Source organism: Schistocerca americana, chromosome X (assembly GCF_021461395.2).
Source record: "Schistocerca americana isolate TAMUIC-IGC-003095 chromosome X, iqSchAmer2.1, whole genome shotgun sequence".
NCBI lineage: Eukaryota > Metazoa > Arthropoda > Insecta > Orthoptera > Acrididae > Schistocerca > Schistocerca americana.
In genome coordinates, this window is record NC_060130.1 from 9,076,494 (window position 1) to 9,364,851 (window position 288,358).

The 288,358-nt window shown below is 39.5% G+C and overlaps 2 protein-coding genes across 2 annotated transcripts; one reads left to right on the forward strand and one right to left on the reverse strand.

The window, feature by feature from the left end:
- Positions 1-24,151: 24,151 nt before the first annotated feature.
- LOC124554868 (cyclic pyranopterin monophosphate synthase-like) lies at positions 24,152-24,586 on the forward strand. The gene has a single exon (XM_047128537.1). It carries the CDS (start codon positions 24,152-24,154, stop codon positions 24,584-24,586), a length of 435 nt encoding a protein of 144 aa, XP_046984493.1.
- Positions 24,587-33,599: 9,013 nt separating this feature from the next.
- Positions 33,600-141,276, reverse strand: LOC124554869. The gene is made up of 11 exons (XM_047128538.1): positions 141,148-141,276; positions 139,821-140,041; positions 132,160-132,415; positions 112,791-113,031; positions 109,972-109,997; positions 105,343-105,353; positions 103,754-103,846; positions 98,814-98,889; positions 70,789-71,013; positions 63,711-63,867; positions 33,600-34,417 (listed from the first exon to the last, which is right to left on the reverse strand). Exons 1-11 carry the CDS (start codon positions 141,274-141,276, stop codon positions 33,600-33,602), a joined length of 2,253 nt encoding a protein of 750 aa, XP_046984494.1.
- Between the last annotated feature and the right edge of the window lie 147,082 nt (positions 141,277-288,358).

Genomic DNA, 288,358 nt, shown 5'->3' on the forward strand with positions numbered 1-288,358 from the left:
TCTACAACTATACTTGTCAGTCCTCTTTTGGAGTATTCTGCATGGTGTGGGATCCTTACCAGATAGGACTGACAGAGGACATCATTTAAAAGTTCAAAGAAGGGCAGCTCATTTTGTATTATTAGCAAACAGGAAAGTGCATGCCACAGATATCGCATGTGAATTAGGGTGGCAGTCAATAAAGCAAAAGCATTTTGCTGGAGCAGGTTCTTAAAATTTCAATCATCAACTTTCTTTGTTTGGCATGGCACTTGGAGGGCGACGGTTCAGTCTTCACCCATCTGTCTCTTTTGTCCCATGTCCTGATTATTTTCTCCTCATGCCTCACTCCTGTCTTTACTTTGAACAGTTCATAGATCTCTCCCATGAACTTCACTTTCGATATTGCATTTTTCATGTTTCTTGTCATATTAACATCAAAGATAATGATAATGTGCAAGAATAATGTAAGGCTAGCATCTTTTTAGTCACATATTTCTGCTGATACAGCTTATATTGTACACCTGGAAATACAATGTCAATTTTGTTCCGATGACACCGTATGTCACCTGGGAGTAGTAGATGTACTGGCAATGGTTTCAGTGTCATCCGCCAACAGATAGTGTAATGGCATAGCTATCAGAGTGCTATATGTGTCTACCCTTTAATAGGAAATGCTCACAGCCAGTGTGATGCAGACATGTGAAGCAAGCAGGCAACCATGCCAGGAAGGCACACTTGTGATTCTTATAGCCAACGAGTGAGTTTAAAAAGGGGTAAAATTGTGGGCTTCCGAGTGGCAGGATGGTCCTTTCGGGGGAATTTCCACACAAGTTGGATGTGCTGCATCAGTTATGCAACGCTGCTAGTATCAGTAGTCACGTAAACATTCTCACACACGTAATCGAGGTTCTGGACATCCACACAGCACAGATGCTCACTAGGATTGTTGTACTGAAAGGGCAGCAGTTGCAGATCGTACGGCTACCACAGCACAGATAAAAGGTCTTGTGAGCCCCAGATGTGTCAACACAAACTGTTGCGAAGCAGTTATTGCCAGTTGCGTTACGGACGTGCACACATCTATCCTGTCTTCCAATCGTGCCTCAGCACTGACATGCATGGTTCGAGTGGTGCCATTAGAGGATCTATTTGAGGATGGCATGGCACGCCATGGTTGTAAGTGATGAAAGCAGATTCCGCTCACACACAAGTGATGGTCGTATCAGCAAACGACATAAATCTGGTGAGCACTCTCTTGTAGAGTGCATTTGCCCAAGATACAGTGGCCCCACCACAGGCCTTGTGGTCTGTGGTGCGATAAACTACAACTCTCATTCATCTGTGGTGTTTCTGCACTTGGTACATGCAGAATGATGTTACACCTGTTATTTTTGCATTCTTGTAACTGGAAGGTAATGTACTGTTCCAACAGTATAGTGAGGACCCACACGCTGCCCATGAAACTCAGTGTTCTCAGAAAGATGAGCAGTGACTTCCCGGGCCAGCATGTTCTACGAGTTTGTCTCCAACCGAGCACATGTGGGAACATGGGATGAGAAGTGACTCGTGCAACTTGTCAACCAACAACTCTTACATAACTATCTGAACAGATTGAGCATGTGTGACATAATTTATCTCAGGACAGTTTTTGCCATCTGTACTATCGACTGAATTCCGTAGTCAGTGCCTGCATTGTCACCAGTGAGGGCTACACCACGTACTAATGTGTGTGTTTTGGCACGGGTCGATACATGCTAGCTGAGAAGCATTTGCAGTATTGATCTGTAAATGTGATCATTTCATGTACTCCATATGCACTGTTGCAACATTAAATCTAGAGTGAATTTTCTTCTGGCAGTGGGCACAGACTTTTACCTCACAACTTTGATACATTTTACTTTTTCTTTTTCTTAGTCTTTATCCCCTGCTATCACAGTCTCAGCATGTTAATGTGGATTTGGCAGTATTAGTGGTAAATTGTGGCCAGATGCCCTTTCCATGCCACCTCCCCCCACTCCCCCCCTTCCAACCCACACCAGAGTGAAAGTTATGTACCCTGTATCTGTATGTATCTAATATTATCGTGTATGAAAGTGTGAGAATGTTTCAAAATGTTTGAGGATCATGTAACTGATGTGGGGTGTGCATACCAGTCTGCTATTCATCTAGTCGGATGTGGACAACAGCCTAAAAACCATGTCCACACTGGCTCTAGCTGCATGCTAACGTTGGCATCTACCCAGGAGTATTACAATTTCGATAGAGTACAGTAGAGTTTTAATGATTTATACAATACTTTTATGTCATGAATTTTAGAGAATTGATTGAAGAGGTCTTTCTGCTGTTGTTTAATTTATGATATAGCCGCAACAGAAAATCCAACAGAATATGTTAATTATTCTGGTCTTGTTCATTTCTGTATATGTTCTGTGTTAAAGTAATTGTTCAGATGCATACAACATAAAAGTAAAAGTAAGGTCTATGATGACAGGCAGTGACTGGGCTGTTGTCCTGACAGCAGGTAGGGTGCAGCCTTTGTTCACTGTGGCACTAGGAGGGAGAGGGTTAATGGCCTATCACCCCAGCTTCCTTTTACCCCTGGGAAATATCCCCAGGAGTCACCTGATAGCAGGTTGGCGTCACCTGGGGGCCATCCTGCAGTCACTGGAACAAGGAAAATTCCCCACCTTTTATGTTTTATGGGGAATCGAGCCCAGGACCTCCTGATTGGAGTCTAGTGCGCTACCCACTAGACCTCCACAACCACCGTGCTTATGGGATATGAAATGTCTGCATCTATATGACTACTCTGCATTTCACAGCTCAGTGCCTGACAGAGGATTTATCAAACCACTTCCATACTGTTTCTCTAACGTTCCACTCTTGAACAATGTGTGGGGAAAAGTAACACTTAAATTGCTCTGTGTGATCTCTGATTTGTTGTGTTTTATTATAACGATCATTTTTCCCTATGAAGGTGAGTGCTATGAAAATTAAAATGTTTTTGCATTTGGAGGATGAAGTTGGAGACTGGAATTTTGTGAAAAGATCTTGCCACAGCAAAAAAGTATTTCTTTTTGTGATTACCATCTCAACTCGCATATCATGTCTGTGACTCTCTCTCTCCTAATATTTTACAATAATACAGACTGAGCTGCCCTCATTTTGACTTTGATTTCCTCCATCATTCGTATCCCATGGTGTACTTGTGCATTGTCATCTTGAAACACAACCAATGATCATCCAAATGTCGACTATATGACAGGACAGTAGGTTCGAGGATCCTATCATCATATTGCACAGCCCTCAAATAGCCTTATTAGAAATGAGATGTGTCAGACATCTGTATACCATACTGGCCCAAAACATGACCGATCCATCTGCCTGCTAAACTTAAAAGACTGGACTGCAGGTCTGAAACACATTTTTCATTGGAGCGGACACAAATGAACAAGAATTATCTATGGCTCTGAACAGTAGCTGAGCACAAGCAGACACCATTCTGTTGCATTTGGTTAGCATTCACAGGTGTTCACTCATGTTCTGCCCATTATCAGTCCTTCGATGAACTGTCAAACGAAGTCTCCATCATTTCTGCATTGGTGAGAGCAGGAGAGAAAGAGCTAAATTCTGGTGTTTCATCAGTGAACTTTTGTCTTCAACTCAAGATCTTTGAACAGCAGAATGGTCTGAAGAGAATGTAATGTTTCTGATAACAGAATAGATGCTCGTGAATTCCAAGATGTCCACGCCATAAATACCAAATAAAAAGAAATACAATTGACAGAGAGTTTCCGAGGTACTGGGAACATGAGAAAGATGATAATTACATTAGATACTTTCATCAGCCAGGAATGGAGTGAATAAGCACGAGCTTTGTATTTGTTTTCATTAAAAAAGAACAGCACAACAAAGTTCCTTGAAAGTAAACATGTACAAAAATGTATCTATCATGCTGATTAAAATTATGTACATACCCCACACGAGCTTTGTATTTGTTTTTATTAAAAAAGAACAGCACAACAAAGTTCCTTGAAAGTAAACATGTACAAAAATGTATCTATCATGCTGATTAAAATTACGTACCTACCCCACAAGCCACCTTAGTAATTTCTTGTCCTGTTCCACTGACAAATAGTGCTAGGAAAAGCAATAGTCTATATGCCTCTGTACAAGCCCTAATTTCTCTTGTCCTTGTGGCCTTTACATTAATTGTAAATTGGTGGCTGTAGGATCATCCTGCAGTCAACCTCAAGTACGAGGTACCTAAATAGTTAAATAGTGTTTTGTGAAATGAATATCATCTTCCCTCCAGGGGTTCCTATTTGAGTTCATGAAGCATCTCTATAATACTTATGTGCTGATCAAACTTACTGGTGATAAATCTCTGAATTGGTTCAATGTCTTCCTTTAATCCAATGTCATGCAGATCCCAAACACTCAAGCAATGCTAAAGAATGGGTCACACTAGTGTTGTGTCCTTTACAGATAAGCTACACTTTCCTAAAATTCTTGCAATAAACCTATTTGGCCATTTGCCTTCCCTACAACCAATTTTGCTTGTTTCATGTCTTACTGCTTTGCAACATTATGCCTAGGTATTTAATTGACGTGACTGTCAAGCAGCATACTACTGATGCTGTATTCAAACATCATGGGATTTTTTTTCCTTCTCATCTGCATTAACCTACATTTTTTTATATTTACAGTAAGCTTCCATTCATCTCACCAATCACAAATTTTGTCTAAGTCATCTTATATCCTCCTATAGTCACTCAATGGCGACATTTGCTCATACACAATAGCGTCATCAGCAAACAGCCTCATAGTGCTGGCCACATTGGCTGTCAGATCCTTAATGTACACTTATTAGCCAAAACATTATGACCACTGCCCACTGCAAGTTGGATGCTGCCTGGTGGCATTGCGGGCATGTGATGCGGTAACAAAAATATGTAAATAGAGCAGAGGGGGGTGGGGGCTCACTTAGGTAAGATATGGGCTGCAAATGGGGAAATCAGTTGAGATAAGTGATTATGATAAATGGCAGATTATTATTATGCTGAGCCTGTGACACACATCTCAAAAGCAGCAATGCTGGTCAAATGTTCATGTGCTATCTATCACTAGGTGCTAAATGGTTAGACATCCATGACTCTTCACAGTACTTGGGGTTTGGCGGCATGTCTGGCTGCAATGTAGGATAGACGGTGATTTGTAGCAACTCTGCTGAAAGAGCACAATGCTAGTGCACGCACAAGTGTTCCATAGCACACTGTTCATTGTAAACTCTGGAACACGGATCTCCGCAGCAGACCACTCCTACATGTTCACATGTCTACCCAACAACATCATCAGTTGTGATTGCAGTGGGCACAGGACCATTCGGATTAAACCATCAATCAATGGAAATGTTGGCTCTTTGGGTGAATCCCATTTTTGCTACACTAGGTTGATAGGTGTCTCCACAAAAACCATCATTGAGGTGAATGGCAGCTCCAAATGTGCAGCACACCACGGATGCTGGCTGGTGGGAGCAGCATTATGTTTGGGAGACATTCTCCTGCACTTGCATGTAGTAATCAAAGACATGCCGACAGCTGTGAATCACCTGTGTCCCTTCATGCTTGATGTCTTCCCCGACAGCGATGTCATCTTTCAGCAGTGTAAATGTCTGTGTCTCAGAGCCAGAATCATGCTACAGAGGTTTGAAAAGCATTATAGTGACGTCACGTTGATGTCTTGGTGGCCAAATTTGCCTTATGTAAACCTAAAAAACCCATCTGGATCACTATCGGGCATCATTACCACGTATGCAAATCAGTGAATTACAAGACCTGTGTGTAGACATCTAATGCTTCATACCTCCTCAAACCTAACAACAAGCTGTCTGATCCCTGATACGCAGAATCAGTGATGTATTTTGTCCCAAAGATGGACAAACAAGCTATTAAGCAGGTCATAATGTTTTGGACCACCAGTCTATACAGGATGTTACAAAAAGGTACTGCCAAACTTTCAGGAAACATTCCTCACACACGAAGAAAGAAAATATGTTATGTGGACATGTGTCCGAAAACGCTTACTTTCCATGTTAGAGCTTATTTTATTACTTTTCTTCAAATCACATTAATCATGGAATGGAAACACACACCAACAGAATGTACCAGCATGACTTCAAACACTTTGTTACAGGAAATATTCAAAATGTCCTCCGTTAGCGAGGATACATGCATCCACCCTTCGTCGCATGGAATCCCTGATGCGCTGTTGCAGCCCTGGAGAATGGCGTATTGCATCACAGCCATCCACAATATGAGCACGAAGAGTCTCTACATTTGGTACCGGGGTTACGTAGACAAGAGCATTCAAATGCCCCCATAAATGAAAGTCAAGAGGGTTGAGGTTAGGAGTGTGTGGAGGCCATGGTATTGGTCAGCCTCTACCAATCCATCGGTCACCGAATCTGTTGTTGAGAAGCATACGAACACTTCAACTGAAATGTGCAGGAGCTCCATCGTGCATGAACCACATGTTGTGTTGTACTTGTAAAGGCACATGTTCTAGCTGCACAGGTATGAAATCATGATAACATGCTCCATAGAGCGTAGGTGGAAGAACATGGGGCCCAATCAAGACATCACCAACAATGCCTGCCCAAACGTTCACAGAAAATATGTGTCAATGACGTGATTGCACAATTGCGTGCAGATTCTCATCAGCCCACTCATGTTGACTGTGAAAATTTACAATTTGATCATGTTGGAATGAAACCTCATCCGTAAAGAGAACATTTGCACTGAAATGAGGATTGACACAATGTTGGAGAACCATTCGCAGAAGTGTGCCTGTGGAGACCAATCAGCTGCTGATAGTGCCTGCACACGCTGTACATGGTACGGAAACTACTGGTTCTCCCATAGTACTCTCCATACAGTGACGTGGTCAACGTTACCTTGTACAGCAGCAACTTCTCTGACGCTGACATTAGGGTTATCGTCAACTGCACGAAGAATTGCCTCGTCCATTGCAGGTGTCCTCGTCGTTCTAGGTCTTCCCCAGTCGCTTGGTCATAGGCTGGAATAATCCGTGCTCCATAAGATGCCGATCAATTTCTTCGAACGTCTTCCTGTCGGGACACCTTCGTTCTGGAAATTTGTCTCGATACAAACGTACCGCACCATGGCTATTGCCCAGTGCTAATCCATACATCAAATGGGCATCTGCCAACTCTGCATTTGTAAACATTGCACTGACTGCAAAACCACGTTCCTGACAAACACTAACCTGTTGATGCTACGTATTGATGTGCTTGATGCTATTACTGTAGAGCAATGAGACGCATGTCAACACAAGCACTGAAGTCAACATTACCTTCCTTCAATTGGGCCAACTGGCGGTGAATCAAGGAAGTACAGTACATACTGACGAAACTAAAATGAGCTCTAACATGGAAATTAAGCATTTCCGGACACATGTCCACATAACGTATTTTCTTTATTTGTGTGTGAGGAATGTTTCCTGAAAGTTTGGCCGTACCTTTTTGTAACACCCTGTATAGAGAATGAGAGTGGTGCTATCATACTTCCCCGGGGCACTCCTGAGAATAACCCCAATACCCCTGCCTCTGATGAACACTCACCATCAAGGACGACATTCTGGCTTCTGCTACACAAGAAGTCATCTCGAGCCATTTACATATCTTGAAACCTAATCTGTAATTTCAGACCTTCATCAACAGTATGCAGTGGCGCACTGTGGCAAACACTTTCTGGAAACAGCAATGTGGAATCTGCCTGTTCCCTTCATTGCTGATTTGCAGGATATCTTGTGAGAAAGGAGCAAGTCGAGTTTCACACGAACGATGATTTCTAAATCTGTGCTGATTTGTGAGCAGAAGCTTTTCTGTCTCGTGGAAATCAAAGTGAAAATACATTCAAGAATTCTGCAGCAAACCAATGTTAAGGATATTGGTTTGTAATGTTGTGGGTCCATTTTTTTACTCTTCTTATACACAGGAATTACCGTGCTTTTTTCCAATTGCTTATGACTTTGCATTAAGCAGGAAATTACAATAAATGCATGCTAAGAACAGGACCTATGCCATAGTGCACTATTTGTCGAGAGACCCATTGCTGAAATTTTGACATTTTGTTGGCTAAACAGTAGGTTGGAGGATTCAGTTCTGATACTGCACAGCTCTCAAATTATACTTACTAGTTATTAGAGGCATTTGATATCCATAGGTGACACAAGACCAAAACCAGACTGACTCAACTATGTGCTGAATCTGTGGGTCTTCACACTTGAGACATGCATTGGTACCTGGCCATTTCCGCACCCTTCTACAAGGATCATCAGGTATCAAAGAAATGCTTCACTTATTGTGAAAGGAATACAATACCACTGATCCAAGTTCCGCTGGAGGACACCCTGTATCACCACTAGTAATCTCCTTTCCTGTTGCACCACAAACAGAGTGAGGGCAAAATGACTTGTCTATATGCCTCTGAATGAGCCCTAATCTCTCTAAACTTGTCTTCATGGCCCTTACATGGAATGTACATTAGTCGCAGTAGATTGTTCTGCAGTCAGCGTCAACAGCCATTTCTCTAAATTTTCTCACTAGTGCTCCTTAAAAAGATTGTCGCTTGCCATCCACCGGTTTCCATGTACACCACGATTCTTTGTGCACTACATTCCCTGGGGGTTTGTACTGTAGTACATAATGGACACCTAGAGACCCCACTGAATGTGTCGAGATGGTTGTGTACCGTGTGAGTCAACACAGCTCTCCCCATTATCTGCAAAAAAGTCACAGTGCAGTTACAGTAAGTTCCTGAGGTACTACCTGTCAGGTATAATTTGAAGTTAGCAGTCGTCAGTTGTTGTTGGCTCTGAGCAATCTCTGTAGTGCCGATTTTTAACATTTTGTTACTGCAAAGGCTGTGGAATGTTCATATGACGTCGCTGTAGCTTTTGCCAATTGTGTGGTAACTTTGCATGCTGACAAACATTCTTACTGTAAAGTAACAATGCTTGGGCAGTCTTTAAGCATTAACGCTTTAATCCCATTGCAAAGTCAAATTTTTTGATGTTATATTTGACATGTGATCAGTTTGTTTATTTATTTATTTTTGTAATTTTATTTTTGTGGTTTAGGACAAAAACTGTAGTGGTAGTGTATTTCTCCTAGAGCCCTTTTGTGGGCTGCTATTTTCCACTGTGAAAATGAGGCAATTTTTTTTTCCAACTACACAAGTGACGATAGTAGTGATCTGATAACAAACAAAAACTGTTTGTTGTAGCAATTTTTATGCATCTGGTACAGTGTACTATCACAAGATACCAGGTACATCAACAGATGGTAATATATATTCCCAAAAGCTTTGTAAAACCACTAAGTGGTTGGCAAGTGTGCTTCCCGAGATTCACAAAAGACATAATTGTGTAATACCGTATTTACTCAAATCTAAGCTGCACTTTTTTCCGGTTTTTGTAATCCAAAACACCACCTGCAGCTTAGAATCAAGTGCAAAGTAAGCGGAAGTTCTGAAAAATGTTGGTAGGTGCCGCCACAACTAACTTCTGCCGTCGAATATATGTAGCACTACACAGGCATGCTTTGCAGGCACAAAGATAAATACTGGCGCCAAAACCTCTGCGTCAGTAAACAAATTAAAAAAAAAACGATGGAGGGTGGTGGGGAGGGGGGGGGGGGGGGGGGATGGAAGACGAGCTTTTTTCTCTGCCCCGAGTTTCGACCACTGCATTTTCATACTTTATCCAACAAAGTAAATACAAATTCCATATTCTTCATCTCTGAATGTTGCAGCCTTTCAATGTACTATGAAAATCCGACTGAAAGACTGTTTGGGATGTTTGTCAATATGGCCAAGTCTACATTCTGAATTTTTGTCCTACCTCTGACAAGAGATGGTTGTTAATAGCAATTTTTATGAATTGTGAATCACATGCAGTATTCTCTTCACCATAGGAATAATACGAATGTAAACATTTTGCCATGTATTCCTACGTGATTCCTGCTATCTCATTTAAATCCTGTCTTCCTAATAAACTACGAAACTAGAGTGAGACAACAGCAAACGCGGAAGAATATATATATCATGTCATGTTTATATTCGTATTATTCCTATGCTGAATAGTGATACAGTCAGAAATGAAGCACGGCAACTGACTAGATTTTTAAACCTAAGATGGCTCTAATTTCTGTGCAGAATGTAATGCACTAAAGAGGCGTCTGCAAAAATTTTCAAACGGAGAAAATTTTTCGCTAAACTTTTGTTTGGAACATCTATCATATGCAGTCTATTATATGGTTCTTGTTGATCATTATCAAAGAAACCAGCAGTGTAAGTAACAACAAATAGCAGTCTCTTGCCATTGTCTCACTGATGAGACGATTCCTCTCTCTTTTTTTTTTTTTTTAATTGTAAGCGGCGGTAGCGTGCGCAAAAGCAAGCCATCCCGCGAGCGGCGACAGGCCGTAAACACGCATAATCAGAATGCGACAAACAATGCATGGCACAGTCCTATAATGCATTTTGAGCTTAGAGTGATGGAAACACCTATACATCTACATCTACATCTACATTGATACTCCGCAAGCCACCCAATGGTGTGTGGCAGAGGGCACTTTACGTGCCACTGTCATTACCTCCCTTTCCTCTTCCAGTCGCGTACGGCTCGCGGGAAGAACGACTTTCTGAAAGCCTCCGTGCGCGCTCTAATCTCTCTAATTTTACATTCGTGATCTCCTCGGGGGGTATAAGTAGGGGGAAGCAATATATTCGATACCTCATCCAGAAACACACCCTCTCGAAACCTGGCGAGCAAGCTACACCGCGATGCAGAGCGCCTCTCTTGCAGAGTCTGCCACTTGAGTTTATTAAACATCTCCGTAACGCTATCATGGTTACCAAATAAGCCTGTGACGAAACGCGCCGCTCTTCTTTGGATCTTCTCTATCTCCTCCGTCAGACCGATCTGGTACGGATCCCACACTGATGAGCAATACTCAAGTATAGGTTGAACGAGTGTTTTGTAAGCCACCTCCTTTGTTGATGGACTACATTTTCTAAGCACTCTCCCAATGAATCTCAACCTGGTACCCGCCTTACCAACAATTAATTTTATATGATCATTCCACTTCAAATCGTTCCGCACGCATACTCCCAGATATTTTACAGAAGTAACTGCTGCCAGTGTTTGTTCCGCTATCATATAATCATACAATAAAGGATCCTTCTTTCTATATATTCGCAATACATTACATTTGTAATGTAACAAAGAGAACGGCACTTATCAGATCAAAGAAAAATAAGCAATCAATTCAAACCAGACGAAGCACTTGAAAAAGACTCTCTAGTATAAATGCGGACGGAGAGCCTGACGCATAGCAATGACTACGTGGTAAAGCTTAACTGCTAAGTTTACCACACGCACCAAACTACTGTAGCTGTATCGTCATTCATTCGACCTAAATGGACCAACTTTGTTTCGGTTTGGAGATGTGGTCTAAAACGTTTCTCCCCCTTGAATTTCGAGTCACAAATTTCAAGTGGGGCTTAGATTTGGGAAAAATTTTTTTCCTTGATTTCGAGTCTCATTTTTCAGGTGCGGCTTAGATTCCAGTGTGGCTTAGATTTGGGTAAATACAGTAAGTGTACTTCCCAAACCATTTTGAGAAACTATTTTGATGGAAAGCATATTTTCCAAGAGCCATTAAAACACTGTTATTTGGTGGGCTGTATACTTCTCACAGCCCTAAAAGCTATATTTCATAACAAAAAGAAAGTAAACTGGTGCAGCGGACTATCACTGGATGCCAGGAGCATGCAGAAGTGGTTCAATGTATTCCCATAAATGCAGTAAAGAAACACAGCTACTGCTAAGTATATCTCTCATGACCAGTAAAAGCCTTAAGTGACTCTTTGCAGCAGGTCGACAGACTGTACAGCCCACGTGAGTCACACTGTCCCATTAACGAATGGAGACACAGTGCACTCTGCTAAAGTAAATGAGAGTGCAGGTTCGCTTTCACCTACATTACACAGTCAGTTGTACTTAGTGATTTCTGGTGGACAAAAGAATATTGAGAAAGGAGAAATGAAGGAAGATAAGTGTTTAATGTCCCATAAACACTGAGGTCTTTAGTGTCTGAGCACAAACTCTGATTGTTTCAAGGATGGGAAGGCTACTTATTGTGCCCTTTCAGAGAAACCATCTCGGCATTTGCCTGTACTGATTTAGAGAAAGCTCAGGAATCCCAAGTCTGGGTGGACTAGATGGAGCTGTAGAGAGCAAAAACTGTAGAGGAAAACAGAGATTGGAATACATCCAGCAGATAATTGAGGCTGTAGGTTGAAAGGGCTACTCTGAGATGAACAGGTTGCCACAGGAGAGTAATGCATGGACTTTAACTGTTAGTCGCCCTGAATGTGAGTCCAGTGAGCTCACCACTGTGCCACCTCACTCGATATATTTTGAGAGAAGTTCCTGATTTTACCATTTCACAGGATGTGGGACGTGTACTTACCATCAACTGTATTTCTTTACTGTATTCCTGAGAACACATCATACGAGCTCTGTATGCACCTGGCACCTGATGTTAGTTTGCTGCACCAGCTGAACTTTCTGTCTGTTATGAAATGTAGCTTTTAATTGTCATTAAATGTCACTTGTTCCTTTCAGAAGCAGTTGCAAATATATGTGCCACCAAATAATGTTGTTTTGAAGGCCACTGGGAAGTATGGTTACTACCAAAGTAATTTTTCCATGATACAAGAAGAATATACTTACCACAAAATTAATTTCTTTTTTGGACTGCAGAAAAGATACTTACCACCAACTGACCATACTTACCACTAATTTAGTTGTTTTACTATGCTCTTGGGAAAATGTTGTACCTCCTCTGGACGTGGTTGACCTTTTGTGATAATATGCTAAACCACTGGTGCCTGTTTGTCATGACATCAGTGCTGTTGTCACTTGTTACAACAGAACACATTGTTTCATTCTGCAATATATGCTATTGTGACTTGCCTCAGCTCGTTTCTTTAAGTAGTGTTAAATGAAGTTTCTAGGACTGTAAAATAGATAGTCAAATAAAAACAGAAAATTCCTTTTTTTCACATGTAGTAGTAACTCATAACAGCTTACTAAAGACAGTGGGAAGTATACTTACTACTATAGTTTTTTGCTCCTAAATCACAAAAATAAAATAATCAAAAATTAAATTTAGTTGAAACTTCTAAAATGATACCAAAACAATTAACTTTACAGGGCTGCTACAAAAAATGTGCCCACAAATGGGTTAAAAACAAAGTTTGCAAGCTGTGGGGGCAGTGTGAAACTTTTTTAAGCACTGTATTTGAAAAATAATATTCATTTTGTTCCACTTCTAGAATGTTAGGTTTTGTGGATTTTTGCCTGTACATTAATGGGTGTGGATGCGTTCAGTGGAAGCAAGTGTGTCGTGTATGATTTTTCTCAGTAAATATGTCCTACTGACTTTGCAGTATATCTCCAATGTTCTGGATGCATCAAATGAAGTTTAAAAGACAGCTAAATGCTGTTGCTGGTATGTCTCTTCATGTAAATGTCAGAGTTACTATTATTATTCAATACAGAAAGGAAGATTACCAGCTTAGCAATTTGCTGAAAATGGGTTCAATAAAGGGAATATTACAATTAACATCCTGTTAACGACAAATTAATTAGAGATGGGAAGCAGCCCCAGATTGGAGAAGGAAATTGGACGGATAGCTGACTCCATAAAAATTAATACATTTCATACTGTGCTCGAGCACAGGCAATAAAAAACAGTGAGCAAACATGATGCGTGTACTTGTTGCCTCAGGGTCTCCTGCGAAACTGAGGTCCTTGAGTAAGCTACATCACACTGCTTCGTTGTGTACTTGTTGTCAAGCCAGTTTATGAAGTACACATCCCTCTTCATTTTTATATAACTTTGTTTTGAATGCACTGTACAAGAATATTGAATACCTTGAAAATTATCGAGTTCAGCCATTCATTCACATGTAATATTCCAACAGCTCCATCACCGATGAGAGCCTTCAGGGGTGTAAAACGAGTAAGTGAGAAGTGCCACTGAACTACTAACAACCATTTTCATCTACTACTAATCTGCTCACATTAATCATTATTCAAGGGGATCAGTTCTACATCATTTTATTTTTATAAATATACAGAGAAGCAACTACTTGAAAAAAGCCAATGCTCTGCTACTTAAACTGCTCTGCCACTATTTTGATTTAATACTTCATGCTAAATGGGCATTTAATTTTACACAGGACACTGTCATCTAAACTTATTCTGATAAATTCATATACTTCCTTCTTGTGCAATGCCCTTTATGCTGTCAATGCCACGTTGGGACCGGTACAGTAGTTTCTGTTCCGTGGAGGACCAACCGTACCTGCGCATAGGCTATTATTATGATGTAATCACCACTTCAAAAGGCATTCCTGTCTGCTCCTAGAGAATATGTTGCATGGCTAAATATGGTCTTCTGTTAGAAAGTGTTTGTGTGTTGTGTATTTGAGGTGGGACAGGTAGGTAAATTCACATATCCAGGTAAATTATTGGTGTACTGGCTAATAAAACATTTTTTACTTTAATTTTGAATATTTGGGGATTTCCCGACTGCTCCTAATGTCGGCTGGCAGATGTTAAAAGGGTGTTGCACCTGAATATAAAACAGTTTTCTTAACCCTAAGCTTCAATGCATATTCTCTATGGAAATTATTTATATTGTGATTGTTATGGTTGCAAACTTTGCAATTAATGCTAAATTCTCTCTTGTACATTTCAGCAGCTCAAGGTCAGCATATCTTGCTGCTATGTGGAGGACCCAGGTCCAATTCGTGGTAATGCCTTTTTTTTTAAGGAGCGAAGCTACTCCACACCCACACTGACATGGTGACCATCACCAAAGTTTTACCATCACCTCCGTTTGCTTCGTTACAATTGAGAAGTGCACAGGATGTGGGGTCATGATGTTGTCCGTAGGATTACCCACTAATACTGGCACTTTGAGGTGATAGAAGTGGTCGAGAAGTGAGCAGAACGTAGCAGTTTTAAGGGCAGAGGGAGAAGAGTGCCGAGGCAAGCACCAAAGGAAAAGAACTTCTGCAATAGTCTGGACAGATAGTAAGAGCAGTAACAGTTTCTTTCTGTCTGCAAGGGTGAGGTTGTCGTTAGTTTTGGGTATCATGCGATGCTCGATACCATTGTCGCAGCTTAAAACACTCTTTACGAGTGTCAGTCCTATTGAGGAGGGGTACTCCTGGGCTGTGCACCTCAGTGTCTCCTGGGCCACCTGCAGCATCTGTACTTGTAACATGCCAAGGTCGTTATACGAGTGGTCAATTGGCCATAAAGAGGTTTGGTTGGATATGTTTATGTTTAGTGTGCAATACTGCTTTCCCGTATTGCCAGTTGGTCAGCTAGATATTTGCAGCTGGCAATGCCATTTAGTTTTGCTGTAATGCAGGGATTCACCAGTGTTTATTTTGTCTGTGAGCTTGTGCTGTCCACAGGTGATTAATTGTCCCTAGATAGAAGTGTTTTTCAGCAGTTGTGTTTTCACCCGTGGTTGTGGTCGTAGTTTCCCAGGTTAAGAATGAAATAATTGTCAGAGTGTCTCAAGTTCCTGTACAGTCGTGTGGTGAGTTTTTTGAATATCTGTGTGTGAGTCTCAAGGCAGTATTCTCTGTGAAGGTCGACAGTGTGTGTGGACTGTGGTGCACTTCGTTGTGTATCACCTGTAGGCGGCACAGGCGGTCAGAGCCACGTAACCCCAGACTGCAGCTGCATGTATCATCATGGATCTAATCAGTATCATGTACACAGACCTCGATACCCTCCTATTCAGTGTGCTTTACCTGTTGAGCTTAGAGTAACACTGTTTGAGCCTTGCATTTGCTCAGTTGGCCAGTCACTGAAGTATTTGACTTTCACACTGAAACGTATTGGGCGTGTGTGTAGTGTTATTTGTCTTCAGTCTTAATGTGGGGTTCTGCCCACTCATCTCATATAGGGTGCCTAAAGGATGCTGCATTCTCAAAATGCTATACAACAATTCAAGCAAACAACATTAATAGTTTTTATTACAAATAAGAAGTTTGACAATGCTTAACCTGGAATTTACAATGGTGTCGCAAGCAATAGGCGACATGCAGTATAAATCCAAGTCCTTTGCTATATACAATGTTCGTGCAAGTTTGACACACAGTTTGTGGATCACTAATAACTGTTATTGTAGCATTCAGCGCTAGGCCTGTCCGTATACTGTCCTAATCCTGTCCAAATACTGAGTGGCCGAGGCTGGCAGGAGCGGCACTTATATTCTCTTTGTCTAGGGGCCTGCTCCCGTCGTGGTGTGGTCCTTGCCAGTGGGCTATTGGCTGACGGTGTGTTCACTGCCTTCTTAGCTCTTGCAATCTTAATTTTCATTCCAGAGCTTGTGGGTATGCCAGAACACTTAATGTTTGTGCAGTTGCTATGGTTTGTCAGTGAACAGAACTGCTTCACACTTGTCAGCATTTGCTTTAACACACTGTCGTTCCAGCTAGGCAGTTTTGTTTGCAGTTGCGAATTATGCCTGATGGTTTCCAGTCTTGCACTAGGATGGTAATGTCATCTGCGTAGATGGTTGCCATTGTGTTTTGTTCAGTTGGAAAGTCATTGACGTAGAGGTTAAACAAGAGGGGCCCTTGGATGCTGCCTTGGGGTACTCCCACTTGTATACTGTGTTGCGTTGACTGTTTGCACTGAACGTCGGTGTTGAAGCTTCTGTGGGTGAGATATGAGTGTGTAAGATGCATGAACTCGTTGGAGAGACTAGCAGTGCAGAGTTTGCGAATGAGACGATTGTGCCGTAGATGACTGAAGACCAAGAACAGCACTCCTGTAGCTTTGTTGGTGTTGGGGGTGTGTGTAATATGTTCTACTACACCGAGGAGTTGTTGTGTTGTGGAGTGGTGATTGCAGAATCCAAATTGCTCCAGTCTCAGCGAGTGATTGGTGTTGCAGTGCATAGTAAGATGTTTGAGAATCATCTTCTCAACAATCTTATTCAGGGAGCTCAGCAGGCTGATGGCTCCATAATTTTGTGGTAGGGAGTGGTATTTCCTTGGCTTCCTGAACATCAGGACAGGGAAGTGTTGATGTTGTAGAATGGTATTCGTCATATGTGTGAGATGCTCTATAGCTTTATTTGTGAACTCCTGGGTGACACGGTTTTGAAAGTGATTGGGACCAGGAGCTTTTCTAGCTGTTTTGTGCTTAATAACCTGTGTAATTTCATGTGTAGTAGTACGTATTGTTACATTGCACGTGGGCTGGGTTACAAGCCATGTAACCTCCTGGTTCATTTCAAGTAGCAGTGCTGGATTGGAAGGAGCCAGATTCAGTGTGAATGATGTTTCTAGTGTTCTGGTCATCAGCTCATGCTTCTCCTCCATGGAGTATGCTGGTCTGTAAGGCGGTGGTAAGGGCTTTGACAGCTTCAACAAGTTTCCTGCTTTGTGTAATTTTGGGAATTTGTGGGATATGACTTTTCAAGCATTTCCTTGAACAATGCCCAATTCACACGCTTGTAGCTCAGTATCCCGTGAGATTCATCATACTGCTGTGTTTCTTCCAAGTAAAGTAGTATAGGTGTTTGGTGAGGCCAAATCATGTATAATTTCAATGTTGATTGTGACTATAATGCCAATCACATCTAATGTCTATCACATTTAGTCTCTGTTCCCTGTTTTAAGTGTCACCTCAGCTGGCACTAGTGTAATGTAGTTTGGGCGCAGTGCATGTTCGCATAGTTTTTTTGCTAATGGTGTTTGATCTTTGTTAGTTCCAAGCAGAGTGTTTAGCATTAAGATCACCAGTGGCTATTAGTCACTATGCTATGTTGAGTATTGTGCTGATATCGCTTGTTATGATATTACCAGATCAATTGTATATCGATATCAATGTAGTGTTCACTCAGTTGACTTGACCCTAACAGCTGTGGCTTCTAGTCTTGCAGGTTCAGGGATCTTAATGTTTGTGTATTCTTTGTCTCAATATATGATGATTGCTGTTCCACCCACAGTTGTGCCTTCAGGTGGTCAGTACAGTAGATGTAATATCTTGGGAAGAGTAGTTGTTTGTGTGACTGGAGTTAAGCTTTGTTCATGAGAGCATTCCAGATTCCCTTCTCCTCCATAAATGCAGCTAGCTCTGCCCTTTTGTTGCCAATCCCATCTGCATTCCAGAATAGCATCTGAGTGAAAGTACTGTTGTTTGTGTTTTGTGGTGTATTATCTATGGAAGAGTGTGGGCGGTGTGGTGATAGCAGTTTGTATAGCAGCCATGCAATGGCTGGGTGTAGCCGTCATGAGTTTGTGCATGCGTTATGATGAAGAGCCTCAAGAGGATCTTAAGCCACATGAGTGGGGAATAGTGTCTCCACTATGCCTCTGATTGTGGTGAGAATGTTTGTTATGTCAGCCAAAGTGTTGGCGGTGGTGTTGGTGGCTGGTGGTCCTTATGTTGGTGTACTGGATGGGCTGGCTTGTGTGTTATTCATGGTTCGTATTTCATCTGGGGTCACCTGTGTTATTGCTGTGGTGAGGGGGGCAAGAGTGTGAGTTACAGTTACATTGTTCCTTTTAATGTGTTCCTATGTTTGTCTGGTCTGTTGTTGGTGTATTTGTTGTGGTGTGATAGTGTCCCCTCTTTTGTTTTTTGGGTACCTCTGTTTCATTTCGTGTGTTTGTGGTTGCCCTAGTTTGGGTGTGTCTTCTGTGATATCACGAGTGTCACAATCTGGCCTAGACAGAGCTGACTTGGTGTTGTCTGGGACCGGCAGTGTTGTCATCAGTACAGGGGCAGTTTCTAGCATTGCAGGTGTGGGTTGTGGTTCTGTTGTTGTGGGAGTGTGCCGTGAGTTTGTGGAGCTCTGTGCATCCTCAGTTCATCCACTTCCACTGACAATGCCAGTAAAAGAGATTCCACACCTTACTGATTGGGGGGTGGGGAGTGTCTTGGAGCTGTTCTGGTTACCACTTGTCTGTCTTTGGCACTTTTGCACCTTAGAGCTTCTTTGTATGCTGCACACCGTCTGTAGTTTGCACATGGACCCCTCCACATTTGGTACATTTGATAATTGTACCAAGTTTAAAGTGTCGCGCTACATGGTTACCAGTGCATTTGCAGCACTGTGTGCCAGTTCACATCGGGTGCCGCACGGCCAATCTGCTGGCAGTGGTGGCACTGTTGGGGGACACACGGAAGTGTGTATATTTCTACTACGACCATGTGAAGCAGGAGCATCTGCGTCAGAAAGTTGCATGAGTAAGCTGTGTCGTCCAAATCCACTAAATAGTTTGGCTGCAGGCTGTGTGTCACGAATCCCAGAATTCATCTCATGCTCTCACAGTCCCAGCTGAGAGCTGTGATTATACCATGAAGAATGTCATTGAGGGTTGTGGTGTCAACTCCTTTCATGATGTACATTCGAGTTTTTCCCCCTTGGGTGCTATATTTATGATACTCAATTCCCCCAGCTTTGACGAATTTCAGGAGATTTGTGCAATCTGTTTTGTTGCATACATACAGTGATACATGGTCCCTTGTGAGTTTTGTGATTGGTATATGGTGGGGAGTGACTTTCTACAAATGTCTTGTTTAGCTTGCCGAGGCAAGTGTAATTGTGTATTATGACCAGTGGGAAGCCAGTCGGTGTAGTGTTCTGCGTAGCGGCTGGGTTAGTGTTGTGTAGTTGAGGTGCTGCAAAATTGTTTGTATGGGCGCTCATATTACCGATGCTCAGAATTGGTGTTGGTAAAAGCACGCTGCATTTGCCGTGTGAGTCAGTAGGCTCAGTTGTTCGTGTATGTTGCTGCTGATTCCATTTTGGACCCACCAGCTTCGAAGGTCCATCTTTGTTCCACGGAGCTGTCACTTCCACCTCGAGGACTACTGCGGTGATATTGAGGGCCTCTCTAGTATATTCACTGGTGGTGTGACTGGTGTTGGTGTTGCTGTTGCTGTTGCGTTGCTTCCACCCGTCAGTTGGACAATGAGCTCATGCTGTCTCCGAGCCATTGCTTCTTGATTTGTGGCAGCAAAGTCCAGATTTAGCTGGTTCATCACTTACTGATAGGTGGCAAAGCAAGACAGAAACATTGAAGGGAACAGATGGCACTCCTGCCTCTCGTGCTGCAGTCTTGCTACGGGTCGTTGGGTGGGATCTGCTCGGTGGATCTGCCGTCTCCCAGACATAAGGATACTTTTAAGGATAGAATGTGGATATGAGACAATTTTACTTTTTCGTCTGAAAAGACAATTTTGCTCTTTTAGTGTACATACAGAAGAGGGGAGTCCTTATGACTCACTTGTGCAAGATGCAATGCACAGTGCAAGAGAGCACGGGTGGTAGACAGCAGGCCTGTACTGGACAGTGTTGTCCAATGTGAACGTGCCCCGGACACTGAAATACCCTATTAAAGAATGGGAGAGTCACACTGGGGAAGTTCCAACCACAGTTGCAGGAACTTTGAGCCAGAACTCATGGCCACCTAGCACTGTCAAGTGTGTAGCAGCGTGTGCTTATTAGTGACACTCCAAAGAGTGTCCTGTGGCATCTACGCCAGTTTTAGCGTATATGTAACACAAATATCCTCTCGCAGCTACTGCAGGTACAGGGGGAAGGCAGCTGCTCAGCTGCGACTCACCCGTAGTACTGCCCGTGGTTTTCCTTGGTGGGAGGACTGGAACGAGGTGCACCAAGCCTTGTGATGCCCATTGAGGAACTGTTGGACTGAGGCGTAGTGACTCTGAGGTCAAGAAAGCTGGCAGTGACCAGAACAGGGTGTGCTGACTCACCCCCCCCCCCCCCCCCCCCCACGATACTGATTTCAGTGATGCCATTGCAGAGGATTACACTGTGGTTGGTCATCTGGTTTTGATGTGGGCCAGAACATGAAGCTTTCCTTTGCCTTTTTTTGCTAAATTGACTCTTACTTCTGGGCACAAACACCTATACAGAGCAAATGTATTGGCACCCAGGGTTTGGTTATTTGGGGGGGGGGGGGGGGGGGGGGGGGGTTGGGGGAGTGATGGTTTGTTATTGTTACCACCCCCCTCACCCAGCTTCCCTCAAAAATGCAACTCGCTAGCAACCTCACTGTTAGCATACGACAGACATCTACAATTTTAATAACAATAATAAACACACAAAAATATATTAAATTATTCAATATAATAGTAACAATACAAATAGGTGGATCAAAGAACGAAGAAAACATAGGACAAACAAAAGAACTTCAGAAAGTGTACAAACTGACATGGACACACTATAATAAAAGAAACATTTCAGTACAAGGCAAACACATGCGCTACAATACAGTTATAGTATCAGAAGCACTCTTCGCATCAGAAATGACCACAATCTGAGGACCAGGCACCACAAAGCAGAAAGAATACAATGCAAAATCCTCAGAAAATTTTTTGGAGCAGTGTACAGAGATGGCATATGGATGAAGAGATCAACCAGAGAATTATAAGAACACAGAGGCAGACTCAGTCACAATCAGAAAAAACCGACTAACATTCCGTGGACACATACACACAATGAACAGCAACAGATTCACAAAGGGATTTAGGATGTAGTAAATGCCTAAATCAAAAAAAACCAGTTGGTTTCAAGAAATAGAAGAAGGCTAAAACGAGCAGGAATCAGAATGGAAATGATGAATGAAAGAGACAAATTCAGAATCAAAATTATGAACATAAAACTTGAAGTAAAGGGAAGGAAGAAAACAGAGAAAATATGTACATATCAAAGGAAACAAGAACACAGTCAATGAATGAAACGATTTTGGGAAGAGAAAAGGGAGGAGGAAATAAGGAAAAATCTGAACAATCACGTAACAACCAAGTTGAACTCTGTCAAAGTGTGTGCTCACCATCATCATTTCAATAAACATTATGACTGAACAGAGGTCTGCAAACACATGTGAATGAGGGGAATACTGTTTCTATCAATGATTTCCAACTGTGTTCGGGAAGTCATTCTTTCTGTTGTTGTTGTATCGGATCTGTTGTTGACACCTGGTATGTTCAACCCAGTGGTGTGCAGCTTTACCCGGCTGGAATGTTGTCAATCAGACCAAAAGCATGTCCTTGTGGGCAGACCCTAGCACGAGCAACTGAAAAGTGTCCTTTATTACATGTAGCTTGTCATTGCTGAAAGGACTTGGCACTTTTGACACACTTCTGTTTCCATGCTACCTCCTTCTCCAAAAGTTATGTGTGCATTTGGAAATTGGTGAAGTAAAAAATATAAAGACATCGTGTCGTTCTGCCACATCTGTCTGTAGTGTGCATTTTGGGGTGCGTGTACGATACAAGGCATTTAGGTATGGTGAGGTTACTTAGCCATTAGTGTTCACAATGGCTGGCATAAAGGAAACATGACAAGTATTACATTAGAAAGCAACAGCGATAGCTTTCCGACCGCATAAATTCTACTAGGCAGAGTCAGAAGCAGACACAGTGGCCTGTGCCAGATACGAGGGTTGGAAGTGGCTGAAATGTGAGTTGTGGGACAGAGAGAAAGAGAGAGAGAGAGAGAACACACAGACAGCACCATAAAGCATTCCCCATCTCTTTCTGCACGGAATGAACCACACTGCTGCCTTCTTAAGGGCACCCCAGTATAATATGTTGTTTGGGAAGTGGGTGGTAGTTATCATCATTGCAATGACCTCCCCTTATATCCACTCCTGCAAGATTGTGAAATCTAGAGCCACTGAGGAGATTTATGTGAGATGTTCCTATCAACTTTGTGTAATATTCATATTGCACACTTCTGCAGACAAAACAGATTTTCGACCTTAGCTTAGGAAAGAAAAGAATCATCACAGATCATTAAGGTTCAAAGAACTTGTCTTGAACACTGTAAGGGATCCGTGATCCCACAAACATAGATTCTAGTATCTGACGCCCAGGTCGATAGCGGACAGGAGTCGATTGTCGAGCGCTGCAGTAGGCAGTGAGACTAGTGCTGAGTGCGCAGCAGTATGGTAGAGTGTCGAGTGAGAAGTAGAGTGGGAAAGACGGCCAAGAATGGTGGTCTAGTGAGTTGTAAACGGTAAAATTCACTGGAGTATGACGAGTGAGCACGTCCCCCTGATCGTCATGGGGTTGACTCTCACTAATGCCGATTCGCGAGTGATAAGAAACAGAAAGTGACAAGTGCCAAATTACGTGTTTCGTGTCAACCGCGTCAGCCAGCAACAACCATGGATTGCAGTGAGGATTGTTGTGAATGTTAACCATCAGCATTGCCTGTGACAAAGTGCTGAAAATCAGCAATCAATAAAAAGAGATAACCACAATTAGACGTGTAAGGCAAAGGTAGCAACAGCCTCAGAATTTGTGTGTTAGTAGGAAATATATATCAGTTGTACATCGCAACCTTTGTGATACTTAATAATAGACAAACTTTCAATCATTAGCTATTCCGTCTCAGAACAGCCGCATTTGGTTGAAATACTCCCGAAACCACAGCAGAACAACGCAGAACAACCAATAGCCTTTCATCCAGTAAGCACACGGTCATATATCATAATAATTAACTGTTTTGTGGCTTTTGTAAATTACCCAAAATCCAGTAAAGGAATTAATCGGGGGTGTTTCAACACGAATGCTTAAAAATTCTTTTCTAGTTAACCTATTTTCAGATTATGAAGAGTTCTTTGTTACAGCTTGTATTTTTGTTCCAGGTGGCACTGAACTTGTTGGCTGTAGTGATGTTGTGAAGGCACAAAGTCGGAAGTTGTTAAACCTTCAGAAACAAGATTTTCAAAAGTACTTCTTCTCAGATACCAATATTTCGCCCCTGTTTGTGTCGGATACACAGATGTCTCAGTTGTTGTCACATAATTTGAGTGTAGTGACTGAATCTAGAAAACAGTTTCTTTTGCTTCCCTGTGCCCCAAGCATTATGTGCAATGCAGGACTCCTAACAAAACAAACACACAGAGCACAGCCCTCTGTCTTCTCTTGCCGTTTCTGCAGTTTGGGAGCACAGTCCGAAAGTCGGACTCATGTTGACCGGTCTGGCAGGGCGAAAATGGTCGACGTGGGTTCGAAGCTGGTGACAGAACGGACTGCTGCAGCACGAGCAAAGGTTTTTGTGGGACCCGAACTGATGAAACTCGTACGAGAAAATGGCCTGAAGGAAGGTGACGTACTTAGCGTTGCTCGCCTGGCGGGAATTGTGTGGTCCAAGCAGACGTCCAGCCTTATCCCTCTGTGTCATAACATATCTTTATCCTCTGTGGCTGTGGACATTGGACTGGACTCTGCTCTCAACTGTGTGATTGTAACTGGCACGGCAAAGTGTAGAGGGCAGACGGGTGTGGAGATGGAAGCTCTCACTGCTGTATCGGTGACTGCCTTAACAGTGTACCATATGTGCAAAGCTGTGAGTCATGACATTGTGATATCTGAAATAATGCTTCTGGCCAAAAGTGGGGGAACTAGAGGAGACTTCCACCGGACATGAGCATCTGTGTGGGGCAGTGAAATAAGTTAAGTATACCTGGTGTGATGTAGGCAAATTTCAAAGTCTGTTCATAGTTATCATAAATTATATACACATCGAATTGGCCTGAATATAAGTTGCACCTTTAATTTCGAAAAAGAGAGAAACTTAATTAAAAATAATTTGTCAAGTTGCCCATTTACAAAAGCTTTTCAAAATGTGATTTACCCTTAACCAGTTTTTTTGTAGTACACTGTAGATAAATTACACACAAAAACAAAGCTTTCAGTTGCAGTTTTCATGTAAGACACTCTTAACTTCACTAACATTCATTGTTTTGTCACTGTCAGTATTTTTGTCACTCTCCTCCCAAAGTACAGTGGCGTCGCTACAATCCCGGGCATTGCATGTGCAGCATTTCTTGAACCGTACCTTTAAAAAGCACATCTGTTAGATGAATAACTGTGAGTTTGAAATTTGCAGCGTAACTGTACCGAATTCCAAATCTCTCTCTCTCTCTCTGTGCCCTCCCCCAGCTGTGTGGTAGTGTCCTCTGTGTTGCTCTATTGTTTCAATTTTTGATGGTCCCATGCTGTGAAAGTTGAGGTGAAGTGTTCATTCTTAAATAAATAGTGTGTATCAGCTCTTTTCTCCTAGGATCAGGTTGTCATTGCTGTGTTCATTGATGTAAAATGACACTTTTTTAACAGTTCCTGAAAGGTGCACCACTTCATTGACACTTTTGCTCAGGTGTAGAGCATATTGGCCAGACTAATTTACATGTTTCAGCTTTACACTGTATGGTATCCTCTTTTTTAAAGGCCTATTATCTTTCTTGTGTGTGACTTGTCCAGAGATTGAAAATGTTTTATTTTGTAAGTTACCAATCCAGAACAGGTTTCTGTCAATTTAATTCTTCAGATTTTTCCAGAAGTTTGTTGAAATTCCCGAGTTGTCCTTTGCACAGTTGGACATCATTGTCTTCCTCGCATATTTCGGTGACATTAGTTGTTGCTTTCACAAAGTGCTACTTGAGGCTGACCGTCAGATGGAGCAGGTCTGTAATTTGTTCCCTCTGCCTTCGTGCTTCATCTGCAATCTGCTCTGACAGACATCATCCTCGGGTATCCGTGTTGCGTGATATTCCGAGTGTCATCTACACTCACGGGCACGATTCTTGTGTGTTATGTTTTCAGTCCAAGCTGGTTGGTAGAATTCTGTTTGCGGGCTGTACCTGTTTGGGGACAAGGATCGGCAGGGCATGAAACCCTAATCTTTCATCTTTCAGTTAACTCAAATGTCGAGTGTCACTTTTTTCATGTACTGTGGTTACAAATATAAGTAAATACATAACGAAAATTTCTCAACATAGTCATGTTTCTTTTCAGTATGTTTCTCAGATCAGTACACTGCAAAGTAAATATTCCATTAAAAGAATATATTTTTGATTGTTTCTTCAGTCAGAGAAGCATTGCCTTTTTGACTTAACAATCAATGTCAAATCATTGTCCATCAAACAATCCTGCAGGGGTTTGACAATGTGAGACCATGGCTTTATGGAGGATCACCTAGAATTAGCTGCCGTCTTTTCTGACATGATTTTAAATCAATGCTATCATCACTGTTTCTTTTGCTTAGGGTTTTGAGTCTAGGAATGATGCAAACAATCAGCAGCTTATTTCTTTCTTACGTGATCTTGTTTTCTCCTCCCTAGCCCCCTTTCTTCTTTCATTTGGTAGCCTCGAGCAAATTGAATATTCCTGCTTTTGTTTGTATTTATTAATCTGTTTGTGCCTCTAATTCTTAAAAGACTTCATTATGACACTAATAATGTTGTGACTCGCCGATTATTCAAAGTGCTGCCGCGCAATTACACGCGTCCTCTACGTGCGGCGCTGTCTGCCAGCCATGCAGCAGCTGCGCCACCTAAGCGGCCAGCCGAGCAGCGGCCGCTAGACTGAGACTCAGTGTTGAATCGAATGCCGACTTGTACACAGGTCAACTTACTCAGTGACTTATATGTGCTGTTGTGTTGTTCCTAAATATATGTGTTAAACTTGAAGTTCTAACACTTCTCTTTGGCAGTAATCTTTTATACAATTCTATTCTACTAGAATGATCCTGCAGTTAATGAGGTCCCAAATGTTTCATTGTATCCTCAATTGACTGCTCTCTTTCTTGATTTTAGTTTCAATATTACATTTCTCCCCCCCCCCCCCCCCCCTCTCCCCCTCTCCACCCTCACTCCATCATTTTCTATGCCGATCACTTCTGCTTTGCAGTCAATATTAGAGGCGAAACTGGTGACAGAAGACATGCAGAAAATGCAAGTCTTTATGTCTGTCAGTTTCAATATTTTACAATAAAATACGAGCCTAAAGTATGCTTTGTGAGAAAAAGCTATCAGAAACATAATAGTATGTAAAATAACTACCTCTATGTTATTTATATGAAATCAAATAACAACACCAAAACATTTGATGATGAGCACTGTAAACAGAAATTGTAAATGGAAACCACTGAAATTGTAAGGTACCAAAAATGTTGTCTTACACTTGGGACTAAGAGAACTATGTCTACTCTAAGTGACGTTAAAAGGGCAATATCACAGCCCTTGACAATTTGGTACCTCAAAGATTTCCAGTTCTTTGCCCACATTCTCTGCCAACTGAGAACATGAAGGGTGGATTTCACTTCATGGTCTTCTTTCCTGCATATAGCTTCCAAACATCAACTCTCACATATAATTTCAAATCAACAGTACAGGATGTCAACAGCATAGAAACAAAACCAAATACACACAATTATAATGTTGTTTCCAGACTTAGGCCTGTAAGTTCAATATTATATTCTCTTACTTTTTTGTTCTTTTCGAGGGTTTTGAATGGATTTAAGAACACTAGAAACACACGATTCTATGCCTTTAGCAAACTCAAGTGGTCCACTTTTAACTAAATTTGAGTTTTCTTTTACACTGAATAAGATGCTGCACATTGTTCCCAATTTATTTCTTGGGTTGGTAATAAAATATTTAACCAATGGTGGTCTAAAATTTCTATACAGTTATTTTCTAGTTTCTGTTTTTAGGACTTTTCCAATTTAGGAACACAATAAGGATCTGTTGAACCACATGCTGAAAACTATAAATTTCTGCATCAATTCTTTAAGTCTGAAGACAACATAACCATACCATTAAACAGAGACTCACATTACACAGGACTGAAAGAATATGCACATAAAAACACACATCACTAAAAATAAAAATAAAATTATATTTATACACAGGTACTACTCAGGACAGTAAAATGTTATCATAAATGAATCAACCAAAAAGAAGACATCAGGGGTAACATGAGAAACTAAAAAGGTTTTCAGCTAGTGAAGGAGGCAAGTTGAAAGTATATTTTACAACAACAAGCATTTTTGGTTACATTCAAAACATTAGTGGTACATTCAAAACATAAATAAATAATGAAGCTAGTTGTTTATCTCACCATTTTTTCAAGTTGTGTGAAAATTGCACAAAAGTAGGGAACACCATTTGTGCCGTAACAAAGAGCAGAACAGCATTAAATGAAATATAAAATAATCCATTCACTGTTCAATAAAAGATATTAGATATTTATGGCAACTGAGTTTAAATTCACACTAACCACAAAAGCAAATCAGAGTGGTTAGAAACAGGATAAGTTTAAGTAAGAAAAGTTGAAGTACAAGATGGAGGAAAGGAAACATGAACAAGTACAGTGAGATGTACCCTCTGTCATACTCTTCATAGTGGTTTGCAGAGTGTGGATGAACATGTAGATAGCATCATCAAGAACGCAATCAACGTGTATCTGAAACTTGAGCTTCTCCTAGTGTGTAGCGTCACAAACGTTTTGACATTATTATACATACTTCTGCCACTGGGGCAATCATAGGTAATGACTAATTTGGCAGTAATATGCAGTGCTAGATTTGTTAAAAGAAAAAAAATAGACTTCTTAACATGTATTTATGGTAAGTAGCACTCTATCATTTCCTATATTTCTAAGTTCCTACCGAGAGTTTCCATAGTTTGATTTAGACTTCTGAAAAAGTTATAACACTTTTCTGAGCTTTTTAACAGTGTGAATACAACATTTGTATCTTACCGCTTCAACTAGAGCAAAAGTTCTATTGTATCACATCTCAAAATCTTTGGGTCTAATTTTTTTTGTCATCAGCGGTATACTGTCAAAAATCAAACCTTGCTTATGTGTATTGTTAGATTTTGTTTATTATTATTTATGTGGGGTGTATGAGCAATGCAGCTGACTGGGATTCACCTGCTGCAAGTCATAGACTGACCACTGCTGTGTTCACTGCCTGGGTCAAAGGTGCTGAAAGGATGTGCTCATTGATGCTATGGAGACACTGTTCTGTGTTTTATTTTAATGACAATTATTGTCAGTTTCTTCTTGTTTTGTTTATAAGAAAGGAATGAGGACATCATTAGATCTTTTGAAGAGTACACTACATAAATCACAAAATGTTATTTCTGTATTAGCAAAAAATTGGACTACATTGTATGATAGAGATGAAAAAGAAACCGTGATTAAATTCTTTCTGTGTTAGATTCCTGAACCTGCTGATCTTTGAGAGAGAGAGAGAGAGAGAGAGTGAGAGAGAGAGAGAGAGGGAGAGAGGGGGGGGGGGGGGATGGGATTTAATTGTATCTCCCCATGCAGCCGTAGCATTTTGGCATGTCGTACATTGGTCAGATCATCAGTAGCTTGGAGGACTCGTATGTAGGGCATAAGCAAAACACACACACACACACACACACACACACACTTAATAATAGTCAAGAAAATTTGCAACCGCAAAATATTGCCTTGGTACAGGTCATAGAATCTAATATACAACACAGATATTTCAATATGCATATCCAGTTACTGGAATAGTGTTATTAAGAAAGCTGTTGAGAGACAGAAGTTTTTGCTTAAATTCTTATAATTTACACCAGATGATGTACAAAATAAACTCCAAATTACTGTCACAACATAGTGCACAAAGCACACATTCATTTTCTAATTACAACAATCATACCCCAAACTATAAAAATTAAAATATTGAAGACCAGCATCTAAGTTTAGCTGCTACAAAATTATGTCACAGGTAACAATTATTTAATTCACTTCTTAAACATAACAATTTAATTTAAAAAAGACAACAAATAACATTTTAAGTACAATATTCAAGTTTAGGTGCTGCAAAGATGCATAACAATCATCTATGTTTCAACATTCTTATAAAAAATACAACATAAAAAGGAAGACCTGATTGTAGATCATGGGTGGGCTATGTAAAATAAATGACAAAAATCAGCAGCTGTAAAAGGCAGATTTTTTTCCAACTACAACCAATTCCTCCATTTTACAACAGCATAAATGAATGCAGCTCTTTTTCCCCAAATTTGCTGCTTCAGAGTATTACCGTCATAATGAAGTCTTTTAAGAATTAGAGGCACAAACAGATTAATAAATACAAACAAAAGCAGGAATATTCAATTTGCTCGAGGCTACCAAATGAAAGAAGAAAGGGGGCTAGGGTGGAGAAAACAAGATCACGTAAGAAAGAAATAAACTGCTGATTGTTTGCATCATTCCTAGACTCAAAACCCTAAGCAAAAGAAACAGTGATGATAGCATTGATTTAAAATCATGTCAGAAAAGACGGCAGCTAATTCTAGGTGATCCTCCATAAAGCCATGGTCTCACGTTGTCAAACCCCTGCAGGATTGTTTGAGGGACAATGATTTGACATTGATTGTTAAGTCAAAAAGGCAATGCATCTTTGACTGAAGAAACAATCAAAAATATATTCTTTTAATGGAATATTTACATTGCAGTGTACTGATCTGAGAAACATACTGAAAAGAAACATGACTATGTTGAGAAATTTTCATTTTGTATTTTCTTATATTTGTAACCGCAGTACATGAAAAAAGTGACACTCGACATTTGAGTTAACTGAAAGATGAAAGATTAGGGTTTCATGCCCTGCCGATCCTTGTCCCCAAACGGGGACAGCCCGCAAACAGAATTTTACCAACCAGCTTGGACTGAAAACATAACACACAAGAATCGTGCCCGTGAGTGTAGATGACACTCGGAATATCACGCAACACGGATACCCGAGGATGGTGTCTGTCAGAGCAGATTGCAGATGAAGCACGAAGGCAGAGGGAACAAATTACAGACCTGCTCCATCTGACGGTCAGTCTCAAGTAGCACTTTGTAAAAGCAACAACTAATGTCACCGAAATATGCGAGGAAGACAATGATGTCCGACTGTGCAAAGGACAACTCAGGAATTTCAGCAAACTTCTGGAAAAACCTGAAGAATTAAATTGACAGAAACCTGTTCTGGATTGGTAACTTACAAAATAAAACATTTTCAATCTCTGGACTAGTCACACACAAGAAAGATAATAGGCCTTTAAAAAAGAGGGTACCATACAGTGTAAAGCTGAAACATGTAAATTAGTCTGGCCAATATGCTCTACACCTGAGCAAAAGTGTCAATGAAGTGGTGCACCTTTTAGGAACTGTTAAAAAAGTGTCATTTTACATCAATGAACACAGCAATGACAACCTGATCCTAGGAGAAAAGAGCTGATACACACTATTTATTTAAGAATGAACACTTCACCTCAACTTTTCACAGCACGGGACCATCAAAAATTGAAACAATAGAGCAACACAGAGGACACTACCACACAGCTGGGGGAGGGCACAGAGAGAGAGAGAGAGTTTAATGACCTACTTACTCACTTTTTACTGGCAACAAGATAAGAGTGCAGGTGGTGTCATATCAAAATTGTAGAGAACATGCACGAGAAAAAGTTTTAACAATAGCAAATTAACGTACTTGCTAGTGCTTATTTTTTTTTTTTTAAATATCTCTCTCAAACTGATCAGGTATTGGAAAAAGAAAGATAAATATTTTGAATTAAGACTTAAAACAGGATGGAAACGGGTACCATATTGGCCTGAATATAAGATACGCCATTTCTACAAAAAATCTCCCATAAAAACTGGGACTTTTATGAATCATAGAAACCTCAACTGTAGTGCTTTTTCTTAAGTTTGAAATGAAACAAAAATATCACTACAGTTTGTAATTCAATTGTTGTGTATGAGTTAGCAATGCAAACATTCTCTTTGTTGCTATCCCATTTAGGCAGTGACTACAGAGGGATCCAGAAAAATGTAGACATTCTCTGATAGTTATTACCTTTGGAACAAAGTGTTATATGGCTGCAATTTTGAGTGGTAGCATAAACCACTGTTTTCCCAACAGATCTTGTCGTGTGGGTTTCCAGCAGATGACAATGCAGCACTGGATGAAGTACAACTATTGTTTGAGCAATGCAAGGCTGTACTGAAACAACAATTTATTGTATTTGGTATAAATTTTAAGCCGACAATGCTGTTTAAAATGTGCACAAGGAAAGGTCCTCTGAACAACAACATCAACCTCCAGGTTCCAGCACTGCTGTATTGCAACATTTTTCTAGATCATCTCAAAAATCTATGAAGCATTGTGTATGGGGAAGTGGGATAAGCTGATCAAGTGCATGATAAATTCTGAAGACTGCAAAGTGGAAAGTGTACATTCCAAGATTGTTTCACACTATGAATGAGGACAACTCGAATCGAAGGATGGAGCACTACGAGTGGTCTGAAGGCATGCTTCACGAAGATGAATGGTTTGCAGGGAAGGTTATCTGGCCTAATGAGGCACAATTCAACCTGAATGGTAATGTAAACTGTCATAGCTACGTGTATTGGGCTGCTGAAAATCCTCATGTTCACATGGACAAACATGTTACTTCACTTGGTGTTAATGTGTGGTGTGGTCCGTCATAGTATTGTTTCTCTGACCCATTCTTCTTTGAAGGTACATAACTGGTGAGGTGTATCATATACTGCAAACATTGATTTTATTAGCCATCCAAGTGGTGTTTGGAAACAAAAGATTTTTACCTACAAGACTGTACTCCGCCTCACCACCACAGAGATATCAGATTCTACTTAGATGAAAATATACCTGGACGACAGATAAGTCGAAGAGGAACTGTCAAGTGCCCACCAAGTTCATGGGACCTTACAATTCTCGACTTCTACCAATGGGGGACCTCGACAAACAAAGTTTACCAACAGAACCCAGCTACACTGAATGAGATATGAGAAACCATCAAGACATCCTGTGCAGCTACCACACTGGCAACATTGACAGCTGTACTTCAGTCAACAATTCAGCAACATTGATGTTGCTTGGCTGCTAACAGGTGTCACTTTGAACACACAAAATGATCTTCCTCCCATGCAAGATTTTTGACACTATGCCATTTTGTTCCATCAATATTGACTATCAAAGAGAGTCTACATTTTTCTGGACCCCATGTATTCCCATTCTCACAGTTTCACTATTTTAGACAATGGAACAGGCACAGTTTTTCTCTAACTAAAAATTTTATATATTTTTCTTCACCAATGAAGCACAACATTGAGAGAAAATTTTGGAATTCGGTACAATTACGTTGCAAATTTCAAACTCACAGTTATTCATCTAACAGATGTGCTTTTTAAAGGTACGGTTCAAGAAATGCTGCACATGCAATGCCCGGGATTGTAGCGACGCCACTGTACTTTGGGAGGAGAGTGACAAAAATACTGACAGTGACAAAACAATGAATGTTAGTGAAGTTAAGAGTGTCTTACATGAAAACTGCAACTGAAAGCTTTGTTTTTGTGTGTAATTTATCTATAGTGTACTACAAAAAAACTGGTTAAGGGTAAATCACATTTTGAAAAGCTTTTGTAAATGGGCAACTTGACAAATTATTTTTAATTAAGTTTCTCTCTTTTTCGAAATTAAAGGTGCAACTTATATTCAGGCCAATTCGATGTGTATATAATTTATGATAACTATGAACAGACTTTGAAATTTGCCTACATCACACCAGGTATACTTAACTTATTTCACTGCCCCACACAGATGCTCATGTCCGGTGGAAGTCTCCTCTAGTTCCCCCACTTTTGGCCAGAAGCATTATTTCAGATATCACAATGTCATGACTCACAGCTTTGCACATATCGTACACTGTTAAGGCAGACACCGATACAGCAGCGAGAGCTTCCATCTCCATGCCCGTCTGCCCTCTACACTTTGCCGTGCCAGTTATAATCACACAGTTGAGAGCAGAGTCCAGTTCAATGTCCACAGCCACAGAGGATAAAGATATGTTATGACACAGAGGGATAAGGCTGGACGTCTGCTTGGACCCCACAATTCCCGCCAGGCGAGCAACGCTAAGTACCTTCAGGCCATTTTCTCGTATGAGTTTCATCAGTTCGGGTCCCACAAAAACCTTTGCTCGTGCTGTAGCAGTCCGTTCTGTCACCAGCTTCGAACCCACGTTGACCATTTTTGCCCTGCCAGACCGGTCAACATGAGTCCGACTTTCGGACTGTGCTCCCAAACTGCAGAAACGGCAAGAGAAGACAGAGGGCTGTGCTCTGTGTGTTTGTTTTGTTAGGAGTCCTGCATTGCACATAATGCTTGGGGCACAGGGAAGCAAAAGAAACTGTTTTCTAGATTCAGTCACTACACTCAAATTACGTGACAACAACTGAGACATCTGTGTATCCGACACAAACAGGGGCGAAATATTGGTATCTGAGAAGAAATACTTTTGAAAATCTTGTTTCTGAAGGTTTAACAACTTCCGACTTTGTGCCTTCACGACATCACTACAGCCATCAAGTTCAGGGCCACCTGGAACAAAAATACAAGCTGTAACAAAGAACTCTTCATAATCTGAAAATAGGAAAACTACAAAAGAATTTTTAAGCATTCGTGTTGAAACACCCCCGATTAATTCCTTTACTGGATTTTTGGTAATTTACCAAAGCCACCAAACAGTTAATTATTATGATATATGACCGTGTGCTTAATGGATGAAAGGCTATTGGTTGTTCTGCTGTGGTTTCAGGAGTATTTCAACTGAATGCGGCTGTTCTGAGACGGAATAGCTAATGATTGAAAGTTTGTCTATTGTTAAGAATCACAAAGGTTGTGATGTACAACTGATATATATTTCCTACTAACACACAAATTCTGAGGCAGTTGCTACCTTTGCCTTACACGTCTAATTGTGGTTATCTCTTTTTATTGATTGCTGATTTTCAGTACTTTGTCACACGCAATGCTGATGGTTAACATTCACAACAATCCTCACTGCAATCCATGGTTGTTGCTGGCCGACACGGTTGACGTGAAACACGTAATTTGGCACTTGTCACTTTCTGTTTCTTATCACTTGCAAATCGGCATTAGTGAGAGTCAACCCCATGACGATCAGGGGGACGTGCTCACTCGTCATACTCCAGTGAATTTTACCGTTTACAACTCACTCGACCACCATTCTTCCCCGTCTTTCCTGCTCTACTGCTCACTTGACACTCTACCATACTACTGCGCAGTCAGCACTAGTCTCACTGCCTACTGCAGAGCTCGACAATCTACTCCTGTCCGCTATCGACCTGGGCGTCAGATACTAGCATCTTTGTTTGTGGGATCACGGATCCCTTACAGTGTTCAAGACAAGTTCTTTGAACCTTAATGATCTGTTATGATTCTTTTCTTTCCTAAGCTAAGGTCAAAAATCTGTTTTGTCTGCAGAAGTGTGCAATATGAATATTACACAAAGTTGATAGGAACATCTCACATAAATCTCCTCAGTGGCTGTAGATTTCACAATCTTGCAGGAGTGGATATAAGGGGAGGTCGTGGCAATGGTGAAAACTACCACCCACTTCCCAAACAACATATTATACTGGGGTGCACTTAAGAAGGCAGCAGTGTGGTGCATTCTGTGCACAAAGAGATGGGGAATGCTTTATGGTGCTGTCTGTGTGTTCTCTCTCTCTCTCTCTTTCTCTTTGTCCCACGACTCACATTTCAGCCACTTCCAACCCTCGTATCTGGCACAGGCCACTGTGTCTGCTTCTGACTCTGCCTAGTAGAATTTATGCGGTCGGAAAGCTATCGCTGTTGCTTTCTAATGTAATACTTGTCATGTTTCCTTTATGCCAGCCATTGTGAACATTAATGGCTAAGTAACCTCATCATACCTAAATGCCTTGTATCGTACACGCACCCCAAAATGCACACTACAGACAGATGTGGCAGAATGACACGATGTCTTTATATTTCATACTTCACCAATTTCCAAATGCACACATAACTTTTGGAGAAGGAGGTAGCATGGAAACAGAAGTGTGTCAAAAATGCCAAGTTCTTCCAGCAATGACAAGCTACATTTAATAAAGGACACTTTTCAGTTGCTCGTGCTAGGGTCTGCCCACAAGGACATGCTTTTGGTCTGATTGACAACATTCCAGCCGGGTAAAGCTGCACACCACTGGGTTGAACATACCAGCTGTCAACAGATCCGATACAACAACAACAGAAAGAATGACTTCCCGAACACAGTTGGAAATCACTGATAGAAACAGTATTCCCCTCATTCACATGTGTTTGCAGACCTCTGTTCAGTCATAATGTTTATTGAAATAATGATGGTGAGCACACAATCTGACAGAGTTCAACTTCGTTGTTACATGGTTGTTCAGCTTTTTCCTTCTTTCCTCCTCCCTTTTCTCTTCCCAAAATCTTTTCATTCTTTGACTGTGTTCCTGTTTCCTTTGATATGTACATATTTTCTCTGTTTTCTTCCTTCCCTTTACTTCAAGTTTTATGTTCATAATTTTGATTCTGAATTTGTCTCTTTCATTCATCATTTCCATTCTGATTCCTGCTCGTTTTGGCATTCTTCTATCTCTTTAAACCAACTGGTTTTTTTGATTAAAGCATTTACTACATCCTAAATCCCTTTGTGAATCTGTCGCTGTTCATTGTGTGTATGTGTCCACAGAATGTTAGTCGGTGTTTTCTGATTGTGACTGAATCTGCATCTGTGTTCTTATAATTCTCTGGTTGATCTCTTCATACATATGCCATCTCTGTGCACTGCTCCAAAAAATTTTCTGAGGATTTTGCATTGTATTCTTTCTGCTTTGTGGTGCCTGGTCCACAGATTGTGGTCATTTCTGATGCGAAGAGTGCTTCTGATACTATAACTGTATTATAGCGCATGTGTTTGCCTTGTACTGAAATGTTTCTTTTATTACAGTGTGTCCATGTCAGTTTGTACACTTTATGAAGTTCTTTTGTTTGTTCTATGTTTTCTTCCTTCTTTGATCCACCTATTTGTATTGTTACTATTATATTGAATAATTTAATATATTTTTGTGTGTTTATTATTGTTATTAAAATTGTAGATGTCTGTCGTATGCTAACAGCGAGGTTGCTAGCGAGTTGCATTTTTGAGGGAAGCTGGGTGAGGGGGGGCGGAAACAATAACAAACTGTCACTCCCCCCCCAAATAACCCAACCCTGGATGCCAATACATTTGCTCTGTATAGGTGTTTGTGTCCAGAAGTATGAGTCAATTTAGCAAAAAAAAAGCATAGGAAAGCTTCATGTTCTGGCCCACATAAAAACCAGATGACCAACCACAGTGTAATCCTCTGCAATGGCATCACTGAAAGCAGTATGGTGGGAGGGGGAGGGGGGGGAGTCAGCACACCCTGTTCTGGTCACTGCCAGCTTTCTTGACCTCAGAGTCACTACGTCTCACTCCAACAGTTCCTCAATGGGCATCACAAGGCTTGGTGCACCTCGTTCCAGTCCTCCCACCAAGGAAAACCTCGGGCAGTACTACGGGTGAGTCGCAGCTGAGCAGCTGCCTTCCCCCTGTACCTGCAGTAGCTGCGAGAGGATATTTGTGTTACACATACGCTAAAACTGGTGTAGATGCCACAGGACACTCTTTGGAGTCTCACCTACAAGCACACGCTGCTACACACTTGACAGTGCTAGGTGGCCATGAGTTCTGGCTCAAAGTTCCTGCAACTGTGGTTGGAACTTCCCCAGTGTGACTCTCCCATTCTTTAATAGGGTATTTCAGTGTCCGGGGCACGTTCACATTGGACAACACTGTCCAGTACAGGCTGCTGTCTTCCACCCGTGCTCTCTTGCACTGAGCATTGCATCTTGCACAAGTGAGTCATAAGGACTCCCCTCTTCTGTATGTACACTAAAAAAGCAAAATTGTCTTTTCAGACGAAAAAGTAAAATTGTCTCATATCCACATTCTATCCTTAAAAGTATCCTTATGTCTGGGAGACGCAGATCCACCGAGCAGATCCCACCCGACGACCAGTAGCAAGACTGCAGCACAAGAGGCAGGAGTGCCATCTGTTCCCTTTGACGTTTCTGTCTTGCTTTGCCACCTATCAGTAAGTGATGAACCAGCTAAATCTGGACTTTGCTGCCACAAATCAAGAAGCAATGGCTTGGAGACAGCATGAGCTCATTGTCCAACTGACGGGTGGAAGCAACGCAACAGCAACAGCAACAGCAACACCAACATCAGTCACACCACCAGTGAATATACTAGAGAGGCCCTCAATACCACCGCAGTAGTCCTCGAGCTGGAAGTGACAGCTCCGTGGAACAAAGATGGACCTTTGAAGCTGCTGGGTCCAAAATGCAATCAGCAGCAACATACACGAACAACTGAGCCTACTGACTCACACGGCAAATGCAGCGTGCTTTTACCAACACCAGTTCTGAGCATCGATAATATGAGGGACCATACAAACAATTCTGCAGCACCTCAACTACACAACACTACCCCAGCCGCTACGCAGAACACTACACCGACTGGCTTCCCACTGGTCATAATACACAATTACACTTGCCTCGGCAAGCTAAAAAAGACATTTGTAGAATGTCACTCCCCACAATATACCAAACACAAAACTCACAAGGGACCGTGTATCACTGTATGTATGCAACAAAACAGATTGCACAAATCTCCTGAAAATCGTCAAAGCTGGGGGAATTGAGTATCATAAATATAACACCCAAGGGGGAAAAACTCGAATGTACATCGTGAAAGGAGTTGACACCACAACCCTCAATGACATTCTTCATGGTATAATCACAGCTCTCAGCTGGGACTGTGAGAGCATGAGATGAATTCTTGGATTCGTGACACACAGATTGCAGCCAAACTATTTAGTGGAGTTCGATGACACAGCTTACTCCTGCAACTTTCTGACGCAGATGCTCCTGCTTCACATGGTCGTAGTAGAAATATACACACTTCCGTGTGTCCCCCAACAGTGCCACCACTGCCAGCAGTTTGGCCATGCGGCACCCGATGTGATCTGGCACACGGTGCCGCAAATGCACTGGTAACCGTGTAGCACGACACTTTAAACTTGGTACAACTATCAAATGTACCAAATGTGGAGGGGTCCATGTGCAAACTACAGATGGTGTGCAGCATACAAAGAAGCTCTAAGGTGCAAAAGTGCCAAAGACAGACAAGTGGTAACCAGAACAGCTCCAAGACACTCCCCACCCCCCAAACCAGTAAGGTGTGGAATCTCTTTTACTGGCATTGTCAGTGGAAGTGGATGAACTGAGGATGCACAGAGCTCCACAAACTCACGGCACACTCCCACAACAACAGAACCACAACCCACACCTGCAGTGCTAGAAACTGCCCCTGTACTGATGACAACACTGCCGGTCCCAGACAACACCAAGTCAACTCTGTCTAGGACAGATTGTGACACTTGTGATATCACAGAAGACACACCCAAACTAGGGCAACCACAAACACACGAAATAAAACAGAGGTACCCAAAAAACAAAAGAGGGGACACTATCACACCACAACAAATACACCAACAACAGACCAGACAAACATAGGAACACATTAAAAGGAACAATGTAACTGTAACTCACACTCTTGCCCCCCTCACCAAAGCAATAACACAGGTGACCCCAGATGAAATACGAACCATGAATAACACACAAGCCAGCCCATCCAGTACACCAACATAAGGACCACCAGCCACCAACACCACCGCCAGCACCTTGGCTGACATAACAAACATTCTCACCACAATCAGAGGCATAGTGGAGACACTATACCCCACTCACATGGCTTAAGATCCTCTTGAGGCTCTTCATCGTAACACATGCACAAACTCATGACGGCTACACACAGCCAGTGCATGGCTGCTATACAAACTGCTATCACCACACTGCCCACACACTTCCATAGATAATACACCACAAAACACAAACAACAGTACTTTGACCTAGATGCTATTCTGGAATGCAGATGGGATTGGCAACAAAAGGGCAGAGCTAGCTGCATTTATGGAGGAGAAGGGAATCTGGAATGCTCTCATGAACAAAGCTGAGCTCCAGTCACACAAACAACTACTCTTCTCACGATATTACATCTACTGTACTGACCACCTGAAGGCACAACTGTTGGTGGAACAGCAATCTTCATATATTGAGACAAAGAATACACAAATATTAAGATCCCTGAACCTGAAAGACTAGAAGCCACAGCTGTTAGGGTCAAGTCAATTGAGTGAACACTACATTGATATCGATATACAATTGATCTGGTAATATCATAACAAGCGATATCAGCACAATACTCAACATAGCATAGTGACTAATAGCCACTGGTGATCTTAATGCTAAACACTCTGCTTGGAACTAACAAAGATCAAACACCAATAGCAAAAAAACTATGCGAACATGCACTGCGCCCAAACTACATTACACTAGTGCCAGCTGAGGTGACACTTAAAACAGGGAAGAGAGACTAAATGTGATAGACATTAGATGTGATAGGCATTATAGTCACAATCAACATTGAAATTATACATGATTTGGCCTCATCAAACACCTGTAATACTTTACTCGCAAGAAACACAGCAGTATGATGAATCTCACAGGATACTGAGCTACAAGCGTGTGAATTGGGCATTGTTCAAGGAAATGCTTGAAAAGTCGTATCCCACAAATTCCCAAAATTACACAATGCAGGAAACTTGTTGAAGCTGTCAAAGCCCTTACCACCGCAGTTCAGGATGCAATAGCAGGTACCATTACAGTACTTATACCACAAGAATGCTCAATGGCCCTGCTCCCAGAAATACAGGGGCCAATGTCAATGAGAGATCATCTCGGGAGATACTGGATGTACAAACATAGATTAGATTAGATTAGATTTACTTTCATTCCAATTGATCCGTAGTGAGGAGGTCCTCCAGGATGTGGAACATGTCAGAAAAACAACAATACATGACAAATATTTAAACTAAAACAAATAAGCTAATGTACCATTCCACAGGTCCAAGTGGAATGATCGTCATTTTTTAATGAACACTAGGAGTCATTTTACAAATACTATTGCACTGAATTTAAAATAAAAAAGTTTTATATTTATTTATAAGGTAAGAAACATGTAATACAACTACTGTAATACTTATTTACAATGAACACATTACTGCACTGAAATGGTGCAGAAGTTAGATTATACTTACACACACACACACACACACACACACACACACACACACACACAAATTTTCAGTGAACACATTACTGCACTGAAATTGTGCAGAAGTTATGTTGTACTTATATACAAATCAGTTGGTTTTCCTCAGAAATTCATCAATGGAGTAGAAGGAGTTGGCCACCAATAAATCCTTTAGGCTTCTCTTAAACTGAATTTCATTGGTTGTTAAGCTTTTTATGGCTGCTGGCAAGTTATTGAAAATGTGTGTTCCTGAATAATGCACACCTTTTTGTACAAGACTAAGTGACTTTAAATCCTTGTGAAGATTATTCTTATTTCTAGTATTGATTCCATGAATTGAGCTGTTGGTTTGAAAAAGTGATATATTTTTAATGACAAATTTCATTAAGGAATAAATATATTGGGAAGCTGTAGTTAGTATCCCTAGTTCCCTAAACAGGCTTCTGCAGGATGTTCTTGAGTTCACACCACATATAATTCTTACTGCACGTTTTTGTGCCCGGAAAACTTTAGCTTGGCTTGATGAATTACCCCAGAAAATAATCCCATATGACATTATGGAATGAAAGTAAGCATAGTATGCCAGCTTTTTCATTTTTATATCCCCTATGTCTGACAAAATTCGCATTGCAAACAGAGATTTGTTAAGACGCTTCAGCAGTTCTGTGGTGTGCTCCTCCCAGTTGAATTTATTATCAAGCTGTAATCCCAAGAATTTAACACCGTCCACTTCTTCTATCTTCTTGTCATCATATGTTAGACATATACTCTTGGGACACCCCTTACAAGTTCTGAACTGCATGTAGTGTGTTTTTTCAAAGTTTAGTGACAAAGAATTGGCTAGGAACCAGTGATTAATGTCTACAAATATTTTATTGGCTGATCTTTCTAAGACTACACTTGATTTGCTATTTATTGCAATGTTTGTATCATCAGCAAACAAAACAAACTTGGCATCTGGTAATGTTACTGATGAAAGGTCATTGATATACACAAGAAAAAGTAAGGGCCCCAAAATGGAACCTTGTGGGACCCCACATGTAATTAGTTCCCAGTTGGATGATGCCTGATAGCTTGATACATGTCTCTTTCCTAATAACACCCTTTGTTTCCTGCCAGAGATATAAGATTTGAACCATTTTGCAGCATTTCCTGTTACACTATAATATTCTAGTTTACTTAAAAGGATATTGTGATTTACACAGTCAAATGCCTTTGACAGATCACAAAATATACCAGTTGCCTGCAATTTTTTGTCTAATGAATTAAGTACATTTTCACTGTAAGTGTAGATAGCCTTCTCAATATCAGAACCTTTTAGAAATCCAAACTGTGACTTTGACAGTATGTTATTTGAGATAAGATGGTTATAAAGACGACTGTACATTACTTTTTCGAAAATTTTTGAGAATGCTGGCAACAGTGAAATTGGACGGAAATTTGATGCTATTTCTTTATCTCCCTTCTTAAACAGTGGCTTAACTTCAGCATATTTCAGCCATTCGGGAAATATTCCACTGATAAACGACTGGTTACACAGATAGCTTAATATGTTACTTAGCTCAGAATCACATTCTTTAATTAACTTTGTTGATATTTCATCATACCCACTAGATGTTTTTGATTTTAAAGATTTTATGATGGACATTATTTCTGTTGGGGTAGTGAGGGTCAAATTCATATTATGGAAGTTACTTGAAATGTCTGGTCTAAGGTAATCCATAGCAGCATCTACCGAACCTGACAACCCCATCTTTTCAGTAACAGTTATAAAATGTTTGTTAAAAAGTTCTGCAACACTATACACATCTGTCACCAATGCATCATTTACTCTTAATGCTATTTGTTCCTCTTCATGTCTGGTTCTACCGGTCTCCTCCTTCACTATATCCCATATTGTCTTTATTTTGTTATCTGATATGACTATCTTTTCCTTGTAATATATTTGCTTTGACATCCGTATTACAGTCTTTAATATTTTGCAGTATTTCTTATAATGTGCTATAGCATCAACATTGGAAATGTTTCGGATTGACAGATACAGTTTTCTTTTTGTTTTACAAGATACCCCTATTCCTCGAGTAATCCATGGCTTCTTTGTACACTTTGCTCTAACCTTGGTAAGTTTTGGGGGAAAGCAGTGTTCAAATAAGGTAAGCACTTTATTAGCAAAAATGTTATATTTTTCATTCATGCCATGAGCACTGTAAACATCAGTCCAGTGAATGTCTCTGAGGAGTGTCCTAAAATAATCAATTTTTGGCTTACTGATTACCCTCTTGAGCTCAGATTTAACAGATTTTATATCCTGTTCAGTATTAACATTTAACAGAAGGAACTGCATGTCATGGTCTGAGAGGCCATTGACTATTGGTTTTGTAATATAATTTTGTTCATTTGACTTTTCTATAAAGATATTATCAATGGCTGTTTGTGAGCAAGTGGTTATCCTAGTGGGGAACTTTACTGTGGGAATTAAGTTGAATGATAGTGTTACTAACTCAAATAGGTTCTTATTGGGAGAGTCTTTAAGGAAATCTACATTGAAATCACCAGCAACCACTATTTCTTTGTTTTTGGTTGTTAAATGGGCCAGTACAGCTTCAAGGTGGTTTACAAACAGATTAAAGTTACCTGCAGGTGCTCGATATACACTTAATATTATGAAAGATTTTTTGTGAAAATCTAATTCTGTTGCACATGCTTCCATATGCTGTTCTAGGCAAAATTTATGAATGTCTATGTTCTTAAATTTATGACAGTTCCTGATGAATGTGGCAACTCCTCCTTTCTCCATTTCTGATCTACAATAGTGAGATGCTAACCTAAACCCTGTAACACTTAAAAGTTCTATACCAGTGGTCACATGATGTTCAGAGAGGCAGATTATGTCAGCTGGGTTTGAAGACTCTAATTCATCTATGCAGATAGTTAATTCATTAATTTTATTTCTCAGTCCTCGAATATTTTGATGCAATAAAGATAGCTGACATTTCACATTGACTGACTTAAAATTGGATGGAGTTAAAATATCTGCTGACAGTTGAAAATTCTTAACCAATGGCTGTTTATGTTGATGTAATAAGCTGGAATTATGTTTTTTGATTTCTTTCTCAAACTGAAGGTTTGTCTCAGTTCTAACCTCTCTTAAAATTTGTTTTCTTTCTGTCCTCCCTACCCTAAAAAAGGGTCTTTTCTGAATCCTATAACCACTGGTATTTTACCACTCATGACAGTGCCTCCCCCCTTTAACTTTCCTGCAATTTCCCCAGCCAATTTACCCTTCCCCTTCCTGTTGAGGTGAAGGCCATGCCTAGTATAATCCCACCTACTGACAGAATCAACATGAACCACACCAATGTGTGACCCCGCACCCGACATGAGCAGCCGTTCCAGCTCCAAATTAACTCTCTTGACAGAAGAGTTCAAATGAGGTCAGTCATGGCGCCCAAGAACAGATACAAACTCAACACTGGTATGCCTCGATGCTGATGCAATCTTCGCCAGGTCACACTCTATGCTGTACCCAGGATCTCTGTCAATACTGTTACCTGCCCCACCCACTATAACCATGGTGTCTTCCTTAGTGAAATCTTTGCAAAGTGATCCTAAATCCTCTGTCACCTGCTCCAGACCAGCACTAGGTTTAAAAAAATTGGTGACCTGGTATTCTGATCCTAGTTCATCCTGCAAGAGTTGGCCAACACCTCTTCCATGGGAACTACCTAACAACAACACTTTCTTTCTCTTTACTGATTTCCCTACATTCTTACTTTTCAATTTGCTGCTGAAAGTTTGTTGTGCCCTGTCTACACCTGTAACTGCTTGAGGCTCACCAGCTTCTAACTGAAGCAACAGGTCAAATCTATTTTCCACATTCACCATAAAGCTGTCAGACGAAGTTCTAGGCCTGTTCCTCCTGTTGCCTGTTGCCACTTCCCACCTCTCTTTACCCTTCTCCCTCCTTAACCTGTCAAGATCTCCCCTGGCCTTGTCTAACTCAGCCTGAAGGGCAGCAATTTTCCCCTCCTGTTCCAGTATCTTCCTATCTCTACTACAAATCCTACAAAACCACTGATGAGTCTCATTTACTTCCCCTATTCCCACGCCACTACAGTCACCCACATGGAAAAAACTACAGCACCCATCACACCAAAGCCCCGACCTAACAATTCTACGGCAAGTCAAGCACTTTTCACTCATGATAAACGTAATAATTTATTAAGAATAAGTCAGTTAAATTACAGATAAACACGAAAATATGGTTACACAAATTTGGCCTATACGCAACTGTGTGTAAACAAAAACAAAAGTGCAAAGTTTCTGAAACAACAAGTTAAACTTTACGCTACTTTCCGGAAATGCTAGTTAAATAATGAAGAGGTACGCTAAGTTAAATTGCTGGAGAGAGCAAGGAACAACTAAACGAAATTCTATAGATTTGCTGCAGCAGAACGTAAACAGAAAATACGACTGTACGGTCTTTTCGCGTTTTCTGCTATATTACGTAATGAGAAATGAAACCTTTAATGGTACACTTAAACGGCACACTAATACACTTATTTACCACGTAATCAGTACTAATCTATGTGTTTTATAATCTAAAATAACTTATCTTTACGAGAACACCAAACCTAGCGCTAGTCGCTTGGCTGCAGCATATTAGCAGGCTCCAGGGGATCATACAGGCTAAATTAAAACTTTTAAAACCACAAACTGGGACAAAAGACTCGCAGGGCTGCACACCACATGACCTGGAGTGTGGCAAATAGCTGCCCACTCCACCAAGAAGAAATACTACACACCAAGTTTACAAATACCTTACAGACCAGCATACTCCATGGAGGGGAAGCATGAGCTGATGACCAGAACACTAGCAACATCATTCACACTGAATCTGGCTCCTTCCAATCCAGCACTGCTACTTGAAATGGACCAGGAGGTTACATGGCCTGTAACCCAGCCCAAGTGCAATGTAACAATACATACTGCTACACATGAAATTACACAGGTTATTAAGCACAAAACAACTAGAAAAGCTCCTGGTCCCAATCACTTTCAAAACCATGTCACCCAGGAGTTCACGAATAAAGCTATAGAGCATCTCGCACATGTGATGAATACCATTCTACAACATCAACACTTCCCTGTCCTGATGTTCAGGAAGCCAGGGAAATACCACTCCCTACCACAAAATTATGGAGCCATCAGCCTGCTGAGCTCCCTGAATAAGATTGTTGAGAAGATGATTCTCAAACATCTTACTATGCACTGCAACACCAATGACTCGCTGAGACTGGAGCAATTTGGATTCAGCAATCACCACTCCACAACACAACAACTCCTCCGTGTAGTAGAACATATTACACACACCCCCAACACCATAAAGCTACAGGAGCACTGTTCCTGGTCTTCAGTCATTTACGGAACAATCGTCTCATTCGCAAACTCTGCACTGCTAGTCTCTCCGACGAGCTTGTACACCTTACACACTCATATCTCACTCACAGAAGCTTCAACACCGACATTCAGGGCAAACAGTCAACACAACACAGTATACAAGTGAGAGTACTCCAAGGCAGCATCCAAGGGCCCCTCTTGTTTAATCTCTATGTCAATGACTTTCCAACTGAACAAAACACAATGGCAACCATCTACGCAGATGACACTACCATCCTAGTGCAAGACTGGAAACCATCAGGCATAATTCGCAACTGCAAACAAAACTGCCTAGCTGGAACGACAGTGTGTTAAAGCAAATGCTGACAAGTGTGAAGCAGTTCTGTTCACTGACAAACCATAACAACTGCACAATCATTAAGTGTTCTGGCATACCCACAAGCACTGGAATGAAAATTAAGATCGCAAGAGCAAAGAAGGCAGTGAACACACCGTCAGCGAATAGCCCACTGGCAAGGACCACACCACAATGGGAGCAGGCCCCTAGACAAAGAGAATATAAGTGCCACTCCTGCCAGCCTCGGCCACTCAGTATTTGGACAGGATTAGGACAGTATACGGACAGGCCTAGCGCAGAATGCTACAATAACAGTTACTAGTGATCCACAAGCTGTGTGTGAAACTTGCACGAACATTGTATATAGCAAAGGACTCGGATTTATACTGCATGTCGCCTATTGCTTGCGACACCATTGTAAATTCCAGGTCAAGCATTGTCAAGCTTCTTATTTGTAATAAAAACTATTAATGTTGTTTGCTTGAATTGTTGTATAGCATTTTGAGAATGCAGCATCCTTTAGGCACCCTATATGAGATGAGTGGGTAGGACCCCACATTAAGACTGCAGACAAATAACACTACACACACGCCCAATACGTTTCAGTGTGAAAGTCAAATACTTCAGTGACAGGCCAACTGAGCAAATGCAAGGCTCAAACAGTGTTACTCTAAGCTCAACAGGTAAAGCACACTGAATAGGAGGATATCGAGGTCCGTGTACATGATACTGATTAGACCCATGATGATACATGCAGCTGCAGTCTGGGGTTACGTGGCTCTGACCGCCTGTGCCGCCTACAGGTGATACAGAACGAAGTGCACCACAGTCCACACACACTGTCGACCTTCACAGAGAATACTGCCTTGAGACTCACACACAGATATTCAAAAAACTCACCACACTACTGTACAGGAACTTGAGACACTCTGACAATCACTTCATTCTTAACCTGGGAAACTACGACCACAACCACGGGTGAAAACACAACTGCTGAAAAACACTTCTATCTAGGGACAATTAATCACCTGTGGACAGCACAAGCTCACAGACAAACTAAACACTGGTGAATCCCTGCATTACAGCAAAACTAAATGGCATTGCCAGCTGCAAATATCTAGCTGACCAACTGGCAATACGGGAAAGCAGTATTGCACACTAAACATAAACATATCCAACCAAACCTCTTTATGGCCAATTGACCACTCGTATAATGACCTTGGCATGTTACAAGTACAGATGCTGCAGGTGGCCCAGGAGAAACTCAGGTGCACAGCCCAGGAGTACCCCTCCTCAATAGGACTGACACCCGTAAAGAGCTTAGGGTTAAGAAAACTGTTTTATATTCAGGTGCAACACCCTTTTAACATCTCCCAGCCGAAATTAGGAGCAATCTGGAAATCCCCAAATATTCAAATTTAAAGTAAAAAATGTTTTATTAGCCAGTCCACCAATAATTTACCTGGATATGTGAATTTACCTACCTGTCCCACCTCAGATACACAACGCACAAACACTTTCTAACAGAAAACCATATTTAGCCATGCAACATATTCTCTAGGACCAGACAGGAATGGTAGATGGTTTACTCCACAGAGGGAAGCTGGCAGCAGCTTTGGAATGCCTTTTGAAGTGGTGATTCCATCATAATAATAGCCTATGTGCAGGTACGGTTGGTTCTCCACGGAACAGAAACTACTGTACTGGTCCCAACGTGGCATTGACAGCATAAAGGACATTGCACAGGAAGGAAGTATATGAATTTATCAGAATAAGTTTAGATGACAGTGTCCTGTGTAGAATTAAATGCCCATTTAGCATGAAGTATTAAATCAAAATAGTGGCAGAGCAGTTTAAGTAGCAGAGCATTGGCTTTTTTCAAGTAGTTGCTTCTCTGTATATTTATAAAAATAAAATGATGTAGAACTGATCCCCTTGAATAATGATTAATGTGAGCAGATTAGTAGTAGATGAAAATGGTTGTTAGTAGTTCAGTGGCACTTCTCACTTACTCGTTTTACACCCCTGAAGGCTCTCATCGGTGATGGAGCTGTTGGAATATTACATGTGAATGAATGGCTGAACTCGATAATTTTCAAGGTATTCAATATTCTTGTACAGTGCATTCAAAACAAAGTTATATAAAAATGAAGAGGGATGTGTACTTCATAAACTGGCTTGACAACAAGCACACAACGAAGCAGTGTGATGTAGCTTACTCAAGCACCTCAGCTTCGCAGGAGACCCTGAGGCAACAAGTACACGCATCATGTTTGCTCACTGTTTTTTATTGCCTGTGCTCGAGCACAGTATGAAATGTATTAATTTCCTTCTCCAATCTGTGGCTGCTTCCCATCTCTAATTAATTTGTCATTAACAGGATGTTAATTGTAATATTCCCTTTAATGAACTCATTTTCAGCAAATTGCTAAGCTGGTAATCTTCCTTTTTGTATTGAATAATAATAGTAACTCTGACATTTACATGAAGAGGCATACCAGCAGCAGCAGTTAGCTGTCTTTTAAACTTCATTTGATGCATCCAGAACATTGGAGATATACTGCAACGTCAGTAGGACATATTTACTGAGAAAAATCATACACGACACACTTGCCTCCACTGAACGCATCCACACCCATTAATGTACAGGCAAGAATCCACAAAACCTAACATTCTAGAAGTGGAACAAAATGAATAATATTTTTCAAATACAGTGCTTAAAAAAGTTTCACACTGCCCCCACAGCTTGCATACTTTGTTTTTAACCCATTTGTAGGCACATTTTTTGTAGCAGCCCTGTAAAGTTAATTGTTTTGGTATCATTTTAGAAGTTTCAACTAAATTTAATTTTTGATTATTTTATTTTTGTGATTTAGGAGCAAAAAACTATAGTAGTAAGTATACTTCCCACTGTCTTTAGTAAGCTGTTATGAGTTACTACTACATGTGAAAAAAAGGAATTTTCTGTTTTTATTTGACTATCTATTTTACAATCCTAGAAACTTCATTTAACACTGCTTAAAGAAACGAGCTGAGACAAGTCACAATAGCATATATTGCAGAATGAAACAATGTGTTCTGTTGTAACAAGTGACAACAGCACTGATGTCATGACAAACAGACACCAGTTGTTTAGCATATTATCACAAAAGGTCAACCACATCCAGAGGAGGTACAACATTTTCCCAAGAGCATAGTAAAACAACTAAATTAGTGGTAAGTATGGTCAGTTGGTGGTAAGTATCTTTTCTGCAGTCCAAAAAAGAAATTAATTTTGTGGTAAGTATATTCCCCTTGTATCACGGAAAAATTACTTTGGTAGTAAGCATACTTCCCAGTGGCCTTCAAAACAACATTATTTGGTGGCACGTATATTTGCAACTGCTTCTGAAAGGAACAAGTGACATTTAATGACAATTAAAAGCTACATTTCATAACAGACAGAAAGTTCAGCTGGTGCAGCAAACTAACATCAGGTGCCAGGTGCATACAGAGCTCGTATGATGTGTTCTCAGGAATACAGTAAAGAAATACAGTTGATGGGAAGTACACTTCCCACATCCTGTGAAATGGTTAAATCAGGAACTTCTCTCAAAATATATCGAGCGAGGTGGCACAGTGGTGAGCTCACTGGACTCACATTCAGGGCAACTAACAGTTAAAGTCCATGCATTACTCTCCTGTGGCAACCTGTTCATCTCAGAGTAGCCCTTTCAACCTGAGACAATGTAGGTCGAATGAATGACGATACAGCTACAGAAGTTCGGTGCGTGTGGTAAACTTAGCAGTTAAGCTTTACCACGTAGTCATTGCTATGCGTCAGGCTCTCCATCCATATTTATACTAGAGAGCCTCTTTCACGTGCGTCGTCTGGTTTGAATTGATTGCTTATTTTTCTTTGATCTGATAAGTGCCGTTCTCTTTGTTATAGGTGTTTCCGTCACTCTAAGCTCAAAACGCATTATCATACTGTGCCATGCATTGTTTGTCGCATTCTGATTATGCGTGTTTACGGCCTGTCGCCGCTAGCGGGATGGCTTGCTTTTGCGCACGCTACTGCCGCTTACAATTAAAAAAAAAAAAAAGAGAGAGGAATCATCTCATCAGTGAAACAATGGCAAGAGACTGCTGTTTGTTGTTACTTACACTGCTGGTTTCTTTGATAATGATCAACAAGAACCATATAATAGACTGCATATGATAGATGTTCCAAACAAAAGTTTAGCGAAAAATTTTCTCCGTTTGAAAATTTTTGCAGATGCCTCTTTAGTGCATTACATTCTGCACAGAAATTAGAGCCATCTTAGGTTTAAAAATCTAGTCAGTTGCCGTGCTTCATATCTGACTGTATCACTATTCAGCATAGGAATAATACGAATATAAACATGACATGATATATATATTCTTCCGCGTTTGCTGTTGTCTCACTCTAGTTTCATAGTTTATTAGGAAGACAGGATTTAAATGAGATAGCAGGAAACATGTAGGAATACATGGCAAAATGTTTACATTCGAATTATTCTTATGGTGAAGAGAATACTGGATGTGATTCACAATTCACAAAAGTTGCTATTAACAACCATCTCTTGTCACAGGTAGGACAAAAATTCAGAACGTAGACTTGGCCATATTGACAAACATCCCAAACAGTCTTCCAGTCAGATTTTCATAGTACATTGAAAGGCTGCAACATTCGGAGATGAAGAATACGGAATTTGTATTTACTTCGTTGGATAAAGTATGGAAATGCAGTGGTTGAACCTTGGGGCAGAGAAAAAAGCTCGTCTTCCACCCCCACCCCTGTTTTTTTTTAGTTTGTTTACTGACGCATAGGTTTTGGCGCCAGTATTTATCTTTGTGCCTGCAAAGCATGCCTGTGTAGTGCTACATATATTCGACGGCAGAAGTTAGTTGTGGCGGCACCTACCAACATTTTTCAGAACTTCCGCTTACTTTGCACTTGATTCTAAGCCGCAGGCAGTGTTTTGGATTACAAAAACCGGAAAAAAGTGCAGCTTAGATTCGAGTAAACACAATTATGTCTTTTTTGAATCTCGGGAAGCATATTTGCCAACCACTTAGTGGTTTTACAAAGCTTTTGGGAATATATATTACCATCTGTAGATGTACCTGGTATCTTGTGATAGTACACTGTACCAGATGCATAAAAATTGCTACAACAAACAGTTTTTGTTTATTGTCAGATCACTACTATCGTCACTTGTGTAGTTGGAAAAAAAAATTGCCTCATTTTCACAGAGGAAAATAGCAGCTCACAAAAGGGCTCTAGGAGAAATACACTACCACTACAGTTTTTGTACTAAACCACAAAAATAAAATTACAAAAATAAATAAATAAACAAACTGATCACATGTCCAATATAACATCAAAAAATTTGACGTTGCAAAGGGATTAAAGCGTTAATGCTTAAAGACTGCCCAGGCATTGTTACTTTACAGTAAGAATGCTTGTCAGCATGGAAAGTTACCACACAATTGGCAAACGCTACAGCGACATCAAATGAACATTCCACAGCCTTTGCAGTAACAAAATGTTAAAAATCAGCACTACAGAGATTGCTCAGAGCCAACAACAACTGATGACTGCTAACTTCAAATTATAGCTGACAGGTAATACCTCGGGAACTTACTGTAACTGCACTGTGACTTTTTTTGCAGATAATGGGGAGAGCTGTGTTGACTCACACGGTACACAACCATCTCGACACATTCAGTGGGGTCTCTAGGTGTCCATTATGTACTACAGTACAAACCCCCAGGGAATGTAGTGCACAAAGATCCGTGGTGTACATGGAAACCGGTGGATGGCAAGCGACAATATTTTTAAGGAGCACTAGTGAGAAAATTTAGAGAAATGGCTGTTGACGCTGACTGCAGAACAATCTACTGCGACTAATGTACATTCCATGTAAGGGCCATGAAGACAAGTTTAGAGAGATTAGGGCTCATTCAGAGGCATATAGACAAGTCATTTTGCCCTCACTCTGTTTGTGGTGCAACAGGAAAGGAGATTACTAGTGGTGATACAGGGTGTCCTCCAGCGGAACTTGGATCAGTGGTATTGTATTCCTTTCACAATAAGTGAAGCATTTCTTTGATACCTGATGATCCTTGTAGAAGGGTGCGGAAATGGCCAGGTACCAATGCATGTCTCAAGTGTGAAGACCCACAGATTCAGCACATAGTTGAGTCAGTCTGGTTTTGGTCTGGTGTCACCTATGGATATCAAATGCCTCTAATAACTAGTAAGTATAATTTGAGAGCTGTGCAGTATCAGAACTGAATCCTCCAACCTACTGTCTAGCCAACATAATGTCAAAATTTCAGCAATGGGTCTCTCGACTAATAGTGCACTATGGCATAGGTCCTGTTCTTAGCATGCATTTATTGTAATTTCCTGCTTAATGCAAAGTCCTAAGCAATTGGAAAAAAGCACGGTAATTCCTGTATATAAGAAGAGTAAAAAAATGGACCCACATTACAATCCAATATCCTTAACAATGGTTTGCTGAAGAATTCTTGAATGTATTTTCACTTTGATTTCCACGAGACAGAAAAGCTTCTGTTCACAAATCAGCACAGATTTAGAAATCATCGTTCGTGTGAAACTCGACTTGCTCCTTTCTCACAAGATATCCTGCAAATCAGCGATGAAGGGAACAGGCAGATTCCACATTGCTGTTTCTAGAAAGTGTTTGCCACAGTGCGCCACTGCAGACTGTTGATGAAGGTCTGAAATTACAGATTAGGTTTCAAGATATGTGAATGGCTCGAGATGACTTCTTGTGTAGTAGAAGCCAGAATGTCGTCCTTGATGGTGAGTGTTCATCAGAGGCAGGGGTATTGGGGTTATTCTCAGGAGTGCCCCGGGGAAGTATGATAGGATCACTCTCATTCTCTATACAGGGTGTTACAAAAAGGTACGGCCAAACTTTCAGGAAACATTCCTCACACACAAATAAAGAAAATACGTTATGTGGACATGTGTCCGGAAATGCTTAATTTCCATGTTAGAGCTCATTTTAGTTTCGTCAGTATGTACTGTACTTCCTCGATTCACCGCCAGTTGGCCCAATTGAAGGAAGGTAATGTTGACTTCGGTGCTTGTGTTGACATGTGACTCATTGCTCTACAGTAACAGCATCAAGCACATCAATACGTAGCATCAACAGGTTAGTGTTTGTCAGGAACGTGGTTTTGCAGTCAGTGCAATGTTTACAAATGCAGAGTTGGCAGATGCCCATTTGATGTATGGATTAGCACTGGGCAATAGCCATGGCGCGGTACGTTTGTATCGAGACAAATTTCCAGAACGAAGGTGTCCCGACAGGAAGACGTTCGAAGAAATTGATCGGCATCTTATGGAGCACGGAACATTCCAGCCTATGACTAAGCGACTGGGAAGACCTAGAACGACAAGGACACCTGAATGGACGAGACAATTCTTCGTGCAGTTGACGATAACCCTAATGTCAGTGTCAGAGAAGTTACTGCTGTACAAGATAACATTGACCACGTCACTGTATGGAGAGTGCTACGGGAGAACCAGTTGTTTCCATACCATGTACAGCGTGTGCAGGCACTATCAGCAGCTGATTGGCCTCCACGGTTACACTTGTGCGAATGGTTCTCCAACATTGTGTCAATCCTCATTTCAGTGCAAATGTTCTCTTTATGGATGAGGTTTCATTCCAACGTGATCAAATTGTAAATTTTCACTGTCAACTTGAGTGGGCTGACGAGAATCTGCACGCAATTGTGCAATCACGTCATCGACACATATTTTCTGTGAATGTTTGGGCAGGCATTGTTGGTGATGTCTTGATTGGGCCCCATGTTCTTCCACCTACACTCTATGGAGCATGTTATCATGATTTCATACCTGTGCTGCTAGAACATGTGCCTTTACAAGTACAACACAACATGTGGTTCATGCACGATGGAGCTCCTGCACATTTCAGTCGAAGTGTTTGTACGCTTCTCAACAACAGATTCAGTGACCGATGGATTGGTAGAGGCCGACCAATAGCATGGCCTCCACACACTCCCAACCTCAACCCTCTTGACTTTCATTTATGGGGGCATTTGAATACTCTTGTCTACGCAACCCCGGTACCGAATGTAGAGACTCTTCATGCTCATATTGTGGACGTCTGTGATACAATACGCCATTCTCCAGGGCTGCATCAGCGCATCAGGGATTCCATGCGACGGAGGGTGGATGCATGTATCCTTACTGATGGAGGACATTTTGAACATTTCCTGTAACAAAGTGTTTGAAGTCATGCTGGTACATTCTGTTGCTGTGTGTTTCCATTCCATGATTAATGTGATTTGAAGAAAAGTAATAAAATAAGCTCTAACATGGAAAGTAAGCGTTTTCGGACACATGACCACATAACATATTTTCTTTCTTTGTGTGTGAGGAATGTTTCCTGAAAGTTTGGCTGTACCTTTTTGTAATATCCTGTTTAGACTGGTGGTCCAAAACATTATGACCTGCTTAATAGCTTGTTTGTCCATCTTTGGGACAAAATACATCACTGATTCTGCATATCAGGGATCAGACAGCTTGTTGTTAGGTTTGAGGAGGTATGAAACATTAGATGTCTACACACAGGTCTTGTAATTCACGTAAATAACATATCACTGATTTGCATACGTGGTAATGATGCTTGATAGCGATCCAGATGGGTTCTTTAGGTTTACATCAGGCAAATTTGGCCACCAAGACATCAACATGACGTCACTATAATGCTTTTCAAACCTCTGTAGCATGATTCTGGCTCTGAGACACAGACATTTACACTGCTGAAAGATTACATCGCTGTCGGGGAAGACATCAAGCATGAAGGGACATAGGTGATTCACAGCTGTCAGCATGTCTTCGATTACTACATGCAAGTGCAGGAGAATGTCTCCCAAGCATAATGCTGCTCCCACCAGCCAGCATCCGTGGTGTGCTGCACATTTGGAGCTGCCATTCACCTCAATGATGGTTTTTGTGGAGACACCTACCAACCTAGTGTAGCAAAAATGGGATTCACCCAAAGAGCCAACATTTCCATTGATTGATGGTTCAATCCGAATGGTCCTGTGCCCACTGCAATCACAACTGATGATGTTGTTGGGTAGACATGTGAACATGTAGGAGTGGTCTGCTGCGGAGCTCCGTGTTCCAGAATTTACAATGAACAGTGTGCTATGGAACACTTGTGCGTGCACCAGCATTGTGCTACAAATCACCATCTATCCACATTGCAGCCAGACATGCCTCCAAACCCCAAGTACTGTGAAGAGTCATGGATGTCTAATCATTTAGCACCTAGTGATAGATAGCTCATGAACATTTGACCAGCACTGCCGCTTTTGAGATGTGTGTCACAGGCTCAGCATAATAATAATCTGCCATTTATCAAAATCACTTATCTCAACTGATTTCCCCATTTGCAGCCCATATCTTCCCTAAAGTGAGCCCCCATCTGCGTCTGCTCTATTTACATATTTTTGTTACTGCATCACATGCCCCCAATGCCACCAGGCAGCATCCAACTCGCAGTGGGCAGTGGTCATAATGTTTTGGCTAATAAGTGTACATTAAGGATCTGACAGCCAACGTGGCCAGCACTATGAGGCTGTTTGCTGATGACGCTATTGTGTATGAGCAAATGTCGCCATTGAGTGACTATAGGAGGATATAAGATGACTTGGACAAAATTTGTGATTGGTGAGATGAATGGAAGCTTACTGTAAATATAAAAAAATGTAGGTTAATGCAGATGAGAAGGAAAAAAAATCCCATGATGTTTGAATACAGCATCAGTAGTATGCTGCTTGACAGTCATGTCAATTAAATACCTAGGCATAATGTTCCAAAGCAGTAAAACATGAAACAAGCAAAATTGGTTGTAGGGAAGGCAAATGGACAAATTGGTTTATTGCAAGATTTTAGGAAAGTGTAGCTTATCTCTAAAGGACACAACACTAGTGTGACCCATTCTTTAGCATTGCTTGAGTGTTTGGAATCTGCACGACATTGGATTAAAGGAAGACATTGAACCAATTCAGAGATTTGTCACCAGTAAGTTTGACCAGCACATAAGTATTATAGAGATGCTTCATGAACTCAAATAGCAACCCCTGGAGGGAAGATGATATTCTTTTCACAAAACACTATTAAACTATTTAGGTACCTCGTACTTGAAGCTGACTTTAGGTCGATCCTACAGCGACCAATTTACAATTCATGTAAAGGCCACAAAGACAAGAGAAATTAGGGCTTGTACAGAGGTATATAGACTATCATTTTTCCTAGCACTATTTGTCAGTGGAACAGGGCAAGAAATTACTAAGGTGGCTTGTGGGGTATGTACGTAATTTTAATCAGCATGATAGATACATTTTTGTACATGTTTACTTTCAAGGAACTTTGTTGTGCTGTTCTTTTTTAATAAAAACAAATACAAAGCTCGTGTGGGGTATGTATGCAATTTTAATCAGCATGATGGATACATTTTTGTACATGTTTACTTTCAAGGAACTTTGTTGTGCTGTTCTTTTTTAATAAAAACAAATACGAAGCTCGTGCTTATTCACTCCATTCCTGGCTGATGAAAGTATCTATTGTAATTATCATCTTTCTCATGTTCCCAGTACCTCGGAAACTCTCTGTCAATTGCATTTCTTTTTATTTGGCATTTATGGTGTGGACATCTTGGAATTCACGAGCATCTATTCTGTTATCAGAAACATTACATTCTCTTCAGACCATTCTGCTGCTCAAAGATCTTGAGTTGAAGACAAAAGTTCACTGATGAAACACCAAAATTTAGCTCTTTCTCTCCTGCTCTCACCAATGCAGAGATGATGGAGACTTCGTTTGACAGTTCATCGAAGGACTGATAATGGGCAGAACATGAGTGAACACCTGTGAATGCTAACCAAATGCAACAGAATGGTGTCTGCTTGTGCTCAGCTACTGTTCAGAGCCACAGAGAATTCTTGTTCATTTGTGTCCGCTCCAGTGAAAAATGAGTTTCAGACCTGCAGTCCAGTCTTTTAAGTTTAGCAGGCAGATGGATCAGTCATGTTTTGGGCCAGTATGGTATACAGATGTCTGACACATATCATTTCTAATGAGGCTATTTGAGGGCTGTGCAATTTGATGACAGGATCCTCGAAACTACTGACCTGTCATATAGTCGACATTTGGATGATCATTGGTTGTGTTTCAAGATGACAATGCACAAGTACACCATGGGATATGAATGATGGAGGAAATCAAAGTCAAAATGAGGGCAGCTCAGTCTGTATTATTGTAAAATATTAGGAGAGAGAGAGTCACAGACATGATATGCGAGTTGAGATGGTAATCACAAAAAGAAATACTTTTTTGCTGTGGCAAGATCTTTTCACAAAATTCCAGTCTCCAACTTCATCCTCCAAATGCAAAAACATTTTAATTTTCATAGCACTCACCTTCATAGGGAAAAATGATCGTTATAATAAAACACAACAAATCAGAGATCACACAAAGCAATTTAAGTGTTACTTTTCCCCACACATTGTTCAAGAGTGGAACGGTAGAGAAACAGTATGAAAGTGGTTTGATAAATCCTCTGTCAGGCACTGATTTGTGAAATGCAGAGTAGTCATATAGATGCAGACATTTCATATCCCATAAGCACGGTGGTTGTGGAGGTCTAGTGGGTAGCGCACTAGACTCCAATCAGGAGGTCCTGGGCTCGATTCCCCATAAAACATAAAAGTGGGGATTTTTCCTTGTTCCAGTGACTGCAGGATCACCCCAGGTGACACCAACCTGCTATCAGATGATTCCTGGGGATGTTTCCCAGGGGTAAAAGGAAGCTGGGGTGATAGGCCATAACCCTCTCCCTCCTAGTGCCACGGTGAACAAAGGCTGCACCCTACCTGCTGTCAGGACAACAGCCCAGTCACTGCCTGCCATCATAGACCTTACTTTAACTTTTATGTTGTAAGCGTCTGAACAATTACTTTAACACAGAACATATACAGAAATGAACAAGACCAGAATAATTAACATATTCTGTTGGATTTTCTGTTGCGGCTATATCATAAATTAAACAACAACAGAAAGACATCTTCAATCAATTTTCTAGAATTCATGACATAAAAGTATTGTATAAATCATTAAAACTCTACTGTACTTTATCGAAATTGTAATACTCCTGGGTAGATGCCAACGTTAGCATGCAGCTAGAGCCAGTGTTGACATGATTTTTAAGCTGTTGTCCACATCCAACTAGATGAATAGCAGACTGGTATGCACACCCCACATCAGTTACATGATCCTCAAACATTTTGAAAACATTCTCACACTTTCACACACGATAATATTAGATACATACAGATACAGGGTACATACCTTTCACCCTGGTGTGGGTTGGTAGGTTGGGGGGGAGGGGGGAGGTGGCATGGAAAGGGCATCTGGCCACAATTTACCACTAATACTGCCAAATCCACATTAACATGCTGAGACTGTGATAGCAGGGGATAAGAAAAAGAAAAAGTAAAATGTATCAAAGTTGTGAGGTAAAAGTTTGTGCCCACTGCCAGAAGAAAATTCACTCCAGATTTAATGTTGCAACAGTGCATATGGAGTACATGAAATGATCACATTTACAGATCAATACTGCAAATGCTTCTCAGCTAGCATGTATCGACCCATGCCAAAACACACACATTAGTATGTGGTGTAGCCCTCACTGGTGACAATGCAGGCACTGACTATAGCATTCAGTCGATAGTACAGATGGCAAAAACTGTCCTGAGATAAATTATGTCACACATGCTCAATCTGTTCAGATAGTTATGTAAGAGTTGTTGGTTGACAAGTTGCATGAGTCACTTCTCATCCCATGTTCCCACATGTGCTCGGTTGGAGACAAACTCGTAGAACATGGTGGCCCGGGAAGTCACTGTTCATCTTTCTGAGAACACTGAGTTTCGTGGGCAGTGTGTGGGTCAACACTGTACTGTTGGAACAGTACATTACCTTCCAGTTGCAAGAATGCAAAAATAACGGGTGTAACATCATTCTGTATGTACCAAGTGCAGAAACACCACAGACGAATGAGAGTTGTAGTTTATCGCCTGGGGTGGGGCCACTGTATCTTGGACTAATGCACTCTACAAGAGAGTGCTCACCAGATTTATGTCATTTGCTGATACGACCATCACTTGTCTGCGAGCGGAATCTGCTTTCATCACTTACAACCATGGCGTGCCATGCCATCCTCAAAGAGATCCTCTGATGGCACCACTCTAACCATGCATGTCAGTGCTGAGGCACGATTGGAAGACGGGATAGATGTGTGCACGTCCGTAACGCAACTGGCAATAACTGCTTCGCAACAGTTTGTGTTGACACATCTGGGCCTCACAAGACCTTTTATCTGTGCTGTGGTAGCCGTACGATCTGCAACTGCTGCCCTTTCAGTACAACAATCCTAGTGAGCATCTGTGCTGTGTGGATGTCCAGAACCTCGACTACGTGTGTGAGAATGTTCACGTGACTACTGATACTAGGAATGTTGCATAACTGACGCAGCACATCCAACTTGTGTGGCAATTCCCCCGAAAGGACCATCCTGCCACTCGGAAGCCCACAATTTGACCCCTTTTTAAACTCACTCGTTGGCTATAAGAATCACGAGTGTGCCTTCCTGGCATGGTTGCCTGCTTGCTTCACATGTCTGCATCACACTGGCTGTGAGCATTTCCTATTAAAGGGTAGACACATATAGCACTCTGATAGCTATGCCATTACACTATCTGTTGGCGGATGACACTGAAACCATTGCCAGTACATCTACTATTCCCAGGTGACATGTGTTGTCATCAGAACAAAATTGACATTGTTTTTCCAGGTGTACAATATAAGCTGTATCAGCAGAAACATGTGACTAAAAAGATGCTAGCCTTACATTATTCTTGCACATTATCATTATCTTTGATGTTAATATGACAAGAAACATGAAAAATGCAATATTGAAAGTGAAGTTCATGGGAGAGATCTATGAACCGTTCAAAGTAAAGACAGGAGTGAGGCATGAGGATGGCCATCACCCACTCTATTTAACTCAGTTTTGGAGAAAATAATCAGGACATGGGACAAAAGAGACAGATGGGTGAAGACTGAACTGTCGCCCTCCAAGTGCCGTGCCAAACAAAGACTGCACTCTACGTGTAGTCAGATCATGTCACACACCACACCATGACTTTCGAAATATATATGCACATGTAGATAAAATGTCTGGCCTTTGCTGATGATATAGCCATCATAACAAATAACAGAAAAGAAGACAAAAAAGCTCTACAAACTCTTTATCAAATCTCAATCAAAACGGGACTACAAATCTCAAATGAAAAAAACTTGTACATTGACACAATGTAAAGAGACAGACACCCACTGGTAACAAAGTATGGGAAGATATCACATGAAGAAAGTTTCCAGTGCCTGGAAGAGATTACACAGAAAATAAGACTGAACTCAACATCCAATGAAAAAAGAATCACAAAACTACATAAGGTATTCAGACTTATATGGAACAATTATAACAAAAGAAGTTTTTCCATCAATGCCAAATTAAGACACTGTAGTACAGTAGTTACCACAGGCCTTGTACACCTCAGAACAACAGCCATGAAGGGAAGAACAAAAATCAAAGAGATGGAAAAACAGAAGGAAAGATCTACAGGCCAGTTCAGAGAGAGGGGATCTGGATAAACATATTGACAAAAGAACTGTACAAATACAAACAGAGGATTAAAAACAGCACCAGGTAAAGAAGGACAAGGTTCTAGAGACACATACAAATTATGCACAAAAACAGACTTACCAAGAATATTTTTTATATAGTTATGACTAATAAAGTGAAAACCAACTGGGTATAGGAAACCATGGAGGACCTCAAGAAACAAAACATCTCCACAGAAGACATCACAGACAGGAAAAAATACAGAGTAAAAAACTGGAAAACAGAAATTTCAGCAGATATTGAAAGAGAAGAAAATGGGGAAGAACGGTACAGAAGAGAGGAAGAGGAATCACAATGAATATATGAGAAGTTTTTGAAAGACAAATGAAATAGACAGAAAAAAAGCCTTGAAAATTGATGGTGCTCTCCTTAAGGGGGTATTAATTAACAATAATTCAATATAATAATAATAATAATAATAATAACAATAACAATAATAAGAAGAACTAAAAGAAAAATATAGACAAAGACTAACAGAAATACTGAAAACAGAATTGACAGCAAGAAACAAGACAAAAGCTATAAATACTTATGCCATACCAATATTGACCTACTCATTTGGGGTAGTGAAATGGAGTAACACAGACCTAGAAGCACTCAATACACTTACACGATCACAATGCCACAAATATAGAATACATCACATACATTCAGCAACAGAAAGATTCACATTAAGCAGAAAGAAAGCAGGAAGGGGATTTATCGACAGAAAAAAACTACATTATGGACAGGTAGACAATTTAAGAAAATTCTTTCTAGAATGAGCAGAAACTAGCAAAATACACAAAGCAATCACTCATATAAATACATCGGCTACACCACTGCAACTTCATAACCACTTCTACAACCCTTTAGATCACATAACATCAACAGATACGAAGAAAGTAAATTGGAAAAAGAAAACACTTCATGGCAAGCACCCGTATCATCTAACACAGCCACACATCGATCAAGAGGCATCCAACACATGGCTAAGAAAAGGCAATATATACAGTGAGACAGAAGGATTCATGATTGCAATACAGGATCAAACAATAAACACCAGGTATTACAGCAAGCATATTATTAAAGATCCCAATACCACAACGGATAAATGCAGACTTTGTAAACAAAAAATAGAAACAGTAGATCACATCACAAGCAGATGTACAATACTAGCAAATACAGAATACCCCAGAAGACATGACAATGTCGCAAAAATAATACATCAACAGCTTGCCTTACAACATAAACTTTTAAAACAACATGTTCCAACATACAAGTATACACCACAAAATGTACTGGAGAATGATGAATACAAATTATACTGGAACAGAACCATTATAACAGGTAAAACAACGCCACATAACAAACCTGACATCATACTCACCAATAAAAAGAAGAAATTAACACAACTAATCGAAATATCCATACCCAATACAACAAATATACAAAAGAAAATAGGAGAAAAAATTGAAAAATACATCCAACTGGCTGAGGAAGTCAAAGACATGTGGCATCAGGATAAAGTTGACATTATACCAATTATACTATCAACTACACGAGTCATACCACACAATATCCACCAGTACATCAATGCAATACAGCTACATCCAAAGCCGGCCGAAGTGGCCGTGCGGTTAAAGGCGCTGCAGTCTGGAACCGCAAGACCGCTGCGGTCGCAGGTTCGAATCCTGCCTCGGGCATGGATGTTTGTGATGTCCTTAGGTTAGTTAGGTTTAACTAGTTCTAAGTTCTAGGGGACTAATGACCTCAGCAGTTGAGTCCCATAGTGCTCAGAGCCATTTGAACCATTTGAACCAGCTACATCCAAACATATTTATACAACTACAGAAATCAGTAATTATTGATACATGTTCAATTACCCGAAAGTTCCTAAATGCAATATAACACATACCATACAGTTGAAAGGAAGTGACGCTTTATCAAGGTCCACGTCACTTTCCATTTTTAACCAGACTTAACGTCTGAGGAAGTAAAGAATAACAATAATAATAATGACACTGTCTCTGTCTCAAGAAATTGATCTTCGAAGATCAGCTGAAGTTATCTCCCATGTCTTACTCTGCCTCTGTCCATGTGAATAACAGTAAAATTTAGGCTTATTTGGGAAAACAGCATCAAAGAAATTGTTTATTACAAATGGAACAACAGTATTATAGATTGCACATGACAAAGATTTATTGTCACAAATTGATGTTATCACCACTCTTGATAAATCCTGTTAATACAGTACAATAAAAATAACAACACCCGATAAATCTCTGTACACACGCCACATTACCACAAGTGAAAACTACATGGAGTGGAAACAGGGAGATACTACGATGCAAAATTGTTTCCATCTTATGACCTTTTTGTTGTTGCTGTGGTAGTCTGAAGATTGGATTGCTGCAGCTCTCAATACTAATCTATCCTGTGAAAGCCTCATCACCTCCACCTCTACATATCTATTACAACACCCACCCGTTTAAACCTGCTAGTTGTCGTGAAGTCTTGATCTATTTCTACAGTTTTTATACCCCTTCCCTTCCAACACACACACACACACACACACACACACACACACACACTAGCCACCAAGGAAGAGCCTACAGCTTTGATTCAACCCCCTCGCCCCCCCCCCCCCCCCCCCCCAGTCGTACCCTCATACCTCCCTAACTATGCTTTGTTCGATACTCATCCTTCCACAATCGCAACGAATTCCTCCATCCTCCATGAGATATATACATCCTAAGCACCAATCCTGTAAAACTGTTGTCAACCTTTCTGCCACAACTCTTAGCCCTGCAGACGTCTTGGTACTTTCTAAAGGCCTCACCTTTAGCCCAAAACCTAAATTCAAGTGTGCTGGACTTGTAAAGGACCTTCTTTCCTTACCTAATCTCTGCAGCTGAAATTTCTTCAATGTGCGTTAGGGAGGTATGAGGGTATGACTGGAAGAGGCGGGGGGGGGGGGGGGGGGTTGAATCAAAGCTGTAGGCTCTTCCTTGGTGGCTAGTGTGTGTGTGTTGGAAGGGAAGGGGTATAAAAACTGTTGAAATAGATCAAGACTATGCTCCAGACTGAATGCGGAAAGGCATAATCAGTCTTAAATGATGATGATGATGCATCCCACTAATAACAGCCAACAAAAACCTCACATAGAACCTTGCTTAAAACAGTTCCAGCCTCCCTCCCACCCTGAACCTCCCATTCCAGCCAGTCATCTCTTGGTTATCTTTCAGGAATTCATCACTTCTAACCCGGCCTTACTTTCCTTTCCTAAATCCTCCCTAGTGAGACCAACATCACTCCTATCTAACACACAGCTACCCATATCCTTAAAATCAATCCGTGCCTTATCATCTTTCCTACAGATAAAAGCTTCATCACAGTGTTCATGAATCATAGTGACTATGTGGCTGAGAGTCTTCACCAACTTTCTAACACCTCTGCATACAAACCTTACAACCATGATCACATCCGTGAATTCCAACAAGACTCCAGCAGCTCTCCAAGACCTTAAGTCCATCCCATAACCTGACTCCTGGATCTATCTCCCTCCTCACACCACTCCTTCCTTTTTACCTATTCGCCAACCCAACTACACAGGTCTCTCCACTTGCCCAACTGTGGCTGGGTAAATCCTCCCACTGAACATCACATGCAAACCATTGTCTGTAACCTCCCATCCTACAGTGAAGACAGTGCTTACTTCCTTCACCGCCTTTCTGCAGTTCCTGTTTTGCTACCACATGACTCCTTGCTGGTTACTATGGATGCAACATCATTTTACAACATCCCCCATGCCCATGGCCTCACTTTCCAAACATCCTCCTGATACCAAAACCACCACCTCTTTCCAAATCCCCTTCCCCAAACACATCCTGACTCACAATTATTTCACTTCCGAAGACCAAGTCACAGGGTGAAATGCCTAAAGCTCGCACCACAAGTATGAAGTGCTATTGATTTGCGGCTTTGACTGAATGGATTGGTAGACAGGGACTCATTACTGTTACCCAATCAACATATTGTAAAAATCCTTTCTTGTGCAGATGTACACTTTTTAAATGAAACTGTGCTTACTGACATTAACAAACTAAAAATATGGTAAATCAGAATGTCAGTGGGGTTTGTTGCAGGATTCTAGTACAGGTTGTCAATGAGATACAGTATTTTTAAAAGTTTCCACACCAATACTAGTTTGTGCCACTCAATCTGGGTAGTTGCTAGGTATGATGTTGTTTGCTTACAGTGTGTTTGTGTGTGTGTGTGGGTAGTTGCTAGGTATGATGTTGTTTGCTTACAGTGTGTTTGTGTGTGTGGGTAGTTGCTAGGCAACCTCTTCAACCAGTTATGTGGAAGTCATAGCCTAACTCTTAGCAACATAACAGATGAAACAAGTAGTTGATCCACATGTTACCTCTTGCACAATCGCATGTGGAAATGGCATTAATCGGGCAAGTGTCCTATGCATTCTCCATTGATATAGGTGTATCCCTTTCTATAAAGAGCTGCATGGAATTGATCAAGAGAATTGTGTTAACTTCCATACATGGGCATTAAGACAGGATACTCCAGATGTATCATGTATCTTGTTTAGTGGTGAAGGAAATTTTAACAATCGTGGCCTGGTAAAGTGCTGAAATAAGCACAATTGGTCTGTTAACAATTGTCTTTGGCTGTGGCAGGTGGAATCTCAGCATCCTTGGAGTGTAAACGTGTGGTGTGAGGCAGTGAACCATCAGCTCATAGGCCCGTTTTTCTTAGAAAGAACACTGAATGCGCACAAGTATCACAGCCTCCTAACAAATCATCTTCCACGGATGCTAGAAGAGATTCCTCTGCAGACTAGGAGCAACTTGTGGTACCAATACGATGGCTGTACAACCCACAGTGCACGAAGTACAACATGGCTTCACAAACTGTTTACAAATCATTAGATTGGATGTAGAGGACCTGTATCTCGGTTGATCCATTCGCCAAATTTCATGCCTGCAGACTTTTTTTCTATGGGGAAAGCTGAAAGACTGTCTACAAGGGCATACCAACTACATCTGATGATATGCAATGATGTATTACTGCAGCCTGTCGGATTGTCCCTGCTGAAATACTGGTTTGTGTGCAGCAGTCTTTCCATACCAGAATGGGAGCATATACTGGTGCTGCCAGTGCTCATTTTGAACACAGCCTGTGATGGTCAATTGTCTCATTACTGGTCACAATCCACATAACTAGTGTATGGACTTGGACTGTTCTTTGGTGTGTGCTACCGCAGCTAATGTACAAGTGTTGGTGTGGGAACTTTACAGCTAATGTACAAGTGTTGGCGTGGGACCTTTTCAAAATATGATATCTCATGAATGGCTCACACTAGACTCCTGCAACAAACACCGCTGATAGACTAATTTACCCTACTTTTAGTTAATACCGATAGGCATAGTTTCATTTAAAAAAGTTTATGTTTGCACAAAAAATGCACTTTCTAATATCACTACAACCTGTTGGTTGGTTACTAGCATAAGCCCCCAACTACCAATCCATTCTGTGAAAACCACACATCAATAGCACTTTCCATTTCTGCAATGTTTGTGGTGCAGGTTTTAAGTGATTATCCCTGTATAAACAAATCTGTAGTACTGCCATGGGTACTCGCATGGTGCCATCCTATACCAGCTTTTATATTGGCCATCAGGAGAAGTCCTTCCTATCCTGTCAACACCTAAAACCCATTGTCTGATTCAGAGTAATTGAGACATTTTCATGATCTGGACTCATGGTATAGACTGCTTCTTCCATAACCTAAAAACCTACTCCCAAATCATCTTAACCTGATTATTCTCAACTCAATGCGCCATATCACTAGACATCGATATCCATAAATACATGTCAAGTGGACCAACCACCAACAGTACCTCCCTCCACTTTGACAGCCGTCACCCATTCCATGTCAAAAAGGCTCTTCCATGCAGCCTTGTCACACGTGGACTCACTATCCCCAGTGGAAAGCAGGAGTTGTCTAAATATGGCAATAGCACTACCAGAGCCACAGTATCCTATCCGTCTCATTCATAAATAGATCTCCCGTGCCATCTCCTCATTTCACACCTGTAACCCTGCTAACCAGACAATGGTCAGCACTCATCTAATCACCCAGGCCTTGAAAAGCTCAACCACATCCTTCACTGGGGCTTTGGCTATCTCAGATGGGGTATACTATACTCAAGATACTACCCTATTCCTGCAAAGTAATGTTCCACTGCCCACACAATCTAGAGAACATCCTTGTCCGCCCCTAATCCTGTGAGTGACCCAGGTGCAAGACCTGTCCCACAGATCCACCCACCACCTCCTACAGCAGTCCAGTCACAGGAATCTCCCACCATATAAAAGGCACGATCATGTGCAAAAGCAACCTGTTAAAAATCAGCTATGCTGCAATTACCATACAATTTTCCATGTAGGGATGACAAGTAACCAACTGTTCACTCGCAGTAATGTCCAGCACCAAACTGTGGCAAACCACAGACTTGACATTGCAGTTGCCAAGAGGCTGTACACCACTTCAACAACTGCTTCACTAGACATACCATTTGGATATTCCCTTCCAGTGCAAGTTTCTCTGACCTACGCAGGTGGAAATTGTCTCTCCAGCACATCTAGTGCCATCCACCTGACCTAAACCTCTGCTAATTTGTTTCCCACTGTATCACTTCACCTTTTCCCTTCTCTCTTCTGTACCCACCAATCTTTTCCCATTCAGACAATGTACTGTCTTCTCCAATCACTCTGCCACCCCCTCCCCCCCACCCCCCCCCAACACCCCCACCCCACCCCGTGCAGCTACTGCGGGTGTGTACATTTGGGTGTTTGTGTGGTTTCCAAACTAAACCATGTGCATTTTAGATATGTTAGATCCATATACTTTACCTGAAACTAATTCTCTGAGGTACTGAGACTACTGCTTCCTGGCTCTATTTTCAGCTAACACAGAAGTATTGTCTACAAACAAAAGTGTATAGGACAGGATATTTACCAGTGAATCATTCACACGGGACACCAAAAAGTCTGTTGTGTGGCATGTAGACAACCCCCGAGATGGTCCACCAAGGCAGTGTGACTGCAGGAGCATACAGCAAAAACTGTACACAAAAGATGGTCCAGCACTTCTCAGAGCTTACAGTCAAAAATTATCAGGCTAGGTGTCCATATTATGCAAATTAACGTAGGATTAACAAGTGACAAATGCAGTTACCAAAGCAAATTAGATGATGAGCATGCCATCAGTATTATAGCTCTATAGGAAATGCATTTAGGTGATAATTCAGCAGCTACATGCAAGATTACACAATATAAAGCAATATCAATACTCCTCTCAATTGTTAGGTGCTACCACAATAAATGAAAAAAGAAACAGCTCTTGGATTATGCTGGCTTAAGCTGTCAGAAAATTAGTGATGTAGAAGTAATTAGAATAAAACTCAAAGGCCTGGTTATTACATCAGTCCACAAATCACCTAACGGAAAGTGTCTGACACTAGTCTTACACACAGCAACTAGACAGCACGTATATGTTTAAGATTTTAATTCCAAAACACATCCCGGAGATACATAAATAGAGACAAAAATAGAGAACCATTGTTCGAATGGATCAACACACAAGAAATTATCTAAGTTTGATGCCAAGGAATTTAAAACGTTTTGGGCAGGCAGATGGAAACTGATACAAAACCTTACCCATCCATCTTTTCCACTGATGAGAACAAATTACCACTGAATCACTCAATAGTAGTACTGAAACATTTTTCAAGGAGTGTACATTGGCTCACAAAAGTTATCATTGGTGCTGAAATATCAGTTACAAAATACATTGATAAACCCACAAGGAAATTTGAAAAAGCTAACTCGATACAATACACCCAGGAAGTGGCGTCGAGTGTGCAAGCAGTAGTAAATCGTGCCATAGAAAATCGTATTACATTTAGTTTAAAGTGCATAGTCTGCCAAAACAGTATTCATAGCGGTATTTGTTTGTGCTCTTTTCACATATATGGATCCATCTATCGTGTATGAACAACAGAAAAGTGATAAATCCGAATTGTGTATGTGGCTTTGTTAAGTGCAGTGGTCGAAAAAGTGCAGTCAAGATGTATAATGCTGGTACTGAAGAACTCATCTCTGATGTGCTGAAAGAAGAACTCGCAATAGCTAAAAAATATATGAATGACATCGAATCGTTAATTAATTCTTTGAATGTCGATTTTAATCCTTTTGTGAAAAATGTACAAAGTGAAAACTACAACACTCTCAAAGAAACCGTTACTGAAATTCAAAGTGCTCCAATATCTGCTATAGTTACGAAAAACTCGTTTGCGCCCATTGCACAAGAGAAACACCGACAAACGAAATTATTGAGAGAAGACGAGACAAAACCAAAAGTTTATATCTTTGCAGACAGCCATGGACGAGATTTAGCCACTATTCTTACGAATATGCAATCTAAATTTTCCGTTACTGCCACAGTAAAACCCGGGGCTCCTTTCCAGCAAATAATTAAAGATTTAAGCCCTCAACCAAACGATGTTTGTGTAATTATTGCTGGAGCTAACGATGTTTATAAAAATGAGTCGAAAAATGCAATCACAGCATTGCGAAATGCACTGGAAAGAATCTCGCCAAGAAAAACAATCATCGTTAGCATCCCATATAGACATGACCTAATAAACAGTTCATGTGTAAATAATGAAATCAAATTCACAAACAGAATGTTTCAAAAGGTATGCAAAGCATTCAAGGACGTGAAGTTTTTGGACAGTAATTCCGAAGAGAGAAACCATTTTACTCGGCATGGAATGCACAGGAACTGGCTAGGAAAACGTGTACTCGCTAAAGCATTATTAGCAGAAACATTCAAACTATTTGAAAACACCACTCCTCCAATCATTCTAAAAGCACCTGTGCCCATTGAAACTGTACCATTGGAAGAAATACATACAGTGTCGTCAAAATACTCCTTCAAACCTAATGGAACAGCTGAAGGGAAGACTTCATATGCAGCAGCACCTGTATGTGAATCAACACAAACAGGTCTTTTATACAAAAGCAAGACAGCACCAGCAGTTACAACTCAAGTGGGAAACGTTAGTCCACCGCCAACTTGTGAAGCAGCAGCATTTAAGGAGGAAGAACAGTCATCAATAGCAGAAACAGCAACACCAACCCCCACAGGATCAAGTGTACAAGCCGACAGTGTAGAAACCTCACCAACAGGAGATCCACCCTCTATGGCAAAAAGGAGCACAGTAGTGACTGCAGCTGCTCCACATAGGATGTGCCTGAGATCAAGAAAGTCCTCAGCTGCAAATGGGGATTTTTTATGGTACTGGGGCAGAAGGGGGAAGGTTCCAATCAGAATGTAAGTAATGTAGTTAATAACAACAAATGTGGGTGTTACCAGCACAACAGCTCCCTCTTCCCTGCAGAAAACTGTTCCTGTAATACTGGTATGTCAAAAGTAATAAAACTCAGTCCTAGCAATGGTAACACCACAACTAATCATGTAATTAAAAATGAACTCAAAATTTTTCACCAAAATATTCAAAGCCTGCTCTGTAAGTTAGACCAATTTATTGTAAATATTGATGAACCAACAGGCGCAAATTGTGCTCATATTCTCTGTCTGACAGAACACCATATCACTTTTGGCATTGAAATGCTCAATATACCAAATTATGGTTTAGCTACCTCATTTTGTAGAAAGCATATGTGCAAAGGTGGGGCAGTTATTTATGTGAAAAACAGCCTGTCCTTTGATACAATAGATGTAGAGAAATATTGTGTAGAGAAAGACTTTGAGGCATGTGTCACAGAAATAGTAGAAGGTAACAAGAAACTGGTAATCGTAGCAGTATACAGGGCTCCATCTGGTAATTTTAAAGTATTCATGAAACAATTAGATTCTGTGCTATTGTATCTCACAAGAAAAAATAGGGACATTATAGTGACTGGAGATTTTAATATAGATTTCCTAGGAAGCTCATCTTCTAAGACAGAGTTTGCAAACTTAATGCATACCTACAACCTTGTCTCCACTGTCAGTTTTCCCACAAGAACTACTGCCACTTCCAGCACTCTAATAGACAATATCTTTGTAGATATGAGTAAAACTAATCACATCAAAGTTGAAAAAGTCATAAATGGACTCTCTGATCATGATGGGCAAATACTCACAATTGACAACTTTAATACAAATCAGAACAAAGCTAGTGCACAGTGGAAAACCATTAGAAACATGAATGAGGAAAATATCCAAAAATTCAAATTATGCATTCGGGAGACTGACTGGAGGTATGTTTATCTTGCAAATGATGTTAATACAAAATATAATTTATTTACTGATGAATTATCAGATATATTTGAAAATGTCTTTCCAAAAAAGGTCTGTAGACTACAGAACAGGCAATCAAGCAAAAAACCATGGCTCACCAAGGGCATAAAAATATCATGCCAGAGAAAAAGGGAACTGTATATAATATCTAGACAATCCAATAATCCCCTGCAGATGAAATATTATAGGACATACTGCAAAATCTTAACTAAAGTCATTAAAAAATCTAAAAGTATGTGCATGCAATCTAAAATTAACTGTTCAAACAATAAAATCAGAACGATTTGGAATGTAATAAAGAGGGAAACAGGTACTTCACCATCTGACAATGAAAAATCTGCTGTCCTAAAAATTAACGATTTGGAAATAACTGATAGTAAACAGATAGCAGACACATTTAACAACCACTTTCTAAGTGTCACCTCTCAAATAGGTTCAGTGGTGACCTAAGAGAAGCTTTAGATATTCTGAAACTTAACCTCCCACAATGTTTTAATGATATAAATGTAACACCCATAACTGTTAATGAAATAAAAAAAATAATTCACTCATTGAAAAGTAAAGGATCTTCAGGTATAGATAACATCTCTAATAAACTGTTGAAAGCCTGCAGTAATGATGTAAGTGTAGTACTTGCTCACATTTGCAACATGTCTCTTTATGAGGGAGTTGTTCCAGAGAGAATGAAATATGCCACTGTGAGACCTCTTTTCAAGTCTGGCGATGCTACAGATGTAAAAAATTATCGTCCTGTCTCTCTCTTAACAACATTCTCAAAGGTTCTTGAAAAGGCAGTGTATAACAGGATTGTGGCACATCTTGATAAACTTAATATTATTAACCACAGACAGTTTGGTTTTCAAAAAGGGGTTTCCACAGAGTGTGCCATATATTCACTCACAAATGATGTCTTGGAGTCTATTAATAGTAAGAAGTCACCAGTTAGTGTCTTCTGTGATATTTCCAAGGCCTTTGATTGTGTAAACCACAAGATACTCTTGGAGAAGGTCTATCATTACGGAATCAAAGGGCCTATAGGTAACTGGCTAAAATCATATCTTCAAGACAGGAAACAAAAGGTGGTTCTACATGGCTGCAACAAAGGATCTCCTAATCTAGTGGATTCTGAATGGGGCAAAATTCAGCATGGAGTTCCCCAGGGATCTGTCCTTGGACCCTTGCTGTTTTTAATATATGTTAATGATTTACCCCTGTCCATTAGTAAAAATTGTGAATTCACAATGTTTGCTGATGATACAAGCATTGTCGTTGATGGTCAGTCTACTGCTGATATGGAGACTGATGTTAATGATATACTCAGAGAAGTTACAGCTTGGTTTTCAATTAATTCTCTTTCAGTTAATACTAAAAAAACTAATTTTATACAGTTCCACACAAAAATAAAACGCTAGAAAGTATAGTAATTGCTCATGACAACCAGGAACTAGAACAGGTGCAATCCACTAAATTCCTGGGGGTTCACATTGACAGTAGGCTCAACTGGGAACAGCATGTGTCCCTTACTCTAAAAAGGCTTTCATCAGCAACTTTTGCTCTAAGAATAATTACTCATTTTAGGGACATCAACATTTTAAAATCGTCTTACTTTGGGTACTTTCACTCATTAATGAGTTACGGAATAATATTCTGGGGTAATTCACCAGCCTCAAAAAAAATCTTAAATGCTCAGAAGAGAGCAGTCAGAATCATGTGTGGGGTTCCTCCACGAACCTCATGTAGAAAACTTTTTATACAGTTAGGTATTCTGACCACAACATGTCAGTACATATACTCTCTGATGAATGTAGTTAATAAAGACTATGCTCAGTATGAAACAAATTGTTCATACTATAACTACAATACTAGAGGTAAAGATGATCTACATGTTGAACTAAAAAATTTAACACTTGTACAGAAGGGAGTAAAGTATGCGGCTATAAAGACTTTTAATGCATTGCCTAATTATATTAAATGTACAATAGAAAATGAAACGCTGTTCAAAGGTATGTTAAAAAAATACCTGCTCGACCATCCACTGTACTCGTTAGATGAATTCTTTTCCAGAAGTAATGCCCTCCCTTAATAATAGATGTATTTAGTCTCTTAGTTATTAGATGGATGATACAATATTATGTTAATGTTATAGTGTTACTGTTATAGTTATAATGTTATGTTGAGAATTGCTATACTAGTTTAATGACAGCTTGTAATATCTATATCATTGAATTATATTACTATTCTGTAGCATTAATTGTATTTGTACAATTGTATTGACACGTTCCACATCCAGGCGAATCACTCGCATGTACGGATCTATGGAATACGCATATCAAATAAAAAATAAAAACAACCCGCACTGGACACCTCAAAAGGCAGAACATTGGGAATTATTGTAGATGTAGCTAAATGGAATATCTGAAGGGAGGTAACAAAATAATGTGTACTAGGATGGGACAAACCTGCCCAAGTCCTCTACAAAGGATACCAAGGGTCTAAATAATGTTTTGATAACATTTTGTATTTAAAAATATTTGTGTGTATAAATTGTTCATGTTGATGTAAATTTGACAATTTAAGAAATGGTCATGCTTAGGAACAATGTAAGAAATAGGTGTTATGTAAAAGCCAGTGTGCTTTTGTTTGAAACGAAAATAGCTGTGGGGAGTGGAAAAGGTGCGAAAGGCGAATTGGCGTGCTACCTTGAGCAAGTGTGGGAAGTAAGTCACACAGTCTGTAGGCAGCAGTGATTGAGGTAACTCCTTTGTGGAGCAGAAGCTTTGCCTGCAAATTTTCATAAAAATGCCTTGGTTGAAGACTGCAAACAGCTTACAGCATAGCTGCGAGTTGTTGAGCTACTGTATGTAAAACTGAATGAAGCCAAGAAGAGAAATTGAGCCCATACAGCAAGAAACTTGCAGGCCATAGTGTGGGTAGTGTAGCCGTCATAACTGTTCGCCAAACCCAAGCCTATAGCCACCAGATAAGATTTTTTTTCTATTTTTACCTTTGTACAGCATGAACCATTAATTTAAACTGTGATTTAATAATCATTCTTGAAATTTACGGAAACTGGCTCACCCTGTCATTTCATCCTAATCATACATCTGTAGAGGGTTCCTTCCTGGTGTTTGATTGATCCGAGTGTCCTGTTTTACAGACTTATGAAGTGCCAAGTTAATATAAAGAGGAACCATTTAAATTGCTTTAGTGTAAATAATAAAAAAGTTTTCTTAACTATTGCAAAGTGTTATAGTTTGCTTACATAAAATTCAATCAGAGTGAAGTGCCAAGTTAATATAAAGAGGCACCATTTAAATTGCTTTAGTGTAAATAATAAAAATGTTTTCTTAACTATTGCAAAGTGTTATAGTTTGCTTACATAAAATTCAATCAGAGTGAAGCCAAGTTACTAGAACCTGTTAGATGGCTATACAGAATTAGTTCAAAGAATAATAGCTTTTGAAAGTAAATTCCACCAAGAAAGAGGTTTTCTTTAAGTGAAATGTTCAGTTAAAAAGTGTGTGCTTTAGTGTCTAAGTATTTAAGTTTCTTGATTATGGAAAGTGCTTATCTAAAGGTTGTTCCCCCCATCCCCGGCTAATTTTTTTTACCTTCCTTGAAGTTATCTACTGGGCTTTTTCTTTTTTTAAATCATAATGTATAAAGATGTAGCCCAAAATTGTTTAAGTGGGGTAATTTATTCGAAGAGCCAAACTAAACAGTAGCAAGAAAGTAGGCAAAATTCACATTTCTGCTTCTCCAATACTTCACTATTTCATTGCCAGGATAGGTTGGTGACCATTAAGTACATGTTTTAAACCACTAAATGAACTTGGAAATGAGTTGTCCTAGCTTCAGTATATTATTATTCATACTGTGTTTCTATCTAGCCACTGGGTAAGATCTTAGGAAAAGAAGTGAATAGTCCAATTTACTTATCCATTAGACGCAACACACGGTAAATCCTGTAAGAAGGATAACTCTATTGATTATCTTTTCCTATAAACAGGACTATCCGTCCACAGTGTATTTTATTTGGAAACTAAACTAAATTTTAGTAAGAGGGTTATACGTGGCAACATAGAGACAGGGTTTCTGTTATTTACATAAAAGCATACTAATATCATAATGGTAGTGTTACAAGGTCCTATTAATGTGTGGTCATCACATTTGTTAAATGTCTCACCACATTCCTATTGAAACTATTTACTCTTATTGAAACTATTTACTCTTCTTGACCGAACGAGGTGGCGCAGTGGTTAGCATACTGGACTCGCATTCGGGAGGACGACGGTTCAATCCCGTCTCCGGCCATCCTGATTTAGGTTTTCCGTGATTTTCCTAAAATCGTTTCAGGCAAATGCCGGGTTGGTTCCTTTAAAAAAAGGGCACGGCCGATTTCCTTCCCAATCCTTCCCTAACCCGAGCTTGCGCTCCGTCTCTAATGACCTCGTTGTCGACGGGACGTTAAACACTAACCACCACCACCTACTCTTCTTGTAAATAACACCTATGACAAATTTATACAAATGTCCACTAAGACTTTGCTCGTCAACTTTCATTTAGGTAACAGCGATCTTTTAGATGTATTTAAATCAGTACTGTTAAGAAATACTGACTAGCTTTATTTTCAAGAATCTCAAGTTTAAGTTATACATACTGTTATCCTCCAATAAGAATCATTGGCCGATTCTTCATCTTTGACAGGTTCAGCATGCCTGCAATGCAAAACATTACCTTTTGTATTAACACATGAAATCCAATTTTTAAATTTAATAAATGCTTATACAAACATAAAGTTTCTTCAAAAAATGTATTTCTGACAACTTCCTGTCACAGATAATTTTCACTGAATGTTTCAACCCAGTTATATTGCTGATGAGAAGCAAATGTTGATCTTTTCCCTCTCTTCCTTCACCATCTCCTGTTTTGTTCACCTTGACATATTTCTACCAAAAAGACTACCCCAATGGATCCACTGCTTATATTTAACACACAGTAAATTCAGTGCAAATATTTCCTTAACGCAGGATGTGCATTGACGAGCTTGAATTAATCAGAAAAATATAAACAGATACTAACCATTCCACAGCTCTTACAAAATACTTGCATTAAGTAATCATCAAAGCTACTTTTTGTACAGCAAGAGGACTAACAGTGAAAATGGTGCTACATGCTACAGGCAGTGCAATACAATTTATTTTACTCATTGCTACAGCAATAAATGTACTTATAAAAATATTCAGACTTAGACTATAATCAAATACACAGAGAGAAAATATTCTAACTAAAGAGATATAGCAGCCATAGGCAGAAACAAATAAAAAAAGTGATACTAATCTTAGCTTTGAGGACCAAAAGTTTCTTCATCTGGAAAATGTAAAAAGAGAAATGAGACTGTTCAAGAAATAAGGATGAAAATTTAGGATCTTGAGTCATGGAAGATGGATGGTTAAATGAATGAAAAAACTAGACTGGACATGATGAAATTCAGATGCGAAAGAGCAGCAGATGATGTAATTTTAAATGCTGAGAAATAAGATCTCTTCAAGAGGAGCCACCAAAAGGTCAAATAAGTGAAGAACAAGCTGAAAATACCGGTAAATGGGCTAAAATGGCGGCAAATAGATAAACGAAACAGAAAGATAGTGCTGAAGAACAGGCAACCAAACAACAACAACAACAACAACAATAACAATAACAGCACATTGTAGCAATATATAATAGCAGTCCCACAACATCTGGAGGAAGATTTTCCACTAACAGAACAATAAATTCATGAAGCCATCAAATCATTCCAAAACTTCAAAGCAACAAATGAAGACTCCACTACAGCAAAATTATTGAAATAGTCAGAACACACAAATGATCTACAACTGCTGTTTGAGAACATTTGGAAAGCTGAAGAGATTATTGAAAGCATTAATCCACAGCTGTGAAAAAAAGGGGACACACAAAATGTCAACAATTGCAGAGATGCCTGACTTCTGCCAGTGGTATACAAAATATTATCAAAAATTCTCTGGACAGAGTTGTAGAAACTTTAGACAAATAACTGGGAGAATCTCAAGGAGCTCTAGAAAGGGAAGACCCTGCACAGAACAGATGTTTATTAGAAAATTGATAATTCTCCACAGACTGTTAATCACCAAACCAATAATAGTATCACGTATTGGTTTCAAGAAAACATTTGATTTGGTAGGCAGAGAAATTATGGGTAAAATCATCAAAGAATTTTGTGTTAAAGCAAACATAATCCTCAAAACACTAGCAAATAGGGTGACTGAAGCTAAATTTATGGGAGAAGTATCTCAACCATTTGAAATAAAAACTGGTGTTAGACAAGGGGACAGTTTATCACCTTTACTGTAAAACTACATTCTAGAAAAAATAGAAAGTTATTGGAATTTGGAGAAAAAAAATCACAAAATTGAACCAATAGTTTTAGGATGAAAAACAAATGGAATTAAGGTAAACTGCCTGGCTTCTGCAGATGATTCTGATATACTTTCAAAAAATCTGACAGACAGTTATTAAAAGAAATCTTTTGGAAGAAATAGCAAAGAGAGTTGGTCCCAAAATTTCAGCCAAAAAAACAACATTGATGACAATTTCAAACAATGCATCAACATTCTTAGAAAAACAAAAATGTAAAATAGCATTAGTAAGTAAATTTAAATATATTGGACAAACTGTACAACAAAATGGACTAGAAGAATTAACAGTAGATGCAAGAGTCAGCAAACTGGAAAGAGCAAATCGTTTGACAAAGGATATTTACAACAAGAAATGTACAACTAAAAAAAACAAATTTAAACACTATCCCACAGTGGTATGACCAGGATGTTTACATGGATGAGGATGCCTAATGATGAACTATAAGCTGGACAGAACAGAGGTTCCACAAAGGAGCATTATTAGAAAATAATGGTTGCAATACAAGCTACAGATGGCTGGAAAATGAGAAGTAATGAGGAGATATACAAAAATTTTGAGAAAATATCAGAAGTAATGGCTAAAAGAAGATTAATCTTTTTTTAGAGACCTCTACTGAATGAGTAGTTCTGGAAGAAGGAATCAATGATAGCATGGATTACAGAAATAAGAAAGAAACAACATCAAACAATCAGAAATAATAGAAAGAAACCTTTTTACAGATAACATACTGAATGTAAAAGGATCATCACCTCTCCAAGATCAAAATTAATTTCATCCCTCTCAATAAGACTGTGAAAACCGGAAATAAATTTCATAAATATGATACTGCGAAGCTCAAAATCAATCAAAACGTATTGGAACAATGCCACCAGTAACTGACAGTTGAATCCCATAAATGGGCAGACATTGCCTCCATGATCCAACAAGCAGCTAATACTACAATCCTGACAGCTAAAAAGAGGAATCATACATGGTGGAATGAGGTTTGTGGTGAGGTGGTGGCCCAAACAGCAAGTGCATGGAAATAGTGGAACTCTACCAGGAGACCTGATGATTTTGATGTATTCCATGAAGTTCAAAAATATGCAGCCAGAACTCTACTGCATGAGAAACAGCAGTTAGAACAGATCGATCAGCGTTTCCAGATAAACAATGTCAGAGACTTCTATCAGACGTTCAAATCGAATTTGAAAGGATACCAAGCCCCTAGTTTTTGTTTTAGAGATGAAAATGGAAAGCTCAGTGTTGTGTACATAGTTCCGCGTATTCAGCGCGTACACAAATTTCCCACTAGAGTGCGCCCCGCTAAGCACAACAGCGCAGGCGCAGAACTCGTCCATCTCCCCACTACGAGATGGCGCTGCCATAGAGACGGACCAAATTCTGCTTCCGCCGATCCGCGAATTAATATGTAACGCAGCCAATGAGATTGCTGCTAACATAGAACACTTTCTCCTCGCGCATCACACTCACGCAGTGATACATGAACGTGCGAGGTATTATAACGGGTGTAAAGACCTTCGATCAGTCAGTCTGCATTTGTCTGCACCAGTCTGCATTAGTCTGTACCAGTCTGCATTAGTCTGTACCAGTCTGTACGAGTTCTACAATTGTCTGTGCCAGTCCATAGTCAAGATCCAGTCTGTGCCTAATAAGATTACCATATTCCTGTACATAGCCATGAAGATAAATGTATAGACACTTTTGTCAAGTATCCGAGATATATGTAAGAATAAGATTAACGTACCAATACCAAAGGAACTTCAGATTGTCAATTGTAAATAGCATCCAGAACCAAGTTAAATAATTTTTATATTTGTTATTATTTTAATAAATGTGTGTGAAAATTAATCAAGTTCTATTTAAAGTTGGTCACCATCAATCTGCTACTCTAAGTGTGCAAGTGGCATTTCTATCGTCTGACCTAATGGCAGAAGATAAACATGCCATGATAAGACCACGAGACATATTGCTGACACTCGCTTACTTTGTTAGAGCAACAAGTCAAATAATCTGATGGTGTGTGTACTGAAGGTCTTACAGTACGCACACCACACTCGGCCTGACCAACAAAGAGAACTGCAAGATAATGTCTCGTTACTTTGAAAACCTACTTAATTGTGATGAACCGAAAGAAAGATTCCCTGTATGTGCCCCAATCCACAAACTACCCCTCATCTCCATCTAGTAAAGCGGAGACCAAAGAGATCATCAACAACTTTAAGAATAATAAGGCAGCTGGAGAGGATTCAATAGTGGTGGAACTACTGAAGCTGGCAAATAATGAAACTCTAGATATACTAGTCCAACTTTTTGAGGAGATCTGGAGAGCTGGGATGATACCAACTGAATGGCAGTCAGCTTTAATCCATCGTATACACAAAAAAGGTGATAAATAGAATGTCAATAACTATAAGGGTACCTCATTAGTATCTGTTCCATGTAAGATTCTCTCCAAAGTGATACAGAATAGAATAGAAGATCATTGTAACCAACTGATTGGGGACTATCAAGCTGGTTTCCGAAAGGGCGATTCTTGCGCAGAACAGATCTTTAACCTGAAGAACATGATCAGGTACAAAAAAAATTGGAAAAATAACTATGTGGTCATATTTGTTGATTTTCAGAAAGTATATGACTCCATCGACTGACAGGCAGTAATGAATATTTTGGAAAAGTTTGGGGTGGATAATACATCAAGAAAGCTGATCAAACAAACTCTTACTAACACAGTGTCAAAAATTAAATTTATGGGTGAGGTATCTGAACCTTTTCAATTGTGTCTTGGAAAAGGTCATTCAAGAGTGGAGAAAGTTATTAGCCCAAGGAGAAACAAATGAAGAGTGGTTCAGACTTGGTCCTAAGAACAAAGGGGTGTGCATTGGCTGCTTAGATTTTGCGGCTGACCTAGCCATTTTTGCTAACAACATAGAGTCAGCAGTCAACAAGATAAATAGGCTGTCAGAAATTGCTGAAAAAAGTTAGACTCCAGATCTCTATTCAAAAGACAAAACATATGACGAACATCTGTGATGGACCTGAATGGATGATAACCAACCTGGGAAAAAATTGGATGAGTTAAGAATTTCAGGTATCTCGGTGAAGTCATCCACCTGGAGAATGGATTAAAAGAAGAAGCAATTGTCGGGATGAGGAAGTTAGACCAAGCATACCAACTGACAAAGAATACTTATAACAAAAAGTCTATGAGTATATGGGCCAAGTTCCAACATTATAATACAGTTGTAAAACCTGAGGGCTTATAAGCATCCAAATCTTTGACCACGAATAGACAAGGTAAGCTGAGCGGCTGGAAAAGCGTGAGTGTAGGATATTAAGGAAAATCCTAAGGTAATAGATGGGTCGATGGACAATGGCGAATGAGAGCAAATGAGGACTCGTGCAGCAAGACAGAACCTATCACAGCATCCATTACGAAGAAATGATTGTTATTTTATGGTATCTCATGAAAATGGACGGTGATCGACTAACAAAAAGAATATGGAGTTTCATCCCATCTAAGAAAACGAGGCCGAGATGGTTCAAAGAATGTGAAAAAGATCTTAAGCAGATTGGTATCTCAGAGAGAAATTCCTGAAAGGAACAAATTTAGAAGATTGGTGACCAACTACCAAGGTTTTAACATGGCATCAACATCCGAAAGACAGTGAGGACCATTATCTGAAGCGCATAAAAAGGCACTTCTTGCAGGGGCTCAGAAGATACTGGCAGGAAGTCAAAGCTGGAGCAAGAACAAGACCTGGACACTAGAGTGAAGTCGGTTGTTACCACGCAGTCCGTAGAGACTCACCTCAATAAAAAAAAATAAGTAAATAAAAATAAAAGGCTTTCAATGCAGAAGAAATAGGGGATTGAGAACAACACGAATAGAATAAAGGGGGAAAAACATGAGGAGGAGATGGACGAGTACTGGAAAAACAGGAGACGACAAGGGAAGAAGAAGAAGTGAAGTTATTACATGATGAGAGATGGTGATTGGATTTGATTTGATTCAGTTTTCATTACATACACCGAAAAAATGAGATGATTCTCGAGGGTGTGGAACATGTCAGAATGTATAACACAAAACATTTTAATATAATGAATACTACCCTGATCATTTGTCATGAGATTGTCAAAATAGGTGAATACAATACAATAAACTGGAAAAGCTAATATTTACAGAATTAATACGCTGTCAGAATGAAACATTGTTATGCACTATTAATAAATTTATCATACACAAAATACCTAATTTTGACTGTTGCAACCAAGTGCTGTCAAAACTTATATCTAACATATTTTTACTTAAGCTGGCCTAACAGTCTCTGTTAGGATATTCATCTATAGAGTAGAAGGCATTGCCTATCAAAAAGTCATTCAAACTCTGTTTAAACTGTGCTTTATCTGAAACCAAGTTTTTAATGGTTGCTGGTAATTTATTGAAAATGTGTGTTCCTGAATATTGGACCCCCTTTTGGACCAACATAAGTGATTTTAGGTCTTTATGTAGATTTTTCTTATTCCTAGTATTGATAATATGTATTGAGCTACTTGTTGGAAATATAGATATATAACTTGCAACAAATTTCATTAAGGAGTAAGTATACTGAGAAGCAATGGTTGGAATTCAAAGTTCCTCGAATAGGTTCTACACGATGTTCTTCAAAGACTGGTCCCAGATACTCCATTGCACCATTCACCGAACCTGATAACCCCGAGCCGTCAGTAACAAAAATTAAGTCTTGCTTAAGAGATTTACAACACTACATGCACTTGTTACCAAAGTCTCATTTACTTTTAGAGCTATCTGTTCCACTTCCTTTTTGGCCCCACTTCTCTCTGTCTTCACTATATCTGAAACAGTTCTTATTTTGTTGCCCGATACAATTATCATTTTCTCTTAATAAAGCTACTTCGATTTCTGGATTACTTGATTCAATATTTTGCAGTATTCTTTGTAATGCATTACAATTCTAATATCAGAAACGTTCCTAGATAGTAGATACAGTCTCCTTTTTGCCCCACATGATATCTTTATTCCTTGTATAATCCATGGTTTATCTTTTGACTTCTGTGTGATCTGAGTTACCTTTAGGGGAAAACAATTTTCAAAAGAGGAGGTAACTTTATTAATAAATGCTTTGCATTTTCCATTTGAGTCAGGTAAACATCTCTCCAGTTCATGTCTTTGAGCAATTTCCTGAATTCCTCAATTTCTGGCTTATTTATTATCCTCCTGTACTCAGATTTAATATTTTTTTATCCTGACAAGTTTCAACATTTAACACAAGATGCTGCACGTCGTGATCAGATAGTCCATTTACTACTGGTTTTGCGATATGACGTTTTTCCCCTACATTTGTTCATAAAGATATTATCAATAGCAGTCTCAGAGCATTTACATATCCTAGCTGCAAAGTTCACAATAGGAACTAAATTGAATGATAGTGTTAAAAACACCAGCAACCACTATTTCCCCTTCTTTTGTTTTTTACACAAGCTATTCCTTTCGCTTTGTGAAATGAAGCACTGCCTAGTTCCAAAACACAGGACTACTATGACAAGGTGAAATGTTCTCAGAGTGCTACATGTATGATAGTAAATGTAATCAGCACTATAGTTGTTTTCTGAGTAGTTATGCTGTGTGTGTTTCATTCAATCAGATGAAATGGAATAAAATCATCTATTTATTTATTTGGGCTCTTTATCACCAAGATACATTCAATGTTGGTTGAGGTTTATCTTTTGAATTCACTCCAGTGTAGATTGTCAAAATTTTATCAGTTGTCAAAGTACTTGTAACACAGTTTTCGAATTTACTGCCATCAAGGAAAGTCTCGCACTCAAATTATTCTCAGAGACTGAGAGCTGGCTGAAACCCAGAGTAGAAAGCTCTGACATATTTAGTGATTAATGGAATATATATCGGAAAGGCAGGTTAGACACTGTAGGAGAGGGAGTGTCCATTGTCTCTATTGAGGTCAAAGCTGATTGTGACAGTGAAGTTATCTGGTTGCATATAACAAGTCTACGTGAAATCAAGTTAATTAATGAATGTTTTAATCAGCCACCCGGTTCTGCTATGACAGTTTTGGAGCCATTCACAAAAAGTCTACAGACAGTAGCACGTCAATACCTAGATCATGCAATACTAGTTGGAGGTTAATTTAGCCTACTGAGTATAGATGGTAGCCTATGGCTTCATTGCAGGGGGTGCAGTCAATCTTGTGAAGCACTTTTGAATGTGGTTTTCGAAAATTGTCTTGAGCACCTAGTTCGCCATGCCACATGCAATGGAAATATCTTAGACCTTGTAGTTACAAACAGGCCAGATATCATCAATGACTTCAGCATAGGGATGGGGATTAATAATCATGATAACATCATAACAACTAAGGTTACAAAAATTAATAAATCAGTCAAGAAGGCTAGGAAAATGTTCATGCCAGAAAGAGCAGATAAGCAGATGTTAGCATCTTACTTAGACAGAACTGACATCACTTAGTTCCATTAAGACGGACGTAGAGAGATTATGGTCAAACCTTAAACAGATCGTGAATTGCACTCTCAACAAGTCCGTACCTAGTAAACGAATTAAGGATGCAAAAGAGCCACTGCGGTTTAACAATGAAATTTGGAAAATACTGAGGAAGGAAAAGCTACTGCACTCTTGGTTCAAAAGAGAATGCCAAATGGCAACAAGGAAAGGTTACTACCACTGTCATACCCCAGCAAAAGATCTGGCTGAGAAGCAGGGGAATTTATTGTCCTATGTAAAATCACTAAGTGAGTCAAAGAATTCCATCAAGTCACTTGACCAGTCTGGGGTGGCAGTAGGAGATAAATGTTTTAAATTTTGCATTTAAGAAATCATTCATGCAAGAGAATCATATAAACATACCGTCATTTGACAATAGCACAAAGACACCTAACAACAATCACCACAAGAGGCCAGCACTAGCACAAGTTGTTCACATGATATTCATTGGACTGTTGCCTGTAAACCCGTCCCATGTCAGTGCTCTTGGAAGAGAGCTGTGGCAGTGACACGGCTCTGTTGTTGTTCCTGTGCAGTGATCTGCAAAGACGCGACGGTACGGGACGGGGGGTCGGGTCGAGATTCAAGCAGTGATTAAATACTTCATAAAGAAAGGTATGAAAGTGAAGAACATTCATGCCGATTTCCAGAAAACACCAGGGGACTCTGCTCCTTTGTCTTCAACTGTTGCCAAGTGGATAAATGAATTTCAATTTGGTCAGGAGAGCTTAGATGATGATCATCCATGAATAGGTCAGCCAAAACGTGTCACTACTCTAGAAATCATTGCAAAAGTCCGCATAATGATCAAGGAGGATCACCAATTTAGAGTGCATGAAATTGCTCACGCTTGCCAGATGTCATCTGAAAGGTATTCACAAGATGGGTGCCGCGACTCTTGACGCTGTGTCAAAAACGCATGAGAATGGACATATCACAACAATGTTTGGCCTGTTTTAGGAGAAACAAACAAGATCTTTTGTGCTGGTTTGTGACCACGAGGAAACTTTGGTTTACTACTATACCCCAGAGACAAAGCAACAATCAAGGCAGTGGAAACATGCTGAATCTCCGCCGCCAAACTCCTTCAGCGGGGAAGGACATGGCGTCAGTGTTCTGGGATGCGCCACCAAATTCCTTCAGCGGGGAAGGGCATGGCATCAGTGTTCTGGGATGAGAAGGGGATTCTGTTTGTACATTATCTCCCCACTGGGCAAACAATTACTGGAGAATACTATGCTAACCTTCTGGACAAATTGCAACAAATGATATGCGAAAAAGGCCAGGTTTAATAAGGAAGAAAGTCGTCTAGCATCAAGCAAATGCACGCTCGCATGCATGTACCATCGCCATGGTAAAATTACACAAACTAAGGTATGAATTGTTGCCACACGTGCCTCTTCCCTAAACTTAAAATTTTTCTTTGTGGATGAAGATTCACTTAAATGAAGAATTGATAGCCTGAGTTGACAACTATTTTATAGGCCTGGAGGAAAATCATTGTCGAGATGGGATTGAGGTATTGGAACACTGTTGGACCAAGTGAATTAATCTACAAGCAGGGTACATTGAAAAATAAAAAAGTTTCAGTGACATAAGTACATTTTTTCTATTCTGTTTCAAGAACTTTTCAAACCACCCTCGTAAGCATCCCCGACGCCTGAAATAATTAAAAACAAATTAGTCGCCAGTTGCAGATGGAATCTCAATTTGGTTTTACAAAGAGTGCTATATGGCACTGGACCCTTACTTAGCTTGTATTTATTGTGAATCTCTCACCCAGCAGAAAGACCTAGCAACTGGGGAAAAAAATACAGAGGCGTCTCCTGTATATACGAAGGGCGAAAGAACAGACCCGCGAAATTACAGCCCAATACCCGTAACATCAGTTTGCTGCAGAATTCTTGAACATATTCTGGGTTTGAATCTAATCAGTTTCATAGAGACCAATAAGTTTATGTCCACAAATCAGTACAAAGCATCGCTCATGGGCAACTCAGCATGCCCTTTTGTCATACGACGTCTGTTCAAAAAATTCCAAAACTTTGTCCACAAAATTTTCTATGCTTATCTTTTAATTACTATGGATTGTCTCATTCGAAATACTCTCCTCCACAATTGATACACTGCTCCCAATATCATTTCCACTTCCAGGAGCAGTCTTGACACACCTCTTGCTGGGTCGCATAAAGTGCCGTCTGCGAATTTCCTTTTATCTCATCTACCATTGCAAAACTTCATCCTTTTCAACTTTGGAAATAAAAAGAAGTCTGCAGGGGTCATACTATTCTCGCAAGGAACATCTCATTCTCATTTGTGAGATCCAAAAGTTTTTTTGGTCTTGACTCATGAGCCATGGAATGAACTTGGCGGCAACACAATGCATTCCAAGATGCTGTGTCATTTCATAACATGATCCAATTGAAATGTTACATTCTACTACAATCTCTCAGACAGTGTATCTTCGACTGCCACACACAATTTCTTTGACGTTCCTGACACAAGCAACATCAGGGGACATCTAAGAGCGTCCTGAACAAGGATTATTTTTGACTTTTGTAAAGCCATTTTAAAACGTGTGAATAATACATAACACCAAGTATGGCTTAAGCACTCATCGCTATAGGCTCCCTGCATCATTTGGTGTGTCTGTGTAAAGGTTTTCTTGAGTTTCACGCAAAATTTAATGCAGATGCATTGCTCCTCTAACTTTGCCATCACAAAATTCACAAACCCAGATTCCATATTTCTTGATTTCCGAGAAGCAGTTGACATAGTGCCTCACTGCAGACTTTTAACAAAGGTACAAGCACATGGAATAGGTTCCCAGACATGTGAGTGGCTCAAAGACTTCTCAAGTAATAGAACCCACTACATTATCCCGACGGTGAGTGTCCATCAGTGACTAGGGTATCATTAGGATCATTCCAGGGATGTGTGATAGGAGCGCTATTACTCATATTTTCTATGTGCATAACTGATCTGATGGACAAAGTGGACAGTAATCTGTGGTTGTTTGCTGATGATGTTTTGGTGTATGGAAGGTGTCATCGTTGAGTGATTTAGGAGGATAAAAGATGACTTGGGCAAAGTTCCCAGTTGGTGTGATAAATGACAGCTAACCCTAAATGTAGAAAAATATAAGTTACTGCAGATGAGTTGGAAAAACTAACCCATAATGCCAGAATCCAGCATTAGTAGTGTCATGAATGAAGTCACATTGTTTCAATATCTGGACATAACGTTGCAATGTGATATGAAATGGAACAAACTTGTGAGGGTCATGGTAGGGAGGGCGAATAATCATCTTTCGTTTTTTGGGTGGATTTTACTACAGTGTGGCTCAGCTGTGATGGACATCACATATAGGATGCTAGTGTCTGGGATCCACAAGGGGTCGAATTAAAGCAGACATTGGGGTAATTCAGAGGCAGGATACTAGATTTGTTAAGAGTAGGTCGAAACAACAACATACAAGTATTATGGAGATGTTTCTGGAACTCAAATGGGAATCCCTGGAGGGATTTTGAGGAACACTGTGCTGACTGCAGAACAATTCTGATTGCACCAACATACATTATGCGTAAGGACCACGAAGATAAGAGACGACAAATTAGGACTCATAGAGAGGCATATAGACATTCACTTTTTCCTCAATCAATTGGCAGATGGAACGGAAAAGGAACTGACTACAGTTGAAATAAAATTACTTGATAGTTGGCACTTCAAACGCCAATAAGAGTAGTCAGCGTCACACTTGAACTGTCTGCTGTTGCCAAACTCCACCAAAATTGGCCAGTCACTTCCAATTCCTGGTTCAGCATTCTTTCTTGATGTATTTGTATCCCGAATTACGAGCCCGACACTTTTATTATGTATTTCATGACACGCGATAGCTACACCAAAAACAACACACATTAACAATGCTAATGAAAGACACACATTTCATTCATAGCACTAACCAAACACTACCGAATAACTCAGCACAAGGTGTAATTCAGTATCATACATATAGTTATCATATTCACAGAGATCATCTTACATTAGATAAGCTTTTCACTACATTGTGTGAAACTGAAATTTTTAAGGTTGCAGTTCATAGTTGCAACTGGGTCACTACATTCACATATATAAATACTTCATGCAGTGCTGTGGCATAGCACAATGGTTGGCAGATTAATCTAATGTGTAGCATGTCGTAGGTTTGAATCTCATCAATGTAGCAAAATTTTTATTTCTAAATCTAACCAAAAGAGTGTGATTATTATTTTCATTCAATTAATTGGTTTAAATGTATTTTTTTATTTTTTATACTTTGCTGCATCATTTTTCATCATTGTTTTGACTGTTCTATTTGGTCTTATTTTTCTTCCTGTCACTATTTCTTCATTTGGAATCTGCCTCAGTCATCTATAATCCACGAACAAGTGCCCACATGGACTGTTCACTGGTTTCTAACATGGCAGCATGTGCAGCTAGAGTAAGGATAGTTACAGGTAACAAATGAAACGGAGAAATTTTAATTTGCTTTCAGCCCTGAAATTGAGTTTTTGTTGTCTTGAGTTTACCCTTAAGCGTTAGCTTTAATCGCCATGAACAAAGCGATCATGATATTAGTACTGCTGCAGACTGTTGACCACAATTTTCTCGGCTGGGTTAGGACACAAGTTTACAGTCAGGGATACAAAACGGGTCGTCTTCCCCAGTTCAGTCACTGGTCACTTTAAATCAATAGTCGACAGAGTATCCAACATTTCTGACATACCTTGCACCAGCCACTAGAAAAATTGCTCTGTGTTAAACGTTTAACATAATTTGTGAAGTGAGCCGCTTGTTTGTTGTCACCTGTAACCAAACGGTAGCTGGTAGCCAATGTGGCAACATTGTTGCGGCAAGTGATTGATGTCAACTATCAAGTAATTTTATTCAGACTATTGTAGTGAGACAGGGTACCTTCTGCCATGAACCATATGGTGGCTAGTGGAGTATGTATGTAGATGTGGAATCAGTCTTTCCTTCTCATCCCATCTGGAAAGTCTCCCCTGATCTGCAGTTCTGGGTAACTTTCTCAAAATCTACAATTTTTCCTAGACCTATCCTTCACCCCTCTTCCTTCCACTTCAACCCTTCTGCCTGAAGAATGAGCTACTGGCTCTGAAAGCTTGCCTAATTATAATCTTCTTTTATGTGTGTGTTCTGCCGCCACTTAGCAAGTAGATTGTTTATCTATCCAATTCAATTATCATGTAACCAAAAGCTGCATTTAACACACCAAGTCTCTTTTACCAATCACTTTTAATATGTCCTACAGAATGTACTGTCTATCCTGTCCTTTTTTGAGATTACTGTTTTGTTGTACTTTTCTACAGGCATCATCTTACTTATTAGGAGTCAGTTCCTTCATGTTGTTGTTGTTGTGGTCTTCAGTCCTGAGACTGGTTTGATGCAGCTCTCCATGCTACTCTATCCTGTGCAAGCTTCTTCATCTCGCAGTACCTACTGCAACCTACATCCTTCTGAATCTGCTTAGTGTATTCATCTCTTGGTCTCCCTCTACGATTTTTACCCTCCACGCTGCCCTCCAATGCTAAATTTGTGATCCCTTGACGCCTCAAAACATGTCCTACCAACCGATCTCTTCTTCTAGTCAAGTTGTAGAGCTGCATGTACTCGGGAAAAATTACGGCTGTAGTTTCCCCTTGCTTTCAGCCGTTCGCAGTACCAGCACAGCAAGGTGTTTTGGTTAATGTTACAAGGCCAGATCAGTCAATCATCCAGACTGTTGCCCCTGCAACTACTGAAAAGGCTGCTGCCCCTCTTCAGGAACCACATGTTTGTCTGGCCTCTCAACAGATACCCCTCCGTTGTGGTTGCACCTACGGTACGGCCATCTGTCTCGCTGAGGCACGCAAGCCTCCCCACCAATGGCAAGGTCCATGGTTCATGGGGGGAGTTCCTTCATAGTCAACAGTTAAGGAATGGGTGGCTGAATTCATATGTAGCATATGTCTCTGTAAGATGACTCATGAACAACTTCCTAGAATTACAATCAAATATGAAAATGCTGAGAAAGAACACAGTGTGATATTGCAAGATCAGTAATTAAAAAGATGTGCAAAACATTTGATGCCGTGGCCATACCAGAAAGTGAGTGGCATGTCTGTTGAAGCCTGACTACAACCTAATGTGAAAAACAATTTGGGACAATCTGACACACAACTGATTCTATGCACCAATCTGTTCCCGTGGATGAAATGAAACAGCAGTTGCACAAAAATAGCCAAGGTGACTTAATCGGAGAGAAAGAGTGGTCATTGTTTTCTAGGATGCAAAAGGGATTTCTATTTTAGATTAGCTTGCAAGACTGAAACAATACCTCACAAATACAATGCAAGTATTCTGACTCAACTGGATGAAAAAATATGGAGCCAAGACCCAGGGGGAAAAAAAAAGTTTATTGTCATTGAAATGCATATGGTCACAAAGGCACTTTCACAATAGGAAAACTGGGAGTTTCAAGTGTGAAGTCTTCAAATATCTATTCCATTCTCCAATTTTTTCACATTCTGACTTTAGCTTCTTCTTCTTTTCTTTTTGTATGAATGATTCACTTAAGACTACATGCGTCACAGCTCAAAACCGTTTTGTGAGTCAACAACTGGATATGTTTTCACTGGTCTGTCTCTTGTAACTCCGTTGGACATGGAGGTAGCAAATGAGGATGTAGGATGTCCATGACATACTGCTGTGCTGTCAGAGTGACCTGAAGTCATATCCGATGCTGCGCCACACGCCCTCTCCCTACGTCGTTGTCATACTCACTGACAACTGTCATCGCGGGTCTTGCAGAATGTCTCACTGCTGGTCACATGACAGGTGCAGGTGTGAAAGGGTTACTATGTGCTCGGCGTACATTACAGCAATTCTCCCATGGGCTCGTCAGACACGGTAAACCGGAAGCTTGCTGACAAGCACACCACCCTTACGTTCCCAAGCAGTCCAACATGGGGCCACTACCACATCTGAATGACTCACAAATCTGCATATTGCATAATTCAATCAGCCTGGCAAATGGAGACACCCAATTAGGCCCCTTCAAATTTTGTTGCGTGCTGATGATGCTGACTCACAGAAGTACAGGGCATCTGTGTCCTTCACAGGGATCACTCAACATCTTACACTCTTCACATCTCTTATAGCTCCTACCATTCTTGGTAACAATCCGAGACACAAACAAATCTAATGCAATCTGGTGGCCTTTGTATCCATTTCAGAGAGTTGCGACTCTCATAATTTACCACTGGTATGCACACTCGTGAAACTACGTTGCTTCAGGGAGCTTCCCTTTTTTTTCTTCAAGCTGTTTAGTTCTTTGAATCCATTTTTCTTGTAGCTCAGAATAATTATTTTATTGTGTAGCAAACTTACAGACTAGCATTCTGGTCTGAGCTGTCGGAGTTGGCGGTCATGTGTGTGTGAGGTGTGCTTGCTTGTGTGAATGAATGGTGTGTATTTCTATTTCTTTTTCTGATGAAGGTTGTGGCCAAAAGCTTATGTGTAAGTGTCTTAACTGTGCCTGTCTGCATTTTAACGTGCCATCTTTATGGTAATTAGCACTCTATCTTTTCCTACACTGCTGATATTCCAACCTGGAGTTTCCATTGTTTGAACTTACGGTCTACTGTTTTATGTTGCAGTGCACTTCTACAAGTGTAATACACAAATGTTGCCTTAGGAAAGAGTCACAATAACATCCATGTCTACCGTTTGCTATTTTTTACGAAATAGCACATCACACTCGAAATTTAACTTAGCCAATGAAATAAGTTTGAAGATTTATTGTGTGTAAGAGACACGAGGGCCCACTGTGTGGGAAATGTGGGAAGTTCTGTGCAGAGATGGAGTTATCCACAGACGCAGTAAGTCTTGGGAGCTATACGGGTGTTTAAACATCGACACCTGCTGGGATGAGGGGCCACTTTCTCTGAGGTGGCGCTGTGCCAGCAACGAGCTCGACCCATTGATTAGCACCACAGATGACAATGAGCAACCAGCTGCTTCTCTGTGCAGAGATATAAAATTTATCGATTTTGGACATCTTTTGACAATCTGTCACATGGAGAACAATGTTTACTCTGGCAATTTTAACACTAATCTAGTGTTCTGCAACATATTAATGTGAAATGTTGTCTATGATGTTGAAGCGTGTAAGTTAAACTGATATCTGAGAATTTGTTGTTTTTGTGGCATTATCTGGAAAATGGCCTCTCTTGCAGCTCCAGGCATAAACGTCAAGTGAAGAAGAATAATTAGCACAGCACACTGGAACCGAGTAGGGATCCGGTTTACTGCTCGGCCACTAAATTAGCATATCGTGAGTACACCAGAAGAGACGCTGTACACACTTGCATATACTACATACACAAGTACAAGCATCGATCAAGCTACCGCGAAACTGCACTCTGTGTGACTCATCACTACATCAGAATACTGTAAATGTGGTGATTCCAATTTCTTAAGGTCTCTTCCTGTTTGTTTTCATCAGTAGGATCTTATTTTTCAAGTATGTGGGAATCCAATGAGCTGCCTGTTTGGATACATTCTTTCTGTATGTCCCACAAGTTGGATTCCTTGGAGACACATTGTAACAAGAGCTTTTAGGAATTTGCCTGGAGATTTCACACTGGGTTCTGTGTGATGTATCCCACCCTTTATTCTTGGACCTAAGATTTTTACTACAATTTTACATTCTTCTAATTCAGTTTGCTGTTTTCATGTCTTGTGTTGGACAAAGAGTCTCTCTCATGCATAAAGAAATTCTAATTTGATCACTGTTGTACAATGTTAGATTTTAGAGTTCCAGGAAAAATACTTTTAGTTAACTGAGAGACAGTTTGTACTTTCTGAAGTCTGGATTCTATGGCCTTCTTTTCATTATGATGTTCAGTGGTCTTTTTCACCTAATTATTTAAACTATTTAACACCGAATACTATGTCATTGCCTATATAAGTTCACCCAGTGCCATTTTGGTATCAGCCAAGAATTTTTTCTCCAGGTGAAATTAGTAGTCCAATTTTCCTAGCTTGCTCCCTTAATATTTCAAATTGCTTTAGCATATCAGTGATGTTTTTGTCAATTAGTATTATGTCATCGGTATAGGTTACACAATATAATTCTATCTTTAAGTTTACGTTCTAGTCAGTGTAATAGTGCACCTGCTCTTCTCCATTATCTTACAATTTTCTTAGGGGCATAGTTGAATAGCAATGTGATATGCCATCCCATTTTCATATTCTTATGTCTGTCTTAAATTACACTGCTTGAAAAAAAGTGAGACACTCAGAAGGTGGGGAGAAAACAAATTGAAACATAGCTAATTTAGAGGGTATGTGATGTTATTTCAGTGATAACAAAACAGAGTCAAATTTACACAGAACTTATCAGTTTGAGCCCACTTATCAATACAGCAATGCACCCTGTCTGGCCTGGACAGTGCGGGAGGATGTCGTAAAGCTGCTGCATACCCTCCTGAGAAAGGTGATCCACAACTGTTGTAACTGGACATTGCAATCATGGATACAGGCAGTGGGATGGAGTTGACGTCCATGTTGGTCCCATAATGTTATATCGGGGACAGATATGGGGATTTTGCTGGCCACAGGAGTATATCAACATCACACAGACAATTTAAAGAGACACATACTACATGTGGACAAGCACCGGCCTGTTGAAAAATAGCACCACAATACTATTACACACTGCTGTACCATCAGAGTTCCCACGGCCATTACAAGCCGTGACCTGAAGTCATACCCAATGGCTCCCCACACCATGGGACTCCTTTGTGACCCACCCCCCCCCCCAAAATGTGGAAGAATGGGACCTCTCCCCATCTCCCCGGGTCACTGTCAAACTTCTCCACGATAGTCATTTGGAGCAGTGCAGGACTGGGACTCATCAGTGAACATAATGTGACGCCATTCATTAGCAGTACGTACTTCTTGATCATGGCACCACTTCACATGCAGTCATTTGCTTGGGTGTTAATGGCAGCCTATGCGCAGGACGGCAATTCCATAGTCTGGCTGCTCCTAGCTGTATGACACAGCATGTTGCAAGGAGACTATTACAGTGAACTCCTGTTTATCCGAAATGATCAGGACGGTGGTCAGTTCCGATAACGAAAATTCCAGATAAATCAAAGTCCCCCTGTTTTCACATGTGAACACTCCAAATTGCGTCAATATTGCGAAATACGATCGTAAAACGCGCGTAGGGTATGTAAAACATTACTGATATGGTTGCAAATAACCCTACACTTTTTTACTGAAAAAATTGTGTTGACATGTTACAAAGGCACCAAACTATGATTGAAAACTCAAAGTTTTTAAATGCTGTATAACAAAGCTCGTTTATTTTGCATTCTTACAGAAAAAATCTCCCTTATTTGGCAGCAGGAAAAAACAGGAGTTTTAATTTTATTACCTACTCTTTTGAATAAAAAATAAACTACTGAACAAAATTATGAAACAAATCTAGAGATTACTCAAAGGAACGAAAAGTCTGTTCAGAGGAACTTTCAAGAAAAGTAAAAAAAAAAAAAAAAAACTTTTTAAGTTATGGACATAGAAGTTCTAGGATGCTTCATTAGAGTTTATTTTTTGGTAACGAAGTCACGAATGTCTTTTTTTCTTTTTTTTTTTTGCTTGAGAAACTATTGCTGCAACAATACATCTCCAACGTTGAAATCAAACTATTTCAGGATAAATCGTCTCCTCCTGTTGGCTGATGTACTCCAGGGCAGTTTGGATCACTTCGTAACAGAATGTGTGAGGAATATTTTTCTCTGATTCATCATCAGAAACATAGTCTTCTAACGCTTTATGATCGGTCACAATTTGGACGATTTCATCCTCACTCACATGAAAAAATGCCATTTTCCATCCACTCTTCAATGTCTTCGAAGTGTGTGTCTTTACAACCAGCTTCTCCAGTAAATTCACCAAAATTATGTCAGCTTGAGTTTCGGTGTTGTCTCCTCCTTCCCACCACTTAGGTTGCCTTACGATCTAAGAGTTTTTTCCAAGACCTAACAAGAGGAACTGGAGGAATTAGATTCCAAGCTTCAGCAATCAATGAATGACACTTAAAACATCAATTTTTTTAAGAGCTTCCACAAAATCATCTGCAGCATCAATCACACCTATTAAGTATTCCAGCATCTTGTGTCTGTAATGTTTTTCCATCGCCTCAAGAATACCTTGGTCCATCGGTTGACATAGAGATGTGACATTCTGTGGAAGAAATACAACTTTGATATCCCCATCTTGCAGATCACCTGGGTGAGAAGGAGCATTGTCCACAAGAAGTAGCGCTTTTCAAGGAAGTCCTTTTCCTTCCATGTAATTTACTACAGCTGAAACAAACTCTGCCTGGAACCACTCTCTGAAGATGGCACGGCACTGTTCATACATGCCTTAAGACTGATTCGTGTACCTCAGTGGGAAAGCTGGTTGGTTGGTGTCTAAATGCTCTTGGTGTTTTGGATTTGCCAATTAAAGTAAGACACAGTTTATGATTGCCAGTGGCATTACTGCAAGCGAGGACAGTAAATCTTTCTTTGATTTTTTTGTATCTGGAAGCCATTTCTTCTTCTTTAGAGGCAAGGGTTTTCGTTGGCAGCATTTTGTAATTCAACCCAGTTTCATCACATTTGTAAAGTTGATTGTCAGTATAGCCTCCTTTGTCAATGATTGTGTGCAGTTTCTTCTTAAAATCAGCATAGCAGCTTCATCCCCAGATAATGATTTGGCACTGATGGCAATTTCATGGCTGCCATGCTGCTTCTTGAAATGATCCTGCCAGCCATTACTTCCGAGGAATTCTTGCTTCTTTCCTTCTATCAGCTCATTAGCTCATTTTGACAAATTAGAGGACCTGAAACTGACACACCTTTGGCTCTTATTTATTCGTGCCACAAAAATAATGCCTCTTCTAACTGAGGATGTGCACCTTTTCTCATTGTTTTTCAAGATTTCACTGCGCTGCCCAATGCTTGGATGGAACAAAAATTTTTCAATTCCTGATCGATTTGTCTTCCGATCAGTAATTGTACTCCTACTCTGCAGCAACTTTTGTGGGTGGCTCACCAGCATCAATTCTCTGCAAAGTGTGATGCTCTTTTTCCAACAAGATCACATTCATTTTATGTTACGTGCCCGTAGTCACGTTCAGTGTTCTTTTTACAGACACTCGACTGAGTCCTTTATGGTTTTTGGCCCCTTTTATCTCTGGACACTTTAAGGCACATAGTGGGAGCACAAAACCTCAAATCAGAAACACACAAATGCACAACTTGACAACACTCGAGATGCACTAGACAAACTTTTGATTTTTGAAACCAGGCTGTGGCAGCCATCAAATGAAAGCATTCGATACATCTATGCCATTTCCTCTGTTCTACCCAAGCCCACGTGGCAACACAACAGGGTGTTGTACGTTCACTGTTAAACACTCAGCTTTGATGTACCGACAACAAGTGGAAAGTGTTAGGCGGCGCACTCTAATTGTCAGTTTCGACAGGCCTACGTTGCGCTCCATAGAACAATACTGTATGTACTGTACTTCCAAGGAGTTCCAATAGATGGCAGTGGCATGAAACCATGCAATACGAATAAGAAACGCACTAGAGCTTCAACCAACACACGCACGAATTGACGATACTTGGACTTTTGACACGCACCAGTGCACTGATTAGCAGTAGATTGCCAAAAAACACCAGCAAATGCTTGGCTCCAGGTGCACGCAAATTGAAACTTGTCAAGTGTCAATCTAGCTAGCCAAAAGTGTAGCTGCACAAGAGTTTACTGTACTTGTTCTCAGATGGCAGTCACAGACGTGAACAGGTTACAATGTACTCAGTACACTACACAGTGATGCTCCCTTGTAGTGGTCTGATGTAGTCAACTGGAACATTGATGATGAGTAAGCCCTTACTTTCCAACATCAGGCCACTGTCAGATCCAAATACTCCAAAAATACAGATGTTGCAAGGTTTAACCAGGCGACCAAATGGACATCCACAATGAGTTTCTTTCAAACTCTCATCAGATAATGCTGTCTCACACCAATATGCAGCACCTTCATATCCTCCAGAGTGATGATTCAACATCTGACGCTATTCACATCCCTTATATACCACACGATGCTTGCTAAACAGCAATAAAAAAAAAGAACACTAATGAATAATGAAGGAAAAGACAGACTGCTACTTACCATAAAGAAGATACCTTAGGCTGCAGATGGGAAGAATTAAAAGACACTTACATAAAGCTTTCAGCCACAGCCTTCATCAGTAAGTAGTAATCTGTCTTTTCCAACATTGTTGATATTCCTACTGGAGTTTCCATTGTTTCAAGGACACTGATGCTTTTCTGTGAGTGTTTGCTTTATGATGTTTTCTGCATTTTAGCTTTTTTTTAAAAAAGAAAAAAAAAGAAAGAAAGAAAGAAAAAAAAAGATTTGTTGCTGGAAAACTTCTGAAGTCCAATAAAGGAGTTACAACAGCCATATATGGTTATCTGGTGGACCTTGCAGAACCAAATTCTAGGGCTGAAATATACTGTTGACCAATGGGCATTAATCAGAATGAATACTAAATAAAAAATTAAATCCAAGTTTACACAAAAAACACAGGTTCTATCACTGTTGCTTTTCATTCTATTTTGCTCTTATGTTTGCTATGACTTGTTAAGCAGAAATTTTCTTTCTATCTACAGAGTTACATTTGCTGTAATGTATCTTACCTTCATGTTGTTTCTTCTTTCTTCTCACTGCTGCCCCAATCATGGCAAGCAAGTCATCCTCACTGCATTTGCTTCGTATTGCATCTCTGAAACAACAGTTAAAACACCCGTTAAACAGTACCAGGCAATTACCACACAGTGAAATGTTGGTACACTAAAAAGGAAGAAAAACTTTGCAGAAATCTTCAACAGTAATCTTGTAGTCTGCAGTAGGCAACAGCAGGATAACAAACCCACTGGACAAGAATGGGAAAGTCATGATAGAAGTTACTTTTATTTTTATAAATAAACAGGTATCTTACACAAATGCTCAAGAGTATACATAGGATCTCGGGCTGAAGAGGTGGAGCAGAAACTGACATTAGTTTTGTTGAAGAGGGAGTACTGGAACACAGCACAATTTCTTGCAAAATGAAGCCAAATTTATTGATAAACTCTTAATTAATTGCCAAGCTCACTAATGTGATCATTTTACGACAGGTACTTACTGCTTGGAGTATATGTGACTTTTCAGGCTTGCCTGATAGATCTGTTGCAAAAACACTTTGGGTTCCCCACCAGATAACATTATGCAAGTCCCTCCCTCAATATTTCAGTGACACAACGTTTTGGCATCTTCAGGTGGTGGTGATTTCCACCATCACTGCTGCAAGATGCAACTGGCAATTTCCACGTGACAGCTTTGAAATTTATCATGTGGATGTCTATGACCATCATATTTAGAATTCAGAGGATTTCATAGAATACCTGAAGATGCTTAAACTAGAACTTTCAGATCTTTTAGTTAGCTCAAATGTTATATCATTACTTACAAAAGTGTCCCTGCAGCCCTCATTAGAGGTTATTAGCAGCAAGTTTGAGAAAGAAATTGTGATGCTGTTTAAACATGTGCATACCTCATCCTATTTCTTATGTAACACCAACTACTTTAATCAAGTGGACAGTGTTCCCATGGGAGATCCTCTATTTCCCTTAGTAAATATCCAACATTCCTCCTTCTGGCAGAATGCTGAAGAGACATTTGTGGTGTGGCCCACATAATACAGACACTACCTATGTCCCTGCAGCATTTGCACTCGCTCCATCTGAATATTCAGTTCACTGTGGAAGTACAAAAAGATAGCAGCTTACCATTCCTGGATGTCACGGTTAGAAGAAAAGCTGACATAGCACTGGGGCTTAGTCTCTACTGCAAACTGATACACGCAGAGTTATATTTGAGGTCCAAAAGTTGCCGTCACCCTGCACAATGTGGTAGTGTCGTACACTCCCTGGCACATAGAGCACACGTGATTTCAGATACCGACAGTCTGCCTGGTGAACTGTAACACCTAAGAACAGTGTTCCAGCAGAATGTTTATTCTTGTAAACAGATTTGCAATGTGTTCTGAGCAAAGCAAGTTCAGTGTAGAGATGTAAATGAAGATACTTAGACAAGCACTGCAAATGGCTTTCTTGCCATATTTCAGTGGCATGTTTTCAAAATTAAAAGAATCGCTAAGAGAAACAGAATCAAGTGTGTTTTTCGTCTACCAGCAAAACTAAGGAATTGTTTGTGTTCAGTTAAAGACAATCTTGACCTTAGAAAACACAGATCATATATAAGATCTGATGCCATTATGGGAAACCTTATATAGGGCAGACACCTCACATTGTGCAAGAACACTGTGTTCAACAGCGCTGACAAAAATGCCACCCAGTAAATTAATGGTAGCAGAACACTGCCTGAATACAGGGCACCACACGTTTCCCAAGAGGACTGAAATTTTATCCTCAGCATCATCACTCTAGGACTGTGTTTTTAAGAATGAGGCATGTATCCATACGGTGGGCAATCTTACCAACAGGAATATGGAATTTTGACTAAGCACTGCCCAGAATCCAGCACTGACTGCCATGAAATTAAAACAGTAGAAACCAGATCCTCCGATGTATGACCTGATGCAGTACCTTGCAGAGAGTTAATTCAGCTCTTAACCACACGAGTGTCCAGAAGTGCAGTCATTGCCCACAACACATAAGCAGAAGGCTACTATGAATGGCATTTACATCCAACTGGGAGTGCCTGTCCACACATTCGTACTCCTGCTTCTAGCCTGACAAATTTCAATTCTGCTGTGCGAATATCACCAGCCACATCTTGCAGCAGTGATGACAGGACCCACCACTACCTGAAGATGACGAACAGTTGTGTTGGTGAAATATTGTGAGGCTTGGACAAAGTTATTCAGTGGCAAATCTGAGAAGATTTGTATACATTATTTTTCTGTGACGCAGGTAATGTGCAGCAAAATGTGATAACTTTCTGCATTTTCCTTTTTGTACATTTCAAAATACCCCAAAAATTGGTGAGAAACACTGAACATATGACATAACCAGATGACACACCCCACAGCATGTGCAGCAGTCGGGGTTGAGTGTAAATGAATGATTGAGCAGTGCAATACTTTCATTTGAGCAAACAGAGCAAATTTCGAAAACATTTTGTAAATATGATCTGTTGTAAATGTAGATGTTAAAAATTATTGTCCCTGCTGTAATCAAGCAAAAGCAGTTCTGATTTTGTGTTTATTGCTTCTGTCCCTTCTCTTGTTAGTAAAGAAAACATAGGTCATTTAATGGCGATGATGCTATTCTGAAGTTTATACTCATCTACTTGTTATGCAATATGGTAGGTTTTCATTGTACTGTACTTTGCAAGAAATCAAGGAAACTGCAAGACCGGTAAATAAAATAATAAACTTCTATATATAAAAATAAAGATGAGGTGACTTACCGAACGAAAGCGCTGGCAGGTCGATAGACACACAAACAAACACAAACATACACACAAAATTCAAGCTTTCGCAACAAACTGTTGCCTCATCAGGAAAGAGGGAAGGAGAGGGGAAGACGAAAGGAAGTGGGTTTTAAGGGAGAGGGTAAGGAGTCATTCCAATCCCGGGAGTGGAAAGACTTACCTTAAGGGGAAAAAAGGACAGGTATACACTCGCACACACGCACATATCCATCCACACATAAAGACACAAGCAGACATATATTATCTGCTTGTGTCTGTATGTGTGGATGGATATGTGCGTGTGTGCGGGTGTATACCTGTCCTTTTTCCCCCTAAGGTAAGTCTTTCCGCTCCCGGGATTGGAATTTTACTATCATTACTTTTTTTTTTTTTTACTTGTACCACACATATTCCACACGGTTCATGCTCACTCCTTCAATGATACTGCCCATCCTTCTCTAGTGTGTGAGTTGTCCCTGCTTTCCTGCGTGTTTGTTGGTTTAAACACCCTTGTTTCAAAAGAGAGTGACAGCTTAGAACAGTCTTGTCAACATTTTGTATTTTTATTTAGCAATTATAGTTTGAGCCTTATACGTGAATGTCACAAGATATTGTCAACCACTGCATTCACTAGATGGGAATGGGGTTCATGGGGTTCATTTTTTAAGTTGCTGTTATCTTTTTCATCCTATGTTGGACTAGCTTTTCCATACTCCCACTCTATTTTACGTAGCCAAACAGTTATCTGCCCTTGCAAACTTGCTCCTTTACTACCAAGTCAACTAATACTGGGCAGCATAACAGAAGTTCCAATATCCAGTCTTTCACCACAATTCACCTACACACACTTTTCACTCACTGATTTTCTTTTTTCAATGTCATAAATATTTTGCTTTCACAGGCTGCTGTGCTTTGAACATAAAATTGTAGGAACATCTGCCTCACATGTCTTTTTTTTTTTTTTTTAATTAAAGAATATGTTCCTTGCTTATTCCTATTTGCTTCTGATACATTTCCATTCTCACTTTTATTTTCTTTTGATCCATTTCTTTTTTCTTTGATAGACAAGTCAAACAACAATGGCAATATGTTGCAGCCCCCTGTGTTTCACCCTACTTACTATGAACTTACTTTTCTTAGCTTCCAATTTTATTAGTCATTTGGTTTTTAAGATACTTAAATTAATTGTTTGACCCTGTATTTTTATATCTTATTTTACCTTCGGTTGATAAAGGATTTCTGGTATGCTCACAAAGAGAGAGCTGATTCTTCCCACCCCTCACCCCCCTTACCATGTCCTGAAACAAACTTATCGCCAAGTCTTAGTCTAGTCATCAATTTAAAAGTGTCAGTTGTTGGTCCCATTGTCTAATAATTTGTACATTTATACACATGAAGTTCCAATTTTTATTTGGAACATATAGACTCTGATAATCATGAATCACAGTTGAAATGGCTCTGGGCACTATGGGACTTAACATCTGAGCCAAGGCAGGATTCAAACCTGCGACCGTAGCAGTCGCACAGTTCTGGACTGAAGCACCTAGAACCGCTCGGCAACGGTGGCTGGCGAATCATAGTTACCATCACATGGACAGAAATACTGTGTTAACTTTAATACAACACAGGGACATAGCCAAAAATGTCTTTACATAATTTCCAGTTCTGATTACTTTCCTTTAATTTAATCTCACAAATAGGTTAGTGTAACATGATGTTGACAGAGGCAAATTATATATACTCACAAATTATTTAGCTAGAGGTATCTGGTTTGTATGTCTGGGAGGGAGGAGGGTGCAAGCTGAAAACTTCAAGAAAAGATTACTCATTTCATACCTGCTGGATTTAACTGCAGTTTATCTCTTCCATATACCAACCACATACCTAATGTGCATGGCAAACAGTTTGAAAGTATTATTCTATACTCAGCATTTGGAACTATCAGTTCCTTCATGAGAGAGGAAAGAGGGATAAGTTTCTGAAGGTCTCAAAGGTCACTCGGACTCCATGACTAATGTGAGGACAAGAGGAACGAATGTGTCTATAAGAAGTTTTGGAATTTCACCTCCTGAAGGTAAAATACTGATCAGTCTGTCAGTCTTCTAGTAATTTTATGGTTTCCTCGCATGAATTTTCACTTGGACATGATTATTCTATGTTTCATCACTCACCTGAGAGATATCTCTGAATACCCAAAGAGACACACCTCCAAATTGCCATCAGCTGTTATCTGTAAACGGTTGCACGTGCCACAGAAGTGTTCACTCATTCAAAAAGAAATTGTAAGAAAATAGCTACTGCTGTTGTGTAAATACTATAAATGTGTTGCTCACCAAGTGGAGGAAGGAGAAAATGTGCATTAAGGGGAGTTTGAACGCCCTATCCTGACAATGTTAAATTTGGTGACTTAACTTCCCCGTATTTCAGGAACAACTGTAGCCATTGACAAGAAACTTTTACAGGACATTAAACTATATGTTCTGAGTCTTACAATAATTGCATTTCAGCCACTGCTTTTGGAAATGCAATTTTTTAATTACACAGTTAAAATTTTGTGTACTTTTTTGTATGTTATTCTAAATAATTTTATTTATGCATAATATTATGTTCTTCTTTTAGTTCAGAAGACTCAGAATACGTATGTTATTACTCCCTGAAAATTTTAATTCGCTACTCGAAGTAGTTTCTGAGATTTAGGGAAAAATGCAAGAGAAAATCTAAATTTTCAAGAAGAGTTTTTAAAGTTTTAATAGACTGTAACTCAATATATGCTTAACATTTTATTTTTAGTCACTCAGAAGCACCCTGCACCATACTGTATATCATCCTCTTGACCTTTTTTAAGTTTTTTCTTGTTTTCTTCTTTCTGGACTCCGTAGTGGCCAACTGTGCTGCATACAGTGCTTTACCATTGCAAACCTTGTCCATCCATTCAAATTCTCTGATGCAGTTTGCTCCAGAATTAATTCCCATATGTTGTAGCACTTTCACGCTACCAATGTTGCCATCATTAAAAGCAATAACAGCATGACTGACCCCCACTTTAGTGCCTTCATTACAAGAAAAACGTTTTTTGGTCTACATCTACATCTACATCCATACTCCTCAAGCCACCTGACGGTGTAGGCTACCTTGAGTACCTCTATTAGTTCTCCCTTCTATTCCAGTCTCGTATTGTTCGTGGAAAGAAGGATTGTTGGTATGCCTATGTGCGGGCTCTAATCTCTCTCATTTTATCCTCATCGTCTCTTCGCGAGATATACGTAGGAGGGAGCAATATACTGCTTGACTCCTCGGTGAAGGTATATTCTCGAAACTTCAACAAAAGCCCGCACAGAGCTACTGAGCGTCTCTCCCGCAGAGTCTTCCACTGGAGTTTATCTAACATCTCCGTAATGCTTTCATGATTACTAAATGATCCTATAACGAAGCATGCTGCTCTCTGTTGGATCTTCTCTATCTCTTCTATCAACCCTATCTGGTACGGATCCCACACTGCTGAGCAGTATTCAAACAGTGGGCGAACAAGTGTACTGTAACCTAATTCCTTTGTTTTCAGATTGCATTTCCTTAGGATTCTTCCAATGAACCTCAGTCTGGCATCTGATTTACCCACGATCAACTTTATATGATCATTCCATTTTAAATCACTCCTAATGCATACTCCCAGATAATTTATGGAATTAACTGCTTCCAATTGCTGACCTGTTATATTGTAGCTAAATGATATGGGATCTTTCTTTCTATGTATTCGCAGCACATTACACTTGTCTACATTGAGATTCAATTGCCATTCCCTGCACCATGCATCAATTCGCTGCAGATCATCCTGCATTTCAGTACAATTTACCATTGTTGCAACCTCTTGATATACCACAGCATCATCCGCAAAAAGCCTCAGTGAACTTCCGATTTCATTCACAATGTCATTTATGTATATTGTGAATAGCAACAGTCCTACGACACTCCCCTGCAGTACACCTGAAATTACTCTTACTTCGGAAGACTTCTCTCCATTGAGAATGACATGCTGCATTCTGTTATCTAGCAACTCTTCAATCCAATCACATAATTGGTCTGACAGTCCATATGCTCTTAAATTGTTCATTAAACGATTGTGGGGAACTGTATCGAACGCCTTGCGGAAGTCAAGAAACACAGCATCTACCTGGGAACCCGTGTCTAAGGCCCTCTGAGTCTCGTGGACGAATAGCGCGAGCTGGGTTTCACACGATCGTCTTTTTCGAAACCCATGCTGATTCCTACAGAGTAGATTTCTAGTTTACAGAAAAGTCATAATACTCGAACATAATACATGTTCTAAAATTCTACAACTGATCGACGTTAGAGATATAGGTCTACAGTTCTGCACATATGTTCGACGTCCCTTCTTGAAAACGGGGATGACCTGTGCCCTTTTGCAATTCTTTGGAACACTACGATCTTGTAGAGACCTACGGTACACTGCTGCAATAATGGGGGCAAGTTCCTTCGTATACTCTGTGTAATATTGAACTGGTATCCCATCAGGTCCAGCGGCCTTTCCTCTTTTGAGTGATTTTAATTGTTTCTCTATCCCTCTGTCATCTATTTCAATATCTACCATTTTGTCATCTGTGCGACAATCTAGAGAAGGAACTACAGTGCAGTCTTCCTCTGTGAAACAGCTTTGGAAAAAGACATTTAGTATTTCGGCCTTTAGTCCATCATCCTCTGTTTCAGTACCTTTTTGGTCACAGAGTGTCTGGACATTTTGTTCTGATTCACCTACCGCTTTGACATAGGAGCAAAATTTCTTAGGATTTCCTGCCAAGTCAGTACATAGAACTTTACTTTCGAATTCATTTAACGCCTCTCACATGGCCCTCCTCAGATTACATTTCACTTCACATAATTTTTGTTTGTCTGCAAGGTGTTGGCTACGTTTATGTTTGCTGTGAAGTTCCCTTTGCTTCCGCAGCAGTTTTCTAACTCGGTTGTTGTACCACGCTGGCTCTTTTCCATCTCTTACGATCTTGCTTGGCACATACTCATCTGATGCATATTGTACGATGGTTTTGAACTTTGTCCACTGATCCTCAACACTATCTGTACTTAAAACAAAACTTTTGTGTTGAGCCGTCAGGTACTCTGAAATCTGATTTTTGTCACTTTTGCTAACCAGAAAAATCTTCGTACCTTTTTTAATATTTCTATTTACGGCTGAAATCATCGATGCAGTAACCGCTTTATGATCACTGATTCCCTGTTCTGCGTTAACTGTTTCAAATAGTTCAGGTCTGTTTGTCACTAGAAGGTCTAATATGTTATCGCCACGAGTCGGTTCTCTGTTTAACTGCTCAAGGTAGTTTTCAGATAAAGCTCTTAAAAAATTTCACTGGATTCTTTGTCCCTGCCACCCGTTATGAAAGTTTGAGTCTCCCAGTCTATATCCGGAAAATTAAAATCTCCACCCAGAACTATAACATGTTGGGCAAATCTACTCGAAATATTTTCCAAATTATCCTTCAGGTGCTCAGCCACAACAGCTGCTGAGCCAGGGGGCCTATAGAGACATCCCATTACCATGTCTGAGCCTGCTTTAACCGTGACCTTCACCCAAATTATTTCACATTTCGGATCTCCGTCAATTTCCTTCGATACTATTGCACTTGTTATTGCTTTAAACATGCCTCCCCCTTCACTGTCCAGCCTGTCTCTGCGGTATACACTCCAATCTGAGTTTAGAATTTCATTACTGTTTACATCTGGTTTCAGCCAACTTTCTGTCCCTAGTACTATGTGGGCATTGTGACCGCTTATTAATGAGAGCAGTTCTGGGACCTTTCTATAGACGCTCCTGCAGTTTACTATTAGCACATTAATATTGTTATTCCCTGTTGCATTTTGTCTACTCCTACCTTGCCGCATCTCAGGAGGTGTCTTGTCGGGCCTAGGGAGGGAATTCTCTAACCTAAAAAACCCACATGTGCACTCCACATATACTCCGCTACCCTTGTAGCCACTTCCTGCATGTAGTGCATGCGTGACCTATTCAGGGGGACCCTACATTTCTCCACCCGATAGCGGAGGTCGAGAAATTTGCACCCCAGATCTCCGCAGAATCGTCTGAGTCCCTGGTTTAAGCCTTCCACTCGGCTCCAAACCAGAGGATCACTATCGGTTCTGGGAACGATACTACAAATAGCTAGCTCAGATTCCACCCCGCGAGGCTTTCCGCCTTCACCAACTCCGCTAACCGCCTGAACGAACTGAGGATGACCTCTGAACCCAGACGGCAGGAGTCATTGGTGCCGACATGAGCAACAATTTGCAGTCGGGTGCACCCAGTGCTCTCTATCACTGCCGGCGCGGTCTCCTCCACATCTCGGATGAGACCCCCGGCAAGCAGACAGAGTGAACACTGACCTTCTTCCCCGACCTTTCCGCTATTTCCCTAAGTGGCTCCATCACCCGCCTAACGTTGGAGCTCCCAATAACTAATAAACCCCTCCCCCCATGTGCCTGCTCGGACCTTGCTGAAGGAGTGGCCACATGTCCACTCACAGGCAGAACGGGCGATGCCACACGGCCAGCCTCCACACTGACCCTCCACCTCGTGCACCGCGAACGCCGCTGAACCCGCCACTCCCCTTGGGAAGAGGGTGGCACAACCGTGCCCGGTATCCGCAAAGATGTGTCGACAGCAGGGTCAGTGGGTGAAGCATGTAACACCTGGGGTGTAACATGCAACGCACCAGACTCACCACTGCCTGAAGACGGCTAACCGCGGCCATCAACACGTTCAGCTGTTTGCGAACAGTGGCCAGCTCCTCCTGTGTCCGTACACAGCAGTCTCACATCCTATCCATCTTAAGAAATCAATTTACTGTAGAGAGTTAATCAACTTATAACTAGACTGCTAATTCACTAAAGGCGGCTGATAGTTGACTACACTGTGGTTACTAGACACTTCCTGTAGAAAACAATGAAAATAGCACTACCTGTCTCTGGACTGTATTGAAAACAAACACTAGCACTGCTGGCACTATGGCTGACTATACAGACTTTCTCTGACTGTATTCAAAACAAACACAAAATCTATGGAACACTGTTACTAGCACTCGACAATTAAAGCTTCCTAAAAGCAAAAACACACGGAAGAAGAAGTTACAAGTAAGAAAAATAGAGTTAATACTTAAATCAGCATAGCTCGCTGCACAGCAGACGTGACGCAGACGGCAGTTACGACGACACTGACGCTATAAGATTATTGAACGACTCATTGGGATTTTGAGTCTGACAATGCAGACACTTCTTCAATAATTCAGGATTGCCAGGTCTCTGTAAACAGGTTTTATGATATCCACAACTGCTGCTGGGATATAATGTTTATGGCTGTATGACCTGTTTGAGTACTGGGCATTGCGGTAATTGCACCATGAACCAGATCCAGGAGGGCATGACCAACACATTCCAGTTCTGTGATAAGCTTCTCACCATAAGGCTGAGTGGCTACTACACTGTTATATGCATTTGAGTCTGCACAACCTAAGAACTTAGTGTAACACACTCCCCTTTAGTTTACAGATCGATTATAAATTTCAACAGCTGCACAGGCCTCCGTACGACTAGTTGTCCTTCATAATTTCTGTCACAGATATGCCCTTCTTCATTCCCTGATTTATACTTATAAGAATGTTTGGTTAAAATCTGGAAATCTATTAGCTTTCCAGTATCCACCACTGGTCACTGTAGCAACAGAATTCTTAGAACTTCAGCTGCGCTTCTACCAAGTGCCCCAAAAGCTACTGATATGTCAATCATACCATCGTTTATTTCAGCAGCTTCATTTGCAGCACCCTTAATTGACTCACATGCAGTGGATTTCACAGCAGCTCCAATAAATCCTGCATACTTGTCCATTTTACAAAGTGGGCGTGGCATATACATCACGACACACATTGTTTCTGCTGCAGTGTGTCCTTTGCCAATAGCTCTCAATCCATAAAACCACCTAACATTTATTTCAAAATAATTATCTTTACACTTATCAGAACTCCAAAATGAATGAGTATATTTACAACTGGCAGAATTAATGATAAGTTTCCTGGCTAGTCCATTTGATACCTCAATGTCTTCATGTAAACTAACTGGCCCTCCACATACAACACACAAATTCACATAACACCCCTGTTACGATGTGTAGATGTATCAGAATATAACCTAACCTACCATTTACATGAGTTTTGTTTTGAGATAACTGTGTTATCACTATGTTTTATTTTAATCTTCGAAGCACTAATGGGTGTTTCTCTAGATACTCATGAGTTTGCGAGTATTTCACTGTCTGTAACTTCACACACCACATGCTGAACACAATGTTTCTCTTTATTCAAAAATTTATTACCATGAAACCCACATTTCTTAAAAACACTTCATTTTGGAGTCATACTTTTTGAGAGATTTACCAGTCTATTCGTCACTATTCCTCAGAAAAATGTTAGCACTTCGATATACAAAGCATGTTTATACTATGAAAAGATACGATACTATTTTTGACAGTGCTACCAATACAAACACATAATTTAACCTTTATAACACAGCAATCCACAGCTTTCTACAGGGTGGTCCATTGATAGTGACCGGGCCAAATATCTCACATAATAAGCATCAAATGAAAAAACTACAAAGAACGAAATTCGTCTAGCTTGAAGGGAGAAACCAGATGGCGCTATGGTTGGCCTGGTAGATGGCACTGCCATGGGTCAAACTCATATCAACAGCATTTTTTTTAAAATAGGAACCCCCATTTTTTATTACATATTCATGTAGTACGTAAAGAAATATGAATGTTTTAGCTGGACCACTTTTTTCGCTTTGTGATAGATGGGGCTGTAATAGTCAAAAATGGTTCAAATGGCTCTGAGCACTATGGGACTTAACTTCTGAGGTCATCAGTCCCCTAGAACTTAGAACTACTTAAATCTAACTAACCTAAGGACATCACACACATCCATGCCCGAGGCAGGATCGAACCTGCGACCGTAGCGGTCGCGCGTTTCCAGACTGTAGCGCCTAGCACTGCTCGGCCACTCCAGCCAGCTGCTGTAATAGTCACAAACATATAAGTATGTGGTATCACATAACATTCCGCCAGTGCGGACGGTATTTGCTTCGTGATACATTACCTGTGTTAAAATGGACCGTTTACCTATTGCGAAAAAGGTCGATATCGTGTTGATGTATGGCTATTGTGATCAAAATGCCCAAGGGGCGTGTGCTATGTATGCTGCTTGGTATCCTGGACGATATCATTGAAGTGTCCAGACCATTCGCCGGATAGTTACATTATTTAAGGAAACAGGAAGTGTCCAGCCACATGTGAAACATCAACCACGACCTGCAACAAATGATGATGCCCTAGTAGGTGTTTTAGCTGCTGGGGCAGCTAATCCACACATCAGTAGCAGACAAAAAGCGTGAGAATTGGGAATCTCAAAAACGTCGGTGTTTAGAATGCTACATCAACATCGATTGCACCCGTACCATATTTCTATGCACCAGGAATTGCATGGCGATGACTTTAAACGTCATGTACAGTTCTGCCACTGGGCACAAGAGAAATTACAGGACGATGAAAGATTTTTTGCATGCATTCTATTTAGCGATGAGGCATCATTCACCAACAGCGGTAACCTAAACCGCCATAATATGCACTATTGGGCAACGGAAAATCTATGATGGCAGCAACAAGTGGAACAGCAGCGACCTAGGCAGGTTAATGTATGGTGTGGCATTAAGGGAGGAAGGATAATTGGCCCCCATTTTATCGATGGCAATCTAAATGGTGCAATGTATGCTGATTTCCTGCATAATGTTCTACCAATGTTACTACTAGATGTTTCACTGCATGACAGAATGGCGATGTACTTCCAACATGATGGATGTCCGGCAAATAGTTTGCGTGCGGTTGAAGCAGTATTGAATAGCATATTTCATGACAGGTGGATTGGTTGTCAAAGCACCATACCATGGCCCGCACGTTCACCGGATCCGACGTCCCCGGATTTCTTTCTGTGGGGAAAGTTGAAGGATATTTGCTATCGTGATCCACCGACAATGCCTGACAACATGCGTCAGTGCATTGTCAATGCATGTGCGAACATTACGGAAGGCAAACTACTCACTGTTGAGAGGAATGTCGTTACACGTATTGCCAAAGGCATTGAGGTTGACAGACATCATTTTGAGCATTTATTGCATTAATGTGGTAATCACAGGTAATCACGCCGTAACAGCATGCGTTCTCAGAAATGATAAGTTCACAAAGGTACATGTATCACATATGGAACAACCAAAATAAAATGTTCAAATGTACCTACGTTCTGTATTTTAATTTAAAAAACCTTCCTGTTACCAACTGTTCGTCTAAAATTATGAGACATATGTTTGTGACTATTACAGCGCCATCTATCACAAAGCGAAAAAAGTGGTCCAACTAAAACATTCACATTTCTTTACGTATTACATGAATATGCAATAAAAAATGGGGTTCCTATTTAAAAAAACACAGTTGATATCAGTTTGAGCTATGGCAGCGCCTTATAGCAGGCCAACCATTGCGCCAGCTGGTTTCCCCCTTCGAGCTAGACAAATTTCGTTCTTTGTAGTTTTTTCGTTTGACACTTATTTCGTGAGATATATGGCCCGGTCACGATCAATGGACTACCCTGTATATAAAAAATTACCGATTTTATTAGGTCTTGAAGTAATGCGTGTCAAAATTTTAACATTTTCAACTAGTGTAGATTATATTTTAGAAAATAAAATAAAATACTTCCCACGCAAGTTTATAAGTAATATACATATCATTTTATTTGGAAAATTGCAAATTTTATAATCAGGTAAAAACCCAAAAAAGTGAAAAAGAATGTTTTCCCCGTAAAGTTATGGAAATGTGCAAGCTTTCGGAGCCAGTGGCTTCTTCTTCTGGCAGAAACAATAAGGGGACGGAAAAGGGAAGAAAGAAAAGGATTGTCAAGGTTTAGGAAATGGGGAGAGTTGTAGAAAAGCTGCAGAGAAACCCAGGCCAGGACAGACTTACTGAATGGGATGAGAAATATGTAACTAAACCAGTCCATCTCTCATACCACCAGCAGATGTGAAGTATTATTGTGATTGGTAGTAAGTCATAAACATTAAATTATTTTCAATGTATGTTCATACGTAATACTGCACGTACCTTTGAGGTATCATTGGGCCCATTGGGCAGAGGATCAAAATTAGGCCACTGCTTTCTAATTATTTGGACCATTTCACTAAATGAGACCATCTTCCCATCATTCCATTTGTTGCCGCTGAAAGGCATGTACTCGATAAATCTTACATCAACATTTTTCTCTTTTGTTAACTCCACAAAACTGCACACTTCATCTTCATTAAAACCTCGCATTACAACACAATTTATCTGTGGAAGAAAGACACCATTAAAAACTTGGTATCAGATCAAGCATGGTTTAAACAGAGTTTGAAAGACTTTTTGATAGGTAACTCATCCTACTCAATAGATGAATATCTTAACAGTGGCTGTTAGGCCAGCTTAAATAAGAATGTCTGTTAGATTTCAGTTCTGAGAGCACTTTGTCATAACAGTCAAGATTATGTACTTTTTGTTTGATAACTTTATGAATAGTGCATAACAATGTTTCAGTCTGACAGCGTATCAATTCTGAAAATATTAGCTGTTCCAGTTTGTATTGTATTCACCTAGTTTGACAATCTCCTGACAAATGATCAGGGTATTCAAATGTTTTATATTTTTTATGTTATACTTTCTGGCATGTTACTCACCCATGAGAATCGTCTCATGTTTTGGGTCTTGGAACAAAAGCTGAATCTAATCTAATCTAACCTACAAAATAATGGTTCTACAAGTCTGTTGTTATATTTGCATACCTCACTGATTCTGTTAAATTAATCTTTTTCTCTCTTTTTAGAGAATGTCTGAATTTATCTTAGCATGCCAAGCTGTTAACCTTCTTAACAATTTATGAAAATTAAACTACATACATCTCCAATCTTTTTCCCCACTCCAACGCACACATCTTTTGCTGAAAGTATTATTTTAACAATTACATGAAACTGTGCTGCCATTTGTGAAACAAAGTTGAAAGTGTTCTCAAGATAAAAGGTCTTCAGAAAAGGAGCATTTAGTATCTGTGCAGGTGGTAACACTGACAGCCATCATATAAACAAGCCCAAATGGTAGAACATCCAGCTTTACACATACACGCAATGGCAGAAAAAAGGAAAAGAGCACACCTTTCATTCAAGCATTGAATATATAAACTGATGAGACAAAACACTATGACCTCCTGTTTGATAATGTGTTTGTCCACTGTTGGAACACAATACAGCAGTGATTTTGTGTGGGACAAGTTCAACAAATTTCAGGTATGTTCCCAGCATTATGTGAGGTATGTTCCCAGCATTATGCAGCACCGCATGTCTAAGCACAGGTCATGTAATTCCCATAAATTGGAGATGAGTGGTTTCTGGGTGCAGAACTGGTATCTGATAGCATCGCAGATGTATTCCATCAGATTCAGAAGGGGTGAATTTGATTCTGGCCTCGTGACACTGAAAGTCATATTGTTGAAACATGTCACCTTCATTAGGGACAGGGTGCGGACAGTGCACAATAATGTTCACACAGAACAAAGCTGTTATGGAGCCTTCAGTTACTACCACAGGACCCATAGAAGACCAGGTGAATGTCCTCCATAGCATAATATTGCTCCCACTGGCCTAAGTCTGTAGCAAAGTGCACCTTTCAAGCACCAATTCACTCTGTTGACAGTGTATGTGCACAAAACCGTCAAGTAGGTGTAATGCAAAACTCGAATGACTCAACCAGATGACACATTTCTATTGATTCACTGCCCAATCTCAATGCTCCTGAGCCACAGAAATTGTAATTCAACTGTGTTGTCAACATGGGAACATACAGGGGTTGTCTGCAGCAGAGCCCTATGTTTAACAATGTGCAATGAATGGTGTGCTCTGAAATACTTGTGCTTCCACCAGCACTGTGTCATCAGACATGCCACAGAAATTAGCTTCCTCAGCCGAATGTCATCTTTTTCAAAGGAACCATCCCAGCATTTGTCTTAAATCATTTAGGGAAATCAAGGAAAACCCAAATTTTGATGGCCCGATGGGATTCGGGTCCGTTGTCCTCTGGAAGTCAAGTCCACTGTCTGACCACTGTGGTGGCATGACCTAGTCTTAATTAAGCCAGAAAATCCTGGGAAATGCTGACATACTTATTGATTTAAGATATAACAATTTAAAACAATCCTCTCATGAATTTCACTACAATTTTCCGCTCTTTTGAAAAAAAATTTCTTTTGACTGTTTTGATGTTGTTTAGTATGTTTAAATAATGATGGCAGTCTCTATAAAAGGGCAGTTTGACTTTTAAGTTTAGTTATACTGTTTTAAACTACATCCTTCATCTATTTGTCCACCCAGAAGTGCTATAGGATATAACTTGAAGACTATGGTGAGGTGGTGGGGGACAGTCATGTGTTGAGAAGGAGGTGCTGCCAGAAATGAAGTGTGTGAGGTGACGTTATTGACACTGCATACAGGGAGAATAAAAATACTCTATTCCATATTCATTTACAATCTACGTCTGGCCCCCATATGGTTTTACTTTTCCCCAATAAGAAAAAAGAAATTGTCAGTAACTGTCTTTATAAGGTCTTAAAAGGCAACAAACAATAGAAATCTAGGCTGGAGTAATGACCATATTATAAAAAAGATACATTGCTATTCACTGTATACAGGAGATGTTAGGTCACAGACAAGCACAACAAAAAGACTACTAAACACGTAAGCTTTCCATCAGAAAGTCTTCTTCCAAAGTGGACAAAAAACACACACACACACACACACACACACACCCGACCGTTGTTTCTCCCATGATGCACAGTTGCTTCCAGTCTGGCCCTAGCAGCCGGAGACAGTGGTCATGTATGTGTGATCTGCATTTGCGCGCATGTGTGTGCGTGTGCGTGTGTGTGTGTGTGTGTGTGTGTGTGTGTGTGTGAGGGAAGGGGGGGGGGGGGGTTTGCACCAAAAGCTTACGTGTTTAATAATAGGTGGTGTTCCTTTTCCCCCCCACCCCCAACCCCCACCCCCCCCCTGCCAGCAACACATCTACACTATACAGTGAGTGCCAATCTATCCTTTTCATAATACTGTCGTTACCACCTTGCCAAGAGGCATATTGTGGAGTAATCCGAAGGGCTCTACTAATTTGTACAAGAGGAAGGAGAGCACAATCTCAATGTAAGTTTTTAGAAAACTGGTATGTGCATTACTTCTGCAAACCTTTCAGAAAGGATATGGTATGCACTTCATTCAGCAAGATGAGTAATAAACAATATTAGCAATACTGCATCAAACTTGTTCACTTTCATCTTTGGATTAAACATTCGATTTCAGAGAGTACAGAATTTGGCAGAATCAAATTTTGGGGATATGTGGAACTGGGACAATGGCATATTTTTTACCCATTCAACAAACTAAGCACTGCTGATTGCTACTTTTATTGTGTCTGCTGCTGCAATGCATATATGAAACTATAAGTGCAGCATCTATGATGGAATAAAATGTTATACAAATGAAACATACAGGTACAGTGAAATAGAGTAGTATGGCTCATCATTTCGGTCTCACAGATTAGCAGGTGTTGACTTGAAATATAATACTTAAGAAGTTGAATCCAAAGGAGAGGATGTACCGTATTTACTCAAATCTAAGCCGCACTTTTTTTCTGGTTTTTGTAATCCAAAAAACCGCATGCGGCTTGGAATCGAGTGCAAAGCAAGTGGAAGTTCTGAAAAATGTCAGTAGGTGCTGAAACAACTAATTTCTGCCGTCGAATATATGTAGCGCTACACAGGCATGCTTCGTAGGCACAAAGATAAATACTGGCGCCAAAACCTCTGCGTCAGTAAATAAATTAAAAAAAAAAAAAGGTGGAAGACAATTTTCATACATTATCCAACGAAGTAAATACAAATTCCGTATTGTTCATCTTCGAATGTAGCAGAACTTCAATGTATTACGAAAATCCGACCGGCAAGACTGTTTGGGATGTTTGTCAATATGGCCAACTCAATGTTCTGAATTTTTTCCTACCTGTGAGAAGAGACGGTTGCTAATAGGAACCTGATGAAATGTGAATCACATGCAGTATTCTCTTCATCATAAGAGTAATACGAATATAAACATTTTGCCACGTATTCTTTCGTGTTTGCTGCTATCTTATTTAAATCCTGTCTGCCTAATAAACTACGAAACTAGAGTGAGACAACAGCAAACGCGGAAGAATATACGTATCGTGTCATGTTTATATTCATATTATTCTTATGCCTAATAGTGATACAGTCAGAAATGAAGCACGGCAACTGACTAGATTTTTATATCCAAGATGACTCTAATTTCTGTGCAGAATTTGATGTACTAAAGAAGTGGCCGCAAAGATTTTCAAATGGAGAAATATTTTCACCTAACTCTCGTTCAGAACATGTTCTATCATACGCAGTCTATTATTTGGTTCTTGTTGATCATTATCAAAGAAAGCAGCAGTGTAAGTAACAACAAATAGTCTCTTGCCATTGTTTCGCTAATGAGATGATTTCTCTCTCTTTTTTTTTTTTTTTTTTTTTAATTGTAGGCGGTGGTAGCGTGCACAAAAGCAAGCCATGCCACGAGTGACGACAGGCCGCAAACACGCACTATCAGAATGCGACAAACAATGCATGACACAGTACAGTAATGCATTTTCAGCTTAGAGTGACATAAACGCCTATAACAAGGAAAACGGCACTTATCAGATCAAAGCAAAATAAGCAATTGATTCAAACCAGATGAAGCACATGAAAAAGGAAGGGTACCAGTATAAATACGGATGGAGCGCCTGACGCATAGCAAAGGCTACCTGGTAAAGCTTAACTGCTAAGCTTACGACTCGAACCAAACTACTGTAGCTGTATCGTCATTCATTCGACCTAAATTGTGTCTCATATTACAATGGACCGACTTTGTTTCGATTTGGAGGTGCGGCCTAAAACTTTTCTCTCCCCTTGAACTTCGAGTCTCAAATTTCAAGTGTGGCTTAGATTCGGGAATTTTTTTTTTTTTCTTTCCTTTATTTCGAGTCTCATTTTTCAGGTTTGAGTGCGGCTTAGATTTGGGTAAATACGGTAGGTGGTATTTCAACTAATTCTGACTATGAAATAAAACAAAGTACAGCAGGGAGCTCTGACGAATCAAAGAGCAGCGATGAAGATTCTGATGAATAGTAAAGTATGAGTTAAGAAATAAGATGCTACTGAGATCGTAAATTTTTGTTGTGTTGATGAATCTGTTAACAAACATATTCAAAAATGCACTGAAACATTGGCACATGTAGTGTTGGGAGGTGATAAACTGTCATTACTGTTAGAGGAGCTACGTATTTCTTGCTGTTCTACTCCTAAATGACACTGTATCTGAAGGTATAGAATGAATCTTCACTGGCTAGAGAAATGGGTAACACAATTTTACAAGTCTCTGCTGTCATGTAATCTCTTCAGGGAAATCATGACTGTACTAAGTTTCGGTTTGTGGTTGACAAGGTCAGAGTCATTAAGAAATGCAAGGCAGCTACCATGTCAGTCCTAGAAGAGAGAGACGTAGCAAACTGTCAAAGCATGTACAGTCCCGGTCCATATGTTTGTGGTGATGTACTAACCAAGTAATACTGTGTGTCAGGCAGCGCATTACTCAAGAACCATCATGGAAAAAGGTGGAGTGGTAATTTATGTAAAAAACAACATATTTTACAATGCATTAGATTTAAAGAGCCATTGTATAGAGCAACAAATTGAAGTATGTGGTGTTGAGATTACTGTAAATGACTTCACGGCTGTAGTGTTAGCACTGTATAGATCTCCCTCAGGGAATTTGAATGTATTTCTTAAGCACTTAGACTCTTTATTATCCATACTGTACTCAAAGTCCAAGAACTTGATAATTACTGGTGACTTTAATGTTGATTTCCTAAATGAGAGCAATAGTAAAGCTGATTTAGTACATTTAATGGAGTCTTATAATCTGATGACAATAGTAGATTTCCCAACTAGGGTTGCTGTTAACAGTAAAAGTCTGATAGATAATATATTTATAGATAAGTCTACATGGAATGAGATCACTGTACATCCAATCCTTGGCCTTTCTGATCATGGTGGTCAATTGCTTAGGCTCAATTACATCAGTGTGTGCAACAGTTCCGAGCATTCTTGGAAATCTTTTAGGATAATAAATGAACAGGGCCTTAAAAAATTCAGTGATAGCCTAAAAGAGATAGACTGGAGCCGAGTTGATAGGGAAACAGATGTAAACAAAAAGTACAATTCATTTTTAAATGAATTCATGTCTGTATTTGAGTCCATCTTTCCCAAAAAAAGTAGTTAGAAATAGTCATATAGGCAATGCCAAGAAGTCTTGGATCACTACAGGGATAACAACATCTTGTAGAACAAAAAGGATGTTATACAGTTCTCTCAGGACTTGTAATGATCCAAAGAAATGACAACACTACAAACTTTACTGTAGCATTCTCAAGAAGGTTATAAATAAATCTAAAAGTATGTGCATAAAATCAGAAATTGAAAGCTCAGAAAATAAAATTAAAACTATAAGGAATGTAATAAAGAGGGAAACTGGCAGGACAACAGGGAACATGTCTCAGGTAGAGATTAAAACAGGGGACAATATCATAAAGAAACCTGAGTTGGTTGCAGAAATATTTAATAACCACTTTTTGAGAGCAGCAGAGAAGACAAGCTGTAATGGTTCTATGGAAGAATCATTGTCCCTCCTACAGAAAGCTATTAGCAACAGAATCCCACAGTTATCCTTATCTCCATTTACTGTAAGCGAAGTCATAAGAGTAATTAGATCATTATAAAACAAAAATTCTGCTGGTGTGGACAATATTTCTAGTAAAATACTGAAACACTGTTATAAATTTGTTAGTCCCACCTTATGCAACATATACAATGCATCCCTACAAGATGGGATTGTCCCTGACAGACTTAAGTTGGCTGTAGTGATTCCTCTCTTTAAAAAAGGGGATAAAAGCATTGTTACAAACTATCGCCCAATATCCCTATTAACTACCTTCTCGAAAATTCTAGAAAAACTCATGCACAGGAGGATTGTAGACCATCTCAAATTCCATAGTATCTTAAGCAAAAATCAGTTTGGTTTTCGTGCCGGTCTTTGTACTGAACAGGCAATATTCTCTTTCAGCAACCAAGTTTTGGAAGCCATTAACAAAAAAATGTCTCCAATGGGTATTTTTTGCGATCTTACGAAAGCCTTTGACTGTGTAAACCACCAAATTCTTTGGAAAAAGGCAGAATACTATGGTTTAGGTGGTACTGTTGGCTTGTGGCTACAATCATATCTACAGGATCAGAAGCAGACTGTAATGCTAAATGGCTCTTCTGGAGAACCTGCCTCGTCTGAATGGGGCATGATAACGTGTGGTGTGCCTCAAGGCTCCGTTTTGGGCCCACTGATTTTACTCATCTTTATTAATGATCTTCCTCTTTGTTCTGAGACAAACAGCAAATTTACCCTGTTTGCCGATGATACCACAATTCTAATTGACGATTTGACTGATCATGATCTTGAAAAAACTACAACTACTGTTTTTAATGACATCTTAAATTGTTTCTCCTCAAATGGTCTCTCACTCAATGCAGATAAAACTCATTATATGAGGTTCCATACATCACAAAGTAATCCCAATGAAATTGACATAAAATGTAGAGATCAACCAATACAGAAAGTTGAAGAAACAAAATTCCTGGGTGCTTACATAGACAGTAAATGTAATTGGTCAGTTCACATTCTTCATCTATGTAAAAAACTTAGCTCGGCAACATTTTCACTACGGGTAATTTCTTCAGTGGCTGAAGTTGACACTATTAAGGTTGCCTACTTTGGCTACTTCCACTCATTGATGTCATATGCTATCATATTCTGGGGGAACCAACCACTTGCAAAACAAGTTTTCACCATCCAAAAAAAAAGCAATCAGAATAACGTGTGGGGTTAATCAAAGACACTCTTGCAGGCACTTGTTTCGGAAGATAGGTATCCTAACAACTGCCTCACAGTATATTTTTTCCTTGCTGACCTTTGTGTGCAAAAATTATTCCATCTACCAAGACAACAGTAAATTCCATGGTTATAACACCAGAAACAAAAACAATCTACATTTAGAAATGAAACGTCTCACTCTGGTACAAAAAGGAGTTTACTACTCCAGCATTAAGCTGTTCAATGCTCTACCACTACATATCAAATGTGTTCATACAGAACTGCCAAAATTTAAACGAGTTCTCAAAGATTACCTGACAGAGAAATCTTATTATACTGTGGATGAATACCTGAAAGAAAATGTATACCATCACTAAACTTATTGTGTCTAGAAGTAGTTCAATTGATTTTATTGTGCATTTGGGAATTAGCTCACTTTTTGTAACAACAGATTGGCTGTACATGTATTTACTCTTGTAGGCCTAATATCTGATTTAACTTTGTGCTCTTGCCTTTAACCTTTATTTGAAACTCCTTTTTCTGTCAAATGGTTGTTATGTTATCTAGCTGATATTGTATCTGTTACTGTATTTATAGTATGTCTTACTTAAACTATATACAATTTGCCATTGAATTGCCCTTGTATAGTTTAAATTGAAACCTGTACAATTTGACACGTTCCATATCCTTGTGATTGACTCACTAACTGGATCTATGGAACAAGAAATAAATAAATAAATAAATACTGAAGTGTGATCCAAGTCGCACAAATATGGCTTTAATAATAACCTCCGAACAATATGCCTCTAAGGACTCAACAAGACACAGAACACTGATGTGCACATTGCAAACTAGAATCACACAGAGAGTCAGTCAGCACTGTTCCACACTAATATATGTGCGAGTCACCAGCAGATGGCACGGCAGGGACCGCACGGCACGCTTGGCTCCCAGAGACGGCCTCCAGCAGCCAGCCTGCAATGATCAGTCGGTGACCAATTTAAAGACGCATGTACGGCAACACCACTCTCGGTGCACTCACACTGACATGTACTAGTAGCACGATACAGCAGTGATGAGTAGTAGTACCCCTCCTGTCTTGTGCGCCTTTTATCTGGCTCTACAATTTACTTTCCTAGACCCACACAAATGCCTGATCCTCCTAATTCAATTTGCTCTGCAGACTATTTAAAACTTTTGAAGAAAAAGGAGCCACAATTGCACTTTGTGTGCCAGTTACTTTCCAATACATTGGCACCAGCTGATCTTATTTAAGAATACTCAACTTTCATAGCCATACTTACAGCACATCCTTTGCTTCCTGGCCTAAATCCAAGTTAACTCCCAGCCCCCCCCCCCCCCCCCCCCCACACACACACACACACACCCCTCTCTCCCCCCCTCGCAAATCAGCTAGTTGTGTGCTGTTATCTCACGTCACACCCTAGTCTATGAGTGCCCAGCTGTCTGGCACCTGACCCCTCTACCTGCACCCCTAGCTAGCCCACAGATGGCTCCCCACTCTCCCACGAGCCACTAAATGCTTCCCTCCAAACCCCTCCCATCTCTCTCCATCTCTCACATTGCCTCAACCCACCCCATCCTACCCCACTCTAAAGCCCCACCTCACTCCAGAACACTCACCATGGGCCAGTAAAGAACTGGCAGTTGAGCGACCACAGCATAAGGAGACATGCATGCGCATGTGAGAGAGTGTGTGTGTGTGTGTGTGTGTGTGTGTGTGTGTGTGTGTGTGTGTGTGGGCGCGCGCACATGTTTTCCCTACAGCTAGAAAAAGAAAGTGCATTCTGGAAGCTCGCCAAGTAACGTACCTTTTAGTTTGGAAGGTAGAAGACGAGGTACTGGTGGAAGTAAAGCTGTGAGGACGGGTCGTGAGTCGTGCAAGGATAGCTCAGCACTTGCCCACGAAAGGCAAAGGTCCCAAGTTTGACTCTTGGTCCGGCACACAGTTTTAATCTGCCAGGAAGTTTCATATCAGTGCACACTCCACTGAACGGTGAAAATCTCATTCTACATACCTTTTGTTTGTGTGCCTATCGATGAGACAGTGCTTCTGCCTTTTGGTGAGCCATCTCCTTTATTCCTAAATAATTCGTAATTTTCAACAGAAACTTTCTGTACCTTATTGTTGCATCCTACATTACAATATGCAATTTCCACAATATGTGGTCATCTGTGAATATAATGGGGGTAACAACTGTAGGAGACCAAAAACTGACTACAGTAAGCAAGTTCAAGTTATTGTACGCTGCAGTAGTTACCCAGAGGTGAAGAGGGTCACAGAGGATAAGCTAGCATGGGCAACTCCATGAAACCAATCTTCAGATGGAAGATCACAACAATAAAAACATTTGATTCAGCATACAACAGGCTCCAAACAGCATACACAACCTGTATGCTCAGAAACACAGAAAATCATATTGGTTCCATCAGCAGGAAACTTCAGCCCGTAATTGTTATGGAACACTGCGGCGATTTTGTTCATTAAAAAAACCCAAAACTGGGGAGTAATAAGAGAGTATTGTTGTAACTTCTTATCAACCTGGTTACCAAAATACACATTAAGAAGACTGGTAAAGTGTTATTTTGAAGGGGTCACTCCAAAGCGCCACGAAAGTATTTGAGCAATGTATAAAATTAGAGAATAGGTGCACAATATTGAAAGCCTATCTACATTATCTATATCTGCATGACTAGTCTGTAATTCACAATTAATTGCTGGCAGAGGGTTCAGAGAACCACCCTCAACCTATTTATCTACCATTCCACTCCCCTACAGCATTTGAGGAAAACCAAACACTTCAATATTTCCGTACAAGCTCTGATTTCTCTTATTTTATTACAATGATCATTTCTCCCTATGTAAGAGGGCTCTAACAAAATATTTTCACATTCGGAGGAGAAAATTGATGATTGAAATTTTAAGAACCTGCTCCAGCAAAATGCTTTTGCTTTAATGACTGCCACCCCAATTCACATGCGATATCTGTGGCATGCACTTTCCTGTTTCCCAATAATACAAAATGAGCTGCCCTTCTTTGAACTTTTAAATGATGTCCTTTGTCAGTCCTATCTGGTAAGGATCTCACACCATGCAGAATACTCCAAAAGAGGACAGACAAGTATAGTTGTAGATAGTCTCTTTAGTAATCCTAACCTTCTAAATGTTTTACTATTAAATCACAGTCTTTTGTTTGCTTTCCCACCGCATTATCTATGTGAGCATTCCAATTTATGTTATTTGTAAATGTAATTCCAAAGTATTCAATAGACTTCACAGCCTTTAGATCTGCGTGAATTATCATGTAACCAAAATTTAGTAGATGCCTTCTACTACTCATGCGGATGACATAACAATTTTTATTATTTAAGGTCAGTTACCACTTTTTGCATCATATGGATAGGTAGCCTAAATCATTTTGCAGTTCGTTTTGATCATCTGATCACTTTACAAGACAGTAAATGATATGCAAGACTGTAAATGATAGCATCATCTAAGAGGACTGCTCAGATTCTCTCTTAAATTGTTAATGTAGATCGGCAACAGCAGGTGGTCTATAACACTTCCTTGAGGAATGTCAGATATCACTTTTGTTTTACTTGACGATTTTCCATCAATTACTATGAACTGTGACCTTTCTGACAGGAAACCACACATCCAGTTGCACAACTGAGACAATACACCATAGGCACACAATATGATTAGAAAATACTTGTGAGGAACTGTTTCAAAAAGTCTTCTGGAAATCTACAAATATGGAATCAATTTGAGAGCCCCAGTCGACAGCACTTATTACTTGGTGTGACTAAAGAGCTAGCTGTGTTTTAAAAGGTCAATATTTCTGAACCTATCTTGGCTATTTATCAATGAATCATTATCTTTGAGATAATTCATAATATTCAAACACAATATATGTTCCAAAATCCTAATGCAAATCAACATTAGTGATATGAGTCTGTTATTTAGTAGATTACTCCTCTTTTCTTTCTTGAGCATTGGTGTGACCTGAGCAACTTTTCAGTCTCTAGGTATGGATCTTTATCAAATGAGTGGCTATATGTTGTTGTTGTGGTCTTCAGTCCTGAGACTGGTTTGATGCAGCTCTCCATGCTACTCTATCCAGTGCAAGCTTCTTCATCTCCCAGTACCTACTGCAACCTACATCCTTCTGAATCTGCTTAGTGTATTCATCTCTTGGTCTCCCCCTACTATTTTTACCCTCCACGCTGCCCTTCAATACTAAATTGGTGATCCCTTGATACCTCAGAACATGTCCTACCAACCGATCCCTTCTTCTGGTCAAGTTGTGCCACAAACTTCTTTTCTCCCCAATCCTATTCAATACTTCCTCATTAGTTATGTGATCTACCCATCTAATCTTCAGCATTCTTCTGTAGCACCACATTTCGAAAGCTTCTATTCTCTTCTTGTCCAAACTATTTACCATCCATGTTTCACTTCCATACATGGCTACACTCCATACAAATACTTTCAGAAATGACTTCCTGACACTTACATCTATGCTCGATGTTAACAAATTTCTCTTCTTCAGAAACGCTTTCCTTGCCATTGCCAGTCTACATTTTATATCCTCTCTACTTCGACCAACATCAGTTATTTTGCTCCCCAAATAGCAAAACTCCTTTACTACTTTAAGTGTCTCATTTCCTAACCTAATTCCCTCAGCATCACCTTACTTCATTCGACTACATTCCATTACACTCGTTTTGCTTTTGTTGATGTTCATCTTATATCCTCCCTTCAAGACACCATCCATTCCGTTCATCTGCTCTTCCAAGTCCTTTGCTGTCTCTGACAGAATTACAATGTCATTGGCAAACCTCAACGTTTTTATTTCTTCTCCATGGATTTTAATACCTACTCCGAATTTTTCTTTTATTTCTTTTACTGCTTGCTCAATATACAGATTGAATATCATCGGGGAGAGGCTATAACCCTGTCTTACTCCCTTCCCAACCACTGCTTCCCTTTCATGTCCCTCGACTCTTATAACTGCCATTTGGTTTCTGTACAAATTGTAAATAGCCTTTCGCTCCCTGTATTTTACCCCTGCCACCTTTAGAATTTGAAAGAGAGTATTCCAGTCAACATTGTTAAAAGATTTCCCTAAGTCTACAAATGCTAGAAACGTAGGTTTGCCTTTCCTTAATCTTTCTTCCAAGATAAGTCGTAAGGTCAGTAATGCTTCACATGTTCCAGTATTTCTACGGAATCCAAACTGATCTTCCCTGAGGTCGGCTTCTACTAGTTTTTCCATTCGTCTGTAAAGAATTCGTGTTAGTATTTTGCAGCTGTGGCTTATTAAACTGATTGTTCGGTAATTTTCACATCTGTCAACACCTGCTTTCTTTGGGATTGGAATTATTATATTCTTCTTGAAGTCTGATGGTATTTCGCCTGTTTCATACATCTTGCTCACCAGATGGTAGAGTTTTGTCTGGACTGGCTCTCCCAAGGCCGTCAGTAGTTCCAATGGAATGTTGTCTATTCCAGGGGCCTTGTTTCGACTCAGGTCTTTCAGTGCTCTGTCAAACTCTTCACGCAGTATTGTATCTCCCATTTCATCTTCATCTACATCCTCTTCCATTTCCATAATATTGTCCTCAAGTGTATCGCCCTTGTATAGACCCTCTATATACTCCTTCCACCTTTCTGCTTTCCCTTCTTTGCTTAGAACTGGGTTTCCATCTGAGCTCTTGATGTTCATGCAAGTGGTTCTCTTATCTCCAAAGGTCTCTCTAATTTTCCTGTAGGCAGTACCTATCTTACCCCTAGTGAGATAAGCCTCTACATCCCTACATTTGTCCTCTAGCCCTCCCTGCTTAGCCATTTTGCACTTCCTGTCGATCTCATTTTTGAGACCAATCTATTCCTTTTTGCCTGCTTCATTTACTGCATTTTTATATTTTCTCCTTTCATCAATTAAATTCAATATTTCTTCTGTTACCCAAGGATTTCTACTAGCCCTCGTCTTTTTACGTACTTGATCCTCTGCTGCCTTCACTACTTCATCCATCAAAGCTACCCATTATTCTTCTACTGCATTTCTTTCCCCCATTCCTGTCAATTGTTCCCTTATGCTCTCCCTGAAACTCTGTACAACCTCTGATTCTTTCAGTTTATCCAGGTCCCATCTCCTTAAATTCCCACCTTTTTGCAGTTTCTTCAGTTTTAATCTACAGGTCATAACCAATAGATTGTGGTCAGAGTCCACATCTGCCCCTGGAAATGTCTTACAATTTAAAACCTGGTTCCTAAATCTCTGTCTTACCATTATATAATCTATCTGATACCTTTTAGAATCTCCAGGGCTATATCTGATTTCTAATGGAGCTGTTGTATCAGCATACTCTGAAAGAAACATAACTGCTTTATGACACTGAGGAGAGCTACTACTAAGTTACTCACAGTTGCAGTTGTTCTTGATTTGAATACTGCAATAATAACTTTGTTGTCTTTGGTGAAGAAATTTCAGAAATCCGTGTTTAGTAACCCTGCTTTAGTAGCACTGTCATCAGTAATATTACCACAGCTATTGCGCAGTGAAGGTATTGGTTGTGTCTTGCCATTGGTGTACTACACATGCAACCAGAACCTCTTTGGATTTTCTTCCAGATTTCAAAACGAAGTTTCACTATGGGAACTATTAAACACATCTTGCACTGAAACCCACCCTAAGTTTCGAGCTTCAGTAAAACATCGCTAATCTTGGAGATTTTGCATTCTTTTAAATTTTGACATGCTTTTTTTCATTGCTTCTGCAACTGAGTTTTGACATATTTTGTGCACCACCCTTTTAATTTATTTGGTATCCTTTCAATTTATTTGGTATATATCTCTTAATTGATGTCGATACTATTTCTCTGAATTTAAGCCATGTCTGGTCTACACTTACAAAGTCAGGCTTGAAGGAGTAGAGACTAAGTAGAGACCGTCTCCTTGGAAGGCATCAAGTTAATTTTTATATGCTTTCTCATTAAATGCCCTATTGTGTACGGCTGAAAATTAATAGGGATAAGGTAAACAGAATGTGCAAAGTAAGTGGAAATTACTCGTCTCTTCCCCGATTACAGTGCAATAGAAGATAATACAAGATGTTGACAGATTGCCATATCTCGGTAGCTTTATATGTAATAATGAGGTCACAGATGCAGAAATCACCAGCAGAACTGGAAAATCAGTCCATATGGCAATTAGGTCTGTAATATGCCAACAAAGCTTTGACTGCACTCCTTTATCGTTTATATGTGTGAGACTTGGAAAATGTCAGTAAAATCAGCACACAGTCTCCATGTTTTTCACCAACAATGCTAGAGATGAATTCTGAAGATGTTAACCCAACCAAGTTACAAACGATGAAGTGCTGAGAATAAGAGGTCTACACAGCCTGCACAAAATTATTGTTGAAAGAAGACTGAGGATTGCAGGTTATGTTCTACGCATGTAAGGTGGAAGAATCCCAAAATCAACACTGTTGTTGAAATCAATGGACAGATACAGATGTACAGGAAGACCTTTTAACACCCGGAACTTTTGCAATGAATCTTCAATCCATGGACACAAACTTGGAGGAAGGTGAGAACTTGGCAGCTGATCAAGTGAACTAGTGGAAACCAGTTCCTTGTATGGTACACAGCAAATCTGAGTAAGTTAGTAAGTAAGTAAGTAAGTAAAGTACAACTGGGGATTTTGCAAAACTGTTGGATGATCGATATTATTGTCTAGATTTCACACTGTTGGACTTCTACCTTTTCCTTGATGTGTATTCTTCAAATTGTGAGTTTTACGAGAAAGCTGATAGATACTTACCAATCAACCTTCCCTGACACGAACTGACATTGTCTCTTTATAAATTCTACTGTGCTAACAATTATCTACTGAGAATCCTCGACTAGGTCTCCGCAGCTCAAATGAGCCAGTTTCTTTTAAATTTCTGTCTTTGGCTATAATTGTCTTCCAAGTATGGTGACACAACATCCTGTCATGAAACTTTTGCCTTTACACTTGTTTACTTTTCTGGACACTGCCTTTTTTCTGCACTGTGCACTAAATACACTATGTGAGTAATGTCCAATCTCCAACAACCAATCGTGAACTGTAAACAGCTGTAAACTCTACCAGGGCACATAACAAACAATTAACATTTGTGTTTTAGTGTTCTAAGCTGTGAGGTCATCAGCGGACAAATAATTTAGTACCTATTCCTGGACAGCCAGAGTGGCCGTGTGGTTCTAGGCGCTACAGTCTGGAACCGAATGACCGCTACGTTCGCAGGTTCGAATCCTGCCTCGGGCATGGATGTGTGTGATGTCCTTAGGTTAGTTAGGTTTAATTAGTTCTAAGTTCTAGGCAACTGATGACCTCAGAAGTTAAGTCGCATAGTGCTCAGAGCCATTTGAACCTATTCCTGATGTGCTGTTGTTTGGAACAACAACTGACATGATCCAAAATATTACTTTCTTTTATTATAGCTACACTTTTATTTTGTCTAATGATTACTAATTTCAGTATCAAATTCCATCATCAAGCCACTATATGATCAGAAAGCATAGTGTATCGTTAAAATATTGTTTAATAAACAGATTACCATTATATCATCATTCCTTAAAGTAATGTCCAAAGTGGAAGGACAGATGATTAATTTTGAGTATATACTAAAGTCAGAGTACTGAACCGGATATGTAAGAAGGAAAACCAGAAGGGCAGTGAGAGACGGGTGCCTTCTATCACCTTACTTCCTTAATATGTTCATCTAAGAAGTAATAACAACAACAAAGAAAAGATGACCAGAATCAAAAGGTAATTTCTGGAATACGCCATGGAAATGTGATAGGACCATTACATTTACAATGTATATAAATGATCCAGTAGAAAGTGTCAGAGGCTCCTTAATATTGTTCACAGGTACTACACTTGTCCATCAGAAAGTAGCAATAACAGAAGACAGTATCAATTTGCACAATGACCTGCAGAGGATTGGTGAATGATGTAGGCTCTGGCAGTTGACCCTGCACATAAATAAATGTAACATATCACACACACACACACACACACACACACACACACACACACACACAGGAAAAGAAATCCAATACTGTACAACTACACTATTAATGACAAATTGCTGGAAACAGAATCTACCATAAAATATCTAGAAGTAACTATCCAGAGCAACCTTAAAGTGGAATGACCACATAAAACAGCAATAGAAGAGCAGATGCCAGACTAAGATTCACAGGAAGAATCTTAAGTGAATGTAAATTACCCCTGTGCCCTTACCCAGTAAGACTGACAGAAGAGAGAAAGAAGATCCAATGAAGTGCGGAGTGTTTTGTCACAGGATCATTTAGTCGCTGTGAGATCATTACAGAGATGCTCAGCAACTCCAGTGGTAGATGCCATAAGAGAGCAGTTGTGCATCACGGAAAGATTTACTACCCAAATTTCGAGAGAGTAGTTTCCGAGAAGAGTCTGACAACATAATAGTTTCTCTCATATACAATTCACGAAATGATCACGAGAAGAAAATTTGAGAAGTTAGAGATAATACAGAAGTGTACTGACAGTCATTCTTCCCAAGCACTGTTCACAAGTGGAACAAGGCAGAGGGGATCAGTTGGTGGCATGAGACGTACCCCCTGCCACACACAGTTAGGTGGTTTTTGGAGCATGATGTCGATATGGAAACTTAATTGCATGCATATACACTGCAGATTGACGACATCACAATAGTAAATCAGAGTAGGAACTAAATAAAATGTTTCAGGCCTTAAATCAAGAAGTGGTAAAACTAAAGCTAAAAATGAATACAAAGAAGACAAAAGTTATGGCTACAGACAAGAAAGGAGGAGGAGGTAGGACTGACACAAGAACAGGCAATGAGCAACTCAAGAAAGGAACTGAAATTCAATATCTCAGTAGCATTTTGCAAGAAAACAATCAATATTTCAAGGCATTCAAGAAAAGAATAGCACAGTTGAAGAGTTCCTTCCAAAATAAGAAGAAGCTGCAACTGAATAAACATATCAGCTTCCACATTAAGAAAATATTTGTAAAGACCTTTGTGTGGAGTGTTCTGACACACAGATGCAAAATCTGTACATTAGAAAAGCCAAAGGAAGCTCGCCTCAGACCTGCTGAAATGTGGTTCTGGAGGAGAAGTACAAGAACTATCTGCATTGACAGAAAAATTAAAGGAAATAGGAGAGAAGAAAGAACCACTGAAAGTTATAGGCCAGGGCAAAGCAAAATACACTGGACACTTAACTGGAGACGATAATCTTTTAAAAAACATTTCTGAAGGCAAGATCATAGGTAAGAAAACAAGGGGATGACTGAGAACATCCTACTTCAACAATATGATCAATGAATGGGATTTTCTTCACACATGGAGATGAAGACAACTGCTGAAGAGAGGAAGCTGTGGCTGCAGAGACAAGGTTTAACCTTTTGGAAGAGTAAGGACAAACTAATACAAAATATCAGTCTACATGGTAGCTACATATGGAATAAATGACAACTTCTTGTGTGCAGTCATCAAGTCACTTACCTCAGTAGGTGTCTTATCTACTAAAAGTAAAGGTCACTGTTGTGCTTTCAATAGATGTGAACTGCACCCTGAAAATGGTATGTCTAGTTTGCAGTTGTACAGAAGCTTTTTATTTTGCAAAATGGTTCAAATGGCTCTAAGCACTATGGGACTTAACATCTGAGGTCATCAGTCCCCCAGACTTAGAACTACTTAAACCTAACTAACCTAAGGCCATCTCTGCCTGAGGCAGGATTCGAACCCGCGACCATAGCAGCAGCACGGTTCTGGACTGAAATGCCTAGAACCGCTCGGCCACAGTGGTCAGCTTTTATTTTGCACAGAAATGTTTGATAATAAGATGAACTGATGCTGGCACTTGCTACTGAAACCAGTAGTACTTAGACACAACAAAAATGTGACTACAGAATTAAGAATAATTTTTCCAAACAATCGAGTATTTTTACCAAAACAACACCACAATAGTGGAAACTTATTTTAAACTAAAGACACAAAAGAAAAAAAGAGAAACTGTAAAGATCTTGAGTCTCATAAGACTCTCTTGGGAGGAAAATATAAGATTTTTAATTGGTAAACTTGCAAGGCATCCTTTTTATGTTGTATAAACTACGAAACTGTTAGCATCGTCAGCTAAAATTTACTTCTTCTGTCTTAATATACCTTCCTTCACTTACAGCTGCAGTGTGGAGACAGCGGTGAGGGTGGGAGCGGGGATGGGGGCGAGGGTGTGGGCATACTGCTTTAAAATGGTGATTCTTGTATTGATATTCTTAACAACAGATTTATATCTTTTGTTTATGAAAGTCTGCATGCGATGACAGCTGCACTAGTAATACCTTCACAAGGTCGTATTCAAGTTGCAAGGCTAGATCTATGCCAGCCATGGCACGCGCCCAGCCTTTCCTCCTCGTGATCTGGTTGTAGCGTTGGGACTGCAGGGTGTCTAAGCTGATGTTCAGACCGTCAAGCCCTGCCCTCTGCAAGGCAACCAGCTGTCTTGTCAACATGAGGCCATCGGTTGTCATTAAGACACTTTCGAGATCTTTTATTTCCTTCAAGGCACCCGTGAAACAGCAAATTATTCTAAAGAAACTGAAATAAATAATTTGTAACATTGCTGCTGCATATGAAACAAAACTCCAGTTGATAAATTGAAAATACAAATTCCTCAAAAGTTAACTGAACATTTGCCCTAATACAAAGAGATAAGAAGGGTTAATAAACTGAATTGAAGAATGCAAGTTAAGATAGCAATGAAAAAATAATTAGAGGCATTAGATCACCTACTGCAACAGGGAAATGGGAATCAATATGAACCATTACCCAGCTACTGTCAACTGATTCCATGTCTCCATGCACACTGTATAAACCACTGTGGGTTTGTCCGACAAAGTACATTGTTGTACCACACATTATGGTTTTTCCCCATTCAATGCTCATGTGGAGTGTGGGAAGAATGATTCTTTAAATGGTTCTGTGCATGCTGTAATTAATCTTGCCTTCATGGTCCCTATAGGAGTGATACATATGCGGTTATTGTATAATCCCTAAATACCTCACTTAATATACGTTCCTGAAATTTCATAAGTTAGGTTTTGTCATATATTTGGCGTCTATCTTCACTTGTCTGGCATTTCCAATTTTTAGTAACTTCTTGATGCTCTCCCATGCATCAAATAAATCTATGACCAATCATGCTACACTATTTTGTATACATTCAATGTCTGCCATTAGCCTTATTTGTTATGGGTCATACTTAAGCAATATTCTAGAATGGGCCACACAAGTATTTTGTAAGCAATGTCCTCTATAGACTGATTGCATTTTCCAGTATCTTACCAATGAATTGAAGTCTGCATTCTGCTTTGCCTACAAGTGAGTCTATGTCACCATTTCATTTCATCCAGATATTTGTATGAGTTGACCAATTAAAACTGTGATTATTTGATAATGTAGTCATACAATACTGTCTTTTTTTTGTTTTGTGATGTGCTCCAATTTACATTTCTGAAAACTTAAACTCAGTTGCCTATCTTTGGACCAAATTGAAATGTTATGATCTGACTCAAATTTGTGCAGATTTTTTTCAGGCAATAATTCATTATAGACAACTCTATCATCCAGGAAAAGTATGAGGTTCCTTATAATATCGTCTTCCAGAACATTAAGGTACAACATAAATGTAATGGTATAAATTACTATAACTGTATAAATAAGTTTATAAGTGTGTAAAATACATTGAACTATTTGTTACAACAAAATATTGTACCGGTATACTCAGCAAGATGTTAAATCAGCAGATAGCTACATTTTATGTTCAACATTTTGTGTACAGCATATATGCTGGAAAGGATTTATACCCAAATTAAATAAATCTGAAGAAATGGTAGTGTGTGTCTGGAAAAAAAATCCGTAAAAACTCATACAGTCCAATTTGCTATTATGTCACTGTTACTGAAATATAATACAAAGTAACTGAATTCGATGAACATTCTCAGAGTGCAATATGCCTCAGAGTGAAATGCACAGTAATGTCAACATTATTTTTTAGGCTATGTTTGTGAAAATGGATGAAAGCAAACCACACATTTTGTTCTCAATCTGCGGAAGCATTATGCACTGTGAAACACTGTACTGCTGTTATACATAAAAGCTGTCTCATTGCCAACATCTTTCCCCTGCTGGCTGTTCTACACTTCTCATAACTAATTCAACACGTTGTAAGATATTTTATGCTGTATGACACCACAGTCCAATCTGGTTAGGATAGCATAAAAATAATATATGAATTTCAGTATTGAAACTGGAAAAGCAGAACAGCTCTCATCACACTGGATATCAAATCGAGGTTGGATTACAGCCATGGGTACATCATTTCATGCTACTCAACTGAATGTCATATGTCAGAGTTCTTCAACTGTAGTGGCTGGCGACTGGTGGCTGGCGGCTGGTGGCATACCCATCTCTTGGCATCCTGTGAACAGACGTTCTCCACAGGTGACAGATTTGAAGAAAATGCTGGATACGGCAACAGTGGAACACTCTCTGTATCGAGGTAGCTCAGTACAGCTCAGGTGATGTGTAGTCTTGCATTATCTTGTTAAAAGATAACATCAAAGAAAGACTTGTAAGGGATAGAACAACTTATCAGCTTCCTGAACATCCTTCCAACAGCGAGGAAAACAAAATAAACAAGAAAGAAGAACAAAAATACAACGCTGGTGACATTCCTAATTTAAACTAGAGGTATGTGATGCTGTAAATATGATTCCCAATTACCAAATTGTGAATACGCCCGATTTAAAAATTTATCACCATAATGTGCAATCCCTGCGTAATAAGATCGATGAAATTAACATTCTATTAACACATGAACTTAATGATATCTCAGTGTTATGCATTTCTGAGCACTGGCTTAACCCAGAATTGATCCAGAATACTAAAATAAACAAATTTGTCTTGGCTGCTTACTACTGCAGGAAAAACAGCAAACAGTGTGGGGTAGCAATTTACACAAAGGATAATGTAGATTTTATTACACTACCTGACTTAACTAGGGCAAATGTCGAAAAGGATTATGAAATTGCAGCTATAAAAATTACTCAGTTCAACCTGGTTATTGCTACAGTTTACCGATCACCGTCTGGGAATTTTGAACTTTTCTTAAACAAAATGGAGTCATTGCTAAATAAAGTAAATAAAATGGATTGTGAATTTATAATCTGTGGTGACTTCAATATTGACTTCCTCACGAATAGTGGAAATAGGGAGACCATTTTGAACCTTGCAACGTCCTTCAATTTAAAGGCTGAAGTAAAAGCAGCTACCCGAGTATCAGAAACTTGTCAAACAGCTCTTGATCAGTTTCTAGTAAATAAGAGTTTACACAACACCTCACTAAAAATTTTCAATGCAGGTTTTAGTGATCATCTTGCTCAAATATTAAGCATAAAAGTACAAGGCAGTATTATTAACAACATGTCTTTTAGAACAGCATATCGAAGCTATAATCAGCATAATGTGAACTACTTCAACAACTTATTACACAAAGAAAAATGGCTAGGAGTGTACAAAATGAATGATATTAATGAAAAATTCGACACTTTCATTGATACATTAACCCATTTCTTTGAACTTGCATTCCCACTGAAAACATTAACCATACGGGGAAACTCTAGAACAAACAGCTGGGTCACAAAGGGAATAAGGGTTTCATGCCAGAAGAGAAGACTACTTCATGAAATATGTAACTCGAAAAATTCCTCACCTGTAGTACGCGCATACTATAAAAAATACTCCAAAATATTAAGAAAAGTAATAAAAGCAGCAAAAATAATGCATAATGATGAAATCATTTATAATTCAGCTAATAAATCAAAGGCTATGTGGAGTGTTATAAAAAAAGAATGTGGAGAATACAGACAACCTTGGAAAAATATAACACTATCACATAAAAATAAAAAAGTAACAAACCCCTTAGAAGTAGCTAACACATTTAACAACTTTTTCACAGGTGTTGCTGAAAATATGTTACAATCAAACTTTAAGAGCATCCAGGCAAATGAATATAAAATAAGTACATGTAGAGGATCAATGTACATCGGTTCTGTTTCACAAGATGAAGTAGCTAAAGCAATAAAAGGACTAAAAAATTCCAAATCGGCAGGTATTGATGGTATACCTGCAACAGTGTTAAAGAAGAGCGCATCAAACCTAACTGAAGTACTCACACATTTATGCGACTGCTCACTTCAGGCAGGCACTTTCCCTGATGTGTTAAAAACATCAAAAGTTATTCCTGTATATAAAAAAGGGGATAAAGACAATGTAAATAACTACAGACCCATCACAATTTCCTCCTGCATCTCTAAAGTACAGGAAAAAGTTATGTATGAGAAACTTATGAAATTTATAAATAAAAACAGCATCCTATGTAATGAACAACATGGATTCAGAAATAAGAGGTCAACGACAACTGCTGTCTATGAGTGCATCAATTTCATCCTAAACCTGATGGACAAAAAACAGGAAACAATAGGAGTCTTTATTGACTTGTCAAAAGCTTTTGACATGGTGGACCATAAAATTCCGCTATCAAAGCTAGAAAGATAGGGTATTCGAGGTCTGTCCAACAAGTGGATCAGTTCCTTCCTGACAAATCGTATGCAGGCAGTGTGCGTCAAGCACACAAATATTGAACTAAAAACTGTATCTAATCACTTATCTGACTACAAACAAATAAAATGTGGTGTACCCCAAGGATCCGTATTGGGACCCCCTTCTGTTTCTTCTGTACATAAATGATCTAAGCTTAAATATTGATGCACACAAATCAATCATATTTGCAGATGACACCACGATTCTACTAAAAGGAGACGACGATGAACAGTTACAGCAGACAGTAAACACAGTCACGAAACAACTTAGCAGCTGGGCACAGAGTAATCGGCTTGTAATAAACAGTAAGAAAACCGTTGCTCTAAAATTCCACAATGTTCCTAACAAGGACATGTTTATCCCATCAGTCTCTATCAATGACGAACCAGTTGGTAACAGTACTGAAACCAAATTCTTAGGACTTTGGCTGCAGAGTAACATCAGATGGAACAAGCATATTGAATGTCTCAATGCAGAACTGACCAAAACACGTTATCTTCTTTGTTCATTAAAATTATGCTGTAGTGAGAAAACAGTATTGAATGCATATCATGCGTACTTTCATTCTCGTCTTAGATATGGGGTCACCTTCTGGGGAAACTCTAAAATAGCTAATAGCACTTTTAAACTACAAAAAAAGGGCCATTAGAATCTTGTTTGGGTGCAAGCCTAGAGACTCTTGTAAACCCCTGTTTAAGAAATCTGGTATTCTCCCATTACCGTGTGTATACATTATGGAAACCGTTTTGTTCTTTAAATTAAATGTAATAGGCAAGGACCAGAGGCTAAAAAAAACTGTGATATACATGAGCACTTTACCAGACAAAACAGGAACTTACATATGACTCAAATCAGCATAGCACTGTGCCAAAAAGGTACTTTTCACATGGGAGTTAAGCTTTATAACAAACTTCCTGAAAACATAAAAGCTATCACTGAGGTCAATACATTTGGAAAATCTCTAAAGTCATATTTACAGCATCACTGCTTTTATTCCATTGAAGAATATTTAAATTTATGAAATATGTTATATAAATACTTGTGTGTAAAGTGTATTATTGTAAGCTTAAATATGTATGCTTTGAAATTACTTTCAGCCTGTATATTTATAACTTGACTTGTCCAATGTCTTATGCATAAGCTGCTATGTAGACAACAGGACCAATAAAATACAATCTACAATCACGGAGCCCTTGAAAATAGGGCACAGCGATAGGCCTTAACAAAACACAAATGCAATGACTGCTGTCCAAATTACTGGATATGTGAACCAGAAGTTGTGACATGTATCCAGTTGCACCCCATACCATCACATCACATGCTGGACCCGCATGAGAATGACAGGTACAATCTGGCCAGGTCTGTTGGCATCAGAGCCTCCAAACACAAGTACATCAATTGTGACGATGTTGCAGAACCGAGACTCGTCTGACACGATGACACAGTGCCATTCCTGTGTCTGGCATTGTTGTCAGTTGCACCACTGTCAGTTCACCTCTCTCTAGAGCTGCATTAAGGGCTTGACAGTCTGTGCTGCTCCAGATGCCATCACATTGTCTGTGTGGATATCTGTCTCACTGTATACAAGCCCACTTCCTGACTAAATGTACACAACTTCACTGCAGGATCACGTACGCATGAGCGAACACTTGTCTGCCCTCTCAGGTGCTAGTTGGGTGGCACTACTGAGGCCCTGCAAGGCATTTAGCATGGCCCTCCTGAACCTACCAATTCTATGTTGGCACAAAATGAGATTCTGAGCAATGCAAGCAGCAATATAGTGAAACAATAAACCAGAGTCTCAGCAGACCATGAGCCTGCCACTGCCAAATCTGGAATGCTGATAAACATTTCTCCCTCTTCCATTATGCTTAACACGGTCTTCGTGTAAACAACCAACACTGAAATAGAATTTCTGAATGAGAAACCCGCTCCATAAGCTTTTCTTGCATGCAGAATATGCATGGGAGTGCTGAAAAGTAATGCCTCTGAATTTTTTATTCTGTTCTCAATATTGGTCGAGGTATGACACATCACGCATATTACTTGGTCAACTTTCCCACTTCACTGACTCATGGCACACCCACCTCCCGCAAACAGATGGAGTCGGAATAGGCAGCCCACTCTGACCAGAGATTGTGAATATGTTTACGGTGCACTTCGAGGAAGAGGCCCTGATGTCAACCAAATGGAAATCCATCTTCTTCTTTTCTTCTTCTTCTTCTTCTGTTATGTGGATAACACACTTGTCATCTGGCCTCATGGAAGAGACAAACTTCTTGACTTCTTTGTACATCTGAACTCCACACGCCACAAAATCAAATTCACTATGGAGACCAAAGAAGAAGGAAGACTACCATTCCTGGACATCATAGTCAGGAGAATAATGGACAGCACCCTGTGCCACAGCATGTATCTGACTCTATAAAACACATAAACTCAGTTCTCCCTATGGCACTGTGAATAATTTCAATAACAAAAAGTGAGATGAATGTTGCAGCTTACAATTAATTTCCACTTTGGCTTTGTATTCAAGATCAGTCTTACCTGAGAGTGCAACATTACATCTTTAGTTAATTTAATTATATGTTCATTAGATTTTGGTTATAAGGCACGTTTTGCTGCCTAATGTTTCATCTCCAAATACTGGAAACAATCCATGGAGGAAGAGGAGTATGTAAGACATTGGTGGACCAGGTTGGAAGAATCTGTGAATTTCAATACTCTGTAGAAGAGCTCAATCATTTGAAAATAACTTTCAGACCTTGTGGCTATTCTAACAGATATACATAGGGCACTACATTCTAAAATATTTGCATCTTTCAGTGAAAAACAAGCAACTAGAGGAAAAGTTCTCTTGCCACTTGTAAAAACAGTCGCAGATTGCGACCTCTGAGTGCTATAAAGAGAAGGTATTGACGCAGTGCTTAAACCAAACAGAAGACCACAACTGCAGCCATACTCAAGCAAATTGCTATGCAGTAGTTTCAGTGAATTTGACAATGATGTGGCTGCTTTCATTGTGGCCCAGTCATATTGTGGGGTACGGAATGCCAGTGACAGGGCTGGAATTGTAGGTGACAGATGGGTTTTTGGCAAAGCCTTGTATCAATACCTCCTTAATTATTGAGCTGAAAAACTGTAAAAAACATTCATACAGTAAAATCACACAAAAAAAATTTCCTATTTCTGCAGGTATTGTGCCTTCTGTTTCTTTTTCATTACAAAAACATATTGATTCAAGTTTATAAAGTCACAACTATGTCACTGTCATTTGTGTAACACACATTCTGGAACATGTTCCAGGAATGTCATGAAACAGACAGCTTTAAATAATTACTCTAGCTCATCTTTCAAGACTTGCATGCCAACAACAACACCATCTATCCAATCTCTTTTTATTTCACTTTCATGTAAAGATTTCTCCACAAAGGATATCATCTGCCATGTAGGTAGTGCAAGAGGAAATTCCACACTAACATTTGGGTAATCAAGTGGATTCTGTGTCTTGTCAGAACCAAGTACAATCAACCCAATTTCATCTTTACCACTGGTAAATATCTGGAAACATATTAAATGGTAAAAATAAGTTTTGTTTATAACAAGTTGTATACCAATAAAAACATCACACACAGATACTCTTTATAAAATTATTTAATTGGATAGATAAAAAATCTACTCACCAAGCAGTGGCAGAATACACACATAAAAGACTGTTGTGATAGGCAAGCGTTTGGAGCCAGTGACTCCTTCTTCAGGCTGAAGGGTTGCAGGGGAAGCAAGAAGGATGAAGGAAAAGGACTGAAGAGGTCTAAGAAAAGGGGTAGATTTTGGGAAAGTCACCCAGAACCATGGGTCATGGGTGACTTACCGTACAGGATGAGAAGGAAAGACTAATTGTTGGGGACTGCATCGGGCAAGATTCGGAAACCTGAGAGCTTAAAGGTGGAAGACAGGGTAATATGCAAGACAGAGATTACTACTAAAACTGTATATGGTTAATAAGAGTGAGAAGGTAAGTGTATTGTATGCAACAGTTGTGGGAGGGGGCAGTGAAAATAGACGGGAAAGACAATGAAAGATGTAGAAAGCTAAAACGGAGTGAAGCAAAGAGTAATTACAGTGAAGAAAAGCTGAGACAGGAGAAATTAACGTAAATTAAGGCGAGGTGGGTGGTGAGAACCAAGGACACGTTGTAGTGCTAGTTCCCACCTGCGGAGTTCTGAGAAACTGGTGTCTGGCGGAAGAATCCAGGTGGCATGTGTGGTGAAACAAGTGCCGAGGTCACGTATGCCATGTTGTAGAGCATGCTCTGCAACAGGATATTGTGAGTTTCCAGTATATACACTATGCCTATGCCCACTTATCCTAACTGATAATTTGGTGGTAGTCATGCAGATGTAGAAAGCTGAACAGTGTTTACATAATAGCTGGTATATGACATGTGTCGTTTCTATTTTTCGCCTAATCCGAAGTTCTGGGTGACTTTTCCAAAATCTACACCTTTTCCTGGAACTCTCCAGGCCTTTTCCTTTACCCTTCTTCCTTCCCCTTCAACGCTTCTGTCTGGAGGAGCCACTGGCTCCGAAAGCTTGCCAATCACAAATAATTTATTGTTTTTGTTGTTATAGTTACTCTTTATAACCTACTTAAAATACATCACGTACCCTCCTCTCCACAATTCTTCGAACACATAGTTTTGCCTTTTGCAAAAAATCACTGCGTTTCTGTATAACATACTTGGAGTCAAAGTGTCCAACATCTATTACAATTATAAACAGAGGAAAGAAAGTCATTGTATTTATTGACAGTATTACGCAATCAAATATTTTGAAAGAGTTCCAGTGGTATAAATTTACAAAATCTTACAAATAAATATATACGTTTATTCTTTAAATCAATTCTTAGCAATAACATAATAGTATAAATTGCAGAATCAATATAGCCTATTTTAATGTAATGACTGCAATACAAATACGATATAACAGCGGTAAGTTATAACAAATGAGAGAGAGAGAGAGAGAGAGAGAGAGAGATAGAGAGAGAGAGAGAAAGAGAGGCATTTAGACAATGTTTCATTACAGTGTGAAACTTATTAGAATATTAAAATGAAGCCATAGTGAATTATTACATTCCAAAACTAATAATTATTGTGTTCTTTCACCCCAAAATAATACATTCATTAGGCAATGTATACTTTTAATTTCAGAAATTTTTACACCTCTGAACTTCACTGCTTCGATGAATTTATTACATGTGTCAATGAATGAGGGTTGATAACACTGCTTTAGTCATTCAATTGTTCGTCATGTGATATTCGCAATGTTCTTAATAACTTCTTATGTAAAGTTCTATCATCAAAAAGATAATCTACGTAAGTTTTAAAAGTCGCGAATCTTTAAACAACAACTTGAAAATGGGTATATCAGTATTTTGTATACATTCTAGCATTGCTAGATTTACTTTTAAATTTTAAAGTATATGAGCAGATTGAGCGACTTTCGATCCAGAAAATTTGCTGTTGGCAAGACCACACTACAAAGAAAAATGGTCTTTCTGGAGTCAAATGCTAAAAAATTCATAAATACCAGCATTGTAAGTGATACAAACAGGTATTAAGCACCGGGCATAAATATCATTCTGCTTGACGAGAAAAAAAGTAGGTAGATGAAAGAGTAAATTGGGTGCAAGGATTGAACATAAACCAACCCAAATTGCACAAAAAAAAACATGAGGGTCACTGCTCAAGAATTGAGAACTGCCCCCCCCCCCCCCCTTTCTTTTACAGGCTTGTTTCACATTTCAGATGAGACCATGTCCCCCATATGTGAAGAAAATAGCCAATATGTAAAAAGAATTACAGATAAAGAGTTTTCTAGAATGAGATTTTCACTCTGCAGCATAGTGTGCACTGATATGAAACTTCCCGACAGATTAAAACTGTGTGCTTGACCAAGACTCAAACTTGGTGATCGTAGCCCCAGACCTGTGCTGCCGTTTTGGGAGGTAGATCTCATATCTGGAAAGAGGAGATGACAGTTAGGGTACTATGGGTGAGCAGCTGCCATCAATTTTTGATGGTGCAGAACCCACAATAGTGGAACTGCTGCCTAGTCCAAAGGCACCTGTTACCAGTCTTACCCCACAATAGTGTATCGAATCCAGAAGTAATGTCGAAGCTGATAAAAAGTCATATGAGAGATTCCTGTAATCTAGGTGTGACTGCACCAATGCTGCATACAGCCATATCAAAGTAGAGTGGACCACACCGCTGAGGCATAGAAGAGCATTCAGGTGCGACCTACATGTCTGCTTTAGTTGGCAAAGACGGGGAAGCCATGTCAACTAGGCATCAAAGACCGGACCTAAAAAACACGATGACAGAAATGCATAACGTAGGTCATGGCAGCCAAAAAATGGATGCTATGAGTGAAAGCCCAGGATTGTGCTTGGTGTATTGCTCCCTGCATTCTGCCTCCAGCAATAGCCGTCGCGGACGAACAAAAATGATGGGGACAAAATATGTCATGCAGCTGCCGCCAGATCATTGATAGCCACAAAAAGGAGAGTGACACTCAAAACAGAACCTTGTGCAAGCCCCTTCTCCTGCAGGGGGGGAATGCTACAGGAGGCACCAACCTGTACCCAAAAAGTGTGACATGGAAGAAAGTTCTGGATAAAAATCAGGAGTTGGCCATGGAGGCCCCACTCCTTTAAGGTGGCAAGGACATTATGGCACCATGTGGTATCATAAGATATACACGCAGATCAATGAAAACTGCAACAAGGAACTGATGCTGAGCAAAAGCTGTTCAGATAGCACACTTCAAGTGGACTAAATTATCTTCAGTAGAGCGCCCTTGGCGAAAAGCACCCTGGATCGAAGCCAAAAGATCCGAGGATTCAAGGACACAATACAGCCTTCAACTAACCATATGTTCAAGTAACTTGCAGGACACTGAGTAAACAATCTGGACGACAGCTGTCCATTTGAAGAGGCAATTTATGTGATTTCAAAATTGGAATAACGGCATTTTCTCGCTACTGGGAAGAGAATTCTGCATTGCCCCAGGGATGGTTAAAGAAAGGCCAGGTACACTGACGGAAAAATTTGCAACACCAAAAAATAATTAATGTAGAGTAATGAAATACCAGGAATATATTTGTTGAGACAACGTATGTAAAGTGATTAACGTTGCAGGATCAATGGGAGTGTGAGACAAGCCACTGCAAATGTAAATGCAAATGCTGGTACGCTATTGTACACGTGTCATGTGTCAGTTTGTGGGATGGAGTTCCATGCCTGTTGCACTTGGTTGGCCAATATAAGGACAGTTAATGATGTTTGTGGATGGGTTGAAGCTGTCATCAGATGATGTCCAATACGTGCTCGATGGGAGGTAGAGCTGGTTATCGAGCAAGCCAAGGCAATATGTTGACACACACTATAGCATGTTGGCTTACAACAGCAGTATGTGAGCAAGTGTTATCCTGTAGGAAAACACCTCCTGGAATGCTGTTTGTGAATGGCAGCACAACAGGTCAAATAACCAGACGGACATACAAATTTGCAGTCAGCGTTCGTGGGATTCATACAGACAGTTTTGTCAGTGGAAAAGCGAAAGCCATTGTTGATGCTCCACGAGTAAAGACAATCAAGACATTGCTGAAGATGCCACTAAGTGAGACAGGTTCATAAAGAATTGCAATAGAAGGCAAAATCGTCAAAAAAAAAGAGAGCCGGAGATGCCCAGTGGGAGACAGGCCATTATAGGGTTTATGGTGATAGCAAAGAGAATGACACTCAGAATGGAACCCTGAGACACACCATTTTCCTGGATAAAGGTGTCCGACAAGGCAGACCCTTCATGCACCTCGAAAACTCGGTCTTTTAAAAATGTCTGAAGGAAACAGGGTAGGTGGCCACGGAAGCCCCACATGTGAAGAGTATGGACGTTACTAGCTCTCTAGCAGGTGTCATAGGCCTTCTCCAAATCGAAAAACACAGCGACAATCTGGGATTTCTGCAGAAAACCATTCATGACATGGGTGGGAAAAGTAATGAGATGGTCCACTGCAGAATGCCCTGTTGAAAGCCACACTGTGCATTCATCAAAAGTTTTGAGACTCGAGCCACCATATCATCCGGGCATGAATCATATGTCCCATCACCTTGAGAACACACTGGTAAGAGAGATGGAGTGGTAGCTAGAAGGAAGAGTGTGTGTGTGTGTGTGTGTGTGTGTGTGTGTGTGTGTGTGTCAGAGAGAGAGAGAGAGAGAGAGAGAGAGAGAGAGAGAGCTAATTTCGGCAAGAGCTAGATTTCCATCAATAAACTGAGTTGAAGCTGCTGTTGTGGTCTTCATCCAACTACTGCTTTGGTGCAACTCACCAGCCTATTCCTGCCTTTGTAAGCCTCTTCATCTCTGCATAGTATTTCAACCTAAATCCACTTAGAATGGTGAACCACCATTCAGAGAATAACTTTTTAACAACACAGTTTGACTTCTCTAAAGGCTACTATACTGAGAATCCAACATAATATCTCACAAATTCAATTCCAGTAGAATTAAATAGTGGAAATTATCCCCTCTGTCATCTTGCCAAAGCCTTTGACTGTTTAGATTAAAAAATTCTGAGAGGGGAAGCTAAAATAGTATGGCATTAAAAGTCTTCCCCTTGCATGGATTGAGTTGTACTTTAACTACAGAAAGTGGAAGGTCACATTAACAAATGATAAGACAGGAATAAGATTAAACTCAAAAAGGGAGAACATAAAATATGGTGTGGCACACAGTGTTTGCTGCCAAGTCCACAAAAATGATTTTTTTGGGGCACTGGAGGGCTTTGGAAAAAACTCTAATGTTTGCAGTGTCACAAACTTATTGATGCAAGATCTAAACTCATCCATACCAGAAACATCCAGGATAATAACAGAACAGACTTGTATAGATCCACAGGTACCAGCTTAATGCCTAAAAACTTGTGTTGTGCAGTTCTAAAGAAATAAAAGCAACTTACAGATACGAATATGAAAAGTAGGGATAAATGGGCAATTAGGCTACCGTGTTCTAAGTTCCTGGGAATGCAGATACCAATCACGTGTGAGACCAGCATGTGGGTCAGTTAACCGAGAAGCTCAGTTCTGCCCATTTTGTGCTTAGAAATCTCTTACTGTATCAAACTGGACAAAGGATTGCTAACACACTTTCACTCAGTTTACTCATATGGCTTAATCTTCTGAGGTACTTCAGCTAAGCAGAAAAAAATATTTATTCTACATCTTGAAAAAGCTTCTTCAGGGACCCATGGATTCTCACACTTACATGCCTATAGAAGTTATATTCCCTAATGGTATATGTGATTAATAACAAGATTTAGTTTAAGATGAACTCAGCAATTCAGAACTGCAATACTAGAAGCAAAAATAATTTCCATATATAAAAACCTAAAATCAGGGTTGCCACAAGTTTCTCCAAGTGAAATTCCCTGATTTTTCTCTGATTCCACAGACACGTTTTAGAATTTTTCCCCGACAAATTTTGAGGTCTCAAGGGGAGGTAAAGACATAAGTCGACAAAAGAATGTAAGGGCTTTGTATTTCTCCCCCATTTTGTTTTAGGGCGCAAAAACAACTAGGGTCATATGTGTCCATGCCAAAACTGTGAAACACAAAGATGAAGAGAGGAGTTAAAAATGATTACATGTCAACGTTTAATGACGGAAGATAGGACAGCTAGAAACAGGGACGTGGAGAAAGGTCTATGAAGTACGCAATAGTGAAATGGAGGCCCAGAACTAAAAATTAAATGGCCTTCACTATATTGCTACAACTGATAAAAAGTAAAACAGATTCGACAGCCCACGCATTGTTCACTAAAATGGCCAATAACTCAGATGGCAAACCCAAAAGGGAATGTAAACTCTAAAAAAAAAAAGGGCATCCCCTCAGGAAACGGCAGACAGTTAAAAGTTGGGTGCAATGTGCACAAAGTAGTAGGGGAGCACCACTTAAATGGTGATGGCTAAAAAGGCAGTGCCCAATATGCAACCTAGTTAAAATGACCTCCTCGCCACAGGAGGACTGAGAGGAGGTTGTCCAAGCCACTGGGAGAGGCTTAATAACCCAGAGCTTATTCCTATGAATGGAGGACCAGTGGCGATGCCAAAGTGACACCACCTCCTGACAGAAAGTAACAAGAGATCATCAGAGGGAATGCAAGAATTATTGGGCTGAAGTACAAGGAATGCAGCTTTGGCAGCAGTGTCAGCAACCTCTTGGACCGATATGACCTGGAACACACATAAACATCACAGTGGCTCCATAAAAAGTGAGCAAGTGGAAGCTTTCCTGGAACCGGTGCACTAAGGGATGGACAGTCTACACTGCACAGAGGCTTTGAAGGGTGCCAAGAGTCTGAGCATTGACACAGTGAAAAGAGTATGTCAGCAGATGTACTCGATGATCTGATACAGGGTGGAGAGCTCTGCTGTAAATACTGAGCAATGTGCCGGACGTCAGTACCAAAAAATGTTGGTTGACGTTGAAGGCACACCCGACACCATGGTCAGTCCAAGAGCCATCAGTGTACACAAAGATACTACTGCAAAATTCCATGCATAGGTCGTGAAACTGAAGGCAATAGACCGAGCCTGGTGCAGTGTCTTTAGAAAGTGAATGAAGGTCAAGGTGAAGATGGGCTGCCGCACGAAGCCAAGATGGTGAAGGGTTCACACCCATCGAAAAAGCTGCAGGGAGAATGAAGTGGGAGGACCAAGATAGTTTTGTATAAAGCAGGAGCCTCAGGAATTTTGTAGTTTCAATGAATGGAAGAGCAACAGGCCCAAGATGTAAAAATGGTGGGAGAAACCAGCTGTGCTGCCAGAAATTCATACAAATGTTTTTGTCAGTAGAAAAACTTAAGCCACTGTCCATGCTCCATAAGTAAAGACGATCAAGACATTGCTGAAGACACCACTCAATGAGACAGGTTCATGAAGAGCAGCAGTAGATAGCAAAATTATCAACAAAAAGAGAGCCGGAGATACCCGGCAGGAGACAGGCCATTGTAGGGTTAATGGCGACAGCAAAGACGACGACACTCAGGACAGAACCCTGAGGTACACCATTTTCCTGGATAAAGGTGTCTGAGGAGGCAGACCCCATAAGTACATCGAAAACTCGTCTTTTAAAAATTCCTCAAGGAGATGGCGCAGTTGGCCACATGTGTAGAGAGTACAAACGATACCAGTCCTCCAACAAATGTCGTAGGCTTTCTCCAAATTGAAAAACAAAGCCAGTCTGGGATTTCCACAGAAAACCATTCATGACATGGGTAAACAAAGTGGGTGATAGCCAGAAGGAAGTTGTTTGTCCTTACCGGGCTTAGGTGTGGGTAAGACAGTGCCTTCACAACAGTAGCTGGAAAACATGCCCTCTGCCCAGGTCCGGTTGTATGTATTAAGCAAAAAGTGCTTGCCCACAAGAGAAAGGTGCTGCAACACTTGAAAGTTAACAGTGTCTGGTCCAGGGCGGAGGATTGAGATGAAGTGAGAGCGTGGTCTAGCATCCTCATAGTAAAGGCAGCACAGTAACACTCAGGATTCTGAGAAGAGATGTTATTGCCCGAGTCTTCTCTGCTCATCTCCTATAGAGGTAGGCAGGATGATAGTGGGAGGAGCTCAAAATTTCTGCAAAATGGCGACCCAAGGTGTTGGAGATAGCAATAGGGTACACGATGATATTGTCTGCTACTGTCAGGGTGAAAATTGGGGAATGGATCTTGCTCCCAGAGAACCGTCGGAGGTTGGTGCACACGATGGAAGAGGGGGGTGAAACTGTTAAAAGAACTAGTGAATGAAGTTCAGCTGCCTGTTTGGTTATCCCAAAGAATGCGAATTACATCACAGCAGGCTTCAGTCCACCAAAGGACTGGGACACAGCATGGTAAAGAGGAAGTGTGAGGAATGGAATGTTCTGCGACGGTAAGGATAATGTTTGTAAGAAATTCCACCTGGTCATGACAACTGCGGAAATCGTGTTCGTTGAAGGTCGCCAGGGAGGAGTAAAGTCTCCAGTCAGCCTTAGTCAGCTGCCATTTTGATGTGCACGGAGGTGGGGTAGGAGTTAGCAAATGGATAGCACACAGGAAATGGTCGCTCGAGTAGGTGTCAGAAAGAACGGACCGTTCAAGATGATGTGCAGGACAGGCATTGAAGAAGGAAAGGTCCAAATGGGAATAGGTGTGTGACGAGTCTGAAAGCAACATGGGTGCTTCTGTGCTAAAGAAGAAAAGGTTAAGTTGATTAAGAATGGCAGCGAAGAGGGCACCTCTCAGATAGGTTCTGGAAGAGCCCCAAATGGGATGGTGTGCATTAAAGTCCCCAAGCAGCAGAAATCAGCAAGGAAGCTGTCCAATAAGCTGGAGGAAGTCGAACCTGGTGACATCGAATGACGGAGGGATGTAAATGGTAGAAAGGGAAAAGCTCAAGTGAGGAAGGAATAGACAAACTGCAACAGCTTGATGACAGGTAGTCAGGGAGATGGATGGGTTGACTATGAATGTCATCCCATAAGAGCAGCATGACTCCCCCATGAGACAGAATGCCAACCTCGAGCGGAAGGTCAAAACAGACCAGGAACAAATGTGAAAGCTCAAAGCAGTCGTGAGGATGAATTTTGTTTCCTGAAGGCAGAGTACAAGTAGAAGCTGCAATTCTAAAAGCAGTCATAAATCCTCTTTGTTGGATCAAAGGCTGCAAAAGTTCCATTGGAGGACAGTCACGATGAGGACAATAGGAAGGGGTGTCACCTCGGCAGCTGCCAAATGCCAGTCTGCGAAAACTCACTGCTACAGGGCACAGAGGCAAGAGGATCCTGCTCCATGTGGTCCTACAGAAGTGTCGGCTTTCTTCTGCTGTCGACATGAGGAATCCAGGGCACAAGAAAGGTTGGTGGGGCACACTGGCGAAATGGTGGCCGGCCAGGAGAAGGTATCACATGGCGACACCGTCAAAGAGGATCTTTGGGTCAGCAAAACAGAAGACCATTTGCCTTTGTTGGACTTTTTCGAGCCTTTCCAGTTGGCAGAGGGAGACTCATGTGTTGATTGGCTGGAGGGATGTAGCAAGTCTTCAAGGGAGTCTTCCTTCTGTCCTTTCCGGCCTGCCGGTTGTGTAGCTGGTGAGTTGCACAAATACTCTGAGAATCAACGCTAATGAGGATAGTAGCAACTCACAGTATAGATGATTGCTGAGCCACATCCAGGCATGTAAAAAAGACAATAACATTCTCACAACTAAACTTCCGCCATACCCTTTGTCAGAAAACAAGAGCACACAGATATTCAGACAGTCACCCAGACACAACTCATGTATACGTGATCACCACCTCTGGCTGCTGCGTCAACAATCTCTGAGAATCAGATTCAAATAACCACTCCTCCTGCCTCCCTGTCTCTTGTCGATAGCTGCTAGGCTAGTGGCAAGAAGTGGTGGTGGTACTGATTGCAATTCGAGGGGAGTGGTATAAAGGGGAGAAGCAGTAAGAATAAGGGAGTACGGAAGTTACGCACGTACTCAGCTGCACCCAGCCAGTGATGACACATGACATCTCAGTAAACAAACCATTTCATCTACTGAGACAAAAACAAGATTTTTCCAGTGCTCTTTTCAAAATTCCCTGATACATTTGAAATTCCCTGATTTCCAGAACATGTGGCAACCCTGGAAGTACACATGATTGATGTGCCATAATAATATTTATTTCATATTAATAACCATCTAAGCTGTATTATTACACATTTATTGTGTTATGACCAGATTTGTTCACTAAACATATTCAGGTGGCCTACATGTGTAAAGTCATGACACAAATGGGCAATTTGAAGATGTTCAATCAGTGAAACCAACTGCAACATGATAAATATGTAATAACACATATAATCATTAATATTGGTCTCAGCTGTGGTGCTCAGCATGATCAAAGTCATTTACTTTACAGTTCGTTATGAATCAGATTTTGGCTTTTTTGGACATCATCAGAAATTGTCTGAGGATGACACAGAATGCCAAAAGCTGGTTTATAACTGACTATAAAACAAATACTATTGTGGAAAATCAATGATGTGAATTTAAGCATTAATATATCTATGTTCCCTCAAGTACCAATGGCATATTTCCATGTAGACTGTGCACCTCTCCGTACGGTTCAGATTACAGCTTTATATTCTGCTAGAAAAGTGTAACAGTATGACAAGAGACAGACAGGCAAACAAAAATCCCCAAATCCTTAAAAATGAAGTAAAAAAATACCCCATGAGACAAGGTGTCCATAATTTATAAGAATACCTGGGCTCCAGAACGTAAATTCTGCATACTAATACTATTATATAGATCCTGACTTTACCCATATATAGAGAGCTGACAGTAGTCTGCGTCCCATTACATGAATGTTTTGTTTGAAGTATTATATAAAAATAGCAGCTAAATAGTATAGGACGAGCAGTGGATATTTTCAAAATCGCTGTTTTACCCCTGACATAACAAATCTACAAGTAATTTCATAATTATCAATTCGAGCAGAGTAGCACTAGCCATAATTTGTTGTTAGCATATTTTACAGACATAGGCAGCAGGGGATTACCAAAAGTTCTTGTTCTCTTATTTGCTTTAACCCGTGGCATCTTCAAGATGGTGACACTCCTATTTCAAGCATTTTCAATATGGAGACCACGACATCTATCACTACACCCATGAACAAACATAAACAGGCCCTAACAAGTGGAATATTTAACACCAGAAATAAAGTGAAACTAATGGGGGAACCGCTCGAAGTAGGGGTTTTGGGCAGTGTCAATCACCACACACAACAATAAGGATGATGACACCATTCCAAAATAAATATCAAACCAAAAATTATGTACACAAAATCCTCAACAAACCCTCAACAATCATCCCACCCCAAAACTGCGAATAACAGCTATTGGTATCATACATTTTGCCTGAACTAAACAGCTCCAATGAAGACAGTGATACTAGAAACCCACACATACACTGAAACTTTCACTTGGTCTATACGGCTCAAACATAGCCAGAGATACCATGAAACCAGACACAAAAACCTGGTACTGCAAATTTCACTTGACCTATATAGCTCAACCAAGGTGCACAATACTACCAACTGCCACAAATCAACAACACCAGACCACACTCCATAAAACCCACCGATATAAGCAAATAAATACCCCCAAAAAATAATACCAAATTAATCAAACATAAATTACCTCAATGAACCGTAAACAAATCCACTACATTACAAAAAGGAAAAAGGTCTTACCAAACACAGTTTCCCCCCCTCAACTCTCTCTCTCTCTCTCTCTCTCTCTCTCACACACACACACACACACACACACACACACACACACACACACACACACACCTAAGCACCACTTACCAAACAACTGATGCCCATCCCATACATACATACATACATACATACATCACACATCAAAAAACGTTTTGCATCCCCTCGGTTCCTGAACCTGTGCAGAAATTTGCAATAGAGATCAACATCGTTTCCGCCCTTTCTATTGATCATGAAAACCACACAGTGCATGTTGTACCACCATACAGCGAGACTCTCAGAGGTGTTGGTCCAGACTGCTGTACACACGGGTACCTCTGATACCCAGTAGCACGTCCTCTTGGATTGATGCATGCCTGTGTTCGTCGTGCCATACTATCCACAAGTTCATCAAGGCACTGTCAGTCCTGATTGTCCCACTCCTCAACGGCGATTCGGCGTAGATCCCTCAGAGTGGTTGGCAAGTCACATGCCCATAAACAGCCCTTTTCAATCTATCCCAGGCATGGTCGATAGGGTTCATGTCTGGAGAACATGCTGGCCACTCTAGTCGAGTGATGTAATTATCTTGAAGGAAGTCATTCACAAGATGTGCACAATGGGGATGCGAAATGTCATCCACAAAGACGAATGCCTCGCCAATATGTTGCCAATATGACTGCACTATTGGTCGGAGGATGGCATTCATAAAACTTTGAACATAGCTGCTAAGGTTCAGTGCCCGTGTCAGAATTATATTAGAACAAATAAGCCCTCGGTCACAAATATTAAGTCAAAATTGACCAGGTTTCGATGCTACTATGAGCGTCGTCTTCAGAATTAGCCTGACTGTTCTAAAACATATTAGGTATATAATACATTCATAAAATTAAAGTTTGTACTTCATCTTTTCCAGTCAGTACAAACTTTAATTTTATTAATGTATTATATACATAATATGTTCTAGAACAGTTAGTGTAATTCTGAAGACGACGCTCATAGTAGCATCGAAACCTGGTCAATTTTGACTTAATATTTGTGACCGAGGGCTTATTTGTTCTAATATAAGGATGGTATTCACTTATAGCACAGCTGTCATGGTGCCTACCATGACCACCAACAGTGTGCATCAGCCCCCCATAATCCCACCCAAAACAGCAGGGAACCTCCACCTTGCTTCACTCATTTGACAGTGTGTCTAAGAGTTCAACGTGACCGGGTTGCCTCCAAACACATCTCTGACAATCGTCGGAAGGCATATGTGACACTCATTGGTGCAGAGAACGTGATGCCAATCCTGAGCAGTCCAATTCAGCTTGTTATTGGGTTCATCTGTACCGTGCTGCACGGTGTTGCAGTTGCAAAGATGGACCTCGCCATGGATGTGTGGAGTGAAACTGCACATAATGCAGCCCATTGCACACAGTTTGAGTCGTAATGTGATGTAAGGTGGCTGCACGAAAAGCATTATTCCACACAGCGGCATTGCCGTCAGGATTCCTCAGAGCCATAATCCGTTGGTAGCGTCACCCACTGCAGTAGTAGCCCTCGGGTGGCCTGAGCAAGGTATGTCACTGACAGTTCCTGTCTCTCTGTTTCTCCTCCATGTCCGAACAACATTGCCATGGTTCACTCCACGATGCCTGGACACTACCCTTGTTGAGAGCCCTTCTTGGCACAGTGTAATAATGCAGATGTAATAGAACTGCAGTATTGATCATCTAGGCATTGTTGAACTACAGACAACATGCCCTGGATTCCTCATGTCGACAGCAGAAGAAAGCCGACACTTCTGTAGGACCTCATGGAGCAGGATCCTCTTGCCTCTGTGCCCTGTAGCAGTGAGTTTTCGCAGACTGGCTCTCGGCAGCTGCCGAGGTGACACCCCTTCCTATTGTCCTCATCGTGACTGTCCTCCAATGGAACTTTTGCAGCCTTTGATCCAACAAAGAGGATTTATGACTGCTTTTAGAATCGCAGCTTCTATTTGTACTCTGTCTTCAGGAAACAAAATTCATCCTCACGACTGCTTTGAGCTTTCACATTTCTTCCTGGTCTGTTTTGACCTTCCGCTCGAGGTTGGCATTCTGTCTCATGGGGGAGTCATGCTGCTCTTATGGGATGACATTCATAGTCAACCCATCCATCTCCCTGACTACCTGTCATCAAGCTGTTGCAGTTTGTATTTTCCTTCCTCACTTGAGCTTTTCCCTTTCTACCATTTACATCCCTCCGTCATTCGATGTCACCAGGTTCGACTTCCTCCAGCTTATTGGACAGCTTCCTCGCCGATTTCTGCTGCTTGGGGACTTTAATTCACACCATCACATTTGGGGCTCTTCCAGAACCTATCCGAGAGGTGCCCTCTTCGCTGCCATTCTTAATCAACTTAACTTTTTCTTCTTTAGCACAGAAGCACCCATGTTGCTTTCAGACTCGTCACACACCTATTCCCATTTGGACCTTTCCTTCTTCACTGCCCGTCCTGCACATCATCTTGAACGGTCCGTTCTTTCTGACACCTACTCGAGCAACCATTTCCTGTGTGCTATCCATTTGCTAACTCCTACCCCACCTCCGTGCACATCGAAATGGCAGCTGACTAAGGCTGACTGGAGACTTTACTCCTCCCTGGTGACCTTCAACGAACACGATTTCCGCAGTTGTCATGACCAGGTGGAATTTCTTACAAACATTATCCTTACCATCGCAGAACATTCCATTCCTCACACTTCCTCTTTACCATGCTGTGTCCCAGTCCTTTGGTGGACTGAAGCCAGCTGCAATGCAATTCGCATTCTTCGGGATAACCAAAAAGGCAGCTGAACTTCATTCACTAGTTCTTTTAACAGTTTCACCCCCCTCTTCCATCGTGTGCACCAACCTCCGACGGTTCTCTGGGAGCAAGATCCATTCCCCAATTTTTGACCTGACAGTAGCAGACACTATCATCGTGTACCCTATTGCTATCTCCAACACCTTGGGTCGCCATTTTGCTGAAATTTTGAGCTCCTCCCACTATCGTCCTGCCTACCTCTATTGGAAATGAGCAGAGAAGACTCGAACAATGCCTTTCTCTTCTCAGAATTGTGAGTGTTACTGTGCTGCCTTTACTATGAGGAAGCTAGATCATGCTCTCACTTCATCTCAATCCTCCGCCCTGGACCAGACACTGTTAACTTTCAAAAGTTGCAGCACCTTTCTCTTGTGGGCAAACACTTTTTGCTTAATACGTACAACCGGATCTGGGCAGAGGGCATGTTTCCCAGCCACTGTCGTGAAGCCACTGTCATACCCACACCTAAGCCCGGTAAGGACAAACAACTTCCTTCTGGCTATCACCCACTTTGTTTACCCATGTCATGAATGGTTTTTTGTGGAAATCCCAGACTGGCTGTGTTTTTCAATTTGGAGAAAGCCTATGACATGTCCATCCCTTAGTGCACCCGTTCCAGGAAAGCTTCCACTTGCTCACTTTTTATGGAGCCACTCTGATGTTTATGTGGGTTCCAGGTCATATCGGTCCAAGAGGTTGCTGACACTGCTGCCAAAGCTGCATTCCTCGTACTTCAGCCCAATAATTCTTGCATTCCCTCTGATGATCTCTTGTTGCTTTCTGTCAGGAGGTGGTGTCACTTTGGCATCGCCACTGGTCCTCCATTCATAGGAATAAACTCTGGGTTATTATGCCTCTCCCAGTGGCTTGGACAACCTCCTCTCAGTCCTCCTGCGGCAAGGAGGTCATTTTAACTAGGTTGCATATTGAGCACTGCTTTTTTAGCCATCACCATTTGTTAAGTGGTGCTCCCCTACTACTTTGTGCACATTGCACCCAACTTTTAACTGTCTGCCGTTTCCTGAAGGGATGCCCTTTTTTTTTTTACCGTTTACATTCCCGTTTGGGTTTGCCATCTGAGTTATTGGCCATTTTAGTGAACAATCCGTGGGCTGTCGACCGTGTTTTACTTTTTATCAGTTGTAGCAATATAGTGAAGGCCATTTAATTTTTAGTTCTGGGCCTCCATTTCCCTATTGTGTACTTCATAGAGCTTTCTCCACGTCCCTGTTTGTAGCTGTCCTATCTTCTGTCATTAAAGGTTGACATGTTATCATTTTTAACTCCTCATTTCATCTTTGTGTTTCACAGTTTTGGCATGGACACATATGACCCTAGTTGTTTTTGCGCCCTAAAACAAAATGGGGGAGAAATACAAAGCCCTTACATTCTTTTGTCGACTTATGTCTTTACCTCCCTTTGAGACCTCAAAATTTGTCGGGGAAAAATTCTAAAACGTGTCTGTGGAATCAGAGAAATATCAGGGAATTTCACTTGGAGAAACTTGTGGCAACCCTGATTTTAGGTTTTTATATATGGAAATTATTTTTGCTTCTAGTATTGCAGTTCTGAATTGCTGAGTTCATCTTAAACTAACTCTTGTTATTAATCACAAATACATTCTTTTGTCGACTTATGTCTTTACCTCCCCTTGAGACCTCAAAATTTGTCGGGAAAAAATTCTAAAACGTGTCTGTGGAATCAGAGAAATATCAGGGAATTTCACTTGGAGAAACTTGTGGCAACCCTGATTTTAAGTTTTTATATATGGAAATTATTTTTGCTTCTAGTATTGCAGTTCTGAATTGCTGAGTTCATCTTAAACTAACTCTTGTTATTAATCACAAATACCATTAGGGAATATAACTTCTATAGGCATGTAAGTGTGAGAATCCATGGGTCCCTGAAGAAGCTTTTTCAAGATGTAGAATAAATATTTTTTTCCGCTTAGCTGAAGTACCTCAGAAGATTATGCCATATGAGTAAACTGAGTGAAAGTGTGTTAGCAATCCTTTGTCCAGTTTGATACAGTAAGAGATTTCTAAGCACAAAATGGGCAGAACTGAGCTTCTCGGTTAACTGACTCACATGCTGGTCTCACATGTGAGTGGTATCTGCATTTCTAGGAACTTAGAACACGGGAGCCTAGTTACCCATTTATCCCTACTTTTGATATTCGTATCTGTAAGTCACTTTTATTTCTTTAGAACTGCACAATACAAGTTTTTAGGCATTAAGCTGGTATCTGTTGATCAGTACAAGCCTGTTCTGTTATTCTCCTGGATGTTTCTGGTATGGATGAGTTTAGATCTTGCATCAATAAGTTTGTGACACTGCAAACATTAGAGTTTTTCCAAAGCCCTCCAGTGCCCCAAGTAAATCATTTTTGTGGACTTTGCAGCAAACACTTTGTGCCACACCATATTTTATGTTCTCCCTTTTTGAGTTTAATCTTATTCCTGTCTTATCATTTGTTAATGTGACCTTCCATTTTCTGTAGTTAAAGTACAACTCAATCCATGCAAGGGGAAGACTTTTAATGCCATACTTTTTTTGCTCCCCCTCACTGAATTTTTTAATCTAAACAGTCAAAGGCTTTGGCAAGATGACAGAGGGGATAATTTCCACTATTTAATTCTACTGGAATTGAATTTGTGAGACATTATGTTGGATTCTCAGTATAGAAGCCTTTACAGAAGTCAAACTGTGTTGTTAAAAAGTTATTCTCTGAATGGTGGTTCACCATTCTAAGTGGATTCAGGTTGAAATACTATGCAGAGATGAAGAGGCTTACAAAGGCTGGAATAGGCTGGTGAGATGCACCAAAACAGTAGTTGGATGAAGACCACAACAGCAGACTTCAACTCAGTTTATTGATGGAAATCCAGCTCTTGCTGAAATTAGCTCTCTCTCTCTCTCTGACACACACACACACACACACACACACACACACACAAAAACACACACACACACACACACACTCTTCCTACTAGCTACCACTCCATCTCTCTTACCAGTGTGTTCGCAAGGTGATGGGACATATGATTCATGCCCGGATGATATGGTGGCTCGAGTCTCACAATTTTTGATGAATGCACGGTGTGGCTTTCAACAGGGCATTCTGCAGTGGACCGTCTCATTATTTTGCCCACCCATGTCATGAATGGTTTTCTGCAGAAATCCCAGATTGTCGCTGTGTTTTTCGATTTGGAAAAGGCCTATGACACCTGCTAGAGAGCTAGTACCCTCCATACTCTTCACATGTGGAGCTTCCGTGGCCACCTACCCTGTTTCCTTCAGACATTTTTAAAAGACCGAGTTTTCGAGGTGCTTGAAGGGTCTGCCTTGTCGGACACCTTTATCCAGGAAAATGGTGTGTCTCAGGGTTCCATTCTGAGTGTCATTCTCTTTGCTATCACCATAAACCCTATAATGGCCTGTCTCCCACTGGGCATCTCCGGCTCCCTTTTTTTTGACGATTTTGCCTTCTATTGCAATTCTCTATGAACTTGTCTCACTTAGTGGCATCTTCAGCAATGTCTTGCAGTGGCTTATCTCACACTCACATTGATCCTGCAACATTAATCACTTTACATACGTTGTCTCAACAAATATATTCCTGGTATTTCATTACTCTACATTAATTACTTTTTGGTGTTGCAAATTTTTCCATCAGTGTACCTGGCCTTTCTTTAACCATCCCTGGTGCAATGCAGAATTCTCTTCCCAGTAGCGAGAAAATGCTGTTATTCCAATTTTGAAATCAGATAAATTTCCTCTTCAAACGGACAGCTGTCGTCCAGCTTGTTTACTCAGTGTCCTGCAAGTTACTTGAACATATGGTTAGTCGAAGGCTGTATTGTGTCCTTGAATCCCCGGATCTTTTGGCTTCAATCCAGGGTGCTTTTCGCCAAGGGCGCTCTACTGAAGATAATTTAGTCCACTTGAAGTGTGCTATCTGAACAGCTTTTGCTCAGCATCAGTTCCTTGTCTCAGTTTTCATTGATCTGCGTGTATATCTTATGATACCACATGGTGCCATAACGTCCTTGCCACCTTAAAGGAGTGGGGCCTCCATGGCCCACTCCCGATTTTTATCCAGAACTTTCTTCCATGTCACACTTTTTGGGTACAGGTTGGTGCCTCCTGTAGCATCTCCCCCTGCAGGAGAAGGGGCTTGCACAAGGTTCTGTTTTGAGTGTCACTCTCCTTTTTGTGGCTATCAATGATCTGGCGGCAGTTGCATGACATATGGTGTCCCCATCGTTTTTGTTCATCCGTGACGGCTATTGCTGGAGGCAGAATGCAGGGAGCAATACACCAAGCACAATCCTGGGCTTTCACTCATAGCATCCATTTTTTGGCTGCCATGACCTACGTTATGCATTTCTGTCATTGTGTTTTTTAGGACTGGTCTTTGATGCCTAGTTGACATGGCTTCCCCGTCTTTGCCAACTAAAGCAGACATGTAGGTCGCACCTGAATGCTCTTCTATGCCTCAGCGGTGTGGTCCACTCTACTTTGATATGGCTGTATGCAGCATTGGTGCAGTCACACCTAGATTACAGGAATCTCTCATATGACTTTTTATCAGCTTCGACATTACTTCTGGATTTGATACAGTATTGTGGGGTAAGACTGGTAATAGGTGCCTTTGGACTAGGCAGCAGTTCCACTATTGTGGGTTCTGCACCATCAAAAATTGATGGCAGCTGCTCGCCCATAGTATCCTAACTGTCATCTCCTCTTTCCAGATACAAGATCTACCTCCCAAAACGGCAACACAGGTCTGGGGTTACGATCACCAAGTTTGAGTCTTGGTCCAGCACACAGTTTTAATCTGCCAGGAAGTTTCATATCAGTGCACACTATGCTGCAGAGGGAAAATCTCATTCTAGAAAACGCTTTATCTGTAATTCTCTTTACATATTGGCTATTTTCTTCACATATGGGGGACATGGTCTCATCTGAAAAGTGAAAGTAAGCCTGTAAAAGGAAGGGGGGGGGAGGGGGGGGGGGCAGTTCTCAATTCTTGAGCAGTGACCCTCTTTTTTTTTTTTTTTTTTTTTAACCTTTGCAGTTTATGTTCAATCCTTGCACCCAATTTACTCTTTCATGTACCTACTTTTTTTCTCATCAAGCAGAACGATATTTATGCCCGTTGCTTAATACCTGTTTGTATCACTTACAATGCTGGTATTTATGAATTTTTTAGCATTTGACTCCGGAAAGACCATTTTTCTTTGTAGTGAGGTCTTGCCAACAGTAAATTTTCTGGATGGAAAGTCGCTCAATCTGCTCATATACTTTAAAATTTAAAAGTAAATCTAGCAATGCTAGAATGTATACAAAATACTGATACACCCATTTTCAAGTTGTTGTTTAAAGATTCGCAACTTTTAAAACTTATGTAGATTATCTTTTTGATGATAGAACTTTACATAAGAAGTTATTAAGAACATTGTGAATATCACATGACGAACAATTGAATGACTAAAGCAGTGTTATCAACCCTCATTCATTGACACATGTAATAAATTCATCGAAGCAGTGAAGTTCAGAGCTGTAAAAATTTCTGAAATTAAAAGTATATATTACCTAATGAATGTATTATTTTGGGGTGAAAGAACACAATAATTATTATTTTTGGAATGTAATAATTCACTATGGCTTCTTTTTAATTCTAATAAGTTTCACACTGTAATGAAACATTGTCTAAATGCCCCTCTCTCTCTCTCTCTCTCTCTCTCTCTCTCTCTCTCATTTGTTATAACTTACCACTGTTATATTGTATATGTATTGCAGTCATTACATTAAAATAGGCTATATTGATTCTGCAATTTATACTATTATGTTATTGCTAAGAATTGAATTAAAGAATAAACGTATATATTTATTTGTAAGATTTTGTAAATTTATACCACTGGAACTCTTTCAAAATATTTGATTGCGTAATACTGCCAATAAATACAATGACTTTCTTTCTTCTGTTTATAATTGTAATAGATGTTGGACACTTTGACTCCAAGTATGTTATACAGAAACGCAGTGATTTTTTGCAAAAGGCAAAACTATGTGTTCGAAGAATTGTGGAGAGGAGGGTACGTGATGTACTTTAAGTAGGTTATAATGAGTAACTATAACAACAAAAACAATAAATTATTGATAAAATTATTTAATTGAATAGATAAAAAATCTACTCACCAAGCGGCAGCAGAACATACACATAAAAGACTGTTGTGATTGGCAAGGTTTCGGAGCCAATGGCTCCTCCAGACAGAAGCGTTGAAGGGGAAGGAAGAAGGGTAAAGGAAAAGGCCTGGAGAGTTCCAGGAAAAGGTGTAGATTTTGGAAAAGTCACCCAGAACTGCGGATCAGGCGAAAAATAGAAATGACACATGTCATATACCAGCTATTATGTAAACACTGTTCAGCTTTCTACATCTGCATGACTACCACCAAATTATCAGTTAGGATAAATGGGCATAGGCATAGTGTATATACTGGAAACTCGCAATATCCTGTTGCAGAGCATGCTCTACAACATGGCATATGTGACCTCGGCACTTGTTTCACCACACATGCCACCTGTATTCTTCCGCCAGACACCAGTTTCTCAGAACTCCGCATCTGGGAACTAGCACTACAACGTGTCCTTGGTTCTCACCACCCACCTCACCATAATTTACGTTAATTTCTCCTGTCTCAGCTTTTCTTCACTGTAATTACTCTTTGCTTCACTCCGTTTTAGCTTTTTACATATGTCATTGTCTTTATCGTCTATTTTCACTGCCCCCTCCCACAGCTATTGCATACAATACACTTAGCTTCTCACTCTTATGAACTCATGTACAGTTTTAGTAGTAATCTCTGTCTTGCATATTACCCTGTCTTCCACCTTTAAGCTCTCAGGTTTCCGAATCTTGCCTGATGCAGTCCCTAACAATTAGTCTTTCCTTCTCATCCTGTACGGTAAGTCACCCATGACCCACGGTTCTGGGTAACTTTCTCAAAATCTACCCCTTTTCTTAGACCTCTCCAGTCCTTTTCCTTCACCCTTCTTGCTTCCCCTGCAACCCTTCAGCCAGAAGAAGGAGTCACTGGCTCCAAACGCATGCCTATCACAACAGTCTTTTATGTGTGTATTCTGCCACTGCTTGGTGAGTAGATTTTTTATCTATCCAATTAAATAATTTTATAAAGAGTATCTGTGTGTGATGTTTTTATTGGTATACAACTTGTTATAAACAAAACTTATTTTTACCATTTAATATGTTTCCAGATATTTACCAGTGGTAAAGATGAAATTGGGTTGATTGTACTTGGTTCTGACAAGACACAGAATCCACTTGATTACCCAAATGTTAGTGTGGAATTTCCTCTTGCACTGCCTACATGGCAGATGATATCCTTTGTGGAGAAATCTTTACATGAAAGTAAAATAAAAACAGATTGGATAGATGGTGTCGTTGTTGGCATGCAAGTCTTGAAAGATGAGCTAGAGTAAGTATTTAAAGCTGTCTGTTTCATGACATTCCTGGAACATGTTCTAGAATGTGTGTTACACAAATCACAGTGACATAGTTGTGACTTTATAAACATGAATCAATATGTTTTTGTAATGAAAAAGAACCAGAAGGCACAATACCTGCAGAAATAGGAAATTTTTTTGTGTGATTTTACTGTATGAATGTTTTTTACAGTTTTTCAGCTCAATAATTAAGGAGGTATTGATACAAGGCTTTGCCAAAAATCCATCTGTCACCTACAATTCCAGCCCTGTCACTGGCATTCCCTACCAAACAATATGACTGGGCCACCATGAAAGCAGCCACATCATTGTCAAATTCACTGAAACTACTGCATAGCAATTTACTTGAGTATGGCTGCTGTTGTGGTCTTCAGTTTGGTTTAAGCACTGCGTCATTACCTTCTCTTCATAGCACTCGGAGGTCATGATCTGCGACAGTTTTTAAAAATGGCAAGAGAATTTTTCCTCTAGTTGCTTGTTTTTCAGTGACAGATGCAAATATTTTAGAATGTAGTGCCTTATGTATATCTGTTAGAATAGCCACAAGGTCTGAAAGTTATTTTCAAATGATTGAGCTCTTCTACAGAGTATTGAAATTCACAGATTCTTCCAACCTGGTCCACCAATGTCTTACATACTCCTCTTCCTCCATGGATTGTTTCCAGCATTTGGAGATGAAACATTAGGCACCAAAACGTGCCTTATAACCAAAATCTAATGAACATATAATTAAATTAACCAAAGATGTAATGTTGCACTCTTAGGTAAGACTGATCTTGAATGCAAAGCCACAGAGGAAATTAAATATCCGCTGCAACATTCATCTCACTTTTTGTTATTGAAATTATTCACAGTGCCATAGGGAGAACTGAGTTTATGTGTTTTATAGAGTCAGATACACGCTGTGGCACAGGGTGCTGTCCGTTATTCTCCTGACTATGATGTCCAGGAATGGTAGTCTTCCTTCTTCTTTGGTCTCCATAGTGAATTTGATTTTGTGGCGTGTGGAGTTCAGATGTACAAAGAAGTCAAGAAGTTTGTCTCTTCCATGAGGCCAGATGACAAGTGTGTTATCCACATAACAGAAGAAGAAGAAGAAGAAGAAGAAGAAGATGGATTTCCATTTGGATGACATCAGGGCCTCTTCCTCGAAGTGCACCGTAAACATATTCACAATCTCTGGTCAGAGTGGGCTGCCTATTGCGACTCCATCTGTTTGCGGGAGGGGGGTGTGCCACGAGTCAGTGAAGTGGAAAAGCTGACCAAGTAATATGTGTGACGTGTCATACCTCGACCGATATTGAGAACAGAATAAAAAATTCAGAGGCATTACTTTTCAGCACTCCCATGCATATTCTGTATGCAAGAAAAGCATATGGAGCAGGTTTCTCATTCAGAAATTCTATTTCAGTGTTGGTTGTTTACACGAAGACCGTGTTAAGCATAATGGAAGAAGGAGAAATGTTTATCAGCATTCCAGATTTGGCAGTGGCAGGCTCATGGTCTGCTGAGAATCTGGTTTATTGTTTCACTATATTGCTGCTTGCATTGCTCAGAATCTCATTTTGTGCCAACATAGAATTGGTAGGTTCAGGAGGGCCATGCTAAATGCCTTGCAGGGCCTCAGTAGTGCCACCCAACTAGCACCTGAGAGGGCAGACAAGTGTTCGCTCATGCGTACGTGATCCTGCAGTGAAGTTGTGTACATTTAGTCAGGAAGTGGGCTTGTATACAGTGAGACAAGTATCCACACAGACAATGTGATGGCATCTGGAGCAGCACAGACTGTCAAGCCCTTAATGCAGCTCTAGAGAGAGGTGAACTGACAGCGGTGCAACTGACAACAATGCCAGGCACAGGAATGGCACTGTGTCATCGTATCGGATGAGTCTCGGTTCTGCAACATCGTCACAATTGATGTACATGTGTGTGGAGGCTCTGATGCCAACAGACCTGGCCAGATTGTATCTGTCATTCTCATGTGAGTCCAGCACGTGATGTGATGGTATGGGGTGCAACTGGATTCATGTCACAACCTCTGGTTCACATAGCCAGTAATTTGGACAGCAGCCATTGCATTTGTGTTTTGTTAAGGCCTATCGCTGTGCCCTATTTTCAAGGGCTCCGTGATGTTATCTTTTAACAAGATAATGCAAGACTACACATCACCTGAGCTACCTCGATACAGAGAGTGTTCCACTGTTGCCGTATCCAGCATTTCCTTCAAATCTGTTGATGAACTCTGACATACGACATACAGTTGAGTAGCATGAAATGATGTACCCATGGCTGTAATCCAACCTCGATTTGATATCCAGTGTGATGAGAGCTGTTTTGCTGTTCCAGTTTCAATACTGAAATTCATATATTATTTTTATGCTATCCTAACCAGATTGGACTGTGGTGTCATACAGCATAAAATATCTTACAATGTGTTGAATCAGTGATGAGAAGTGAAGAACAGCCAGCAGGGGAAAGATGTTGGCAATGAGACAGCTTTTATGTATAACAGCAGTACAGTGTTTCACAGTGCATAATGCTTCCGCAGATTGAGAACAAAATGTGTGGTTTGCTTTCATCCATTTTCACAAACATAGCCTAAAAAATAATGTTGACATTACTGTGCATTTCACTCTGAGGCATATTGCACTCTGAGAATGTTCATCAAATTCAGTTACTTTGTATTATATTTCAGTAACAGTGACATAATAGCAAATTGGACTGTATGAGTTTTTACGGATATTTTTTCCAGATACACACTACCATTTCTTCAGATTTATTTAATTTGGGTATAAATCCTTTCCAGCATATATGCTGTACACAAAATGTTGAACATAAAATGTAGCTATCTGCTGATTTAACATCTTGCTGAGTATACCGGTACAATATTTTGTTGTAACAAATAGTTCAATGTATTTTACACACTTATAAACTTATTTATACAGTTATAGTAATTTATACCATTACATTAATGTTGTACCTTAATGTTCTGGAAGACGATATTATAAGGAACCTCATACTTTTCCTGGATGATAGAGTTGTCTATAATGAATTATTACCCAAAAAATATCTGCACAAATTTGAGTCAGATCATAACATCCAAAGATATGTAAATTGGAGCACATCACAAAACAAATAAAAGACAGTATTGTATGACTACATTATCAAATAATCACAGTTTTAATTGGTCAACTCATTCAAATATCAGGATGAAATGAAATGGTGACATAGACTCACTCGTAGGCAAAGCAGAATGCAGACTTCAATTCATTGGTAAGATACTGGAAAATGCAATCAGTCTATAGAGGACATTGCTTACAAAATACTTGTGTGGCCCATTCTAGAATATTGCTTAAGTATGACCCATAACAAATAAGGCTAATGGCAGACATTGAATGTATACAAAATAGTGTAGCATGATTGATCATAGATTTATTTGATGCATGGGAGAGCATCAAGAAGCTGCTAAAAATTGGAAATGCCAGACAAGTGAAGATAGACGCCAAATATATGACAAAACCTAACTTATGAAATTTCAGGAACGTGTATTAAGTGAGGTATTTAGGGATTATACAATAACCGCATATGTATCACTCCTATAGGGACCATGAAGGCAAGATTAATTACAGCATGCACAGAACCATTTAAAGAATCATTCTTCCCACACTCCACATGAGCATTGAATGGGGAAAAACCGTAATGTGTGGTACAACAATGTACTGCGGTAGCACACACCAAAGAACAGTCCAAGTCCATACACTAGTTATGTGGATCGTGACCAGTAATGAGACAATTGACCATCACAGGCTGTGTTCAAAATGAGCACTGGCAGCACCAGTATATGCTCCCATTCTGGTATGGAAAGACTGCTGCACACAAACCAGTATTTCAGCAGGGACAATCCGACAGGCTGCAGTAATACATCATTGCATATCATCAGATGTAGTTGGTATGCCCTTGTAGACAGTCTTTCAGCTTTCCCCACAGAAAAAAAGTCTGCAGGCATGAAATTTGGCGAATGGATCAACCGAGATACAGGTCCTCTACATCCAATCTAATGATTTGTAAACAGTTTGTGAAGCCATGTTGTACTTCGTGCACTGTGGGTTGTACAGCCATCGTATTGGTACCACAAGTTGCTCCTAGTCTGCAGAGGAATCTCTTCTAGCATCCGTGGAAGATGATTTGTTAGGAGGCTGTGATACTTGTGCGCATCCAGTGTTCTTTCTAAGAAAAACGGGCCTATGAGCTGAATGTTCACTGCCCCACACCACACGTTTACACTCCAAGGATGCTGACATTCCACCTGCCACAGCCAAAGAGAATTTTTAACAGACCAATTGTGCTTATTTCAGCACTTTACCAGGCCACGATTGTTAAAATTTCCTTCACCACTAAACAAGATACATGATACATCTGGAGTATCCTGTCTTAATGGCCATGTATGGAAGTTAACACAATTCTCTTGATCAATTCCATGCAGCTCTTTATAGAAAGGGATAAACCTATATCAATGGAGAATGCATAGGACACTTGCCCGATTAATGCCATTTCCACATGCGATTGTGCAAGAGGTAGCATGTGGATCAACTACTTGTTTCATCTGTTATGTTGCTAAGAGTTAGGCTATGACTTCCACATAACTGGTTGAAGAGGTTGATAACATCATACCTAGCAACTACCCAGATTGAGTGGCACAAACTAGTATTGGTGTGGAAACTTTTAAACATACTGTATCTCATTGACAACTTGTACTAGAATCCTGCAACAAACCCCACTGACATTCTGATTTACCATATTTTTAGTTTGTTAGTGTCAGTAAGCACAGTTTCATTTAAAAAGTGTACATCTGCACAAGAAAGGATTTTTACAATCTGTTGATTGGGTAACAATAATGAGTCCCTGACAACCAATCCATTCTGTCAAAGCCGCAAATCAATAGCACTTCATACTTGTGGTGCGAGCTTTAGGCATTTCACCCTGTGACTTGGTCTTCAAAAGTGAAATAATTGTGGGTCAGGATGTGATTGGGTAGGGGGATTAGGAAAGAGGTGGTGGGTTTGGTATCAGGAGGATGTTTGGAAAGTGAGGGCACGGGCATGGGGGATGTTGTAAAATGATGTTGCATCCATAGTAACCAGCAAGGAGTCATGTGGTAGCAAAACAGGAAATGCAGAAAGGCGGTGAAGGAAGTGAGCATTGTCTTCACTGTAGGATGGGAGGTTACAGACAATGGTTTGCATGTGATGTTCAGTGGGAGGATTGTACCCAGCCACAGTTGGACAAGTGGAGAGACCTGTGTAGTTGGGTTTGTGTAGTTTGGCGAATAGGTAAAAAGGAAGGAGTGGTGTGAGGAGGGAGATAGATCCAGGAGTCAGGTTATGGGATGGACTTAAGGTCTTGGAGAGCTGCTGGAGTCTTGTTGGAATTCAAGGATGTGATCATGGTTGTAAGGTTTGTATGCAGAGGTGTTAGAAAGTTGGTGAAGACTCTCAGCCACATAGTCACTATGATTCATGAACACTGTGATGAAGCTTTTATCTGTAGGGAAGATGATAAGGCATGGATTGATTTTCAGGATATGGGTAGGTGTGTGTTACATAGGAGTGATGTTGGTCTCACTAGGGAGAATTTAGGAAAGGAAAGTAAGGCCGGGTTAGAAGTGACGAATTCCTGAAAGATAACCAAGAGATGACTGGCTGGAATGGGAGGTTCAGGGTGGGAGGGAGGCTGGAACTGTTTTAAGCAAGGTTCTATGTGAGGTTTTTGTTGGCTGTTATTAGTGGGATGCATCATCATCATCATTTAAGACTGATTATGCCTTTCCGCATTCAGTCTGGAGCATAGTCTTGATCTATTTCAACAGTTTTTATACCCCTTCCCTTCCAACACACACACACTAGCCACCAAGGAAGAGCCTACAGCTTTGATTCACCCCCCCCCCCTCTTCCAGTCATACCCTCATACCTCTCTAATGCACATTGAAGAAATTTCAGCTGCAGAGATTAGGTAAGGAAAGAAGGTCCTTTACAAGTCCAGCACACTTGAATTTAGGTTTTGGGCTAAAGGTGAGGCCTTTAGAAAGTACCAAGACTTCTGCAGGGCTAAGAGTTGTGGCAGAAAGGTTGACAACAGTTTTACAGGATTGGTGCTTAGGATGTATATATCTCGTGGAGGATGGAGGAATTCGTAGTGATTGTGGAAGATGGAGTAATGAACAAAGCATAGTTAGGGAGGTATGAGGGTATGACTGGGGGGAGGTTGAATCAAAGCTGTAGGCTCTTCCTTGGTGGCTTGTGTGTGTGTGTGTGTGTGTGTGTGTGTGTGTGTGTGTGTGTGTGTGTGTGTGTTGGAAGGGAAGGGGTATAAAAACTGTAGAAATAGATCAAGACTTCACGACAACTAGCAGGTTTAAATGGGTGGGTGTTGTAATAGATATGTAGAGGTGGAGGTGATGAGGCTTGCACAGGATAGATTAGTATTGAGAGCTGCAGCAAACCAATCTTCAGACTACCACAGCAACAACAAGAAGGTCATAAGATGGAAACAATTTTGCATCGTAGTATCTCCCTCTGTTTCCACTCCATGTAGTTTTCACTTGTGGTAATGTGGCGTGTGTACAGAGATTTATCGGGTGTTGTTATTTTTTATTGGACTGTATTAACAGGATTTATCAAGAGTGGTGATAACATCAATTTGTAACAATAAATCTTTGTCATGTGCAATCTATAATACTGTTGTTCCATTTGTAATAAACAATTTCTTTGATGCTGTTTTCCCAAATAAGCCTAAATTTTACTGTTATTCACATGGACAGAGGCAGAGTAAGACATGGGAGATAACTTCAGCTGATCTTCGAAGATCAATTTCTTGAGACAGAGACAGTGTCATTCTTTACTTCCTCAGACGTTAAGTCTGGTTAAAAATGGAAAGTGACGTGGACCTTGATAAAGCGTCACTTCCTTTCAACTGTATGGTATGTGTTATATTGCATTTAGGAACTTTCGGGTAATTGAACATGTATCAATAATTACTGATTTCTGTAGTTGTATATATATGTTTGGATGTAGCTGTATTGCATTGATGTACTGGTGGATATTGTGTGGTATGACTCCTGTAGTTGATAGTATAATTGGTATAATGTCAACTTTATCCTGATGCCACATATCCTTGACTTCCTCAGCCAGTTGGATGTATTTTTCAATTTTTCTCCTGTTTTCTTCTGTATATTTGTTGTATTGGATATGGATATTTCGATTAGTTGTGTTAATTTCTTCTTTTTATTGGTGAGTATGATGTCAGGTTTGTTATGTGGTGTTGTTTTATCTGTTATAATGGTTCTGTTCCAGTATAATTTGTATTCATCATTCTCCAGTACATTTTGTGGTGCATACTTGTATGTGGGACTGTGTTGTTTTATAACTTTATGCTGTAAGGCAAGCAGTTGATGTATTATTTTTGCTACAATGTCATGTCTTCTGGGGTATTCTGTATTTGCTAGTATTGTACATCCGCTTGAGATGTGATCTACTGTTTCTATTTGTTGTTTGCAAAGTCTGCATTTATCTGTTGTGGTATTGGGATCTTTAATAATATGCTTGCTGTAATATCTGGTGTTTTTTGTTTGATCCTGTATTGCAATCTCGAATCCTTCCATCTCACTGTATATATTGCCTTTTCTTAGCCATGTGTTGGATGCGTCTTGATCGATGTGTGGCTGTGTTAAATGATACGGGTGCTTGCCATGTAGTGTTTTCTTTTTCCAATTTATTTTCTTCGTGTCTGTTGATGTTATGTGATCTAAGGGGTTGTAGAAGTGGTTATGAAATTGCAATGGTGTAGCCGATGTATTTATATGAGTGATTGCTTTGTGTATTTTGCTAGTTTCTGCTCGTTCTATAAAGAATTTTCTTAAATTGTCTACCTGTCCATAATGCAGGTTTTTTATGTCGATAAATCCCCTTCCTCCTTCCTTTCTGCTTAATGTGAATCTTTCTGTTGCTGAATGTATGTGATGTATTCTATATTTGTGGCATTGTGATCGTGTAAGTGTATTGAGCGCTTCTAGGTCTGTGTTACTCCATTTCACTACTCCAAATGAGTAGGTCAATATTGGTATAGCATAAGTATTTATATCTTTTGTCTTGTTTCTTGCTGTCAATTCTGTTTTCAGTATTTTTGTTAGTCTTTGTCTATATTTTTCTTTTAGTTCTTCTTTAATATTTGTATTATCTATTCCTATTTTTTGTCTGTATCCTAGATATTTATAGGCATCTGTTTTTTCCATCGCTTCTATGCAGTCGCTGTGGTTATGCAGTATGTAATCTTCTTGTTTAGTGTGTTTTCCCTTGACTATGCTATTTTTCTTACATTTGTCTGTTCCAAAAGCCATATTTATATCATTGCTGAATACTTCTGTAATCTTTAGTAATTGGTTGAGTTGTTGATTTGTTGCTGCCAGTAGTTTTAGATCATCCATGTATAGCAAATGTGTGATTTTGTGTGGGTATGTTCCAGTAATATTGTATCCACAATTTGTATTATTTAGGATGTTGGATAGTGGGTTCAGGGCAAGGCAGAACCAGATAGGACTTAATGAGTCTCCTTGGTATATTCCATGCTTAATCTGTATTGGCTGTGATGTGATATTATTTGAATTTGTTTGGATATTAAGTGTGGTTTTCCAATTTTCCATTACTATGTTCAGGAACTGTATCAATTTAGGATCTACTTTGTATATTTCCAATATTTGTAGTAACCATGAGTGGGGTACACTATCAAAAGCTTTTTGGTAATCAATGTATGCGTAGTGTAGCGACCTTTGTTTAGTTTTAGCTTGATATGTCACCTCTGCATCTATTATCAGTCGCTCTTTACATCCTCGTGCTCCTTTGCAACAGCCTTTTTGTTCTTCATTTATAATTTTGTTCTGTGTTGTATGTGTCATTAATTTCTGTGTAATGACTGAAGTTAATATTTTGTATATTGTTGGTAGGCATGTTATGGGGCGATATTTTGCTGTGTTTGCTTGATCTTTAGGTTTCAGACAAGTTATTCCACGTGTAAGTGTATCAGGGAATGTGTATGGGTCTGCAATGTAACTGTTAAATAATTTAGTTAGATGTGAATGTGTTGAGGTGAACTTCTTTAGCCAGAAATTTGCTATTTTATCTTTTCCAGGGGCTTTCCAATTGTGAGTAGAATTAATTGCTTGGGTGACTTCATGTTGCAAAATTATCACTTCAGGCATTTGTGGTATCATCTTGTATGTGTCTGTTTCTGCTTGTATCCACCGTGCATGCCTGTTATGTTGTACCGGGTTTGACCATATGTTGCTCCAGAAGTGTTCCATGTCTGTTATGTTTGGTGGATTGTCTATTTTAATGTGTTTGTTATCTATTGTCTGGTAAAATTTCTTTTGGTTTGTGTTGAATGTTTGGTTTTGTTTCCTTCTACTTTCACTTTTTTTGTATCTTCTGAGTCGTTTGGCTAATGCTTGTAATTTCTGCTTCTTTTCGTCTAATTGCTCTGTCGCTTCTTGTTGTGAGACTTTACCCAACCTTTTTCGTTTTCTTTCCGAGATTTCATTTCTTATAAATTGTGTTAGCTGTCCGATGTCTTTTCTCAGTTATTCTATTTTGATCTGTAGCCTGTGTTGCCATGCTGGTTTTGTGGGTTTCTTGTGTGTGTTGGTTGGTTCTGATCTCTGCCTAGTGTGTATATTTAGTGTAGTGAGTGCTCCTGTATAAACCAGTAGTTGTAACTCTTCCATAGTTGTGTTTTCATTTATTTTGTTGTGTATGATTGTGTTGATAGTTTGTATTCTATATATGTCAGCTGAAATTTTTCTTCTATATCTAACATGTGTGTCACTTCATGTTCTATTTGTGCTTGTTCTGGTGGCTGTCTTAAGATTTCGTTTTCCTCTGATTGTTTAATTGATGCGTGTTGTTCTTTGTTTGTTTGCTCTGGGATGTTTGAGTCCATTACTGTATTTTCTTCCTCTTCTGATTGCACATTATTTTGTTCCAGTATTTTTTGTACTTGTTGTTTGATGTTTTCTCAAGTACAACAAATATTATTATTATTATATTGAATTATTGTTAATTAATACCCCCTTTAGGAGAGCAGTAAAGCACCATCAATTTTCAAGGTTTTTTTCTGTCTCTTTCATTTGTCTTTCAAAAACTTCTCATATATTCATTGTGATTCTTCTTCCTCTCTTCTGTACCGTTCTTCCCCGTTTCCTTCTTTCAATATCTGCTGAAATTTCTGTTTTCCAGTTATTTACTCTGTATTTTTTCCTGTCTGTGATGTCTTCTGCGGAGATGTTTAGTTTCTTGAGGTCCTCCACGGTTTCCTATACCCAGTTGGTTTTGACTTTATTAGTCATAACTATATTAAAAATATTCTTGGTAAGTCTGTTTTTGTGCATAATTTGTATGTGTCTCTAGAACTTTGTCCTTCTTTACCTGGTGTTGTTTTTAATCCTCTGTTTGTATTTGTACAGTTCTTTTGTCAATATGTTTATCCAGATCCCCTCTCTCTGAACTGGCCTGTAGATCTTTCCTTCTGTTTTTCCATCTCTTTGATTTTTGTTCTTCCCTTCATGGCTGTTGTTCTGAGGTGTACAAGGCCTGTGGTAACTACTGTACTACAGAGTCTTAATTTGGCATTGATGGAAAAACTTCTTTTGTTATAATTGTTCCATATAAGTCTGAATACCTTATGTAGTTTTGTGATTCTTTTTTCATTGGATGTTGAGTTCAGTCCCATTTTCTGTGTAATCTCTTCCAGGCACTGGAAACTTTCTTCATGTGATATCGTTCCATACTTTGTTACTAGTGGGTGTCTGTCTCTTCACATTGTGTCAATGTACAAGTTTTTTTCATGTAAGATTTGTAGTCCCGTTTTGACTGAGATTTGATAAATAGTTTGTAGAGCTTTTTTGTCTTCTTTTCTGTTATTTGTTATGATGGCTATATCATCAGCAAAGGCCAGACATTTTATCTACATGTGCATATATATTCCGCAAGCCATGGTGTGGTGTGTGACATGATCTGACTACACGTAGAGTGCAGTCTTTGTTTGGCACGGCACTTGGAGGGCGACGGTTCAGTCTTCACCCATCTGTCTCTTTTGTCCCATGTCCTGATTATTTTCTCCTCATGCCTCACTCCTGTCTTTACTTTGAATGGTTCATAGATCTCTCCCATGAACTTCACTTTCGATATTGCAGTTTTCATGTTTCTTGTCATATTAACATCAAAGATAATGATAATGTGCAAGAATAATGTAAGGCTAGCATCTTTTTAGTCACATGTTTCTGCTGATACAGCTTATATTGTACACCTGGCAATACAACGTCAATTTTGTTCTGATGACAACACATGTCACCTGGGAATAGTAGATGTACTGGCAATGGTTTCAGTGTCATCCGCCAACAGATAGTGTAATGGCATAGCTATCAGAGTGCTATATGTGTCTACCCTTTAATAGGAAATGCTCACAGCCAGTGTGATGCAGACATGTGAAGCAAGCAGGCAACCATGCCAGGAAGGCACACTTGTGATTCTTATAGCCAACGAGTGAGTTTAAAAAGGGGTCACATTGTGGGCTTCCGAGTGGCAGGATGGTCCTTTCAGGGGAATTGCCACACAAGTTGGATGTGCTGCGTCAGTTATGCAACATTGCTAGTATCAGTAGTCACGTGAACATTCTCACACACGTAGTCGAGGTTCTGGACATCCACACAGCACAGATGCTCACTAGGATTGTTGTTTTGAAAGGGCAGCAGTTGCAGATCGTACGGCTACCACAGCACAGATAAAAGGTCTTGTGAGCCCCAGATGTGTCAACACAAACTGTTGCGAAGGAGTTATTGCCAGTTGCGTTACGGACGTGCACACATCTATCCGGTCTTCCAATCGTGCCTCAGCACTGACATGCATGGCTCGAGTGGTGCCATCAGAGGATCTCTTTGAGGATGGCATGGCACGCCATGGTCGTAAGTGATGAAAGCAGATTCTGCTCCCACACAAGTGATGGTCGTATCAGCAAATGACATAAATCTGGTGAGCACTCTCTTGTAGAGTGCATTCGTCCAAGATACAGTGGCCCCACCCCAGGCCTTATGGTCTGGGGTGCGATAAACTACAACTCTCATTCGTCTGTTGTGTTTCTGCACTTGGTACATGCAGAATGATGTTACACCCGTTATTTTTGCATTCTTGCAACTGGAAGGTAATGTACTGTTCCAACAGTACAGTGCTGACCCACACGCTGCCCACGAATCTCAGTGTTCTCCGAAAGATGAGCAGTGACTTCCTGGGCCAGCATGTTCTACGAGTTTGTCTCCAACCGAGCACATGTGGGAACATGGGATGAGAAGTGACTCGTGCAACTTGTCAACCAACAACTCTTACATAACTATGTGAACAGATTGAGCATGTGTGACATAATTTATCTCAGGACAGTATTTGCCATCTGTACTATCGACTGCATGCCACAGTCAGTGCCTGCATTGTCACCAGTGAGGGCTACACCACATACTAATGTGTGTGTTTTAGCACGGGTCGATACATGCTAGCTGAGAAGCATTTGCAGTATTGATCTGAAAATGTGATCATTTCATGTACTCCATATGCACTGTTACAACATTAAATCTGGAGTGAATTTTCTTCTGGCAGTGGGCACAGACTTTTACCTCACAACTTTGATACATTTTACTTTTTCTTTTTCTTAGTCTTTATCCCCTGCTATCACAGTCTCAGCATGTTAATGTGGATTTGGTAGTATTAGTGGTAAATTGTGGCCAGATGCCCTTTCCGTGCCACCTCCCCCCCCCCCCCCCCCCCCTTCCAACCCACACCAGGATGAAAGTTATGTACCCTGTATCTGTATGTATCTAATATTATCGTGTGAGAATGTTTTCAAAATGTTTGAGGATCATGTAACTGATGTGGGGTGTGCATACCAGTCTGCTATTCATCTAGTCGGATGTGGACAACAGCCTAAAAACTATGTCCACACTGGCTCTAGCTGCATGCTAACGTTGGCATCTACCCAGGAGTATTACAATTTTGATAGAGCACAGTAGAATTTTAATGATTTATACAATACTTTTATGTCATGAATTTTAGAAAATTGATTGAAGATGTCTTTCTGTTGTTGTTTAATTTATGATATAGCCGCAACAGAAAATCCAACAGAATATGTTAATTATTCTGGTCTTGTTCATTTCCGTATTTGTTCTGTGTTAAAGTAATTGTTCAGATGCATACAACATAGAAGTTAAAGTAAGGTCTATGATGGCAGGCAGTGACTGGGCTGTTGTCCTGACAGCAGGTAGGGTGGAGCCTTTGTTCACCGTGGCACTAGGAGGGAGAGGGTTATGGCCTATCACCCCAGCTTCCTTTTACCCCTGGGAAATATCCCCAGGAGTCATCTGATTACAGGTTGGCGTCACCTGGGGCCACCCTGCAGTCACTGGAACAAGGAAAAATCCCCACCTTTTATGTTTTATTGGGAATTGAGCCCAGGACCCCCTGATTGGAGTCTAGTGCGCTACCCACTAGACCACCACAACCACCGTGCTTATGGGATATGAAATGTCTGCATCTATATGACTACTCTGCATTTCACAGCTCAGTGCCTGACAGAGGATTTATCAAACCACTTTCATACTTTTTCTCCACCGTTCCACTCTTGAACAATGTGTGGGGAAAAGGAACACTTTAATTGCTCTGTGTGATCTCTGATTTGTTGTGTTTTATTATAACGATCATATTTCCCTATGAAGGTGAGTGCTATGAAAATGAAAATGTTTTTGCATTTGGAGGATGAAGTTGGAGACTGGAATTTTGTGAAAAGATCTTGCCACAGTAAAAAAGTATTTCTTATTGTGATTACCATCTCAACTTGCATATCATGTCCGTGACTCTCTCTCTCCTAATATTTTACAATAATACAGACTGAGCTGCCCTCATTTTGACTTTGATTTCCTCCATCATTCGTATCCCATGGTGTACTTGTGCATTGTCATCTTGTAACACAACCAATGATCATCCAAACGTCGACTATATGACAGGACAGTAGGTTCGAGGATCCTATCATCACATTGCACAGCCCTCAAATAGCCTAATTCGAAATGAGATGTGTCAGACATCTGTATACCATACTGGCCCAAAATATGACCGATCCATCTGCCTGCTAAACTTAAAAGACTGGACTGCAGGTCTGAAACTCATTTTTCACTGGAGCGGACACAAATGAACAAGAATTCTCTGTGGCTCTGAACAGTAGCTGAGCACAAGCAGACACCATTCTGTTGCATTTGGTTAGCATTCACAGGTGTTCACTAGTGTTCTGCTCATTATCAGTCTTTCGATGAACTGTCAAACGAAGTCTCCATTATCTCTGCATTGGTGAGAGCAGGAGAGAAAGAGCTAAATTCTGGTGTTTCATCAGTGAACTTTTGTCTTCAACTCAAGATCTTTGAGCAGCATAATGGTCTGAAGAGAATGTAATGTTTCTGATAACAGAATAGATGCTCGTGAACTCCAAGATGTCTACACCATAAATGCCAAATAAAAAGAAATACAATTGACAGAGAGTTTCCGAGGTACTGGGAACATGAGAAAGATGATAATTACAATAGACACTTTCATCAGCCAGGAATGGAGTGAATAAGCACGTGCTTCGTATTTGTTTTTATTAAAAAAGAACAGCACAACAAAGTTCCTTGAAAGTAAACATGTACAAAAATGTATCTATCATGCTGATTAAAATTATGTACATACCCCACACGAGCTTTGTATTTGTTTTTATTAAAAAAGAACAGCACAACAAAGTTCCTTGAAAGTAAACATGTACAAAAATGTATCTATCGTGCTGATTAAAATTACGTACATACCCCACAAGCCACCTTAGTAATTTCTTGTCCTGTTCCACTGACAAATAGTGCTAGGAAAAACGACAGTCTATATGCCTCTGCACAAGCCCTAATTTCTCTTGTCTTTGTGGCTTTTAAATGAATTGTAAATTGGTGGCTGTAGGATCGTCCTGCAGTCAGCTTCAAGTACGAGGTACCTAAATAGTTTAATAGTGTTTTGTGAAAAGAATATCATCTTCCCTCCAGGGGTTACTATTTGAGTTCATGAAGCATCTCTATAATACTTATGTGCTGGTCAAACTTACTGGTGATAAATCTCTGAATTGGTTCAATGTCTTCCTTTAATCCAATGTCATGCAGATCCCAAACACTCAAGCAATGCTAAAGAATGGGTCACACTAGTGTTGTGTCCTTTACAGATAAGCTACACTTTCCTAAAATTCTTGCAATAAACCAGTTTGGCCATTTGCCTTCCCTACAACCAAATTTGCTTGTTTCATGTCTTACTGCTTTGCAACATTATGCCTAGGTATTTAATTGACATGACTGTCAAGCAGCATACTACTGATGCTGTATTCAAACATCATGGGATTTTTTTTCCTTCTCATCTGCATTAAGCTACATTTTTTTTTATATTTACAATAAGCTTCCATTCATCTCACCAATCACAAATTTTGTCTAAGTCATCTTATATCCTCCTATAGTCACTGAATGGCGACATTTGCTCATACACAATAGCGTCATCAGCAAACAGCCTCATAGTGCTGGCCACGTTGGCTTCAGATCCTTAATGTACACTTATTAGCCAAAACATTATGACCACTGCCCACTGCGAGTTGGATGCTGCCTGGTGGCATTGCGGGCATGTGATGCGGTAACAAAAATATGTAAATAGAGCAGACACAGATGGGGGCTCACTTTAGGGAAGATATGGGCTGCAAATGGGGAAATCAGTTGAGATAAGTGATTATGATAAATGGCAGATTATTATTATGCTGACCCTGTGACACACATCTCAAAAGCAGCAATGCTGGTCAAATGTTCATGTGCTATCTATCACTAGGTGCTAAATGGTTAGACATCCATGACGCTTCACAGTACTTGGGGTTTGAGGGCATGTCTGTCTGCAATGTAGGATAGACGGTGATTTGTAGCAACTCTGCTGAAAGAGCACAATGCTGGTGCACGCACAAGTGTTCCATAGCACACTGTTCATTGTAAATTCTGGAACACGGAGCTCCACAGCAGACCACTCCTACATGTTCACATGTCTACCCAACAACATCATCAGTTGTGATTGCAGTGGGCACAGGACCATTCGGATTAAACCATCAATCAATGGAATTGTTGGCTCTTTGCTACACCAGGTTGATAGATGTCTCCACAAAAACCATCATTGAGGAGAATGGCGGCTCCAAATGTGCAGCACACCACGGATGCCGGCTGGTGGGAGCAGCATTATGCTTGGGAGACATTCTCCTGCACTTGCATGTAGTAATCGAAGACATGCCGACAGCTGTGAATCACCTATGTCCCTTCATGCTTGATGTCTTCCCCGACAGCGATGTCATCTTTCAGCAGTGTAAATGTCTGTGTCTCAGAGCCAGAATCATGCTACAGAGGTTTGAAAAGCATTATAGTGACGTCACATTGATGTCTTGGTGGCCAAATTTGCCTGATGTAAACCTAAAGAACCCATCTGGATCGCTATCGAGTATCATTACCACGTATGCAAATCAGTGAAATGTTATTTACGTGAATTACAAGACCTGTGTGCAGACATCTAATGCTTCATACCTCCTCAAACCTAACAACAAGCCGTCTGATCCCTCATACGCAAAATCAGTGATGTATTTTGTCCCAAAGATGGACAAACAAGCTATTAAGCAGGTCATAATGTCTTGGACCACCAGTCTATACAGGATGTTACAAAAAGATACGGCCAAACTTTCAGGAAACATTCCTCACACGCAAAGAAAGAAAATATGTTGTGTGGATGTGTCCGAAAACGCTTACTTTCCATGTTAGAGCGTATTTTATTACTTTTCTTCAAATCACATTAATCATGGAATGGAAACACACAGCAACAGAATGTACCAGCATGACTTCAAACACTTTGTTACAGGAAATGTTCAAAATGTCCTCCGTTAGCGAGGATACATGCATCCACCCTCCATCGCACGGAATCCCTGATGCGCTGATGCAGCCCTGGAGAATGGCGTATTGTATCACAGCCGTCCACAATATGAGCACGAAGAGTCTCTACATTTGGTACCGGGGTTGCGTAGACAAGAGCATTCAAATGCCCCCATAAATGAAAGTCAAGAGGGTTGAGGTCGGGAGAGTGTGGAGGCCATGGAATTGGTATGCCTCTACCAATCCATCAGTCACCAAATCTGTTGTTGAGAAGCATACGAACACTTCGACTGAAATGTGCAGGAGCTCCATCGTGCATGAACCACATGTTGTGTTGTACTTGTAAAGGCACATGTTCTAGCTGCACAGGTATGAAATCATGATAACAAGTTCCATAGAGCGTAGGTGGAAGAACATGGGGACCAATCAACACATCACCAACAATGCCTGCCCAAACGTTCACAGAAAATATGTGTCGATAACGTGATTGCACAATTGCGTGCGGATTCTCGTCAGCCCATTCATGTTAACTGTGAAAATTTACAATTTAATCACGTTGGAATGAAGCCTCATCTGTAAAGAGAACATTTGCACTGTAATGAGGATTGACACAATGTTGGAGAACCATTCGCAGAAGTGTACCCGTGGAGGCCAATCAGCTGCTGATAGTGCCTGCACACGCTGTACATGGTACGGAAACAACTGGTTCTCCCGTAGCACTCTCCATACAGTGACGTGGTCTACGTTACCTTGTACAGCAGCAACTTCTCTGATGCTGACATCAGGGTTATCGTCAACTGCACGAAGAATTGCCTCGTCCATTGCAGGTGTCCTCGTCGTTCTAGGTCTTTCCCAGTCGCTTAGTCGTAGGCTGGAATGTTCCGTGCTCCCTAAGATGCCGATCAATTTCTTTGAACGTCTTGCTGTCGGGACACCTTCGTTCTGTAAATTTGTCTCGATACAAACGTACCACGCCATGGCTATTGCCCCGTGCTAATCCATACATCAAATGGGCATCTGCCAACTCTGCATTTGTAAACATTGCACCGACTGCAAAACCATGTTCCTGACAAACACTAACCTGTTGATGCTGCGTATTGATGTGCTTGATGCTATTACTGTAGAGCAATGAGTCGCATGTCAACACAAGCACCGAAGTAAATATTACCTTCCTTCAATTGGGCCAACTGGCGGTGAATCGAGGAAGTATAGTACATACTGACGAAACTAAAATGAGCTCTAACATGGAAATTAAGCATTTCTGGACACATGTCCACATAACGTATTTTCTTTATTTGTGTGTGAGGAATGTTTCCTGAAAGTTTGGCCGTACCTTTTTGTAACACCCTGTATAGAGAATGAGAGTGGTCCTATCATACTTCCCCGGGGCACTCCTGAGAATAACCCCAATACCCCTGCCTCTGATGAACACTCACCATCAAGGACGACATTCTGGCTTCTACTACACAAGAAGCCATCTCGAGCCATTCACATATCTTGAAACCTAATCTGTAATTTCAGACCTTCATCAACAGTCTGCAGTGGCGCACTGTGGCAAACACTTTCTGGAAATAACAATGTGGAATCTGCCTGTTCCCTTCATCCGTGATTTGCAGGATATCTTGTGAGAAAGGGGCAAGTCAAGTTTCACACGAACGATGATTTCTAAATCTGTGCTGATTTGTGAACAGAAGCTTTTCTGTCTCGTGGAAATCAAAGTGAAAATACATTCAAGAATTCTGCAGCAAACCAATGTTAAGGATATTGGTTTGTAATGTTGTGGGTCCATTTTTTTTACTCTTCTTATATACAGGAATTACCGTGCTTTTTCCAATTGCTTAGGACTTTGTATTAAGCAGGAAATTACAATAAATGCATGCTAAGAACAGGACCTATACCATAGTGCACTATTTGACGAGAGACCCATTGCTGAAATTTTGACATTATGTTGGCTAGACAGTAGGCTGGAGGATTCAGTTCTGATACTGCACAGCTCTCAAATTATACTTACTGGTTATTAGAGGCATTTGATATCCATAGGTGACACCAGACCAAAACCAGGCTGACTCAACTATGTGCTGAATCTGTGGGTCTTCACACTTCAGACATGCATTGGTACCTGGTCATTTCCGCACCCTTCTACAAGGATCATCAGGTATCAAAGAAATGCTTCACTTATTGTGAAAGGAATACAATACCACTGATCCAAGTTCCGCTGGAGGACACCCTGTATCACCACTAGTAATTTCCTTTCCTGTTGTACTACAAACAGAGTGAGGGCAAAATGACTTGTCTATATGCCTCTGAATGAGCCCTAATCTCACTAAACTTGTCTTCATGGCCCTTACATGGAATGTACATTAGTTGCAGTAGATTGTTCTGCAGTCAGCGTCAACAGCCATTTCTCTAAATTTTCTCACTAGTGCTCCTTAAAAAGAATGTCGCTTTCCATCCATCGGTTTCCATGTACACCACGATTCTTTGTGCACTACATTGCCCGGGGGTTTGTACTGTAGTACATAATGGACACCTAGAGACCCCACTGAATGGGTCGAGATGGTTGTGTACCGTGTGTCAACACAGCTCTCCCCATTAGCTGCAAAAAAAGTCACAGTGCAGTTACATTAATTTCCCGAGGTACTACCTGTCAGCTATAATTTGAAGTTAGCAGTCGTCAGTTGTTGTTGGCTCTGAGCAATCTCTGTAGTGCCGATTTTTAACATTTTGTTACTGCAAAGGCTGTGGAATGTTCATATGACGTCGCTGTAGTGTTTGCCAATTGTGTGGTAACTTTCCATGCTGACAAACATTCTTACTGTAAAGTAACAATGCTTGGGCAGTCTTTAAGCGTTAACGCTTTAATCCCTTTGCAAAGTCAAATTTTTTGATGTTATATTGGACATGTGATCAGTTTGTTTATTTATTTATTTTTGTAATTTTATTTTGTGGTTTAGGACAAAAACTGTAGTGGTAGTGTATTTCTCCTAAAGCCCTTTTGTGAGCTGCTATTTCCCACTGTGAAAATGAGGCAATTTTTTTCCAACTACACAGGTGACGATAGTAGTGATCAGACAACAAACAAAAACTATTTGTTGTAGCAATTTTTATGCATCTGGTACAGTGTACTATCACAAGATACCAGGTACATCTACAGATGGTAATATATATTCCCAAAAGCTTTGTAAAACCACTAAGTGGTTGGCAAGTATGCTTCCCGAGATTCACAAAAGACATAATTGTGTAATACCGTGTTTACTCGAATCTAAGCTGCACTTTTTTCCGGTTTTTGTAATCCAAAACACCGCCTGCGGCTTAGAATCAAGTGCAAAGTAAGCGGAAGTTCTGAAAAATGTTGGTAGGTGCCGCCACAACTAACTTCTGCCATCGAATATTTGTAGCACTACACAGGCATGCTTTGCAGGCACAAAGATAAATACTGGCGCCAAAACCTCTGCGTCAGTAAACAAATTAAAAAAAAAACGGGGGTGGGGGGGTGGAAGACGAGCTTTTTTCTCTGCCCCAAGTTTCGACCACTGCATTTTCATACTTTATCCAATGAAGTAAATACAAATTCCGTATTCTTCATCTCCGAATGTTGCAGCCTTTCAATGTACTACGAAAATCCAACTGGAAGAGTGTTTGGGATGTTTGTCAATATGGCCAAGTCTACGTTCTGAATTTTTGTCCCACCTGTGACAAGAGATGGTTGTTAATAGCAACTTTTATGAATTGTGAATCACATGCAGTATTCTCTTCACCATAAGAATAATTCGAATGTAAACATTTTGCCATGTATTCCTACGTGTTTCCTGCTATCTCATTTAAATCCTGTCTTCCTAATAAACTACAAAACTAGAGAGAGACAACAGCAAACGCGGAAGAATATATATATCATGTCATGTTTATATTCGTATTATTCCTATGCTGAATAGTGATACAGTCGGAAATGAAGCATGGCAACTGACTAGATTTTTAAACCTAAGATGGATCTAATTTCTGTGCAGAATGTAATGCACTAAAGAGGCGTCTGCAAAAATTTTCAAACGGAGAAAATTTTTCGCTAAACTTTCGTTTGGAACATCTATCATATGCAGTCTATTATATGGTTCTTGTTGATCATTATCAAAGAAAGTGGCAGTGTAAGTAACAACAAATAGCAGTCTCTTCCCATTGTTTTGCTGATGAGACGATTCCTCTCTTTTTTTTTTTTTTTTAATTGTAAGCGGCGGTAGCGTGCGCAAAAGCAAGCCATCCCGCGAGCGGTGACAGGCTGTAAACACGCATAATCAGAATGCGACAAACAATGCATGGCACAGTATGATAATGCATTTTGAGCTTAGACTGGCGGAAACACCTATAACAGAGAGAACGGCACTTATCAGATCAAAGAAAAATAAGCAATCAATTCAAACCAGACGAAGCACGTGAAAAAGGCTCTCTAGTATAAATACGGACAGAGAGCCTGACACATAGCAATGACTACGCGGTAAAGCTTAACTGCTAAGTTTACCACACGCACCAAACTACTGTAGCTGTATCATCATTCATTCGACCTAAATTGTCTCATATTACAATGGACCAACTTTGTTTCGGTTTGGAGATGTGGTCTAAAACGTTTCTCCCCCTTGAATTTCGAGGCACAAATTTCAAGTGCGGCTTAGATTCCAGAAAATTTTTTTTCCTTGATTTCGAGTCTCATTTTTCAGGTGCGGCTTAGATTCGAGTGTGGCTTAGATTCGGGTAAATACAGTAAGTGTACTTCCCAAACCATTTTGAGAAACTATTTTGATGGAAAGCATATTTTCCAAGAGCCATTAAAACACTGTTATTTGGTGGGCTGTATACTTCTCACAGCCATAAAAGCTATGTTTCATAACAAAAAGAAAGTAAACTGGTGCAGCGGACTATCACTGGATGCCAGGAGCATGCAGAGTGGTTCAATGTATTCCCATAAATGCAGTAAAGAAACACAGCTACTGCTAAGTATATCTCTCATGACCAGTAAAAGCCTTAAGTGACTCTTTGCAGCAGGCCGACAGACTGTACGGCCCACGCAAGTCACACTGTCCCATCAGCGAATGGAGACACAGTGCACTCTGCTAAGGTAAATGAGAGTGCAGGTTCGCTTTCACCTACATTACACAGTCAGTTGTACTTAGTGATTTCTGGTAGACAAAAGAATATTGAGAAAGGAGAAATGAAGGAAGATAAGTGTTTAATGTCCCATAAACATTGAGTGTCTGAGCACAAACTCTGATTGTTTCAAGGATGGGAAGGCTATTTATTGTGCCTTTCAGAGAAACCATCTCGGCATTTGCCTATACTGATTTAGAGAAAGCTCAGGAAACCCAAGTCTGGGTGGACTAGATGGAGTTGTAGAGAGCAAAAACTGTAGAGGAAAACAGAGACTGGAATACATCCAGCAGATAATTGAGGCTGTAGGTCGAAAGGGCTACTCTGAGATGAACAGGTTGCCACAGGAGAGTAATGCATGGACTTTAACTGTTAGTCGCCCTGAATGTGAGTCCAGTGAGCTCACCACTGTGCCACCTTGCTCGATATATTGTGAGAGAAGTTCCTGATTTAACCATTTCACAGGATGTGGGAAGTGTACTTACCATCAACTGTATTTCTTTACTGTATTCCTGAGAACACATCATACGAGCTCTGTATGCACCTGGCACCTGATGTTAGCTTGCTGCACCAGCTGAACTCTCTGTCTGTTATGAAATGTAGCTTTTAATTGTCATTAAATGTCACTTGTTCCTTTCAGAAGCAGTTGCAACTATATGTGCCACCAAATAATGTTGTTCTGAAGGCCACTGGGAAGTATGCTTACTACCAAAGTAATTTTTCCATGATACAAAGGGGAATATACTTACCACAAAATTAATTTCTTTTTTGGACAGCAGAAAGGATACTTACCACCAACTGACCATACTTACCACTAATTTAGTTGTTTTACTATGCTCTTGGGAAAATGTTGTACCTCCTCTGGACGTGGTTGACCTTTTGTGATAATATGCTAAACCACTGGTGCCTGTTTGTCATGACATCAGTGCTTTTGTCACTTGTTACAACAGAACACATTGTTTCATTCTGCAATATATGCTATTGTGACTTGTCTCAGCTCGATTCTTTACGTAGTGTTGAATGAAGTTTCTAGGATTGTAAAATAGATAGTCAAATAAAAACAGAAAATTCCTTTTTTTCACATGTAGTAGTAACTCATAACAGCTTACTAAAGACAGTGGGAAGTATACTTACCACTATAGTTTTCTGCTCCTAAATCACAAAAATAAAATAATCAAAAATGAAATGTAGTTGACACTTCTAAAATGATACCAAAACAATTAACTTTACAGGGCTGCTGTCCTTTATGCTGTCAATGCCACGTTGGGACCAGTACAGTAGTTTCTGTTCCGTGGAGAACCAACCGTACCTGCACATAGCCTATTATTAAGGTGGAATCACCACTTCAAAAGGCATTCCAAAGCTGCTGCCAGCTTCCCTCTGTGGAGTAAACCATCTGCCATTCCTGTCTGCTCCTAGAGAATATGTTGCATGGCTAAATATGGTTTCTGTTAGAAAGTGTTTGTGCGTTGTGTATCTGAGGTGGGACAGGTAGGTAAATTCACATATCCAGGTAAATTATTGGTGGACTGGCTAATAAAACATTTTTTACTTTAATTTTGAATATTTGGGGATTTCCAGATTGCTCCTAATGTCGGCTGGCAGATGTTAAAAGGGTGTTGCACCTGAATATAAAACAGTTTTCTTAACCCTAAGCTTCAATGCATATTCTCTATGGAAATTATTTATATTGTGATTGTTATGGTTGCAAACTTTGCAATTAATGCTAAATTCTCTCTTGTCCATTTGAGCAGCTCAGAGGTCAGCATATCTTGCTGCTATGTGGAGGACCCAGGTCCAATTCGTGGTAATGCCTTTTTCTTTAAAGGGCGAAGCTACTCCACACCCACACTGACATGGTGACCATCACCAAAGTTCTACCATCACCTCCGTTTGCTTCGTTACAATTGAGAAGTGCACAGGATGTGGGGTCATGATGTTGTCCGTAGGATTACCCACTAATACAGGTACTTTGAGGCGATAGAAGTGGTCAAGAAGTGAGCAGAACGTAGCAGTTTTAAGGGCAGAGGGAGAAAAGTGCCGAGGCAAGCACCAAAGAAAAAGAACTTCTGCAATAGTCTGGACAGATAGTAAGAGCAGTAGCAGTTTCTTTCTGTCTGCAAGGGTGAGGTTGTCGTTAGTTTTGGGTATCGTGCGATGCTCAATACCACTGTCGCAGCTTAAAACACTCTTTACGAGTGTCAGTCCTATTGAGGAGGGGTACTCCTGGGCTGTGCACCTGAGTGTCTCCTGGGCCACCTGCAGCATCTGTACTTGTAACATGCCAAGGTCATTATACAAGTGGTCAATTGGCCATAAAGAGGTTTGGTTGGATATGTTTATGTTTAGTGTGCAATACTGCTTTCCCGTATTGCCAGTTGGTCAGCTAGATATTTGCAGCTGGCAATGCCATTTAGTTTTGCTGTAATGCAGGGATTCACCAGTGTTTATTTTGTCTGTGAGCTTGTGCTGTCCACAGGTGATTAATTGTCCCTAGATAGAAGTGTTTTTCAGCAGTTGTGTTTTCACCCATGATTGTGGTCGTAGTTTCCCAGGTTAAGAATGAAGTGATTGTCAGAGTGTCTCAAGTTCCTGTACAGTCGTGTGGTGAGTTTTTTGAATATCTGTGTGTGAGTCTCAAGGCAGTATTCTCTGTGAAGGTCGACAGTGTGTGTGTGGACTGTGGTGCACTTCGTTCTGTATCACCTGTAGGCAGCACAGGCGGTCAGAGCCACGTAACCCCAGACTGCAGCTGCATGTATCATCATGGGTCTAATCAGTATCATGTACACGGACCTCGATACCCTCCTATTCAGTGTGCTTTACCTGCTGAGCTTAGAGTAACACTGTTTGAGCCTTGCATTTGCTCAGTTGGCCTGTCACTGAAGTGTTTGACTTTCACACTGAAACGTATCGGGCGTGTGTGTAGTGTTATTCGTCTGCAGTCTTAATGTGGGGTCCTGACCACTCATCTCGTATAGGGTGCCTAAAGGATGCTGCATTCTCAAAATGCTATACAACAATTCAAGCAAACAACATTAATAGTTTTTATTACAAATAAGAAGCTTGACAATGCTTAACCTGGAATTTACAATGGTGTCGCAAGCAATAGGCGACATGCAGTATAAATCAGAGTCCTTTGCTATATACAATGTTCGTGCAAGTTTGACACACAGTTTGTGGATCACTAATAACTGTTATTGTACCATTCTGCGCTAGGCCTGTCCGTATACTGTCCTAATCCTGTCCAAATACTGAGTGGCCGAGGCTGGCAGGAGCGGCACTTATATTCTCTTGGTCTAGGGGCCTGCTCCCGTCGTGGTGTGGTCCTTGCCAATGGGCTATTGGCTGCCTTCTTTGCTCTTGCGATCTTAATTTTCATTCCAGAGCTTGTGGGTATGCCAGAACACTTAATGTTTGTGCAGTTGTTATGGCTTGTCAATGAACAGAACTGCTTCACACCTGTCAGCATTTGCTTTAACACACTGTCATTCCAGCTAGGCAGTTTTGCTTGCAGTTGCGAATTATGCCTGATGGTTTCCAGTCTTGCACTAGGATGGTAGTGTCATCTGCGTAGATGGTTGCCATTGTGTTTTGTTCAGTTGGAAAGTCATTGACGTAGAGATTAAACAAGAGGGGCCCTTGGATGCTGCCTTGGGGTACTCCCACTTGTATACTGTGTTGTGTTGACTGTTTGCCCTGAACGTCGGTGTTGAAGCTTCTGTGGGTGAGATATGAGTGTGTAAGATGTATGAGCTCATCGGAGAGACTAGCAGTGCAGAGTTTGCGAATGAGACGATTGTGCTGTAGGTGACTGAAGACCGGGAACAGCGCTCCTGTAGCTTTGTTGGTGTTGGGGGTGTGTGTAATATGTTCTACTACGCGGAGGAGTTGTTGTGTTGTGGAGTGGTGATTGCTGAATCCAAATTGCTCCAGTCTCAGCGAGTCATTGGTGTTGCAGTGCATAGTAAGATGTTTGAGAATCATCTTCTCAACAATCTTATTTAGGGAGCTCAGCAGGCTGATGGCTCCATAATTTTGTGGTAGGGAGTGGTATTTCCCTGGCTTCCTGAACATCAGGACAGGGAAGTGTTGATGTTGTAGAATGGTATTCGTCATATGTGTGAGATGCTCTATAGCTTTATTCATGAACTACTGGGTGACACGGTTTTGAAAGTGATTGGGACCAGGAGCTTTTCTAGCTGTTTTGTGCTTAATAACCTGTGTAATTTCATGTGTAGCAGTATGTATTGTTACACTGCACTTGGGCTGGGTTACAAGCCATGTAACCTCCTGGTCCATTTCAAGCAGCAGTGCTGGATTGGAAGGAGCCAGATTCAGTGTGAATGATGTTGCTAGTGTTCTGGTCATCAGCTCACGCTTCTCCTCCATGGAGTATGCTGGTCTGTAAGGTATTTGTAAACTTGGTGTGTAGTATTTCTTCTTGGTGGAGTGGACAGCTATTTGCCACACTCCAGGTCATGTGGTGTGCAGCCCTGCGAGTGTATTGTCCCAGTTTGTGGTTTTAAAAGTTTTAATTTAGCCCGTATGATCCCCTGGAGCCTGCTAATATTCTGTTTGTACAGCCAGTATCTCCCGAGATGATCTCTCATTGACATCGGCCCCTGTATTTCTGGGAGCAGGGCCATTGAGCATTCTTGTGGTATAAGTACTGTAATGGTACCTGCTATTGCATCCTGAACTGTGGTGGTAAGGGCTTTGACAGCTTCAACAAGTTTCCTGCTTTGTGTAATTTTGGGAATTTGTGGGATACGACTTTTCAAGCATTTCCTTGAACAATGCCCAATTCACATGCTTGTAGCTCAGTATCCTGTGAGATTCATCATACTGCTGTGTTTCTTCCGAGTAAAGTATTACAGGTGTTTGGTGAGGCCAAATCATGTAACTAAAGGATGTTCTGAAATTCCCGCTTTTTTCCATGCAGTTGCTTCTTGTGATAATCAGAGGCTGATTTTGACTAGTTAGAAATACTGCCAACTCCCCAATGAAATGTTGGTTGTGGTCAGATTTATATGTAGCGTAGCTAGAGTATGGGTTGCTCCAGAGTGGTTAATTTTGTTTTACCTTGTACGGAAGCAACAAAGAGCGTCCTGTGGAGTTAAATACCCTTGGCAGCAGAAATAAGTTTCACATGAAGTACACACAGCCTATCCTGTCTCAAACGCTTGACAGCTACACAGCGAACATTATTCAAATGTAGATGGCAGCTGTACCTTGAAAGTAAGCGTACCTCATGAGTATATCAGCAGTACATCTTCTGACATGCTTGATGTGAATGTGAACATAGAATAATAGTTAAAAACAACTATAGAATTGGTCAGCAGAATCACCATTTGAGGTTCCGTAAACGTCCCCATTGGTTGTTTTCATGTCAGGTCTCCAGGTGGAACACATCATCATCTGGTCACAATACTATGGCTGTGAGCCGTCGCACTATCAGCCGGAACACAAATATCCATCGACCGTGGGTCCACCGCGCGTGCGCGAACACAACTGCCCTCTAGCGACAGGCACAAAAGCGCACAGGTGGTGAAAGGTCGTGGGAACAATAGATATAAAAAACTGACAGTTTCTGATGACCGAAACAGGGACCATTGTGTTTCTTAACATCAAACAGAACAAGGTTCTAATTGTTAGTTAAAGGGTACCTCTTATCTCAATTCAGAGTATTGTTAGATAGCGGCATTCCAATGGCTTCTTCCACTACACAGTCCCAATACAGCGACGCAGGGTCAACCACTTGTCTCATCGTACAACATTTCATATTTTTCAGTAAGACAATGTTCAGACACTCAGATTTTTCTGGCTGAATTAAATGTGCATGCCGATCGTGCTTCACGCAACGATACTGGAGCGTACGAATAGTTCGTCCAATACAGGCTTTCCCGCAACTGCGGGAATTGTGTAGATCCCGAGCTTTCTCGAACCAAAGTTATCCTTCACTAAGCCCAGCAGAGCTGTGGTCTCAGGCGGTGGACGGAAAATACTTTTAATATCAAACTTCTTTAAACTTTTTCCTGTTTCTGAAGATACGCTCCCTGCAAAATGTAGGAATTCCGCAGATTTGCTTGTATCTTCTGTTAGTTCCCGCGAATGTCCAGTCTCCAGTTCTTGCGTCAAACTGTCTGCATCTCAGATAGCGTAAACCCTTTTCACCAATGTAAGTAGGACCCCATTGCGTTGGTAGGATTGATAACTGCCTGATGGATAAAGATATCTGTTCGTATGCGTGTGCTTCAGATAAACTGTCCTAATGTCCCATCACCCCTCCTGTGGACCAAGACACCTAAAAACGGATGTTCGCCGTCCTCTTTGACTTCCATAATGAACTCAATATTGGGATGCACACAATTAAAATGATACAGAAAACGATCCAGAACATCCCTCCCAAATGGCCATCCCATAAACGTATGGTCGACGTATCTCCATGAACAAGTTGGTTTAAAGAACCATGTTGCAATGTCCTCAATCTTCCACAAATTGGCGACCACGGGGGATAATGGACTCCCAATAGCCACTCAGTTTGTTTAAAACTTTTGTCATTAAGTAAAAAAATACGTCAACGTCAACACATGGCGACAAAGCTTGTTGTTTCTTCGTCCAATTTTTCACAAATTAACTGCAAAGAATCCTCAAGAGGAACTTTGGAAAACAGAGACGCAACATCAAAACTAAAGAGCCAATTCTTGGGATTGAGACTCAGAAGTCATATGTTGAATAAAAACCAGAGAATTGGAAATAAGATTATAGCAATTTCCGACAGGGGGACTGAGCATGGACGCTAGATACTTAGCCAACTTATAAGTAGGAGTGCCCAAATTTCTAACAAAAAGCCGAAGAGAAAGTACTTCCTGTCTACCTTAGGCAAACCGTACAATCTCGGCTGGACTGCAGAACCAGGTCGACGTTTTTCCCAGAACTTCATCAGATAATGAAGTCTCTTTTAATGACTGGAAGAGTCTTGAGAGTCTTGGGTTTTATACGGTGAGTTGGATAGTTCTGCAATCTTTGGTATGCCAAGTGTGCAAGAGAGAGATAAATTTTAAGCACATAATTGTCCCGCAAAAGAAGAACCGTTGAACTGGCCTTGTCCGCTGGAGGAATTACGAAATCTTCTCTGAAGGACCGGATTGCGGCTCTTTAAAGCGAGATGTTACCTCGCGGGGGTGGCACCTGACACAGCTGAGACACCTCTTACCTAACCTCATCAGCTAGATGGTCGGGAAACCTGGACACGACTTGTTCAACGGCAGAAATGTATTCCGTAATTGGAACATCACTGGGTGTATGGGTAAAATTGAATTCCTGTTCCAATACTGCAGGCATAGCATCGTTCACTCTTTCGTTGTGAGACTGATCACATGTCGACGGGTGTTATCAGTGTAGACTGCGAAGAAAACCGTTGAATTTTCGAAGATTTCCTACTGACGGCGTTTGCCTACACCCAGTCTGATATTGCCCAGGACGAACTGTCGACCCAATTCCAGGATGCAGCGGAAGCAGCGCTGAAACTGCCAAATGCAGATAAAATAAATCTTTGGATATGAAATCCAGTTGTGCGCGTATAAAACTATTGCGCTCCCTTAGTAAGGCAAAACCAGCACGCTTCTTAATGGTGTTGGCCATTCTTGTCTCAATGTAATCAACAATTCTGGCAAATTTAGGTATTAAAACTTCATTCCAGCATCTCAGCCAAAAAGCGAGGTTGCTCAGTAATTTCCCCTTCTTACGAAGTTCATGAAATACCCTTGAAAGTTGAAACGTCCCCTCACCGTAGAGGATCTTCATGTGATTCCGTAATCTCTGCCAGCGTAATAATTGGTTGTATTCATGTCGGGGCTCCAGATTCAAAACATCATCTGATCTGGCTGGAGAGCCGACATGAATACCCATAATCACGTATCAAAGGCCAATGATGCAAACAAAATGGTCTTCGTCTCTTCGGTTTGGAGTGATCATGTGTACATGCGTGAACTCGAGTACACAAGTTATGTGACTAGAAGTGAGACAGGGTCATACAGCGTATAAATTCTCAACCATGCAGTTGAGAAAGATCCAAACACCATTTCAACCTCAATATTCACAATTTTCCATCGTGTTTAGCCTAGGATTATTGTTTGCCCTCAGATAAACCAAAAGTAAAGAAACACATAGTATAGGATGTTATGTTGTCCATACTGCAAATGAAATAAATCTTTGGATATGAAATCCAGTTGTCTGCTGTTAAAGTCTCAGCAAGCCTTAACAGGTAAAGTTCAGACATTTTGTTAAGGTCACGATGTCCAGAAACGAAAGGGCTGTTCTTAAAATTTCGGACAGTTGTCAGACAGGTATACACGGTGCTAAGTCGGAACTGTCCATTACCGCAACTAATTTCCAGCTGTATGAGGGGGCGAAAGAAGCAACACAAGGTACTTTGTTTCAGCAGTGTTCCGAAACGACAGGCAAATGATGTATTTACTATAACGAATGAAACATTGCACAAATAACTGACAGGACACTCAATATTTAGTCTGTCACGAATTACATGCGGGACACATCCAGAAATTAGTGAGAATTCTTAAATGGATGAAGTTTATCGCAGACGCTCATGGTGGGGAGGGAGGGGGGGGGGGTTGGTGGCAAGTGCAACTCCTTGCTGTCTGTCCCCTGACGTCCCCCTCCTCCCTCCCCCCCCCCCCCCCCCCCCACCCACTTCTGTAGCCTATGACTAAGTATAAATCTACGAAGTGCGACACTATGAATTAAATTTCAAAATAGGATATAAAAAAGTTTGCTCAAATGCGATTGCACAGATTAGAAATGGAATTCCTGAAAAACCACCCATGCTTTCTGAAAACCGGGGAAAGTGTTTTAACAATATAGCTATGCTACTATCTGGGGAAAATCGAACGCATTTCTCACAGTTACAGTGGAAAATTTACTCACAGAACATCCAGTAATATGCAGGCAGCACTGTGTGGTGGAAAAATTTCATAATTCACACAGTACTTACATGAAACTAAGTTTATTACTGTCTGCCAGCACTGAATCAGAAAAAAAGATGGTTCAGCACTAATCTTGATAACCACAGAGAATACATGCAACTATCTAAATATGTTCCTGAGCTGTCCAGAATGCTGTGTTCCAATAACAGGTACATGGCTGTCTGGACCTCACTGCTGCTCCGTCCCAACACACGACGACCCGGAAATACTAGCGGTTGCTCTAAAGATAGTACGACAGTCCTCTTATCGATAAGCGCCGCTGGTGCCACTCACGGGCAGGCAAGCCAGCAACTTTGTGACGCCAGTAAATCTAATAAGAAACAGGACGGCAGTACCGCAAAGACAAGATGTTAAGCAATAAACGGCACTAACACGAGCCGCGCACGGCTCAATCAGGGTATGGTATAATGCAGGACAATATAATTACATGGTTTTCAGTGTACGTAGTATTGCGATCTTCGATTTGCTTCCTTACTTTATACCACTTTATAACGTAATAACGTAGTCCCGAAACATGTTCGGGTTATTATATCACACATTTAACAATTGACGCGAAACATTGTCAGTACTGATTCATGAACCAGTTGTACGTTGCTTGACAATACATATACAAGCTTAGAATTTAGGACCTTAGCCACAGTCTTCCCACGTGGTATTGCTTCAGTTTATCCTGGTGTACAGCTGTGTATCCAAAGTACTGTCTGTTTTTTTAATTCATCTGTCTTTCGACTGGTTTGGAGTCCTACATCGCTTCCTATCTTCTGCACTACTTTTCATCTCTACAGGGTGTCCCCGAAATGTTGCGACAAAATTCAAGGAGTTGTAGAGGGTGTCTTGAGGAACAAATGGAGGATAGGAGTACGTGCCTAGAAATTTCATCCAATGAAGCTACAGAACGTCGAAGTCATAGAAGCCTATGTCTGCCACTAGGGCACCCCTTCGGCAGCAAATTCACATTGTACACTGACGAAATGTAAGAGGAACGCCTCGCAATGTTATTTCTTATTCAGTGATCGCAACTGATTGCCATGATCGCCATTGGAGAGGATGGAGCTAGCTGCTGCGTAGACAGGCCTTGTCTCCAATGAATGCGATGTTCTGTTGCCTTGGTGGATGACTGTTTCGGACACGGGTTTCCATCTGTAGTTTATTTTTCTCCTGTATTTTAGAGGGTTCCAGGAGAAAAATAAACTGCGGGTGGATACTCGTGTCAGAAACCGCCACCAACCGAAGCACCAGAGCATCGTATTCATAGGAAACAAAGCCGTTCTAAGCAGCAGCTAGCTCCACCTTCTCCACTGAAGGTCGCGGTAATCAGTCGATCAGTGAATAAACAAACAACATTAAGAGACTTTCTGCCTACCGTCCTTCAGCGTGCAAAGTCACGTTTGCTGCCAGCGCCTATAACATCGGCGCGCTCTAGCGTCATTGAACGACGTTCCCCAACACGGGTTTCTACCCACAACGTATTCCTCAAGATACCATCTACAACCCCTCGAAGTCTGTTTCAACGTATCTAGAACACCAAGTTTATAATTTCTTTGTACTAGGACGTGTGTTCTAGTATCTGTCTACACCTACATTACTTTTTTCCATTTCTAATTCCTTCCAGCGCAAAATTAATTTTAGCGGCCTGCGTGGCAAATGTTCCATTAACGTGACCATTCTACTGGTAAGGCTTTCCCATAGATTTAATATAGGGCCTATTTGTTTTTTCAAAATGGTTCAAATGGCTCTGAGCACTATGCGCCTTAACATCTGAGGTCATCAGTTCCCTAGAACTTAGAACTACTTAAACCTAACTAACCTAAGGACATCACACACATCCATGCCCGAGGCAGGATTCGAACCTGCGACTGTAGCGGTCGCGCGGTTCCCGACTGTAGCGCCTAGAACCGCTCGGCCACTGCGGCCGGCTGTTTTTTCAGTACCTCCTTGTTTCGTATCCCGTCTCTCTACTTTACTACCTTCTTTGATAGTACCTCATCTGAAAGGATCAAATTCTCCCCAACTTCTGATCGTTTGAAGTGGCGTAGTGATGAAGGTAAGGGTCTCGTACTGGGGAGGACGGTGGATTCAAATACTCGCCCCACACTGAGATCAGATTTTCGTGGCTTCCCTGAACCACTTCAGGTCACTGCATGGATAGATCCTTTGAAAAGCATACGCCGATTTCCCTTCACACCCTTCACACATCTCAGTTTATGCACAGTCTAGTCATGATGATGCTGAAAGGAAGCCAAATCTTCGGTCCTTCTAATTTATACTTCTCAAATTTTCGCTTGGTATATATTTCAGTTCCACACAATGATATGCTCCAGAACTTTCTTCAGGTATGCCACATCCACTTGACGAATCCACCCCTGCAAGAGCTGTCATCTGCAGAGAGGAGTGAGAGTGTTTGTCATACCAGGAACATAAGAATACAACCCTGTGAAAATGGCTGCTGTCATCCTGGAAGACGGGAGGGTCCACAGCATATCCATATCAAAATGTAGAGGGGTAATGCTTAATTACAGATAATGTAGAGATGAACATCGTGGTTTATTTTCATGGCAATGAATGGTCGCAAGTCACGGTGCGAAAACTGCCCCAAAACATCACAGAACCACCTCCGGCCTGATCCACAACTTCCACTCTTCAGTATGGCATGATTGCACTCCAGTCAACTACTGCCCAGATACTGTGTTGTTTGTCCAATTAAAGACGTCCAACTCCACATGCCGCTGAGAGCAATGACCTTTTGCGAAGTACCTCGTTTCGAAAGTCCATGGCATGCAGTTCCATTCGCAACGTTGGTTCGCTGGAAACTTGTTGCATTCTTTCAGTCCTGGATCCTTCCGGTGGGAGAGGTGAGAAAGTAAGAAACTGAGAGCCCCCCCCCCCCCCCCCATTAGGATCCTACTGTGGATCCGTGTCTGCATTGAATGACTGCAGCAATTTCTGTCGGGTTGGAAAAATATTGTCATTGGCGAGGTGTGACATCCGTCACTAGTCACTGTCGGTTAGGGTGTTTTAACAATGGCTGCTCTTAACATGTGTTACATGACTGTGAGTGGTCCACCATTCCTTGTAGACAATCCACAATGATACACCAATCAACCTCTTCATCTCAGAAGAACAATGTCCTCAATTATTTGGTGCATATATTCCAATCTCTGTTTTCACCTACAGTTTTTACCTTCTACAGGTCCCTCTAGTACCATCCAAGTTACTGCCTAATGTCTTAACACATGTACATGTCCTATTACCTCGTCAACCTATCTTACAGCGCAAATTTCGGATAATTGAGTGGCACATACACAGAATTTCATTGTAAAGAGGCACTGTCCTGAATTAGGTCAGCAGTGGAGTGTCACACAACCGTCTGGTATCAGTTCTACATGACTTAGAGCGATCCAAAGCATTCGCTGTGAGCAGCAATTCCTTGTCATGTTTGAAACCGATTGTATCTGGTAGTGTATGACAATTGTCTCTGGTCCATGTCAGCTAAAGTCTTCTTACTAGTGTTGCTCCTACGCCGTACTACATGGCTGCGAGAGATCTACCATTACTGTCTTGATACATCAACAAATCGGTGGACTGCACTCACGATCTGATCACAGGAGAGTCCAAACACGATTACTACTAACTGCAATCCCGTCACTTCTCCATGTAGAGCCTTCTTACTGCGGTGTTCCTTATAACTGACTGGCACATATACCATCTCATCAAAAGTATCTGGACACCGCTACGTGATGCGGAATTGGCGACTATATGTCACGAGAGGTAGACTCGACAGGGTAACTGGAGGTGGGAGCCATTGTCTTATTAGCAGAGAAACAGTACTGTAAAATGGGTTGTTCACGAGGGCTCGGTGATCTCGAACGTAGTGACTGGATGTCACCAGAGTAACAAATCCATCAGGGTCATTTCAGACGTTCTAAAGCTGCCCAAGTCGACTGCTAGCGATGGGAGTGTGCAGTGGAAGTGGAGAGGAAACTTAACAGCTAAACCTAGATGAAGCAGACATCATGTACTGACGGACAGGACCTCCAACCCTAGCAGACGGTGGTTGTAAGAAACCACACGAAATGAGTGGAAGGGATCACTCGTGTGTTCCAAAGTACTACCAGTAGTCCAGCTAGCACAATGAATGAGAGTTAAATGGAATGGAGTACGATGGTCACGCAGCTTCTGTCAAGCCACAAATTTCTGTAATTAGTGCTAAGCAAAACATGGGGTGATGTAAAGAATGACGCCATTGGGCAGTGTATCACTGGAAAGGGGTGATTTGAAGTGAGGAACCACACTACATACTTTGGAAATCCAATGAAAGGGTTTGTAGAATGCCTGCCATCATGCGTAATTCCAACACAGAAGTACAGAAGAGATGATGTTACAATATGGGGCTGTTTATCGTGCTTAGGGTGTCGTTCCCTCATTGCACTTAGGAAAACGCTATATGCAGAAGTATATGAAGACATTTTGTGGAGCTTTAGGCTGCATTCAGCACAGGACGTTTTCGGAGACTATAATTGTTTCAGCGTGATAGTAAACCCTGTTGTGCGGCAGTATCTGTGGTTTGTGAATAACAATATTCCTGAAATGGACTATGCTGCCCAGTGTCCCGACCTGAATCCAATGAAACTCATTTGGGAAGTGTTAAAAGATCGACTTCGCTCCAGAATCCAACATCACTACCACCTCTGGTTTCAGCACTTGAAGAAGAACAGACTGTCATTCCCTCACTGACATTCATGCACCTCACTGGAAATGTCCCCAGCAGAATTCCAGCTACCATAAATTAAAGGGTGGTCATATCCCATGAGTAATAAAGGGACACACACACACACACACACACACACACACACACACACAGCCAACAGCCGACCCACCAGCCCTTCGCATGATCTCCGTCACAATTTCACCCAACCCCTCCCTCCCCCAATCACTCCACCCAAAAAATTATGTTATGTGTAGCGCTGCCCTGCCAGCCGACCAACAGAAGTTCATCTTTTGTCCCTGTAGTCACTCAGTAAAGTAGGTCGTAAAGTGTGTAGGCTGTACAGGAAATTGGTCGGTCGGTTGGTGTGTGTGCGCAGTGCCCTTTATGTCCATTACTAGATGCTGGACACTTTTGATCAGAAGGTGTACCCACCACTTGGCCGGCATGACATACTTCAGAGCGGTGGAGGGTAACGTGACAGCTTGGCAGAAGTCCTACACAGGTTGTTGTTGTTGTGGTCTCCAGTCCTGAGACTGGTTTGATGCAGCTCTCCATGTTACTCTATCCTGTGCAAGCTTCTTCATCTCCCAATACCTACTGCAACCTACATCCTTCTGAATCTGCTTAGTGTATTCATCTCTTGGTCTCCTTCTATGATTTTTACCCTCCACGCTGCCCTCCAATGCTAGATTGGTGATCCCTCGATGCCTCAGAACATGTCCAACCGATCCCTTCTTCTAGTCAAGTTGTGCCACAAACTTCTCTTCTCCCCAATTCTATTCAAAACCTCCTCATTAGTTATGTGATCTACCCATCTAATCTTCAGCATTTTTCTGTAGCACCACATTTCGAAAGCTTATATTCTCTTCTTGTCTAAACTATTTATTGTCCACGTTTCACTTCCACACATGGCTACACTCCATACAAATACTTTCAGAAACGATTTCCTGACATTTAAATCTATACTTGATGTTAACAAATTTCTCTTCTTCAGAAACGATTTCCTTGCCATTGCCAGTCTACATTTTATATCCTCTATACTTCGACCATCATCAGTTATTTTGCTCCCCAAATAGCAAAACTCCTTTACTACTTTAAGTGTCTCATTTCCTAATCCAATTCCCTCAGCATCACCCGACTTAATTCGACTACATTCCATTATCCTCGTTTTGCTTTTGTTGATGTTCATCTTATACCCTCCTTTCAAGATACTGTCCATTCCGTTCAACTGCTCTTCCAGGTCCTTTGCTGTCTCTGACAGAATTACAACAATATCGGCGAAACTCAAAGTTTTTATTTCTTCTCCATTGATTTTAATACCTACTCCGAACTTTTCCTTTGTTTCCTTTATTGCTTGCTCTGTATACAGATTGAATAACATCGGGGATAGGCTACAACCCTGTTTCACTCACTTCCCAACCACTGCTTCTCTTTCATACCCCTCGACTCTTATAAGTGTCATCTGCTTTCTGTACAAATTGTAAATAGCCTTTCGCTCCCTGTATTTTACCCCTGCCACCTTCAGAGCTCCAAAGCGACGAGTTGAGCTTTTTTGAGGGGGTGGCTGATATTTTGTCCTGTGAGATTGTCTGTAGTGACGGGTGCCGGCGATGTGCCCGCAGGGCCCGACGTGGGAGTGGAGCAGCGAGCTGCCGCATGTGGCGTAGACGATCCAGCACCAACACGCGATCCAGGGCGACGTGACGGAGCTGCAGCTGGCCGCTGTGCGCTGGACGTCCTACTGCCGGCAGGCGCTGTCTTCGCCGCTGGACACTCGCATCCTGCTGCGCCTGCTGCAGGACCTGGACACGCGCTGGCCACACGAGACGCTGTCCCGCGATGAGGTAAGCGCTAAGCGGCCCGCGCGCGCCCGCATAGCTCGCCAGATACCGGAGGCCCATTTTCACTATCATATTCACACGTTGTCTAATTCGGCTCTGCTATTCCGATCAAATATCGGTTTTCCGAGCGTCAGTTGTTATACACCATGGTCGACCAAGTCGTGCAAAATTTCACTTTTGCACAATGTGCTGCTTCCAAGTGCTCCGAGGTTCGGTCTGTCTCGTCACTGTTTGGTACGTCTCGCCTTTGCTCGGTCCCTCTCGGTATAGCGCCACATTTCATACAGCAGAGCGATGCGACACTTCCTTCCAGCATTTGATGAGGCTTCTTTTGATCGACACAGCTTTCTTCAGCTCGCCAGGGTCTTGGTGTACGCACTGTTTATCCTTCGCTATTTGTTCGTGGTATAAAGGAAGTTGGTCCAGTGGTTATTCGCACAAAAACAGGCAGTCTAGTGATCTATCGTCACAAGATGTGGATGGGAACGAGAACAGAAGGTTGAAATTCTCCATATCCATTATGCAGTCGCAGTAATATATGAGTAGCAGAAATTTCCTATGGAACATTACACACCACTCAGATAGAATTTAAAGATTTAGTTGACGGGCTGGCCGGGGTGGTCGAGCGGTTCTAGGCACTACAGTCCGGAACCGCGGGACAGCTACGGTCGCAGGTTCGAATCCTGCCTCAGGCATGGATGTGTGTGATGTCCTTAGGTTAGTTAGGTTTAAGTAGTTCTAAGTTCTAGGGGACTGATGGCCTCAGAAGTTAAGTCCCATAGTGCTCACAGCCATTTGAACCATTTTTTTAGTTGACGAGGAAAGAACCAGAAATTACAAAGATTAGCAGACGAGATTCTGTGTTCTGTACATCAAAAAGCACTTTGTTTTAAATTAGCAGACGTAGCTGACGTGATGACATTGATGGTTCAAGTAGCAAATATTCGGAAGTAGAATACATTACTATGCCGTCAGGTATAACTGTTTCAGTGAAACTGTACGAAGAGTATGGAGACTAATCCATTTCGCAGAAAAAGTTCCAGGACAGGCTTTTTTATTTCTGAGCTTGCAATACTAAAAGGGAACAAATGTTGCTTTCATGTTAATGTGTGTGTCCTCGAAATGACCTTGCACGTGTTTCCGTGAAACTCACTATGTGGCAAGGCTGTGCTTAGCAACACCCTGTCTGGATTCTTGGCGCATTAGTTTTGGTGACACAATCGATGCTGATTCTGAGCAAAGAGTGAAAAATAAGATATGCGTTAAGTTGGGAAAACCCTAGTGAAATGTGGACGATGATTAAGCAACTGCAGCGAGGCCCTTTCAAGAATGCAACTGAAAGAAAACTCCATCAAGATATCACATACATACGACAGCCTGTGACAAATGAGCTTACAAGCATAGAAGTTGAAAATTTCCCTGCTTTCTTTCAAGACCTCCAGAAACGTTGGTAACTGAAGTACAATTTTCTATATTTTTTTTAATCTGTCCTGTAACATTTCTGACAAAGGGAGTATATTCAGGATGAGTCATGCACGACGTAATACCCCTTTTATTTCGTGAATGATTTTAGATACCGAAGCTAGGTTTTGGGCCAATGATAGCACGCTAAGGGACACGTAATTTGGTGTGTAATACAGAATCTTCACTTTTGTATCGATCGTGATTATGAGGCAAGTATAATTTTTTAAAGAGAATGATATACTTTCTTAACGGCATCCGAAAGCGCATGAGAAGACGACTGCAGTGATACAATGCTTGTTAATTTTGTAGTAGAAACTCCTTGCAAAAGAATGAGAGAAATATTCTAAAACTGAGTCATCCGGAATCAGATATTACATTGTAAACATGGTCATGCCAGTCTACATCGTTGTATTAAGCTTTTCGACTGTTTACTTCTCTGTGCCCCAGAACTAACAAAACTGTGTTGTCTGTCAGCAGATCATTTATGATTCATAATTTCTTGCATGCTGACATGTACACCAATGTGCAAAAGTTAGACACGCTATTATGAGATGAATGTCAAGAAAATTCTGTGAAAATAGTAATGAAAAACTGCTCGAAAAACTGTAGTTGTTCCAACAAAAACCTGGAAAAGTACATACAATTGAAACAGCTTTCCTTAGTCCCATCTGATACGCCAGAAACTAGCATATGCCATAGTCTCACAAAAAAATCGTAGGTGTTTCTAGGTCGTATACAAAATGAGGTTTTATTTTAGTAGCGAAGGCGTGCCTTGCTGCATCGGCATATAACGGCTGAGTCTGGTCTGAGAGCTTGGTGTTATTTCACAGCAATGGCCTACTCTCGCCTCATTGCTTCCCAGTTTTAGTGCATTTCTCGGATTCTCTTGCGAAAGGCTTCAGTGTCAGTAATAAAAGCGCTATATCATCGTAACTGCCTTTCCAAGACCTACTGAATATAGTTATGAAAAGTATACATTTCCATTAAAAAAAATCATACTTGTATCAACATCTCGGTTGATGCCTGATATCAGGGCATTATCCATACAAAACAGTGCCCCTCAGGGTACTATCAATTGCACGAAACCTCGTTTCGATATCTGTAACCGTTCAGGAAATTAAAGGGGTGTCAGGTCTTTTGTAACTGGACTATATTATTTCAAAGTACGTTGGTTAAGTCAAGGGGCATGCCTGAAACGATTTTTCAAATTGAAACCCGCTATTGTTAAATTTATGAAAGAAAAATGAAAGGAGGAAAGAAAATTGGAACACCCAGGATGGGCTGAAGACTTTGCATTTTACGTGGATTTGACTGCACACTGCCCACAGTAAGATATTGCAAGGTGAGAAATAATCTATTTTGGATATGACGGGGATATGTTTAAAAAAATAGCATTGTGCAGGTGATAAATTATGAAAAAAAAACACCGTCCATTTCCCTAAACTCACTGGTGTTAAAGAAAACATGAATTTGAACAAACTTCTGTCTCGTTAAAAGAATTACAGAAATAGTTTTCCAAACATTTGAGCGCACTGCCAGTTCTAAATTTCCTTGTGATCTCTTTTAGAGACCGTTTTGCATTTCATTTTAAAGCGCCCCTGGGCAACTGCAGATGGAGCTTATCGATCTGCAACGTATTTCCCGTTTATAAGCCAAATCCATCTGTGTTGAAACTGTCCCGAAGCTCGACATTCCACGTCCATATAATGAGATTGCAAACGTGATAACAATGTTTTGATCAACATAAATGCATGAAAGACTGCTTTCGATTATGAAACTAAATAAGTCACGATTACGTGGCAGCCTGTGATGTAATGTAGAGCTGAATATAACACCAAATATGCAACGAACATTTTATGAAGGTTTGAAACTCGCAATTCAATGGTGTGTTCCTGTAAAAACCGTGTGCCAGTGCTGAAGAATATCAAACATTAGTATCATCAGTGGACTTGAGTATCGACAAAGCATTCTACCACAGACGTGGTATGGAAAAGAATAAGGGCATTGGAGACTTACGTTGAATCCATTCAATTGCCTCAGAATGCTGACAGCGTGAGCTTGGTTCAACCACTGAAACATGTGGATTATGAGAGGAACAAATGCCTGGGCCATAAATGATGAACCTCCTCACCACAGTATCAATGGTTCCACTATGCACAAGCCTCAGCACACCATGTTCCAGCAAAGGGATGAACACTTTTATTGGCTTTGGTAAACAAGTGAAACTGTAGCACATTCATGGACAGTTCAACTTAACAGCAGCATTAACAAACTCAAGTGCGCCTGCACCATATTTCATGTGAGGTGAGCACTCTGGACGATGCCGCAATAGCAGCAGTTAAATTCCAATAATCAAACTACAGACTCTGAATTCAAATGTGCCTGTTGATGCAACCTTTATTTATTCATTTATTATTTTGTAAATAGCGGTAGTAATAATGTGTAAAGTGTACATTAAACAAAATTAGATACAAACATTATGTAATGGCATGTTCTGAGAGTACATGAGGTAAACTTGGGCACAAATGAAGGTCTCAGTACAATGGCAGGCCAAGAGTTTAAAGCACAGAAAAGTTAAATGGTGTTAATGCACCACCACTGCATACTGACATCCAGCGACCAGTGATATGGATCACTCCAGTATACAATAAATGGGGAGGGGTAAGGGGTAAGGGGTGGCAAGGGAGGGGGGGGGGGGGTTGCAATTGTGTAGGTTCTTTAAATGACCTACACATATCAATAAAAAGTCGCACCATCCCCACGTGGCAGAGATATCATAGGGAGGTATGATTACATCTACGTTGACAGAAAATTTAAAAACAAAACTATCGATTTTTATGTACCTCTTTATGTATATATGTCTGCTTGTGTCTGTATATGTGCGGATGGATATGTGTGTGTGCGAGTGTATACCTGTCTCTTTCTCCCCCTAAGGTAAGTCTTTCCGCTCCCGGGATTGGAATGACTCCTTACCCTCTCCCTTAAAACCGACATCCTTTTGTCTTTCCCTCTCCTTCCCTCCTTCCTGATGAAGCAACTGTGGGTTGCAAAAGCTTGAATTTTGTGTGTGTGTTTGTTAGTGTGTCTATCAACATACCAACACTTTCGTTTGGTAAGTTACATCATCTTTGTTTATATATATACGAGGGCCGTTCAGAAAGTAACCTCCGGTTGATTTAAAAAAATACACCAAGTTAAACAAAAATATTTTAATATATACATCTTACAACTACATCTTTGCACTATTTTTCTACATAGTCTCCATAGCGATTGAGGCACTTATCGTATCTCTTCACAAGCTTTGAAATTCCTTCTGCATAAAAATCACCTGCTTGTGCCTGGAGCCTGCCTGTCACCGCATCTTTGAGCTCTTCGTCGTCATCAAACCGCTGTGACCCGAGCCATTTCTTCAAATGCATGAAGAGGTGATAATCACTTGGCACCAGGTCTGGGCTGTAAGGTGGATGGTTGATAACGTCCCACTTGAAGGACTCAAGAAGGGCCGTTGTTCTGCGAGCAGAGTGAGGACGGGCGTTATCGTGCAAAAAAATGATACCGGAAGTCAGCATACCACGGCGTTTGTTCTGTATAGCCCGTCGTAACTTTTTTATTGTTTCACAGTACACGTCTTGATTAATGGTCGTACCACGTTCCATGAATTCAACCAACAACACCCCTTTGGCATCCCAAAACACCGTTGCCATCAGTTTTCTGGCAGAAAAAATCTTGCGAGGCTTTTCTTGGTTTGGTAGGTGAATTTGAATGTGCCCACATCTTTGATTGTTCTTTTGTCTCAGGGTTCACGTACTTAATCCAGGTTTCGTCACCGGTCACGATTCTGTTTAACAATGGTTCTCCTTCGTCCTCATAACGTGACAGAAAGTCTAATGCAGAGGCCATTCTTTGAGTTTTGTGGTGGTCGGTAAGAATTTTGGGCACCCATCGTGCACAGAACTTACGGTAACCCAATCTTGCTGTCACTATCTCATACAAGAGAGTCTTAGAAATCTGTGGAAAACCAGTAGACAACTCTGACATTGAGAAACGTCGATTTTCACGAACTTTTGCATCAACTGTCTGAACGAGTTCGTCAGTCACCAATGATGGTCAACCACTCCTCCCTTCATCATGAACGTTTTCTCGTCCACTTTTAAATAAACGTACCCATTCACGGACAACTCCTTCACTCATAACTCTTGGTCCGTACATGGCACAAAGCTCACGATGAATAGCTGCTGCAGAATATCCTTTGGCTGTAAAAAACCTTATGACAGCACGCACTTCACATTTGGCGGGGTTTTCTATTTCAAACTGCCACAAAAACTAAACTAGCGCAGGTACGGCATTCACTCGACCACGGCTTGATGCCGACTGACCTGTTGAGTGCGTGAACGCACAGATGGCGTCGCTACTCCCCCCACAACCCGCACTGTGACCAATCGGAGGTTACTTTCTGAACCGCCCTCGTATATATATCTCGGTGTCTTGTTGGTCTTTTGAGCTGGTGCAATAAAGACGTATGTAATTGCACTCTACCAGTATTCTTTTAATTAAAAGTTACAATATGCAGAAGACACAAGTTTTCATTCTCGTACCTAGCTACACCTTATTTTCTACTTCCCAATGTGACAAGGGCTTGCATTTTTAAATGGACCTTTTTGGAGATGAAGTCAACCTGAAGAGAGAATAGCCGCCGCAGCCATGTTGTTGTACATCGTTGGGGAGAAAAGGTAAATACCACGACGCGCACCCAAACTAACAGGAATTAACATTTATTCAATGCCACAATGTTCTTAACGTGTACGCATCTATACCTGTGCGCATTTATGGACAAGTTTTGCTGCGGCTAAATGATAATTACTTCAGATCTGGACAATTCACATCATCTCTCCCCCCAACCACTATAATTTTAAAGAATTGTGATAAGTAATTCTTTTTTACACACAGTGATTTACATTCAACTACAGTAAAACACACACACACACACACACACACACACACACACACAAAATATAAACTTACATTTTTTTTTAAATTCTATGTAGTAGAAGCAGTTGTCAATCAAGTATAGCAATTTTGGTTTCTGCTTGAAGTTAATCTGGTTGTTACTACATTTTTTACTAATAATATTGTTCAGTTTTTACTAAAATGATAACCACTGTAACCAATTTTGATGATTGTATCGTTAGACGATCATTTTTTTGAGAAAAATTGTACTTAGAAAGTCTTCACAAAGCCGCATCAGCTGTTTTCACCTTCTGCCGTCACAGAGGTTATAGCTGTGGAGCAACATACACAACATAGTCAGCTCATGTCTCGTGTAGACGACTAATGGAAAGAAATTACTAGCCGAAAAAATATGTACTCGCATCTCAAAGAAGAGTGAAGAAAAAAGTATAAGTGACAAACAAACGGAGATTAAGAAGTGCTTTAGACAAGTTACAAGCTGTGCCATCTGCCAAACAGTGTGGTTTAAACCGATTAGGTGAGAAACAAACAATCAAGTCATCAGCCAAACGAAAATTACGAAATGGTTTAAACTGAAGAGGTCAGATGTGGATGAAGCAAAACTTATACAAGCTCCAGAAGTTAACTAACCTACTGATTGCCACCAGAAAACAGAAGCCATACACAAGAAAGGTACTGAAAATTTTTAGGGTAAGTGCTGTATTAGAAATGCCATTGGATAAAGAATCAGAAACCATTTCCACTAAAGTTACTAAATACCCAGGGTTTGCTATCGTACACCATAATGTTCAGTCACTCACAAATAAAATTTCCATGTTGGAAGCACTACTCCACTATGCACTAAATGTAGATACAATTTGCATTACTGAACACTGGCTATGAAATGCCGAAGTAAAATTAACCTCAATCTCAGGATATAGATTAGCAAGTCATTTTAGCCGAGAGTTTTCCAAACATGGTGGCTCTGCTATCTTTGTGAAAAAAACAAATAAAGTTCTGTGATGTCAGTAAAAGTTATATTGACCCGATTGATCATTATTACTGATTATTCAAAAGCCTACAAAAGAATCTATGGTAGAGTAGTCAAAGAGGCAAAAATTATGTGGAATGACAATTTGATAAGAAACTCATCTAACAAAATGAGATCCACGTGGAGAGTTATAAAGAAAGAAACTTGTAGTTCAGCTCCAAAGAAAAAGAATGTATCATTAACACTAGAAGACTCAAAAGTCACAGACCCAAATTTGATAGTGGAAAAATTCAGTGAATACTTCACTTCACTGGCTGAAGACCTCATTCAAGTACACTGTCAAGGACCAGTCCCAAGTTTCTCCAGCAAGTCAGTGATCTTGACTGCTTCTATGCTTGTTTATGAAACAAACCCCAATGAAATTATAAGTAAAATTAAATCATTAAGCAATAAAATGTCAAGTGGTCTTGATGAAGTACCTGATTTCATATTAAAAACATGTGCTCACCACATAGAAAACCCCTTGGCAAAAATTTTCAACCTCTCTTTAAAAACTGGTGTATTTCCAGATGTTTTTAAAATAGCAAAAGTTACACCAATGCTAAAAAAAAGGGTCTTCGGAAAAAAATATCAAACTACCGACCCGTGTCACTGTTAAGTTTCTACTTAAAAATTCTAGAAAAACTCTTCTATGACAGGCTTCTAAGTTTCATAAATAAATATGCACCACTTACAGTACAACAACACGGTTTTAGAAAGTCTAAATCTACACAGACACCAATTTTCGAATTCTTAGACTGCATTTTAAAATCCCTTGATCAACATAAATTAGCTGCAGGTATTTTTCTAGATCTATCAAAAGCCTTTGATATCCTGGACCATAACATTCTGCTCGAAAAATTAGAAAGACGAGGAGTAAGAGGTGTAGCACATAGCTGGTTGTTTTCATACCTAAAAAACTGCAGGCAGAAAGTATCACTTCAGTATGAATTCAACAAAATTAATAAAATAAGAAACAACTCCTTACTTTCTAGCGAATTAACAATAAAACTTGGTGTACTGCAGGGCTCAATCTTAGGTCCATTACTCTTCTTGATTTATGTGGATGGCTTAGTTGAATATACGAGTCCCACAAAAACCATCCTCTTTGCCGATGACACCAGCATATTGCTCACTGGATCCAATCCAGAAACTTTGCAGTCCACAGCAAAAAGTTCTATGGAAAGACTTTCTGAGTGGTTCACAAAAAAACAAACTCATTATAAATACAGAAAAAACTGTGTGTGTCGATTTTCATTTAATTCCTCCAACTAATCAAATGTCTATTCAAGCACAATTAAAAAATGATACCCTAGAAAATGTAAGTGTCACAAAATTTTTGGGTCTATTGGTTCAGCAGGACTTAAAGTGGGGCACACATATAAATAACTTGTCTAGAAAACTATAATCTGTGTGCTATGGCCTAAGAATTTTAAAGGCTACAACAAGCAAAACAACAGTACTGCAGGCATACTATGCACAGTTCCACTCACTAGTCCAATATGGGATCGTTTTCTGGGGATACTCAATTCATAGTATAAAGGTTTTTAGAATGCAACAAGGGCTCTAAGAATAATTTGTGGCCTTAAAAAGATGGACTCCTGTAAATCCCATTTTACTGAGCTTAGTGTTCTAAATGTTCCAAGTTTATTCATTTATGAAACTGTCTTGTTCACTAGGGACTACCTCCTGAAAACAAGCAAACTGCTACAGAACAAAAATGTACACAACTATGGTACCAGAGGGAAATCAAATATACATCAAAAATATCACAGAACAACCACCTATTAGAGGAGCATAATTAACATTGGTGTAATACTACATAATAAGATAACAGAGGAAATAAAAAATGCTACTCATCCAATATTTAAAGCTAAACTAAAGGCATTTCTAATAAAGCACTGTTTCTATTCTGCCAGAGAATTTCTGAATACGTAACGAAATTAATTGTAATAGGTACCTATTTTTAATTTGCCTACTATTTTGCTTATACTATGTATTATTGTAACTTATATTTGACCTGTCCAATATCAATTGTACAATTTGTGCTGTATGATAAAACTGGACCAATAAAAAATCAAATCAAATCAAATCAGATTTTAAAATTTGTTGTTCCACTCACATATTTGAACACATCATCAGTTTTACTTGCTATCTGAGGCAATGTAGGAAGGGTCTCACCCAGATGTAGATGAATGTAGGTTGAAGCAGAATATTAGCTTAAAGGAAAAAACAGGTTGGGATTAAATTAGAATAGGAAAAGAAGAATTCTGCTTCTAGGTAGCAGTCATGGGAGGGGTGTAGGCCAGCGGCTTCAGCACGAATTAGGCGCAGGGTAATAGGTCACAAGTTTTGTGAAACCATGTGCTAGCCTTAGCCAGGTGACAGCAAACTTAGGTCAGTTATGCAGGAACTCTGAGAAGGAACATCAGGTTATTATAATTGGAGGAGCAGGAGACAGCCTGGCTATGAATCCAAGATAAATCATTAGGAGTGACCTGGATAAAACAGGAGCAGAAAATGGGCACACAAATGTGGGGTTTGTGGAGCTCTTTCTATGCCACGATCGGCTCTGGATAAACACTGCTATAAGGCACGACTGGACAGGATGCCCCAGACACCGGCAAAATCTCATGTAAGTGTTGTTCCAGTTGATGCTATTGGTAAGTGGGAATACACCTGCACCTAAATATGAAGGGGAAAGACAAGGTCGCTTCTCCATTAGTAGATACTGTAAGGAGGGCCACAGTTACACATGGGACGATCGCTGTGGTTAATGGGACCAGGCAAACAGGTTCTTTAGATTAAAGCCAAAGTCCAGACAGACAACAATCAAGAAAAATAGTACAAATGAAGCCATATGTACAGCAAATAGAGATAAAGCTATGGGTACTATCAACTTACTTCACCAAAATATCAGGGAAACAAAAAATAAAGTAGATGAGCTATTAGTGTGTTTAGATGATCTCAAAAATAAGAATGTGATTGATATACTTTGTCTGTCTGAACACCATGTAACTGTGGGGATGGAAAGTGTCAGTACAAATGGGTATAATTCAGCATCTTACACTTGCAGATCTAGCATGGATAAAGGAGGAATTGCCATTTACACAAAACAAGGGTACAAATACAGAACTGTAGAAGTAAGCAAATTTTGTGTTGATCAGCACTCTGAAGTTTGTGCATGTGAACTACAGCTAGCTAGTGTATGTTGATATTAGCAACAGTGCACAGGTCCCCATTAGGAGAATGGGAGCTAGTCATAAAAAAACGTTTGACTTCCTATTATGCTGTCCGTCAGACAGAAAGAAGAAGTTATTAATCTGTGGTGATTTCAATATAAACTTTCTAAGCAACTCTGATAGGAAAAGTGAACAAGAAGTGTTATTAATGACATGTAACTTAGAATCAATGATCAATTTCCCTACACATATAGCTCAAGACAGTAGCACTCTAATAGATAATGTATTTGTAAAGCAAGAGGATGCAGAACTAACACATGCTTTCCCTGTGACAAATGGATTATCAGACCATGATGCACAATTGATTAACTTACAAAACCTAGCAGGGTGTACAGTTCAGAAACCATTAAGTAACAGTGTAGGGTTGCTCAGTCCAGTACCTATAGAGCACTTCAAAGAAAGTTTAAGAAATGTTAATTGGGGAGATGTACCTATATAATGAGCCAAATGCTAATGATAAATGCAACATATATCTTGATAGGTTTATATCCCCTTCTGAACATTGTTGCCCAAAAAAATTACTAAATGTAACACCATTTTTCAAAGAAACCTTGGATTGCTAAAAGTATTAAAATGTCTTCAGAAAGAAAAAGAAAACTGTATGAGATAGCAAGAATTAGTATAGACCCAGGAGTAATTTTACACTATAAAGTTATTGTAACATAGTGAAAGAAGTTGTCAGAAAATAAAGAGATACATATGTTAGAGATGAAATTAACAACTCGGGCAATAAAATCAAATCAATATGGAATGTTGTTAGAAGGGAGACAGGAAAAGTAACCACGGGGGTATGTAGTATTACTATTAAGGGGAATGAGACTATTTTAACCAACAGTACACAAGCAGTTAATGTATTTAACAACTACACAAGCAGCTAATGTATTTAACAACCATATCTTAAGTGTAGGTAAAAAACTTGGTGAGAACAGCTCAAGAAAAAAAAACAAGCAGCACGTGGAAGAGTCAGTTTGGAGAAATCTTAAATTAATTTTCACCTAACAACCTCTTATGAAATAAGGAAAATCATTAAATCTTTGAAAAATAAATGTTCAGTTGGAGTAGATGACATCTCTAACAAGATATTAAAACAATGTGGAGAATTTACAACTGATGTTCTGAGTCACATATGTAATGCATCACTAACTCAAGGTATTTTCCCAGACAGTTTAAAATATGTCATTGTCATAGCCTCTCTAGGAAAAATGGGACACCACATATGTCAATAATTACCGGTCAGTATCCTTGCTTACAGCATTTTCAAAAATCACCAAGAATGTAATGTACTCAAGAATGGTTAGCCATCTCAACAGTAATGGGATACTTAGTAAATCACAGTTCGGATTTCAAAAATGCTGTTCTACTGAGACAGCTATATACAATTTCACTGTCCATGTAATAGAGTCTTTAAATAGTAAAATATCGCCAATAGGAATTTTCTGTGACTTATCCTAAGCATCTGATTGTGTGAACCATGACATTATATTACAGAACTTGCAATTCTACAGTATAAATGGAACAGCATATGAATGGTTTAAGCCATATCTACAAAAGAGGAAACAAAAAAGTTTCTTTCTATGGTTTAGATGATTTAAGGAAGTTTGCCACTTCATGTAACTGGAGTGAAATTACATTAGGTGTTCCACAGGGTTTGATCCCGGGTCTCCTTCTGTTCTTGATATAAATGAATGATCTTCCTACCTTCTCTGAAACAAGAAGCTAACCTGACACTATTTGCTGATTATGCAAGCATCATTCTTTATCCAGTAAAAGAAACTCCAATAGAAAATGATACAAATAATGAATTTGCAAAAGTTGTTCATTGCTTTTCTGCAAATGGGCTTGCTCTGAACTTAAAAAAAAAAAAAACACAGTACATCCAATTTTCTGCCACAAGGAGTACAGTTCCTTCAATAAAAATAACACATCAACAGAAGTCAGTAGACAGGGTAGAGCATACTAAGTTTGTAGGTGGACATATAGATGAGATTCTTAATTGGAAAAATTCATATTTTGGATCTCCTAAAGCGACTAGGTTCAGGAACTTTGCAATCAGAATAATTGCCAATTCTGAGAATATAGAAATTAGTAAGCTAACATACTTAGCACAATTTCACTCTCTGATGTCATACGGAATTATATTTTGGGGTAACTCAACACTTGGGCAAATGTATTCACTGTTCAGAAGAAAGAGGTTAGAATAATTTGTGGGACTCATAGTCGCACATCTAGGCATCTGTTTAAAAGGTTAGGAATTCTTACAACAGCCTCATAGTACATTTACTCACTAATGAAATTTGTTCTCAATGACATGGACCATTTTAAAAACAACAGTGACATTCATGATTATGATACTAGAAGGAAGAAAGACTTACACTCTCCTCTTCTTTACCTATATTTGGCACAGGAAGGGGTAAAATATGCTGCTGTAAAACTTTTTGATAAACTACCAGATGAAATAAAATGTTTGACAGACCATACATGAATTCTTGAATAGGAATAAATAAATTTATAGGTATAATATATGAGTTTTGTGCCATTTAATAATATGGGGTACATGATAAAAATTTTAAGCATAAAAAAATTGATTCATGTATGCATTTATTATGCACTTGACACATTCCACATCATAATGGTTACTGTGAGAATGATCAATGGAACACATAACCAAAACAAATGAAACTGATTGTTGCCCACAGCAACAAGGTCTTGCAATGCAGACTTTGTCTGCTCACTCTCTACTGCCTTTCTTATGTAAATCTTGTCCCCTCCACACTTCTCTACTGCTCCACTTCACTGTGTGATAACACCTTCCTACATGGGCTATAGTTTCTGCAAAAATACTTAACAGCTATTTAAGAAGCATAAAAAAATCGAAAAATTGTGTAATTTAAGACAGAAATATAGTGAATACACATCTTTTATGAGTTTTTATTGTTTTTAAAAATTTAAGTGAAGGTACTCTATTTTGCAGAAACATACAGACAGAATAAAAACATTCTTGTATTCAGATTTGGGTCTGTTCGCTACTTAATAAATTCATGAATTTCATTTACAGTTCGGCACTGGAATAGACATTCCGGACATTTCTTTTGAAATCTGCCTTTAACGTTAAGGACTTTTGAATCACAGAAATTATTCAATACTCGAGATGAGAGTGAACTCAAGCACAGTTTTATAAAAAATGTCAATAATCCACTCACTCTGCTACGGTCTGCTATAGGAGGAGATCAGTACAAGGAATCAGCTTCAGTTATATATTTGGCAGGATCTAATATAGATTAAGGCATGCATGGCAGTTAAAGTTGAAAAAGTCAATTTGTTTTCACATTGAAACAATAAGAGGAATTTATAACCCACTGCCTGCCATATTGCCATATAACAACAAGGGAAATTTCTGGATGAACTAAAACATAAAATAAGGACTGTAGAGGACTGATGTATCACACATGTAAACACGCAACAGAAAACATTATTCACACTAGTTTTTGAGCTCTTTACCTTCCTCCAGCAAAAATGCACATATTCACACACACAACCACACAAACTCCCAAGCACACTCTCAAACAACTATAGAAAGGTTGACTAATGATTATTGATTATTGAGAGCAGTTGCCTGCACAGCTGCAGGTGCTGAGGATGTAGAGAAGGACACACAAGGCAAGGAGGGATAGTGGGATTAATGTGGGGAAGATCTTTCGACAGATGACTCAGTGGCTGCACACCAAGACAAAAGTAGTGCAGAAGATAGAGGGGAAAGGAAAGGGGGGACAGGGGTGAGAGAGAGGGGTGAAGTGGGAAGATGGGGAGGGGTGAGAGAGGGGAGGATATAGGAGGGGGAGGGAGTGAGAGAAGAGGGATAGGGGCAAGAGAGGGAGGGGGTCGGAGGGGAAGGGGGAGAGAGGAGTGGGGAGGGGAAGGGGAGTGAGGAGGGAAGTGGAGAGGGTGCGGGTAAGAGGAGGGGAGGGGAGGTGGCAGATGGGGGGAGGTAGACTGGGAGGAGAGGGGGAGGGAGAGGGGGAGGGAGAGGGGGAGGGAGAGGAGGAGGGAGAGGGGGAGGGAGAGGGGGAGGGGGAGGGAGAGGGAGAGGGGGAGGGGGAGGGAGAGGGGGAGGGAGAGGGGGAGGGAGAGGGGGAGGGAGAGGGGGAGGGAGAGGGGGAGGGAGAGGGGGAGGGAGAGGGGGAGGGAGGGGAGGAGGGAGAGGGGGAGGGAGAGGGGGAGGGAGAAGTGGGAGTGAGAGAAGGGGAGGGGAAGAGAGGGGGAGGGGAGAGAAGAGGGGGGAGAGGGGAGGGGAGAGAAAAAGGGGAGGGAGGGAGGGGAGAGGGAAAAAGAGAGGGGGGAGGGAGGGGGGGAGAGAGAGCCCACTTGACACGACACGAGGCAGGAGGAGGGGGGGAGGGAGCAGCAGGACATAATCTGGACAGGAAACGAATGCTGTAGACAGATGAGAGAAGGGAAAAGGTCAGGTGAGGCAGTGGTAGACAGTTAAATGGAGGTTTAGGCCAAGGGGATTGTACAAGTGCAGGATATGGTGGAGAGACAATTCCCACCTGTGTAGTTATAAGAAACTAGTGCTGCCAGGGAGTATCCAAATGGCTCCCTTAGTGAAATAGTTGTGGGAGTCACCTGTGTTGTGGTGCACAAAATGTTCGGCAACTGGTTGGTCATATTTGCAGTTTGCCATAGTTTGGAGGTAACTATTCATGCGAGTAGATGGTTGATTACTTGTCATGCCCACATAGAACACTGGGTAGTAACTGCAGCATAGCTGACACAAAACATGGTTGCTTTTAAATGTGGCCCTGCCTTTTATTGGCTAAGAAATGCCAGTGAGTGGACTGTGATAGGAGATGGTTAGGTGTGTGGGACATATTTTACACTGGAGTTAACCACAAGGGAATGACCCATGGGGTGCATTCGGAGTAGGTTTGGAATAGGGACGGATAAGTATATTCTGTAAACTGCGTGGGCAGTAGAACACTGCACAATGTGAACAGGATACTGTCTGTCAATAAGGTTTTATCGAGCTAGTCCACAGACAGATCTGCTGTGTCATCTCCTGAAACACCAGTAAACCTGTTAACCAGCCATCGACCAGCACTCCTCTGATCTGCTAGTATCACCTTGGCCTTGAAAAGATCAACAAAAAGCTCAACCACACCCTTCACCAGGTTTTCAACTACCTCTCATTACACCCTGAGATGAGGGACATTGTACCTTAAATCATACCCACATCAACCAAAGTAGTGGTTTGCCAAGCACCAGACCAACAGAATATCCTTGCCATACAGCTCCCAATCCTGCACCCCATGGGTCATTTCCTTCTGGTCAACACAGGAGCAAGACACTTCCATACACCAACCCACCATCCACCACCTCGTACTGCAGTCATTGTAATGTTCTGATATAGGCTAGACGAAGTGTATGAGAACTTTAGGGGAGTTTCAGGTGAGACATAGTTTTCGAGCAGTCAGGAGCAAATGCCGAAAGACAAACATCCAGTGATAGCAGGTAGCTCCTTGGGTCAGCACCAAACACTGTCACAGGGAGCACCTACAAGTGGTGTGGATTTTGCGACTCTTGGAGGATACTTGTAGGAGACTCAAACAATCGAAAAGTCAGGATGGAATGAAGACAATATTATGAAAAGAATAATTGCTACTCACCATATAGCAATGATGCTGGGTCAAAGATGTGGACAACAAAACAACTTTGCGACAGTCTTTTTGTTGTGCCTATCTGACTCGGCATCTCCACTATATGGTGAGTAGCAACTATCCTTTCACAATATTATAGGAGACTCAAGGAATTCTAGAGTTTCATAACAATCAATTACTTTATTCCAACTTAACTACTACACTGAAGACCATTTATAAACATAGATGAGAGAGAACAGAAGAAGAATCACCCAGTGCTTCATTAAGTACAAACATTTGAGAGCAACATTAAAAGTGAGAAAACAGACTTAAATTGGACATTACCCAAGGTTGGTGTTGAGCAACACGTAATCCCAACACTCTGACTGACAAATACTTGGAATACGAAAACCTGAGGCTTTAGAAAGTATTCTGACAGCACAATGTTTCTGCAGCCACCCCACTAACACTACTGGAATGTCACAGTCATTTGCCAGTCTAACATGGGGCTTTTCTCCTTCATGGTGCCTCCAACCAACTCCATTTTGCATCCTTCCCCTTCTTCTTCTCTGCTGGATGACTGCTTCTAGCATTCAGACTAACAAGCTGTACATTTGGTAGCAACAGTATCCAGCTGAAAGCTAAACATCACTGCCCTTCTTAGTACGGTAAGGAACAACAGTGTTTTACATCGCCATGCTTCACCCTGCAGACGCAGGCTTCTATCTCATGAGCAGAGGCCTCTACTTCAGCAGTTTTCTTCATTTTCCCTCTCAATCTAACTTCTGTGAAACTACTGATGCGGCTATTCTTAGGTGTAATGGTCATTCTTGCTGCATGTGCTAAGAAATGCCTGTTTATGATTATCGCCTACTTACAACAACATGTAGATGGTTGTGGAGATACTAATTAGTTCTCTTTATCATGACTTATACCCTGGGACAGCTGTCCAAGCATTTGCAGTTCGTAAGTTTCCTCCATTACTATTTCCCTAGAGTAACCTAAAAGCTACGATTTACGCCTGTACCTACAGTGTGTCTCTGGTTTCTTGCCTCGGAGCACTCTTGCTGACTCTCAACAGTCTCAAGCTTAACAGTGAATGATTCAATAAGTTGTTAATATATGACAGCATTTCCTTTCCAATGGCCAATGGCCTTGCCACACTGATAATACTGGTTCCCATCAGATGACTGAAGTTAAGTGCTGTCAGGCTTGGCTAGCACTTGGGATGTTGGTAAGCGGGATGCATTCAGCCGTTGAGACAACCACGTAAGGAGCTACTTCATTGAGAAGTAGTAGTTACGGTCACAAAAACTAACAATGGCCAGAACAGCAGTGGGCTGACCACATGCCCTTCCACAACCACATCCCGTGACGCCTATAACCTGCTGTGGCAATCACTTGATACCATTTGGGCCCCCCAGGGCCCATCCAGACAGAGAATTTCCTACCCAATAAAAGGCAAGGTCATGTGTAAAATCCGAAAAGTTTACATCAGCTATGCTGCAATTACTCTGCAGCATGCTATGTGGGCATGACAAGTAACCAATTGTCTACTTGCATGAGTGGCCATCGTCAAACTGTGGCAGTCTGCAAACTTGATCATCCAGTTCCCGAACATGCTGTGTACCACAGCACAAATGACTTCAACAGCTGCTTCAGTAACTGCGCAAATGGATTCCCCTACCAGAATAGTTTCTCTGAACTACATAGGCGGGACTTCCCTCTCCAACACATCCTGCACTCACGCAATTCCTCTGATCTAAACCTCCGTTAATCAGTTCCTCATTACCTTTTCCCTTCTCTCTTCTGTCCTCACCACTCCTTTTCACTCCAGATCATGTACTGTCTTCTCCCAGCACTCTCCCCCCACCCCCAGAGGTGGCATGCATTCTCTCTCTCTCTCTCTCTCCCCCCCCCCCCCTCCCTTCTACCCTTTTCCATCCTTCCTCCTTCCTTCCTGTCTCCCTCTTCATCTCTACCTTCCTCTCCCTTCCTCCCATCCCTTTCAACCCCACTTCCTTTCTCTATCTCTTACAAACTCTACCCTCTGAATTTCTTTTGTCTTGTTGTGCAGACACTGAGTCATCTGTCGAAAGACCTCCTTCACACTATCCTACTAACCCCTCAGTTCTAGTGCATTCTTCACTCCTCCCTCCCCACCACCATCTGCGCAGGCAAGTGCTCTCAATAAGCGATAATCAACAGCCAGTCTCACTGCAGGAATGTGGTTGGGTGTCTGTCTGCCTAAATATGTGTACTTTTTCTAGAGAAAGCGTAAGAGCTCGAAAGCTAATATGAATACTGTTTTCTACCGCATGTTTCTATATGCCACACCTCACTCCACTGGTTTCTCTTATATTATACTGTTGTTTAGATCTAGCAAGTACACATTAAAAAGGGTTTGAGCCCATTCCTCGAGCCAATATGACATTTAAAGTTACATGCAGCAGTTTAAATAATAAAATGTGTATTAAATAAAACACTCATACTCAAATGTTTACAAGGAAGTAATCAGTTTATTTTAACTTCGAGTCTCTACATTACATAACTTACCCCACCATCTATTATGTATAATCCTTTGTCTTTCTTCACAATATTGCAGTGAGACCTTGACACATACATTGATAGGCAATTGATTTCATTATATCGTGCCCTTCCAACTCTGTACTGTAAACAGAATTTCAAACTGTTATCATATCTGTGTTACATGATATGGAGTATGTGAACTTACACTACATCTTACTTGTTGAACATGTTATACTTGTTGGATAATAGATGAGAAGCAAATATGCCTAAAATGATTGGAGTTATAAATAAAGATGTTTTTGGTTAAAATGAAAGCATGTACTGGAGATGTTATGGTAATAAAACAGTGAGACCACATGACCTAGAGAGAGACGTAAACAAATAAGAATTGTTTCTTCTCTGTAACATCTGAGATTTATAATGAGGTGCACATTTATAAGGAACTATTATAACATCTATTATTTTTGCTTATATAAGGTTCCAACTGTTTGAAGAATAAATTATGACTTCTCAATTAGATATTTTAGCTGTTGTTCTTGTTGTTGTTGTTATCTTCATTCTGAAATATGTCACAATTTTGTACAATAATAGAGAAGCAGATGTGCCTAAACAGAATGGAGCTTTAAATGAGGATACATTTGCTGAAAATAAAGCCATATTTACAGAACTTGCTAATAGTGATAAAAGGGCAGGATCATGTGACACACAGAGCTATGTAAACAAATACGAAATGTTTCTTCTCTGTAACATTGGGGATTTATATTGTTACAGCTATTATTTTTGCTCATGTATAAGGCTCCCCACTGTTTCAAGAAAATTCCAACTTGACAATTAGGAGCAGCTGCAAAAGTTACAAAGTGTAACATAAAACAAACAAGGTATCTGGCCTTGTAAGTAAGATATGGACATAATGTTGAAGGAAATCACGAGTTTACACAGCACACAACATTGTCTTCACTGATAATGATAAAATATTTTGATAAGCTAGATGTTAAAATGATTAAAATAAACAAATACGCCAGGATGTAAAGATCACGATAAAAAGAAAAAGCTTAGCATTGCATGAAACTCTCTCTCTCTCTCTCTCTCTCTCTCTCTCTCTCTCTCTGTCTTGTAAATTCTTGATTGCCTTCATCATGGTGTCCATATTCTACCTACTAGGTCCAATGGCCTATTTGTTTTTTCTTATACTTCATAACTTTTGTTGCTGCTGATTGTGAAGTTAGGATTATTTTTTGAAACAATTGGAGCCTTAAGTGAGCAAAAATAATGAGTGCAATAATGGGTCCCTATAAACATCTACCATGTTATAAGTCCCCGATGTCAATGAGAAGAAACAGTTCTTATTTCTTTACAAATCTCTCGGAGTCACAAGGTCTCACTCTTTTATCCCTACAGCATGTCCTGCAAATACATTCTCATTTTTAGCAAAAACACCCTAATTTAGAATTCCAACCTGTATACATTTGTATGTGTGGCAATGAACATCAGACAAAACAGAGATGAGCTAAGCACACTGAAAAACATTAAAGCATCAGCTTTGAAAGACTGAGAAATCAATCAGGCAAAATACAGTTTTAAAAAGAGATCCACAGCAGCTGCATCAACCATAAAAAAAAAGAAAAATATAAAGAAAGAAAGAAAGAAAAATAAAGAAAGAAAGAAAGGAAAGAAATAAAAGATGTGATCTCCGTTTATCACAATTCCCTTGTCTGTTGTCTGAAAACAGAATGCACCCAGTAAAATGTAATGCACTAACTGTAGAGGGAGAACAAGGCTTGTATACAGTAAGCAGATTAAAGTGGATATAGGTTGCAGTGGTAATGCAAAGATGAAGAGGCTTGCACAAGGTGGTCCATGTGGAGAGCTACATCAAACCAGTCTGAAGATACATCATCTTCATCAAATCATCATCATTGTCAACAACAATTAAAACATAAATAGACAGACCAAGGCTACTGTATTTTCTCTGTCTGAGTGTGCAGATGATATTACATCATGGCAGCAGTATATCTACATGCACACCATAAGCTGGGTGTTCCCAAGTTAGATGACAACCAGCATCCATGTGAAAGTGGAAGTGTCTTTTTCATGACAAGTTATGCAGATTATCATCATCTTGCCTTTCGCTGCTGTGGGTGTGTATACATGCCCTGCTACATTGCTGCTCAGGTGAATAAAGAGCTAGTTGTGTTTCACGGGAACGATGTTTTCTGAACCCATGTTGACTGTGTGTCAATAGGCATAGTGTTGTGGAAAACGGTGGACAGCATACTGCACATGTTTTGCGCCAGTCACATGGAAATTAATAATACGATTTGATTTTTATTGATGCTTTTTATGTGCTTTTTTGCTTCTGGACAATTAAAAACCGATGTGATTGATCCTTTTTATGCGGTTTTTGGCTTCAGGACAATTAAAAACCGATGTGACTGATACTTTTTATGTGGTTTTATGCCTCAGAACAATTAAAAACCCATGTGAGTGATGCTTTTTATGCGGTTTTGACCTCAGGACATTAAAAATAGATTTTTTCCATCTTATGAGATATGACCTTGCCATGGTGGATGGGCTTACTTAACTAACAGTATCACAACTGTACACCCATGCACACTGAGTAGTACAGTTTGTTTAAAGTCAAACATACACCTTAGGTATCGTTGTATGATTCATTCTTCATTTTTAGTTGACCACTATTAAATCATGATGCTTACAGCGCCCTCTTTTGCTACATTTTGTAACTATTTGTTTTTCTTCTGCCATAAGTTTTCCCCCTTCTCCGATAATATTCCATATCAATTTGAAGTTATTCTGACCAGTGGTGTTATTTCTACAGTGGTTTGAAAGTTGAACTTTAATTATAATGTTTCTGTATTTTTAATTATTTCTAGTTCATATTCCACATCATGGTCTCTATCCCATCTCCTTGGATTATCATTAACATAAAATTAGGTAGAAGCAGAAAGTGTGAAAAAGCTATCTATGATGTTAATGTTACTTAACACAAATTTAAACTTTCATTTTGTTGTCACAATGCTACAAAGGCCAGTTCCCCTGCTCTTGGTAATCAGAAGTCCATACCTGGCTCTAAAGCTGGGTTTCTACTGGCATGAATTTCTTACAAGTAGATCCCCTGCTACCACTCCCATAATTCAACATACGTGTGGAAACATGCAATTTGCATGTTGTTATACCAACTTACACCTAACTTTTGAAAGTTAAGTGGCGTTCTACCTCCTCCACCATCATCTACAAGTTTCAGCAACTATGATTAGTGGATCTGCTCTCATTCTACTCTGATTCATTCAACAGCACAGATCTAGAATTGTTTGTTTATTTACGTGAAAAGTTAGTATCATACCAAAATAATGTGCTTGTTCTTCAACTAAGTTAATGAATACCTTCTAAAGTGACAAAATATTCTTAAACTATGTGACAGGGACATCTTTTTAACATTCAACAACTCTTTATAATCATTTATTTGTATCAGAGTAACATATCATCTTTCAAAGCGACGAAATGATTAAACAGTATCGTTACTGGCAGAATGGACTTGTCGAAGTTCATATTACAGCAGAACACTCAATACTGTAAAGGTATTTTTTATTTCAGTATAGTGATAATAAGGTCTTGCTTTAGTCATTGAGTGTAAGTATTATGGCGAAATAGAAGTTTATTTTTAACTTTAGAGAATTAAAACTACTCTTGTCCATCATTAAAATCCTATGCAAATATGACAGTGTTCATATTGGCGCTGTTACTGAGTGATTACTTTTCTCCACAGCTTTATAAATTCTGATTACAAAATAAGTGCTGCACCAGTGAAACAAACATATACAAATATTGCAGTGACATCAGTTTGCCAGATGTGTCAGTGTTACTTCTAATTTAATGTGAGGTGGCATGACAGCTTGCATACGTGTACTAGATCTTGCTACAGAGCCACAAATATAGCTCAAAAAATATTTCAAAATTGATGTTACTCATTCAAAAATGATTTTAAAATGAATGCTGTCTCAAGCAGATAACTTCCTCATTAGCATACTGGATGTTCCCAAGTGATTGCTACAAGATGTTCACTCCCATACCCAACTTTAATAAAAAAAAAATTACCTTTTAAGTAGAAAAAACTTTTTGAGTATCCCATTCATCAAAAAACAAAGTTCATTGTATATTTTATTTTTAGTTTCAGAAATGTTGATGTGCGAAATCAGATGATTGTTTTTATACACACTGTTTATAATTCACTAGGTCTCAGTGTGGTTTCAGGCCCCAATGGTTCATATTCAAAGATGTGAAAATGTTATTTCTTTCGTGCAAGCTTCTTTTGAATCAAAAACATCTACTGAAGGCACTCTAGCTGATCTGATTAATGTATTTGATTTAGTAAACTGGAGATACCAAGGCATTATGGCATCCACGACTTGGAACCTTTGCCTAAGGATCAATTCTTCAGTCACTGTCATTTGCAATGTTTGTTAATGATCTTCAGAGTAATTTGTCATGTATATCTGTACATGATGCAGATGACACAATGACTGCAAATTCTGGAAAAGATGTGAACAAACTGAAACTACAAAACGGTGAGTCCTTCAAGTTATCAAATACTTGGTTTAATGCCAATGAATATCTGGTAAACTACTTGGCATGTATATGGATGCAGATTTTATCTGTTGAGTAAACTACATAAATGTCTTTCTGAAAAACTGTACCTTTGTTCATATTGTGCATTCTTTCACTTTTATATAAGATTTGGTTTTGTTGGGTGGGGTGATTCTCCTGGAGAAAAAAAAAATGTAGCAGAAGTAGAGCATTAGCTGTTTCCATAACTGAAACATCTTGTGGGCCTAATTCCAAACAGTAAATTGTATTAATAGTTACATGTCTCTTCATACAGAGTTGTCCCTTTGCTTTAAAAGAAAACCACCACCAGTATAGCCTAAGGCAGCCTGTGCACAAACATAATACTTATCAAATATTAAAAACAGATACACAAACAACTAGAGAAAACGCAGTGTAGTTACAAGTGTCTAGTTACAAGACGTTTTAGTATATTACCTTCATAGGTACCACAGGTCTCACTAAAGTGGCTGAAAGAGAAGGTCTATCTTAAACTTGAAGAATATGAGAATTGTGTAGCGGTTGATCTTAATTAATAATTAATTAACAAAGTTTACAGCTTCCACCACCTGAGGAGGTGCAGTGGGGAATTAGTCCACATTAAAGAAGAATTACATGATTGTCAGAACACTCAATAAAGAAGTAGATCAGAAATTGAAATAATGGCCGTAATCTAAACATACTGTCTCACAAAAGGGAAAACACTTCATCCTGACAACTCATTGAAGAGCCCAGACTACTTCTGTGCTGTAAATCTGAATAAGAAAAATAAACAGAAACCCAGGAAAAAATAACGATTTTGAAGGGGGTTTCATCGAAAAATATTGTTGTTGTTCTTAACTATGCGACCAATAGTTGAGATTATAGTAGCACACGAGCCATTACCAGCAATTCAATAAAGAAACTTTAGAATACCTGCTTGGTTGATGAGTAATTATTAAAGCCATCAACTCTGCTGTTGAAGAATGAGTGGGAAGATCGTCAATCACAATTTCTAAGGACTAAAACTGTTTCATTGGTTCCACAACTATGTCATAGAATTGAGAAGCAATGGAGTCCACCTGGCACAGCGATCCAGCTCGCCATCAGTGTCCGCTACACACCATGGTGCACAGCAACTGTGATGAGCTGTACTTAATTCATACTACTTTTTTGTGACAGTAGTACCTACTGTGAAATAATTTAAAAGTGTCTACATCCAAAAACAGAGACGTTGAACGAAATATATATACGCCAGCTTGACAGTTCATGGGGTCGCGGGTAAATATTCAAATGGTCATTTCTTTTGTTATGTAGTTACGAATAAGCACTTAAATTTTGTGTGCATGCGTTACACCTTCCTTTGATATTTACAAGAGCCTGGAAACTACTTTTGCAGTCTGGCAGAAAGTAGTGGAGAACATACTGAGCATAATTTCCAGTCTGCAAGTCCAGATTCCTCTTTATGCTCACTGAAAGAAAATGTGCCTCTTTGCTGTTTACTCAGCAGGATCAGGAACTACGACTATTAGTAAAACTTTTGAGTTTTAACTGATTGCTATATTCTGTAAAAGTTCACATGTACAAAATATAATAATATCCCTGATAATAATAATAATAATAATAATAATAATAATAATGGTAACAACACTGCTAGCCAACTGGAAAATGATTTAAATCCAAATAGAGGTGTTTTGCAGGATATGCTTCCTGCAACCACCCTAGAAGGAAAACAAAGACAGAGGATGAGATGGTCAGATGAAGTTAATCTGTTATTACCAAGCAACAAACCTAGGAACCAACACAACTGGATACAGATCACAAGTATACACAACATTTATTACCAGATACCCAGAATTAAAATTTTTAACAGAACAACGACTAGCTGATCAGATCTGTGTAATAATAAAAAATAACAGGATACCCCAGTCAGAATTAGAAAACATCAAACAACAAGTACAACAAATACTGGAACAAAATAATGTGCAATCAGAAGAAGAAGAAGAAAATACAGTAATGGACTCAAACATCCCAGAGCAAACAAACAAAGAACAACACACACCAATTAAACAATTAGAGGAAAACGAAATCTTAAGACAGCCAACAGAACAAGCACAAATAGAACACGAAGTGACACAGATGTTAGATATAGAAGAAAAATTTCAGGTAACATATATAGAATACAAAGACACAAATACAGACATTAGACCATTCTTGCATAGACCACCAAATAACCCACAAGTTGAAACAACAATAAAAACTATCAACACAATCATACACAACAAAATAAATGAAAACACAACTATGGAAGAGTTACAACTACTGGTTTATATAGGAGCACTCACTACACTAAATATACACACTAGGCAGAGATCAGAACCAACAAACACACAGAAGAAACCCACAGAACCAGCATGGCAACACAGGCTACAGATCAAAATAGGAAAACTGAGAAAAGACATCGGACAGCTAACACAATTTATAAGAAATGAAATCTCGGAAAGAAAACGAAAAAGGTTGAGTAAAATCTCACAACAAGAAGCGACAGAGCAATTAGACGAAAAGAAGCAGAAATTACAAGCATTAGCCAAACGACTCAGAAGATACAAAAAAAGTGAAAATAGAAGGAAACAAAACCAAACATTCAACACAAACCAAAAGAAATTTTACCAGACAATAGATAACACACATTAAAATAAACAATCCACCAAACATAACAGACATGGAACACTTCTGGAGCAACATATGGTCAAACCCGGTACAACATAACAGGCATGCACTATGGATACAAGCAGAAACATACACATACAAAATGATACCACAAATGCCTGAAGTGATAATTTTGCAACATGAAGTCACCCAAGCAATTAATTCTACTCACAATTGGAAAGCCCCTGGAAATGATAAAATAGCAAATTTCTGGTTAAAGAAGTTCACCTCAATTCATTCACATCTAACTAAATTATTTAACAGTTACATTGCAGACCCATACACATTCCCTGATACACTTACACACGGAATAACATATCTGAAACCTAAAGATCAAGCAGACACAGCGAACCCAGCTAAATATCGGCCCATAACATGCCTACCAACAATATACAAAATATTAACTTCAGTCATTAAACAGAAATTAATGACACATACAACACAGAACTAAATTATAAATGAAGAACAAAAAGGCTGTTGCAAAGGAGCACGAGGGTGTAAAGAGCAACTGATAATAGATGCAGAGGTGACATATCAAGCTAAAACTAAACAAAGGTCGCTACACTACGCATACATTGTTTACCAAAAAGCTTTTGATAGTGTACCCCACTCATGGTTACCACAAATATTGGAACTATACAAAGTAGATCCTAAATTGATACAGTTCCTAAACATGGTAATGAAAAATTGGAAAACCACACTTAATATCCAAACAAATTCAAATAATACCACATCACAGCCAATACAGATTAAGCGTGGAATATACCAAGGAGACTCATTAAGTCCTTTCTGGTTCTGCCTTGCTCTAAACCCACTATCCAACATGCTAAATAATACAAATTATGGATACAATATTACTGGAACATACCCACACAAAATCACACATTTGCTATACATGGGTGATCTAAAACTACTGGCAGCAACAAATCAACAACTCAATCAATTACTAAAGATAACAGAAGGACTCAGCAATGATATAAGTATGGCTTTTGGAACAGACAAATGTAAGAAAAATAGCATAGTCAAGGGAAAACACACTAAACAAGAAGATTACATATTGGATAACCACAGCGACTGCATAGAAGCGATGGAAAAAACGGATGCCTATAAATATCTAGGATACAGACAAAAAATAGGAATAGGTAATACAAATATTAAAGAAGAACTAAAAGAAAAATATAGACAAAGACTAACAAAAATACTGAAAACAGAATTGACAGCAAGAAACAAGACAAAAGATATTAATACTTATGCTATACCAATATTGACCTACTCATTTGGAGTAGTGAAATGGAGTAACACAGACCTAGAAGCACTCAATACACTTACACGATCACAATGCCACAAATATAGAATACATCATATACATTCAGCAACAGAAAGATTCACATTAAGCAGAAAGGAAGAAGGAAGGGGATTTATCGACATAAAAAACCTACATTATGGACAGGTAGACAATTTAAGAAATTTCTTTCTAGAACGAGCAGAAACTAGCAAAATACACAAGGCAATCACTCATATAAATACATCGGCTACACCACTGCAATTTCATAACCACTTCTACAACCCTTTAGATCACATAACATCAACAGATACAAAGAAAGTAAATTGGAAAAAGAAAACACTTCATGGCAAGCACCCGTATCATCTAACACAGCCACACATTGATCAAGACGCATCCAACACATGGCTAAGAAAAGGCAATATATACAGTGAGACAGAAGGATTCATGATTGCAATACAGGATCAAACAATAAACACCAGGTATTACAGCAAGCATATTATTAAAGATCCCAATACCACAACGGATAAATGCAGACTTTGTAAACAACAAATAGAAACAGTAGATCACATCACAAGTGGATGTACAATACTAGCAAATACAGAATACCCCAGAAGACATGACAATGTCACAAAAATAATACATCAACAGCTTGCCTTACAACATAAACTTTTAAAACAACACGTTCCTACATACAAGTATACACCACAAAATGTACTGGAGAATGATGAATACAAATTATACTGGAACAGAACCATTATAACAAATAAAACAACGCCACATAACAAACCTGACATCATACTCACCAATAAAAAGAAGAAATTAACACAACTAATCGAAATATCCATACCCAATACAACAAATATACAAAAGAAAACAGGAGAAAAAATTGAAAAATACATCCAACTGGCTGAGGAAGTCAAAGACATGTGGCATCAGGATAAAGTTGACATCATACCAATTATACTATCAACTACACGAGTCATACCACACAATATCCACCACTACATCAATGCAATACAGCTACATCCAAACATATATATACAACTACAGAAATCCGTAATTATTGATACATGTTCAATTACCCGAAAGTTCCTAAATGCAATATAACACATACCGTACAGTTAAAAGGAAGTGACGCTTGATCAAGGTCCGCGTCACTCCATTTTTAACCGGACTTAACGTCTGAGAAAGTGAAGGAAATAATAATAATAATAATAATAATAATAATAATAATCGTTTCAGAAACAGCACTATTAACAGTGCAGAGATGACCACTGTGGGAACTTCCAAGTAAAATGGTATATCATCCTGATTTCTAATCACCAAAAGTTACTTCCTTGCCAATATAGCGGAAAAATAACTTCCTCACTTGCCACGTGGTTTTGTCAGCATTGTGGGCGACACACAGTTACTTCTGTGAAATTTGAGGGAACCAGTATAGTGGAATATCTTCACAGGTTCACTTCCAGCTTTTATGGAAAATCGCATTCAACTCTGCCAAGCTCTGACGTCGTCCAAGACACCAGGCAAGCAGGCATTTGACTGACATGAACATATTGATATCCTGGTTCAAAGTGTCTCTCCTAACTGCCTCTCAGGCCATATTTATATATGGCCACAGTGGACCACCAAAGGGAACATCTGCTATCAGTCGTCCTAGGGACAGGGTCAGAATCTAAAAGGCCCATTTCTCGGACACGTATTAATTAATAATAATTGTTTAACAATTTGTAATCTTCTCAATTTGTATATAAATAGAATTAAGTTTGGTTTAGTTATTAAAATGTTTTAGCTGGCTACAATTTTTTAAAGCGGAATCGACAGTAGAACATGACCTCTGAACTGCCTTTTTAAGATTCCTTGTTCTCATAGTTATTTATGAACTGTCCCGAAACTTGCTATAGCTGTATTACTGCACTATTGCAATCGCGTACTGTAAGTACAACTTTCTATTACAAATACAAATGATAATCAATTATGAGTAAGGACTTCATTTCAAATTTGGTTTTTAGTAAATAATTTGAAAACCAAAAGAGGTAACTTATTGGTGCTACATATAGAAGAAGTTTACATCTTACTGAGGATGTTTCTAAGTCTAGTATTTACAGCCTTTAATTTTTCATAAAAACCCAAATAACTTTTGATTGTGATGTACATGATGTGCATTTGTATATTATGACCAGTTTTTAGCTCTCTAGTTCTATTATTTAGTGCCACTATTTTTTCTTAAGGTCGTATATTTTGCCTGACATATGAAGGGCTTATTTCAGTAGTATAATTGAATATTTCTGGTATCTCAACTGCAGATTTTTCAGCGCTCATTTAATTTTAGGACTCTGCATCTCAGAATGAACAAAAATGTACTTGTACGACTATTGAAATAAGCCCTTCATATTCATTTGATCATTCTGAGACCTTAAAATGTTAAAAATAATATACTTAAGCCTACACTGATCAAGTTTGGAGCATTTATTTTAGATTTAATGTCACAATTATATTATGGTGTAATCCTTTGTATGTTAAGCACAGATGTTATGATGATGTGACATTGGTAGTAGTGAATTGGAGTAAACCCCTGCACACTAGCTTTCCCCTATGCCTCTTATAACGATACAGCACTTGTTTAGCCTCAAGTTAGCAGCAGTAGAATATTAGGTGCAAACTCGTTATGGTTTTACCATATGCCAATATGAGATGGAAGAGCTATTCAAGATTTTTGCAGAATTAAAATCTGACTTTAATAATAAATTGGATACTACTTATGCAAATATTGAAACTGGAGGTATTAAGTTAAACCCAGAGGCAGATGTACATTCTACATGTTTTTAAAGATATTTTATAAGTCCCTGCTTAAGTGTTGTGATGAATCCAAAAAACTGATTTTTCCCTGAGTTATTTGGAAGAGGATGATGCTAAATGAGGAACTGGTCATTCGAAGAATTCCCTTCTTGGAATGATTTTCAGGAAATGTTTAAGAAGTACTGGTTGTCCAGCACACAGGAAAAGTTAATGCTAGAGTTATTTGGCCCAAAATATTATAGTAATAGTTGGCATCCTGGTAGTTATAAGAAATACAGAATGTCCCAAAATAATGTATACATTCTTTGAAACTGAACATCTCTTTAATGAAAGGGGTTAGAAATACAATTTTAGTGGTACTAGGTGCCTCATGGCCCGACTTAAGATGGTAAATGTTCAAAGTGGTGTCTGTCCATCGGAATACACTATCGACAAAGACTTACAACTGAGCGACATGCCAATGTTATTGTTTCCAACGGAATAGCAGCACAGACTTGTTTAATTTGCTCTCTAAGGTCATCCAGTGTGTGTTGTCTCACAGTGTAAACTGTATTCTTGAGAGTACCCCAAAGAAAGAAGTCTAGAGGAGTTAAATCTGGAGATTGAGTGGGATACTCCACACTCCATCTTTGTCCTATCCATGTGGTACGGAATGTATGATTGAGAAATGTCTTCACATCCAGGTGAAAGTGAGGTGGCGCCCCATCCTGTTGAAAGTAATAATCTTCCATTCCAGACACAACGCTAAGACCAGGAGTTATCATTTACAACATTTCCAAGTACGAGTCACCCGTGACAGTGTTGTTGAAGAAGTACAGCCTGATTAACACTCTAGAAGACAGACCACACCAGACTGTTACTGCTAGTAGATTAACATGCCTTTGCTCAGTTACGTATGGATTCTCCCTGGCCCAGTACACGCAATTATGGTTGTTAATTGCTCCATCAAGTTCAAACGTCGCATCATCTGACCAAATAATTCGATCTTGGAAAAATTGCTCTTCTTCACATCTGTTAATGTGCCACTCACAAAATTCGCTTCGCCTATCAGGATCATCCTCGTTAAGAGCATGGAGAAGTCTTGGAATGTAAGGCTTAAAGTTCTGAGATGGCAAAATTGCAAATCTGCTTCTGCAGATCCCAGTCCCATGAGAGCATTGCCTCACATATTTCTTCAGGGATCGTGTGTATGCCTGGATTACTGCATCAAAACCCTCGTTGTCTGTTGAACTTCTCTTTCGTCCGCTATTTCTCTTCTTCTCATTCTGCACTGTTTCTTCGATTTCAAACTTATCTCTGATTATTAGAATTGTTACTCTTGTTGGTGGTGGTATTCCAAATTCAGCTCTCCAATGTCTCCAATTTTTCCCGAGGACATGCAGCTTTACTGTATGATTAAATGATGATGGCGTCCTCTTGGGTAAAATATACCGGAGGTAAAATAGTCCCCCATTCAGATCTCCAGGTGGGGACTACTCAAGAGGATGTCGTTATCAGGAGAAAGAAAACTGGCGTTCTACGGATCGGAGCGTGGAATGTCAGATCCCTTAATCGGGCAGGTAGGTTAGAAAATTTAAAAAGGGAAATGGATAGGTTAAAGTTAGATATAGTGGGAATTAGTGAAGTTCGGTGGCAGGAGGAACAAGACTTTTGGTCAGGTGATTACAGGGTTATAAATGCAAAATCAAATAGGGGTAATGCAGGAGTAGGTTTAATAATGAATAAAAAAATAGGAATGCGGATTAGCTACTACAAACAGCATAGTGAACGCATTATTGTCGCCAATATAGACACAAAGCCCATGCCTACTACAGTAGTACAAGTTTATACGCCAACTAGCTCTGCAGATGATGAAGAAATAGATGAAACGTATGACGAGATAAAAGAAATTATTCAGGTAGTGAAGGGAAACGAAAATTTAATAGTCATGGGTGACTGGAACTCGTCAGTAGGAAAAGGGAGAGAAGGAAACATAGTAGGTGAATATGGATTGGGGGGAAGAAATGAAAGAGGAGGCCGCCTTGTAGAATTTTTGCACAGAGCATGACTTAATCATAGCCAACACTTGGTTCAAGAACCATATAAGAAGGTTGCATACCTGGAAGAATCGCGGAGATACTAAAAGGTATCAGATAGATTATATAATGGTAAGACAGAGATTTAGGAACCTGGTTTTAAATTGTAAGACATTTCCAGGGGCAGATGTGGATTCTGACCACAATCTATCGGTTATGAACTGCAGATTGAAACTGAAGAAACTGCAAAAAGGTGGGAATTTAAGGAGATGGGACCTGGATAAACTGAAAGAACCAGAGGTTGTACAGAGTTTCAGAGCATAAGGGAACAATTGACAGGAATGGGGGAAAGAAATACAGTAGAAGAAGAATGGGTAGCTCTGAGGGATGAAGTAGTGAAGGCAGCAGACGATCAAGTAGGTAAAAAGACGAGGGCTAATAGAAATCCTTGGGTAACAGAAGAAATATTGAATTTAATTGATGAAAGGAGAAAATATAAAAATGCAGTAAATCAAGCAGGCAAAAAGGAATACAAACGTCTCAAAAATGAGATCGACAGGAAGTGCAAAATGGCTAAGCAGGGATGGCTAGAGGACAAATGTAAGGATGTAGAGGCTTGTCTCACTAGGGGTAAGATAGATACTGCCTACAGGAAAATTCAAGAGACCTTTGGAGAGAAGAGAACCACTTGTATGAATATCAAGAGCTCAGATGTCAACCCAGTTCTAAGTAATGAAGGGAAGGCAGAAAAGTGGAAGGAGTATATAGAGGGTTTATACAAGGGCGATGTACTTGAGGACAATACTATGGAAATGGAAGAGGATGTACATGATGATGAAATGGGAGATATGATTTTGCGTGAAGAGTTTGACAGAGCACTGAAAGACCTGAGTCGAAACAAGGACCCCGGTGTAGACAACATTCCATTAGAACTACTGACAACCTTGGGAGAGCCAGTCCTGACAAAACTCTACCATCTGGTGAGCAAGATGTATGAGACAGGCAAAATACCCTCAGACTTCAAGAAGAATATAATAATTCCAATCCCAAAGAAAGCAGGTGTTGACAGATGTGAAAATTACCGAACTATCAGTTTAATAAGTCACAGCTGCAAAATACTAATGCGAATTCTTTACAGACGAATGGAAAAACTGGTAGAAGCAGACCTCGGGGAAGATCAGTTTGGATTCCGTAGAAACGTTGCAACACGCAAGGCAATACTAACCTTACGACTTATCTTAGAAGAAAGATTAAGAAAAGGAAAACCTACATTTCTAGCATTTGTAGACTTAGAGAAGGCTTTTGACAATGTTAACGGGAATACTCTCTTTCAAATTCTGAAGGTGGCAGGGGTCAAATACAGGGAGCGAAGGGCTATTTACAATTTGTACAGAAACCAGATGGCAGTTATAAGAGTCGAGCGGCATGAAAGGGAAGCAATGGTTGGGAAAGGAGTGAGACAGGGTTGTAGCCTCTCCCCAATGTTATTCAATCTGTATATTGAGCAAGCAGTAAAGGAAACAAAAGAAAAATTCGGGGAAGGTATTAAAATTCATGGAGAAGAAGTAAAAACTTTGAGGTTCGCCGATGACATTGTAATTCTGTCAGAGACAGCAAAGGACTTGGAAGAGCAGTTGAACGGAATGGACAGTGTCTTGAAAGGAGGATATAAGATGAACATCAACAAAAGCAAAACGAGGATAATGGAATGTAGTCAAATTAAATCGGGTGATGCTGAGGGAATTAGATTAGGAAATAAGACACTTAAAGTAGTAAAGGAGTTTTGCTATTTGGGGAGTAAAATAACTGATGATGGTCAAAGTAGAGAGGATATAAAATGTAGACTGGCAATGGCAAGGAAATCGTTTCTGAAGAAGAGAAATTTGTTAACGTCGAGTATAGATTTAAGTGTCAGGAAGTCATTTCTGAAAGTATTTGTATGGAGTATAGCCATGTATGGAAGTGAAACATGGACAATAACTAGTTTGGACAAGAAGAGAATAGAAGCTTTCGAAATGTGGTGCTGCAGAAGAATGCTAAAGATAAGGTGGGTAGATCACGTAACTAATGAGGAGGTATTGAATAAGATTGGGGAGAAGAGAAGTTTGTGGCACAACTTGACTAGAAGAAGGGATCGGTTGGTAGGACATGTTTTGAGGCATGAAGAGATCACAAATTTAGCATTGGAGGGCAGCGTGGAGGGTAAAAATCGTAGAGGGAGACCAAGAGATGAATACGTTAAGCAGATTCAGAGGGATGTAGGTTGCAGTAGGTACTGGGAGACGAAGAAACTTGCACAGGATAGAGTAGCATGGAGAGCTGCATCAAACCAGTCTCAGGACTGAAGACCACAACAACAACAACAACATGTCAGCATACGACACTCACATTCTCTGTTTTCCAGTAACACTATAGCATCCATTTCCTTTGTTCAAACGATAACGCCATGTTCGCTGACAATCCTGAAACAGAAGAAATCATTGTTATGTTTTTCACCGCCTTCTTAATTATTACCCATAAAAATTGTACTTCTGTCTCCTGTAATTAACGATATTCTCTGTTTCAAAGAGCGTATACATTATTTTGGGACACCCTGTATATTGAGTGGTAGCTAAAAAGCTCAAAATACGTGGACAGTCCTATAGAGGACAGCCTGTAACTAAAGTGTTGGTGCAGAGGATACCTTACTATGTCAAGAAAGATATATAATATTTTAGCAGATGACGGCAAACTGTTTATTGACATTTATCAAAGGTATTGATATACTGAACAAAGAATGAGGAGACTACGCACAAGGTGACAACTGCCAACCAGACAATAATGAAGAGAAAGGTATCCACACACATTTTAATGAAAAAGTAATACGAAGTATTGTGAAGTAAGGATGTGGAATAATAATAGGAGAAATAATCAAGGAAGTAACGAGGCATAGACAATTCATTCTAGTAATGTAAACAACATCATCAGGAACTAGGTTGACACTTAGTGTGGTGGCTGATGTGAAGGTATCTCCAGCAGCTGTCGCTCCCATCAGCCACCGTGCCGAGTGTCAAATTGTTGTGTGAACAGTAATGTAAGTACTAATATGCTGATTGACTGGAGAACACCTTGCAGTTTGTTGTTCACTTTATTGATCAGATGAACACGAGCTCAATGCAACTCACTTTGCTTGTGTTGCACAATAGACAGGGCATCACACAGTTGAGTACCATCAGCTTACAGTCATGTGATGCCTTTTGATACCACTGGAAAGTTGGCATTGTTTTGCAAACTCACATCACCAGTTTTGTAAAGGGCTCGTCGATACTGTTGTGGAGGCCGAGTTGCCACCGTGTTACGGCAGGCCGAGTTTGAGAGTTTGTGGAATGGCTTCTGGTGCAGTACACCGCTAAGACAATTTGTCCCTGCCACTATTACACAACTGTGCCCCAGGGTCAGGTGACAGGATAGGTGAATGAAGGTTCAACAACACTCCAACAAATTAGCAACAAAGTCACACAAATGAGTTAAAAAGGTTTACTTGTCTTTGTGACTTGTTGAATGATTAAGTCTGCAATACTGCATATAATATAAGACAAAAGAGGCCCTCAATGGCTAAGTGCAAATGATTGAAGGTAAACTTCACAGTACATAGCAAATGAAATTTTTACAAGAACTGTCTGTTCACTTTTAAGAGTTCACTAAATGACGTTCCCTGTCCAAGTCAGCCCTGGACGATGATCTATAAACAAGTGGGCGAGAGCTGCTCTTCTATCGTCCGAGCGGGCTTCTTTCCGTTGTCGTCTGGTCATTGGCGGACGGTAATCGGTCAGCAATTGGCTGAGGCGAGGTCGATATCTTTACCCTCAGCGCCATGGAGGTAAGAATAAGGGGAGATGGCGCTACGTATCCCAGCCGTACTACATTTTGAAGCCATGGGGGCGTGGCTCACTGCCATGACACTCTGACCAAAACATTGTCAGTGTGCTATAGCGCTGCGTGTATTACAGTCGCTAATTGCACCATCATCAGATTGGTTGTTTCAAAGTTTTTGTTTAAAATAAACTCTCGTAAAGGCGAAATTCCGCATTTCTTCTGATTAAAAATAGTTTTTAATGTAATATTACGAACAGCTAGCCTTCAATGTAAACGATACAATGTTGTTAATTCAGTAATAAACGTGTATCACAAACTAAATAATAGAAACTGAAAACTAAGTTAGCTATACCCTCCCTCCAAAAACCCATAAATACATCTTGTTTGTAATACACGCTGGGACATTTCAGTTACGTTACACTACTGGGAAACACTCTTCATTACCACCAATATTTACTGAAATGAGGTACATAGAATGGCAAATCTACACAGTGTCCTGTTTAGGACAGTTAATGTAGTGCTAGCTTTTAATTTGGTACATCATGAAGACAAAGAGAGTTACTCAACACTTTGATTATCGACGATACGTACGTATTATACTGAAATGTGAACTTGAAAACTAAGAATTTAATTCTTTGAATTAACATACCTTTTGCAAATGTTTTGGGTGTGTAGGGAAAACTGATGGTACAGCATTTTCTCGGAGCCTTACTGTTGAAACGGAAGTTCGGTCTATGTCCTCTTCTCGGAAATGCTGAGAACATATAGTGCTCCATTTCGACGCACACCAATTCTTCCTCCTCACGGCATTCTCCCACAGAGCTTTCCGACTTTCATTTTTAGGAAATCTACAGGAGAAAAACACGCTATAGTACAAGTACCGATGTAGCACACGTTCATTCACAATGAAGTTGTAAAATCACACTTAACGAGACAACTTACACATGAAATGTTATTCCCTTCGATTTCGCATCACAATCAGAAAGATTCGTACATCCGAACACCACACAAGTCACCATAATAGCGCAAAATCCTTCCAAAAGTGAGCGACAAGCCTATGCACACAAGTTTACAGCAGCAATGTTTTGGTCGGATTGAGATGGCTACCCTCGGCTTCACATAACTTCACAGCTGTGACATCACGGCGTCTCCCTCTATTCTTACCTCCATGCTCAGCGCCGACAGTGGCGCAGGTGGAACTCGCGCAAGTGGAGAGTCTCTGTGGCACTGGCACCAGCTCGCATCTTTGCACCTGTGTCTTGTTCGGATGACACAGCGCATTGATGTATGTCAAGTTTAGAGACAACGTATCTGTAAAGAACTCTTTGGCAGTTCTGATAGCACTTTATTAATCACTATCAGGCTCAGAAAAGATCGTCTTGTTTTGGTGTAATAGTTACAGTAATACTCAACAACATTAACCCAAGAACCTCATTGTGTAAGTACAAGCTGAGGGGGAAATGGAGGGAAGCTCCCTGTTCTTTAATTTTTGTACTCTTAGTGGAGCTTTCACATAGATTTTCTTGCTAGAGGAGATCGGTTGGCTCACATCAGTGCAATTTAATTTCACCTCTTCTACAGCTCTGTACAATGCGTGTGCAAGGCAAGTGATGTGTGCCACACTGGGATAGAGACTCTGAAGTCTGTAGGCTGCTACAGCCATGTATGAAGCACCATTTATTGGTCTCTATTCACACCAACAGTGACAGTAGCTTCATTGAGTTGTCAAACGCAAAGGCAGTTGTCGAGCTGTTTATTCTGCTGAGAGCTTCACACCCTTAGGAGAAACATTTCTCCAGGTCCGTCAACTTTAAGGACACCAACAAAAGTATTTACAATTTAACCCCTATCCAAATTGGTGATTTCCGATAGACGCCCTAATCTCTTGGTCAACAACTTTAGTTCGTATTTTGTCGAGCACTTCCTCGTAGCACACAGATAAATAGTCGTTTCTCAGCGTAGCTTCATCTGGAACTGGATTTATTTTGTACTTCAAGAACTGTCTGAAGCGGGGATTCTTCAGCTTCTCCAATAGGACATTGCAAGACACCACCATCTTAAACAAGTTCTTGCACCTCTGAAGATGGACATGTCTACTCAAATAACAGCGTTCGTCTGCTGTCCTTCTCAGCACTTATCTTCGTGCAGCTACTGTGTTTGGAGGTGTTGCAGTGTTTTTACACGTTAAAGCCATTTCCCCCATTAACCTTAACTTCATATAGTTTATAAAATAATATTTCCTTGTCATTGCTGAAGAATTTCTCCCCTGGTTTCGTCGAATAGGACTAAGTTTGTATTCAAACTGAATGGGGCGACTACTTGTGCTATGTTTATTGCACCAGAAGCCACCCTTGTTGGCTTCGAGAATGTTTTGTAGACTCTGTGCAACAATCTTTATATCAGTGAACGGACTACATAATGTGTTACACTGCTTGTCTACTATAAACCCGATAAATAAATCTTTGTAGTAATTGTGTTTAATTGTGACAACATTACCTCAAACATTGTCATGTGAGTAAAATTTTCGTGTTTATATTCTTGTGTACTTAAAAATACGACAAACATTTGGATTTCTGGAAAAAAATTTGGTCGAAATATGATTCATTATGGAAAAAGTTGTCCGAAATTTGACCTATTACTAAAAAAGATATAAACATAATTTTTGCTACACTAAAGCTTTGTGGATGAATTGCTGTAAAATTCACCCTAAAGTTCAGGAAAAAGATTTGACACTAAGATCCATGCCAAACTAATAATAGAATAGTAGGCCCTCATTCAGAGAAGACAGTAATCCTCACATGGTTGAGACCTATTCTTGAGTAGTTGTTTAAAGAAGGAAAAGTAACAGCTAAGGGAGAACATTGTAAACCAATAGTAGTGAGTGACATTTTTGGAAATAAAGTTGATGTTCACCTATATTCTGTGCATAAAATATCATTAATCTTACACCATGGCTAGCGCTAATGAGGAAGAAATATTGTTGCCTCCTAGTACCAGTAATGGGAGTGTGTGTTACCGGAACCCCCTGTAATAAAGGGAAGCAAATTAAAAAAGAAACATGACTACCAGTTACGATTAAAAAGTGGAACTTCCATCAAACATTGTTGCTAGTGCCATAGATCCTGTTAGGATAAGATTGGTTACTTGATAATTATTATCGATTGGATTTCAACCAGAAAATATTTGTGTGGAAAATAGGTAAAAAGGTAGCTAGCATAGCTTTCCAAAGTAATCCATTGAAATCTAAGCAAGGCCCATCATCAGAGGAGCATATTCATTTAGTTGTGTTTACTGATATTATTGCAACAGATGAAAATAAACAAGAAAAAGAAGGGAAGTATTAAATCAAGAGGAGTTGGCATTAAATTGATAGCAAGAGAATCACCTGTAGTGCCAGAAGAACAGAAATCTTAATTAAAAGGTATTCTGTTAAAACATAAAGATGTGGTCACAGATAACTTGGGACTAATGAAGGAATACTTCTGTAAGTTTAAAGTAAAAGATGACACAGTTTTTTTTCCTTTTGCAAGTCGTATCCACTACCAATAAACCTTCGAATTGCAGTGAGAGATGAAATATGAAAGGAGATAGACAGCAACATAACTCAATGTATTTTTAGGGTCTGTTGTGGGTACTTAAGAGACTTGTGGTAGGTGTTCATTTAGTTTTAGATTCATGATCACTCCATAAACACAAAGAGACAGAAAGGGTTAGAACCCTGAGTACAGAAGTGATGTTATCTAACTTTGATGAAGCAGAATTTCATATTTCCATAGATTTCATGGAAGGATACTGGCAGGTAGCATTACATGACCACTCAAGGCCATACACAGCCTTCTTATTTGAAAGAAAATCTTTTCAGTTTAAAGTAAATGCCATGGAAGTATTACAATTCGCCTTGGGTTGTGAGCTGTACCAAGGAGAATGGAATCCAGGAGAAGGTGATCACAGAACAACAGCTTTCATTAGTTGAAGTCTTGGCAAGCATGATTGAATTACTCCATTACCGAATTGGACATTCCTGTGTCAGTTTTCATTCCTGCTCAATATTTATTAGGGAGGGAATTAGTGCAAGAATTAATAATGTATGTCAATGATATATTAATAGTCTACAAGACTTGGGAAGACTGTTGACAATTATTGATATATATTTTGAGGTGACTGGAAGAAAAAGGGTTACTAATAAAAGTTTCTAAAACATACTTTTGGTGACAAGAGTTGACTTTTTGGGACACAGTGTGAGAATAATGGGAATACAACTATGTCCAGAAAGAATGTAAGTTATAAAAGACTGTCCAGAGACTAGAAATATTAAGCATCTATGATCACTTAGATTTGGCTGGATTCTATAGGAGCTTTGTAAGAGGCTAGGCTATGAAAGATGCTCATTTATCGAACTTATTGAAATAGAAAACTATCTGGAACTGTGATGAAAGTACAAAAGAAGACTTTAGCAATATTAAGCAAGCTAAAGCAAAAGCATGGAAATAAGACAAGTCACTATTTCGCACTGACTATGAACTTCACTACATAATAGATGAGAATAAATATTTTATGAGTAATATCTAGATAAGTATGCATGAGAAGATAGCATTTACTATTAAGGAATTACTCATTACTCACAGAAGTCACCATAATTTACCACAGCCCACATTTAAAAAGAACAAGAGATCAGAAGAGACATCAGAACTGAATAGATTCTCTCTTACATGCATAGCCATCACCACATAGAGAGATGGTAATAAATGGCAAGAATATCCAGATTACATTCTAAGTCCAAAAAGGCTACTCTGTAAAAGGAACAACATATATTTTGTCAAGGACAACCTTGTTCTGTAAGTTCTAAGCTTTTCGATCTCTGATAGTGGCAGGAGCTGAAGTGGTGTAATAAATGAAGAAAATTTTAATATCGGTCTAGACGACTTTACTCAAAATAATGTTTCTTGCTCATGCTGAGTTGAACAAAGAGTAGTATATTTAAGAGACAGTAGTATATTTAAGAGGAAGCTCAGTAATAAGGTATGGGTTCAAAATACAATAGAATTAAGGTAACTAAAGTTATAAGAGGGAAGACGAGAAAGTAGCAGTTTAGTGGGAGTGATGTAATAATGAACAGGCTATGATACGCATATATACATGAATTATATTATGAATAGTGCAGGTGGGATAAAGGGAGTATTACTTAAGTTTAAATGGAGGAAAAATGGAGGCATATATATAGGGCCAATACAGCTATAAAATTTGAATGGTCTTTATGAAGGATTTTTCTGTAGGAGGAGGAGTATTTATGGGTTTCTGCAGAAGTAGGATACTATTAGCTTTGAGGATTACTATAAAGTTGCAAAATACAGGAACGAACCTGAGTTTTGTGGTCTAATTCTTATACTCATTTCAGAAATGGATAACTAGGACAGAATTGTCTTAACTTTGTGTGCTGCTCTTAACACAGAAAGTAGGAAGTTAACGAGTTCACTACACTAGTTGTTCTCAACATTTATTACATTTGATTGTTTGGAATTGACAGATTAATATATAAACTCCGAAAAGCTCGAAGTGTCTATGGAAAACTATAATTTGCTGTCAGAACTGAATGGATACATCCAACGACTTGGGATGTTTGCATGTTTCACAACTATTCCTTAGAATTTTTTGTACTTTTCTCATGGTTAGCAGTACCTTTGTTTGTTAGGAGCTTTTTACGAGGGGAATTTTTACTTATTTTCGATGGTTAAATCACATGATTTAGTTTATACACATTTTTAGGGAATGTTAGCTTAACTTAGAATAAGTAGGTTAACTGCCTGCTTACCTTATCCTACTTGAAGGATGTGTAGAGGAAATAAGAAATGAGGCTCCTAAGCCTATGTTTCCTCACAAGTTTAGTTGGTAATCCAGATGAAGATACAACTATGATCAATTCATAATAGGAATTAATAATTACTCCATGTCCAGTCAGCATGACTAGGCTACGAATACTCCCTGTGTCTGAATAGACCATTGATAATTAAAACAGAGGTACAGCTGGTTTACCAGCCACCATTGTGGCTGGTCCACATACATAGAGAAATAGAGACAATGAAAAAATAATATATGGTCATAACATTTTAAGACTATAACTTACTTCAAGAATTCAAATTCCTATTGAAGAATGGTTACTTTGCACCAGTGTTTATCCGACCTCAAGCAAAGTATTTGAGATCAGATACATTGAAATGATAAATTTTTACTGAGTCTTTGTAAGTAATCCACAAGTAATCATTAAGTAACGTTAGGGCTATGTCATGAGTAAAGATGTTTTGAAATGGAATTATATGAAATATTACTTAGTTCAAATACCATAAGTAAAGGGTTTTTATTTTACAAAGTTTTAACAATTTTCGTTTCTGAAGACAAATGTACAATCTGAACTAGCAGTATTATTTATTTCTCTACGTCCTGTGGTTGTGATGACATCATTTACATACACAAAAAGGTGACATACAGTATAACATACCACTTGGGTAAGGCAATGTGTTGCACAATGTCTACCAGGCCGACAAATGATGAGTATCATAGTGAGCATACCGGTTTTTTATAAGTTTGTTGTTCTAGAATAGCATGTTGTTTGGAAGTTTATGACTGTCTGTGCATGTACATGGGTAAGGATGGGCGCCACATGTCTGCAAGGTGGAATGACGGCAGCTGCTTTACTATACTTTTGTGGTACTTGCTGGTTCGGCTGTTTATTCCATCGGAGATGTGACTTGCCATGAAACTGCATACTCTGTGACAATATGAATTATTGCATGCAGAGAAAAAAACAAAACAAACATTTTTTATACGTCAAAATGGATTAAGATAACTTTCATTAAGGTTAAGCAGAATGCATGTAACGTTACAGCTCATATTTGAAAACAAACCTTTATGAAGTGTTTTTGCATCATATATGAATGGTCAGTACAATTGTACTTCCAAAGAAATGCTATTTCCTAATTAGCAGAAAGTTACTAATTTGAGAAAAATATACAGCTTACAGCACCAGAAAAGTTACAGTGAAGAGAAATCCATATTAACAAATAATTACACAGACCAACAATGGAAAACTTTTTGGTGAAAATACCTTATTCTTTTTATTGTTAGGGTGGGAAATCTAAATATGATACTTCAAAAACTGTATCACCCACCATTTCTTCACACTTTACAGTTAAATTTATTAAAGTAAGTGATTTTTTAAAGAATTTAACAGCTTTTGTATAGTTAAAATAATTTAAAATGAGGTGTAATAAATGTAGATGAGAAACATTTGCTGGCACAAAAGGTCAATTCTATTTTTGTGTTAACAGATGGTGGTTTGTATACTGTCAATCTAACTTCACTTTCTCGTTTCCTGTACATGTGCTCAATACAGTGTTTAATCGTGGTTGTAAAAACTCTGCTGACAGTTTTTGTTATATTTGTGTTGAATTTGTGATTAAAAACACCAAAGAAACATTGTTGACTTTTTGAAAAAGGTTTATTTATCATACTTTCGATCTAAACTTGGTCATCAAGATAAATTTTAGGCGCCACACAAGGTATATTGTGTGTGTGTTGGAGACCTGAGAAAATGGTTGAAAAAGGAGAGAAAAGCCTTTAGATTTGCTGTTCCCATGATATGGAGGAAGCCAAGAAATCATTCCGATGATTGCTACTTTTGCAGTGTTGATATTACTGGTCATTATGCGGAAAACAAAAAAGGTAATAAGCTACTCTAACCTTTCATCTGCCATCCGACCAGTAAGGCATGGTGTAGATTTGCTGTTTCCTGACCCACCAGATGATTTAAATTCTGTTCTAACAGAAGTATTTTCTGATGCACAATGTGATTTAGATGAACCAGACGATGATGAATTCCAATGTAATACAGAAAGTCTAGAGCCCAAATTGTTTACTGAGACCGAGCTTAACGATTTGGTTAGGGATCTGGGCTTAATGAAAGAAAATGTTGAATTGCTTGGCTTTAGATTAAAAGAAAAGAACTTATTGGCAGTTGAAACCAGCATATACATGCATAGAAAGAGTGAGCAGCAATTTTCCAACTTTTTTCAACAAGAAGGTGATTTAGTGCACTGCTCAGACATTCCAGGTCTGATGAATGAGTTTGGTACTGAATACAACAAGGAAGACTGGAGGATGTTTATTCATTCATCCAAAACTAGTTTTAAGGCTGTTTTATTAGACAATTGTAACATGTATGCATCTATACCTGTTGGACATTCTGTACACATGAAAAAAAGCTATGAAAATCTAGAAATAATGTTAAATGAAATAGGCTATTCTGCTCATGGTTGGATGAAATGTGGCGATCTAAAAGTAACATGCATGCTCCTTGGTCAGCAAGGTGGCTTTACCAAATTTCCATGTTTCTTGTGTGAATGGGACAGTAGGGCTAGGGATGAACACTGGTACAGAAAGAAATCGTCTGTGAGGAAGTCTTTAAAACCTGGTGAGAAGAACATTCTACACAAAACCTAGTAGATCCAAATAACATCCTCCTGCCACCTCTACATATAAAGTTAGGCATAATGAAATAGTTTGTAAAGGCTTTGCCTAAAGATGGACTACTTCTTTTTCTCGATCAGTCGATAAAAGCTGACGTCGAGAGATTGTGAGTAAGATATTGGCCACGCCTTCTTTGCCAGCCTCCTCCACTTTCGTCTCGCACGCCACTGCTACGTAAGACCACCATGCAGCAGCGAATACTCGATCGCTGCTGCCCTTCGTTTTACAACTTATTGTTAAATCTAAATCGCACTACACTGACTTGTGTCCGCTTTGAGTTTCCCGTCGTTTCGCCTCAGACGAATCTCACACACAGGAGTGGGTATGATGACAGTTTTTCATACCGGAAATTATCAGATTTCTAAATTACCACGATTAGTCGTAATTTTTTCTTCATACTTTGTGTTTCTTCACTCATGCCGTAACCACGGCTATAATGGTTCTGCAAACAAATATGCTGCATGAGTGTGGAAAACCACAGGATGGTTGTTATTTGTCATGATTAACATTTTTTTAAAAAACTTTCGAGAAATCGTGTTTTCACTAATAGAAGCAATAGATTTCTTTTATGTTGCCTCATTTGGTAAGAGGGTTTGAGTTGATTTGGGGTGAGGGGACCAAATAGCGAGATCATCGGTGGTCGCATCGGATTAGGGAAGGACGGGGAAGGTAGTCGGCCGTGCCCTTTCAAAGCTGTCACCCCGGCATTTGCCTGAAGCGATTTAGGGAGATCACAGAAACTTCAATCAGGAAGGCCGAACGTGGGTTTAAACCGTCGTCCTCCCAAATGCGAGTACAGTGAGCTAACCAATGTGTCAGCTTGCCCAGTCGTATGGCAAGAGTATTGCGCAAAAGAAACAGGAAGGACAAAGTCCCGTAGGCTGCCGTCATTCCGTCGGTCACGTGGCGACGTGCTGACACGGGATTGGCTGCCTTGAAGAGGCGTGATACTCTCATAGCAGTACAGAGCAGGGTGTGGTCGCATCCACATCATCTCAGCACACAGATTGTTGGAAAGAGTGATATTGTATTTCTCTAAACACAATTTTAATAACATTCTCGGATTAACACATCAATTCAAAAATGCAAAATTAGCCTCTCAGACAGTGCAATCTTGATGGTTAAAGCCTAACACAACTGTGAAGCTAGTAGCGGTATCCATTCCCTTTGTTTCCAGCGTCTCAAGCATAGTAATAAGGAAAATATAATAATAATAATGCTACCAATAAAACGTGATGTAGTTGTTGATGTGGTCTTGAATGAAAGACTGGTTTGTGCAGCTCTCCACTTTACTGTATCCTGTGCAAGCCTCCTCATGTTGGCTAAATACAGCAACCTCTATTTGAATCTGCTTAACTGTATTCATCGCTTGGCCTCCCTCTACAATTTTTACTCAGCACACTTCCCTCTACTATCAAACTACCGCTACCTTCATGCCTTAGGACATGTAGTACCAAATGGTCCCTTCTTCTAGTCAAATTCTTCTATAAATTTCTTTTCTCCCCAATTAGATTCAGTACCACCTCATTAGATACTCGATCTACCTATCTAATGTTCAGCATTATTCTGTAGTACCACATTTGGAAAACTTCTATTCTCTTCTTATTTGAACTGCTTGTAATCCACATTTCATTTCTGTAGAAGGCTACACTCCACACAAATAGCTTCAGAGAACACATCCTGACACTGAAATTTGTATTAGATGTTAACAAATTCTGCTTCTTGAGAAATGTGTTTCTAGCTACAACCAGTCTGCATTTTATATCCTCTCTGCTCCCGCCATCCTCAGTTACTTTGCTGTCAAAACAGCAAAAATCAACTAAAACTTTTACGTGCCTCATCAGTAAACCCATCACCCAATTCTTTAAAGTTTCAAACTCATATGTATGAAACACCTTCAAACGTCTGATAAATACGAGAATGAGGTAAGGTGTTAAATATTCGACACTAACCATGTGAGGGAGAAAAAATTTAACGAAGATTTAAAATTACGTTTAAAGTTATGTTTCATGCTCTTCGATTTGGGAGCTTAGAATGCTGACTGTGGGTTGCACATTATCCAAACAAACCAAAAAAGAAGCTTCATTTTACTTTAATTATGCAGGTCAGCCCTAAACACTGGATGGTGTGAAAATAATCTAATAAATCCATTCACATGATCAGACTTTACATTTTGTAAGCCAGATGACTTCAAAGTTACTATTTTAATCAGTCACTTTTTATTGTTAGTTTTGTGATATTCAACAAGGTTTATGTAGCCTGTCTGACATTTTCGTTCTATTGCAGTATTCAGTGACAATCTAAACATTATAACTATATGAATGAAAATATCTTTAGTGAATATTGTCTGCCATAATTTCCCGATTTGTTGAATCATATGCAGATGTCATTTTTGATCGTTTAATTGAAAAGAATGTATCCATATTCATTATTACTAGTACAAAAAGATTTACTTTGCATTTATTTATGAAATATGCTTGCCTTTTGGGTTATGAAAGTAGTGTGTTCTTCAAAATATACTGAGTCAACTACCAATGCTTTGAGATACAATAAAACTGATAATACCATGTTACAATTTATTCTTAGGGTATAATTGTCTGCTGAGGACCACATCAAATACAAAAATTTTAAAACCTTGACCACTCCTGAATAAATTTCTGCAAACATCCACGTTTGCTGCATTTAAATATGGCTGCCATCAATGTTTGCACCATATCATAGCTCAGAAAATAAAATACACACTGTCATCTGAAGCTGTCAAACCAAACAAATGTGTCCCTTATTAGTTGGTTAGTAGATAACTGCCTATAACAGCTAATTTTACAATGGTGATGTGTAATGTCGTTCTTATGGTGTCAGGTTAGAATTACACAATGACTTTTCAATCGAATTATCGTTTAAACAATTTCAAAGACAACCAAAATGATGTTCAGGTATCCTTACACTCTGTCTCTGTTGTTTCGAGGCAAATCGTGTTTGTAATATATTGACTAAACTGGTTTGGTGTGGGAACAGAAGGGCTAAAAGTTACAAAAACAATAATTACTACAAAATCAAAATTGTACATAATTTAATTGGTATATTAAAAGACTTTATCTGATTAGCACATTACGTATTAGGCATCGGATTTTTTAAGGTTGAGTTATCTCGAAATTTGCTGCTACATCCTTATTTCTGCTTTAGTTAATTAATAATGACTAAAACATCTTCTTTTAGATTAATCAGATCACTTCCATCACGGCATTTTGACCTCACAGTTTGATCAATCTATCTCATATGCTTAAAAACTATATTTAACGAAAGTACCAAAAAGCAAAGTGAAACACACTTTCGTATCAGAGTTAGTGGGATTAGTCCATAGAAGCCATCCTCCACACACATAATGTTACTGTGGGTGGTTCTGATATCCACTAAGTGTTAGTAATGCTGATGATAGTTTCTAAATAAGAAAACTTAAATTACAAAGTGAAAGCTGATAAAGTAGATATAAGTGAAAAGATTTATATGAAAAGATACAATAACTGATAGCATTTTTATGTTGTATTAGGGACTGTTTCTTATGCTATGAGTGACTGAAATCAGGAAGTACCACAGTGTGTGACTGGCATTTGCATGAAATCAGACTGTGACATGATGTCTTTCTCCCAGTGTAATGTGCTCTTTGTCTTGACTACCACATTTATGAAAGCGCTGCTAAAGATTCGATCATAACTAAATATTTATGACAAAATGTTCAAATATATGTGAAATCTTATGGGACTTAACTGCTAAGGTCATCAGTCCCTAAGCTTACACACTACTTAACTTAAATTATCCTAAGGACAAACACACACACACCCATGCCCGAGGGAGGACTCGAACCTCCGCCAGGATCAGCCGCACAGTCCTTGACTGCAGTGCCTTAGACCGCTCGGCTAATCCCACGCAGCATTTATGACAAGCAAAACTACAAATATGATTGCTGCTCATTTCATTTGCACCAATTTAAGCTGTGCTCTTAGGTTTGTGTATAACCACACTCTCAAAAATCGTGGCTTATTTCAAAGAAATCACAAAGCATTGGTAACAAGCAAGACTATACATATGATTGCTGCTCGTTTCACTCGCAGTAACTTAAGCTTTACTTGTAGGTTCCCACCTAACCACACCCTCAGGAATCATGACATATTAAAAAAAAGTCAATTATTTGTGATAAGAAAAAATGTAAATTTCATATGATGTAAATGTCTTTACTGCTTGTTTCACTAGCAGCAGTTTCATCGTTCATTTTTTAAGCTTGAAGCCATGAAAGAGAAGAAACTCATTTCATGTAAATAACATCGAATATTGTGGGACATGCTTCTATTACATAAATAAGAAGACCCAGAATGTGTTACAAAAGCAAAGCTGGAGAGAAAAGGTACTAGTGTGTTCTAGGATATTATCCTACTTCTTTCAGTTCTGTAACACTACGTCTCTAACCACAGTGAATGCATTTCATCTTGAAATCTCTTAAGGACTGATGTGTCTAAGAGATATTTAATTATAACAAATTGTATATAGAGTGATGTGTTTGTGATAAATCTTCTATTTGACATTGCCTTCAAATTGCATACTGTCAAAAAATCAAAGTTATAACATGGAAACAACGAAATATGATGGATACAATACTGTGTCTCAAAATTAGTGAGTGAGGAATGTCACATGACCGATTTCTGATTTCAACCAAACACTAGCCACTAATTTCTGATTTCAGCCAAATGCCAGCCACATAACATAATACTTCCTAATTTTAGTGACTCACAATACGTTATGTCATAACCAGTGATTAGTATGTGAAAATTTATGTTATGATGGTACCACTTTTGTTCCAGCTGGTAAAAATTGAGGAGCATTAAAGCAGTAAAGTAGGGATCATTTCAGAGCAGCCAGTAAGTGGTTCCATCTCACTGAATTTTGTATTAATACTGACAAACTGTAAATATTCTCTTTACCTTATCAATTAAAGAGGATGGCAATAACTGCTTCAGCTAAACTTCTTGACTTCTGTCTTCACACGAAATTAACATGGAAGAATTATACCAAATATATCTCTACTAACTTAGTATGTGCTACATATTTGTTAGGTAAACTAAGGTCATGTGTTAATGATAAGCTATTGCTAAATGCATACTATACCTTTTTCCAAGCACAATTGACATGCCATTGTGTTATTGAGGAATTTCCCTGGAGCAAAAAAAGATCACATTTGGCAAAAATAAGGAGTTCAGATGCATCTGTGGGGCTATAAATAATGTCTTGGCAACCCTATTTAAAAAAAAAAAAAAATATAAATAAATAAAAATACCCACAGCTACATTCCTCTTCATATTAAGTTGTCTAATACATACAAAAGAAAACTAGCATTATTACAAACTAAAACACTCTATCCATTGATGTTATTTTGGAAATTTGTGGTACGTTCCTATTGGGACAAACTGCTGAGGTCATGAGGTCATTGGTTTACACACTACTTAATCTAAAACTATCTCACACTAAGGATAACACACCCATCCACGCCCGAGGGAGGATCCGAACCTCTGATGCCGGGGGGGGGGGGGGGGGGGGGGCGGGTTCTGCAGGAACTGTGACAAGGTGCCTCGACCCCGCGGTGGTGTAGCCTCGTGGCCCGTCAATATAATACACACCTAAAACAGAAGACAGACATCACAGTCGCTAGACTTAAGGAAACTCTAGACAGTTACAAATACATGAGGGTAAAACAGTTTAATATGTTGTCACTACAGGTACACAATGTGTCACCAATATGTTTAAAGACTTCGCACAGTTGTGGCTTTGAGAGAAAAAGCATTTTATACAATAGAAGAGTTCGAAATAGGCTTTAAAAATTATCTCAGACAGTAATATAGTTTCATTACATTAAACTTATGTATGTGATTCTACATAATACATCATGCGCAGTATGATGGACAATTTAATGTCGAACAGTAATTACGTAAAATATTTTTTAGTCTGTGCGTGTTATTTATGTAATTGTATTGCTACGTCTGTGTACACAAAAGATTATGTTGGTTGCATTTTTAAAGGTGTATAATAAATAAATAAATGAAACATCCTTCATCTGAAGCACTTGATTAGATAGAAAGTGTGTATTTGTAATTGACCTTGATCTTTTTTTCCTTTCAGATAATTTTGCAGTTACAGTCATCTCGAATACAGGCTGCTGTGGCAGACTTATATCCATTTATGGTATTTACCAAACTATTCTATTCGTTATGTTCGGCTGACGTAGAGACCCATAAATCTTCCTGTCTATTCCAGAAATTGGGAATCTAGCACTTTCTGCAGTGTTTGGTTATTTTTACATGACATCCATTTTCTCACTGTCGTTTCTTGGGGTGGTAGATTTTATATTGCCACAATATTATTTTCCAACTAATGAGAACTAATCAAGTAGATATATATGCAAAACAGAACTAACAGCCCCTTGGTTTCCAGAGCTCTTACTTCCATAACATAAGGTGTGCAAAGTTAACGTATCTATAGAAATACCAGTAACTTGATGTTTTTAATTTCTGGATCTGTGTCGTTTACCAGTCATGATTGGACAGACTGTGTGAAGATTAAATATGCAAGAGTTATTTATCATTTTTCATATATATAAGGAAATATATATGATACACACACTGAAGAGCCAAAGAAACTGGTACACCTGCCTAATATCGGGTAGGGCCCCCGCGAGTATGCAGAAGTTTTGCAGCATGACGTGGCATGGACTCAACTAATGTCTAAAGTAGTCATGGAAGGAATGACACCATGAATCCTGCAGTGCTGCCCATCAATCTGCTAGAGTAGAAGGGGGTCGAATCTGTACTGAACAGCTTGTTGCAAGGCATCCCAGGTATGCCCAAACATGTTCATGTCTGGAGAGATGGAGGCCAGCGGAAGTGCTGGACGTGTGGGGTGTTGGATTGACCTGCTGGATTTTTCCAAGTCTGTCGGAATGCACAATGGACATGAATGGAGGCAGGTAGACATGATGTTTACATATGTGTCACCTGTCAGAATCGTATCTAGAAGTATAAGGGGTCCCATTTAATTCCAACTGCACACGTCCCAAACCATTACAGAGCCTCCACCAGGTCGAATTGTGTGAACATAGGCTTGCAGTGCTGCAGTCTTTAGCTTGATGCAAAGATTCTGACTGCTTTTTTTATGTAGCACTGCCACATACTTGCAGCCTTCAGAATATCCCCATAACAGTAGGCCATGATTGATGTGGCTATTAAATATTGCATAATGCACTGTTATAAGGTATGGGTCAGCTAATACACCTTCTGTTCTCCTCAGAAGGTATATTACTGTACACACAAACTAAGTTGACACTCGGCGCGGTGGCTGAAGCGAGTGACAGTGGAGGCATCTCCCATTTACAGTCATTCCCATAAGCCACGGCGCCGAGTGTCAACTTACTTTCTGCAGACAGTACATCAGAGAGCTGGGAGCACACATACACTGTTTGTTCATTCATTATTAATTTGCTGTCAATCAGGAATCCCAGCAGTTTGATAGCCTCCATATTATTGGGGTATGCCACATTTGTAAGGCTGCATGTAAGATTTTGTTGTGTTATTTCTTCATTCGTTTTCATTTTATTGTCGAAGAACCATTGTTTGATGTTTTGTAAGATCACATTTGTTGTTTGCAGAGCTTGTGCAGCAGTTTTTGTTTTCGCACATACTAACAGTGCACTGGCAAAAAATAAGTTAAAATCTATGTGAATGATCATTGCTCCGGTATGTCTGTACAAACAAAACACAGAAGGAAACATATACTGGAGACTGCCCAACCGAATGAACTGCTGGACAAGGAAATATGCATGTGTGGTTGGACATTTAAAAAAGTCAAATTCGTAATGTCCTGTTGGTGCCGAATTCACTGAAGACATGATACATGCACGGATTGGAGAAGGATAGAACTGTCTCTGTTATTTTCCTTGAGTTATTTAGTGAGATTACAGAATGCATAAATCTGGCAAATGAGTCAAGGATTATACACTTCAGAAAAGTTGCAGTAACATTTTCAGGGATCAGACCACCGCTATTGTCGCAGGTTCGAATCCTGCCTCGAGCACGGGTGTGTGTGATGTCCTTAGGTTAAATAGGTTTAAGTAGTTCTAGGGAACTGATGACCTCAGAAGTTAAGTCCCATAGTGCTCAGAGCCTTTTGAACCATTTTTTTAAACTAGTAAAGAGTATAGGAAGGTGTTTTGTACTGAGTGACTAAATCAGTCAAACAACACTTCGAAAATGTGCCTCTGTTTAATGGTTTCGTTCAAATTTAAATAAGAAACTCTCGTATTACAACGAGCCAATAATAGCAACCAAAGCATTAAGCCGTAAAAATCATATGCAAAACTTACGATAAAGATAGTGACATTTATAATAAGTATCCTTTACTTCCAAAGCAATTCGTATTTTCTCCTTGAGTTTCATTCTTCTACACATTTTTCTAACGCACACTGTGGACATTTTTATAAGCGGAGGTAAGTTTCTGGAAATTTCTTGTTTAGTTATTAGTGTAAGATCTACGGTCTCTATTGGATTGGATTGGCTTTGTCAATAATGATTTTTAATTCTGTCATCAAATGCCCCCACTTTCGAAGTCAGTACTTTAATCTAAAAAGCCATGGATTCATGTCAGCAAATAACAAAACATTTTAAATTAATCAAATAAACTGGCTTGTTCTAGTGCGTAGTTCAGTTGCTTTGTTGTCTTTGGTTGTCGGTATTATTAAAATCCACTGCTCCGGTATGTCTTCATTTATTAAAATACAATCTCTGAAAAGCAGTTTGTTTGGAGGCGTACGAAAACCGGTGCTGTGTTCATCTAGGTTTGTTATTTTGAGTATGCGTATGGTGTCCATTGTCATGTAATCGTATCGTGTTAAGAAGTTATTTGTGTGTTCGAAGTTTGGTTGCGCGTTGCGCAATTACTTGCTAGTTGCAAGCAGTTATTTTTATCGGTGTACTGCTACAAATTATTCGATTGTTGTAAAAGACGTCTCCAGGGCTATTACGAGTCATAACGTCTCAAAATTGATGAAAATACATCCTCAAATAATCTCCCTTCATTGTCTCATACCATTATTATATATACTGTCTGATGTTTTGGATTCCGGGGGAGAAAAACCGGTAAATTAAGTTTGTAATCATTTATTTGATGGTTTCAGGTCCATTAGTAACATCCAGTACCGGTATGTAATTTCACTGATAAAATAAAACCATTACCGTCACACCCCTCCAGTTCTGTAGGACTACGGTTTTGTTGAATACACATTTTTAATATTGAACTGTATTAATCATCCCTTTTATGTGTAATCATGCTTATTTCTAGACCTCGGTATATTTATTTTATTACGCATTTTATCGCAGTCATGTTTTACGTGAAGTTTCATTGCTCACATCGAAATAATTGTGACGCATTGGCATTATTTCACCTAAACCAAGTACGTAAAGATCTGTATTTACGAAAACCGGTACATGAAATGTGTAGCTATTGTAATTGGAATTGTGAATAAGTTTTGTTTTAATTGTAGCGTAAATCATTGGTAAGGTTGAAATATGGCATCCCGGCTAAGACACAAGTTGAAAATATGATCACTATTTTTTATTTACTTAAATTTGCCATATTTTGTGACAGTGCCTTTTCCGTTAGACATTTGCAAGGCGAAATTAGTCTTGGCTTCAGTTGTCTAAGTATGATTCTACAATGCATCATTGTCGGCTGCAGAAAAGACGTGGTTCAACGTGTTTCTCTCATTTTGGTGTTTCAAATACAGTTTCTTCAAATGTAGTTTCTTCTTTTTAGTTAATACAAAAATAATAGTAACATAATTCAAAATTATTTATGACGGCGACCTTCACATTGTTCTTCCGTCAACATACACCAAGAGTTAGCTGCCGACTAACTATAGTCAAAGACGACTCCAATGTCAAAGATATTTTACACAATTCACAAGTTTCCACTTGTAATCAGTCTCTTTGCTATTCTTCGATACATTTTCTAATAGTAATCAATATGCTTTTACTCTCAAAAACAGAAGTAAATTAACATATAATAAGACAAATTATAATAAATTCTGACAAAAATATAAGAAAACATTTACAATTCGGTATCGACAAATACGGTAAAAAAATAACATCTCCCAGATCCATTAAACTGCTCCCCAGGGCTTTTGTTGTTATGGACATATACAACAAAATCCCGACAACACTCAGTGATGGATCTGTATTACACAATTAGTACATTAATGATGCAGTCTGATAGCCTCTTCCAAATTTGGACTCTTTGAATCTGTGGACTTATTACTGGCTGTTGTTGCAATGATACTTCCCCATCAATCCCATACACAAAATTTTCAAGTAAAGAAATTATTTAACATGACAAATATACATGGTATAAAACATACATGAGAAATATTCTAACATACAGCATGCAGATTGAAAATAATAGAAAGGTAAAACTCATTTCCTAGAATAGGTTTTAATTTTTTTTTAAATATTAATGTTAATTTCATTATGCTTACATATTGTACAGTAAAAATGATATTGGACATATATAGTGTAATGTGTTTTTCTCTATATTTGCCTTTTATATATATATTTTTTTTAACATCTGATTTTTTTTTAATTTTTATATTTTTTTTATTAGTCATGGATTTTTTGTTTTTGTATATTTTTTTGCTTATGATTTTCTTTTTAAATTTTTTTACTTAGGTTTTTTTTATTTTGTATTTTTTTATGATTTTCTTCTTTTAGTACAGCTAAAGATACATCAGTATTATCTAAATTTTTTGCAATTATTTATGTACACTTTCCTCTCTACTACAATATTACTACAAGTCACATTCTTGTGAAGAGTACTTTTGCTCCCCACAACACCAGTATAAACAACAATAAACTGCTCATACATCATGAGGCTTTATCTAAAATTGGTTTTGAAACTTATACCTTTGCATGCATGTCCTCACATGCATGCCTTCACCCACAGGGAAGACTTAGCTTCCAAAAATTAGAAAAATTCAGAAATGCTCACTATGGAGACTTTTTTTTGTAAAAAAGTAAAAATAAATCTTTCTCTCATTCTTTGTTAGAACAGTGTTTTTCATCAGTTTCAATTAATATGTGACTTCAAATTATTAATTTATACATGCAAATATACACACTTCGTTGTACAGGCAGTTTTGTTCTAACAAGCGTATTGCAGTGGAGAACTTTTGTTTTAGATGATAATAGGTTATTTAAATTTTGAAATTATGATTTCTGTTTATACAGTTTTTAAGAGACAACATTCCTGAGACCAAATAATTTCTTTGACTTAGGATACACCAAAAGATAAGCATTAGGGTGTGGATTTTCTATGACTTCAACAGGCCCAATATAGATATCAACGAATTTTTTAATTTCTGAAGTTAACATTTTTGATTTTTCATGAGATTTGACCAGAACAAGATCCCCAATTTTAAAAGTGGTTAATCTTACCCTATTGTTATATCTTTTATTCCTCTTTTCCCCTTGTTTCCTCATAGTTTCCCTGACAATATCTTCTCTCTCTTGCATAGTTAAAGGTGTACATTTAGGAAATTCAATAAGTTCTGACATAAGATTTGGAGGTCTAATATTAAACATAATCTCATATGGTGAAAATCCTGTGGAACTATGTTGTAGGCTATTCATAATATCTTCAAAATTTCGAATGTGCTCAAACCAGGTTGGATGCTTATGGCTACAATAGTTTCTACAAAGTCTCCCAATTTCCCTCATATATCTTTCTGCAGGATTGGTGGACGGAGAATAAACAGATATAAGTATATGCTTCAATTTTTATCTTTCAATAAACTTTTTCCAAATTTTAGAGGCGAACTGTGAACCATTATCTGATAATATAGCTTTTGGTTTACCCACCTGTTCGAAATAATCTCTTTCAATTTTTATTATAATTTCATGGCTAGTAGCTTTTTTCACTGGATATAGTTTAATTAATTTTGAAAATACATCTACCATAACAAATATGTAACAGTAACCACCTTTACTCTTTGGTAACATTCCATATACGTCCACTGCGATAAGATCTAAAGGTTTTTCCGGAATAATGTTTTGCATCTCTCCACCACATCTTTGATTGCTCACTTTAACTCTCTGCCATTTGTCACAGGTTGCCAATTCTTTTCTTACCTTCTTTCCAATATTGTAAAAATAAACATTTTCTTGTATCTTTTGAATAGACTTCTGTATCCCACAATGACCGAAACTTTCATGTATGTAAATGATCAGCTTATCAGCATCTGCCTCTGACCAACACAGTTTCCAATTATCAGAATCTACATCTGTTCTCCGAAACAAAATCCCCTTATGCAATTTGTAAAATTTATCAAGTTTCTCATACCCCTTCTTGCCTAAACATTCTTTGATTAATTTCCAACTCTGATCTAAATTTTGATTTTTTCTAATTTTGTTACACATAGCTCTAATTGTTTTTTCATTTTCCACCCCTTTCAAGTATCTAATTTTAAATTGCTTTTCCTCCTCTTGTTCAAAAATCTCCTTTTCTCCCCCAATTGGTAAACTTGAAAGTGAATCAGCTACTACATTCTCAGAACCTTTTATGTGTTTGATTTCAAAGTCAAACTGTTGCAGTAAAATTGCCCATCTGGTCAATCTACTGTGGTATAATTTGCACTCTTGTAAGTAACTCAAAGCTTTGTGATCCGAAAATACTATGGTTTTATGTCCAACAAGGTAAATTCTAAATTTTGTAAAAGCCCAATGAATTGCCAAAAGTTCCTTCTCTGTGACTGTATAATTTTTCTCATGCTTGAGCAACATTCTGCTTGAAAATGCTATGGTACAATGTATCTTAACTCCATTCTCTACTCTTTCTTGAAATAACTCTGCTCCAAGCCCGTAATTACTGCTATCCGTGTTCAAACAAAATGGAAAACTAAAATCAGGTCTGTGTAATAAGTGTTGCTTTCTCAACTCTTGGTTAATTTTATCAAACTCTTCCTGACAACTTTTATCCCAAACCCAAACAGTGTTTTTCTTAAGTAATTGGCTTAAACATGGTGCATTCAGACTCTGATCACTTATATGTTTTCGGTAATAACCGCATAACCCAAAGAACGACTTTAATTGTTTTTTAGTCTTACGAATAGGAATTTCTGAAATTGCTTTAATTTTTTCTGGATCTGCCAAAATTCCCTTGTCTGTGACAACATGACCCAAAAATTTCAATTCAGAAACTGCAAATTTACATTTCTCTAATTTCAATGTCATCCCCCCTTTTCTAAGTTTTTCACAAACTGACTTCAAAATCAAAAAATGTTCCTCCCAATTTTGCCCTGTAACCAAAATGTCATCTACATAAATTATCAGTTTAGACGCAAGTTCTTGCCCCAGTACATGATCCAAAGCTCTTATAAATTCAGAAACAGAAGAATTTAACCCAAATGGCACAACACAATATTGGTAACGGTAACTCTTACCATTGTACAAGAAAGCAGTATATTTTCTAGGATTAACCGAAAGTGATACCTGATGAAAACCCGAAGTTAGATCCAAACTTGACATATATTTTAAATCCGTAAATTTATAGAGTAACTCATCAATATTTTCAGGATGGTCTATCTGTCTGAACAAAATTTTGTTTAAGTGTGTAGAGTCCAAAACCAATGTTACTCCACCATCTTTTTTCGAAACTACTACTAGAGGATTATTATATGCACTGATACTCCTTTCTATTATATTACATCCTTCCATCTTTTTCAGCTCTTTCTCAACACCAGGTCTTTTTGATATTGCAATACTGTATGGTTTTATGAAAAATGGTTCATGAGGTTTTACCTGAAGCTCACACTGACAACCCTTTACCCTTCCAGGTATGTCACTGAAAACATCACTGTATTCCCACAGCAGATTTTCTAACTGTTGTTTTCGCTCCCCAGATAAATTTTGTGTTTCTGAAATTTTCAAATTTACTAAATTCCCAAATTCAACTTCATCGGTATCAAATCTATGAGTTTCAATATTCTCCAATCTTTTTTCTTTTAGTAAATTGATACTGTCAAAATTTCCATTACTCTGATCACCAAGTGTGTTCGCAAAATTTGTCTGAATGTACTCCCTTTCACTAGTTTCTACAAAAGTTTTTTTCCAACCCAATCAAATGCTGTATTTGCTTCTACTATCCAATTCATACCCAAAAGAAAATCCTCATTAAATTCCTGAATTACAAAACATCCATGTGTGAACAACTTGCCTCCAATTAAAAATGTCACTAAAGCCTGGCTTTTTACCAATTTACTGCTCTTCCCAGTAGCACCTTTTATCTTTACCCCAACAACTGGCATTTCAACATAATCTTTCCCCACTTTCAATTTCTTGCTTAACCTTTCAGATATTCCCGAGATCTCACTTCCTGTATCAATTAAACATTTACCAATCCATGACCCAATTTGAACTTTTATATAGGGACTGCAAAATTGATCACTTTTCTCAGAACCTGTATCCTCATGTAATAAATCACTTTCAATTTCCCCAAACCTATACTTATCAGAATCATATGGCATATCATTACATGTATTATTTGTCACAGTTATAAAATTTGCACAAGACACAAAATTGTCATGAGTACTCTCTATTATCTCAAATAGCCAAGAATTTTCATCCAAATCACATTGTATACTATTGAAGTACTTATCCTTCAGCTTTTCAAAAATAAAATATCTCATCTTTTTCCACCACTCAGGACATACAGTTTCACATACATTAATAAGCATCTTTCTAAAGTTCTTGTCAAAAGAAATAGTTTCACTGTTGAGCCATATATTCATAAGAAATGTGTGTGTATCATTAGTATCTGTAAAAGTTTCACTTAGGTTACAAGTTATACATGTGTCATTGTCATTTGTGTAGTCAGATTCTTTATCAACAACATCAAAATTCACACTTTCACATACATCCAGCTTGTGAGCTTTATTCATCCTGGTAACATCCCTGGGAATTTCTATAATATTCTCACTATTTAATCCATTTTCAACCATGTATATACCCAATTCCCTATTTAAACTAATGAAATACCTTTCCTCAACATCATCATCAATACCATTACCATCATTATCAACTTTATCAACAACATCATTATCATTACACATATTCAGGTCATACACATTCAAACAAATTATTCCCCAAAATATTATTTCCCCTTTCTAAAGTTACCAGATCCCTTTCACCAACATTTTCATTCTCACAGCATGCATTCTCTCTTTCATTCACACACATCTCTGAACTACTACAAATTACATCATCTGACAAAGTGTTGTTCTTTTCTGCCCGAGTGTAAAACTCTGTTAAATTAAATGAATCACAATTACTTTTATCTACTGTATGTTCTTGTGTACTGAAAATTTTATCTTTATCAATATTATTTTCCTCTTGAAATTTTTTCAATAAGTAACAACTAATAACCTCATGTGATAGCTTAGGTTTGGAACTGTCATGTTTGGGTTTATGATAGTCACATCCATTGGTCCTTTCATCATGCTCACCTTCTGCCTCAACCTTGGGGACCTTCAAGGGGGCATCTACTCGTTTTTTATTTCCGGTTCCTGTATGAACTGGTGATTGTGATTCTGCCAATGTCTCTGATCAACATTTCTGGTTGGTTGGTTTCGGGGAAGGGGACCAGCCAGCGAGGTCAACGGTCTCATCGGATTAGGGAAGGATGGGGAAGGAATTCGGCCGTGCCCTTTCAGAGGAACCATTCCGGCATTTGCCTGGAGTGATTTAGGGAAATCACGGAAAACCTAAATCAGGATGGCCGGACGCGGGATTGAACCGTCGTCCTCCCGAATGCGAGTCCAGTGTCTAACCACTGCGCCACCTCGCTCGGTTCAACATTTCTGATCCCATTCCTATGCCAAAAATTACCTGATTGTTGGTAGTTCCTATTGTACGGACCTCTATCAAAATTTCTGTGATTTTGATCCCTAAAGTGTTCTCTATTTTGTTGATTATTAATGTGAAAATGTTGTTCTTGTTTTGGATAAAATTTATGGTCCTTCTTTTCAAAATTGTTATATCCCCCTGAATTTTGACTGACGCCATGATAATTGTTTTGTTCCCTTTTTTGAAAGTTGTCATTTCCCCAATTTTGACCATTACCTTTCTGAGTAAACCCATCAGGACAATGAACTAAACTCAACTGCATTGCTGATGGCAATCTTCTCTTTAAGGTATCAAGTTTGATCAAGTCATCCAAAGGTTTTGTTAAATGAATAAGTTTTTGAAGTTCACTTTTGCAAAATTGTTTCATGCTCCCATCTGATTCTCTATAGTTTCGCCCATTCAAAAATTCACTTTTGATTCTAGTTTGTTTAAGATCATCCCAAAATTTTTCCAGAGTTACAATCTGGTTTGCCCAAGTCAAAGCTTCCCCTTCTAAGAATTTTTTCACAAATTTAATTTTTATTTCATCTGGTGAGTGAGGTAAAAAACAATCCTTACAATACAGCATAAAATCAACAGGATGTAAGGGTCCATCTACCGAAAAGTGCTTCAGTGGAATATTAGATACAAGATTACATGTGTTGACATTGTAATTTTTGCTTTGAAATTCAATGTTAAAACTTTCAATTTTTTCGCTAAGTTCTTGTTTTATAAATCATTGCATTCTACTTTTTCTTCTAGAGTAACCAAACGATTGTCAAACTTTTTGTATTCTCATCCAAATTTTTTATATCCCCTTTTATCTCATTAAAATACATTAAATTTCGTTCCCTATCTACCAGTAACTCATTTTTTACAGTATTAATTTCACCGCTCAATTTAGCATCAATTTCATTTACTTTTGCTTCCACAGATTCAATTTTTTCCTCAACACTGCCAACTCTGTTCGAAAGCTCACCCACTTGGGTATTGACTGCTTGGACTTGCAACAAAATGTTATCAATTTTTTCATCCCAGTAAGTCTTATTGTCGTCAACTGATTGTTTAATTTCTTTCGTGAAATTTACAAGAAAACTTTTTAAATCAAATTGATCTGTTCTTTCTCTTTGATTTGACCTGTCCTGATGTTCGAAGTCTATTAAATTACTACTTTCTACTTTAGGCACAATACTCTCGAAAAACTCATAAGTCATTGTGAAGAACAAAAATTTATACACAACAATATAAAACAAGATAAAAATATTGTATTAACAAAATACGAGGTTTTCGTGACTTATCTGGAACACTCTTCTACTGTTGCAAAACCACGTTTTCCATCCATGTGATTGTTGACCAAAATTCTTGAAGTATTTTCTTCTGTCGAAAATTATATTTTTTGCCGAAACATTTCTTCTCCAAAACTTTTACTTCCCGATGAACACAAACACTGTAACACACATTCTGAAGAAACAGGTATTAACACACAAAACTGTTCTTCCTCGTAGCACTGTTGAAAATCTCGTGAACACAATATCCCGGCTACAGTCCCCAGTTGAAATATGGCATCCCGGCTAAGACACAAGTTGAAAATATGATCACTATTTTTTATTTACTTAAATTTGCCATCTTTCGTGACAGTACCTTTTCCGTTAGACGTTTGCAAGGCGATATTAGTCTTGGCTTCAGTTGTCTAAGTATGTTTCCACAATGCATCGTTGTCGGCTGCAGAAAAGACGTGGTTCAACGTGTTTCTCTCATTTTGGTGTTTCAAATACAGTTTCTTCAAATGTAGTTTCTTCTTTTTAGTTGATACAAAAATAATAGTAACATAATTCAAAATTATTTATGACGGCGACCTTCCCATTGTTCTTCCGTCAACACACACCAAAACAATAGTCAAAGACGACTCCAACGTCAAAGATATTTTACACAATTCACAAGTTTCCACTCGTAATCAGTCTCTTTGCTATTCTTCGATACATCATAACAGTAGCGACACTTCGCCTCGATTTTGTTGCCTACAGCGCCAGCAGCGCCCTAAGAGGCTGCTGCGTTACACTGTGAATTCGCCGCGATCGTGAAAAGAGAATAGTGGTTGTTTATTTCGATTTATACAATGGCTTTTACTGGCGGGAGCGTTTGTAGCGCAATAAATTGCACTAACAACAGGAAGAAGACACCACAGCTGTCTTTTTTTAGGTTTCCTAAGGATCCTGAGAGGTATATACCATCATGTTACTAAACTGTATCGTCAGGATTCACTTGCAAACTATATGTGTATAAATGATGAATGTTTCGTTTTAGGAGCAGAAAATGGCTTGTTAATAGCAGGCGAGAAGGCCTCATTAAGAAAGAACCAGTGTACCTGTATAATAATATTAGGTTTTGTTCGCCACATTTCGAACAAAACCAGTTCATGAACGCAGACAACAACAGACTCGTGTGGAATGCAGTACCCACACTGTTTGACATTCCAAATAAGCCACCTCAGCTGACGATGAAGAGGAAACAGCCACAAAGATTCGACAGTCAATCTAAAGCAATAAAACAGTCCTATGACACAGAAGCAGCCGGTTCAACTCTGCATGTATCAGTGCCAGATTCGTGTGAATCGTCAACACAGACTTGCTTTGACGATGAAGTGGTTAGATTAAGTGCAGCTGTTCGTGTCTTACAAAAGCGTGTGAAGTGTCAGAATGTGCAAATCGCTAGACTTTGAGCGAAACTATTACGGGACAAGGAAAGTGCCTACAGACAGCGACAGAAACTGTATCAGAAGGAGCAAGTGAACAAGGACAAACGAATGTTAAAGACTGTAGGGTCCCGATATTTAAAAAAAGTGCCCTTGACTTGTTGGTAAGCCAGATTACCATGCCATTGAGAGAAAAACGTGCTGCAAGATGGAAAGACGAAAATAATCTGTTTCCTCTAAATTTATTATATTACAGCACTCAGGCATACAGGTTTTTGTCAGAATGTTTTATGCTTCCATCAGTGCGTACATTACAAAGGTATGTGGAAGGCATACAAATAAAATGTGGGATAAGTGACTATATATTCCATCTTTTAAAGCAAAAGGTGCAACATTTTTCTTATATTGATAAACTTGTGAATATGTCATTGGATGAAATGTCTCTAATGGCAAATTTGACATATGAGGCACAGCTAAAATTGCGAACAGTGTGTTGGTGATAATGATTAGTGGCATTTTTTCATGTTTCAAACAACCATTGCTGTACTGTTTTTGTAAAGGAACAGTGGGAGCTATGCATTTGACTGCTATATTTTATGAAGTACTCAAGAGACTTAAGGAAATTGGCTTGGTTGTAAAGACCTGTGTGACTGATCAGGGTTCAAATTTTGTGGGCTGTAGAAAGAGACTGGGAATTACACAAGACAATCCAAGTTTGGTATATGAGGAGCAGAAGATCTATTTCTTCTATGATACCCCACGTTTGTTTAAGAGCATCAGAAACAACCTATTTAGGTATGGCATAATTCATACATCAAATGATGGTTTGGTTGGTACTGCTTCTTGGAAGGACATTTCTCAGCTCTATTCAAATGACTTGCACAGGAAATACAAGTTAGCTCCGAAGCTGACTAAAAAAGCTGTCAAACTGCCAGCTTTTTCAAAAATGAAAGTGGGTACTGCAGTTCGTGTGTTAAGCCACACTGTGGCAGCTGGTATTGACACACTTGTATTTTGTGGTAGTATGCCATTATCTGCAACTGGCACTTCAGACTTTTGTCAGAAAGTTAATGACATTTTTGATTTCTTTAATACATACAGTGTGAAAGGGCCTGTGCATCTAAGAAACTGTATTAGGAGTGATTCAGAGCATCTGGATGTTCTACATGTGATGAAGCCATGGATTCACTCTTGGAAATTTGTAGGCTCTGATGGAAAAGATTACTCCCTGAGGATAAAATGTGTAAAGGGGCTTCTAAGCAATATATGTGCTTTGGAAATGCTTGCTGCCGAGGTACTGACTGGAACAAAATTGTACTTATTCTCACGTAAAATTAACCAAGACACATTGGAAAACTTTTTTTCAACTATGAGGCAGAGAGGTGGTTTTTGCAGCAACCCATTTCCAAGGCAGTTTTGTGCTGCATTTAACAACTGTACACTAAGCAAACTGATAAATTCCTCTAATGTGGCAAGCAGTAATTGTGAAGGAATTGACTGGGGTCAGGCAATACTGGACATGAAATCTGCTCAAACATTAAAGGTCTCTCAGTTGTTATGCAGTAGTGATACACGTTCTGCAACAAAGCTACCAAATGTGGAAGTTCCAGCAGACCTTGAAGAACAAAACAGTATGAGATATGTGTTTGGTTACATGTTGAAGAAACTTTTTTCTTTACATAATTGTGTCAAGTGCAGGAATCTACTTGTAGACAACAGCCAGGACTTAGATGCAAATGACAAATTTTATTGCCATTTCAAAAGTTACGAAGACAATTTTGAAGCTTGGTTATTTGCAGTGAAAATATTTGTTTATTTTTGAGGGATTGTGAAAATCAGATGGCATCAGTTTTTGATGAACATTCTCACAAGAAAAACTGTGGTGAATTATATGTAAACTTGTTGCTGGCTGTCCCAAGTTTTCCCCCTGGATGTTGTGAAGAAACTAAGCTGCTGTTAATCAAGATATTTGTTAAAGTGAGACTTGTTTACCGGCTCAAATATTGGAATCAAGACTTAGTTTCTAACAACAAGAAAGCAAATAAGAAACTGAAGTAGTTGGCTCATTTGGGCTGCTGATTTCTTTGGTATGTATTTCGTTCACTTCTGTTGTTAGTCACCTAATTTTCCTTGCTTCTTTCGTGTGATGACATTATTTTGTCAGCACCTTGTGCACTGACTGATTGATTGAAAATTATTCAAATATTTGGTTTTTCTTGAAATGTAGTGTAATCAGCTCATTATAATGTTTTTAGCATATTTCTCCCACTATTTTGCAGTTGCTTGTGTCACTTAGAATAATATAAAGATGAAGGTCGTACTTGTGGCAACGGGCGAAAATGACAAACGCAGTAGGCCTACAGTACGATAAACGAGCTGTCGGTCGTTTTTGCATGTAGAGGTACATGTATGTGCTTCCTACATGTGAATCTGTATGTTTATAATCTTTTGATATCAACGTGGTAAGCTGCAATTCTGTCCAATGTCAAAAGTGTTTCTTCACGAATGTGTTGTAGCTTGCCACTCTATTCATGATTTTTGTCCTTACTTGCGCTTTTTTTAGAATCATTTTTAGTAACATATATGCCTTCTGGTACCACACAAACCCTTGGAGCCAAGAAAATAACTCAAATAATTCGGAAATGAAGAAGGAAATGGATGCAAACAAACATTATGCTTACGACGCGTCTGACGTTCACCTTACCTGCCACTTGGAGCGCTAGTGTCGCTCCATCTGTCAAACGGCAACAATTTTTACAGCAGTGAGTGTCGCGACTGTTATATTAGACTGTGGATACATTTTCTAATAGTAATCAATATGCTTTTACTCTCAAAAACAGAAGTAAATTAACATATAATAAGACAAATTATAATAAATTCTGACAAAAATATAAGAAAACATTTACAATTCGGTATCGACAAATACGGTAAAAAAATAACATCTCCCAGATCCATTACAAGGTCTTGGTAGCATAACTATGACTGTGTAGCTAATATCTAAACCCCAGAAAGCACCAAGCTGGTATTCCGAAGGGGGTGTGGAATCTGAGAAACAACCAGTATTCAAGAATATTGCTATCAAAAAGATGTTTTTGGGAGTTAATTTGACAAACTTAACCACGATAGCCTCATGATACTTATTCAAGAAACTGGACTAAGCAATAAATGCTTGTGTGTGAAAAAATAAACGTGTTTGGAGTCCAGTGAACAACATGAGCCATAGGTAGCCTATATGAAATGTGATGTGATATGGCATCTAGGATATTTCGTTTGTTTCAGTGAAATATTTTGAGTGTGTGTTTTGATCATAATATGAAGTTTATTTTTTGTGGCTGGTAGCTTAGACTGTATTGTTTGCTAGGTGTACTTTAAGTCTAGGCCTACTGGAGATTGTGTTCGACTGGGGGAATGCTTGTGACATACAAGATGTATATATGTGTTCATTTACATTGACAGGCTGATCTGTAGACTGGTGTAAACATATATCTAGGATAGGTTGGGTTGGTAGGTCATTCCATAGATACATTTAAGTACCTATGTGAGGCTCCATTTTCGAATTGGGGTCTGGTATTTTCAAGTTTTTAATATATTTGAAGGACTAATAGAAAGAACATCCTGGGCCCAAAACTACCTTTTCTCACAGAGATCCTGTTAGTCCCTAGCATTTTATTTCGCTAACATTTACGTGTTATTAGTTAGGTGAGCAGTTGATCAGTTCTGTGTCTTATATCTCCACCACGTTAAGGGTGTTGTCGTTCATAAGCTTGGTATCACATTTTTAACTAATCCTGTTTTTGGCATTTCAAAGATTGATTTGGACACAACAGTTCATAACCAGTTCTTTGTCTTGCCTTTCTCCAACCAGTCAGTTATAGAGAGGTCTGTGGTTTAACATGAACCCTAAAAACAGTGCAGTTTTTATATTAACAGATTGTTGCCAGAGGTTAAAGAGTGATAAATGACAGAAGAAAGGGGTTGTGACATTTTGAAAACTTAAAGTAAGTGCAATTTTAGGGTATGCCTTCTTGGTCACTGTCCACGTTCTCAGACTAACATGTAAAAATCATTTTATGTACTGTGATATCATGTCTTAGAGTTCAAGTTTGTTGTCTAGATAACAATAGGGGGAACAATCTTACACGTGAGGTGACATCAGTGCAAGAATCCAAATATTAAACAATGAAGTTATTAAGGAATTGTTTTATAAAGAAACAGTATGGCTGGTCACTACTGATAGTCAAGTAAGCAAGATCCCAGGAGGCCCTACTGCTGATTAACACTTTTAAAAGTGAAACACTAATCTTATTTTTCAGAACTATTCATTCTTGTCCTCACATCCTGTCTGTCTGCGTGAGGTAGGAACTAAGTTAAGGGGCCATTGGAAGTGTTCTATTCCACCTGTCTCCTTTGACCCATGACATAATGGTGTTGTGTGTGTGTTTTTGAATTGGTTTGTGTTTGTTGAGTTTAACATGTGATATTGGGTTCATTATCACTATGGTAACATTTGAGTCTGGGTAGCCAGTGCTGCAATGTGGGTTTGGAAATCTTCATTTTTCAGTGATGGTTTTTTATGTGTGTGGCATTTTGTTAGGTTTGATTAGTTTTGTGTGTGTGTGTGTGTGTGTGTGTGTGTGTGTGTGTGTGTGTGTGTGTGTGTGTACTGGTAGCGGCGGTCAACCTAGGTGATTTTGTTGCATGCTTTTGTTGGTAATAAACTTTTATTTTGGTTTTAATCTGTAGTAATTCTGATGATCTGTCTGTTTTACATTTATCGTACTTTGGTTGGTTTTAATTGATCTGGTGTATATACAGGTTTTTGCGTTTTCGAGTTGTTGAAGGTTTTGGTTTTTGTGGTGTTTTTTGAGTTATGTTGGTGTGTGAAGTTTACATTGTTTTCATTATTATTATTATTATTATTATTGCTGGTAGGTATTGAGAGCTGCATTTGAGCTACATAGGTCAAGGGAAATGTCTGATTCCACTCTTCAGGTTGTAGCTATTGGTTCCTTGGTATCTGGGCTTCCTTTCAGCTGTATTGGTTCCTTGCTATCTGGGCTTCCTTTCAGCTGTAGAGGTCGAGGGAAACATCTGATTCTGCTTTTCGTGGCACTTAGGCAGTCTAGGGAGTACATGCGCTGATCATGAGAAAAGTACCTATTTTTGAAGGAAACACGTATTTCTGAAGATATAAGCATATATATGCGCTGAATGCCAAAAATTTTTTTATTTCAAAACTTGAGTGTTACAGTCATATCTGACGCGCTCTTCACCAAAAAAGTACTTATTTTTCATTTGGATGCAAAGAAAAAAATCAGTTAACTGTCTCAAAAAATTTTTTTGTATCAAAAATGACATATTGCATATGTATGCACGGAATTTAATTTTTTTTTTTTTTTTTCTCCTCTCTCTCTCTCTCTCTCTCTCTCTCTCTCTCTCTCTCTCTCTCTCTCTTCTAGAAAGGTGGAATTAATAACAAAATTGTGGAATGGGTTTTCCCCAAAACGTTGACACCAGAGAAATTCCGCCAGGTAGTTATTCAGCATAGCACAGTGAGTTCTGAAAGGCCTTATAGGATTTTTTTCTTTAGCTTTTTGCCAGACTGACTCCATGTGATTTGTAGTTGCGTTTGTAAAGGGATCGAGAAAATAGAAACAGTGAAAGTAATCTTACTTCAATGATAAAATGAAACTACAGAACAACCGCGGGAAATAGGGGGTCTAGCGCAAGGACAACCTAATTTTAACAATACAAAACATCACATCACATCACCCCTAAAAAAAGTCTCACCCTACGACATAATGCTACAGCCACAAAGCCAGCAGGAATCGTACAGTTCACTCGACCTATATAGCTCAAACCAAGCCCACAATACCAAAAAACGAACATCTGCAATAACGAAAATGGCACTTACGCAGTTTAGGGGGTACATGCACTGATCATGAGAAAAATACCTATTTTTGAAGCAAACACATATTCTTAAGATATAAGCATATATATGCACAGAATACCAAAAAAGTACTTATTTTCATATGGGGGGGGGGGGGGGGGGGGGAAAGATTAATTAACTGTCTGCTTTCACCAGCTTATTCATGTTGCTATGCCAATATGCTGCAGACATTTTAATATATTTCTTCACAGAGTTCTTTAGCCATAGGTAATGCTGACAGTTTCATACATCCTTACCATGATAGCTATTGTTGGCTTTGCATATTGTTGCATATGGTATTTGTCCCTGTTGCTCACAGTTATGCATCTTGATCAGTGCGCCCAACAACCTATATTTTTCTGTTGAGGCTGTCCGTTTTGAAGTATCGTATATTACTGCGTGTGTCAAAATGGCGAGAAATTTTCCAGATTTGAGCAATTTGGTAATGGAAGATTTATACCATGTTATGGAGAACACCCGAAGCTCAATACAATGGGCTAGGCAACAAGGTCTTATGAAGAACGATATGGTGTGTGAAAATAGGTATTGTGTTGGATACAACGAGATGAAGCTGGAGAAAACTACAGGGAAAGATGGCGAAATTTGGAGCTGCTCCATTGGCAGGGACTGTAGAAAGAAATGTTCAGTCAGGAAAATGTCATTTTTTGCTGGCAGTCATTTAGACATTTCTAAAATTGTGCAACTGTCTTACATGTGGGTTTTCGAACTCAGTAGGCAAAAGTTTTTAATAAGGGAGCTCAAAATTGGCAGTGAGCACACTGTGTTCGATTGGTGCCAATTTTGTAGAGATATCTGCCATGAATATTTCTTAGTTGAGCCAATAGTTTTGGGCGGCCCTGGCCATACTGTTGAAATAGACGAGAGCTGCTTCGTCAGCACCATCGAAGTCATAGGTGCGAGAGCAATGGGTCTTTGGTGGTTATGACGTTGAGACAAAGCAAAGCTTTATGGTTGCTGTGCCACAACGTGATGCTACCCATTTGCTGCCAATTTTGCAACAGTATGTTTTGCTACTGGAAACACAGCAGTTTCTGATTTGTGGCAACTTACAACACCATAGGTAACTTGGGCTACTTGTCGTTGCAGTGTGTGGCTGATTTCGATGAGTGATTTATGTCCAGCATTTTGATGATGTGATAGGTGAAAGCAGACAGTTGGTATTGATAAAAATCAAAATTTCTGTTATGTAAGCTAGGACTAGTGGGCCAGGGAAAAAAGTAACCAGTCGCTCGGTCATTTCAGAAAAAAATTGATATTTGCTGGATGAATTCCCGAATGTTTAATGGGTTTAAAGACATTTTTAAAAAAAATTTATTCTCAACATTTAGAAACAGTGGCTATTTTTTGCTTTTACAGGCATCTGTTTTTATATAAATTATTCAGTACTGAGTTGCCCCAGAAATTTCAAATAAGAATCATTAACTGGACTATAAATTAAAAACCATGATAACCATGCTGAATGTATTCCTTAATATAGGCCCTACTTTTAATGGCTCAAACTTGTTGATTGCAAGCTAAAAAAGCTCATTCTTTAAACTATTTAATTGAATAGATAAAAATTCTACTCGTCAAGCAGCGGCAGAACACATACATAAAAGACAGCTGTAATTAGCAATCTTTTGGAGCCAGTGGCTCCTTCTTCAGGCAGAAGGGTGGAAGGGGAAGTAATCGAGTGAAGGAGAAAGACTGGAGAGGTCTAGGAAAAGGGGTAGATATTGGTTAAGTCACCCAGAACCGCGGGTCAGAGGAGACTTACCGTACGGGATGAGAAGGAAAGACATTACTTACGGCAAGTCTCCTCTGACCCGCTGTTCTGGGTGACTTTCCCGATATCTACCAATTTTCCTAGACGTCTCCAGTTCTCTTCCTTCACCCCTCTTCCGTCTTTTATGTGCGAGTTCTGCTGCCACTTGGTGAGTAGATTTTTTATCTACCCTAATTGTATTTTTCCAAAGTAAGAGTAATTTCTCAGCCTTAATATTTATTGTGCTATTTCACTATACAGTATAACTACTACTTATAGTGAGAAGCTTACACAAAATGTACACTATTTTAAAAAATTGATTTTTTGAATTTTTTCATTCTTTGACCTACAATATCTTTGTAAGGAGAGCAGATAAAAGTCTGAAAATTACACACTTAATGGATCTTCATGATATCAAACTTAAATTGGAAGTAACAAACAGAAAATATTGTGGGGAAGTGTAATCAAAGACTGCAATTTATTGGCGGTACGAAGGAGATTGCCTACACTACGCTTGTCCGTCCTCTTTTAGAATTCTGCTGCGCGGTGTGGGATCCTTGCCACATAGGACTGACAGAGTACATTGAAAAAGTTCAAAGAAGGGCAGCACATTTTGTATTATTGTGAAATATGAGAGAGAGTGTCACAGAAATGATAATGGATTTGGGCTGGACATAATTAAAAGAAAGGCATTTTTTGTTGCAACAGAATCTTCTCATAAAATTCCAATCACCAACTTTCTCCTCTGAATGTGAAAATATTTTGTTGACACTGACCTACATAGGAAGAAACGATCACCACGATAGAATAAGGGAAATCAGAGCTCGAACGGAAAGATATAGGTGTTCCTTCTTTCTGCGCTCTATACGAGATTGGAATAATAGAGAACTGCGAAGGTGGTTCGATGAACCCTCTGCTAGGCACTTAAATGTGATTTGCAGAGTATCCATGTAGATGTAGACAAGCCTGTACAAATCTGTGTGTTGTCATCCCCCTTCCACCAACATCTGTTCACTCACACTTAGTTAATAATGAGCCCTTGAAGTGTGCAATTGAACAATCGAGTCTCAAAATAATGAGAATAGTTTTTCTAAGTGTTGGTTACTAACCTTGAAAACTCAATAGTGTGTCATTTAATTGCCAAAGTCAGGATAAATTTCTGAAGGACAAAAGCAAACCTTGGCAGTTGATGAATGTATAGTTCTTGCTGACTTTTCTGAAAACTATTCCTTTGTTGTTCAAGTGAAATACAAGGGCACCACTGGGTAAACAAACAGGCCACAGTTTGTCCATTTATGTTCTGTTATAAAGATCCAGATAAACTAGAGTCATAGTTTTTGTGTTGCAAATGATTACTTTGAGCACAAAGCTACAGCAGTGCATGCTTTTCACCTGCAGTTAACAAACTACGTAAAACAGCACGACAGTTCCATAAACAAACTGATGAACTTCTCTGATGGTGCTGCAAGCCAATATAAAAGCAAACAAATATTAATATCTCCTTTCTCCGAGAAAAAAAGACCGTTGGCTTGGTGCAGAATAGCACTTTTTTGCATCATGCCCTGGGAAGAGTGAGTGTGATGGCATAAAGGGTACAACAAAGTGAGCTGTCACAAAAGCTAGTCTGCAACGGACCTATGAGAACCAAATCTGGACACGTCAAGAAATGTTCACATTCTGTATAAAGAATAGGTAAAAGGGATTACGTATGTTTCATTAAATGTGAGGAAATACGAGAACTCTATGCCAATGTCTTGGAGGAAAGATTCAAAACTTGTCAGAAGGTTAAAGGCACCTGATCTTTTCATTGTTTTATACCTTAGTCATACAACTTGCTCAACTGTATCACTGTGGAAAACTTGTACCACTGACACTTCAAAGTAAGGACATAGTGGCTTGTGTCTATGACGAACAGTGGTGGATTGCCAAAGTTGGTAACATTGCTCGTCAAAACCAAGATGTGGATGTTACATTTTACCAGCACCAAGAACCCCGTTTAAAAAATTTGAAAAGGATGAATTCGAGAGGCCCGTTAAAAATCATTAAAGGAGTTGTCTTCTCCCCTGGAATTTATGACTGTGACTAGGCGAACATTTAACCCTGTGCCCAACATGAGTGAAGAAATATCTCTGTTGTTCAATAAACAACATAGTAAAAACAAATAAGTTGAGAACGGGATAATGTAATGAATTGTCTCATTTTTTAAAGAGTTATCCTAGATATTTTTAAATTATGTAATTTATACACTGTTTCCATCAGCCCAGATATTGCAAACAGTAAGAAACATATTTTTGACTCGTATTTGAAATTTTTTTGTCCATGGAATCTCAAGGTTGAAATTTATACAGAAGTTTGATATCATAAAGGTCTATTAAATGTGTAATTTTCAGATTTATATCTGGTCCATTAACAAAGATTTGCAGACCAAAGAATGAAAAAATTCAAAACATTTGTTTTTAAAGTGTTTTTAAGTATAAGCTTGTCATAATTGTTTCTCTAAAAAAAAAAAAAAAAAAAAAAGGTATCTATACTGAGTAGTGTAATACCACAAAATGTATTAAGGCTAAGAAACTACTCTTTGGAAAGATAGTATTAAAAATGGGTTTTTTAAATTTACAACCAACAACTTTGAGACATTAAAAGTGTATTCCCTAATACATTCAGCAGGGTGATCATGGTTTTAATTTATGGTCCAGTGTCTGCTGAAATAAATACCTCTTATATGAAAGGTCTGGCGCAATCCATTACCGAATAATTTAAAAAACCACAGACGCTTATAAAAGTGTAAGAATGCTTGCAGCCTGAAACAAAAATGGCTGCTCTTTCTAAACGATAACCAATAAATGTTTTTAAAAAATATTTTTGAGTCCACCAAACATGAAGGAATTCACCCAGCGAATTCTTTCTACGAGAATGCAGTTGTCTCTCTTTGTAATTTTATTGCTTTCTCAAGTATGTTTCCCTTTGGATACAATTAATTGATAGTTTTATGGTTTGGATGGTGTACGATCTTCCACAGAATGCTTGTATTTATTTAATAGGCACACGTTTCAAAATCCAAATATTAGATCATTATTTCTCTGAAGGAAACATTTTTTCCAGTATAAATCCTAGAGGCAGAATTGTATTGTTTACATTGTGACTGCAGCACTACTCTTCTCTCACCTGTTGTATATAAATATTTCTGGAATAATTTTATCACCTGTTTAACAGGACACTAATGACAGCAGCGGAGAAGCTTGCCGCTGTTCCTGATGTGGATATCGACCCAGAAGGAACATTTAAGTATGTTCTAATAGGTGTCTTTGGTCCAGAGGGTCCTGATGGCAAAGAACCGAGCAAATTAGTGGTCAGTAACTGGTAAACTAATATTTGGTCAACTTTGTGATACATTATTATTTGAGAGACAGTCGTTAGCATCATTTTTCAATTTTCTCAGTTGAATTTTTCTTTTGATGTCGGTGACTTCCAATGGGGAATTGTAGCCTAAGGTTGGTTGTTATCTGCATAACATAGTGTTTCAGTGTTTACTGTTAAATTGGAAGGGAGATGGTGGATGGTGATACAACTGAAAACACACAAAAAATTTTCACTGAAACACTATTGAACTACAGTTATGGCCCTGTGTGCTATGGTATCTTTGTCAGATAGTGTTGACAGAGGACATGAAAAAGCATTCAAAGAAGAGCAACTTATGTTGTTTTATTGCTAAGAAGGGGGAGTGCGCCATGGACATGCAGGGTGTGTACGACCCGGAAGAGCCGGGGAAAAACCCGGGAAATTTTTCATTGTTTTTGTTTTCAGTTAAATTTGTGTAATTTTGATTGGTAAGAACCAATACTCTAACAAAGGATATTTCTGTGTCTCAATACTGCAGCAATAAAACATGAACAAGAGAAAAAACGAAAATAAAACTTAAATTTCAAGGGAAATGCACCATATACAGCAACAAAACGGTGCTCATACAAGTGTCCGCCAACAGTAAAATGCGTCAAAGGCCTTAGGAAGACTGTGCAATGCTTTGTAACAGCAAATTGCCTCTGCTGAGCGTGACGTCACAACTGTTTACATTAAATTCATTTTAACAGTTACGAGCTCGATCATGCACATGCACAGTTGAGTAGTACCTTCTCCCGCTTCTGGCTACAGAAATTGTTGGCTCTGTAAGCAGTTGCAGCAAGCAGCTAGATGCTACTGGGAAAAATTTTACTGGAGCGCCCAAGCTGCCAGATTTATACATGCGCAGGAGGTCCAAATCTAGGGAGGGGGGGCAAATTCATATTCTTGAGGGGGGGGGAGGAAACCTTGTTTCACAAAGCGACTCGCATCCAGCGCACGTTAGTTTGTTAGTTTATCGATTATTCATATTACATTGAAACTCATCCCTGTCGGTTTTTGAACATTTTTAACACATTCAAAGTTGATTTTGAATGAATCGTAAGTTGATTTGTGAATGCGTGCGTAGTGTACATGTTTCCTCTGTCAGTGGAATCTGACAGAGCTGAGCGAAGTAAGGCTGAACGGATGAATGCCAACCGCTGTCTGATTGTGTGGTTGATTGTGTTTGCGAATGATGAGCGTTGTTGTAATTACTAGCGGAATCCATAGATTCAGATTACAGGAGTGGAAATAAACGAATAACAGGTAAGAATGATTACGTATTACGTTCTCGGTGTATACAAGAAAATGAAATTTTGACAAAAAATTTTTGGGCAGATCGCTATACTAGTAAGGGCGAGTTGTACAGTCCACAGCTAGCAGCTACTTTAAGTTTCTAGTTCACCTTTATCTCTCCCCATATATTTTTATCTTTCATTTTCATTTCAACCTCATGTTACACTTTCCACCTTCTAATACCATGTCACCCTCACAACACCCCCACAAAAAAATGGTCTTTAAATATGTCTGCTTGTGTCTGTATATGTGGTCTTTAAATATGTCTGCTTGTGTCTGTATATGTGTGGATGGATATGTGTGTGTGCGCGAGTGTATACCCGTCCTTTTTTCCCCCTGAGGTAAGTCTTTCTGCTCCCGGGATATATAAAATTTTTTTTAACGTCCTATCTCAAACGCTCGAGGGGATGGCGGGGTATTGCCCCGGTTCGGAAATATTAGAGATCCGGGACCGATGCGCAGAACAGTCTGAATTACAGTTGGGAAGTGTGTAGTCTCCACGTGACCCATTTTTACATTTAGTGTTTTTGCTGTTTCCTCTTCATTTACTGCTCCCACGTCAAATGAAGACAAAACAGATTTCTGTGGCCGGGAGCTATCAAGTGACTTAAAATACATTCACATAATTATGGAAGGCTAAACTGTGTTATTAGTAGCAGATTTTATTTTATTTCCATCTTTCTGACAGTCAAGCGTTAATTGCCTTTTAGAACAATGAAGTTATTTTTGTTGGTTTGCCAAAGTTATTTTCTTTCATTGATGTTTTCCACTAAGGCAGACAATATAATTGAGACAAAGTGTTTAATTCCACACACTGTGTTTGCTGCATTTCAAGTGCACATTTTCAACTTCTAGCTTATTTGGCATTACGCCATAATAAAGAACCAAATATGAGACAGGACAGTACTGGTACTCCAAGAAAATTTACATCCCAAAAACCACATAGAAAAGCTTAATAACAGGTCGTGGGATTCTGGACATACAAATTTGCACTTTAAATGTGAACATTTTAGTATGGGTCATGAAATTCTGATTCTCTTGGAGTATCCTCTGATGTCTTGTTTCTTACATAATGTAATATCTTTTATTGTTTCACACGTACGAACATGCGGGCTCCCTACGACATCGTAGCTGCGCTTGCGCAGTGATGCCTGTCATCTGGCGCTCTCTGGCAACTGCAGATACGAACCTATTTCTAACAGGTCGTGGGAAAATATTTCGAATGGTGGGTTGAAAATCGTTACCATCAAAGTACCATTCTAGCAGTTACACCAGAACTATGTGAGATAATATACGATGAATTTCTTAAATCACAAAGTGTTTGACTCTCATTTAAAAATCAACTCTTTGATGATGAGCCATTTAGATGAATTTTGAGCCTGGAAGATCAGACATTTATGTCGTTATTAAAAATTTTACTGGCACCTTTGTGTGATACATCTTAAATTGTAATACGCGCATAAAAGACCAACATTTTATGTGAAAGCTTAGCTTCTCTTGCAGCGTATTAATCTGATAGACCAATATTATATGTGAAGGCTTTGCGTTTCGTTTAGCAACACTATTTACATTAATTTGAACCATTAACTTTTTCTGTTTGTGTGTTCGCGCTACTTAACAGTGATGTTGCTGTTGGTTGACTACATCACGTGTCCTAAGCTCTGAATACCTGCTGTGATCTGCTGGCGAAATCGCATGAAATGAGCTATGACTAACTTACAAAAGCGCATCCCAATCTCAATTTCAATGCTTTGGAAAGTAACATGCGGTGTTTGGTGGAATTAGAGTTCATACTTTCCTAATACAAAAATATGCAGCATACATGTTGCTGCACATCAAAGATCTTTCCAAAATGCGTGTTTTTTTTATTTTTTTCCCTAAAGCGCCAGGACATTCTACGCCCGTGTATAAAACCATAATCAAAGGACTTATAAGTTATACAGTTCCAAGAGAAAATATACCGTCAGTTAACAGGGAAAAAGTATGTTTTCACTTGGGAGAAAGTGTATTTTTGACTGAGAAAACTGGGAATTTTTTTTCCTTGTCCGCGTATACCCTGACATGATATACAAGTTGGGGTGACAGTCATTAAAACAAAGGTGTTTTTTGTTATGATGAGATGTTTTCAGGAAATTTCCTCTGAATGGCAAAATATTTTGTTGGCACCCACCTACATAGGGAGAAATTATTATCGTGATAAAGTAAGAGAAATCAGAGCTCCCACAGAAAGATTTAAATGATATTTTTCCCCAGTGCTGTTGAAGAGTGGAATGTTACAGAAATAGTCTGAAGGCTTTTCGATGAATCCTCTGCCGAACACTTAAGGATACAGGATACTTATAAATGGTGGAAAAATCAAAAATTTTTAAATGACTTTATTAAATTCTATAGTCTTTCCTGATTACATTGATATATACACTGTAGGGTTTGAAATGAAAAAAGACCTATACATACCAAATTTTAAAGTTACGGTCATGTACGAGGTGCGACAATAAAGTAATGAGACTGATTTTCTTTGCAAGGTGTGGCACCCCTGCAGGCTTGCGTAGGCACAATATCTGTGACCTTGGTCTATAAGCCGCTTCTAGTCCAAGCGGCATGTTGAAGCAACTGCTCAGTCACGAGTTGTGCTGTAATAAGTTAACACGTGTTAGTGTCTCTCATCACAGAAATGGAACTGCATAATATTGCGCAACAGTATGCCATTTCTTTTTGCGTTAAATTGAGTGAAAACGCGACGACAACTTACGGTAAGCTTAAGAAGGCTTTTGGAGAGGAGGTTATGTCAAAAGCTCAAGTTTTAGATTGGCATAAAATGTTTAGTGAAGGCAGAACAAATGTTGAAGATGAAGACTGCAGTGGACGACTGTCAACCTCACGGATGGGTGCATGAACTCGTAAAATCTGATAGAAGTTTATCCATGAAAATGATTGCAGGAGAACTGCACATCAATCGAGGAACGGTTCGTCTAATAATAACATTGCTGATAATTGGATTCTGCATCACGATAATGCACTATCCCATACTGCTCTGTCAGTACAGTAATTTCTAACCTCAAAACAAATTTCGGTACTACCAGAGCCACCTTATTCACCAAATATTGCTCCGTGCAACTTTTTTCTCTGTGAAAGAGTCAAAATGGCGGTCAAGGACACCATTTTCAAATAACACAAGATGTCCCAAGAGCTGTGACGAAGGTCTTGGAGGATATTACAGAAGATTAGTTCCAGAAATGTTACCATCAATGGCAGAAGTGCTAAAGAAAGTGTGTGCAATCAGAAGGGAACTTTGAAGGAGACAACACGAAAATTGACTAAAACTGTAAGCAACATTTTTTTTCACATCAGTGTCATTACTTTACATTCGCACCTTGTATACTGCCATGCCCCCTTTATTTCTGTTACAGAAACCAGTATTATTTTGAAAAGAACTGTGCACTTTCTTTCTGTTTCCAGCGATTATATGTATGATACATTGTATATGTTGGTAACAGTGCAGGTTTCTAGCGTCTGTAAATGATTATCTTTGCAAGTATTTACTTTTGTGTTCTGAAGCAGTTTGTTCACATGTTAATAAACGTTTGTTTCCCAAGTGCTACATATATTTGTGGAAATACATATTTTTTAGTGTGCCACACATCAAGAAATTCAATAAAAGGAAATTCTGTGGTAACCAGTTGACAAACAAAACAAGCCACACTGTTGAAAGTAACCTACGTGTCAGTTCTTCAGTGAAGAAATTCACATGTGGCACGCCTCCTGGTGATTCAAATTTTTGTGTTAAAAATGACGCTGTTTGTAGTGGATTTGTTGTTGTTGGTGTGGGTATCTTATCTTCTTTGATAAAGGAAGTGGAAAAATGTAAACAATGTGATGGTGTAGGCTGTCTGGAACTAACTGAACAACAAAGTAGCAGGAAGGGTTTAGCGCCAAAATTAGTTGGTCTGTGTAGATCCTGTAATAAATCTACCTCGAAAATGACTTCGAACATTGTGCATAATTCATATGATGTGAATTTGAAGTTAGTGTACGCAATGCGTGCAATAGGAAAAGGAAAAAAAGGCTGCACAAACGTTCTGTCATTTGATTGATCTTCCTCCTCCCAGTAGGTTCAGCAAGTACATAAGAATACTTTTAGGTGCCTTGACGGTTGTGTCTAAAGCATCTATGAAATGTGCAGTAGAAAAAACTGTTAATATTAGTGAAACAAGGGACATTGCTGTTGCACTTGATGGGACATGGCAACATCGAGGACATCGTTCCTTGAATGGTGTTTTAAGTGCTACTTCTGTGGAGAATGGAAAAGTTTTTGATGTTGAGTGCTTATCTAATTATTGCCACACCTGCCATAGTAACACTGAAGGACATATTGAACATCAGTGTTATAATAATTATGATGGTTACAGTAGAGGTATGGAGAGTGATGGAGCTCTAAAATTATTTCAGAGGTCAGTGCCCGTTCATAACCTTAGATATACAAAGTACCTAGGTGATGGGGAATCTAAAGCTTTCAATAAAATTAATGAGTTCAATGTTTATGGTGATAGCTTCGTAACAAAACTGGAGTGTTGTGGACATGTGCAAAAGAGGATGGGTGCTAGATTGAGGAAGCTAAGAAGAGAAATGAAAGGAAAATTGCTATCTGATGGAAAATCTCTGTCTGGCTGAGACAGATTGACAAAAACTGAAATAGACCTCCTTCAGAGGTATTAAGGACTGGCCATTAGACAAACTGCACCTCTGAATGATGATACAGCAATGAGGAAAGCTGTATGGGCCACCTACTCTCATAAGTTGTCCACAGATGACCACACTGTTCATGGACTTTGCCCTAAAGGAGTAGATTCTTAGGTGTGCTTACCAAAAAGCAAAAGAAAGTGGTCAAATATACTATCAAAATATCATAAGCATTATCTTCTTGAGCCTGTTATGAATGAAATAAAACCAATTTTTAGAGACTTGAGTGGACCCTGTTTTGCTTAGTACCACATTTACTAGAATCTAAGACGCACCTGAAAAATGAGACTCGAAATCCAGGAAAAAAAATTTTCCCGAATCTAAGCCGCACCTGAAATTTGAGACTTGAAATTCAAGGGGAGAGAGAAGTTTTAGGCCGCACCTCCAAATCGAAACAAAGTTGGTCCATTGTAATATGAGACACAATTTAGGTCAAATGAATGACGATACAGCTACAGTAGTTTGGTTCGAGTCGTAAGCTCAGTAGTTAAGCTTTACCTGGTAGCCATTACTATGCGTCAGGCGTTCCGTCCGTATTATACGGGTACCCTTCCTCTTTCGCGTACTTCGTTAGCGAAACAATGGCAAGAGACTGCTATTTACTGTTACCTACACTCCTGCTTTCTTTGAGAATGATCAACAAGAACCAAATAATAGACAGCGTACGATAGAAGATATTCTGAACGGGAGTTTAGCGAAAATTTTTCTCCGTTTGAAAATCTTTGCAGGCACCTCGTTAGTACATTACATTCTGCACTGAAATTAGTCATCTTCGATTTAAAAATCTAGTCAATTGCCGTGCTTCATTTCTGACTGTATCACTATTAGGCATAAGAATAATACAAATATAAATATGGGATGATATCTATATTTTTCCGTGTTTGCTGTTGTCTCACTCTAGTTTCGTAGTTTATTAGGCAGACAGGATTTAAATGAGTTAGCAGCAAACACGAAAGAATACATGGCAAAATGTTTATATTCTAATTATTCTTATGTGAAGAGAATACTGCATGCTATTCACAATTCATAAAAGTTCCTATAAGGAACCATCTCTTCTCACAGTTAGGAAAAAATTCAGAACGTAGAGTTGGCCATATTGACAAACATCCCAAACAGTCTTGCCAGTCGGATTTTCGTAGTGCATTGAAATGCTGCTACATTCAAAGGTGCACAATACGGAATTTGTATTTACTTCGTTGGATAATGTATGAAAATGCAGTGGTCGAAACTCGAGGCGGAGGAAAAACTTGTCTGCCACCCCTTTTTCTTTTTCTTTTTTTTTTTTTAATACACTCATGCAGAGGGTTTGGCGCCAGTATTTATCTTTGTGCCTGCAAAGCATGCCTGTGTAGCGCTACATATATTCGACAGCAGAAGTTAGTTGTGGCGGCACCTACCAACATTTTCCAGAACTTCCGCTTACTTTGCACTCAATTCTAAGCTGCAGGCGGTTTTTTGGATTACAAAAACTGGAAAAGAAGTGCGGCTCAGATTCGAGTAAATACGGTAAATGTCTTCATGGGGGCACTCAGAATACAAATGAAAGTTTCAACCATTCCATACGGGAAAGATTACTCAAGAATGTTTTTGTAGGAATAAATACATTAATAGTTGGTGTACTAGATGGTGTGCTATGTTTCAATGATGGAGTGATAGGAAGGTAGGAAGTCCTGAGAAATTTAGGCATAAAATGTGGCTCTAATATGAAAGATCAATTTCTTCTGTGTGACAGACAACGGGTGCATGAAGCTGAGAGATTCGCTCTTCAAGATACCAAAGAAGCAAGAAGTGCTAGAAGGAATGCCAAGAGGAAGGTTGAAGATGAAGAAAGGCTGCAGGATGTAGACTATGCTTCAGGAATGTTCTGAGGCACAGTTTAATTGGACTCATATGTTCATTCGCAATTTCCCGCTAGTTATTTTCTTCAGAATTCAGGTACAAATATTTCCTAAAGTTTATAAAGCATTGCTCTCATTTTTTCTGTAACTTTCGGTAGTCCATACTTATGTAGTAGACCTAAGCTTTATTGCAGAATCAGCTAAATCATAGAAAAAATAACATTTTTATTAGGAAAAAATTATAAATATTAAATGTAAGATGTGATACTTTTTTATCCTTGTAATATACGTAATAGGTGGAATTAAATAGGTCTAGTACCTCAGCCATGTCATGCATGTCTGGTAAAAATTTGGTCTCCTTCAAATGTATAACATTGGATCAAATGGTACCTCAGTTTGAGGAAGAATTTCCTTGTTACTTTTTTTAAATAACTCTAAGCAGGTTCAAAAATATTCAAAATACTTCTAATTTGTTTAGAAAGTGTGATCTATTACCTGATATCAACAAAAAAATCTTAAAACATATACATTATAAACAGTGCCTGAAAGAAATAGGTGTTGATTTTTACATAATATTGAGCTGGAAAAATGCCGTGTATCCTTAAGTGTGAACTGCCAGATAGCTGTGTAGATTTACACGAGAAATATCGTCTGGTTTGCACTGATGATGTGATGATGTGAGGGTGCTGAATGCATTTTTTTTTTCCAAATTTAATGTGCCATTATCAACAGAATGATTGCATGCAGATCATTATATTGGCGTGTGAGGTTTTGGGATTGACATTTATTTTTTTATCGCGTATCTTGAGACTTTGAGCCAAAGCTCATGGGATGAGGTGGTACCTAGTTTACAGAAAGCTGAATATATAATTTATAAACAAAAAATTACAGAATTAATAAAATATGAAATTAAGAGAAATTAGGATAAATTACATGTTGCATAGAGAAGTTCTCATGTATTGTGAGGGTCTCCTGTGTGGAATTCTAGCATACCACAAGGTAACCTTTGTGTGTGGATTTGAATACTTAGGTGTATCACTCTTTTTTTCTGCCCTGCTGGGAAATTTGGAAAACAAACCCTGGAGAAATCTTGTTTTTTGTCTCAGTAGATGAAACAGTTTGTTTACTGGGATTTCCTGCATCGTCGCTGGCTGGGTGCAGCTTAATACATGCACCGCTTCCCTACTCCCTCATTCTTACTGCTTCTCCACTTCCTACCACTCCCCTCAGCTTGCAGTCAGTGCTGCCACCACTTCTTGCCACTAGCCTAGTAGCTGCCGATGGGTGGCGTGAGGGGTGGTTTGTTTTGATATGATTCTTGGAGATTGTTGACCCAGTGGCTGGAGACAACGGTCATATGTGCACGAGTTGTGTCTGAGTGATTGTGTGAATATGTGTGTGTGTGTGTGTGTGTGTGTGTGTGTGTGTGTGTGTGTGTTATTTTCCAAGAAAGGCTATGGCCAAAAATTTAGTTGTGAGAGTGTGATTGTCTTTTCTACGTGTCTGTCCATGGTTCAGCGATCATCTTTACGTTGAGTTGCTACCTATCTTCATTAGCATTAATTCTCAGAGTATTTGCACAAATTGATGGATTTATCACCACCATCTCATTTCGTCAACATAATGTCAGTGACTTGTGTAAAGCTGGCCACATGAATGGACTTCCATGATGGGCCAAAACCACAGGCCATTTCTGTGGGTCTCTCTAACGGATTGGGTCTGCCGATTTGAAGCCCATCGTTTCCCAATAATGTGCAAGCCCTGCCCATCGGATCTAGTCTCGCCGATCTGCTCCCAGGCCGGCTCTGTTTGTGTGTGGTATAATGCAGTGGGTTTTCGTGATTTATCCGAGGACTCAGGACTGTGGTGCTCCTCGGCAGGCCAGAGGCCACGGGCGATAGAGTTCAGGAATTGTGACTTTCTCACTGCAAGTACAGTGTGCGGTACATTGTTTTATAAACATTTTATTTATTCTAGTACATTTTGGGGCTTAGAAAATAATTTATACAGGATGTACATATCTTTTTTTTTTTTTTACAAACATTCAGTACGCGAATCATGAGTGACCCGGCAGACATCAATACAATAATCGAATTCGTGCCATACCTGTCCCAGCATGGCATCGTCGATTGTGATATTTGTTTCTCGTATTCTCTCCCGGAGCTCCGCTACATCACGTGGTAGAGACCATACGTACACCGGATCTTAAATGTGTCCCCACAGAAAAAAAGGCACACGGAGTGAGGTCTGGTGATCGGGGAGGCCATTTCATGAAACAGCTGTTCCCTTCTGTAGCACGGCCAGTTCATCGATGCGGCAGCTCCGTATTCAGGTACCCGCAAACTTCACGATGAAAATGGGGGGGAGCCCCATCCTGCTGAAAGATGAACGGAGAGCCCAATTGCATCTGAAGCATCAGCCATTGCTGCAACAAATCCGAGTAGGAATATCCAGTGACAGTTCTCTTGGCGAAGAAGAATGGCCCGTACAGTTTTCGACACAACAAAGCACAAAAAACATTTACATTTAGCGAATCACACCCAAATTCAATGCATTCGTGTGGATGCTTTGCACCCCAGATTCGACAATTATGCCTGTACACTTTCCCATTAGTGTGAAAAGTGGCTTCATTGCTAAAACTTAAGCGATCAAAAATTCCATCCCCGTCCTTATTCAATTGTTGCAACTGTGAACAAAACTCAAAACACTTGTCTTTGTCGTTGTTATTGACCTTCTACCCTAGCTCCAATCTGAATGGTTTCATAGACAACTTCTGTCGCATGACTTGCCACAGTCAGTGGAGCCATTTCGAGTTCATGGGATGCACGACGCACCAATTTCTTTGGACTCCTTATGAATGTCTCTCATATGCAATCCAAATTCACTTCACTTACACTGGGATGTCTGCTTCTCTGTGCTGGGCACAAGCAACCTGTCGTAATAAATTTGTTGTGCCTTCCTTATTGGTGGTTTCTTACCGTACTTTGTTCTAAACATCCATTGAACAGCTGTAGCAAACACTTTGTTTGTCGAACTCCAACACGCAGAAAGCTCGCTCCGCACCTGAACTTGCAATGTTTATGACTGGTGTTATCGGCAAATCACCAAAGTATGCTGCGGTGGTATACATGAAAAAGAACTTTCAGGGTTTCCTTCAAAAAGACATATGTGTGATATCTGTGCTATGTTTGGTTCTTGTGCAATAAATAATTGAAAGTGTTCCCAGATGTAATGTACACCCTGTATATTAGAAAGTATGAGCGATAGGAAGAACAACTTGTGGCAGTCACAGGCGGTTTGTATGCTATGTACCTGTATATTTTGGCCTGCCTTATATACTACTTTCAATAGGCCTACTTTTTTCTGAGGTTATTTCTGAAATCAGTGTAGGTATTTTAAATCTGTCTTGCGACTCCAAGGAAATGCGTATTTGTGTCACCAAATATGTTTAGTTTTATTGAAATAAAATAACATCAGTGCTCTTCATGGAATATTATATACCATTGTCTTTCTTTCTCCATCTAAAAACTGTTCATTACAAAAGATGCTGACATTAGTACTTAAGATTTTTGCTCATGAGGGGAAGAAAGACAGAAGTCCTTACATTTTTTTTGTGAACTTATGTCTTTACTTGCCCTTGAGACCTCGAAATTTGTCAGGGAAAAATGCTAAAACTTGCTGGAAATCAGGGAACGTCACTTGGGGAAACTTGCGGCAACCCTGAATGTTCACAAGCTGGCACTGCAGACCTTGCTGACTGCATTTTTCAGGGATGAGAATATTCTTGCCAAGTGCACAGAATTGCCCCAAACTATAACACCATATGAGATAACAGAGCAAAAGTAAACAAGCTTTTGTGTTTGTGTCCAAGACATAGTATAGTGAAGACAGAAGTGTTCATTTTCTGCTTAAGGTGTTGAACATGATACTTCTGAGAGAGCTTTTCATCTATCTTCAGTCTTAAGAATTTAAAATGTCTGTTCGACCAGCTCAGGACAAGACTATTTCTATTTTACAAGAGTTCAGTTGTTGGCAGTGAAGTATTAATCCGTTCTCCAAAAGCCATGTGCTGATGTTGCCAACTACCTTGTCAGCTAGATGATTTACGTTATGTTCAGTGTTTTCCGAGAGAACACATGTCCGAATATACAAAAGCTTTCGTTTGCATTTGCAGTAGGTATGGAATAAAAATAAAAAAAAAAAAAAAAACAGAAGCCCCTGTTTGTGTTTCCTATAGATAGTGGATATAACAACAGCTCCTTTAAGTTATGTTTTCAGATTATTTTTGATGCCACAATTTCCACTCACGTTGCTACTTTTGTGTTTTCTTCTTGCTTAGTACTCTTGATACATTTTGTTGAAAGTTTGACTATGGTTCCTGCTACTAGGTGCGAGGATACAAGTGAGTTGGCTTCCATTCGGACGTCTACGATGAGACGATGGACAGGGTGAAAGGCCTCGGCGTTGATACCGAGTGCACTGGTGGTGGTAGAATACAGCACGACCCCAGTGCCAACGTCATCAAAGCGTACAGCTACTCACAGGTGATACCAAAAGCAGTGAGTTGTAGAAATGACAGTATGTGTCATCTTGAGCTGTTATTCAACTTCATTTTTTACTGTGTGACTGGTTTCAGTTGAAGACCATTTTCAGGCACCTGTTGTATATACATCGTGGATACGGGAAAATTTGGGATGAAAAGAATGTTTGAAAATTATAGTAACAATACAAGCAACACTTACAGAATTTGATTACCAGCAAAAACTATATATATCAAAAGAATACAATGTCAGAAATATAAATTAAATATCCACAAGCATTGTATGTATTGTTACTACAATTTTGAAGTATCCATTTTGCCTGAATTTTTCCTGTTTCCATGCTGTGGGTACAACAGGTCCTCAAAAATGGTCTTTGACCAAAACTGGTTGCATCATAAAAAAAAATATCAACAGCTTAAGATTAAAAGAATCGATTTCTGTGATTTTATCCTTGCTCAAATGGAAACAGATGAATCTTTCATTTCAAAGATTGTGTTTAGTGATGAAGCAACTTTCCACACTAACGGGAAAGTCAACCGTCACAATGTCTGTGTATGGGGCACTGAGAATCCGCGGGAAACAACTCAGTATGAACATGACTCGCCTAAGGTGAACGTTTTCTGTGCCATTTCAGCCAATAAAGATTTTGGTCCCTTTTTCTTCGAAGGTGCTACTGTAACTGGACTACAGTATCTGGAGATCTTAGAGAATTGGCTGTTCCCTCAGCTCAAACAAGAAGCACAATAATTCGTATTTCAGCAGGATGGAGCGCCACCACATTGGCACTTATCTGTCTGTAACTACCTGAACGTCAACTACCCCAGGCGATGGATCGGCCGCCAGGCAGTCCGTGACAGAGCATTTCGTCACTGGCCTCCAAGAAGCCCTGATCTTACCCCCTGCGATTTTTTCTTATGGGGGTATGTTAAGGATATGGTGTTTTGGCCACCTCTCTCAGCCACCATTGATGATTTGAAATGAGAAATAACAGCAGCTATCCAAACTGTTACGCCTGATATGCTACAGAGAGTGTGGAACGAGTTGGAGTATCGGGTTGATATTGCTCGAGTGTCTGGAGGGGGCCATATTGAACATCTCTGAACTTGTTTTTGAGTGAAAAAAACCTTTTTAAATACTCTTTGTAATGATGTATAACAGAAGGTTATATTATGTTTCTTTCATTAAATACACATTTTTAAAGTTGTGGTATTCTTTTTGAATCACCCTGTACAGTTAGTTCTGGCCCAAAAAGCCATTTTAAATGTTTTTAAAGTACAACAAACAGTAGCATTTCTACTGTAATTTGTAAGCCATGATGAACAGTAGCACATAGTGTGAGTTTGCTGCCTTTTTATTTCTGTGGGACCTCGCTATGTGTGTAAACCGAAAAATGGCTTTTCGAGCTGAAACTAGTTGCTTAATTAAAAATATTTTTAGTAACTCTATTATCTTAAGCTGAAAAAATATCATTTTCATCCAGTGACATTAATAATTTTTGTGTCCTCTTTTTCACTTTTGCCATATGGGTGTGTTCTGAGAAGGTCTACCACATGTTTGTTTCTAAGATTGGTACAGTTGTTTTCTGTCATTAGTTATTGTATGCTGCTTTTGACCACTGAGAATCAAATTTTTCAACTGTTTAATATCAGGATTTAGCAGCAAGTTTTTTTACTCAAGTGTT

Coding starts and splice junctions, on each gene's coding strand:
- LOC124554868 (XM_047128537.1), top strand. CDS start 24,152: ATGGTCGACGTGGGTTCGAAGCTGGTGACAGAACGGACTGCTGCAGCA.
- LOC124554869 (XM_047128538.1), bottom strand. CDS start 141,276: ATGACTTTCTTTCCTCTGTTTATAATTGTAATAGATGTTGGACACTTT. Junction 113,032..132,159: donor TTGAATACGACCTTGTGAAG/GTATTACTAGTG, acceptor TTTCTTCCACAG/ATAAATTGTGTTGTAATGCG. Junction 34,418..63,710: donor TTCACATGGACAGAGGCAGA/GTAAGACATGGG, acceptor TCCTATTTTCAG/ATTATGAAGAGTTCTTTGTT.